The 279791-nt window shown below is 43.2% G+C and overlaps 7 protein-coding genes, 1 long non-coding RNA gene and 2 pseudogenes across 22 annotated transcripts in view; 7 read left to right on the top strand and 3 right to left on the bottom strand.

Annotated features, from left to right (window-relative positions):
• Positions 1 to 28763, bottom strand: part of Bbs9 (Bardet-Biedl syndrome 9) — a 384009-nt gene extending 355246 nt beyond the window's left edge. For 2 of the 5 annotated variants that reach the window (XM_040729934.1, XM_040729933.1), the window contains exons 1-3: positions 28291 to 28762; positions 10668 to 10790; positions 2544 to 2694 (exon numbers count right to left, since the gene is read on the bottom strand). In XM_040729934.1, the coding sequence (XP_040585868.1) occupies positions 2544 to 2694; positions 10668 to 10779 (263 nt within the window). In that variant the 5' untranslated portion in view covers positions 10780 to 10790; positions 28291 to 28762. Of the gene's footprint in view, positions 1 to 2543; positions 2695 to 10667; positions 10791 to 28290 lie in introns of all 5 variants that reach the window. The other 3 variants (XM_040729931.1, XM_040729932.1, XM_040729936.1) reach the window with 2 other exon arrangements.
• Positions 28764 to 39239: 10476 nt separating this feature from the next.
• Positions 39240 to 66952, top strand: Rp9 (RP9 pre-mRNA splicing factor). Its single transcript, XM_005078580.4, has 6 exons — positions 39240 to 39526; positions 53385 to 53415; positions 54437 to 54566; positions 59500 to 59591; positions 65490 to 65551; positions 66407 to 66952. Exons 1-6 carry the CDS (start codon positions 39399 to 39401, stop codon positions 66600 to 66602), a joined length of 639 nt encoding a protein of 212 aa, XP_005078637.1. The 5' UTR covers positions 39240 to 39398; the 3' UTR covers positions 66603 to 66952.
• Positions 66953 to 79156: 12204 nt separating this feature from the next.
• On the bottom strand, positions 79157 to 129432 carry Kiaa0895 (KIAA0895 ortholog). Of its 4 annotated transcripts, XM_040729777.1 has the most exons (9): positions 129313 to 129430; positions 126757 to 126826; positions 96731 to 97036; positions 96339 to 96637; positions 90130 to 90273; positions 88732 to 88864; positions 87918 to 88223; positions 81651 to 81748; positions 79157 to 79834 (listed from the first exon to the last, which is right to left on the bottom strand). In XM_040729777.1, exons 1-9 carry the CDS (start codon positions 129427 to 129429, stop codon positions 79676 to 79678), a joined length of 1632 nt encoding a protein of 543 aa, XP_040585711.1. In that variant the 5' UTR covers position 129430; the 3' UTR covers positions 79157 to 79675. The 4 variants fall into 4 exon arrangements, with proteins under 4 accessions (XP_040585711.1, XP_021087774.2, XP_005078569.1 ...); XM_021232115.2 differs by having other exon boundaries at positions 96339 to 97036; positions 129313 to 129432; XM_005078512.4 differs by lacking the exons at positions 126757 to 126826; positions 129313 to 129430 and adding an exon at positions 112223 to 112397 and having other exon boundaries at positions 96339 to 97036.
• Positions 82419 to 85423, top strand: LOC121133430 (developmental pluripotency-associated protein 2-like). Its single transcript, XM_040729778.1, has one exon. The coding sequence runs from the start codon at positions 84250 to 84252 to the stop codon at positions 84979 to 84981; it is 732 nt and encodes a 243-aa protein (XP_040585712.1). The 5' UTR covers positions 82419 to 84249; the 3' UTR covers positions 84982 to 85423.
• LOC110342532 lies at positions 108102 to 110139 on the top strand (annotated as a pseudogene).
• Anln (anillin actin binding protein) lies at positions 129186 to 186641 on the top strand. 4 transcript variants are annotated; one of them, XM_021232076.2, is made up of 25 exons: positions 129186 to 129399; positions 136090 to 136243; positions 138033 to 138344; positions 140559 to 140944; positions 142592 to 142814; positions 146315 to 146505; positions 147471 to 147578; positions 151407 to 151533; positions 156302 to 156412; positions 157340 to 157563; positions 158974 to 159128; positions 159414 to 159561; positions 161278 to 161413; positions 161737 to 161919; positions 163719 to 163845; positions 164847 to 164895; positions 164990 to 165046; positions 166356 to 166394; positions 166729 to 166750; positions 168462 to 168574; positions 170221 to 170274; positions 178724 to 178810; positions 180014 to 180121; positions 182009 to 182181; positions 183466 to 186641. In XM_021232076.2, the coding sequence occupies exons 1-25, from the start codon at positions 129382 to 129384 to the stop codon at positions 183587 to 183589; spliced, it is 3429 nt and encodes a 1142-aa protein (XP_021087735.1). In that variant the 5' UTR covers positions 129186 to 129381; the 3' UTR covers positions 183590 to 186641. The 4 variants fall into 4 exon arrangements, with proteins under 4 accessions (XP_021087735.1, XP_012974807.1, XP_040585708.1 ...); XM_040729774.1 differs by lacking the exon at positions 129186 to 129399 and adding an exon at positions 134490 to 134559; XM_013119353.3 differs by lacking the exon at positions 170221 to 170274 and having other exon boundaries at positions 129187 to 129399.
• Positions 161887 to 183166, bottom strand: LOC121133431. 2 transcript variants are annotated; one of them, XR_005870262.1, is made up of 5 exons: positions 183009 to 183166; positions 180372 to 180454; positions 165273 to 165343; positions 162616 to 162942; positions 161887 to 161960 (listed from the first exon to the last, which is right to left on the bottom strand). It is a non-coding gene; the product is annotated as an uncharacterized LOC121133431 (long non-coding RNA). The 2 variants fall into 2 exon arrangements; XR_005870263.1 differs by having other exon boundaries at positions 162616 to 162689.
• A 13256-nt stretch (positions 186642 to 199897) lies between the features above and the next one.
• LOC101839667 (zinc finger protein 39) lies at positions 199898 to 232291 on the top strand. Of its 4 annotated transcripts, XM_040729716.1 has the most exons (8): positions 199917 to 200027; positions 206485 to 206565; positions 207876 to 207968; positions 215774 to 215877; positions 221178 to 221304; positions 225120 to 225212; positions 228440 to 228546; positions 229707 to 232291. In XM_040729716.1, exons 4-8 carry the CDS (start codon positions 215875 to 215877, stop codon positions 230760 to 230762), a joined length of 1386 nt encoding a protein of 461 aa, XP_040585650.1. In that variant the 5' UTR covers positions 199917 to 200027; positions 206485 to 206565; positions 207876 to 207968; positions 215774 to 215874; the 3' UTR covers positions 230763 to 232291. The 4 variants fall into 4 exon arrangements, with proteins under 4 accessions (XP_012974898.1, XP_040585651.1, XP_040585652.1 ...); XM_013119444.3 differs by lacking the exon at positions 206485 to 206565 and having other exon boundaries at positions 199898 to 200027; XM_040729717.1 differs by lacking the exon at positions 206485 to 206565 and having other exon boundaries at positions 199898 to 200027; positions 228440 to 228550; positions 229707 to 229862.
• Positions 232292 to 235198: 2907 nt separating this feature from the next.
• LOC106021813 lies at positions 235199 to 244711 on the top strand (annotated as a pseudogene).
• A 4323-nt stretch (positions 244712 to 249034) lies between these two features.
• Positions 249035 to 265224, top strand: LOC106021814 (zinc finger protein 25-like). Its single transcript, XM_040730233.1, has 8 exons — positions 249035 to 249227; positions 249410 to 249587; positions 250228 to 250330; positions 253391 to 253517; positions 260107 to 260199; positions 262857 to 262960; positions 263828 to 264170; positions 264255 to 265224. Exons 1-8 carry the CDS (start codon positions 249035 to 249037, stop codon positions 265211 to 265213), a joined length of 2100 nt encoding a protein of 699 aa, XP_040586167.1. The 3' UTR covers positions 265214 to 265224.
• The last annotated feature ends 14567 nt before the right edge of the window (positions 265225 to 279791 follow it).

Genomic DNA, 279791 nt, shown 5'->3' with positions numbered 1-279791 from the left:
AAGGAAGGAAGGAAGGAGGAAGGAAGGAAGGAAGGAAGGAAGGAAGGAAGGAAGGAAGGAAGGAAGGAAGGAAGGAAGATAGGAAGGAGGCAGGGAGGGAGGGAGGGGGGAGGGAGAACTTGGCATTGGGGATCCTGAGTCAATAATTTTCCTTTCAGTTATCGCCAGGAAACCTTTTTCCAAAATTGTGCTGTGCTTAAATATATCTCAAATAAGCCACCTGGTATCAGACTAGAAGCTTGAACCAACACCTGATTTGGAATATTAGTTTACGGTGTGTGATATTTGTTTGTGCTGTGGAGCAATTGTCTTAATGAAAAGATGTGTTGCATTCTTTTCTGTTGCATTTGTTTAACTCTGTGAAGCTGTGTTACTGTGCCTGTCTAAACATCTGATGGTCTAATAAAGACCTGAACTGCCAATAGTGAGTCAGGCAGGAGCAAGGATAGGCGGGCCTGGCAGGCAGAGAGAGTAAATAGAAGGAACGAGAAAAGGAAGGAGGAAGGAGCAAGATTGAACAAAGGGAGGAGGATGGCAGGGGCAAACCACCCAGCCAGCCATGGAGTAGGAGTGAAAGTAGGATACAGAAGCAAGGAAAGGAAAAAGCCTAGAGACAAAGAGTGTTTGAGATAACTGAAGTTAAGAAACACGCCAAGCTAAGGCTGGGCGTTTATAAGAAAGAATAAGACTCGTTTGTGATGTATTTGGCACCTGGGTGGCAGCCCCCAAAAGAACAAAGAGTAACAAAGAACAACACCAACAGCAGCTACCGGCTGCACTGAATCAGACTTCCTTCTCCCCTCACGCAGATAGATCACCACTCTGCTGCCTGTGGCGTTTGCGGGGACCCCACAACCCAGGTCTTGTTTAGGCAACCCTTCCTAGGAATTTAGTCTCATGGCAGGCTTCCTGGTCCTCTGGCTCTCGTGACATTTGCACCCTCACATCCACCACGTGCCCTTAGGTGCAGGAGTTGTGTTAAAGGTGTGTCCGTTGGGTCTGGACTCCCCATGATCTGCTGTTGTGTGCAGTTGTGGTTTTCTGTAAGGGTCTCCATTCGCTGTAAAGAAAAGCTTGTTTTATTGGGGGGTAAGAGCTATGCTTATCTGTGTATCAAGGATAAGTTTTAGAATAAGTTAGGAATTATGCTATTCTAGTCAAGTGATGGCAGTCAGTTCTCTAAGATCCATGGCCTTAATAGTACCAGGTGGTTGTCTATGTTTCTAGTACCAGGCATGATTTCCCTTCTGTTGAGAGGGCCTTATGTCCAATTAGACTGCTGTTGGTTACCAGCAAGATATCAGTGCCATGATTGCACCTTTAGGGGTATCTCGCCATGCTGATCAATATTGTAGTTGGCAGATGTCACAGCAGGTAGATCTAGTAACTGCTGCCTTTGCTTGGCAGCTTGTATAGCACTTTCTGGTGCCGTGCAAATTAGACCACAGGAAGGGGACTTTCAGGTTAGGACACAGAACTCGAGCTGGAAGACTGGCTTCTTTTAAAACAGCGTGTAGCAATTACATAAAGCAGTGGCTTCATTATGTTGTTTCATGCATGTGTATATGGTACTCTGATGATGCGTCCTTTCCCATTCCCCATCTCCTTCCTTGTTGGTTCCACCTCTAGTCATGATACCTTTATGAATTTGGGGTGGTTTTTGTTGTTGTTATATTTTTCTTTGTTTCGGTTTTTTGAAACAGGGTATCTCCATGTGGTCCAAGCTGTCATCAACTTCAAAGCAATCCTGTCTCCACCTTTCCTGTGTTGTGATTAGAGGCCTGCACACCACACTCAACTCACAGTATTTTTAAAGACCAAGAAATACAGGCTTATTGGATGTATTGACTACTTTTATGTGGCTGTGATAAAAACACCATGACCAAAAGCAATTTAAGGAAGTCTATTTGGTGTACCGGGGGCTAGCTGCTCATAATGGCAGGGCAAGCATGGCTGCAAGAGCGGGAAGCTAAGGGACCGCATCTAAGCCACATACAAGAAGCACAGTGAACAAGTAAGGGGGGTGAGGCTAGAAACTCTCAAAGCCTCCACCAGTGTCTTAGCTGGGGCTTCAATCGCTGTGAAGACACCATGACCACGGCCACTCAGAGAGGAAGAGAGACGGAGGGAGATGAGGACCATTCAGTCCCCAGCACCCATACAAGGGAGGCATCCTTCACGCAACTGTAGCCCAGCTCCAATGGGGACAGAAACAGGTGGACTACTCAGGTTCTTGGAGTAGTCTACCCAAGAAATTGCAAACCCCAAGGTCAGGTTCAGTCTCTCAAAGGAAAATGCAGACTGGCCACCTGCACACACATGTACACACACACTCACAAAGATACACAAATAAATCACTAAGTTAGCGCACCTTAAGTGTATGTTTCTACATAAAGTGTTTAGAACATGAAGCTTGCCTGCATGACATGTATCTATAATATACATAACCCATGCAATAATACTTGTAATCCATAAAAGTGTTGCCATAAGGAACAGACATAACCCCCAGAGGGCAACTCCCGTGCTCAGTGCGCTCTACTCACGAGACGAACTTGCCGACTTCCACTTGCAGCACAGGGTCCCGCAGCTGCACTTCTAGAAGTAAATCTTCAGCCTGAGGCCCATCTCCCGTTTTCACGGAATGGGGATTAAAGATTCTCAGGTAGCCCATGAAGCTGCCCACGATAATTTTATCTGTAGACAGATTTTTAAAAGACAGAGCAACAGACAGACATTAGCAAATATTGTTGGGATTCAACTTTCTCAAGACTAAAGGAGTCAAAATATTGAAAGATTCTAACCTAGCTTTTCCAACACAAAGTCACTCTACCAACAGATGATGTGATTAACGTGAATTTACCTGAATAACACATACCTTCTCAAGAAACAGCTCTACATCACTAAAAGTCAAGGACACTAGTAAAACAGATCCTGATTTTCTTTTTCTTCTTCTTTCTTTTTCTTTCTTTTTTTTTTTTTTGAGCGTGTTTTTCTTAACTGGTATCCATCATAATCCAGCTCAATGAGAGCAAGTCACTATCTCAAAAGACTGATAAAGACACAATCTGGTTTCATCATGGAATGTTAATTCTATAATTGATTACCATAGTTGAAGACACTCACTGGAGTGTCCCCATTAACAGTGAATGGTCAGTCAGGCAATGGTGGCACACGCCCTTAATCCCAGCACTTGGGAGGCAGAGAAAGGCTAATCTCCATGAGTTCAAGGCTAGCCTGATCTACAAACTGAGTTCCAGGATAGCCAGGACTGTTACACAAAGAAACCCTGTCTGGAAACAAAACAAAAACAGTGAATGGTCTTGGGCACAATAGGGTGAAGGAATGACTGTGTATTGGCATTTAAATGGTGTCTCCCAAAAAGATTTGTTCAAATCCTTGCTCCAGGCACCTATGTATATGACCTAGTCTGAAAACGGTCTTTGCAGATATAACCAAGTTAAAATGAAGATACGACTGTCCTTTAGGGGAAAACACATAGAAGAATCCAAATACCAAATTATGATGCAAAGCAGCCAGGTGAGATGACACAGGCCTGTATCCTAGCACTTAGAAAACTGCCTTTGACGATGGCAACTTACCAAAGAAAACTTTGATTTGGGGCTTCTGAGTACAGAGCCATGACAAGGTACACAGCAGCAGGCAGGAGCAGGCAGGCAGGCATGACTAAAGCTTTCTTACATCCTCTCCTCAAGGTAGGAGGCGAAGAGAGGGCGTGTGAACTAAGAATGGCCTACCCCAGTGACACACTTTCTCCAACAGGGCCACTTCCTAATCATTCCAACAGTTCCGCCAACTGGGGGGCCAAGCCTATGGGAACATTCTCATTCAAACCACCACAGAAGCTGAGGGAAGACAGAATAAACAGGGGGCTGGGTCCATCTTACAATACTGCCAAAAAGTGGAATGATACATCTACAAACCAAAGAGTGTCTTGAATTACTGGAATTTATAAGAAACAAATAAGGATTCTAGAGACTTCAGAAAAACTAGAAAAAAGAGCTAAAGAGATGGACCAGCAGTTAGAGGGCACTGACTACTCTTGCATAAGGACCTGAATTCAGTTTTCAGCACCCACATGGTGGCTTACAACCATCTGCAAATCCAGTTCCAGAGTATCCAATGCCCTCTTCTGGCCATCTTTGGATATTGCAACATATGATACACAACGCGTATCAGCAAACACATATGTAATACACATAAAATAAATAAATATTTTAAAATAATACTGCAAGAGGCAAAGAAATGCTAGAAACCTGAGAAATAGCATGGCCCTCATAACACTTTGATTTCCAAAGCTTAGCACTACAACAGTGATAGAATATGTTGCTGTCATTTAAAGCCACTAGAATGATACTCTGTTATAGTGACACTAAGAAACAAATCTTCATCTATTAAGAGGCAGTCGATCTACCTTTCCTTTACTCAGAGTTTACTGTGCCAGGTCACGGACTAAGCAGTTCCCACAGACTAACTCTTTAAATCCTCAGCATGACCATCCAGGAAAGGTACTCCCATGGGGACTTCAGTCCCAAAGAGACACAAAGCCATCAGGAATCTAAAAGACCGGGTGGCAGCATTCTGGAGGTCTGTAAGATCAGTGGCACCATGATCATTTCTGTCCCTGCCAAGTCTCAGCCAAACTCTAATTTGCAGTTGGAGGGGTGTCAGTATTCTCAATCCTTCTTTCTTAAATTTATCATGATGTCCTATTACTTGTAGGGGGGGATTAAATGATGTAGAAATTAACACAGAAAGTAAAATGTAAGCATGAATATCCCTACAAGGAGGGTATTTGGATTCTTGTGTTCTGTTGCAGCACCAGCAGTAAGACTCCTTCCCATGCTCTAGGTGGGGTTGGAGAGCACCACTCAAAGAAACAGAACAGATAAATTATCACGCTCATCATCTGGGACCTTGTGCTCTGTCCTAGATTGCTTTCAGTTGGTGCAATAAAACACTGACCAAAACCACATACAGGAGGATGGGGTTTATTTGGCTTATGGGTTAGTCTATTATTGGGGTAAGTCAGGGAAGGAATCTGAAAGCAGGAACTAGAAGCAGAGACTATGGAGGAGCACTCTTCTACATGACTTGCTCAGCTTACAGAGATGGCACCACCCACAGTACCCTGGGCCCTCCAATATCAAACATTAATCAAGAAAATGCACCATGGAATGACCCAGGCCATTCTAATAGAGACAACACTTCACTGGAGGAGACTGCAGTTTGTGTCAAGCTGACAGAAACTAACCAGACATGCCCATTGCCAATAACATTCCAGTGACGAGACATCTGCTGTCATAAGCCATCCAGACAGAAAAGAGAAACGGCAATATATGCAGTCAACTTTTTCTACAGATACTGAATAATTTACTATGACAGGTTTAAAGATCAAAATTCCCATCTGTGGGTAAAGAATAAGACTCGGGGTCTCTGGGACTCTGAAGAATGAATTTCTTGGCATTTACATCAGTGGAACTTACCACTGAGAATCTAACTCAAAGATAAATTCTTTGACATTTAAACTACAGTAACACATAAGTTGACAAATCTTGGATCTCTTAGGTGAAAGTAACTGTACTGATGAGAAATAGTGAAGAAATAGAAGAGTCGGGAATGCTTGCTCCTTACTGAGTCCCCCCTGCATGCTGGCATGCCTCAGACCCCATTATACTCACTAATTAACCAAGATCTGACTTCAATATAGCCCGCCAAAGATCAGAGGTGGAGAGCTGGAAAGATGGATCAGTAGTTAAGAGAACTTGTCCCTCTTCTGCAGGACCCAGGTTCAATTCCCAGGACCCACAATCTTCTGTAACTCCAGTTCAGGGGATCTGAATCCTATGCCCTTTTCTGGCCTCAGAGGGCACCAGGCACACACAGTATACATATATACATGAAAGGGAAATAACCATACACATAAAAAATATTAATTTTTAAAAATCAGAGGCAATGAGAATGGCCAAGTCCACAAAGGTAATAGCCTAAGCCCAAAAAGAAATTGTGTGTGTGTGTGTGTGTGTGTGTGTGTGTGATTTTTTAAAACACCTGGCTATTATAAACAGATCTCAGATAAAAAGTTTTTACTCATAGATTTCAAGATATGATAAATTCAATCATTCATTCCAATGGAATTCCCTGGGAAACATTAAACAAAAACCATTAAGACCTCTTCTGTTTTTTTTCTTTCCTGAATAATAATTTTAAGAAATGTGTTTATTACATTAATTAAGTTTTTTCTCATTTATAAACATAACACTCCAGGTCCCTGACAAAGAGCCACCTCAAGCTATAATTAGACAGTCATGGCTTCTTGCCAGTTGTCACACATAAGTCAGAGTCACATGAACAATGACAGTCTGTCTATGATTGTTATACCCCATGTTTTGCCTTTGTGTATGTCTGTGCACTACATGTGTTCCTAGTGCCTACGGAGACCAGAATAGAGCATCAAATTTCCTGGAACTGGAGTTAGACAGTTGTGAGTTGCCATGTGGGTGCTGGGACTGGAATCCTGTCCTCTGGAAAAGCATTGTTTGCTCCTAACCACTGAGCCATTTCTCCAGTCCCTAATATAAATTGTCCTGGGATTTTTCTCTAGGGACTGTAATAGTTTGTTTTTTTTTTTTTTTTTTTTTTTTGGTTTTTCGAGACAGGGTTTCTCTGTGGCTTTGGAGGCTGTCCTGGAACTCGCTTTGTAGACCAGGCTGGCCTCGAACTCACAGAGATCCGCCTGCCTCTGCCTCCCGAGTGCTGGGATTAAAGGCATGCGCCACCAACGCCCGGCTAGGGACTGTAATAGTTTGAATGAGAATGATTCCCATAGGCTCAAAGATCTTAATGTTTAGTCACTATTTGAATGAATTAGGAGGCATGTCCTTGTTGGGGTAAGTGTCACTGGGGGTGGGCTTGGAGGTTTCAGAAGCTCAAGTCAGGACCAGTGTCACTCTCTTCCTGCTGCCTGCAGATTCCGAAGTAGAACGCTCAGATACTTCTCCAGCACCATGTCTTCCTGGGTGCTGCCATGCTTCCCACCATGGTGATAATGGACTAAATCTCTGAAACACTAAGTGAGCCCCAATAAAATGCTTTCTTTCATAAAAGTTGTCATGATCATAGTGTTTCTTCACAGCAATAGAGCACTGACTAAGACAGGGACTAATGCTCATTTACACAGATGCACTTGGAAAAAGCAAATACCTAACACTGCAAGCATCCTGAGTGCTGACTTTGAGTTAAACTAATTCTAGAGGGCCAGAAAGACAATATTACAGAGGATGAAACTGGCAGAGCAGATGTCCTTAGAGGATTGATAGAGACAGGACCAGAATCAGGGATGAAAGGCTCATTAGATTTGAACAGGCACGGGAACTTTCCTTTCTGATCTTCTTGTTTTTGTCACAATGGGGGAAATGCATTGTCCCCATCTCTCTTACTTTCGCTTTTTATAGCAAGTTTCTTTAAAGAGTCATAGTCTCTCCAACCCCCACTCTGTCACTCACTCACTGCAAAACTAGAAGAGAATACTCATCCACCCTCAGCAAGAACACTAGCTAGCAGCTGCAGAGATTTACTGTTCTTGCAGAGAACCCCAATTGGGTTCTTAGAATCCAAGTCAAGCAGCGCACAACTAACTACCTGAAAACTACAGGTATGCTACAGGAGATCTGACCTCTGGGCTCTGCAGGCTCCTACAATCATGTGCACACGACCCACATACAGATTCAGGCAAACACATGTAAGTTATAGAAATTAATAAAAATAAATCTTGCCGGGCGGTGGTGGTGCACACCTTTAATCCCAGCACTCGGGAGGCAGAGGCAGGTGGATCTCTGTGAGTTCGAGGCTGGGCTGGACCGACAGCCTCCAAAACAACACAGAGAAACTTTGTCTCGTAAAAAACAAAAAATAATAATAATAATAAAAATAAATCTTTTTCTTTTTATGCAAAGAACACTAATAAACCACTTGCTACTAGAGAGATTGAGAACCTTTCATTGCTCTTGTCACTAAAAACTCTGCCTCTAAGCTGGGATGTAGCTTAGAAAAGTGCTTGCCCAACATGGACAACGCCCTGGGTACCATCCCCAGCATCATACAAAAGTAGGCATAGTGGCTTGTGACACTCTCAATACTTGGGAGCTGGTGGCAGAAGGATCAGAACTTCAAGGTCATCCTCAGCTACACAGTGTGCTGGAGATGAGTCTGGGCCATGAGACCCTTTCTAAGCAAACAAGTGAGCCTACTTTGGCCTCTGACTCTCTGTAAGGCCTCTCAATATCTAATACCGACTACTTTCCAAACTCCACGCTTTAATGATTACATTCTCAGTCCATCATTTCCTTCCCTTATTCCATTGTCTCTCCCTGTGTTTTCACACATTCTAAGCACTTCAAATATGATGGGCCAGTGCTCACTTCCAAACCTCTGCTTATATCTAATTACTAGACACAGCTATCTCAAAAAGACCACGTCTCCAACTGTTCTTATCAACCCCTACCCGTTAAGATGACAACAAATCTCAAACTTTAGAATATACAATCCAACTTCAGAGCATTCACAATGCAGATATCTGAACTGATACCCCATCCATCCCCAGAGAATATCACCACACAGCTCTCATTCCTAGGATAGATGATCTTCATATACAGTAATAACTCCAGGATATTATTACAGGACAGCTCTCCAGCTTTGGAAAATGATGATCATTGGTTTGGTCTATGTGACAGATATACATGTAATGGTGTTTATACAGCAGGGGAGGAAAACAGAAGATAATGCTCACAACTAGCCACAAACTGGCACCCCTAGTAGAAATAAACAAAAGCACATAGATCAGCAACATAGTTTTCCACCATGCTGAGTTCTCAATACAGAAGTAAGCTTCAAAGTGTCCTCTGGGGTAGACATCTTTATAACTCTCATGTGAGGAAGGAAAGGGAGAGCTGGACAATCACTGAGGAGCTCCCTGGGCAGCTCTGAACCGAAGGCCTTCCCAGCTCCTACAGTGGGAGGGAGAGCCTGCATTTTACTCAAAACCAGATCAGAAGACACTGCATGTTAGGACCTGTGCCACCCCTCCTCTCTCCCTCCTCTTCCTCCTCCTCCCTTCCCCTCCCCAGTCTGGCTCTTTCTTCTCTTCCTCCTCCTCCCCTTCCTCTTCTTAGTCTTCCTTCTCCCCTCCCATTCCTCCTCCTCTCCTTCCTCTTCCTCCCCTTCCTCTTCCTCCCCTTCCTCCTCCTCATCTCTCTCCTCCTCTTCCTCCCCTTCCTCTTCCTCATCTCTCTCCTCCTCATCTCTCCCCTCCTCTTCCTCCCCCTTCCTCTTCCTGGTCTTCCTCTTTCTCTGCTTCCTCCTCTCCTCCTCCCTCATATTCCTTCTCCTCTTCCCCCCCCCACTCTCCTCCCCTTCCTTTTCCTGGCCTTTCTTCTCCTCTGCTTACTTTGCCAATGTAACTTTCTCTTTTCACCTTGCCCCTAGCTAATTTATGATAGATAAAGAAATAAAGTAAAAGCAAAGAAGTAATATTTATATTACCAGATTAAATTTTCTTTCTTGGAAGCCAATGATCATCTGAATACAAAATAGAACTTCATGAAATATAACTATTTATACTTAGCATAAATTTCATACTGTAATAATATAGAACTAGACCATTCTTCTTTTTAAAATTAGTTTTTCAAGACAGGTTTCTTTCTGTAACCTTGGCTGTTCTGGAACTCACTCTGTAGACCAGGCTGGCCTTGAACTCACAGAGATCTGCCTGCCTGTGCCTTCTGAATACTGGGATTAGAGGCATGTACCACCACTGCCCCGCTTGAACGAGGCCATTCTTAAAGACCACTTAAACACCTGAGTATGCAGAGAAGCAAATAATGTTAGAATAGGACAGCAACTTGTTTCTGAAGAACAAAAATGAAAGAAATAATTTAGCAATTGTTTCATCTCACTAACAGAATTAGCATGATTATATTATAGCATTAATGTTTTCAGATTCAATTAGAAAAACACATCTTAGCCAGGCAGTGGTGGCATACTCCTTTAATCCCAGCACTCGGGAGGCAAAGACTGTGGGTTGAGGTCTACAGAGTGAGTTCCAGAACAGCTAGGGCTACATAGAAAAACTGTTTCCAAAAAGGAAAAGAAAAGAACACCATTTTCATTGTAAATGATTTCTAAAATATTTCTTAAGTTTAAATATTTTACTAGCTGTGCCTTAAAAGACTCTACTTGGTAGCAAATCAAATACCATATGATTCGTCTACTAATTCCAACAAATTAATATGACAGAAGGACAAAACAGGAATCTGTCAGTCTACCATCTACACCAGACACAGTGGCACTCATAATCCCAGCCTCAGGAGGACCAGAGTGAGACTGGGGCTAGCCTGGACTACCTAGTAGAAGTTTATCTCAAAAACTGGGGGTAGAAGAGGAAGCAGGGAGGAGGCACATTCACACCTGGGTTATAATTATGACAGGGCAGTCAGTCATGTTCTATTAAGTTTGAATCTTTAAACCAAGTCATTTCCTTAAAGTCATTTCTTGCTCCAGTGGGAATAGACCAATATCAGAAAACCTCCTTGGCAAGTGTGAGGCCTGAGTTCAATCCCCAACACTGGAAAACGGAAGCACAAAGTCCTTACCTTGTCCATTTCCACTGTTGTCGACGTCAGCCAAACACAAACAGCCCTGATCAAACTCTTCCTTCTCTCCCAGCACAGTAGACCACCAATCACGGGCTTTAAATAAGGACATGTTCTTTCGCCCTGAAAAGAAAACATCCATTCGCAATAAAACTTCACTTTATGGAAAGGAAGAAGTCAAATTATCCCACTTGCAGATCATATGATTTGATATGTAAAAGTCCCTATATAATTTACTGGAGAATTCTTAGATGTAAAAACACTTGCTGTAAAACTACAAAATACAAAATTTATTTTAGCAACGGGTGGTGGTGGTGCACGCCTTTAATCCCAGCACTCGGGAGGCAGAGGCAGGCAGATCTCTGTGAGTTCCAGGCCGGGCTGGACCGACAGCCTCCAAAACAATACTGAGAAACCCTGTCTGGAAAAAACAAAAAAAAAATCTATTTTAAAAAATAGCCTTCACATATACCAGACAGAAACTAAAAAACTAGCCTATTCATAATAACTCCAAAAATGTCAAGTACCTATGGGCCATAGAGATGGCTAAGTTAAGAATACATACTGATCTTCCAGAGGACCTGAGTTTGATTCCCAGCCCTCATAATGGGTGACTCATAACTGCTTGTAACTCCAGGTCCTGGTAGTCTGATATCCTCTTCTGGCCTCCAATGACACTGTACTCAGGTACATAAAGCCATACACAGACATATACACACAATTTTAAAATAATACTAATAAGATAAATTAAATATTAAGTACCTATGAATACACCTAACCAACAAATTGAAAAGTCAAGACTTTGTAAAAGGAAATCAAAGATGTTAGGTGATGAAAAGATCTTCTATGCTCTTAGATTAGCAGAATTAATATTACAAAAATGGATATACCACCAAAAGTAATCTAGAGATTTAATGCAATATTTAGCAAGATTCCACTGTCTTATTGCACAGATCTAGAAAAAAACAATTCAAGTACTAATATAAGACCATAAATAGAACACAGCTGGAGGTCTGACAAAATCCAGCTTCAAACTATATGACAGAGTCACAGAGACAGCCACAGTCTGGTCCTGGCATAAAAACAGACAGGGAGCCCACTGGGCAGAACAGAGGACCAGACACAAACAAACCCTGTAGACAAAGGAGGCAAGGCGTGCAGTCAGAAAGAGCGCCTGTTCAACACACGATATCCTGGGGAGAATTAAATTATAGGCACACCTTTTACCTTACACAGAAATCAATTCAAAATGTATCAAAGACTCTAATTTAAAACCTGAAATGCTGAAATGGCTGCAGGAGAACAGAGAGAATGTTCTGCGAGATACTGGGCTATCCCAGCCCTCATCAGAGTAGATGGGAACTGACAGAGACCCACACTGGACAGTGTACAGAGTGAGAGACTTAGGAGCACTCAATTCTAAATGGAATGTCTTTATCAAATCTCTCCCCTCAAGGCTCAGGGGTCTATGTCAAAGGGGAAGGGGAAAACAGAGAGAGCCAGAGGTGATGGCTGACCCAAGGAAACTTCCAGACACAAGACGATGTGCATGGAAACTCACAGAGATTGTAGCAAGCACAAGGCCAGGTTCAAGCCAGATAGGACCCCAGCTCTGGGAGCAGGAGGTGGACCAGACTCTCTTCCCTAACAAGAGCATCTGCAACTGACCCCTCTCATAAAGGAGAAATTGTTTTCTCCAGCGAACTCTCATTCTGTTTATAAACCACACTACAGGGCAGACCTCATTTCCAGGAGTAGATGGACAACACAAAACAAACTTGATGGTATTTTTGTAGTTTTTTGTCTCACTTTGATCTGCTTGGGCATTTTTTGTCTCACTGATATTTTCTTGTTTATTTTTATTTCTGTATTTGTGTTTTTGTGAGGGAATTCGAGTTCCTTGTTTCTTCATTGGTTTTTGGGTTCTTTGGATTGTTTTTGTTTTTGTTTTTTTGGATTTTTTGTTTTGTTTTGTTTGTTTATTTGTTTGTTTGGTTTTGGTTTTTCGAGACAGAGTTTCTCTGTAGCTTTTGGATGTTGTTCTGCATCTTGAAATCAGAGATACACCTGCCTCTGCCTCCTGAGTGCTGGGATTAAATGCACGCACCACCACTGCTCAGCTGCTGCTTTGTTTTTTAAAGAAAGAGAAAGAACAGAAAGTTGGGTGTGCAGGGAGGTAGAGAGGATCTGAGGGGTGGGGAAGGGAAAAACACGACTAAAATACATTGTGTGAAATTTTTCAATGAAAAAACTAATATGTACTATTATATAAATATATAACAGTAAAACAAAATAGAATTTACAAAGCCACTGGGGGGGAAAGCCACTGGAGTAGACAAAACCTTTCTGAATGGAACACCAACTGCACAGGAACCAGCCCCAAGTATCAACAGACGGGACTACATGAAATCAAAGTTTCTGCACAGCAAAGGAGGCCCACAGCAAACAAAACAGTACCTGGACCCTAGCCTTTGGCAAGCAGAGAGAAGACAAAAAAAAAAATCAAAACAGGAACAGCAGGCCAAATGCAGCCTCTGCTTATACCTTTTAAAAATCTAAGCAGGGCATGAAGCCAGTCTAAAATGTATCTTTCTCACCAGTAAATCCAGCAGCTTCTTCTATAAACTATTTGCTAAAAACCTAAAAGATTAGCAAGACTAGAAGACCCACTAACACTACACTGGCTCAAACTGGAGAAGAAAGAAGGTAAAAAGTAACCACTTTCACCCCACTGTGTACAAGACTCAGACCTGACCTTCTCAGAAGACTGTCTCTGTGAGTGCTCTGCTGTTGTCACTCCTGTCTGACATGCATGCACACCAACCCCTCTGTATGTGCACGTGTGTGATATAATGCTAGTCAGGCCAGAGATCTGGTATTACACCACTAGCATCACCTGGACTCTTAGTTTCCACACTAGGAGAAAAAGTGTGTTTAGGCCACATACAAGATGGGGGGAGGAGGCACTGTGATGACTCTAGTATATAATATCTATCAAGGCCGCCCAAACTTAAAGAAAGCACACACACACACACACACACACACACACACACACACACGTGCTCGTTGGTGCGCCAGTTCTGGTCTACAATGTATAGACACACGTGCATAAACAGTTTTTACTGAGCACTGTAACTGCAGGTACCTTATAACATTTAGAAAGGGTAATTATAGGTGGTAGTAAAGACAGAATGCAGGAAAAGGGGCACAGGCATCATTGAAGAAGATATCAACCTGTCTTTCTCAATTCAACTCTGCCCTAGTTTTCTCTTTTTGTGGCAGATGAGTGAATTAGAAATAGTGACATGTAATACCCAAGTGAATATACAAGGTTTGGCCATTCTAGCTGTATATTCATGGATGGATAAATATGTATATTTACATTTGAGCAAATACTTTTTTTGGTTGGGTTGGGTTGGGTTTGGTTTGGTTTTTCAAGACAGGTTTTTCTCTGTGTAACAGCTCTGGTTGTCCTGGAACTCACTTTGTAGACCAGGCTGGCCTTGAACTCATAGGTCTGCCTGCCTCTGCTTCCCAAGTGCTGGGATTAAAGGCGTGCACAACCATCGCCAGCTGTTGAGCAGCTACCTTAATCTCACTGAACAATGCTTTTATTTGTAAATTAGTTAAAATCAAATGACTTTTAAAAATAAAGACCTTTAAAATAAAAACCTCACTTTTTGGTTGTTGTTTTTAAAGACAGTTTGGCATTTCCCAGGCTGGCCTTGACCTCCTGTTCCTTCTGCAACACACACTGTTCAAATTCATTACCTCTTACAGCACAGCAAATTAAACTTGCATAGCTTTGAGATTAACGTTTGCAGTTAACTTTAACTCTGTATTACGTACACAAGCATAAAAACACAATTCCAAATGGCTACAAACATTAATCAGATATTTTGCAACATCATTATGAATTAGCCTGAAAGACTATATGTGCATTTTGGACTAATTCTATTTTCTGAGAACTTGAGGAAGGAATTATACAGAAATTAAAAAAAACTTCTCTAAAGGACAATATTCAAAATTGAAGAGTACTACTTAACACAGATATATAAAACAAAATCCCTAACTTCCTTTCATAAAGGACTGCAATGTCCTCTTTACTGAAACTACAGGTACTCAGGGAGTTTATGCTTCCTCCAGAAAAACCAAGGCAGAAAGGGGGAATTGGGAAACCAGAGACACAGAGAGTCAGACACCAGGAAAATTGGTTTGCAGGTCCATATACTACAGCGTGCCCTTAGACAACCACAGCGCTGTACCTTGATTGCATAATGAGCATTCCCAGCCCTCCCTTCCCAAGTTACTCATGAGAATGTATACTGCACATTTTCAATGGAAATACATCATTACCTTGACATATGTACTACTCTACTCTTTTTAGACAGAGTCTCACACTGTAGCCCAAAGCTGGCCTAGTAACAGTCCTGCACCAACTACCTAAGAACTGGGATTGCAGTGCTATACCCAGCTTCTACATTTTGTTCTAATGCAGATGAAACTTTCCTTCCTGGTACAGGCTTAAATAGTACTTAAGAAATACATGTTCTCCTTAACTAATTACATTACGTAAGGCCTCCACAAACACTAAGTTCTAACTAGTTGACTATAGAGCCACTGTTCATGGAATGCAGAGTCAGGTCCTACAGCCTCTAGTCACCACATTTCTATCAGTCAATACAGTTCACTATGTATTGCTAGTCTAAAACAGTTTCATATCAATGGTTCTCAACCTGTGGGTCACAACCCCTTTGGCAAACCTCTGTCTCCAAAAAATATTTACATTATGATTCATAATAGTAGCAAAATTACAGTTATGAGGCAGCAATGAAAATGACCTTATGGTTAGGGGTCACCACAACGTGAGGAAATGGGTTAAAGGGTCATGGCATTAGGAAGGTTGAGAACCAGTTTTATACTGTTGATTCATAACCACTGGACTCATGGCCAAGAGCACTGTACCTCCATAAGCCTGAACAAAATGTTTCTTTTTATTATTGTTGTTGTTGTTGTTGTTTTTTGAGACAGAGTTTCTCTGTGTAGCCCTAGCTGTCCTGAAACTCACTCTATAGACCAGGCTGGCCCAGATCTGCCTGCCTCTGCCTCCCGAGTGCTGGGATTAAAGGAGTACACCACCAATGCATGGCCTACAAAACGTTTCTTATCCCATGTATTTTCTCACAACTTTCCTGCACTTAGGAACAGCAGTCAGCACTTCAGCATTTACTTCTTTTATCATTGCTGTTTTGTCTTGTTTTTTGAGACATGGCCTCACCGTGTAGCCCAGGCTGGCTTTGACCGTTCAGTCCTCCTACCTCAGCCTCCTGAACCCTGGGGTTGTAAGCACGCACCACCACTACACTGATTACATGTGAAACACGGAATGCGAAACTGGTGAGATGGCCCAGCGGGGCTTGCCACCAAGCCTGATGATCTAAGACTGACCCCAGGATGGAAGTAAAGACCAGACCCCACACGCTGTCCTTAGACCTCCTCATGTACACTATAGCACACATGCACTTACATGCACACAGCAATAAACAAATAAATAAGAAATCCATAAGCGAATATTTAAAATGTGACAGCAAACAGATGGTAAGAAGATACTTGCTTACAGCTTAGGAATTAAAGATGGCAGAGTGACTCTGACATCCCCGAGGAGCCTTCAGATTAACTTCCTCACTGCTCTCATGGCGACTGTGGATGACCACAAAAGTGCTGAGAACATGATTGTGAGATTACGGCTAACTTTCAGCAGGTGTCAAATTGACAACTATGGAATCTGAAAATAACAAAGGCCAACTGTCCTTTTTTAAACCCACAGAACTACCTGTTTCTTGAAGTAGGCCTTCTGCATGGCTAATCATAGAAACCACGGCCATTTTCTCCCATACAAAAGAAACCAAGAAACTGAGAATACTGAAAATCTCACACACTGGAGGCAGGCTGTGTAAATCTGGATTCCCAACACATACTAACCATGCAACCCAGAGGCAACGTGATAATCACCTTGTCAACTCGACTGGGTTTGGAACTGCCTGGGAGATCCATTGTGGGCATGTCTCTGAGGGTGTTTCCAGACAGTTAGCTGAAGAGGGAGGGCGGGCTTCATCTAACTTACAGGTCAGGGCAGGAGGCAGGAGGCAGGAGGTGAAGAGAGACCACAGTGGGACGCTGCTTACGGTCTTCCTTCCGCTGGCTTGCTCGCTACTTTTCTTACACAACCCAGGCCCACCTGCCTAGGGATGGCTCTGCCTACAGTGGGCTGGGCCTTCCTACATCAAGTAACTAAGAAAACGCCCCACAAACACACTCGAAGACCAAACCAAGGTGGGCAATTCCTCAGCTGACTTTCCTTCTTCCTAGATGACTCTAGCTATGTCAAGTTGACAATTAACCAACACAGGAGGTAATGGAGTCACACATTAAGTAAAAGTGGAAGTAGGGAGACGCCAGCTCAACGCCAGCATTCATGGCTCTGTTTCCTAACAGCAAACACCATGTGACTAGCCACCTCACCTACCCCTGCCTTCCCTGCCGTGATGAACTCTGTCCATTTAAACAATGAACCATATAAATTGCTTAAATTGCTTTCTCAGGAACTTTGTCATCACAATGAGAAAAGTAACTACCAACCCTGAAGTTCAGCCCCTTCAACTATAAAATAAAGATAAGAGTGATGCTGTAAGTATTAAACAATGCATCAGATGCAAACTACAAAATTAGAGAAACTATGCAATTCAGTTATCCAATAAGGAGATAACGTCCAAGATATATAAAGAATTCCCACAACTCAACAGGAATAAGAACAAAAAAAAAAGAGCAAACAAATGAGCTAGTGTTTCTCTGGCAAGATCTAAAGTGGCCAACAAACACATGAAGGGTGCTCAGCATCACTAGTCAGGGTGACGCAAGTCAGAACTACTGTGAGATACCATGGCACATCCTTTAGCACAGGTAGGATGCCAATGCCAATAACCTCAGTTGTTCTGGAAGCTGCAGGCCGACAGCCTGGACTACAGAGTGAATGAATTCAAGAGTAGCCTGGTCAACTTAGTGAAACTGTCCCAAAAGTTAAAATGTTTAAAGAACTGGAGGTGCAGATAGTGGTAGAGCACTAGAGCACAGCATGTCCGAAGTCTAGGTTCATCCCTAGAGCTGTGAAATAAAATAAAATAAAACAAAGCCAGTGTGATGGCCAATCTTGACTGTCACCTTCAATGTGGGCAGCAGTGATTCTAAGGGCGTGCCCTAGACTCATAAAGAAGGAAGCTGGCTGAGCACAAGTGCTCACCTCTCAGCTTCCTGACTGCAGGTACAGTGTGACCAGCCTCCTCCTATCACCATGATGACCTGACAAAATAAACTTTTGCTTCCTTAAGGTTCTTTTGGAAGGAAGAGGGTATTGGGTTTTTTCTTTTGTTTGTGTTGTTTTGTTTCCTTGGGGGTGGGGTGTTATTGAGACAAGGTTTCTCTGTAGCTTTGGAGCCTGTCTTGGTACTTCCACTTGCTCTGTAGACCAAGCTGGCCTCGAACTCACTGAGATCCGACTGCCTCTGCCTCCTGAGTGCTGGGATTAAAGGTGTGTGCCACCAATGCCCGGCTCTTTTTGTTTTTTAAGACTGTTTCATGTGGCTCAGGCTGGCCTGAACTCCAGTCCCCCGACACTTGGCCCTAAATGTCTTTCAATGCGTCATTCACTAAACTATTCACAGAGGAGAGAGGCCTACCTTTGATGCTCAGCATTTTCAAAGCACTGTTAAAAATTGCTATCAGTGAGGGAGAAAGAGATGCTCAGAGATTAAGAGCACATACTGTTCTTTGAAAGTTCCTGAGTTCAGTTCCCAGTATCTACATCAGGACAGTTGAAACAGCCAGCCTATAACCCCAACTTCAGGGATCTGATACCCTCTTCTGACCTCTGTGGGTATTGCAGGACCGTGCACAAACCTACATCCAAGATACACACATATATGATGGGGAAGTCCTGTGTCAATAAAGCACTGTTGACCAATAGGGAAGCAAGATAGATGGGACTAGGAGTCCAGGAAGACTCTGGGTAGGAAAAACACAGGGAGTCACGATGTAGCCACCATAGGGATAAGAAGTCCGGACCCTTTCTCCAGTAAGAGAAATATTTAGATTAACAATTATGGGGTAAATACTTAAGTCAGAGCTAGCCAGTAAGAAACAAGCAAATGGCCAACAGCTTCATAATTAATACAGTGTCCTGTATATTATTTGGGAACTACAACGTGGCAGAGCCCAGGCGACTGGTGGGAAAAAACCAAAGCAGCTGGCAAGGAAAAGGATTCACTCAACATAATGCATATAATTAAAACCTTTTAAAAAGGAATTTTAAAAACTGCTGTTAGTGCCAAGTTCAGACAGTTTATACGGTAAGCACTCCAGTGCTTATTTCTTATACATAAGCAAAGGTGTCCAGGACAGGTGACTGGCTAGTTAGTGAACTCTCCCTTACTGCCCAGACTGCCTTGAGCACAGACTAACAGACAGTCTCACTACTCTTATACCAGCACCAGCAGGCTGGAGCACACCATAGACATTTTAAGATACTAAGCAAAGACAGTCCCTGGTGCCTTCTAGAAGCATTTGCCCTGTTGCACGCCTTGGTGAAGCATTTCTGCCTTGAGCAGAGGTAGAGCACATCCCCATGGCAGAGGGACTATCACGGTCTGTGATAAAGGCAAAGCCATGACTGGTCCAAAACGCAGGGCTCAGTGACTGTGATTCACGCTAAGAGGCTAAGCTGTGATTGAGGGTGGGAGGTAGGGGGTGGAGCAACACACTTGACAGATGAACGGGTCCCAGGGATCTGGGAGGCAGTCCCAGAAACTGATGCCCATTTCTGACTCCTGGCTCTGGACTCCTGAGCAGTCTCACTTGTGTCTGGTATGCAGTTTCAGGACTCTGGAACTGTAGCTTGACAGTGAAAGTACGACTAAGAGCTGTGCCAGACCCGGTGCCTGGAGCTGAGCTCCCCAACACCCAGTCTGCTCCTAGCACCATGGTTCTGAATTAACCTCTGCTTGACAACTCAAGATCTGGTGGTAGCCACTCAAATCTCACACACACACACACACACACACACACACACACACACACACACACACCAAAGACAACTGAGCCTGGCTGAGGCCAGCCGCACCTGGCACCTAACTCCTGAGATCATGCCAAGCACCCTGACTCAGCTCACATCCCAGCCCCAGACAGACTTGACAGGCAGGTACCTAAGGTCATCCATCCTAGCTGTGGCCACTGAGTTGAAGCAAAGGTCAAGCTATCTAACAACTGAAGGAGCAGCGGAACAGCTCAGGAGCAATCAGGATCCCAGTGCAATGAAGACAAAGAAAGGCTCCAGCTGGCCCACACAGTGAGTTCTGGGGCTCTCAAAACCAGGGAGGCACAGACAGGAGGGTCCCTAGGGCTCCCTGGCCAGCATAGTCTTATCAGCAAGTTCCAGGCCATTGAGAGACCCTGTATGAAAAAAAAAAATGCATGGGCCTGAGGAACAACACATGAAGTTAACTTCTCCCCATGTATGTGCACACGCCGAAACAAGTACACATACACACACAACATATGCACATGCACATACAAATCAAAGAGCAAGAATGGAATCCCACCCAAGGTCCTTTACCTTTGCTAAGAAGCTAACTGTGCTGGGCATATAGTTTAGTAGGAAGAACGCTTGCCAAGCATGCAGGAACTCTGGCCTCAGTCCCCAGAACTACGTAACACTGGGCATGGTGGTACATGCCCAACACTGGGAAAGTAGCAATGAAAAGATTAGGAGTTCAAGGGCAGCCTCCAGTACATAGCAAGTTGAGGCCAGCCTGGCCTTCATGAGACCCTGACTCAAAGGGGAGAGAGGGGAATAAATATATGAGTTCCAATACATATGGGAGTTCATGACTAATGGTTTCACATAATCATACTAACTACCAGATGACCAAACTTAAATCTGGTGGTAAGAACTCAAAAAAAATGTATTAAGAAGTTTTATTATAGTTTTATTGGATTTTTATTTGAAGTAATGGTATTTAATAGACTACAAACTTTTTCATTACATATGCCAGACACAGCAAAATCATGTTATATACTTGGCTTCCCAGAAAGAAAACACCCTCCCCGTGCAGCAGCTATTTGCTTGTTTGTCTGATAGGGGCTCATGTAGCCCAGGCTGGCCTCTGCCTCGACCTCTTGACCGTCCAGCTCCTGAATGCTGGAATTACAGGTGTACACTTAGCTAAGGTATGTCTTTCCTCATAGCCCAGAAGAGCAAGATAAACAAATCACTTCTTGAGAAATGTGGTAAAGAGGCAGAATTCCCCAGACCCTGAGTTAGGGCATCTGATGAGATCAAAGGACAGCCAGGGGTTAAGTCATCAATTCAGAGGTAGGAGCTGTACCTGGAAAGTGCGGCCAGTTGCTATAAGCAGAATGCTGAGCGTCCTCGGTTAAAGGCGGCTTGGTCCACAGGGCTGTTTGTGGGACGTGTTGGGCTCCTTGAGAGAGGCCCAGTCAGAGGCCATCAGGTCACCAGGGAAACCACTAAATGGGGCTATGTACCTTGGTTACTTCTCCTTTTGCTTCTTAGCCCTGACATGACCACTTTTGCTCTGACATGTGTTCCCACAGTGACATGCACCTCACCACAAATCCAAAGCAACAGGTGACTATGGACTGGAACCCCTGAAACTAGGAGCCAAGTAAACTGTTTCTTTTGTAAATTAATTATCTCGGCTATATTGTTACAGTGTCTGAAAGCCAACTACATCAAATGTGGCTGCTTTACCAGGTGGTGGTAGCCCATGCCTTTAGCTCCAAAACACTCCCAGAACTCTGTGGGTTCCAGGCCAGCCTGGTCTACAAAGCAAGTTTCAGGACAACCAGGGCTACACAGAGAAACCCTGTCTTGGGGGGGGGGGGAGGGGATTCATAGCAAACCAAAGAATAAGTGATCCTCTGCCACATCCTCATGAGGGGACAAAAAAGAAGGGGGGGGGTTGCTGGGCTGCTCAGTGGAAGAAAGCCAAGAGAAAAAGAACTGTTTAACAGTTCAAGAAAGAGTCTCTTCACCTCATTCAGGCAGAAGAAAAAAAATCTCATGGAGACTGCCTAGAAAACATACTAACACTCTCCAAATAATGGGAAGAGAGGGTCTTTTCCATTGTGCCATTGAATCATATACAAAAATAATCAAAGTATTTAGATAAGTGACAAGAGACATGGCTAGAGTTTGAATATGAAAACATATAACTAGATTAATGAAAACTCCTGCTGTGTGAACCTTTATCAGAGTATTCACGACTGCAATAACAGCATTGGGGAAGCTGAGACAGGAGGATTGTACGCTTGAGGTCAGCTTGAGCTACAAAATAAAACCATTAAAACTGATTTTGGGGGCTGGAGAGATGGCTCAGAGGTTAAGAGCACTGACTGCTCTTCCAGAGGTCCTGAGTTTAATTCCCAGCAACCACATGGTGGCTCACAACCATATACAATTCAATCTGGTGTCCTCTTCTGGTATGTAGGCAGAACGTTGTATATGTAATAAATAAATCTTTTTTAAAAAGCTGATTTTTGTAGCTTACTAGAATAAAGAAAAGCAAACAAAACCACAATGAGCTGGACATTGTTGTGGGATATTTGATCACACTTCGTGAAAGGCACCTTCTGATTGGTTTAGTAAAGAGATGAATGATCAACAACTAGGCAGGAGAAGATGGGCAGGACTTCCAGACAGAGAAGGAACTCTGGGAAGAAGAGGTGGGAATCATCAGCTGAGGAAATGGAACACACTATACTGAGAAGAGATAATGAGCCATGTAAAAGAACATATATTAATATAAGCAGGTCAATTTTTAATATTTTATTTATTTATTGTATATACAGTCTTCTGCCTGCATGCCAGCAGAGGGCATCAGATCTCATTCAAGGTGGTTGTGAGCCACCATGTAGTTGCTGGGAATTGAACGCAGGACCTCTGGAAGAACAGTTAGTGTTCTTAGCCACTGAGCCATTTCTCCAGCCCATAAACAGGTCAATTTAAGTAATAAGAGCTACTTGGGAACAAGCCTAAGCTAAGGCCAAGCTTTCATAATTAATAAGAAGTCTCCATGTCATTATTTGGGAGCTGGAGGTCCAAAGAAAGGGATACAGTGGCATAAGCCTTTAATCCCAGCACTTGGGAGGTAGAGGCAGACTGACCTCTGTGGCCAGGTTAGTTCAAAACTAACCTGGGCTACGGAATGAGCTCCAGGCCAGCCAGAGTTACATAGTAAAGCCCTATCTCAAAAACAAAACATGCAATAACAAAACTAACTTGGAAGCAAAGATAGCTTAGTGGTGATGCACCTGTCCCGCAAGTGTGAGGACCTGAGTTCACACGCCCAGAGCCCACTTAAAACCAGATGTGGTAGTTCATATCTATAATCTCAGCACTCCTACCCAAGAGAGAAAGGTGGGACAGCTATAAAGCAGACAATTCCCAGAGGCTCACAGGTCTGCTAGCCCGGCCATGCAGCAATGACTAAGCAGAGACCCTGCCTCACACAAGGTGAAAGATGAGGGTACACAGCATACACACACACACACACACACACACACACACACACACACGCATAAGCACTCGTGCACGCACAGACACACACACGTATACACACACATAAACACACGAGTGCACACACATGCACACACACTTTTTAAATAACAAAGAAAACCAACTTTCCAACATTATCTATAAATGCTAATTTCCCACAGGTATCTAACGAAAGAATCTAATATGTCTCTACTGATAAGACAGACTACAGCTGAATGTTTCCTTGTTTCTCTGACTCAACAACTTCTCATTAGTCACCCACAACTCTGTTAGTCCCCAACAGTTACCCTCTCAGAAATCACTTAATGTCTTGGGACTCCAGGAGCTTTTAGAAATGCAGACTCTTGGTCCCCTTCAACAACACTCCCAAGTCCCTGAGCTGATCATAACAGTTTGAGGATCCCATACCCAGGTGCCTAGGGCCAGGTCTTTTGAATTTCAGGTTTTGGAATATTTGCATATGTACAATGAGATGTTTTAGAGAAGAACCAACTTTAAATATTAAAATTAAATATTAAAATATATGAAATTTATATTTTTCTATGCATCTTATATACGTGGCCTGAGTGTAATTGCAATGTGTTTAGGGCATATAAGTCTTAACTATAACCTGCCAGAGGCAGGTATGGGACGGCCCACATGTGGCATCACATCGGGGCTCTAAAGTTTCAGATTCTGAAGCTCTCTGAGTTCTGGATGACAGATGCTCAGCCGATGCCTGGAGGCCTAAGTGAGCACTGATTCCAGCACAGCTCCGCCTTCCCCTTCTTTCTCTTAGGACCTCTAGTTGTCACTCCAACGCTTGGGAGGAAGTCATTTTCTCCACAGCAAAGAGCGTAAACAGCCAGAAGTGTCCATTACTCAGCTAGTCCTCACATTCTGTTTCTGTCTTGTCTTGTTTTTGAAGCAAACTTGGAATTTAACAAGAGATCTGAATACAGGTTTTAAGCACTAGAGTTGAGAAAGGAGTGAATTCAGGAAAAAAGACAAACCATCCAAGACTGTGCTGTGGTGCCTCACCCCATCGTGTTGTAGGAGAGTGCCTGAGAAGCAACATGATTTCGTTTAAGCTCACATCTAATGACGGATCTGCTCTGCACATGCAGGACCTAGGCCCCAGACCTTGTTTCAGTATGTGCTAATGCTGCGCAATTTACTCTCTGGGGAACTGAAACGAGCATGTGTCAACACAGGGATTTTATCTCTCTGGCTTTTTTGTTTGGTTTTGGTTTTTTGAGACAGGGCCTCCTTATGTTACCTAAGCTGGCCTGAAACTTGCTATGTAAATCAGGCTGGCTGTGAACTCAGCATGTCCTTGCCTTGGTCTTTTCAAGGCTGGGATTACACGACTGTTCCACACCGTCACATGGCTAGTTTTTCTTTTTAACGAATATTTTATTACATTTGGGCAGGCAAGTGCCGTGGCACACATGTGGAGGTCAGAGGACAACTTATGGGAGTTGGTTCTCTCTTTCTACCATGTGGGTCCCAAGGAACCCATGTCATCACACTTAGCGCCATCCCGCCAGCCATCATTAGTTTTTCTTTAAGCAAAAGGTGAAAACCAAAAACAAAGTTTTCAATGACTATTCTGTCCTCTCATGTGAAAGGAACTCATAACTAGTATCTATTCATTGTTTCAGGCCATGCTCAAACATTGTGCAAGAACTCTATTTTAATTAGATTATAGAGACAGCTCAGCAGGAAAAGGCACCTGCCACCAAGCCTGGCAGCCTGAGTTCAATCCCTGGGATCCATATGGTAGAAGGAGAAAATCAATTCCCAAAGTTGTACTCTGACCTTTACCCACATGCTGTGTTACCAAAGCAAGACACACACACACACACACACACACACACACACACACACACACACACACACACGATAGATAGACAGACAGGCAGATTGTGATTCTAGACAAAATTTCTTTTACTCTACAAAGTAACTGGTAGATATGATTATTTGGGTATCCCTGAACACCAAGAAGGTAAGAAACCTCATTTATGAGACAAGCAGGTTTCGTTTTGGTCTGGTTTGGATATTTGAAACAGGGTTTCTCTGTGTAGCTCTGGCCATCCTAGAACTCTCTCAATAGACCAGGCTGGCCTTGAGCTCACAGAGATCCGCCTGCCTCTGCCTCCCGAGTACTGGGATTAAAGGCGTGCGCCACCACCGCCTGGGAAAGATGGGCATTTTAACACCCTACTGAACTAGACTAATATCAGTGGAAAAACCGACTAACATCAATGGCCATAATAAATGCAGAGAATGTAGTGGGGACAAAATCAAAGTCTGAGGCAGGCTCTGAAATCAGGAAGCTGACCTGAAGATGCTGTTGCTCATACCTGAAACTTTATCCAAATGTTATTTCCATCATCAAATCTCAGGAACTACCAATCAGGTTGTGAATACAGGACAATGGCAGAGTCATGTAAAACTAAACAAATACTGATTTGGAAGCAATGTGACAAGGACTTGTATTGGGATTTTCCGTTAACACGAAAGGCACAGGAGTGGTGGTCAGACAGGCCTGTGTTCACTTCCCGGAGCTATGTCCCAACCATGCAATGAGCTCCTTCTCCTCCAATACAGTGGTTCTCAACCTCCCTAACGCTGTGACCCTTTAATCCAGTTCTTCATGTTGTGTGACCCCAACCACAAAATTATTTCATTACTACTTCATAACTGTAACTTTGCTATGTTATGAATCATAATGTAAATATCTGATATGCAGGATATATGACCCCTGTGAAAAGGTCATTCAACCCCCAAAGGGGTTGTAACCCACAGACTGAGAACTTCTGCCCTATTATCAAGTGTCTTGGTAATGGGAAAATAAAATGGCCTAAGATATGCACTTCCTTAGACAGTGCTCAACCCACTACAACCGTTTAATAAACATCAGTAGTAATACTGATAGGAGGAACACTTGTGGTGGTAGCAGACATGGTGACAGCAGAGTCTTCTGAACACAGCAAAATTTCAACTGGGACACCCAAAGGGGTGTGTGTGTGTGTGTGTGTGTGTGTGTGTGTGTGTGTGTGTGTGTGAACCATGTACCACTAATATACACTCTAGTCTCCTTAGATACTTTTTGAAAAGTATTGAAACGTATCAAGTTATTATAAAACATGCTTGCTGATTATAACATTTACAAGGGCTGGGGTTGTAGCTCTTTCAGTACACAATAGAACACACACACACACACACACACACACACACACACACACGTACATTCTGTGGAGAGAGACTTCCTACATACCTGAAAAGGTATATAACTTTACAGTACTGCTAGTGTTTTTTTTTTCCTGCAAAGAGCATTTTCAGTGGGATGGCTCAGCAGATAAAGATGCTTGCTGCCAAGCCTGACAGGACCCACACGGTGTGAGGAGAGAACCGACTCTTGCAAGTTGTTCTCTGACCTCCACACCTGCACTGTGGTACCCTTGTTCACACACATACATGCACCCAAAAACTTAAAATCTAGTAAAAATTTTAAAAACTATATAATAAACACAAGTTGGAGGTATAATTTAACCACAACCACTATAATATAGATAGATAGATAGATAGATAGATAGATAGATAGATAGATAGATAGATATCCAGGGTAGGAGGCTAGAGAAATAGCCCAGTGGTTAAGAGCATTGGCTGCTCTTCCAGAGGTCCTGAGTCTAGTTCCCAGCACCCACATGGTGGCTCACAATTGGCTCACAACCACCTGTAATGGATCTGATTCCCTCTTCGGGTCTGCATGAAGACAGGCCACTCATATACATAAAAATAAATAAATCTTAAAAAGATGGGCGGTGGTGGCAAAACCTTTAATCCCAGCAGAGACAGGCAGATCTCTGTGAGTTTGAGGCTACCCTGGTCTACTAAGGGAGTTCCAGAACAGGCTCCAAAGCTACAGAGAGACCCTGTCTCAAAAAAAACAAAACAAAACAAAAAAGTCTTTAAACTCTTACAAACAACTTGTAAATGGTTTTCAAAATAAGTTCTCTTGTTTTTAATTCTTATGATAGTCCAATCCATCACCAAATCTCAGCCTTTATCTCAACCATTATCCTCTTCATATACTACACTAAATTCATCTTTCCCTCTGAATGCTAGCAGACATTAACACATTATATGGTGATACACACCTGTAACACCAACATTCAAGAGCCTGAAGCCAGGGGTCATAAGTTCAAAGATGGCCTAGGATACGCAGTAAGCTCCAGGTCACTTGGGCCACATCGTGAAATTTTTAAAAACAAAATGAAGGGAAGAAAGGAAGAAGAGAGGGAGGGAGGGAGGGAGAGATGGAGGGAGAGATGGAGGGAGAGACTCAAGGAAGGAAGAAAGGAAGGAAGGAAGGAAGGAAGGAAGGAAGGAAGGAAGGAAGGAAGGAAGGAGAAAACCCTATTTTCCTCCAGTATCTTTCAAACTGTGTGTATCAATCAAGATGTACATATGTGTAAACATGTAAGACACGACTTGATATTTAAAGACAATGTGAGGCACCAAAAAAGTAATCTATAAATTTATCCAGAAATCGAAGCCCAGTGTAGACCTTGCCCGGGAGGAGCTGCTGATAAAATCAGCTTAGTCCTTCTAAACTGCTGTGGTCTGCAAAGGAAAGAGAAAGGGATAAACGTTCAATCCTATTGCAGGCAGCGCCGGGGAGTATCAACATGCTCCCGGCTTCGGTCCAGACTGAGAACTGCTCCGTCGCTCTGCTCACAGACCTGTTGAAATGTCACAGGGGAAACATGCTCTTACTCCATGTGACTGCTGCATGGAATCTTTAAAAGTCCCCCCTTCCTCAGAGGTGTTCATAGGATCTACACCCATCGCGTTAGCGGTTTGTTTGAATGCAAGCCTATTTCCTAGGACATGGATCATCCCACATCTCCCAAACCATTACTCGGCAGCTGAGGATTAGCCTTGTTGACCAAGCATAGCGGACCCATCCATGCATCCGAAGTTTTTAACTCCTGGAGTATTCCTTACCTGATGCCAACAAGTGGGCTTTGCCTAGCCTTTCCACGGACCCGCTATCCACAGACTTCCCTCTCAGAACTGAGGAGGATCCGGCGATGGAGCAGAAGTAACAGCCGTGCAGGGAAAAGCAACCCTTAACTCCACTAGCACCTCTTCGTCTTGGGTTCCAAGTTTTTCACGTCCCCAGGTAGACAGAATCCCGCCAAGCAGCAAGCCAGCTCCACAGAGCTGGAGTGAGTCCCTCCAAGCCCTCCTGCACCACTCGTCATCCCCCTGAGACAAACAGGGGAGACGGCATGGATCCCTCGGAAGCCACAAGGCAAGACGGAACAACTCCAAGTCCAGATGCTCACATAGAGGATGAAACCACCGAGGAAGCTGTGCGAGGGGTGAGGCTGCAAGCCAGCAGCCTGCGGAAGACACCTCCCCACTCCAGCCTAAATCCAAGCCGCCTTCGCCCTGTTGTCATAGCATTTTACAACGGGGGCTACTGCGCAAGTCAGACGCAGGGCCGCGGGGCCTGCTGGATGTTGTAGTCCAGGAGGCCGACAGCGCGTGGCTGCGAAGAGAATGTTCCTGGGCCGGTCCTTGACAACCAGAATGGCTGCAAGGGCAGGAGGGAGCCTGGCGCCTCTGAACCACCCAAGCAGGCGGCTTCCGCGGCAGTCCCGCCTCGGCGGGGCGGGGGTCTGCCATAGACCATGCCCTCCTGTGTTTAGGTGTTCTGGTGTCTAGGCCAGAGCAATCCTGGCTTTCCTGTTTGTAAACATTTCCTGTCTTGCCTTGGCCTAAGAGTTTTGACTAAGATTTCAAGCATCATATTGAATCAGAGCCAGTGAAAGAAATACACCCTGGCCCTAAAATTAGAACCAAAAGGCTAAAAAGGACCAGTGAAAGAAACACACTTTGGTCCTGAAATCAGAGCCAAATCTGACCCTAATCCTGTGCAGAAAACCAACCAATCCCTGAGCAGGAGATCTAGCCATTCTGAGCTCAGGGATTGAAATCTGATCAATCCCCACCCTGGAAATCTTACTGGAAAAACTTCGCCCCTAAGAATCCCTACATAAACCCTGTGTCTCTTCAGCTTGTGGCTGTTCCGTCTGCTGGGCTCTCCTCTGGCACCCTGGTGGAGGGCAGCCACTCTCCTGGATTCTTCCCTCCCAATAAATCTCTTGAATGAGGTTTGGGTGAGACCTTTTGCCAGAGCAGAGACAACCCTGGGCAGAGTGGAACAAGGCTATAACACTTTCCGCAGGGGAAACTTTCCCCTGGCAGAGTGGAGTTCTTACACTCACTCTCCAGGGGTACTGTAGCCAAACTATAACAACTTCCCTGAGGAAGCCCTGAAGCAGGGCTATGAGATGCTATGCTTACTGTGACCTGTGGTATTCTGTGGCTCCCGAGAGCCAGAATCCCTGTCCATCCCATCCGATCCGTCGAAATGCTTACACATATGATTTCTCTCCTTGAATCTTTCTGTATTGTATTATATTTATTGACTTACATATGTTTAACCATCCTGGGATGCCTCTAATCAAGCCAAGTTTTCCATGGTATATGAATTTTTTCAATGTGTTGTTGAATTATGGGTGGATTATGGAGGGATTTTTGCACCCATATTCACATCAAGTAGTTTTCCTTCTTTTTCTTTTTTTTTTTTTCATGTTCTTACTAAGCTTTGGTGTCAGGATGACACTAGTTTTATAAGATGCGTTTGGAAGTGTCCTTTCCAATTCTATTCATGGGGAATTTTTTTAGTTGTTTAGATGCATTTATTATATTTATTTTATGCATATGAGAATTTGGCCTACATGTATATAAGTACACCACGTACATGCCTAGTGCTTATAGAGGGCAGCCTGGTGCCTATGCAGGGCAGAAGAGGGCACTAGAACCCTTCGGGTTGAGTTGCAGACAGTTGTGAGCCCCGACATGCATGCTGAGAATGGAGCCCAGGTCCCACGGAAGAGCATTATGTACTCTGAACCACTGAGACATCTCCTATTTTATGGCAATGCTTCAGAAGAATTTGTGTTAATTTTTAAAATATATGGTAGAATTACAGAGTGACCCCATCTAATTTAATTTAATTCGGAGACTGTTACTGCGCCAGTGTCATTGCTGGTTACAGGCCTGTTTAAGCTGTATATACCCTTGGCTTGGTTTGGGTTCCCACTGCTGTGAAGAGACACCATGACACAGTAACTCTTATAAAGGAAAACATTTAATTGGGGCTGGCTTACAGTTTCAGAGGCTTAGTCCATTACCGTCATGGTGGTGTACAGACTGACATGGTGACGGAGGAGATAAGAGTACTTTTTTTTTTTTTGAGACAGGGTTTCTCTGTGTAATAACCCTGACTGTCTTGGAACTTGCTCTGTAGATCAGGCTGGTCTCAAACTCACAGAGATCCTCCTGCTTCTGCCACCCAAGTGCTGGGATTAAAGGCGTGCACCACCACCACCACCACCACCACCACCACCACCACCACCACCCCACAGGAGCTGAGACTTCTTCATCCTCAGGCAACCAGAAGTGAATTGTGTACCACACTGGGCATAACATAAGCATATGGGCCCCCAAAGTCAACACTGATAATGACACACTTCCTCCAACAAGGCCACACCTACTCCACACCTCCTAATAGTGTCACTCCCTACAGGCCAAACATTCAAACATGAGTCTATGGGGCCATTCCTATTCAAACCAACACAACCCTCCTGCTATAACTTTGGTAGGTCATTTGTTTCTAGAAATGTATCCTTTTCTTCTAGATTTCCTAATTTGGAATACAGATTTTTTAAAATGTTCACTAATAATCCTCTGAATTTCATTAGTGTCCCTATGGCATCCTATATTTACCCCTAATGTCAATTAATTTAGATCTCCTCGCCCTTTCTTTTGGTTATTTTGGCCAAGAGTGTCTATCTGGTTTGTCTTTGCTAAGAATCAGTTCTTTCATTGACATTTCTTTTGTTCCCCTTTTTTTCTAATGTGTCTTACTACTTATTTGGGAATTGCATACAATGTATTTTCAATTACTATTGTCTTTAAGTGTATGTGGATTTTGAAGAAAAATGCCCCCCATAGGCTCATAGTTTTGAATACTTAGTTACCAGAACTGTTTGAAAGGATTAGAAGGTGTGGCCTTGTTGGAGTAAATGCATCACTGGGCTTTGAGGTTTCAAAGTCCATGCCAGGGTCTGCCACCCCTCTCCCTGTGGATCAGAATGCAGCCCTCAGCTACTGCTCAAGCATCATGCATGTTCCTCACTATGATGTTAATGGATTAAACCTCTGAAACTATAAGTAAGGCCCTAATTGTATGTTTTCTTTTATAAGAGTTACCATGGTCGTGGCCTGTAAAGTAACTCTTCACAGCAACAGAACAGTTAAGAGACTGTCATAAGTGTCAGAAGACTTTAGACTTTTAAATAGTGTTGAGAGTATTTAATAGACTGGAGATCTTCAAAGTTGAACTGAATGTTTGTATTATGATATGGCTATAAGCCTGTTGGGACCAGGGGATGGAATGTGGTGGTTTGAATAAGAATGGCTCACATAGGCTCACATATTTGAATGCTTAGTTACCAGGGAGTGGAACTGTTTGAAAGGATTAAAAGGATTAGGAGGTGTGGCCTTGTTGGAGGAGGTGTGCCTCTGGGGGTGAGACATATTTAAATGCTTAGTTACCAGGGAGTGGAACTGTTTGAAAGGATTAAAAGGATTAGGAGGTGTGGCCTTGTTGGAGGAGGTGTGCCACTGGGGGTGAGACATATTTGAATGCTTAGCTACCAGGGAGTGGAACTGTTTGAAAGGATTAGGAGGTGTGGCCTTGTTGGAGGAGGTGTGCCACTGGGGGTGAGCTTTGAGTTTTCAAAAGTTACTGCCCCAGCATGTGTGCCACCATGCTCCTTGCCATGAAAATGGCCTAAAACTCTTAAACTATAAGCAAGCCCCCAAGTAAACACTTTCTTCTTTAAGAATTGTCTTGGTTGGGGCTGAAGAGATGGGTCATTGGTTAAGAGCACTGATTGCTCTTCCAGAACACACAGGTTCAATTCCCAGAACCTGCATGGCAGCTCACAACTGTCTGTAACTTCAGGACACCCTCACACAAGATATACATACAGGCAAAACACTGGTGCAAATAAGATTAAAACAAATAAATTATTTTTTAAAAAGAGTTGCCTTGGTCATAGTGTCTTTTCACAGCAATAGAACAGTGACTAAGACATGTTTTGCCTACATGTATATCTGTATACCGTGTGTATGCTTGGTGCCTGCCAGAAGAGGACATCAGATGCCATGGAACTGTAGTTATAAATGTTTGTGAGCCATCATGTGGATACTGGGAGTCGTACCTGAGTCCTCCAGAAAAACAACAAGTGCTCCTAAACACTGAGCCATCTCTCCAACCTCCTTTCTGCTCATTTTTAGCCAGGGTCTCACTGTGTATTGTGCAATATTATCTGAAGATATGTTACATGTTTGTGCTGTAGAACATTTGTTTAATGATGCAAAGATGTGCTGCATTCTTTTATGTTGCATTTGTGGAGCTGTGTTACATTGCCTGTCTAACACACCCCATTGGTCAAATAAAGAGCCGAATGGCCAGTAGCAAGGCAGGAGAAAGGGTAGGTGGGGCTGGCAGGAAGAGAGAATAAATAGGAGGAGAAAAAGAGAAATAAAAAAAGGAACAAGAAGAGGAGAGGAGGAATCCAGGGGCCAGTCACACAGCCACACAGCCAGACACAGAATAAGAAGGAAAGAAAAGGTATACAGAATGGAGACACACAAAAGCCCAGAGACAAAAGACAGACAGTACAATTTAAGAAAGCTGGCAAGAAACAAGCCACGCTAAGGCCGGGCATTTATAAGTAAGAATTAAGTCTCCTTGTGAAATTATTTGAGATCCGGGTTGTGAGCCCTCCAAAGAACAAAGAGTCAAAGAGAGGAAAAACAAAAACAAAAAGCAAACATAGGCCAGGCTGACCTCAAACTCACAGACATCTGCCTATCTCTGTACCACCCCCAATGTTGAGATTAAAGGTGGACATCACCATGCCCAGCTGAACCTACATTCATCAAGGAAAAGTGAGAACGAACTCTCAAGAGTGGGCAAGGTTCCAACACAAGAATTTTTTTTTCTTTACGACACAGAGTTTCTCTGTATTGTTTTGGAGGCTGTCGGTCCAGCCCGGCCTGGAACTCACAGAGATCCGCCTGCCTCTGCCTCCCGAGTGCTGGGTTTAAAGGCGTGCGCCACCACCGCCCAGCCAGGAATTTATTTTTCAAGTGAAGATATTGCTGTTTAAGTAAGGTAGGCCTGGAGATCATAGATAGCCCAAGTTGATCTCAAACTCACAATCCTCTTGTCTCTACCTCCCAATAATGAGGACAAAAGATAGAAATGGTCAAGCAGGAATCCTCACCGTTTAAGCCCTCAGGATTTAGTGGGCGCATGCTATGATTTCCTAATAAGATTTTAGACCTTGGTTCTCACCAACCAAAGTAACCCGAGAACTAAACAATACAGGCCATTGCTGATTCCCAGATCTAACAATTCACCTCTTGATGTTCTCTGTGTGTTTCCTACCACTGATTTATTTACAGTTAACTCGACAAAATACAGGAAAAATTGAGGTTAAGGTTATGGGATGGGAAGCCCAAGTCAGTAAGGGTAACTAGTTCAATGATTAATTTCCTTTCAGCCACTTAAAAAGAATAGAGGAAGACCTCTGGCCTTCACACCATCACACACACATCAGGTACACAGGCAAGTTCATGTATACCTTTGGTGTACTTCCTCAAGTACCAGGACCAGGTCCCTGAGGACTAGCACCTATGGCTGCAGTCAGGCTGGGCTGGCTGGTCAGTGAGCCCGGGGATCACTGCTCCCACAGCACTACAGGTGCACATCACTGTATCTGGCTTTTTACATGGGTCCTGGGGACCAGACTTGGGTCCTTATGCTGCTGTGGCAAGCACTTCAACAGCTGAGCTATTGCTGCCTCTTTCCCCTGGCTCCACATCTAATTCCACAGCCCAGGCTGCCCTCAAAGTCACACTCCTGATACATCAGCCTCCGTAGTGCTGGGAGTATGGGCATGAACCGCCATGTCCAGCCGTATTTTCTTAAGTCAATGGCCAGGTACTTCAGATTTATAAATTTCATTGCAATGAATATCCTTGCATAAATAGCTTCTATCTCTGGAAATCCCAAAGTCTTTCTTCCAAGATTTTTTCCTAAATTTATGAGTAGGATGTTTGTACATTTGTGTGTAGGCTCATGCAGATACCAGAAGTGGGCATTAGATCCCCTGGAGAGGAAGCTGCAGGTGGGTGTGAGCTGTCAGATGTGGGTGCTGGGAGCGAAGATGGGGGGCCCCCTGGAAAGAGTCACCTCTTCAGGCACATCAGTGTCTGTCTCCCCCTCACCTCTTTTCTCTCCCCTCTCTTTTTTACTATAGAGGGAGAGAGAGATCTTCATTCATTGCAAGGTTTGTTGCTGGAACCCCATAAGAAAAGGCAAAATAGCAAGAGAAAGACACAACAAATTTACTCAACAAGGTCACATTTAGAAAAGGGATGACAGATGTTATTGCAGACATTTTCAATCATGTAACATCTCTTCCATAGTAACTGCAGTGGACTCAGCTATAAACCACCACAACATCAACCTTTTCATTTATAGTAGTAAATATGCCTTTTTGTTTGTTTGTTTTTACGAGACAGGGTTTCTCTGTACTGTTTTGGAGGCTGTCGGACCAGCCTGGCCTCGAACTCACAGCGATCCACCTGCCTCTGCCTCCCAAGTGCTGGGATTAAAGGCATACGCCACCATCGCCCGGCGTAGATATGCCTTTCTGATGTTCAGTTCTGCACACACACAACAAAGTTTCCCTCATTGTCAGAACCAAGTATGAAATATGCCCGTGAATTTTGCTGGATGACTAACTTGGCTAGTCTGAAAACATTCTTCCTGGGCTGGGGATACAGCTTAATTGGCAAAGTGTTTACCTAGCATGCACAAAACTCCAGGTTTGATCTCCAGCACTACATAAACTAGGCATGGTGACACATGCCTGTAATATCAGCACATGGGAGATAGAAACAGGAGGGTCGGAAGTTCAAAGTCATCCTTGGCAACATAGTTGGAGGCCAGCCTTGGCTATGTTAGATCCTGTCTCAAAAAAAAAAAACAATATAAATGGGATCTGAAAGACTTTTTCAGTGGTTAAAAGTGTGTATTACTCTTACAGAGGCCCTGACTTCAGCTCTCAGCACCTACCCTGGGCGGCTCACACTCCAGGGCTCTGATGCCTCTTCTGGCCTCTCCGGGCACTTGACACTGAGGCGCACCACACACACCCACACTTTAAAAAATACATAAAAACTTAAAGAACAACAACAGAAAAGCTGCCTTTCCTATGCAAGCAAATCCATTCACGCTTAGTCCTTTCTCCAAATAGTGCACATGTCCCTTCCCAGGCCACTAGACGGCGCTGAAAATTGTATTTTTCCTTTCTTTCCAGATTTATTTATATACCATTGTCCCTATGTCCCTCACTCTACATTCATACTGGATCCTTAACACTCCGCCATCTTCCTGGAATGGAACGTAAGCTACATTTTCCTTTCCGCTGAATCATCAAAGCAGGTTAGGTAGACTTAGCGAACACACGCGGACGCGGATGGCAAGGTGGCTACGGGCGATGCCATCTGAGGACTGCTGTATCACCCAAAGTCAGTCACAGCTGGCCAGCATGACCCTCACTGTCTCCTGCTTTGCAATGACACCCCCATATCACTCGCCCCGCCTTCTGCCTGCTCTCCTCCTCTCTGATGCTGTGCACCCCATGTCGGAACAGGGAGAGGAAACAAACCTAAGTCCAGGGAAGCTTCCTCCTTCACGCCTTCACTTAGCCGCATTAAAGTTTACCCACAAAATTTGCTCTCTAAAGCAAATAAATGGGGCTTCCTTATTCGAGTCACACATACCCAGTGAGTATACATGTTTGCTCCACAACTGAAATGGAATAAAACACAGACAAGAAAAGCTTTACCACTAGCAAGAGTATCTTCTAGACACCATGTGTGCTGACTGAATTTGAGTGTCTTACAAAGCACTGACGCTGCTGGCCTGCTCGGCTCCTGTGGATGACTAGACCAGCGTCCAGGAAACAGCTCTGCTAGATTAGTACCTTCTTTTGAAAATGGTGTAACGTTTATTTGGTGTGTGTGTGTATGTATACAGGTGTGGGTGGGAGCTCACATGTAAAGGTCAGTGGACAACACAGGGGAGTCTGTTCTAGTCTCCCACCACATGTGTCTCTGGGCCCTGGGGATCAAATTCAGGTGTGGCAGCCGGGGGAGCAAGTGCCTTTACCCACCGAGCCATCTGGCCAGCCCCCTAGCTTAAGAGTGACCCTGATTTTCTAGTTCTTATACTCATCACTTTGATTATTATCTGCTCATAACCTCTGTGTATGAGCCTATTACTTTGTTGGGGAGTTGGCTTTTTTCTTGAGGTAAGTTCTCAGTGTATATTCCTGGCTACCATGGGACTTGCTGCATAGACCAGGCTGGTCCTTAACTTGCAATGATCTTTCTGTTTCTGCTTCTCTAATCACCATGCCTGGCCAAGTTAACGTAGTTTGCATTAATTTTGTGACTTAACACAGGACCTGTGCATGCTACACAGGTCCTCTACCATTGAGCTGCACACCCAATCCTGCCCATCTATATTTAAGATATAAATTTTCAGCTCATGTAGTTTAAGTATTATCTATTTTTGTTTTGGGAGGGTTGTTTTGGTTTTTTTTGGGGGGGGGCGGTTCTCTGTAGCTTTGGAGGCTGTCCTGGAACTCACTCTGTAGACCAGGCTGGTCTGGAACTCACAGAGATCCACCTGCCTCTGCCTCTAGTGCTGGGATTAAAGGTGTGCGCCACCACCGCCCGACCAGTATTATCCATTTTTACAAAGTATTTATTTTTATTTCATGTCTAGAAGTAGTTTCCCTAAGTGTCTACACATATGTGCAGTGCCCTTGGTGGCCAGAAGAGGGCATTAGATCACCTGGAACTGGAATTGCAAACAGCTCACAGCTGCCATGTGAGTACTGGGAACCAAGCCTAGGCCCATTGCAAGAATGCTATGCCCTCTTAACTGCTATCCCTCAGCCCCAAGCCATTCTAAGTTTATTCTTACCTTAATTTCTTTAAAATGAGGTGTTTATTCAATGATAGCATAGCATAGCATGCCCCAGACCCTGAGTTCAATTTCTAACACACACACAGGGGCTCACTATATAATCCATTGAACTCACAAACTAACTTCCAGCCACTAGGTGCTGGGACTGCAAACATGCTCTACTATGCCCAACTAAGGTTTATTTATTTATTTATTATTTCGTTTTGTTTTGTTTTTCAAGACAGGGCTTTCACTATTTGAGGCTAAAGTAATTATATATATAGTTGCAGAATTCAACCTCAAATCACAACTAAAGTCTTTGAATTCCAGCTCTGTGGGTTACTACTTCTGCATCCTTGAGTCTGTCACGGAACTCTGAAGACTCTCCTCGTTTGTTAAACAAGAGCTTCTGGGCAGCAACAACTTCCTCATAAAAACATGCCTCTTACTTCTTCATCTCTCCAAAAAGACCACAAGAAGAGAACACCCGTGCAGAGCATCAATTCCTACTTCACAGGCATGAAGTAAGACCATGCTGCTCTACAGCCATGTGCCTTTGTGCTGTGGGGCCAGCCGACGTCCTCACACATACGAAAGCATAGACTTGGAAATGTCTACTGCAGGAAGGCATGGACTCTTCACTTGGATCTGCAGATGCCTGGTGGGTAATCAAAAGAGAATAAAAGAGACAACCAGCCATACCATGGTTTCACCAAGACTTTAATTACTGGTAACTGACCCCTGCCCCAAGTCTTCCTCTTATGCCTAAAGTTCATGCCAGTAGCCTGGAAATGCACTGCTAGGCTTGACATCTGTTTTCTCAATGTGGCTATAGTGACTAAAATCTTTCACCAGCACCCCCCCACACACACACACATAACACACAAACACACTCTGGAGATAGGATCTCACTATACAGCGCTGGCTGCCTTGGAACTAGTGGCATAAACCAGGCTGAACTCAGAGATCTGCCTGCCTGCCTCCACTGAGCACCAGGCTAAAGTCCTTTCTGGCTTTTTCACTATTATCCCACTTTGTTCTCGTCTACAGACCTGAGACCCTGCTTACAGGACCACAGGAGGAAGAGCAAGCTGCTCCGGGAGAACACACTGTGCATCTGCTTTTATTTTTTACTCGAAGCACCAAAAATCTTGGTTACAAACTATATGTACATGGTCTGTGTTTTCACTACGGATCACATACTCTGGAAAACTGGAGATTTTATAGGGAAATGGTTTTCTTCTCCAAATGGATGAATCCACAGGTAACAGGCAGGCACAGTACAAGGATCCAAAGAGCAGCAGAAAGGCTTTTGGTTTAGGAGTGTGTCCTGCTTTTGAAGGGGACCAGAGTTTGGCTCCCAGTATTCACATAAGGTGGATCACATGGCCTGTAGTTCCAACTCTAGGAGAGCGGTCGCCCTCTTCTAGACTGTCTACAGCCACCGCACCCCACCCCAAGTACACATGGAATTAAAGCCTTTTCTCTTCCTCCTCTGAGACAGGGTCTCACGGAATAGCCCTGGCTGGCCTGAAACTCGTTTTTGTGGACTAGGCTGGCCTCGTACTCACGGGTCCCGCCTCTGCCTCCTGTGGTCATCTCGTCCAGCCATAGATAATTAAAACATTAACAATATTAAAAAAAAAAAAGAAAGAAAGAAAAAAAACACAAACCTCAGAAGTGGGTGTGGCCTGGGGCGACTTGGAGCACCCGGAAGCCCCCAGGCCCCGCCCTCCCTGCCCCGCCCCGCCCCGCCCCGCTTCAGTTCCCGCAGGCCTCGGGGGCCGCCGGGGCCTGGCAGCGGTTTCCCGGCTGGAGCTCAGCCTCTGCGGCACGAGCCGGTGGGACGTTGGCCGGGGTGCGCTGCGGGGCGGAGGAAGCGTCTGGCCGCCTCCTCCCAAGCCCGCCTCGGGTCGCGATGTCGTCCGGAGCCGGTTCTCGGCGGCCGCGGGAACCCGCGGAGCAGGAGCTGCAGCGGCGGCGGGAGCAGAAACGGCGGCGGCACGACGCGCAGCAGCTGCAGCAGCTCAAGCACCTGGAGTCCTTGTGAGTCGGCGGGGCCGGGACGGTGCGGGTCGGGGACGGTGCCGGCCGGGCGTGCGAGGCGCGATCGGTCCCGAGGGGGACGCCCTCGTTCTCCTGCACCGGCCGCAGCCGACGGGTGGGCGTCGCGGCCTGACGGGGCCCCGGCTCTCCTCGCCGGAGGGAAGCCGGCCAGTGTTCCCGGCACGGCGACCGTGGCGGTGGCGGCAGCTGCGTCCCGAGGCCGAGTTCTGAGCCCCGTGGCCCCCGGGCGCCGTGTGACGCAGACTCCGGTTCTCTGCCACCGACGGGACCGGCGGGAAGCTCTGGGTGGGAACTGCGGAAAACACGCGGGAAGGTGGGGGGGGCGCAGCCGGCCTGGGGTGAAGCCCCTTGACCTGCGGCGCCGGAGTGGGCGTCGTGCGTAGGTGAGGGAAGGTGACCCGCCTCGGCTCTGTGGACTAAGCCAGGATACAAGTCAGAAGCAGGGAGCAGAGGTTTAGGGCCCCTGAGCGTGGTAGACGCGAATTATGGGACACGAGGACAGGAAACTGTAGAACAGAGGTTTACTTGTTATGCAGACAAGTCCTCTCCCTCCCTCCGTCCTTTCCTCCCTCCCTCTCTCTCCCTGTATTTTCTCAGGTGCTATCCATCTTGTTTTTAGACTTGATTATTTTTATTATGTTTTGATGTTAATAAGTGGTAGAGCTTTTGACACCACTGTCACTGTACGGAGGTACATAGTATGTAGTACAATACTAGAAGTATATTTAGGGCCATTTCGGAAACTGTTGAGACTTCTGTCCCATATGTAGGCCATATATGTACTTGCACTATCTGTGTGCCTGGTGCCAGAGGAAGCCAGATGAATCCCCTGAACTGGACTTACAGTTGCGAGGAACGATGTGGATGCTGGGAACCAAACCTGGTCCTCTGCAAGAACAGTGAGTGCTATTAACCACTGAGCCATCTCTCCAGCGCCACTGGACAAACTTTTTATGAAACTCAAATCAACAACTTCAGCAGCAGTTTTTAATGTTCTGGGCCAGCAAGACGCCTCAGCAGGTGGAACAGCCCTGCTGCCATGCCTGATAACCACGGTCCAGTGCCCAGGACTCCCATGAGGGACGGCAAAAACAGACTCCCACAAGTTGACCTCTGACCTCTACACACATGCCTCGGCACACTCATAAAAAATGTAATTGAGTAAAATATTCTAACACAGTACTACACGTGATTGAACCACACTGGTATTAGAACCTTCTCAAGGAGTCCAACATCTACCAAGGATCAGCTGAAACGTCCAGCCTTGTATAGACTTTCCAGTTTGCCAACCCCCACGGTGACTGAAGCCTCTCCGAGGAGCTCTAAAGATCCATGGTGTGAACTATTTGAAGAACTTACTTAGATAAACGCATTTGATGACCCTGATTCACTCTTGTGAGGAGCAGGGAATTTAGTGACTACACAAAACTTTCAACGGTTAGTGGGAAAATAAGGAGAGTAGCAGTGCGGGCTGGTTGCTTCTAGCATCTTTGGGTACAACGACAAAGGAAAAGTCTGAACTCGGTGACGTAATTGAGTGGCTCCAGATGTCTTCTCTTCTGCAGCCGTAGAGCTGGGTTCCAGCCACTGAGAGGGTCAGCAGTTACAGTAAGGGCATGTTTGGGTAAGGAACTGGACCCTGCGCTTGGGATGGAGATGTGTGAAAGGACCCTACTGAGAATCTGAACCCTCAGATTCTCAAGGGTTTATCTCACCCGAGGAAGTAGTCTCTCCACCCTTAGCAGAGAATGCGTCCATCTCCTCATCCCTCCCCGTGCCCTTAGCATTGTCCTCTCTGCATTTGCCTAAGGATATCCGTTGTCTGCCAGACAGCAGTGACTTTCCTGGAAGAGATGCCAGGCTAGATACCTATGTCCCCCAGTGCCCACTGACACTTGCCTCTAGATGTGGCGCTATTTTGTTTATGCCTGAAAATCAGAGTGCAGAGCTAAGCCACCAGTTAGCCATAGAGGCCAGGCAGTGGTGGCACACCTTTAATCCTAGCACTGGGAGACAGAGGCAGATGGATCTCTGTACATTCAAAGCCACCCTGGACTACACGAGATTGAATCTGCCTAAAAAAGAAACAGAACTCACAAAGGTGATCCCAACAACTGGGATCACACCTTTAATCCCAGCACTAGGAAGGTGGAAACAGGAGTGATACAGCTGGGCAGAGAGGGGGAAGACGGGAGGAGACAGGAGCTCCGGGCAGAATGAGGATTCGTAGAGATGGAGTCAGTCTGAGGACAGGATGCCCCTGTGGTCTGAGCATCGGTAGAGGTGAGAACTCTAGTGACTGACCACTCTGCTTCTCTGATCCTTCAGCTTCCACTCCCTGAAAACTGACTCTGAGTTTTTATTATTGAGACCAAAGAGAATTCATGCTCCATCTAGATCTATCCAGACTTAAGGCAGGCTCCTGGAGGGGTGAAGGAAAGTGTAGTTCGTGAGGAGGTACACTGTATCACTAGAGAGCTTAATGAACTTGTCGATTCATTAAAGCAGAAGTCTGGGGAGTATGTGTGGGGATGGATTTTAAGGGTGTGGGATAATGGTGGAAGGAACATACAACGGGATCAGGATGAGTTTATTGAAATGGGCCCTCTGAGTGGAGATTCTGGTTTTAATATGGAAACTCATACTTTGTTTTTAAGTGTCAAAGGTTTGAATGGTTGGCTGAAGCATTTGCCAAAAGATGGGCTGCTGAAAAAGAGATGGAGATGCCTGATATCCCTTGTCTTAGTGTTGATAAAGCTAGAGTGGGTACACTGTGAAATCTAATCCTCTACAATAGGGAGGCCCAGAAAACATGTCCTTCACTAATCCTGTAAGAGGAAAAATGGTGAGGGGACACCAGCACATTTGAAGATCTTTGTGGTCACCCTTTTCCTTGTGCTCAACCTTAGGGTCGGATATGTTGCTGCTAGTTAGATGAATTAAATGTGATTGGTTTCATAGTTATCATAATGGGTAGCACAGGCAAAACTCTGTCCATAGTGGCCTAACCTATAATGGGCATGACAAAGTGATGTTTATGGTGGCATGTCTCCTTTGGGCCTTTGGTACTGGCTAATTAGTCATTGGTGATTTCAGGAGTGAAATAGACGAGAAGTCTACTATGTTTTTGTTTGATCTGTATAAGCAGAAGAATTCTCAAAAGAAAGACTACATTGGATTGTGGCAAGAGGGACTCTTGGCCCAAGAACCAATTTCCATATGAGCCCATTTGTAGACCCAGAATACCTTAAATGAAAGGACATCCAAGTTTCCCTGAGGAAGGACCTTGCTCAATTCACCAAGAGTTTACTGTTGGCATTTCTTCCATTTTTCCCAAGAAGGATGTATGGCCTTTTACAAGGGTGACTTACACTGGGAACTATCAGACTTTCCAGGGTCTATTGGATACTGTTCTGAATTGACAGTGATTCCATGAAACCCCAAAAAGCTCTGTGGACTTGCAGTTAAAGTAGGGGGTTATGGTATCAGGTAGTTAATGGGGTTTTGGTTGAAATCCAATTCATAGTGAGTCCCCAAACTCATCCTATATTTATTTCCCCGGTTCCAGAAGTTGGCAGGGATTCCCACATAGGTTCCCTGACCTGTGGAGTGAGGAGGGCCACTATGATTGGCAAGGCCAAATGGAAGTCATGGGAGTTGTACCAGGGAAAATAATGAACCAAAGACAATATTGCATCCCAAGAGGAATTGAAGAAATTAATGCCAACCATAAAGGACTTGAAAGATGCAGGGCTGGAGCCAGGTGGTGGTGGTGGATGCCTTTAATCCCAGCACTCAGGAGTCAGAGGTGGGTGGATCTCTGTGAGTTGGAAGCCATCCTGATCTACAGAGTGAGTTCCAGGACAGCCAGGACTACACAGAGAAACCCGTTTCAAACAAACAAAGACAAAACAAAAAAGATAGAGGGCTGGTGGTTCCTACCACATGTCCCTTTAACTCTCCTATCTGGTCTGTCTGGTGGATTGTAGAGAACTAACAACTGACTATCAAAAACTCAGTCAATAATAACTCATAATCCCAGTTCTGTACCCGATGTACCCAGTCAGTACTCGAGCAGATTAACACATCTGGTACGTGGTTTGCAGCTATTGATCTAGCAAATGATTTTTCTTTCTTTTCTTTTTGGTTTTTCAAGATAGGATTTCTCTGTATAGCCCTGGAAAGGATTTCTCTGTATAGCCCTGGCTGTCCTGGAACTCACTATGTAGACCAGGGTGGCCTTGAACTCAGAGATCTGCCTGCCTCTGCCTCCTTGAGTACTGGGATTAAAGGTGTGCTCCACCAACGCCCAGCTGCAAATGCTTTTTCTTAAGTACCTGTCCATAAGGACCACCAGAAGTTCTTTGCTTTCATTTGGCAAGACCAGCAGTGTACCTTTACAGTAGACCACTGTGTCATACTGTAGTTCAGAGAGATCTTGATCGTCTGTCTCACCCACAGAATTTCACACTGCTGTACGCTGTTGATGACATTGTGCTAATTGGACCAAGTAAGCAGGAGGTAGCAACTTCTTTGGATTTGTTGGTCATGCCTATGTGCATCAGAAAATGGGAAATAAATCCAATAGAAACTCAAGGGCCTTCTACCTTGAATTTTTAAAGTGAAATTCTTAGGATTCCAGTGGTGAGGGGCATGCAGAGATATTTCTTCTAAGGTGAAGGATAAGCTATTACACCTGGCCCCTCCCACCACCAAGAAACATTTAGCGGGCCTGTTTGGATTCTGGAGACAGCACATTCCCACTTGGGTGTCTTACTCTGGCTCGTATATCAAATGACTGGGAAAGCTGCTAGCTTTGTGTGGGGCCTGAAACAGGATAGGGTCTTCAACAGGTCCAGGCTGCTGTGCAAGCTGCTCTTCCACTTGGACCATGTGATCCAGCAGACCCGATGGCATTTGAGGTGTCAGAGACAGATAGGGATGCTGTTTGGAGCCTTTAGCAGGCCCCTTAAGTGAATCACAGCAGAGACTTTTGGGATTTGGAAGTAAGACTCTACCAATATCTGTAGGAAACTATTCTCCCTTTGAGAGACAGCCCTTGGCCTGCTATCAGGCATTAGTGGATACTGAACGTTTGACAATGGGCCACCAAGTTACCATGTAACTGAGCCAATCTTCAGGTATCTGGATATTATCTGACCCACTGTAATGGCTATTCTTGGCTGTCAGCTTGACTGTATCTGGGGTGAACTACAACCCAGAAATGGAGGGCACACCTGTGAGAGATGCTCTGCTTGGCTAGAAGTAGACAAATCCACTTCTAGTCCAGACCCCTGAGGAGGGAAGACACACTTCTGATCTGCATCTTGGGGTCGGATGACACACGCCTTTAATGTGGGCCACACCTTCTGCTGGAAGCCTGTATAAGGGCAATGGGAGAAGGAAGGTTTCGCTCTTTGCCTGTTTGCCCTTGCCTTGCCAGCACATCCATTCCTTCACTGGTACTGGAGCCTGCTTCTTCTGGATTCCAGAACATGCGGAAGGCCAGCTGAGTCACCCAGCCTTGAGCAACTAACTACTGGACTTACCAGTCACAGCTAGTCATTGTTGGATTAGTGGGACTGCAGCCTGTAAGTCATTCCAATAAATCACACACACAGAGACAGAGACAGAGAGAGAGAGAGAGAGAGAGAGAGAGAGAGAGAGAGAGAGAGAGAGAGAGAGAGAGAGAGAGAGAGAGAAGGAGAGAGAGAGAGAGAGATTCTTTCATTCTATAAGTTCTATGAGAACTCTGACTAATATAGCTGTAAAGTAGGACATACACAGCAACAATCCCTTATCAAATGGAGTGGTGTATACATGTTTGGGTCCAAGCAGGTGCTAATTGCCCAGGTAAAGTCCATGAAGAAGTTGCCCAAATGCCTGTGGTTTCTATTCCAGCTACAGAGTCTGCTGCACCCAAGTGAGAACCTATAGGGTTGTGAGGCGTGCCCTATGATAGGTTGAGGCGGAGAAGACTAGGGCCCCATTTACGGATTGTTCTGCGCCTTTACCCTAGCTATTCCTGTCATGGCACAAATGGGCCATGAACCAAGTGCCCATAGTGGCAGACGTGGAGGCTATGGGCTTAACACCACGGACTTCTCTCACCAAGGTTGACTTGGCTACGGCTGCTGCTGATTGCCACACCTGTCAGCAGCAGAGGCCAATGGTGAGCCCCAGATGTGCCGCCATTCCCTGGGATGACCAGCCAACAACCTGGTGGCATGTAGCTGCATTGGAGCACTTCCTGCATGGGAAGGTCAACATTTTTTCTGAACTGGAACAGAGATTTATTCTTGCATGTAATGCTTCTCTGTGGGTTTACCGAATGCTTTCTCCACCATTGTGGTAATCAACACAGCATTGTTTCTGACAAGGAAACTGATTTCACAGCCAGGGAAGTGTGACCTTGGGCACACGTTTTACCATGTTCCCAACATCCTGAAGCAACTAGCCTGATAGAATGTTGAAATGGCCTTTTGAAGGCACAGTTAAAATACCTTTCAAGTGGCAGCAGCCTGGAGGGCAGGGGTGGGGTCCTCCAGAAGGTGGTATATGCTTTGAATCAGGGTCCAGTATGTGGTACAGTTTCTCCCATAGCCAGGATCCACTGGTCCAGGATTCAAGGGGATGAAATGTAATGGTTCCATTCACCATCACCTCTAGTGACCTACTAGAGAAAAATTTGCTTCCTATTCCTGCCACCTCTGCTGGCCTAGAAGTTTGGGTTCCAGAGAAGTGAGCTAGTGCCGGGAGCCACAAACGCACCACTGAACTGGAAGCCCAGACTAGCCTCTGGCCACTCTGGGCTTCGGTGCCTTTCAGCCAACAGGCTAAGAAAGGAGTAACGGTATCTGGAGGGACGGCTGACCCAGGTTACCATGGGAGATTGGCTGTCTCTCCGCATGGAGGTCAGAAGGGTTGTGTCTGGAGTGCAGGAGCTCCTTGAGGGCTTCTCTTGGAGCTGCCTTGTCCTGTGATTAATGTCAGCTACAGCAACCCAGTGCAGACAGGATGGAAAGGGCACAGACCCTTCAGAATGAAGGTGTGGGTCACTCCTACAGGGAAGAGCCGAGGCTGCTGAGGTGCTGCTGAGAGTGGAGGCAGAGGAAGGCAGTGGTAAGTACCAGCTGAGGCCATGTGACCATCGCAGGAAAGAGGATTGTAATTGACAAGTGTTTCTGGCACATGTTTGTCATATATGTACATATATTAAAGTATATTTTGTTTTTTAATTTCTTCATGTAATATAACAGTCCATTGAGATAATATCAGTGGTTATTATCACATTTAAGTTATGAGACAATATAAGAGTAAGCATTCCTCAAGGTATGTCACCACCTATTCTAAAATGATCTGAGGTTGTACATGGCATGGTTATATCATGTTAGGTAGAATTCTGAACTGTTTATTGTTTTTGTTTAGACATAAAAACATGATATAAGGTATGGCTGCCTGGGGCCAGCCTCCAGCATCACAGCTCAAAAGGAGTCCACAGCATCAAGCATAACTTGACTTTTCTATCTAAGGGTTAGAGCAAAAAGACAGTCACACTCACCTGAGGGTTTCCTTCTTTATTCTCTCTTCTGTATCCTTTCCATGTTCTTTCTACTGTATACTTTTTTTCTGTAGCTTATATACCCCACAAAGTTTTTCAAGCACTATAGAAATTACAATGTGGCTAAATTCTGTTTTTCAAGTGAATGATTATAATGGATAGAGGAAAAAGTTGTTTTTCATCTCCTTTCCATGATTAAGCATTTTATGTGTTACAGGTGAAAAACAAATGACCCCAAAAACCCACATACATTCATACCCAAGCAGCTTGTTACAGGTTAATCATGTGGGCAAGCAAAGTGCTCTTCTCAGTCAGGTCTTTTACTGTCAGGCTGCATTTTGTAATTATTGAAGGTAATCTTATAAGGAATCTTAAAGGAATCACAAACCTAAACTTTTATATATGAAAAAGAATCAGTCTGCTCTACTTTAAATCTTGAAGGTGCATACCCACTCATCAATAGTTTCTTATGCCAGGAGATTGAGGGCAGAAATGGGTATAAGGAATTAATCATCACCTTTGACCATCATCCAACCTTAGCAAGGAAAGTACATCAGGTAATAGCAATTGGGCTGCTTTGTATTTTTGACTTCAGCTATGTGTCCTTGTGAACTTTAGATTATTTTCTGGGGTTTTTCATCTCAAAGCAATTATCGAAACATCTAATCTAACCTGAAGTTATTTTAAAGCTTTGTTTCAGCTAATGATGCACACTGAAACTTGTAACTGTCTTTCAACATTAAAATGAGAGGAATTTGAGCCAATCTGGTCCTGGAACTCAATTGTTTTCTTAATCATTAACTACGATCTATGCTGTGCAGCTCCTTAGGTAAAACGCATAGGCCCGAGCTGTGTAACATTTCCTTGTATTTTTATTCATCAAAACTCTGTATAAACAAACATTGTTATCAGTTAGACAGTCCACCTTAGGGAGGGATCATCTTCATAATAATCCACAGGTAACAATGCTCAGGAGAACAGGATGTTTCCATGAGATGAACAACTACAGGCAGTGGGGATGCCTTACACCCATCACACCATGCCAGATACCAGAGAAAGACGGCAGCAGCAAACATGGAAAGTCGCAGCAGGAGCAAAAGATATTCCGGGGTCTGGTCTTAAGTGCTTGCCTGTCCAAAATTGACCAATCAGAGTTTCGTCCTGGTGGGCTGACACCTTGGACTTCAGTTCCCGCCTGCTCCTCTGGCATGGCCACCAACAATAAGGACTTGTGATTGGCGTCGAGTTAAAAAGGGGTGGACGTGTGATGGCTGGTCTTGGTTACTGCCTTGACTACATCCAGAGTCAACTAAAAACCAAGAAGCTGGGTACAACTATGGAAGATTTCTTTAATCAGGCCATTTGAAGTAGGAATGCCCACCCTAAGTCTGGGACACACCTGCTGTCAGTCCACATAAAGGACATAAAAGAAGCATTTTGTCTGTCTGCTGGCCCTCACTGTCTCTGTCAAGTTCATCTATCCTGGTTTGCAGGCATTCCTTTGCTGGTATTAGAACCTACATTTGGGAAATTGCAACATAAACCAATAACAAGCCCAGGCATCCAATCTTGTTAACTGAACAACTGCTTAATGGCCTTTCAGTTGGGAGACAGCTCTTGTAGTAGTCAAACCACAACATTTAAGCCTTTCTAATAAAGGAGAGAGAGAGAGAGAGAGAGAGAGAGAGAGAGAGAGAGAGAGAGAGAGAGAGAGAGAGAGAGAGAGAGAGAGAGAGAAAGAATTCAACTCTGACTAATACAACAAGTATAAAAATAGCATTCATGAAGTCAAAAACATTTACTTGTTCTGAGCATCCTGGTCTTGTTTAGGTGATGTGTGTTCATTAATTTTTCTTCGTTTTCTTCTGTCGCCTTCATTATCCCTTTTTACTTGCCCTTTGTGCAACGTTGAAGGTTGAACTAGGGCTTTGTGGGGCTTATATCTCTAGATCTCCCTCGATTTTATATTTTGAACTGAGGTCTTATTAAGTTACCCACTGTGTGGTCCAAGCAGCCCATGAATTTGCCATATCTTTCTGCCTCCACCTCCCTAACAGCTTTATTACAGCCTTGCAACATCATCCCTGGCTTGCCTTGTATTTTGATTTCTGGTTTACATGTTTTTATTTACTTATGTGTTTGTGTGTACCTGCATGAGACAGCCTTTGATATCACCCCTGGGAGGTGGTGATCCAGTGGCAGGGTCTCTCAAAAAGTTGGCCAAAACCTCACCATGCAGGCTAGACTAACTGGCCAGTAAGCCAAGGAGTTTACTCGTCAGTGCCTCCCCAGCTCTGGGGCTTTAAGTGTGTACCAGTATGCCCAGCTTTGCTCTGCTTTTCTATGGGTTTGGGGGATTGAACTCAGGTCCTCTTGCCCACAAAGCATGTGCTGTACCAGCCGAGGCCCGTATCCCCAGCCTGTGATTTTGTTTCTTCATTCTCTTTGGGATCTCTGCTTACATTTAATAGTGAAACACTACAATGTTAGCCATGGTGTTATACACTAGGAGGGTTGTGTTGAGTTCAAGGCCAGCCTATGCTACATAGTGAACTCTAGGCTACTGTTGGAAATGTAAAGTGAGAAAGAGGGAAGGTGCTCATTCCGTGTTTTGTTTTGTTCTGAGGTTCTGTGTAGCCCTGGCTGTCCTGGAACTCTGTGCAGCCCAGGCTGACCTCGGATTCACAGACACACACCTGCTCTGCCTCCGGAGTGCTGGGATTTGCGCACATGCCTGGCTTTCATTTACTGATTGGCAGCTTCAGCATAGGGGCTCAGGCTGCTGGGTGCTCTTTATTCCCAGTGTCAACAAGGAGACATTCCTAGGTTTCTAAAGTTCTCTGCAAAGCGTCTTCCATCCTGGGCCTGAAGTTAAGGGTATGTGTGTGTCTGCCATGAATCTGGGGTAGAAGAAGGAACTATCCATGCTCAAGGGTAGGAAGGAAAGAGAATGCCGGTTGCCTCAGTGTCTTGTATCCATGCTCTGAGTATACCTTCCGAGGACCTTGGCTTCCTCTACCTAAAGACGTCTCTTAATTTGTTCCCACATGTGTTTAGATCAAGACTGTTGTTTGGGATTGGGGTCCCTTGGCTTTATTATTCTCTTACTGTCATTTTAAATGCTGCTGGGAAGACAGAGTGTTTGTGGGAAGTCAGCCGGCCATGTTGAGTGGGAGCACCTACAGATGAGCTTCGTCCTGGTGTGCCCCTCAGGATTGACTCAGTTGTCTCCACAGCACTTGTCTCTCTTTGACCTTGGGCTACTGACGGCATCTGAGTGTGCTGCCCATCCTTCAGGTGTCTTATCCTAGTTGAGAGCTGAGCTACATAGCAGGCATCTTGTCCCTAGAGCTCCTTGGAGCAGCCGCAGAAACAGTTTTGTGGGATGGAGTATGTTTAGTGAATGCTTCAGATAAATCCCACCAAGCATTCAACACAAAAAGTAGTCTAAAGTGGGGCTGCAGAGACGGCTCGGCAGGTAAAGCACTGGCTGCTCGTGCAGAGGATGCAGGTTCAGTTCCCAGCACCCACTCAGCAGCTCACACCATCTGTGCCTGGTCCAGGGTCCTGTTCTGACCTCTGCAGGCACCAGGCATTCATGGGTGCACATACATAGAGGCAAAACACTGATGCATGTTAAGTTTTAAAAATCATTGTAAGTACTTCACAGAATAAAGATGACTTAGTTGTCCCCAAAGACTGTAATCCTAGCACTCAGAAAGCTGAGACAGGAAAATGGTGCCTGTGAAGCCAGTCTGGTCTCTGGAGAGACACTGTGTCTGAGAAGACAGTCATCCATGTGTTATTCGTGAGTGAGTGAGTGAGTGAGTTCTGGGTCCATGTCCTCCGGAGATGTTCTTTCCTACCAGGATTGACCACCTCGCTTCTCACAGAACAGCTCAGTCCATTCGCAGTGACATCGCAGCAAGACCTCCGGTATAAAATGGAGGTTGTTTCCCTTGTTTTAAATCTTAAGAACTAACTACACAAGTTCACTTCTCCTGTGGTCCCAGCCCCAGGGGACTGAGGCAGAAAGACTGCCAGCAGCTCAAGCCTGGCCTGGGCAACAGAGTAACGCCCTGTCCCATCAGCAGCAATAGCAAAATTAACCAGAGATGTTTCCTTCATGTTTGCTTTTTTAGAGAGGGACTCACCATGTAGTCATGGATGGCCTAGAACTCACTGTGTAGACCAGGCTGACCTCAGACTCATAGAGATCCACATGTCTCTGCCTCCTGAGTACTGAGATTAAAGGTGTGGCCACCACACTTAGCCATCCCTACATTTCTTAACTGTCACAATGCAAGTTTAATCTATTTTTGTAGCACTTAAATAATATTTTGAGGTATAGTATCTTTTTGTATGTGTTACATTAATGAATTTATTTTTAACAAACATTGATAACCGATAAACTTACTTTAAACTTAAGAAAACATCTATACAATACACTTTTATGAATACTTTTACTAATAATAACACATTTGTGATTTATCACATTCCTTTTACAGTGATGAGATACATCTTGTTCATGCCTTTGGACCTTGTTATAATTGGCCATACATTGCTTGGTCATCACTTAGAGCTCATTGATGGATTTGGGGAGTCATGTGCTTTACTGCCCAGTTCCTTTTAGTCCTGATGCACAAGGCTTTGATGGTGTTGGTAATGAAGGGATCTGAGGGACTGCATTACCTAGTCATATGTCCAGGTTTGCTGAGTTAGTCTCCTGCCACACTGTAGCTTTCCTTTTGAAACTTTTTTGAATATCTGCTTTGGGAAAGGCACTTGTGCCAACTCTAAGAAGCTAATTTTGATCCCACCCAGCCATTTACTTCAGAACCTTCAAGGGCTAGGCCCTTCCTTCCCCTGGCCTTTCAAGGGCTCTGGATCCATGGCATTTCTAACCCATCAGTGTACTGGTTAGTTTTTGTCAACTTGACACAAACTAAAGTCAGCTGGGGAAACAGAACCTCAACTGAGGAATGGCCTCCATCAGATTGGCCTGTGAGAAGTCTGGGGACATTCTCTGGATTAATGATGACTGTGGGCGGGACCAGCTCACTGGAGACAGTGCCACCCTGGACACTGATTGTGTAAGAAAGCAATCTGATCAGCCCTGGTCTCTGCTTCAGTTCCTGCCTTGGCCTCCTTCCCTCAGTGATAACCTGACCTGACCTGACCTGACCTGACCTGACCTGACCTAACTTAACCTAACCTGACCTGACCTAACCTAATCTAACTTAACCTAACCTGACCTGACCTGACCTAACCTAATCTAACTTAACCTAACCTGACCTGACCTGACCTAACCTAATCTAACTTAACCTGACCTGACCTGACCTAACCTAACCTAACCTGACCTGACCTGACCTGACCTGACCTAACCTAACCTGACCTGACCTAACCTAATCTAAGTTAACCTAACCTGACCTGACCTAACCTAACCTAATCTAAATTAACCTAACCTAACCTGACCTGACCTAACCTAATCTAAGTTAACCTAACCTAACCTGACCTGACCTAACCTAATCTAAGTTAACCTAACCTGACCTGACCTAATCTAATCTAAGTTAACCTAACCTAACCTGACCTGACCTAACCTAATCTAAATTAACCTAACCTGACCTGACCTAATCTAATCTAAGTTAACCTAACCTAACCTGACCTGACCTAACCTAATCTAAATTAACCTAACCTGACCTGACCTAACCTAATCTAACCTAACCTAACCTAACCTAACCTGAAGCTCACTTACTCCCTTCTCCAGGTTACATTTGGTCATGGCATTGGTGACAATAACAGAAAGCACCTATGCCAATCCCTACCAAGTTGTTTTTCCCACACCTTAGATCAGAAAACAGAAAGTCATTTCATTGTCCACTAGTCTGTTTCCTTGTTTCTCACACCTAATTTTCATTTTTCTTCCGAAGACCCCTTAGCCCGGCATAAAAGAGGCAGGACAAAGAGAGGACATATCCTTGTGCTTTTCTGTCCCTTCTGGCCATCGAGTGATAGCAGTACTTCCCAGGGAGGGGTTTAGAGAGGTGAGACACAGACTAAGTGTCCTGTGTCACTCTGAGTGTTGAGCGTCATTGTTCTTGTGCAGCCGCCTGCCCCAGATGCAAACATTCCGAGGCTGGTGAGCATCCGACGCGGTGGGTGTGGGTGTGGCAGGGGACCTCCGAGGAGGCCGTCTCTGCTTTCCAGAGTGTGTTTGTGCACTTGTTTTCTGTTGACATGTTTGATGAAGATTGCTTTTTGTGTTTCATTTTCTAGTTACGAGAAACCACCTCCTGGGTTTATAAAGGTAAGCAACTGTAGGCCTGGTTACTCTTAAATATACTTGGGGACTTAGTGGTTTACTAGGGGAAAATGGTGTATTTTTAAATCTCCTTATATGAAAACATTGTTTCTTTTCTACAGATACCAGATGGACCCTAATTTTGGTCTTTGTCCCAAAACCTATGTATATCTCTCTAGTAATTTAGTCAGCTATCATACCGTGTCCCAAGGAACTAGTGCAAACACACAGGAGTCCCTGAGCTCCCTTTCTGAGTCTGTGGCAGTCTCTCCATGAAGCTCTGCTCTCCCTCAGCCAGCTCCTCAGTGCAGTTAGGGCTGGAGTCTGAGAGCCCTCAGCCGAACCTGGAAGGACAAACTGCAGCCTTCAGGGCAGGACCCCCTGCAGCCTAGCAGCAAGGGTTGGGTGTTTTAGTCACGGGGACACAGAGAAGCAGCCAGAGGCCAAAAGACTTTCAGTAAAAGAAAGAGTTTAAATAACCAGAAAGTAAAGAAAAACACTTTGGTTCTGAATACAGTTATTCACTGGTGACAATCCCCATCAGAGATATGAGTGACCGTTAGGAGACAAGGTAGGACAGACTCATGAAGGTTGTCTTCTGACTCCACCTGCATCATGGGAAGAGTTTGCCTTCCCCTAAAAGAGCTATTTTAATGTAATCATCTATCTCTAGTATTCTAGAGTACCTTTTTCCTCCCACAGACTGTGAGGATGAAACCTGTTTGACCTGTTTTATGTCAGTGTGGAGGCCACAGGTCTTCAGGCATGGGCTTGGGCTTCACAGTGAGGCGGAGCTATTTCTCTTGTGTAGTTCTTTCCTTGATAGCCTGTCTCTCCCAGTTCCCAGGGGATGTTATTAAGGGAGGGTATTGCCACACAGTTAAGAGGAAGTCAGACAACGATAGTCTCCCATGCAAGAAGCAAGAGCAGTCTTGTTTTGGCTTTGGTCTGTTGGTTTTTTCGGTTTCAGTTTGTTGTTGTTGTTCTGGCTTTGTCCTGTTGTTTACACACTGTTATCTTCCTGTAGGAGGATGAGACAAAGCCAGAAGACTGTATACCAGATGTGCCGGGCAATGAACACGCCAGGGAGTTTCTGGCTCATGCACCAACTAAAGGACTCTGGATGCCACTTGGGAGAGAGGTCAAAGTTATGCAGTGTGAGTGAGCACGGGTTTGAGGGATGTCTCTGTGGCAGTCTGTCTTGTCACTAAACAAGATGCATGAGGGTGGGTAAGTCATGAACAGGTTTATTTGACTCACAGTCCTGACAGCTGCAGGGTCTATACAGTGTAACAGCAATGTCCTGGCCTATGTTCCTGCTTGCATCATACTTAATGGAGAAGCCAAGGGAGAGTATTCTGAAGGGAAACCCATGCAGGCAGTGATGAGATGGGTGTGGCCTACATTCCTATTAGTGAGGATTTAGTCCGATTGACCAAAACCTGCCTCTAAGCTCTCAGCACCACATCTTTTTTTTTTTTTTTTTTTTTTTTTCGAGACAGGGTTTCTCTGTGGCTTTGGAGGCTGTCCTGGAACTCGCTCTGTAGACCAGGCTGGCCTCGAACTCACAGAGATCCGCCTGCCTCTGCCTCCCGAGTGCTGGGATTAAAGGCGTGCGCCACCAACGCCCGGCACCACATCTTAAAGGGTCCTCTACCCTGTACTACCACATTGAGGACCAGGTTTTCAACATGAACCTTTGGGGGACAAGTTAGATCCAAACCACGGCACACATCTGTACACACTGGTTACATGTTGTGTTTGACGGTACTGTAGTCTTTTATCTGGCTTGGGGAATCTTAGTGTGTGTGTGTGTGTGTGTGTGTGTGTGTGTGTGTGTGTGTGTGTGTACATAAGCACTTGCATTTGCCCCATGCATGCATGATGGGAGCATGCCTCCTCAGAGCCGACACAGGTTAGATCTCTGCTTCAGCTTGCTCTCCTCTGGTCAGGTCTTGCTATGTTGTCTAATCTTCCTGCTGCAGCCTCCTGAGTAGGTAGATTTACTGATGTTCATCGTCACACTCAGCTCTCCTCAGCCTTTAAAAGCCTAAATGCCCAGGCCCCAGGGCACACAGAAGTGAGAAAGTGGGTTTCTGGGATCTTCCCAGACATGTGCACAGCTCTAAATGACCAGGGTCTCAGTCAGGACCTGTGAGAGTCTCCAGTGGTTTCCGTAAGCGCTGGGTCTTGAGTGCCCTCTCGATAACCAGCCTGCTATGTCTTAGTTTGCTTGGGGAGGAAAGAGTTTATTTGGCTTCTATATCCTAAATCACAGTCCATTGAGGGAAGTCAAGCAGGAACTCAAAGAGAACAGAAACCTGGAAGTTGGAGCTGATGCAGAGGCCATTGGAGAAACGCTGCTTACCGGCTTACTCTCTTGGCTTACTCAGCCTGCTTTCTTCCTACACCCAGGACTGAACCACCAGCCCAGCCCAGAGGAGGGCACCGCCCATAGTTAGCTGGGCCCTCCTGTATCAATTATCAGTCAAGACATTCCCTACAGACTTACTTACAGGAGACATTGCCTCAAATGAGGTTCCCTTTTCCAAAATGATTAGTTTGTGTCAAACTAGCCAGCATGGGCTGGACGCTAAACAAGCCATTATTTTCAACCACTATTCCAAAAAGTTGTCGTTTCTATAGAATGAATGATGTGCCTAGGCAAGTAACTTATAGGTGTGGCTTTTCCAGGGACCTTTGAACTGATCACATAGTGGCAGTGCCATGTGACTCTGTCTTTTTAAGGAGCTTAGATCTCATTCAGACTGTTAGTGACCTACTGTGAGTGGCCCAGTTCAGACACCACAAGCGCACTCTTCACCAAGGTTGGGTGGATTTACTGGAAATAACATTCCTTAGATTGTTGTATTGGAAGCAGATATTCAGTGTGACCCAAATAAACAGGAACAGAGGGAAAGTAATTCAGTAAGGCCGTTTCTATTTATAAAAAGGGTGTCCCATGGGCTGGAGAGATGGCTCAGCCACTAAAGGCTAGGCTCACAACCAAAAATGCTGTCCCGTGACCTAAACCAGGCTACCAAACACACTGTGGCAGTAAGTGCACTTGATTGTATTCTGATGCAGGTGTGACTGTGCCTTTTCCCCACTGGACGGGACCCAACGCCACACGCTTTCATGATTGACTTGTTTTAAGAGAACAGAAAATCTGGGAGGGAACAGTAGTAGCTGGGACTCCTGGAGTGCTTGCAAGGTCTTTGGATAAGTTCTACCAGACTAAAAGACTCGAATGCCAGGTGGGGCCTGGAGACATGGTTCAGCAGTGAGAGCCTCTGACGCTCTTACAGAGGGCCCAGAGTTGGGTTCCCGGCACCCATTTGGGGGCCCAAAAGATCCGGGGCTCTCTTTGACGTGCACAGGCACTGCATGCAGGTGACCCACAGACATATATGCAGATAGTGCAACCATAACATAATAAAATAAAAAGTTACAAGGTTTCACAAGACGGGACAGCTACCTTTGATAAATTGTTTTTCTCACAGTGAAAAGCCTGTGAGGTATTTGCAAGAACCTAAAGACAGTTGTTTTGGACAGTGCTACTATTTTCATTACTTGTTGAGAAGATTTTTGAAGGTTTGTTTTTCATTATGTGTATATGTGTGGTGGTAAGGAGGCATGCGTGTGATTGCAGATGTGAGAAGATTTTTGAAGGTTTGTTTTTCATTATGTGTATATGTGTAGTGGTAAGGAGGCGTGTGTGTGATTGCAGATGCCCTGAGAGGACAGAGGTGTCGAACTACCCGACATGGGTGCTAGGAACCAAAACGTGGGTCTTTTGCAAGAGTGATACCTCATTTTAACTGCTGAGCCCGCTCTCCCCAGGGCTCTCAAATTTGTTTTTGTTATTTTGAATTATGCGCATATGTTTCCTTAAACTAGAGTCCCAACATGGTTGCTAGGAACTGAACTCAGGTCCTCTGCAAGAGTAATAAGAGCTCTTAACCACTGAGCCCTTTCTCTATCTAGCCCCTGTTTGTTTGTTTGTTTGCTTGTTTGTTTGTTTTGAGATAGACTCCCATTCTATAGTTGGAGCCTGGCCTAGAACTTCTCATTACTTTTAAGAAAGAACAGATTGGGGCTGGAGAGACAGCTTAGCAATTAAAAGCACCTTGTTGCTGGTGCAGAAGACGTGGGTTTGGTTCCCAGTACCCACACTATCACTCACAACATTGTCACTCCATAATTCCAGAGTACTTTCTTCTGACCTCTGAGGACACCAAATGCACATGTAGTGTACATGCAGGCAGAACACTCATAGAAATACAATAAGTAAACAAAAAAGAATGATTTATGAAGGTTATCCCTGGCCCATCTTGAGGGACCTCTGTGTGCATTCTTCATTAATTGGATTCCCATTGATACCATGTGTTTACAGACTGTCAGGAGTCCTGTGGTAGCCCCACAATGTGTTCTTGTCCGTATTTGCGTATGATGATCTACAGTTTCTGAAGGCAGGGAAGATGTTTTTGTGTTTGTTTCCTCACAACCATTTACACACTTCTTCACCAAATGATAGAAGCTGCAAGTCCTACAAAGCAGACCACACATGGACAGGAACCTGCAAGTGTCCCAGTTCTGATGTTAAGTGGTTCTGGGCCTGGAGAGGTGGCTCTGTAGTTATGATGGCTGTTTGTCCTGCCTACTTTTGTATTGCCATAATAAAATACATGTATCAGACAACTCAAAAAACAAAGTGTTTGGTTTGGGGCTTACTTCAGAGAGCGAGGCTGTGAACATCATGCCGCAGGCAGATAGAGTTCTGGGGCAGTTGCTGAGAGCTCATGTCTCATCCTCAAGCATGAAGCAGAGAACTAATTTGGAATGGCATGGGCTTTTGAAACTTCAGAGCCCAACTGCAGTGACAAGGCCACACCTAATCCTTCCCAAACACCAACTGGGAGCCAAGGATTCAAACATGAGTCTCTGGGGGCCATTCTTATTCCAACCAAAACATTACTCTTCCAGAGGGCTGGGATTCCATTCTCAGCACTCAGTGTCTCTGTCTTTCAGGTTAGGTTGTGTGGTTCTAATGACACTGAATTTTAAGAGAATCTGTTGTTTGTTTGAAAGAGACTCAAGCTGGAGAAGCGGCTCAGCATAGAATGCATAGTGCTCTTGCAGAGGCCATAGTTCAGTTCCCAGCACCCACACCAGGTGGCTCACAGGTTCCAAGCATCCCACATCCTCATCAGGCCTCTTCAGGCACTGCGCTCACACGTGCAAACCCACACTCAGATACATACACATAATTAAAAAAAAATTTTTAAAAAGCAAACAGTCAGGTATTATGGTGTGTGCCTTTATGTCTCTGGATTTAAGGCTAGCTTTGGCTACCCAGTGAGGCTCTGTCTTAAAACAGGAAAAAATGAGGTTCTATGAAGCTTGATATAGTAGTGTGTCCTCCAAGTCCTAGCACTTCAGAGGCAAGTGTCACGTCTAGAAATTGGAGCCTAGACTCTGTACCTGGGGGTGGGGGCGGCTTTGTACATGGTTTACTCAACCTGAGAAAGACACTGTGGTAGTGAAGCTGGAAATTTTACTCGTAGCCTTGAGCATGCAAAGTCATTCTCTTTCACTAACCTAAACCCCTAGCCCTTAGAAGCAGAGCCATTTCACAAATAAAAGGATTCACTCTCCTCCCCCTTTTAACCGTTTTCATGTGTATGTGTGTGCTTGCATGAGTTCATGCACACCCCTGCATACAGCAGCCCACGGAGGCCAAAAGGGCCCTGGATCCCCTGGAACTGGGATTGCAGGTGGTTGTGAGCCACTGTGTGGGTGCTGGGAATCGCTGACTCTGTCCAGCCCCCGCTGCACTCTAAAAATGGAGCAGAGCACACTAGGATTGCCTCGTAAATATTTGATGATGGAGCATTTACTCCTAACTTCACAAGATTCAAGGAAGCATGAGCTACCCTTCATTATTTCCTGGGACCTTCGTGTTTTGTTTTTTTTATCGTTAATCCTTTGTGTTTCAGAATTGGAGTCTAATATGAAACTTAAATCTACTGAAACATTATCTCAATGAGATAAAACATATTTTACAGAATTGTTTTTCTTTGGCTTTAGGTTGGCGTTGCAAAAGGTATGGCCATCGAACAGGCGACAAAGAATGCCCTTTCTTTATCAAAGGCAACCAGAAGTTAGAACAGTTCCGAGTTGTAAGTAAACCCTGCACTGTTGATATTAACAGTTACCACAGATGGTGAACGTTAGGAGATAGGTGGTCACTAGTGAACATGTGCTCTATAAATACACACCCCTCTTATACATTTGTAACAGATAACCTCTTTAGCAAAAAGCTAACTGGGGGCTGGATATGTAGCTCCTATAGTAAAGTACTTGTGCAGTGCACAGAGCCCTTGGTTCTAGCCCCAGCACCACATACAGCAAGCATGATGGTACTTGCCTGTAATGCCATCACTTGGGAGGTAGGGGCAGAAGAAGTTCAAAGTCATGAGTTCAAAATCAACCTTTGCTACTGAGTGAGTGTGAGACCAGAAGGGAAGAAAAGGGAGGGGAAAGACTCTATTAAAATGCTCTCTGTTTCACAGGTCATCAGTTTGACATGGAGAACAGAAAGTTCAGGACTAACCTGAGCAGCTTAGTGAGATCTTGTCTCAAACTGAGAAAGAAAATTTGAAATGACTGGAGGTGGATGTAGACAGCTCTGGTGGCATGCTTGCCCAGCATGGACAGAGTCTGAGTTCAGTCCACAGCATTGCAGACGCAAAGACAGACAGACAGACAGACGATAGACAACCTGAGGAACAGTGATTCATTTTCTCAAATCCAACACCATGTATTCAACCCTTCTTTGTAGTTTACGATCTATAAAATTCACATTTCTTACTCAGGTGAGGGACTTTTGTTCCTGTGTAAACTTAGATGTGTCTTTGGAGCTGGAAGTGTGTATTTGCTAAGATAAGACAGCTAGCTCTCCCATCTCCTCGCTGCACTTTCACGAATCACCTCTTGGTATGCATTCACATCCAGTAACCAGTTCTGCCAAGTAAGGCTTGATCTGTGAATGTACTAAGGTTATCAGTATCTCCAGACTGAAATCAGCAGGGCTGGGTGTGGTGAGCTGTGTCTGCAATCCAGCTCTTGAGAAACAACAGAAAGACCCTGGTGAGGCCAGCTTGGGGCCCATAGCAACAGCCTCTCACATAACAAAACATCAAAGTGCATTCTCCAGGGAGCAGGGAGATGATTTCACGGATAAAATAGCCCTTGGCAAACAAGCACAAAGATGGGAGGGTAACTCTCCATCATCCATGCCAATGCTAGGTGGGCATAGCAGCCCACCAGTGCCAGCGTTCAGGGGGTAGAAAGAGGATCCCTGAGGAAACTAGCTGGTTAGAATAGCTGTCTTGGGGGCTCTGCTTCAACTGAGATACCTTGCCTCAATGAATAAGATGGAGCGCACTGGAAAAGATTCCTAAAGTCAGACATGGGCTCTGACTTTTGCACGTACACACACACACACACACACACACACACACACACACACACACACAAAATTCTCCAAAAAGACAATGAAAGAAAAAGCATTGTCTAGACTCTGTGAAGCTAGAGCTTGAGCCCAGGGCCCCCCGCATTCTAGGGGAACACTGTGTACTCCCTACAGTCCCAGACATAGAATTATGTTCTGATGTTGAAGCCTGCAGATTGTTAGGGGAAAGGGTTCATGAAATCCTAAGTGAAAAACACCCTGTGGTTGTGTGTAGGCATCCATACCTGTAGTCCCGTCACTCAGAGACAAGGCACTTCAGTCTCTGAGCTTGAGCCCAGCCTGGTCTCCAGAGCAAGTTCCAGGCCAGCCAGGGGTACACAGTGAGGCTCTTTAACAAAACAAACAAAAACGTTGCATATATCTTATGGCTCAAATTCTTTATAAAATAAACCAAAAACCAGCCAGGCAGTGGTGGTGCACACCTTTAACTCCAACAGTAGGAAGGCAGAGGCAGGTGGATCTCTGTGAGTTTCAGGCCAGCTGGGTCTACAACATGAGTTCCAGGACAGCCAGGGCTGTTAACACAGATAAACCCTATCTCAAAAAATGTTTGAATAATAATAATAAAATATACCAAATTTAACAGTAATTACCCCTGCTTGATGAGAGTGCAGATAAGATTACTCTTACACACGTGTGTGCATTACCCTGCTTGATGACAGTGAAGATTTAAGGTTACTCTTACACACGCGTGTGCATTACCCTGCTTGATGAGAGTGCAGATTTAAGGTTACTCTTATACACGTGTGTGCATTACCCCTGCTTGATGAGAGTGCAGATTTAAGGTTGCTCTCACACACGCGTGTGCATTACCCTGCTTGATGAGAGTGAAGATTTAAGGTTACTCTTACACACGCGTGTGCATTACCCTGCTTGATGAGAGTGAAGATTTGAGGTTACTCTTACACACGCGTGTGCATTACCCTGCTTGATGAGAGTGCAGATTTAAGGTTGCTCTCACACACGCGTGTGCATTACCCTGCTTGATGAGAGTGCAGATTTAAGGTTACTCTTACACACGCGTGTGCATTACCCTGCTTGATGAGAGTGCAGATTTAAGGTTGCTCTTACACAAGCGTGTGCATTACCCCTGCTTGATGAGAGTGCAGATTTAAGGTTACTCTTATACACGTGTGTGCATTACCCTGCTTGATGACAGTGAAGATTTAAGGTTACTCTTACACACGCGTGTGCATTACCCTGCTTGATGAGAGTGAAGATTTGAGGTTGCTCTCACACACGCGTGTGCATTACCCTGCTTGATGAGAGTGCAGATTTAAGGTTACTCTTACACACGCGTGTGCATTACCCTGCTTGATGAGAGTGCAGATTTAAGGTTGCTCTTACACAAGCGTGTGCATTACCCCTGCTTGATGAGAGTGCAGATTTAAGGTTACTCTTATACACGTGTGTGCATTACCCTGCTTGATGACAGTGAAGATTTAAGGTTACTCTTACACACGCGTGTGCATTACCCTGCTTGATGAGAGTGAAGATTTGAGGTTACTCTTACACACGCGTGTGCATTACCCTGCTTGATGAGAGTGCAGATTTAAGGTTGCTCTCACACACGCGTGTGCATTACCCTGCTTGATGAGAGTGCAGATTTAAGGTTACTCTTACACACGCGTGTGCATTACCCTGCTTGATGAGAGTGCAGATTTAAGGTTGCTCTTACACAAGCGTGTGCATTACCCCTGCTTGATGAGAGTGCAGATTTAAGGTTACTCTTATACACGTGTGTGCATTACCCTGCTTGATGACAGTGAAGATTTAAGGTTACTCTTACACACGCGTGTGCATTACCCTGCTTGATGAGAGTGCAGATTTAAGGTTGCTCTTACACAAGCGTGTGCATTACCCTGCTTGATGAGAGTGCAGATAAGGTTACTCTTACACACGCGTGTGCTCTCTACCAGCTGAGCCGCACTCCCAGCCTGTGTTTCCAAGTGCTTAGACCTTTCAGTCTTGCTTCTAGCAGTGGTCAGCTCCGGGCATGGTGTCTTTCTTTTTTTCTCACTTTTTCTTAAAATTTATTTTGTATGGATGCGAGTTTGCATTTGCCACGGCACTCATATGGGAAGGTTGAGACAACCAGAGAGTCAATTCTCTCCTACCCCATGGGTCTTAGGGATCAAACCTACGTGGTCAGTCTTGCTGACAGATGTCCCTCAAGCCGTGTTGCTGACCCCATGTCTGTGAGTAGAGGCACATGCTGCCAAGCCTGCTGGCCTGAGTTTGATCCCCAGAACCCACATGGTGGAGGGAAAATGAGACTTCTGATAGTTGTTCTCAGACCTCCATGAGCAAACAGTGACACGCAAGCATGTACACATTTTTGTGCTTTTATACACACACACATACACATACATATACACACACATACATACACTCACACACACAAATGTTAAAAATAATGGGGCTGGAGAAATTGCTCCATTTAAAGGCAGTCGGCCCCTCTTCTGGAGACCCATTCCATTTCCAGGACCCAAATGAAGCAGCTGACATCTGCTGTGACTATAGCTCCAGGGAACATGACACCCTCTTCTGACCTTTCATGGGCACCCCCATATACATGGCATACATTCACACATGCACTTAAATGAAAACTAAAATGCTGTTTAAAACATAAAAGCACACAGATTTGCAGAGAGCAAGAGTATGCATTAAAACCAAAGCAACAGTACACACTGGGCTGAGTCTTCTGTGGAGAGTGACACAGGAGAGCCGGGCATGGTGGAGCACCTTTAATCCCAGCACTCAGGTACAGGCAGCAGATCTCTGAGTTCTGGGCCAGCCTGGATTACATAGTGAATTCCATGCCAGCCAGGGCTACATTGGTGAGATCCTGTCTCTAAAAAATAAACCACAGAAAGACTGATCCAGGGCCACCCACATCCAGGGATGGAGGACCCGGTTCTGGCCTGTGGCTTTCTGTTAGGGGCCTAAAGGACAGAGGGTTTCCGGTCACTAGGCATAGAGTAGTTCTCTATTTTGATTGACAGATTAAGTTACATAACCATTTCTGTTCCTGAGCTTGTCCCTCCCCATCTTATGTAATCATATGCACACACATTATACATTGGCCTAACATGGTAACTAAGCATTCTCCCAAAAAGTTTACGTAGGGGCTTGTCATCGTGGCACACACCTTTGATCCCAGCACATGAGAGGCACATGTGAGTTCAAGGCCAGCCTGATCTACAAAATGAATTCCAGGACAGCCAAGGCAGAAAAGCCCTCCCTGTCTCTCAAAAAAATAAAAATTAAAGTTTTTCCTTATCACACATGAACCTGAAACCACCTGTCTAGGCTCCCCTGGATCTGCATTTGTACCTTCATGTTAGACAGAATCCATGTGTGCTTGGAAGTCACTGTGAAGAGGAACTTAGTTCATTGTTTAGAGTAGGGTGTGTGCACAGGCTGGAAAGTGCATAGCCCAAAACAAGGGGAGCCCCAGGCTTCTAAACTAACCTCTCTGCTTGCCTGCCTCAAAGGTGGCACCTCATGCTTGTAGGCCCAGCACCCAGGGGAAGCAGAATTACCTTAAGTTAGAGGTCATTATTTACAAGTTTTAAAGATTTATTTATTTTTATTTTATGAATGGATGTTTTACCTGCCTGTCTGTGCAATGCCCAGAGAGGCCAGGAGAGGGCATCAGATCCCCTGACTGGATAGTGCTATATGTAGATTTGGAATAGAAACCATGTCCTCAGGAAGAGCAGCCAGTGGCCATCTTTCCAGCCCCTCCTGTGTTTCTTTATATGGGATATTTAATTATTTCTGGTATATTCTAATTGTATAAGTATTTTATAGCCTTAAAGTGCTTACAGTAATAACCCTGGCTGTAGTGGCACACAGCTGTAATCCCAACATTCAGAAGGCTGTAGCAGGACTGCCATGAGCTAGAGGCCAGCCTGGTCTACATAGTGAGTTTCAGGTCAACAGAGAACTGTAGCAAAACACAGTGGGACTCTCATCTCCAAAAGCCCAAAATAATGTAATTATAGTCTTCTAAAGGGATTAAAATAAATTGTAAGTGGTGGTTATTGCTTGGGATCCCAGCGCCTGGGAGATTGAAGCAGGATCGACATAGTATGAGGTGACCCTGGATGACAGAGTGAGAGCTCGTCTCACAATAAGCAGGGACTGGTGACAAAGGCTGTAATCCAGCACTTTAGGGGGTGGAAGCAGGAGGGTCAGGGTCAAGCAGGTGAGGACAAGGTTGTCCTCGGTGTCACAGAAAGTTCAAAGCCAGCCTGAGCTACATGGTAAAGTCTTGTCTGATTGAGAGAAGAAACTGGTACACTAACATCAGTACAGGGAGCTAACTGAGCCCCAGCACTCAGGAGGCCTAGGAGGGAAGATCAACAATTCAGGGCCAGTCTGCGCGCCACATCCCGTTTGAAGGCAGTCAAGGCTAGAGTCTCAAACTAAACAATAATGACATCAAATCCCAGGGTCAGTTCATAGAGGTTAAATTTTTACATGCTAAAGCAGTTCATGTTTACTGATCACAATGTAACCTTCTCTAACCCTTAAGGCACATGAAGATCCGATGTATGACATCATTCGAGAGAATAAAAGACATGAAAAGGATGTAAGGTAAGGCTGTCCCATTGTTAACCAAAGTCCTCTTCAAATCTGAAACTATACAGTGTCTTAAAAAGTGTTCTAATATCTGGGGGACCATTTGTAATCCCAGTCCATTAACTGAGTAGCTGGGAGAACAAGATTTATCACTGGGTAATGAGTAGGCCGGCTTTTACTACAGTTCCCTAAATAAGCAGTAGGCATGCCTTGAGTTGTGGACAATCACACTGTGCTGTATCTTTAGGGTGTGTGTGTGTGTGTGTGTGTGTGTGTGTGTGTGTGTGTGTGTGTGTGTGTGCGCGCTCTTGTGTTATCTTGCACAGTGTCTCACCATGAAGCTCAAGTTGGCCTCAAATTCTAGACTTTTCTGTGTCAGTCTAAAGAGTGCTGAGATGACAAGCATATCGACAAAATTAAGGAAGGGGTGTGGCTTTGTTAGCAAAGTACTTACCTATCATGTATGAAGCCCTGGTTTTGGTTCCATCAACAGAATTGCATATACAGGTATTATAATGCACACCTGGACCACTACACTTGGGAGGTGCAGGCAGGAGGTTCAGAAGTTTAAGGTCACCTTGACTACGTAGGAGTTGAGGCTAGGCTGGAATACACTGGGACCCTTTACCCAGAACAAAAAAGGTTGTTTTCTAATTGGGTGTATTGTAGTTCTCAAGAAGCTGCGTTACTATGAAACAGCAGTGGGAATGTTTCGATGGGTATGCACTTGCTAGAAGTTACAAGGGCCACGGGAGTTTTCACGGGTATTTAGGACAAAGGAGAGGGTTATCTTTAGCAAGGTAGTTATTCCTGATTTCCCCAGCTCAGGGCTGCTCTTAAGTGGAATGTCGTTGTGATGAATCTGTTTAGGATCCAGCAGTTAAAACAGTTACTGGAGGACTCCACCTCAGATGAAGATGAGAGCAGCTCCAGCTCCTCAGGCAAAGAGAAGCGCAAGAAAAAGAAGAAGAAAGAAAAACACAAGAAAAGAAAGAAGGAGAAGAAAAAGAGGAAGAAACGGAAGCACAAGGCTTCCAAGTCGAGTGAGAGCTCAGATGACAGCTGACGGCAGATTCTCAAAACCCCCACAGGCCAAAGAACAGAGCCACCCCTGAGAGCGACGGGACAGGACTAGGAGGGGACACCCAGCACAGCTGCAGATTGTCACCACCTCTTGGTACAAGTGACCACCTCAGGGCAGGCGGGCTCCCGGGTGCTGCTCCCAGCAGCATCTGTCCTCTGTCCCCGACGGTCGCTTGTGTCTGTGATTGCTTTAATGGGCAGGGGAGGTGATGAAGCGACTCTAGGGTGCTGCCTCAGCTTTTGCCCTGAGTGTGGCACCTCAGTTCCCATGGACTTCAGCATGACCCTTCTCTGTGGTTCAGGATAATAAAAGTTCATGATTTATTTTTTAAATGTAGTCATTATGAATTCAGGCAGGTGGTCCAAGACTAAAATCTACACACTCCTTTTTTTCACCCCTGTTCCGGTTGGCTCACAGTTTGCATTAGAGTTTTTAATAAATAGCTCATGTAGACCTAGGTGTATGCAATTCCAGCCCTGGGAGAGATTGTTTTATTTCATTTTGAGACAGGGTCATAGCTCTGTCTGGTCCAGAGCTGGCTATGTTAATAGGCTGGCTTTAAACAAATAGGGATCTGCTTGCCTCTGCTTCCTAAGTGCTGGGATTAAAAGCATTTGCCACCATGCCAGGTATATATAGAACTGTGTATGTGTGCGTGCGTGCGTGCGTGTGCGTGCATGGGCGCGTGTGCGCGCACACACGAGCGCACTCCAGAGGACAACCTCAAGTGTCATTCTTTAAGTGCCTTTTTTTTTCTCATAGTCCCTCTGCTCACCAAGTAGGTCAGCCTGGCTGGCTGGTGAGGCCCCAGGAATCTCCTGTCTTCGCCTCCCCAACACTGGGATTGCAGATACACACCACAGCTGGTGAGGCCCCAGGATTCTCCTGTCTTCGCCTCCCCAACACTGGGATTGCAGATACACACCACCACGTTTGGCTTTTTTTCACATAGTCTTGATGCTTGCATGGCAAGCACTTACAGACTGAACTAACAATCTCCAGCCCCAGGGCTTTTTATAGACAAATGGTCTTCTATGCTAAATAAATTCCAGGGAAGCATTAGACTGAGTACCTAGCTACATCACAGAACACAGCCATAGTTTCTTACCTCTATGTGCCTCTAGTGTAGACTGGGCTGTGACAGAGGTCGGGGATGTTCCTACAAGAAGCCCTATTTTGTTGTTGCTGAAACAAAGCTACACATTCCTTTTGGTGTTTCGAGACCTGTAGATCTGGCTGTTCTGAAACTCACTCTGTAGTCCAGACTAGCCTCAAACTCAGATCTACCAGTCTCTGCCTCCTGAGTGTTGGGATTAAAGGTGTGTGCTGTGTGCCACCACATATGGTCTATATATACTCTTGAACAGCTGAGCCATTTCTCTAGTCCCTACACAGCAAGTCTTAAAACGAATTAAAAGGTTCAGGGTAGGAGGGAGATACAGAGGTCTTTGCTCACAAGTAATAGGGAAACCTGGAATTACAGCACACAAGGCTGTTTCTTCATGGGAAGGACTGCATTACCTGTTACCCACTCAGAAGACTGAAGTGCCATGCTTTCTAGCCTGGTGACCTTTGCACTGTGTGGCCAGAGATGAAGGGCATCATATCATCCCCCAGACCCTTATAATAAATTTGTTTTCGCCAGCCAATGTATAAAACCTATCTCTATAGATTTTACAAATAGTTTTGATGTAGTCTCATCTGATCTACATTTAGCTTAACTTGTCCTCAAGATTTATGCATGATTTCTCGGGCATGCAGGATTGAGCTAATCATTACCAGCATAGTTTCCACTGAATTATGCTGTGCTTATATATGCCTAAAATAAACCACTTGTGGTCAGACTCCAGAAGTTAGAACCAACACAGGTTACTGAGTCCTGATGAACAAAACTGCCTCAGACTGTCTTTCTGCGGACCGTAAAGGTCACCCACACTCCCGTCACCCACACTCCCCGTCGGTCTGGGGTGGTATGGAGAGGTGCTCAGTGAGTAAGAGTACTGTTGCTCTCGCAGAGGACCTGGTCTAATGCACATAGTGGTCACAGACACAGGGATCCAATGCCACCTTCTGAGCTCTGTGGGCACCAGGCATACCTGTGGTACATATACATACATGCAGCCACACTCCTGCACATAGAATAAAATATTGAGCCAGGTGTAGTAGCCCATGCCTTCATAACCCCAGCACCCAGGAGGCAGAAGCAGTTACTATCTGTGAGTTCAAGCCCAGCCTGGTCTACATAGCAAGTTCAAAACCAGTCAAGGCTACATAGTGAGACCCTGTCTCAAAATAAATTAACTAAATATAATTTGATTTGGGGGCAAGAGAGATGCTTAGTGGTTAAGGAGTACTTGCTGCCTTTCCGAAGGACTCAGTTCAGTTCTGAGCATCCATGGCGGGCAGTTCACAACTGTTTTCTAACTCCTGGGAGATCCAACAGCTCTGACCCTGGGGACACCTGCACACATGTACACAGCCACATACAGAAACACAGATGGATATTTTTATTTTAAAGTGGGGCAGTAGTTAGAAGGACTGGCTGCTCTTCCAGAAGGCTCAGGTTTGATTCACAGCACCTACATGGTGGCTATAACTGTCTATAACTGTAGTTCTGGAACATCCCACAACCATTTTCTGCCTCCAGGGGCAACAACCACACAAGTGGTCCACAGATACACAAGTGGGCAAAACACCCATGCGTCTAACATACAAGGGCTGGAGAGATGGCCCAGTGGTTAAAGCATGTGCTGCTGTTACAAAGGACCTGAGTTCTGTTTCTAGCAACCACGCCAGGCAGCTCCCAAGGGCCTGTAACTGCAGTCAAGGAAATCAGGCTCCCCCCTCTCTCTGCCTCTGCAGATGCTTGTGCTCCATGTGTTTATCTCCCACACACACATGCTAGCAGGTGTGTGCACATAATTAAAAATTAATAAATCATTAAATAAAAAATTCAACTACTTAAAAAATCCAAAGCTAGTAATGGTAAAAGGTGTGTGTAATCACAGCACACAGGAGGTGGAAGCAGGGGGATCAAGGTCGTTCATCCTTTGATTCACGCGAGTTTGAAGCCAGCCTGGGTGCATGAGATCCTCTTTCAGAAAGAAAAATCTCCGATAATAACAGAAAGTCACATGGGGCTGGAGACAGAGCATAATGGAAGACCCTTAGTTTGACTCCCAGTACCAGGAAAAGGGTCAGGGAGAGATGGTTGAACAAAATAAGCATGAGGACCCAGTGCCGGGGAGTGGAGAGGGAGCTGGCTGAAACAGGCAGGTCTCAGAGGCTCACTGGCCAGGCAGTCTAGCCCGTGTGAGCTGCAGATTCATCGAGTGAGCCTGTCTCACAGAGAGTGAGCCAGACCTGGACCTGCAGAGGCAGGCTGTGGGCTCTGAACTCAGGCCAGCCTGGTCTACAGAGCAGGTTCTAGGACTACATAGTAAGACACCCAACAGTGACTCCTGGACTACACAGGGCACACAGGTAGTTGAACACACCAGCACACGCACACGCAGACACACATGCAAACATCACACAGAGACACATACAGCAAACACACAAATAACAGTGTAGGTTGATGACCCTACAAATTCAACTGAGCCCACAAAGCCAACTAGCAGAATGTGCTAGTCACCTGTTCAGACTTTAGTCCTCACATTTCCAGCCTACACCCTACTACAGTCACCAGAACACCCTACCGACCTTCATCGTGGCTGTGATGTGAAGAATGCTAACACCAGTCCCGTTCTCGTCCCTCCATCCTCAGAACTGAAGCTAGGATGGATTTCTCTTGTGAGTCAACACTTTTAAGACAGAAGAGGTAGTCTAGGTGTTTCTAACAAAATCACAGAAGTCAGACTCCAGACCAAGGGAACATTTCACATGCCAGTATTGACTTGGATAAAAGACATGTCATACAGCAAGAAATGCTAATTTCTTTTTCAGTGACATTTTTATTATGTGGAAATGTGGGCATGCGTTTGCCTTGGCACTTGTGTGGAGGTCAGGGGACAACTTGCTGGAGTTCATTCTCTTCTACCATGTGGGTTCCGCTGATGAAGCTCATCATGTTTTGCTTACCGAATCACACTGCTTACTGGGAGAAATGCTTAATTATTAACAGCAGGTCCTGAGCAACCAGCAAGGAAGTGGAGATACGAGTCCTACAGCCAACCGTCGGTGACTAAGGACATATATTTTTCATGTCCTCCAGTGAGTGCCCTGCTGGCAATTAGCTTTGGGTTCTGTGAGATTTCTAGCAGAGAGCCCAGTTTAGCCTGCCCAGACTTATCACCTGAAGAATAAGGATCGTATCTGGTAGATGTTTTGGTTTTTGGAAACTAGATGGACTTGAACCCTGTGGTCCTGCCTCAGTCCCATTCAAATGCCAAGATTACAGGAGCACACCACCATCTGATGCCTTTAAGGTGTGGTAGTTTGTTAAGGTGCAACAGGTAACAAACACTCCTGGTTGTCCCCATGCTATGAGGCCGTGACATTGAGCTGCAGAAGCCAGTGACTTTTCAGGGTGCTGCACCCAGACTGCCTGAGTGAGATGCAGCTACTTGCTTGGCCTCTGCTCCTCCATTTCCCTCTTTACGTCCCGATGTTATGAGAATAGCATCATGTCATAAAGCATTTTATTCGGTGCTAGAAATAGGATTCAGGGTGCTCCACCACTGAACCATTTCCCTGGTCTTTTGTAAATCAAAGAGCAGAATCTTCTCGTGTTTTAATGGCTAAGTGCATGCTAACCCTTTAAATCATGTTATGCAGAACTAAGCCATGTTAGTGACAGAGCTTTGGTAGCAGCACCCAGGCCAGAACCAGGACCACCTTTCATGTGCACCAGTATCATGGGGGTACAGGGAGACGAGACCATGGCTGAAAAGCAGGTGAGTGACCCATCAGGCTTTGCTGGGTGCAGTGAATGTCAGTTCACAACTGTGACGTTGGTTATTTTTACTCTCAAATGCACAGAGGCTTACTTTTTTCTTTTTTCTTTTTTTCTTTTTTTTTTTTTTAGAGACTTATTCTTACTTAAATGCCTAGCCTTAGTTTGGCTTGTTTCTAGCCAGATTTTCTAACTTAAATCATCCCATTTCTCTTTATGTTTTGCCTCTGAGCTTTTTACCTTTCTTTATTCTATATATTTTTCTTCCCTTCTTACTCCATGCTGGCTGTGTGGCTGGCCCTCTCTACTTCTCCCTTCTCACTCCTCCCATTCTCCTATTTGTCCTCTGTGCTTGGCTCCCTGCCTATCCTTTCTCCTACCTGGCTATTGGCCGTTCAGCAACTTATTAGGCCCATCAGGTGCTGTAGACAGGCAAAGTAACGCAGCTTTTTAAATGCAACGTAAAAGAATGCAGCACATCTTTGCATCATTAAACAAATATTCCACACATAAACAAATGTCTTAAACTAATACTCCCCAGCACAAATGTGCTTTTGCAGGATACTTAGTAAGGAGAATTAGAGTTCCAAGTGAGTGACTGAAGAGGCAGTGTCATGATAGCCCTGCTGGCTTCCATCATGATGAATTAGTTATTAAATGATTAAGAGCTTAAATTTTACTGAGCAGGGACCTGTAAAGAAATGGGGCTGTGGGAAACAGGTGGCAGTGTTAAAAGCAGACAGAGAGAATGTAGCTAGCATGGGCAAAGGATTACTGAGGCTTCTGCTTCCTAGAAACTACACAGCTAATTGTGATTGGCCTGGGAGTTTGGTCCAATCTCAGAATCATAGAATACAGAAAGTAGATAGCAGAGAGGCTGGAGTGGCTGGGACCACCCGGGACAGCAAGGGGAGGGGAAGGGCATCAGGCACTGGGCCTTTGATCTTGCTTCCCAGTGTGTCTCCTGGTACCAGGGCCACCTTGGTTTTCAGATGTGGATCTCATTGTCCATGCTGGGTGTGGCAGTGTGGCATTCTGAGGTTAACTAGAGACAGCAGTATGCGCCGTTGTCAAGAGTTCGAGTTCTGCTTCCTCAGAGATGACTGCCTTGCCTCCTTCCAGGTGGCAGGAAGGACAAGGGAGGAAGAAAAGCTTCCTTCCTGCAGGAACCTTCAGCCCGCTTCTCCTTTCCCGAGTTTCGGTCTAACCACTGGCTTTACTTTGGGCATGGGTTCTAGGGCTAATGGTGTTGGCTTTGTAGGGTGAGCTCCGGTGCATAGGCGAGGATGGGATGGGATTGTCTAGCACCCTGCAGATTCCGTTATGATGAACAGTTTTCATTGCGTGGTTTCTGCTGGTGGTGAGCAGCACTGAGGACGCCAGCTCTGCTGTGATAGGGTATCTCAACAGTCTACCGGGTTGAGAGAGTATTTGCTTTGGTAGAACCAGCTATGTTGGACAGAGTCACTCTGCAGCCAGAGAACAGTGGGAGGTCACCAGCTTAGGCCTTCTGTGTATTGTGCAGGGATTCTTTGCTGAGTTTTGAGGCATGTAGCTGTGACATTTTGTTTGGTTTTTGTTGTATTTTTGTTTTGTTTTGTTTCAAGACAAGGTCTCTCAGTGTAACGGTCCTGGCTGTCCTGGAGCTCACTGGGATTAAAGGAATGTGCCACCACTGCCAAGCTAGCTGTGACATTCTAAAATTGAAATTATTTTAAAGGTTATTTTCAGCTGGATGTGGTGGCTCATGCTTTTAATCCCAGAACTTGAGAGGCAGAGACAGGTGGATCTCTGTGAGTTCGAGGCTAGCCTGGTCTACAAAGCTAGTTCTAGGACTGTGAAAGCTACACCAAGGAACCCTGTATCAAAAAGCCGAAAAAAAGATTATTTTTATATGAATGAATGTTTTGTATGTATGTATGTCTGTGTATTATATGTGTACCTGGTGCCCAAAGAGACCAAAGAGGGTGTTAGATCCCCTGAAATAGGAATATAGATGGTTAAAAACTGCTATGTGCTGGAAATCAAACCCAGATCCACTACTGACCATCTCTCCAACCCCAGAAACTTAAAAAGAATAGGGGTTTACTATTTTTATGCATAGGGATGTTTTGCCTTCCCTGTTGTATTGGAAGATGGCCCAGAGGTTTAACGAGTCAAAGGACCATGCTGTTGACAGTCTGCTCTTCTGTCTGGTTGCACAAGCTATTGTGGATCTAAGCAGGGTGGAGTTAAGGTTGGAAACTGTCAATCCTCCCACCTTGCCTGTGACCTGAAAACAAGAGAGCTTGGTGTCAGGGACACGGTACTGGCACAAAGACAAATCTCTTGGCCAGAGGGTCTGTCATTCCCCAGCATTCCTCTCCACATCTCTAACTGGAACAGTGCTTTCACTGAAATTTATCTAAGGTAAAATAGCATTTCAATTTCATATCGTATTCACACACTGTCTCAGTTGTACACACTAAGCAGAGTCTGTATATTGCTTCTCAGCCAAAATCATCTCAAAGAATGGCAAACTCATCACCCTGAGTTTTAGATTAGAAGATGAACAGCTTTACAACAGGCCTGCAGGAGATTTCAGTAGTTCACTCTCAGGGTCTTTGTAGCGATTTAAAAAAAAAAAAAACCTTCCCAGCCGGGCGTTGGTGGCGCACGCCTTTAATCCCAGCACTTGGGAGGCAGAGGCAGGCTGATCTCTATGAGTTCGAGGCCAGCCTGGTCTACAAGAGCTAGTTCCAGGACAGCCTCCAAAGCCACAGAGAAACTGTCTCGAAACACCCCCCCCCAAAAAAGAAAAAATAAATAAATAAACCTTCCCAATAAGCTATTCTTTGGAGTATAGGTTAGGTTTCAGGACCAACCAGCAAGGCTAAACGTCTATGGGTCTCCAGACAGACAAAACACTAGGTGAGAAAAGAGCAAGTTGTTCCTCTAGGGGACATATGTGGAGGGGTGCTCAGAAACTCACCAACAAAGGTTTGGGGGGGTTGTATTGAGAGGGGGGGAGGGAGGGAGGGAGGGAGGGAGGAAGAGGGGGAGAGAGAACGAGAATATGCCATGCTGTGTAAGGGAAGCCAGAGGACAGCTTGCAGAAATTGTCTCAATTGCCCCATGCCTCCCACCATGTGGGTCCCAGGTGGGTACCTGGATGGTGTAGTCAGGACAACTTTACCAGCTGAGCCATCTGCTGAATCAGACTGGTGTTCAGACTGCCTCCCAGTTCACCCCTCCTCTGCATGCCTGTATATACACATGCATGAGTACACTCACAGATGCTGTGGAGACTGAGGCCAGGGCCTTGACATGCTAAGTAAGTACTTGCCTGTTTATGTGTAGTAAGTGACCAGAGCACTCAAATAGATTCACTATTGAGAGAGCAAGAAGGTGTTGCTATGTTCCTGGACTCTGCAGGGTCTTTCCCCTATGGGACCTAGGCTACTTTCTTTTCTTGAAGATATATAACTAACAACTAGTGAATATTCTATCACAGGAGTGCTTTCAAATGACAGGAGTTGGAGCCAAGTGTCCGGCTGACACAAGTGAGGTATTTAACACCCTGAGCCATTACACTTGCTGCTGTTCAGATCTCTCCTTTAGACTCAGGCCTGATGGTGCACTTAGGAGACTGCCAAAAATTCAAGGCCACCCTCGGCCACACAATTCAGGACCAACATGATCTGCATGACATTCTGTCCCAACAAACAAAAACACCCAAAACAGCCAATCCCTTCCCACCCAAAACACCCCCAGCTTTAACATGTGTCGTATCAGGACAGCCCCACACCCTTCCTCAGTGATTCTCCCACAGTGAGCTGTCAACCGCTGGCTTTTCACACCCTGGCATCAGCTACCAAGGCATCACCCCTCTAGCTGTTGGAATTACAGTGAAGAAAAAGCACGGCTAGCTAACAAAGCAGATGGATGCAAGTTTGTTGTTTAGATAAGGTATTGCTTGCTCTATAGCCCAAGCTAGCCTGAAACTCAGTATTCCCTGCCTCTATCTCCTGTGTGTTAACTAAGTCTACAGGCATATAGCATCACAACTGGCCTAATAAGGTTTTTGAGTTCAAAGACTAGATATTACCCTTTGTGTGTGAAGGTACCTGTGCTTTCTTCTTGATCCCTACTTAATGCTCATCTTTTGTTCTCTGTCTCTATCTCTCTCTGTGGTAGTTTGAATGTAATTGGTCCCCATAATCTCATAGGGAGTGACACTATTAGGAGGTGTGGCTTTATTGGAATAGCTGTGGCCTTGTTAGAGGAAGTATGTCACTGTGGGTGGGCTTTTGGGTCTCATATGCTCAAGTCACATACAGAACATCTATATTATCATCACCACCGCCAACCTCCACACAACCAACCACTGCCAACAACCACCACCACAACAACAACCACTACCACCACAATACCACCAACACCAACCACCAACCACACCACCAACATCAACCACCAACCACACCACCACCACACTAACAACAACAACACCAACACTAACCACCACCCAGCACCACCAGTACCACCAGCACTAGCACCACCAAAGCTCAGGGAACGACATAGATGAGGAGGTGGAAAAAACTGGAAGATGAAGAGTGTGGTGGGATGCTGACTTCTGATATGTCATTAATCCCAGCCTGCACTTGGGAGGCAAAGGCAGGCAGATCTCTATGAATTAAAGACCACATTGATCTATATAGCAAGTTCCAGACCTGCCACAACTACCCAATCTCAAAAATACTGAAACCATCTCAAAAATATACAAACAAATCCTGTACATGTAAAGAAAAACCGTGGATCCATATTTGTTGACATTATTTCTCTGTGCAGTGTACCTTTGTCGTGCATTTCTGGGGAGGTGGGAGTCAATGCTGGGTCTCCCCCATTCTCTTTCCGGCTACTTTTTTCAGACAGGGTCTCTCTCCAATTCAGCTAGAATGGCCCCAGCAAGGCCTGAGATCCCCATCTCTGCTTCCCAAACAGATTTCAGATTCATGTCATATGAGTTCTAGGAATCATATTCAGGCCCTCATGATTTGATTTCATGGTAAGCGCCTTATGATGAACCATCTTTCTTTCCGTTCCCTAACATTAAATTTACTTTGAGTCCATCTGGCATTAAAGCTTAACACTTCATCGATATTTGCGTTTGGCCCAGTTTATGTTGGAATTAACAGGCAAGGGCAGTGAGACGTTCTGTGGGTGAAATCACTTGCCTCTGCAAACTCGGTGACCTGAGCTTGATCCCAATAGTGAAAGGAGAGAACAGACTCTGCAAAGATGTCTTCTGACCATCACACAAGTGCATACACATAAGTGCATGTACACACAATAATTTAAAAGTGAATTATAATTGAGAAATTTATGGACTCCTAATCAACAGCCTATGGTAAATACCTATTACAATTAAAACTCATGTATATTCAAGTTAAGTACCTTGCAAATTTTTGTGGGGACAACAGACCTTGAGCAGAGACCCACTTCCCCATCAGCCTGGGACCAGGCAGCTGTAAGACAATGTTTACTAAAAACAATACAATGCCCGGGGCAGTAAGTTCCTGAAAAGGGCATGCCCACGGGAACCGAAGACTAACCGCCTCTTCAGACCCACCCACCTCCACCTCTGGTGTCAGGGTATATAATAACCAGCCAGAGTAGGAATAAAGGAGAGCCTTCTTGAGGAGCCTTCGGTGTTGTCAATTCCCGACACCCTCCACACATTCTCGGACACAGGCTGCGCAGCGTGTGGGGCAAGTTTTTTCTATTTATTTAAAATTTATTTTAGGCAAGCTGGGCATGGTGGTACACACCTTTAATCCTAGTACTTGGGAGGTAGAGGCAAGAAGATCTCTGTGAGTTCAAGGTCAGCCTGGTCAAGAGTAAGTTTCGGGACAGCCTGGGCTATACAAAGAAGCCCTGTCTCGAAAAACCTTTAAAATTTATTTTGGGAAACAAAACTGATCTTACATTCAATATGGGAAAGAGAATAAATATCAGCTTCAACTTATTTTGTTGTTTTGAGATAGGGTCTCTCTATGTGTTCCTGGCCTCTCCAAGGTTTTCAGACCCTTCTGCTGTTCTGAGACCACTTTTAGTTGCCCCTAACTTTTGAAGATATTTTAGGACAGTCAATGTAATTTAATGTAAGTTTGCTCTTTGGAATGCTTTGTATTTTATTCTTTTATCTTTGCATCAAAGCAGCAAGGCAAGAAAGCAGTTCCCTTTCTAAACCACACAGACAGAAAGACCACTCACTCCAGAACCACTGCAGATAACGCTACAACTAGAAATGAAGGCTGCTGAGATTCTCCTTTATAGTTTAACCACGAGGTAAGATAGGTCATGTTAAGCCGGGCGTTGGTGGAGCACGCCTTTAATCCCGGCACTCGGGAGGCAGACACAGGCGGATCTCTGTGAGTTTGAGGCCAGCCTGGTCTACAGAGAGAGTTCCAGGACAGCCTCCAAAGCCACAGAGAAACCCTGTCTTGAAAAAAAAAAAATCGGTCATGTTACTGCCGGCAGGCGTTGAATGTATAAGCATCTGGGTGTAGATCACAGGACACAACCAAGGCCATTCTTTCTTTCGTAAGACTGCTTGCAGTCACTTGGATGAGTTTAAGATTCGTGAGAGAATGAGAGACAGGGCTCAAAGCCCAGCCCTCTGCTGCAAGGAGAGGCGTGCCTGAGGGATCAGGAGCAGTGTTTCATGTCTCCTAAGTTCTTCCCTGCCTGGCAAACATGTACAGACTCATGTCATTATTATGGTGTGGGGTGAAGAGGTAGCTTTTTCAAGCTCCCAAGGGCCTTGCTCTACTGCCAAAGGCAAGAAGTGTGTGTTGTATTTAGAGGAGATCCTGGATTTGCTTGTGATTATTATCTGAAGCAAACCCTTCCGGGTATGTGAAGGAGAAACATCGTATAAATCCAGCCTTGCCAGCTGGCCAGGCTTTGCAGTATTTGTCTCCTAGGCAGCGTATTTTTGTCTGCACTGAGATAGTGATGAGTTTTGTGTAGAAATCATCACCACAGTGATCCTGGAATGGTTACAGCAGCAATCTTCCCGGTTGTTAAGTTGTAGGAAAAGTCAATTATGAGCCCAGGTGTACATGCTGCAATGTACATGGAATTCTCCTAAATTCAAGCTGTATCAGAATCATCCAAAAATTGTTTATTGGAGGGAAAGGCCCTGAAATTTCATTTTTCAGACCATGGCCAGGTTTATTCTGGGTCAGTCTGTATGTCCCCTCCTCATGACACATTCCAAACAAGGTGAGTGGCCTCACTTTTCCCAACTGATTGAGTCAATGAATGAATGAACGAACGGATGAAGTAGTAAAATAAGAGGCAGAAAGCAGCACCTCATTTTCAAGGCTGCCTACTGCAGAGAGCTGTCATAGTTCAGGGGTGACTGGACAGGCCCTGTGCTGTGGGTACTGCCAGCCTGTGGTCCTCTTCAGTGAACTCAATAAATGGGGTGGGGGTATAGATCAGTGACAGATTATAACCATGTCTGATCCTTAGCATCTCTCTCTCTCTCTCTCTCTCTCTCTCTCTCTCTCTCTCTCTCTCTCTCTCTCTCTCTCACACACACACACACACATAAGCTGAGAAGGTAAAATGAAAATGCATAGAATAAAGAACTTAATGAAAAGTTTTAAAATTTCTTTTATTCTCCTTTTAACATTACTTTACATAAGAAAAATAAGAACTCTTAGATTTCGCTAGCCTTTTGACATGTTACAAAATGAGAATTTAGAAGAGCAATCACCACTGTTTAGCAGAGGAAATAGAACCCTAGAGTTTATATAGTACAGCTTGGAATTTGGCCACCTCCAGCCCCGAGCTGGCCTCGGTGCTCAAGTTGGCAATTCATCCTGGGGTCTCCGTCAGCAGTGATCTTCATTTGTCTCTGCGGAGATTTGGATGAAGACAGAAGCCGCTTCCACTGCAGTCTATGGAAACATTTTAGGAAAATAGTTTCAGGTCTACATAGAACCTAAATTTCAGCTGGATACGGAAACTGAGGGCTGGTCTTCAGAAAACTAAGCTCAGCCAGACCGCTTCTCTAATGGTATAGGTGGGAGGTGCCTGAGCGGCCCGCAGCCGGGGAGGCACTGAAACTGCTTAGATGAGCGGCTCACAGCCGTGGAGGCGCCGACGCTGCTTAGATGAGGCCTTTCAGCTCTGCATCAGTCAGCTCATTGACCTCCATGATCTTCTCTAAATGCTCCATGTACCGGCTGTGGTCCTGCAGGAAGTGGGGGACTCTCATGTTTTCAGTAACCGCTAATCCTTTCAAACGATCCACATCTTCATAAGATACCTGAAAAATGGAATTCTTTTTACAACTACAAGTTACATTTTGGAATTGAATTTTTCTCTTGGACCTTAAATATGTGGATATGAGACCTGGCTCATATCTTTTTATTTCTTAAGATTTATTTATTATGCATATAGTGTTCTGTCTATATGTCTGCCTGAATGCCAGAAGAGGGCACCAGATCTCATTTTACAGATGGTTGTGAGTCACCATGTGGTTGCTGACAAATTGAACTCAGGACCTCTGGAAAAGCAGTCAATGCTTTTAACCTCTGAGCCATCTCTTCAGCCCATGGCTCACATCTTTAATCCAGCATTTGGGAACTTGGAGGCAGAAACAGATGGATCTCTATGAATTTGAGGCCAGCCTTGGCTACATGATGAGATCCTATATCGAAACAAACAAAACAAAAACAAAAGCATGGATTGTCAAATTACTAGCTGCCAAAATATAAAAACAGACAAAAGTGGTTGGTTACCTTACTACATTAAATATTATTTTTGACCTCTCATTGTTAACCATAAAAGAAAAGAGAAAGCCAATATTTGACCTCACACGCTTATCTTGGAAATAAATCAGTTTGTATGAAAGTCAGGCAGGCAAGCTTCCTGTGTGTTCAGACTGACATTACCTTCTGTTGGTGGTGATACTGAGGATCAAACCTTCGGCCTTGAGCATGCTAGGCAAGTACTCTACCACTGAGCTACATTCTCAGGTAGGAGAGACTAGACTGAAATAAATCTCTTGACTTAAGAGATGGTACACGCCTTTAGTCCCAGCACTTAGGAGGCAGAAGCGCTCAGATTTCTATGAGTTGGATATTAGCCTGGTCTACACAGAGAAACTCTGCTTTAAAAAAAATCTAAAATCTAAATAAGGGAATCAAAATGCAGCTAGCATGAAGAAATCTGAAGGAGCTCTCTTGTAGACCGGCTCCCTGACTCTGTCCATCATGCTGGAGGTGTTATACTTAGTCTCCCTGCTCTCCAGCTCTCCAGAGGCAGAGGTGAGCTGCAGGCTGCTGGGGTAGACTTGTCGCCCAGTCTAACTCAGCTGTGGGCTCTGCGGCAAGTCTTACAGGGATAGCCAACTGCTTCTTGGTCAGAATTGGGGCTCTCTCCATAGGAAAGAGTTTGTTTGTGTAAAGGAACTGTAAACCTGCCCAGCAGCCTGTGGTTGACGTCATAACCCTTGCTGGGAAGCTGGGGCTGCTGTTTGGTAGATGAGGTGGTGTTCCTACCAAATTGCCTTCTAAATAACCATGCGCATGCCCACAGATGAATGCTGCTCTCAGCTTTGGCCAGAGGAGCTTCCTTTTGCTGTGGGCAGTAGTTAATGTCAAAGTGTCAAGCACTAAGTGACATTTGAATAAGCAGCCATAAATGAGCCATCTACATCACTCTCTCCCAGACTCGGGGCATCACAGAGGGTCAGAAAGAATGTAATAACTAGTGGTGTAGAATGCTGACTTCGGCACTAAATTCACAGCAGCTGGGATGACCTACAAACAATCTGACATGGACGGGGAGGGCTCATGAGGATTTGTAAGCAGGTAATGACTGATGGCAAAAGTGAGACCTTTTGTTCAGCAGTCTTGCCACTGGTGAATTACCCATGTGCCTATAATCAACCTCTTACCGCACTCCCATAAGCAGCTATACAGAAACTCATTGAGTCATTAAACAGACACGAATCAGGGAACACCATCACACACCTTTAATACCAGCACTTGGGGGGAAGAAGTGGGCAGACTCTGAGTTCCAGGCTGGCCTGGTCTACACAGGAGTTGTTGGGAGAGTCTGAGCCACTGTTTACTCACCTTGCCCAGGGCAGTCAGCAGATGAAAGTCTATGGACTCTCTGAATCGAAGGATTTGAAGGATTCCATCCAAGTACACTTGGTCTTTACTGAAACACCCTGGAAGAACCAGAAGAATACTTACTTTCTTTCTAAAAGGATATTTTCCCTTTTTTAGATTTATTTACACACACACACACTATATATATATATATATAGTGCCTGCACATATGCCTGTATGTCATAGGAGGACATCAGACTCATCACAGATGGTTGTGAGCCACCTTGGTTGCTGGGAACTGAACTCATGACCTCTGGAAGAGGAGTCAATGCTCTCAACCTCTGAGCCATCTCCCCAGCTCCCTTAAAAGGATATTTTATTTTTAATGGTGAGTGTGTGTGGGGGGGCATCTGAGGAGGCCGGACGCATTAGATCTCCTTGGGCTGAAGCTGTGAGCTTCCCAGAGTGGGTAGTGGGAACTGGACTCAGGTCCTCTGCACAATCAATATACATTTAATTACTGAGTCAACTTTCCAGGCCCAGTGTTTACTTTTTTGTTTGTTTGTTTGTTTTTGTTTTATGAGACAGGGTTTCTCTGTATTGTTTTGGAGGCTGTCAGTCCAGCCTGGCCTCGAACTCACAAGAACAGTGTTTCCTTTTTAATGTTTAAAGAAACACAAAAGTAGATGCTAACCATTCTCCCCCATCCCCTCCCCCTCCCTCCCTCCCCTCTCCCCGCCCCCTCTCGGTTTTTTGAACAGGGTTTCTCTGAGGCTTTGGAGGCTGTCCTGGAACTCGCTCTGTAAACCAGGCTGACCTTGAACTCACAGAGATCTGCCTGCCTGCCAAGTGCTGGGATTAAAGGCGTGCGCCACCAACGACCAGCAACTAACCATTCTCTTTATGGTAGGAACATCTCTGTATTTAAAACACTATAGTTTTATTTTTTGAAACAGGATTTCACTAATTAGGTAGCTTTAGCTGTCTTGGCTCTCATTGTGTAGACCAGTCTAGCCTTGAACTTACATCCACCTGCTTCTGTGGGGTATTGAATGTCCTGGTTTTTTCTGTTTGTTCTGTGCTAAACAGCAATAGTCCTGCCCTAACTCCTTTATAGCGATTATGTTCCTGAAAACTATGGAGCACACCTGTGATTGCAGCTATGTGGGAAACTGAGCCAAAAGATTCTTGACATTTTGATCATCCTGGGTGAAATAATATGGTACTATTTTGGTTGGTTAGTGTTGCTTTTGTTTTGCCTTGTTTTTTGAGACTGGGTTTCAGGCTCAGGAAATGTCTCAGTCTGTACAGAGCTTGCCTCTCAATTCTAGAAACCCACATCTAAAAAGCTGTCAACGAAGCTAGCTCCTGCTGTGTAGCCCAGGCTGCATATCCATTTCCCATCTCAGCCCTCGAAGAGTGCAATTACAGGCTTGTGCTACTTCACCATTAAAACTGTGGCCTAATGGTTCAAAAACTGCAAAGCCCAGATTGATCTACACTGGGAGTTCCAAGTCACCCAGGTTTACATTGTAAGACTTAATCTAAAAAAAACAAACAAAAAACATCATGGGTTTGTAGCTCAGTGGGTACAGTACATGCAAGGAGTCCTGGCTTGGATTCTAAGCACTGCACAAACTTGGTGTAGTGGTGCACATCTCTAATTCTAGAGGTAGAGGATCACAAGTACGCAGCAAATCTCAAGCCAACCTGGACTACAAAATCCTTGTCTCAGGAAAACATAAAACAAAAAACTCAACCAGCCAACAAATACACACACACACACACACACACACATATGCGTGCACACGCATATGCGCGTGCGCGATACCTATAATCCTCTGGAGGCAGAAGCAAGATGATCTAAAAGTTGACAACAACCCTAGCCACATAAGTTCAAGGCTAGCCCAAGTCTCACAGTGAGCTCAACTCAAAAAAATAACCTGAAGTAAATACACGATAGGTTATTTTGATATTGTTTCTCCCACGAGAACAGGGATGAGACCAAGAATTTAAAGAATGTATAAGTTTAGGCCTGGCATGATAGTACACACCCTTAATTCCAGCATTCAAGAGAAAGAGGCAGATGAATCTGTGTGTGTGAGGACAGCCTGGTCTACAAGTGAGTTCCAGGATAACCAGGGCTACATAACAGAGAGCCCCTGTACCTTAAACAAACAAACACCCACCCAAGTCTATACAGGACTAGAAGCAGGAACTTCTGAAAGGAGCCTCCTTATAAGAAAATCTTTCTACTGATTCTCACACAAACCCTTGGAATATGGTGCTTGCAATGTAACCCCAGCACTCAGGAGACCACAAAATGTGGGCCAGCCAGCCTAGCCTACACCGTGAGATCCTATCTCAAACAACAAACAAACAAGCCACAATCAACATGAGGAAAATTTCAAAGATTGCTTCAGCTTTTAAAAAAAACAATATGTGACTTTCCAGCTGGGACGCCCAAGAGAAGCCTTTTAAAGAAGAATTTGATGAAGAAGAGATCATTTTAACGCTGGTCCCGTTTACTGAGGAAGAAGCGATCACCCCACAAGTACCAGCACAAGTACCAACAGAATCGGTTTCGTCAACCATAGTCCACAGGCCACCAATTCCCCCTATGGTACCTTCTGAGGATGTCAAACCCTCAGCATCGGAGCTAAAGCCCTACCCATCCCTGCCCGATATGCTTCCTCCTATCACTGAGGTGTCCCGGAACACTCTTCGGGAATGGTGTCGATTGCATAATTTAAGTACCTATGGCAAGAAGGTTGAAGTCTACGAGAGACTTCAGAAGAATGCGTTTTCAGAACAAAAATGTCATATTCCACAAACACCCCTTGAGGCTAAAATGAAGCCAAAATCCAAGAAGGCCAAAAAAGAACCTATGCCTCAAAACCTGAAGAGAGAGAGAGAGGAGGAGGAGAATGCCATTGTGGAGGTTTTAACCTCAGAAAGGGAGTCTGCCTTTGCCTCCTGGGGAAGAATTGTAACGAGAGCAGGTCTGCCTATGTCTGCGAATCAGCAGCCTCTTCCCTCCAATGGAAAGACCTTTCTGCTACCAGCCCCCGGGTTCAGATGGTGTGTTGTCCATGGCAGACTGCTCCCTGCAGATGAACCAGGTTGGGTTTGTCTGCAGATGAACATTGGTCATACCTGGGTTCCAGACAGTCCCCAAAGAATGATCCCCCTCTTTTTGCTACCAGCCTGTGTTTTCCCAAATCCAGGAGTGGAAGATAACATGCTCTATCCAGAATGTGTCAGAAGAAATAAGAGAACGATGAGGAATTTTACTAAAGACAAACGCTCTTCAAGGAAACGTAAAATTCTACCTCCAAATTTGCCACCTTAGACCAATGTCAAGGTTTTGGAACCGAACATCCATCCCCTGCATTGGACTTGCTCAATGCTGCCTTGTTCCACGGGGTCCAGAGAACAATTTGGACAAAAAGATATCTTTTTTTGTTGTTGTTAGAGACATGGTTTCTGTGGCTTTGGAGGCTGTCTTGGAACTAGCTCTTGTAGACCAGGCTGACCTTCAGCTCCCAGAGATTGCCTGCCTCTGCCTCCTGAGTGCTGGGACTAAAGGAAGGCACACACCACCACCGCCCTGTGCAAAGATGTCTTATAACAAAAATCCCTGTGTTCAAGCAACTCTGTCTCCTAATTTGCAGAAAGTGCCGAATCGGACTTTGGAGAACCGGAAAGTTTCCTCACAGTGACGGTTCAGAAACCAAGGAGTGTTTTTCTCATAATTTAAAGCATAAATTAAAGTTAGTCAGTTGTGAACTACACCACTGGCCCTCTGTATTGACTTAAATTTCTGGGTTCTAACTGTATTATAGGTGTGCAGATGCTTTTCCTTGTTATTCCCTGAACAGCCCAGTTCACTGTCTACTTATACAGCATTATAATACAACAAAAATAACATAATAAAAATAACAAAAATAAACATAAAAAAAACAATATGTAAGTAGCCGGGCGGTGGTGGCGCACGCACGCCTTTAATCCCAGCACTCGGGAGGCAGAGGCAGGCGGATCTCTATGAGTTCGAGGCCGGGCTGGACCGACAGCCTCCAAAACAATACAGAGAAACCCTGTCTCGTAAAAACCAAAAAAAAAAAAAAAAAACAATATGTAAGTATTCTCTATATTGCCACATATTAAGGAATTATTGCTAATTTTATTAGGTATGTAGTAGCATGGTGATTAGGAACAATATTTGAGATATCCATGACATGATATTGGAATCAGATTTACCACAGAGGAGCAGATGATTCAGTAGGAAAATGTCAATGCATACTAAATATTAATGAGGGTTTGGCATGTTAAACTTGTCCTTGTTTTATATAAATTTCAGAATATCTGTTTTTAAAAAGCTTTTAGGGGTGGAGTTGCTGCTCTTGCAGAAAACCTGAATTTGATTCTCATCTTCCATATGGAGGCTCACAGCCATCTCTAACTCTAGTTCAGGGGTCTACCACAACCTTCTGCACTTCATGGACACTAGGAATGCATAGAATATATTCGGGCAAAACACCATACACATACAAATTTAAAATTAAGATTAGGCCTAGTCAGGAAAGGGCTTGCGTTGGAAGCATGAGCCTGTGTGATCCCTACACCACATAAAACTCTGGTGAGCTGTGCATGTGTATAATCCCAGTACTGTGAGGTCAGGAGACAGGTGGGTCTCTGGAGCTCACTGGCCAGCCAATCCAGTGGAACCCACAGTCCTAAGTCCAGGTCAGAGACTCTGTCTCAAAATACAAGACAGAAAAGCAAAGCTGGGTGGGCAGCACAGTCGCGTGGAATCCTAGGTGTGAAAGTGAAGGCAGGGAATCAGGAGTTAAGGCATTCTTGGTACACACTGAGTCCACACCCCCTCTCAATTATTTTTAAAAGGGGGTAAGTGGCCATGGTGGTAGGGCACAGAGGCACATGGCTTGAACCCAGCAAGTGGGAGTTCAAGACCAACGAGGTTTACAAATGGAGTTCTAGACCAGCTAGGGTTGCTTTGTCTCGGAGGGAAAAGACTGGAAGCAGTTAGTGAGCTCACAGTGGCTCACCATGCAAGCCTGATTACCTGATCTCCATCCCTGAAACCATGTGAAAAAGCTGCATAAAATGGTAGCATCTGTGATATCAGTCTCCTGAGAAGCTTGGGAGCCAGCCAGCATAGAGCAAGTAAAATGGCAGAAACGTGTTGTCTCAGGAAGGTGGGAGTACAAAAGAGACTCTCAAAAGTTGTCCTGTAATCTCCACATGCATGCCATGGCTCCTGTGCACCCACATTTCAAACACATCACACACACACACACACACACACACACACACACACACACACTCACACGAGTTAATAAAAATTCCTCCAAGTATACAACACTACAAAGGCATATGCACTTTGACAAGGATAACTGGAAGCTGACCTCTGGTATTCACATGTATGTACACACACATGCATATGTACCAGCCTACACAGCTGTCCCCCTGTCCATCAAAAAACCTCAGACCAAAGGCTTGGCATGACCACCATTTGCCTTCTGTGTCCTCAGCATGAGTGGGTGGCTTTGACAACAAAGGCAACATGATAAGAAACTGGAAAGACAGTCTACGGAACGGCAAAAATACTGAAAATCATGCATCTCATGGATTTGTAGCCACATAAAGATCTCTCATGATTCAATTTTAAAAAGGCAGTTCAATTTAAAATTGGCAAAAAAAACCAAAAACAAGCAGATAGTTGCTTAAACAATCACAAAGATCAACTAAGCAAATTAGAAGATGTTTAACACCATGGTCATCAGGTCAATACAAATGGAGACTACAATAAAATGCCTTTTCACATCCACCAGAATGCTGTAACAATTGCTGCCTTAAAAATGAAAATCACAAATGTTGGCAAAGACCTGGGGCACTGAGCACTGGGGAGTGAGCCAGCAGTCACAGGTGCTGGGGGCCTCCAAGGCTAAGCAGAGTCCCCTGGTCCTTGTCTCTTCCACTTCTCAGCAGTGCTGGCTTCTGCTTGCTGAGAGAGTTCAAGTGGAGGGATCAGAAGGCAACTTGCAGAAGTCCCCTCTCTCCTGCCATGTGAGTCTCAGGGGTCAAACTCAGGTCTTCAGGTTTGGCAGCAAGCACCTTTTACCTGCGGAGCCATGGTGCTGGCCCTCTTTGCCCTTTTAAGTCTCAATGTAGCTGACTGGCCTCAAACTAGTTATCCTCCGGTTTACAGAGGAATCACTAACAACGAGCCAGAAAGTCAGACCCCTGTGACTGAGGGACACTTACCTGGCTGGGAAGTATCAGTCCACCCTCTCTTGGCTCTTACACAATAATCCCATCGTGTGTTAGGGTCCTGGACAAACTTGCCAATATCTCTGAAGAGTTCACAAAAAGACATCTGGCTGGCTTGATAGACGGTGTAGTAGAGGAGGGCAGCCCTCCACAGGAAGGGGTCTTTTCTAAACAGAACACTATGAATGCTGGCCAGCCCTTCCTCTGTAGGGTTGTTCGGTTTTAGATCATGTTTTTTGCGGCCAATCCAACTGTTCCACGGTTGCTGAAGATTGTTAATACCCCGAAAGTAATGCGTGCCTACAGAGAAAAAAGGGTATGAATGATAGGAAATGACACTGTTTTGATCCTTCCCCAAAGAAAATTTGCATTTAGGTCTGGAATATTCTCCCTCCAAGTCCTAAGTGCTAAAGAGGCTTGTCCCCAACTTGGTGCTCTGGGAGGTGGTAGGACCTAGGTGTAAGGCTAGTGACGGTGTGGAGAAGGGACTGTGAGACCTTTTCCTCTGCCCTCTCGGCTTTATGGGCCACATTTGGTGGCCACATGCACCCACCATGACATGCAGCCTTACCAGGCTGAGAGGCAATAACATCAGCTTTTGAGTCTTTAACCAGAGAAAGGTAACTTTTTCTTTCCTTTGTCTAGTCCTAAGCATTTGTCCCCTCAATTTCAGATGAGGAACTGAGAAACACACAAACTCTCCCCTCTCTCTCTGCTAAGAAACATACACACACACATGCTGAAAGAATACCTTTTCAAGGGGTAATTCTTGATAGTGAAATGAGTAAGTGGATAGGGCTGTCCCTACCTATCTCATGCCTCAGCATTCCCTCCAGCCAGTGCTCTCGAGCAGTAGAAATGTTGATGGTTAGAGTTGGGCATCCATTAACTACAGTCATGGATGCCCTGGAAAGCAGGTCTTCAGTGAGATGAACTACAATCTAGGTAGAGAAAGAACACATAGACAGGGCTGGTAGGACTCAACACAAAGGCTGACAACCCAAGCTTTTCAAAACCAACATGCTAGAAGGAGAATCAGCACCCAAAAGTTGTGCCCTTGTCCCCAACCACCATACGCACTGTGACTTGCATGTTTCCACATACATACACATATAAAGTTATAATTATATAATATACATGCACATGCACTTGAGCACACATATGCACACACACACACTATAATGGGAAAGGAAAGTTTTTACAAAAAAATAATGGATGCATACATTAACTAAAATGAATTAAACTAAGTTGATGAAATGTACATCCAGTGATATTTGAACCTTCTAATTTTAACCCTCTGAAAATTTAAGAACCTTTATTGAATTGAAAAGAAAGTGAATGAGGATGGTGGTGGTGGTGCACATCTTTAATCCCAGCACTTGGGAGGCTGAGGCCAGTGGATCTCTGTGAATTCAAGCCCATTCTGGTCTACATAGCCAGTTCCAGGAGGGAGGGAGAGAGGGAGAGAGAGGGGGGGAGGGAGGGAGGGAGGGAGGGAGGGAGGGAGGGAGAGAGGAGAGAGAGAGAGGGGGAGGGAGGGAGGGAGGGAGAGAGAGGGAGGGAGAGAGAGAGGGAGGGAGAGAGAGAGAGAGAGAGAGAGAGAGAGAGAGAGAGAGAGAGAGAGAGAGAGAGAGAGAGAGAGAGACCGACCCTGTCTTTAAAAAGGAAAGTAGATGGCTATGCTAAGAAGACAGAACTAAAACTTGTGCTCTCACACAGCTGGGTTGTAACAGTGAAGAGTACAGTGGGGACTAAGGGAACCAAGGCAAGAAGAACAAGGTTTACTTGCTGCAGAGAGAATTCAAGGCCACCCTGAGCAATTTAGTGAGATCCTGTCTCAAGCACAAAGAAGAAGAGGGAATAGCTTTTAAGGAAGAGTGCCTGAGTTCAACTTTCAGAACTTTAAAAAGGGAAGGAGTGACAAGATGGCTCAGTGGGCTGAGGTGTTTGCCCTGCAAGCTGGTAACTCAAGTTCCGGCCCCAGAACCCACATAGGGACTAGAAAGAACCAGCTATGTGTGTGTGGGCAAGGGACCTGCTCCTTGTCAGCGCCAAGATTTTGAGACTATGAATGAGACTGGTCTATCAAGAGAACAGCACCGCAAATTCTCTCAGTAATTCTCCCTGAGTAACTCACAAAATACCGTAAGCTACACATATAAACATGACAATAAGAACAAAAGGCAGGTTCACCCATGGCCCATACCTCTCCAAGGCAGCCTTCCTTCACCATGTACTTCCTAACATGACTCCAGATTCGAGTTTTAGACAACAAGCTACCACCAGTAGCTTGTTCAAATTTTTCATAACTTCCGTATTTCTGTAAAGTCAGCTCCATAATATTGATGGACTGTAAAAGAAAGGGAGATAAGGACAGTGTACAGCTCGTGCCACTCTGAGACGAAGGTAGCTAATTATGACTCTATTTGTCAAGACTTGTTCAAATTTATTGATTGCTGAATTAAGCTGCAACTCCAGCTTCACAGTTTTCTAAGCTTAAACAGTTTCCAGTGACTTTCACAAATTTACAAATGCTTTTCTTGCTGGAATGCACAGCATTGCATTCCTGGTCTAAATAGTGAGATCCTCCCAGAACAGTAAGACTGACTAAAACGGTGAAAAAAGGGGCGGGGTGCAAAAGAAATGTTCTTCTTTCCTGTCTTCCTGGCTGAAGTGCCCAACATCATGCCAACACCTGCCACTAGGAAAAGTTGTGCAAAAGGGATCCTGGCTCCTTGACAAGATACAGAGTGGTGTGGAATAATTCTGGTGTAAATACAGAATGTCTCCAGATCCATTAATACACTGTATGTATCATTTAGATAAGGAAAAAAAACTTCAATAGTTTAAAAGCATGCAAAACAACCAGTCCTCTGTAACAATCTATAAAATTTGCTTTAAATGCGTCTATTTATATAGTTACTCTTACATTGTGGGTGTTTTGCCTACATGTATGTCTGTGCACCACTTGCAGGCCACAAGAATGAAAGGTACCGAAGTGCTAAAAGCTACCTTTTAGCCGGGCGTTGGTGGCGCACGCCTTTAATCCCAGCACTCGGGAGGCAGAGGCAGGCGAACCTCTGTGAGTTCGAGGACAGCCTGGTCTACAGAGTGAGTTCATCAGCTTTCAAAGCTTGATTTTTAACAAGACCCCCAGGTGAGCCAAATAAAGGCAAAATGCAAGAAACATGCAGAGCTATGAAGAGAGCACAGGAGTCCCATAGACTGATTACTTTATGCGACAACTAGGATAATTATAAGTACAAATGAGCAATAATTAAAGCCAAATTAACACAGATATTTTACATACTCCAGTCTAATGATTACCATCATCTACTTATCAAATGAATGTGGAAAAATGGGCTTTAAAAACTGCAGAAGAATAGGCAGGTGGATCTCTGTGAATTCGAGGCCAGCCTGGTCTACAGAGCGAGTGCCAGGATAGGCTCCAAAGCAGAGAAATCCTGTTTCGAAAAACCAAAACTGCAGAAGAGAGTTTTATCTTTTGTATTAGAGTGACAGACATAAAAGAAGTTAAAATTTTTATTGTAATTTATGCTTATACTTTTCAAATATTTTTCTTTCTACATATTTGAAATTTTCCTGTATCATTCCTACTAATTTATTTATCTGTTTATTTGTTTTTTATTTATTTTGGTTTTTCGAGACAGGGTTTCTCTGTAGCTTTGAAGCCTGTCCTGGAACTCGATCTATAGACTAGGCTGGCCTTGAACTCAGAGATCCGCCTGCCTCTGCCTCCCAAATGCTGGGATTAAAGGTGTGGGCCACCACCACCCAGCCAGGTTATTTTTCTAAAATGTAATTAATTTCAGGAAAAACTAGCTTTTCTGAGAATGTTTACTTAGGAAAATGTGTTTATCTGATTATTACACAGGTGTTCCTTATAGTTTCCATGTCCTTGTGGAAGAATAAGCACAAATATTGGCGTGTGTATGTTCAACGAGGAGACGGGAATTTTCTACTAAACGGTACACAAGAGTACCACTTCCTCCACCTCGTCTTGCCGTGTCTGACACCACTATAGCACAAATACTATATGGGTTACACTGATTTTTTTTAAAGCTTGTTTGAGTATTTAACATCACATATTGGTGCTGCAGATACATCTGGGTGGGTAGAGTCTTGACTGGTACGCACGAGTCTTGGGTCTGATGTAGTACTGCATTAAATAAAAACAAAACAGACAAAGGTCTGCAAGCCCATCACTGGGTAGGTGGGAGGCAGGGTCAGAAGTTCAAGGTCATCCTCTGTTTAAGAACAGTGTGGGCTACATGAGGTCATGCCTTTAAAAAGAAAACACTGCATCTTATGCAGCTGATTTGGGATCAGTATTTAATAACTACTAGAATGGAAAGCATTATATTCTCAAAACTAATGGTTTTTCTTCTATCATCAGTACTTCTGAATGTTAGAATCCCTGCCCCCAGAGTCAAAAGGTAGAATATATGACTGAATAGAAGAATAGGGCCAGGTTTCTCTGTTGTCTTTCCTTTCCTGGAAACAGGGTTTCTGACACTGGCCTCAAACTCCTAGCCCTCCTGTCTTTGTCTCCCAAGATGGGATTGCAGGTGTATGTATTATACCAGGCTTTATTTTCCTGTGTTCAAGTTCTTAACACAGATGTGGGATGCAGGGCATCAGTACAAGTCAAAATGTACCAGTCAGCAAGTTTCACAAGCAGCTCAACTTCATAATTAGAAATAAACCTATCACATTTTCCCAGACAGCATTTACATTTTCTTTTATTTTTTTAGTTTTAAAAAATGTACTACTTTTAATGTGTTTTGCCTGTGCCTGCAGAGGCCAGAGGAAGGCATGAGATCACCCGGAACTGGAGTTACAGTTGGTTGTGAGCTGCCATGTAGGTGCTGGGAACTGAAGAGGATACAGTGCTCTTAACTGTTAAGTCATCTTTCCAGGCCTAGATTCTTTTAAAGTAAGAAAATTTCTTACTGATGGCAGGCAGGAATTACAAAACATGAAAAATGAAGAGAAAACAAGATACTACTTCATATCCACTAGGCGGCTACAGAAGACAAAACCAGAATGCCACCACAACCAAAGCTGATGAGCGTGCGGGGAACCTGAGCCTCTATTCCCCACTGAGTGGTAACCGTTTTGAAGTTCATTGTAAGCCTGGTGTTGGTAACTCGGTGCGGGAACTGTACTGAACCTGTGATGGCTGCACATGTAGCTACACTGCTAGTAAGGAGAAAGAAAATGGCCGTCACTACAGCAGATAAATGAGTGCAGGGCAGGTACTCGTACTCGTTGCTCCGAGAGGACAGAAGCGGCTGTGGTGGAAAGCTTTGCAGTTTGGATCGGGGCGGTAGAGTGTTCAGCAGGGAAGGGCACTTGCCACCAAGCCTGACAACCCAACTGACTTCCACAGACTGTTCTCTCATCTCCACACGCACTATGGCATCTGAGTACCCAACCAAGTAAGTGATATTTTCAGAAAGCTGTTTGGTTTCAATATGAATTTTAAGGAAGTCTGAAACGTTTTAAGGAAGGAAAGTGGCATGACCAGAGCCGAACCTTAAGAAAGACCCTGACAACAATGTGGAAAGCAGGGAAGGGAACAGGGCAATGAAACACTTTTGCCAATAATCAAGTTCTCCATAACATAAACTGCAGGCTAGGATTGTATTATAAAAAAAGAAACAGCCCAAATACTTAAAACCCATTCTACCTATCCACATATGCAGAGCCCAGAGAATGAACAGACCTTAGACACTGAGTAGGCTCCAATACATGCCAAAGTCAGAAATTGGAGAGGAATGCCAGCAGCCTGTTCCTCTGGCCCTTGGATCTCCTATGTTCTGTGTGGTTAGGGCTGGGTGTAGACTGGTGTATACAAAGGTGAGTGGACATGAGACTCTGATGACATGATTGTGCCAACTACTCCCTCACATCTCCAATGGACAAGCGTATATTCAAGCAGCTTCCTAGTAAGACTGTCAGAGCACTTGCTAATATTGCTTCCAAAGACCAATGTGCAAAGCCTTCAGTGACTCATCACTGTCAAACTTCCAAGTCTGATATGGAAGAGACTCCTTTTTGTTATTAGGTTAAGAAATGACCCCACTTCTCCTATGGGACATAGTAGTCTCTAAATAACTTATTAGAAAGCCTTATTATGTTAAGGTATCTGTGAAAATTTATGATTTTTTTAAATAGAAAAATGTATCATCTAGAGAGAGGTGTAATTTAAAGACTTGCTTTTTCTCTTCTCGTTCTCTCTTTTTTAGACAGGGTTTCTTGGTTTCTCTACATAGCCCGGGATGTCCTGGAACTCACTATGTAGACCAGGCTGGCTTTGAACTCACACAGTTCCACCTGTCTCTGTCTCTGGGATTAAAGGCCTGAACTACCACACTCACTGCTAGGTTTCTGTAAAATTTAAATATATCCAAGAGCAAGAAAGCTGAAGCTATCCCAGTTTCCCGTCTCTCTAGGCAGGGTTCACCAGCCCTGTCCTGGCTCACACTCCAGCCTGCTGCCCACACTGGCTGCCCTGGTGGCTGAGTCCCAGAACTCCTTGACCACCGTCGGGGAGACCAAAGGGAGCAGTCAGGATCTGCGTGCTGCCTTGGCTCACTATGGCAGGTTTATTATTTAGTTCAGGACCACAGCCATCCTCCAACAACAGAGAGCCTGCCTCCGAAGTACCCAGAGTACGATGCTCTGAGACTCCAGCCATGAGACTGCAGACCTCTTCCTAAGCTGAAGCAGGGCTGGGCAGGGGGAAATGTACTATAACTCACTCGGATTCTGAATAGGATTTCAAGTCTATTTTTCCACATTCTCTGATTTTTCTTTCATTTGATTAAAGTGCCTTAAAGAGTAAATATGGGATACATTGAGAACATTTTCCTCCTGTGGCATTTAAGGTACAAGCCAGCTAGGATTACTCGTGGTATTTAGAAATTTATGGCCATTCACGTATGTTTAATTTTTCTGCAGATGGGAATGGGTTTAAGTAAAGACTGTAAAGCTACAGGCCAACCAGTATCAACTGCTTTCCAAAGAATAACAGCGAATTCATTTTGATGTGATATCGTACTTTCCTTCCCAATGCACAGGGATGCTGTATACTGGTCTTCAGATTAAAGAATATTGGTAAATTAATCTCAGTCATCATTTTCAGCACTGAGGGGAGGTAAATAAATAGTTTTTTTGGTTTTGGGTTTTTTTTTTTTTTTTGCCGGGCATTGGTGGTGCATGCCTTTAATCCCAGCACTTGGGAGGCAGAGGCAGGTGGATCTCTGTGAGTTCAAGGCCAGCCTGGTCTTCTAGGACAGTCTCCAAAGCCAGGGAGAAACCTTGTCTTGAAAAAAAATAGTAATTTTGCAATTATAAAATTTAAATTTATGGACGTCTACTCATAACATTCTCTACAAAAAGGGGGTTAGATAAGAGTGACTGCCAGCTAAAAAGAACAGCGGAGTAGGCCTGGGACATAGCTCAGTGGGTAGAGGGCCTGTGTAGGATACGTGAGGCCCAGGGTTTGATCTTCAGTACTGCATAAAGTAAGCAGATGGATCAGGTCAAGATCCCACACACAGGGAACTCTAGACCAGGCTGGGCCATCTGAAATCCTGTCTGAACAACAAACAAGGGTGAGAGCTACTGAAAAACACAAAGCAAGAGAAAAAGAGTTCTTCTACCAATGAAAATACATAGCATATTTAAAATCATTTTATGAACTATGTATGATAGCACACTCCTATAATTCCAGGACTGAAGACTTTTATCTATTTTTAATAATATTGTATGTGGGGTGGCACACACATGCACGTGAAGTTAGAGGACAGTTTGCAGGAGTCAGTTCTCTCCTTCCTAACCGTGTTGGTCTTGGGGACTGACTGACCTAGGTTGTTAGACTTGGTGGCAGACACCTTCATCTGCTGAGCCACCTCGCCAGCTCAATCCCAGCACGAGGGAGGCAAAAGCAGGAAGATCTGTAGTTCAAGGTTATCTTCAGCTATGCTGCAAATCTGAGGCTAACCTGGGTTACTAGATCCTGTCTCCAGTACGATCGTGAAGAGATGGTGGTGGCAGAACCCTGCAGTCTACCTAACCACCATCTGTGGACTAGCTAATGAGTCACAAGTTCATAACTCCCAAATCAAAGCATAGAATCAGAAGTGGTTCCCAAGTATCTTCTAGTCAGAGAACACAGTGGAGAGTCTTTGTAGATTTTGATTAGTGCAACATAGTGCTCATATAGGTGAACAAAAACAATCACCTGCAAATTTCTTATCACACAGATACCCATCTTTGGTGGGAGCTGATCACAGTGGGTAATGAGGTGTCTCTTTTGCTTAAAAATGGTTGGTAATTGCTTTAGCAACATAACAATGATAAACTACTATAGAAGTGGCATTTTACCTGCTTAAGAAATCGATCAGAGGCGTTGCTGTGTTTGGCTAACACACCTGGCAGAGCGGTATTGGCATACTCAAACTGAGGGTTGTAAGTATAGTCCGACTTGAAGAACCTCAGCTTTTCCTTCTCCAGGTTAATCGGCTTTATAGCAGTCAGTATACACAGCTTCTTCCCAGAAAGGTCATCTCCTTTCTCAAAGCTTCTACACAGCTGAGGCTGCTGCTGCTTTGGCTTTGGAAGAGGGGTGACACTGCGGCGTTTGACTTTGCTTTTCGGTTTAGGTGGCAGTGCTAGGCTGCTCCCTGTAACAGAGATATCATGGGTAAACTTTACAGGACTTAGTACTGAACTAGTGACAAAAACAGCAGACTGCCTGTCCAGGCAGTACCAAGTACCAGTGCTTGTCATGGGCACCAGGGCTGTCATCCTGTGAGGATCTTTGCTATGAGAGGAACTAGGAGATTTGCTGGGCTTTCTACGTCTTTTGGAGAAGGCAGAGGAAAACTGCTTTTGTGAATGGTGCTTTCTCTCCTCCTTGGTCTGTAGTAGAACATTGTAACTACTGGTTCCAGTTGTAAAAGTGTCCTTGAGAACTCCAGAGGACAAACTCGAAAAGCTTCTTTTGCTGTCAATGATCAATGGCTCTTCTGCATTTAGAACAGACTTCTTAGCAAGTTCATGCTCAGGCCAGTGAAGCTTCTCTGTGATATAAACAAAACCAAAACAAAGAAACAACAGAGATGCCAGGTGAAGCAAACTGCTTATTAAATGGAAAGTATCCTGAAGGTTCTGTTTATAACTTGCAAACATCTTTAGAAACGCTACTTTAAATATTAAAAGGTCATATTACTATGATCATATAAATTATATACTAAATTGTTCAGCTTCAAGCTATGCATGTGGTCAAAGTCTAATAAGACATTACATAATAAACACAAGAGTACTCTAAACACCTTACTGTGAACTTCACAAGGATATTTTTATAATAATATCAAAGCACTATCCAAGACAGTTTCAAGGTCAATACAATCTTGACATTTGGAACTAAATACAATGATAACCACCAGTAAAGGCAGAGTGCAGGCTGTGGCACTTCACACCTATAATCTCAGAACTCAGGAGCACCAGCCTAGAATTACATAGTAAGACCTTATTTATTTTTACAAACAAACTGTAGCTGGGAATGTTGGCAAATGCCTTTAATCTTAGTACTTGGGAGGCAGAGGCAAACAGATCTCTGAGCTCAAGATCAGTTGATCAAGTTCCATGAGAGCCAGGGCTACACAGAAACAAAAAGTGAAACTTAACACACACCCCCAAAACAAAACCCTAAACTACAAACACAACAGACTTGTGGAACAATCTTTTTGTACACTGTGAAGATGTGTCACTCAAATTGGTTTAATAAAGAGCTGAACAACCAATGGCTAGGCAGAATTTTTGGGGCAGAGAGGACGATTGGGAGGAAGAAGAGCAGAGTTGCCAGCCAGATGCAGAATAACCAGGATGGACATAATGGAGATGAGGTAACAACCATGTGGAAGAATGTAGATTTACAAATATGGGTTAATTTAAGTTATAAGAGCTAGTGAGAAACAGACCCAAGCTAAGGCCAAGCTTTCATAGTAAGTCTCTATGTCATTTTTTGTGTTTTTAATCTGAAAAATGCATTTTTAAGATTTGAGAAATGGGCTGGAGAGATGGCTCAGCGGCTAAGAGCACTGGCTGCTCTTCCAGAGGTCCTGAGTTCAATTCCCAGCAACCACATGGTGGCTCACAACCATCTACAATTCAATCAGGTGCCCTCTTCTGGCATGTAGACAGAACACTGTATATGTAATAAATCTTTAAAAAAATTTTTGAGAGATAATCAGCTAGGTGCAGAGGTGCACATCTTTAATCCCAGCACTTGGGAAGCAGAGGCATTGAAAATGCTTGAGTTTGTGACAGCCTAGTTAGTCTACAGTGAGTTCCAGGTCAGCCAGGGCTACACAGTGAAACCCTCTCTAAAAGAAAAAAAATCAACTGATTATATGTGTGTTTAAGCATGTTTTAGTAAGATTAGCCACTATTAATAATTGGTTGAGAGTAGGGATGTAGCTTGATGGCAGAATGTTTGCTATTTCTCCACCACAGAAAAACAACAACAATAATGAGTTTTGGGGAAGGTGGTGATAACACATGCCTGTAATTCTAAAACTTGAAAGGCAGAAGCAGGATCAGAATTTCAAGGTTATCCTTAGCTACATACTTTCAGGCCAGACTGGGCTACATGAGATGCTGTTGCCAAAAATAAAAAAATAAAAAAATATGATCATCATTACAAAAAACGTCAGTATTTTGGGTGGGGTTCGAGACAGGGTTTCTCTGTATTGTTTTGGAGGCTGTCCTGGAACTTGCTCTGTAGACCAGGCTGACCTCAAACTCACAGAGATCTGCCTGCCTCTGCCTCCCAAGTGCTGGGATTAAAGGTGTGCGCCATCAACACCCAGCTAAAAAAGTCAGTATTTTAATGGCAAGTTGAAGACTTTAAGTCTCACAAATGCTTTAAGCAGTTAAGAGTCATCTGGATTACTGCTCATGCATTAGTTTCAAAGCTGTTAGCTGGACCTGGTGGCTCACATGGGATTCCAGCATTTCCGAGATGGAAGTGAGAGGATCAAGAGCCTAAAATCATCCTTAGCTACATAGAGAGCTCTAGGAGAGCCTGGAGTACATGAGACCCATCTCAAAAAGTTAATTTATGTCATTTATATTTTCTTATTCTGTAAATGGATGGCATACTGGGCACACATCTCTAATAAACATCTATATAAGTGCATATTAAAGTGCTCAGGTGCACAGCCTGCTTTCTCCACTAGTGCTAGGAAGTGAGGCCATGGTCTCCACATTCTAGGTAAGCATTCTACCAATGACTTGCTGAAGGGACCCAGTGAATGCCATAACAGGCGGCCCAGGCTCCTCTCAGAGATGAGGCCTCTATTTCAGTTTCCAGAGACTGAACAAGCAGCCTATGAAGAAAAGCCACAAATAAAGGACAGTCAGTCTCCAACACCCCAACGGCAAGGAGGAGACCTGATCCATGCAGGACTAGGCCAGGCCAAGCCTGAGCCAGTCTCCACAGCAGAATAAAGACAGGGCCTGGGACTTGTCCAGGCCTGCCTCAAAATGTAAAACTGTGGCCCTGACAGGACTAGAACATACTAATCCACTTGCTTAAGCCAATAATATTTAAAATGGCCTAACTTCCTTAGACACTCCCTTCACTAAGGCTTAAGAGAGGCCCCACCTCCTTATCGAGGCCTTTGCCACCCTGCCTTTGTGGAGCGTGGTCAGCCCCAGCATGCTGGGATTAAAAAAAAAAGACTCTGCTTTTGCATCCTATCTGGTCTCTTAGTGGTCTTTGGGGGTCTGGACTCAGGGCACAACACTTACAGCCCCTGTCCTTCAAGCGGCTTTTGACTCTGAAAACAGGGTGTTCCTATGAAGCCTTTTAATATACGGCACAGCACATGCTTAAAAGAGGCATTATGGGACAGCAGTGGTGGTGGGGCAGAGGGTAGATGGATCTCTGTGAGTTCGAGGCCAGCCTGGTCTACAGAGTGAGTTCCAGGCCAAGGCTACACAGAGAAACCCTGTCTGGGGGCAGGGGGGTGTTATGGTTATCACATGGGGGCAGGTTCCTGGCATGTGACAAGCAGAGACTAGGAATGGTGGCAAACATCTCTCACAGGACACAATGTAATGTCCCAAATGGCCATCATGTTAAAGTAGAGCAGTGTCTCACTTGGTAGCCTAGGCTGGCCTAGAACTCACTACGTATTCTAAGCAGATCTCAAATTCACAGTGATCCTCTTACTTGATTCCCAAATTCTGGGATTATAAATTTGTGTCACCATGGCTTGCAAAATGTCAATTTTTAAAGTCCAGAAGTATATGTGTTTACAGGGGAGAAACAATACCAGGTCAAAGGTAGGCAATAGACATTCCAAGTATGTAAGATATCTAAAAATCCTTTAACTAAATTTCCTGCCTACAACCCAGTACTCACTGGGAGGTGAAGCTTCAGGAGGATCAGGCCACTTTGGCCATGTAGCAAGTTTAAGGCCACTCTGGGTTATGTGAGACCCTGACTCAAACAAACAAACAAAAATAAATAAAATTTCTTAGACAGCATGTGGATTTTTAATTCTAATATCTAAAGGATAATGTGAAAGCATGAATTTATAAGGGCCAAATGTAACTATATGCAAATGTTTAGAGGTGGAGGGCCTGACAGGATGGCTCAGTGGTTAAGAGCTCTCACTAGTCGCTCTTCCAGAGGACCTGGACTTGATTCCCAACACCCACATGGCAGCTTACAACGGTCTGGAACTCCAGTCTCGGGAGATCTGATGCCCTCTTCTGTCCTCCAAGGGTACCAGGCTTGCACATGGTATGCAGACATACATGCAGGCAAAATACCCGTATACATAAAATAAATTAGATATAGCAGGTTTTACAGGGTTTATTGTAGATGGACTGGACAAAGAAGTCATTTCAAATGTTAAAGATTCAATTAGCCAAAAGTAAAAGGACAAATAACACTTTCATCAGAGGCTGGTTTGGAACAGTTTCTCAGGAGGTTCAGACTTTGGTGTTGCCAAGGGATAGTCAAAACTGGGCTGGCAAAGAAAATAAGCTGAAGAGTTAGTTCCAGGACACAGGCAGTGCCCAGGAACAATGTTAATTTCCCTACAAGGACACAAGCTCGAGAGATAAGAGGTCACTATGGCAGACAATGAAATGAACAGGAAAGGGAAAGAGGGGACAGAGGTAATAGGGGGACCGGAAGACTGGGGGATCAAGAGCACCCTAGAATGGAAAGGGAGGTAACCAAGTTCTTGTTCCCATTCGATCTTCATGGTATCAAGTAAGTTAAGCCACGTTAAAACCAATTAACAAAAATTACTCGGAACAATTCCCATTTTCATAGTTTACTGCCTATATGTTGTGCGAATTTTTATTATTTTATTTTTTGAGACAGGGTCTTACTCTGTGGAAGGCAGATTTGCCTAGAACTTACTATGCAGTCCAGGCTCGAATTTTCCCACCTCAGTTCCCCAGGACTGGGATTACATTCTGAAATTTTCTAGTACTCTCAAGACCCAGGACTAATCTCATTGATTTATTTTACTTAGTCATAAAGTACCAGGGACCTCCAAATTAATGATTTTTTTTCCTGTCTCAAAAGGCTGATTGTGGTGTGACACATACCTTTAATCCAAGCAGAAGCACAGGCAGGTAGATCTCTGTAAATTCAAGAACAGCCTAGTCTACACAGTGAGTTCCAGGCCACCCAGGACCACACAGTGAGACTCTGGTTTAAAAACAAACCTTACAATACTCCAGAGTACTTTTTAAAAAGCTCTCTCTGGTCCTGCACATGTAGTCTGCCTTACTGGGCGAGGATGAAGCTCTGATTCATCCCCACCCCACCCACGTACCACTTACGTACCGTAACAATGTTGCAGCACACTTGGGAAGAAGGTGGAGGCAGGAGGATCGTTAGTTCAATGTTATCTTAAGCTGCATAATGTTTGAGACCAGCTTGGACTGCAAAACAAAACAAAATAATAAAAAAACGAAAGCTTAAGCCAGGCGGTGGTGGCGCATGCCATTAATCCCAGCACTCGGGAGGCAGAGGCAGGCGGATCTCTGTGAGTTCGAGGCTGGGCTGGACCAACAGCCTCGAAAACAATACAGAGAAACCCTGTCTCACAAAAACCAAAAACCAAAAACCAAACAAAAAAACCCAAAAGCTTCACCCCTCCCTTGAGGAATCCACACCCACACTCCAGTATGTCTTACTTGCCATGACTCTGCTTTGAGAAGCCATACCAATGCTTTCTTGGGTGTGTCCTGATTCTTTCTGAGTGCCTCCCTTACCCTTGTTTTTAAGCCTATATCAAAATATCTTTATTTAGCCCCTTTCAGGGTTGCCTGGGAGGAGTAGGAGGGAGAAGTTGGAAGTGCATATAATCAAGTGCATATGATTGTTAACATGTGTGGAATTGCAGAGAATAAACAAAAGATATTCTATTAAAAACAAAGATTCTGCTTGTAAAAACAAAACTCCTGCCAGAATCTTCAAGGAGGAGTAGGAAGTAACAGAAGGGTGCCTGACAGAACCCCTCTCCCTAGGAGTCCTGGCATTTCAGTTCACTTGTTAATGATCTACTGGAGGCTTCCTTCCATCTGTTCTAGCGTCTTCCAGACGTATGGTGAGGAGAATCCTGCCAAATGCTGGATAGCCCACAGCATCCAGCAAAGTGGGCCATGTAGCAGTCCTGTATGAAACTCATTTAGGATGTGTAGAATTTATTTCCCGGTCACACTAAACCTATTTCAGTTGTATTAAATAGTACAGAACCTGAGTTGTTTGTGATGGCTCACTCATTTAATCCTATTACTTGGGAGGCTGAGGCAGAAGTACTGTCGTGGTTAAAAGTGAGTCAGAGCTACAGAACAAGTATTTGTGTTTCAAAAAACAAAAATTATAAGGGCTAGCAAGTGCTCCGTGGGTACAGGTACCCACTTTCCATATCCATCAATCCTGACAATTTGAGTTTGGTTCCTGGAACCCACATGGTAGAGAGACAGGAGGTCTCACACAAGTTGTTTCCTCCCTCAAGAGCACTTTAGCCGATCACAAATCTTTCATTAAAAACCTGGAGTGACTGCAAAGCTGGCGGAGAACAGGTGGCTGAGAGAGAACAGGTGGCTGAGAAGGTCGAATGCCCTTGGGAAGAACCTTGTTACTTTGTTAAATGGACATAACATCAAACTGCCTAATAAATACTTATCCTTATACCGCAGACTAGTACAGCTCTCTACCCTTAATGCAGTAGACATCATCTAACACAGAAAATCACAACTATATGTGACTGTGGAATGGTCAGCCCAAATGGAACATCTACATTTGTCCCGTACTTCCAGAGCTCAGGTAACACTACAGAAAATAAAGTGGAAAGGTTGTAAGAGTTAGAAAATAAGAAAATAGGGAGGACCGCCGTAAAGTAGCATCTTATGGACACAGGAAGTCTGCTGCACCCATGAACTCAGAGCAACTACAGCTGCCTGCACAAGACCTATACAAGATCAAGCCAGCCAATGGCTGTTGGACGAGGAAGAGAAATTTTCATTAGTGGTCACTGGTAAAGTGCTCATCTGTCTGCAAAGTGCCTTTCACCCATATCCCTCTAAGTGTCCCTCCATAGGCCAACAAAACATGAAGCAGAGGAGAACTAGCTGGAAGGAGGAAAGCCATGGAGTAGGAGAGGGATGAGAGGATCAGGAGGGGTTGAATATAACACCAATACATTATATACACATCCCATTAGTATATACAACCAGTCTAGGCTAACTGAACATTTTAAAATATAAATAGTATTACTACACTAAAATTACTTCTCAGCAACGGCACTCTGGTAACACACTGAACTTTCCAGGTTGACAAAAGCTTCACATGTATCTAGAACAGGAGAAAAGGACACGGGATCCCTGGCTTCATCCCCAGCTCTTTCAATGACTCTCTGTAATACCAGCCTAATCATTAAACCCATCAGGGGCTCTTGTTCCTTATCTAAAAGCATGGGGGAGAAGGGCCACTGCTCAATAAACAAATGTTTCACTACTGGGAATGGTTAGGTTTCAGAGGAATTACAAGGTCCTGGCTGGAAGAGAGACCAGCGAAAGCCACACCTGGTGGAAAAATACCAGTCAACAACTTTGGCCTACAAAATGGAGCTTTTCAAAAGTCTTTCTCTTCTGGGTCTATCTTCCTCTCTTTCCCGTTTCTGACTCAGAGTTTGTTGTTTTGTTTTTAACATGTCTTTCTGTGTGTGCTTGAGTGAATATATGCCACTTGTCTACAGGTGCCCTCCAATGCCAGAAGAGATTGTTGGATCTCCTGGAGCTAGAGTTAATGGTAGTCGTGGGTACAGGGGTACTGGAACTCTAGTCCTCTAAAAAGCAGCAGGTACTTTAATTGCTGAGCCATCTCTCCAACCCCTCTCCCCCTTTTAATATAAGATCTCACTGTGTCACCCTGGCTGTCCTGGAACTCAGAGATCTGCCTCTGAATGCAGTTCTGAGTTTCGAACCTAGGGTCCTACATGCTCTACATAGCAGCACTCCTAGCCAAATGAAAGTTTCATATGATTCACTAATACTTACAAAACATGACAACTTGGGCTAATGTTGCAATAGGATGTCCAATTGGAAACAGAAGTATAAAACAGGACAAAACAAAAACTCCATTAATGTCCAAAGATAAACACTTTAATGTTATCAAATATTTCATCACTTGAGTGCAAATGATATCAACAGTAGTAAGTTATCAGAATCCTGGAGTATTCTGCAGTGAAAATAAAACAGGTTATGAGTGACAATGATGAGGAACATCAGATAATGTTGGGTAAAGGAAGCCAGATCAAAGGACTACATGATTACAGTTATATTTAGTTCAGAGACAGCAAAACTAGCCTAGGCTTCTGTGGCACTTGTAACCCCAGCACTTAGGGGATGCTGAGAAAGGAGGCCAGCCCCAGTTATAGTCAATTGCAAGCCAATCTGGGTTAGAATGAGAACCTGTCTTAAAAACAACACTCTCTCCCCTGCACAAAGAAAGAAAACAGAAAACAAAATTCAAACAACCAAATTCATTTTCTTTCTTGTATTTGCCTCCACAGGCTACCTTTCTGTTTCCCCTTTCATAAGCAGGGAGGTAAACAAAACCAGTTGTAAGCAGTTCTACACTGCAAAAGAAATCATAGTGTGTTGTTGGGAAAGGCCATCAATACAACCAATATGGAACTGCAACAGTGACAATTACTTCAAGGAGATTATTTCTAGGTGTTAGGAGAGTCTGGTATGAAGTGAAATGTCCTGACAAAATGTGTTTTGAAATGAAGAATAAGTATCTATTAACCAAACGTCCTGAGAGAGAGGAGGTGTGTCTAGGGAGGAAATGATGAGAGACTGATCAGCACCATGACAGGAGCAGGGAGACTAAGAGGGATGCTGGAGATGAGGCTGTGGGGGAGCATCCATCCGGCTTGCACTGCATACTGAGGACAGTTTTTTCTCCTGAAGCTAAAGTTTGTTTTTGAGTTATGGTCAACACTCCCTTTCGCTACCATAACCATCATCAATGCTTTGCAGATTTCTAACTGTAGAAGCAACAAAAGTAAGTCTTATGCTAGAAGACTATTATTTTCCATATCTTCTTATTTCATTTATTAGCACATATTGTTTTCATTGTGACATTTTCATGTACATAATGCATTTTGATCAAATTTACCCCCATTATCCACTCTAGTTCCCTTCCACTCCTGCTGTCCCCCTTTCTCTGCACAGCTGGTCACCCTTCTGCTTTCCTGTCTTTTTGTGCGGTTGTGTCCCAACATGTTAGAGAAGTCAGTCCTGTGTGACTGATGTCTGTATGTGCTCTCAGAGGAGGTTTCAGGCTCACTTCCACGCTGAAGAAGGAAAGCCTATCGTTATAGTCCTGGCTATGCTGCCATTTTGTGCTGAGCATCAAAAGAAGTCTCTATCTTCTTGGCTCAAGGCAACTTTGGCGAGTCCCTGCAACTGGGACCCAGGTGTCCATGCACTTCTCTTCTCTGCAAGATGAAGAAACAGGTCAGGGTGCAGCACACAGTCGTCCCTTGTACCACAACTGTCCTGAACTCTGGGGCCACATGTCTTTATTAGCTCCTGTATCGGGGGCTGAGTTCGGTCCTATGCAGGTTCCCCAGCTGTCACTCTGGAGTTAGTGAGCTCCCACTACCTGGGGTCAGATGTTTCTGTGGGTTTCCTCATCATTGTCTTGACCCCTTTATTCATATTATTACTTCTCCCTCTCTTTGACTGGATTCTGGGAGCTCAGCTCAGTGATTAGTTGTGGATCTCTGCATCTGCTTCCATCAGTTGCTGGGTGAAGGTTTGACAATTAAGGTAGTCCTCAATCTGATCAAAGGGGAAGTAAAGATCAGTCCCCCCTCTCCACTATTGCTTAGAGCCTTAGATAGGGTCATCCTTGTGTATTCTTGGGAATTTCCCTATTGCAAGGTTTCTGGATAACCCCACAATGGCTCCTTCTATTAAGGTATTTCCTTCCTTGCTCTCCCTCTCTGTCCTTCCCGCAACTCAACCACCCTGTTCCCTCATGTTCTCCCCCTACTCCCCTTCCCTCCTCTGAGAACTGTGAGGTGGGAATAAGGGAGCACCAAGCAAAGCCCCACTGTGCAGTTTGTTAACTCTATGGTCAACTAGAGCTGGGGCCACCAGAGCCTTCACACTGTAGTGCAGCATGACTTCAGACTCCTTCAGAGCACGCATCACAGGGATTCACCCTGCTCTGCTGCTCACCAGTGTTGTTTTTATCTAAGCTTTTCTGTCACCAATAAAGACTCGGGGGAAGGGGGAGAAGACGCTTATTAGGGTTAATGAGATTGCTCAAGTAAGTAAAGGTTCTTGTTGCCTAATCTGACAACTTGAGTTTGATCGCTACAACTCACAAAGTAGAAAGAGAGAACTATATCCTGGAAATCATGCTGACCTCCACATGTGGAGGTCATATACACTGCAGTGCGTGCATTTCCCCACCCAAAGCCCCTTACACACACTAGTGTAAAGAGAAAGAAATCCCAAATGCTTCAAGTTGTTATTAACTTTGAAGTAGTCTCAATTGGGACTATGCAGTACACGTTAAGTAGTTAGGTATGGGGGTTCATACTTAGTAACCCTAGCACTTGGGAGGCAAAGACAGCAGGAGTTCCAGTTTGAAGCCAGCATGAACTACACAATGAGACTCTTGAGTCTGAAAACTGAAAGGAAACCAGGGATTGTGGTGAAGTACTTTAATCCCAAGTACTCTGAAGGCTAAGGCAGGTGGACCTCTTGATTTTGAGGCTATCTGGTCCACTAGAGAACTCCAGGCCAGCTAAGGCTATAAACTGAGACCCTGTCTCAAAACAAAAACTGAAAGCAAAAAAAAAAAGACTGAAATATAATACCAAGTACTGAGACTGCAGGTGTGAGCCACCACACCAGGATACTGAGGGTTTTGTTTTGTCTTTTGAGACAAGGTCTCACATATCCCAGGCTGGCCTAAACGCATTGTGTAGCTAAAGATAATCTTGAAATTCTGATCTTCCAAATCCTGAGGTTACAGGTACATCCCACAATTTTATTGGGTTGCCTAAGGCTTGGTGGAGAAGAACATTATCCCAGGAAGGCATGAGACAATGAAACATCGAGGTGTGGCTCCTCACAAGATACTGGAGACAGGATTGCTTGAGTCCTGTACCAGTCAGGGCTACAAAGTGTGGCAGTGTGTCTAAAAGGGGAAAAGGAGAAGAAGGAACAGAAGGTTGTAGGAGTGAGTTTGGTATGGTGTTGTAAACTGTAATTCCAGCACTCAGGAGTCAGGAGGCCGCTCTGTGCTATGTAGAAACAAAGGGGAAGAGAAGAGACAAAGGAGCAAGGAGCGCGGGGAGTGGGGAGAAGAGGGAGAGCAAGCAGAGGGAAAGAGCCCTTTTCTGATCTGATGCCATTTTCAAGCACTCATTTTCCCACAGCTCCCACTGGGCCTTGTGTCATCCTCTAATCAGCAGTTTCTCTAGGATGTCGTTTGTATTTAGATTATAGTACATTGTAACTAAGTCGTCACAAACAACTGTACTTCAGTTTTGAAACATAAAATGCACTTTATGTCTTTTTTTCCTGCTTGAACTACTGATCCTCCTATCTCCTGAGTGTCAGGGTCATAAGTGTGCACTGCCACGCCCAGTTTCCATGGGACTGGGTACCAGAACCAGGGCTGCTTGCATGCTAGACAAGCCCTCTCTCAACTGAGCCCCAGCCCCAGCTCCTTTACATTTATTTTATGATAGGCTCCCAACAATTAGCCCAGAAAGACCTTGAATTTGCCATCTTTCTGCCTCAGTTTCCTAAGCAGTTGGGATTACAGGCCTATGCCACCAGGCTGAAAATTTACTGCTACCTCTGCTAAAGGAGCCACCAAGCAACGAGGGGAAGTCAAGATTGTCCGGGGTGTGTTTTCATCTCTTCATGCAGGTTTGGTTGTCCCGTTGATTGACTGATATTTCAGCAAAAGCCTAACTACAGGAGAGTCTGTCTAAAATAATAGTGATGATGATGGTGATACAGCAATGGGGAAAGTTTAGAAATACTAGAGACAAAAGTCCTCCTAGGGAGCGAAAGCTACGCCTCGCTGGGAGCAGCCACCGTGGAAGTCTCTAGACGGCCAGTACCGCTTCCTCCTGTCCACAAGCATGGGGAATACCTTTGCAAAGCTCTTCAAGGGCCTTTTTGGCAAAAAAGAAATTCGCATTCTCATGGTGGGCCTGGATGCTGCAGAGAAGACAACAATTCTATACAAGCTGAAGCTGGGTGAAATCGTGACTACAATTCCCACCCTTGGTTTCAACATGGAGACAGCTGCACACAGAGTATCAGCTGCACCATGTGGGATGTGGGTGGCCAGGACAAGATCTGGCCGCTGTGGTGCCATTACTTCCAGAACATCCAAAGTTTGATCTTCGTCGTGGACAGCAATGACAGACAGCGTGTGAATGAGGCCATGAAGAGCTCATGAGGATACTAGCTGGAGAGGAGCTCTGGGATGCCGTTCCCTTGCTGTTTGCCAACAAGCAGGACCTCTCTAATGCCACCAATGCGGCCGAAATCAGACAAGCTGGGGCTGCACTCTCTACGCCATAGGAACTGGTACATTCAGGCCACCTGTGCCACCAGCGGGGACGGGCTCTATGAAGGACTGGACTGGCTGTCCAATCAGCTCCCTCTCGCCCTCACTTCCTCTTCTCTGCCCTGTGCTTTCCTCTCATGTGGCAAACGTGCGACTCTGTGGTCCTGAGTGCCAGAAGCTGTCTCCGTGGGTTGGTCACAGTGTGCATCGCACCATGCTGTACATGTGCAGACACGGCCTGCAGCCAGGTTTATTTAATGTAAGTAGTTTCTGTTTCCACTGAGGCAGTTTCTGCTACTCCTATGCAGTATTACTTAGCTTTTTTATTGTAAAAGGACAATCAACTCGCTGTCAGTACTGAGAAGGGATTTGGGTGCAGGGGCACCTGGCCTCCAGGAACCATTGGGCTACATGTAGACTGGTGTCAGTATCCATTTGGTGGTTGGTTTTTAACCCAAACTCAGTGCATTTTTAAGATACAGGACAAGAATACTCGAACACAAAATGGAGACTATGCCTGTGTAGGTTTTGCAGTAATAGCCTGAATGCTAGTCCATCGGATCACCTGTTCCCTTATGGGGGCCCCCGAGACACGCCTGTCTTTGGGTCACCTGCATTCCACAACACTGTGCTTGTACTTGTGCTCACATGGTCACCTAGAGGTTGTTGGCTTGTATTTGGTGTGTGGCGGGGCCAGATGGCAGCCGACATACCCAGCTTACTCTTGAGCCCACTTGGACAGGCTGGCAGGAGGCCTGGGTCTCACCAGCAGGAGGGCGAGCGCGCTGGGAGGGTGGATCCATTCCAGACCCACACCCTGGAGCACCCCCTCTCCATGTGTGGAGTAGCTTTCTCCCTCAGCCTGCAAGGGTATGATTTGCCATCGAAAGACAACCTCTACTTTTTTCTTTTGTATTTTGATAAACACTGAAGAAGCTGGAGCTGTTAAATTTATCTTAGGGAAATCTAAGAACTGGTATATTTGGTGTCGTGGAACCTCTTACTGCTTTCAATACACAATTAGTAATCCACTGTTTTGTATACTGGTTTTCAGTTTTCATTTCGACAAGCACTGTAATTATAGCTACTAGAATAATAGCTAGTGTTCCACAGCCAAATTGTCTACATCAGTATATGCAAGACCAAGTTGGAGCGGTGCTTGTACTCCACTCAATTATGAGGAAAGAACTGATCCAACAAAAGCTGGTCTTCTGTTTAAAAAGAATCAATCCTCAAACTGACTTACATACTCAGGCAATTTGCTCTGTATTGCAGACTATCAAAACATTTACTTTCTTTTTTTGTTTGTTTGGGTTTTGTTTTGTTTTTTTTTTTTTTACGAGACAAGGTTTCTCTGTATTGTTTTGGAGGCTGTCAGTCCAGCCTGGCCTCAAACTCACAGAAATCCGCCTGCCTCTGCCTCCCGAGTGCTGGGATTAAAGGCGTGCGCCACCACGGCCCGGCTACTATATATACTAATATTTTAATCATATTCTCACCACCATGAGACAGCTCACCACCATGAGAATATGATTAAAATATTAGTATATATAGTAGCCGGGGAAAGTGATTTTAACTGGTGCGATTTCTAAACCCAGTGACTCACATGGGTGGCAGAATCTATTTTCTTCAAGGCAATGTTTTTAACTGGATGACAGAGAGTATTTTGCCACCCACACAGCATTTTTGGTTGTCACAATTCCCTGTGTGTGAGAAAACAGTCACTCACGATAAAGAATTAACTTCTCTAGTATTAAATTGCTGAAGTTGAGAAGCCTTATCATAAAAGGAATTGGTATTTTTAAATTAAACTTTTTAGTGTACAAAAGTTGTGTTTCTTTGGGATGTTCCCTATTGTAAACCTAGTTCATTGTAAGCAAGCACTCTATCAGCCCTATAATGACATTCTCATTGAAACTTGACATTTGTCCCCCTTCTGCCAGAAATGCTGTTTTAAGGCAACTTTTGACATTGTATTGTTCTGGTTTTTTATTTGTTTGTTTGTTTTTGGAGACAGAGCTATAAGTTCCTGGCTGCTCTGGAACTTGTTATGTAGAAATCGGCCTGCCTCTGCCTCTGATATTGTGTTTTAATATGAAAGAGTAATACCCACATCAAATCAATTTTTAAAAGCCTAATGCCAATTTAAGTGGCCTCTAAGATCTTGGCTTTTATAACTGTAAGTTTCCTGTCAGTGTAACAACAGGGTAAACTGTAGGTTACCAGGATTGCACAAAAAAATCAGTTCTGCACATAGTATAGAAAATTAAGATCAGAAATATTTTCACTGAAAAATAATTTAGTTTTTCAATTTAAAAGACTCTGCTGCAATATAAATACATGAGTTTAAAGTACCTATTACTCTGCATGATAACTTAGAAAAAACTAATCAGAGATGTCCATAATCTCTGCACTTGGGAGACTGGGGCAGAAGGATCATGAGTTCAAGGGCAGTCTAGGTAACATAGTCTGATGCTGTCTCAAAACAACTAATTCAGAAAACTGGTCAACTGGGTACTGCAATACTCTGAAGCTAAAAAGTTCTAGGCTTATTGACTCTAGTTTGTGAATTAGCTATTTCCCTTAACTCTGTTATTTTCATACCTGTCCTGAAGAAATGTTTTCATGCAGGGAAAATGGCCCAGGAACTGTATAATATTATTAAAGATTTAAATATAGCGAATATGTATATAGCTGCTTAAAAGTGAAGGACAATTAAACTTTCCAACCTTGGATCTAAACATCCATTTTTATTAAGAACATCAATTAAAGATGTTTAAGAATAAAAGGATGCACAAAATACATACAATGAAATGCTGAGATATGTTTCCTTAGTTGACTTTTTTCTGAACATTCTGGAAAATATAACACCTCACTACACACCTAAAATGCTCTGAAATCAGACTGTACTCAAGACAGTCTCTCTAGACTGCACAGCTCGTGCCCGTGGCTAGTGATGGACACAGGAAAGGGTCAGCGCTTCCTTCCCTCTGCAGGGCTCCAGGCGCCGTGGCGCGCACAAGACTGTTGCCTCCTGGTCCTCCGCATCCCGACCCCAATGGTCTTCAACCGCCACAGCCGCACCACCCGGGCGGGCCCTGCCTGCACTCACCCGTCACTCGAATAGACTCCAGCATCGTCCCACCGAGGCCAAGGCCAAGGCCGGCGGGCCACAGCGGCGAAGACTCCCGGAAGGCAGCTCGGTGCCAGCCGGGGCAGGACCAGCAGCTCCAGGCAGATGAGGGCGTCCAACGCGGCTGGAAGGTGCACTGGCGGTTCCACCTGGCCTCAGCGCTGAGAACCCGCCACGGTGACGTAGCAGCTCCCCCGTTGCTAGGAGACGCTCATGCCTCTGACAGCACCCCGCGCCACCAAACGCGCTTGCCGCTGGAGGCGCTCCTGTGACTGAGACCCTGCGCGCAGGGAGACAGGCGAACTACAACTCCCAGCATGCACAGTTCGGACCAGCGAGGGGGGTGGAGAAAGAGGGGCTGGTCCCCCGTATCTTAAGTGTCGGGTCAGAGGCATTTTTGCTTTTGAATTTGACAGTTAGGAAAAAAGTCTGTGAGGCTCAAAGGGGCCTTGATTTTCTGATGGCAGCGCGAAAATAGGAATGGTGTGATAGTTCTCAGTTTTGGCTTAGCAGTGCAAATGTAGTGCCCTGATCTGTCAGCTAATTTACATGATATGAAGCAAGACGATTTTTGATTGAACCGATTTTTTTTTTAAGTGAATGGCCGATGTGGTGGTAGACACCTATAGTGCCAACACTTTGGAGGTGTGGCAAAGAGAATCAGGGATTCAAGGTCACCCTTTCTACACAATGAATTTTGAGACCATCCTGAACTATACAAGACTCTGTCTCAAAAAAGAATAAATATACTTTTTTTTCATTGAAAAAGGAGGGGCTGGAGAGATGGCTCAGCGGTTAAGAGCACTTGCTGTTCTTGTAGAGGACCTGGGTGTGTTTCCCAGCGCCCACACGGCAGCTCACAACTGCCTGCAACTCCAGTTCCAGGGGATCCATCCCACATCCTCCATTACCTCCCCAGGCACCTACGCTCCACAGTCCACACACTCATGACACACATACACACAATTTTTTAAAAAATAAGTTGAGAACAAAAACTCCTGGGGATGTAGCTCAGTTAATGGAGTGCTTGTCTGGCATTCACAAAGCCCGGAGTTTGATCCCTGGTGTGCACAAACCTGATCTGAGAGCACATGCGTGTAATTCGGGAGGTGCCTCCATGAGCTTGAGGCCAGCCTGGGTTACAAATATTTGATTCGTGTGCCTAATTTATATAGACACACATCAGTGTTCCAAAGGATTTTCAGAGGAAAAGGTTAATAATAATAAATCGTACATTTATTTTAAATCAATTATTTATATACACAGAATTTCACCATTTTAAAATATGAAAGCAATTTTTCACACTGAGATGGATATGCTGGTTCATTTTTACATGAAGAATTAGTCCAGCTGAACATTTAGTAATGCAGGACAGAGTATCTTCAATACTGCTTTACATTTAGTGTGTGAGTTTAAGCATTTGTGTGCCATGACATGTGTGGTCAGAGCACAACTTTCAGGAGTCAGCTCTCTCCTTCCACCAAACAGTTCTGGCGCTCACCTCAGATTGTCAGGCTTGGTGGTAGGCACCTTTACCTGCTGAGCATCTCACCAGCCTGCATCTCCCACATTTTTTAGCAGTGACTTTTGTTTTCATAATTATAAATGCTGAGAGCACCACTTTACATAAGACATAGTATAAAACTGCAAATATCTGTTTGAGGATATTTTAGAATGTCAGGAATTCTGTCCTAATCCAAACTAAGTTCATTTCAATTAAAAAATAAAATTCAAATCAGCAATCCAAACAGCATTTTTTGCAGGAATTGTGGGTGGTGACTCAAGGCTTCATGTAGTCCGGTTGACCTGGCACTCACTACACAGATGAGGTAACTTTGAACTCCCTGCTAGGATTACAGGAGTGTACCAGTGTACCACCACACATGGCTAAAACTGCAACTGCCCTTACATCTTTTAAAGGTCTCAAATGAGGTCTTTACATTTTTACTTTGTGGGTAGTGTTTTCCTTTCTGTGTGGGTCACATGCATGCCTGGTGCCCACAGAGGCCAGGAGAGCACCAGACTCCCTGAAACTAGCTTTATGGATGGTTGAGAGCCACAGCATGGGTGCTGGGAACTGAGCCCAGGTCCTCTGCAAGAGCGGCGAGCGCTCTTAGCTACTGAGCCATCTCTCCAGCCCTTCAAACAGCAACTTTTATTTTTCGAGACAGGGTTTCTCTGTGGCTTTGGAGGCTGTCCTGGAACTAGCTCTTGTAGGCCAGGCTGGTCTCGAACTCACAGAGATCCGCCTGCTTCTGTCTCCCGAGTGCTGAGATTAAAGACGCACCACCCCCCCAGCTCTTTTGCAACTTTTAAAAGCAAACATTCTATCACAATACAATCTACAGATACACTACGTACTTACATCCTGAGGGATGATGGTGGAAAAACATTAAAAGCCTTTGTTTACATAATCAAACCATTACATTGTTCTTCTATAAGCAGAAAACCTTATACATACAATAAAAAAGAACTGCCACGCTGAACACCAAGTCCTCTGGCATCCAAGCTGAGGTGTTCTAGGTGGCATTCATCAGTGTTGATGGGAGACAGCACACAATCTAAAGTACGTATCTTGCATTCAGAGCCAAGGCTGCAGGGACATCACTTGATGCTACGCCAATAAGTGCTACCAGAAACTCTTCACATTCAATACACTTGATCTGGACTCAGTATTTGATCAATACATGTCCAGAAACATTTTACTGTGACAACATTCTCACAACCCCCACATTTAGTGACTTGGCTACATCTGGAGTCTCAACCCCAGTTTCTGACGCTGAGTCCGAGATGATCTCTGTAGTCTCACTCTGACTCAAACCTATTTTCAAAACCCAGTGGACAGAGTGATCCTGTTAAAGTCAGATTATGTCACTCTGCTTTTATGACCTAGCTCTGATCATCTTTTTGATGTCATATCCTACTCTGCCCTCAGTGTCCTCTGAGAGACCCACTGGCAACCTTGACGCTTCTCGGTGGTGACAGACACTGCCTCACTACGAGGCCATTGTCATTTGTGACTCCTGCTGGAATGCTCCCCCAGACATCTGCAGACCTCACTTCATTCAGGGCTTGATCCAAATGCCACTCTCCAATAAGGCTTTTCTAGCCACACTACTTAAAATTCTTCTTCTTAACATTTCATAGCCCCTTTCTCTGCTATATTTTCCCTTAGCAAGCACTTGGCATTATTTGCTCTATGGTTTCCTGGATTTCTTTCCTGTTGTCTATACCCATTCATAGGATTGCAATGTTTTTTTCTTTAGGGATATAGAGATTAACCCTAGGGCCTCACACTCAAACACACTAATCTCTGTTTACTTTTGAACTCTGCATCAAGAGCAGTAGGGAGCGGGGAGCTGAAGAGATGGCTCCACACTTAAGAGCACTTGTTGCTCTTAAAGAGGACCTGGGTTCAGTTCCCAGTACCTAAATGCCAACTAACAACCATCTAAAACTCTGGTATCGGGGATCCAATTCTGGTTTCTCAGGCACAGCAAGCATGTGGTGCACAAACATATATACAGGCAAAAGACACCCCTACATCTGACATAAAAATGAAAAAAAGGGAAAAGATGAAGAGTGCCTGGTACACAGCAGACAATACATGTTTGTGAACTGGCGAGTAGTAGAAAGTGTACGGCTTTTCAGTGTTAACTCAGGTGCATTTGTATTTTGGTTCAAGTGTTTGCCTAACCAATGAGAGTTGCAGCTACTCTTGCAACACAGGACTGCATTCTGAAACTTGTTTGTCAAGTCTCCTATGAGCACTTTACCCCTCAAATCTCTAGTTTCTAAAGTAACTGTAGTTTCAGGACTATTTGTCAAAAAGGAAAACTTGTGGGCAGTAAGCAATACTATACCCATTGTCTAGCCTGTCGCCCTTTAACAAGAGTCTTGTGACCTCAGTTTCTTCAGAACACAGAGTTGTTCTTGGAGTGTGTCTCCACGCTCCTCCCAGGTACAGCAGATAGGAGTGAGTTTACTTCAGCTGCTATAATTCATGTGCCTCTATGGAAATCGTGTCCTTGTGATTGCACGCTTTACTCTTTTTAACCCTCAGAGTATAACCTGCCAGACGCTCTGAACAAAGCAGGCTATTGCACGAGACTCTGGTCCCCCTCACTTTTAGACCCTGCTCTCTAGGGCTCATGCCTCCAGTTAGAGGTTTATATAGTCATATTGTCTCAGTTTGCGCAGAGTTTACTCTGAATGTGTTTACCAGCATGCTCAGCCATTATGTCAGTTCATTTTACATTCCACCACCTCTTTTGTTGTTTTTCAGTGCTGGCTATCCAACTCAGAGTTTTGTATGTATTCTGCAGCCTACCATCATACTATGTCCCCAGTCCCACTTTCATCAATTTCTGAAATAACCAAAATGTACGCATTTCATGGATTTTTATATACAAGGGCTTGACTTAATGTTTTTCAAATATAGAAGAGCCTTTCTGACTAGTAGGGAACATTTTAAATACTGACATGCATTATATATATGAATATATGTATGTATTACATATATATATATATACTTAGTATGCAGACATATACAAGTTAGATTATATATTAAAAGTATACCTCCTCTTAAGAATTTTGAGGTTTGGGGTGGTGGCACACACCTTTAATATTAGCATTGTAGAGACAGAAGCAAGCAGATCTCTGACCTGCCTGGTCTATATAATGAATTCTATGCCAGTCAAAGCTACATAGTGACACCCTGCAAAACAAAAATAAAAAACTTAAGAATTCTAAAATGGGACTGGAAAGATGGCTCAGTAGTTAAGAGCACCATTTGCTGTTGCAGAGGACCTGAGTTCAACTCCCAGCATCTACAGCCATCTATAACTCCAGTCCCAGGGGTACCAAGACCTCCTTCTGACTTCCATGGGCACATGGTACACATAAATACATGCAGGTAAAAACATTCACACATAGAAAATAAAATGAATAAATCTTTTTAAAAATTCTAAAATGGTCAGGTGTGGTGAAGTACCCCTTTAATCTCAGTACTGGGAAGGAAGGGACAGGTAGATCTCTGTGAGTTTGAAGCCAGCCTTATCTACATAGTAAACCAATGATACACAGTGGGTCTGTTTTGTTTTTAAAGAGAATTCTAAAACTGAATTTCATGAATTTGATGCCTTTGTACTTAGCCCATGTAGAATTTTAACCTCACCCTTATTTTTATGTCTATCCTACCTATATTTTTACTGTCATTTTTATTTAAAGCCCTTTGGGGTTTTGAGACAGGGTTTGCTGTGTAGCAGTCCTGGCTATCCTGGAACTCGCTCTGTAGACCAGGCTGGCCTTGAACTCACAGAGATCTGCCTGTCTCTGCCTCCCGAGTGGTGGGATTACAGGTATGCACTACCACCGCCTGACTTTTTTTTAAGATTTATTTATTTATTATGAATACAACATCCTGCCTCCATGTATGTCTGCACATACCAGAAGAGGGCGCCAGATCTCATTACAGATGGTTGTGAGCCACCATGTGGTTGCTGGGAATTGAACTCAGGACCTCTGGAAGAGCAGTCAGTGCTCTTAACCTCTGAGCCATCTCTCCAGCCCACCACCGCCTGACTTAAAAAAATCTTTAATAAGTTCTCTATGAAGACATATATCAATATAATTAAAACATTTAAATTCATGTTTTACATATATTAAACAGGCAGTTTCTAACAAATTCATAAACACAGAGTTTATCTAAAGGTATAGTGCTATTTTTCAGCAAACCCAGCTATGTAATTATTCATCTTCATCAAATCTGTGCATCTGCATTGTTAATTATTGATTCATTTGGTGCCTGCTCGGGGTCTGCACTGGGCATAGCATCTGCAGCTGTCCATTCTGCTTTTGAGTCAGCATTGTTTTTATACACTGCCAGAACAATGAACAATTCTGTCTTCCTGAAAACCTCCTTTTATACCTGTTTCTACATGAACCATTAAGACCGAGATAAAAGGACTTATTTAATTACTGCTTACTCCCATTTTTTCTCTCTCTCCTCCTCCTTTCTTCCCCACCCCTTCCTTCCTTTTCCCTCCATTTTCAAGTCATTGTTAAAATCAAGATTGTATTAAAATTAAAGCCAGGTGTGGTGGCACATGCCCATAATCCCAGTACTTGTGAGGTAAAAAGATTAGGAATCCAAAATTATCCCCTACATATTTTGAGGCCAGCCTGAGCTATAAGAGCATCCAAACAAAGAAAACAATAGCCTGGTGGGAGTTAGTGGCACATGCTTTTAATCCCAGCACTTGGAAGGCAGAGGCAGGTAGATCTCTGTGACACTGAGGCCAGCCTGGTCTACAGAGTGAACTACAGGACAACCAGGACTGTTACACAGAGAAAACTTTTGTCAAAAGAAGGAGGGGGGGGAGAAGGAGGAGGGGGGAGGAGGAGGAGAGAGAGAGATAGGGAGGGAGAGAGAGAGAGAGAGAGAGAGAGAGAGAGAGAGAGAGAGAGAGAGAGAGAGAGAGGGAACAACAAAACATCCATCCAGCCAGACTAGTGCTTGGGAGAAAGAAGCAATGGAATCAGAAATCATTATGGTTGATCAGGGCAGCATGCAGGCAGACATGGTGCTGGAGAAGGAGCTGAAGAGTTCTACATCTTGATCTGCAGGAAATGAACTATGTCCACACTGGGTGTAGCTTGAGCAAAGTACCACCCCCACAGTGACATACTTCTTCCAACAAGGCCACACCTCCTAATAGTGCCACTCCCTTTGGGGACCATTTTCTTTCAAACCACCATCCCATCCATATATGAGAGTGGAGGGTTCGAGTTTCCCACAATTATTGTATCCAGACCCACATGGTCTATTATATCTGCTAGCATTTGTTTTATAAAATTGGGAGCCCTAATATTTGGTACATAAATATTTACTACAATTATATCATCTTGAAGAATCATTCATTTTATCAATATGTAGTGGACCTTATATCTTCTGATTGGTTTTTAAAACTATCCAGCAGATCTTTTTCTTCCTGGAGACACCTACATCCTCAGGGCTTCTCTGTATTAGAGATCTGAGGGGGGAATAAAAGAAAAAAGCCACCTTTCCACTCCAAACCATGAAGTGTTGTGTAGGAAGGCATCACATTTCCCCATGGAAAGTGACTGATGGGAGAAGCAGCATTGCTTGCTGAGAAGAGAGCTGTTGAGAATATTTTTTTGAGATGTGTTACTTTGTTTATTTTATGGATTGTTTGTTTTATGAAGTAAAGATGTGTTGCTTTTGTTTATGTTGCATTTGTTTAACTCTGTGAAGCTGTGATTTCTTTGCCTGTCTAAAACACTTGATGGTCCCCAATATCTGTCTCTGGGATTTTAGTATTAAAACCAATTAGAATTAATGTCACAGTACACTAAGAGTAAAAAATGAGAACCAAAACAGATACCTTAAGAAATCACTGAGAATGGCAACTACTTCCATTGAACCAGACACTGATATATTAGTTTCTCAAATACAAAGTCAAATAGCTCTCCCTGTTTTGTGCCCTCTTCTGTCTTACCTTTATAATATATTTTTTAAAAAGTCAATGAATTTAATTATTTAGAGGCATTTATTTTCTATATTAATAATCATGAACTATCATGGCATGGTGCACACCTTTAATCTCAGCACTCGGGGGAAGGGGGCAGAGGCAGGTGGATCTCTGAGTTTGAGGCCAGCCTGGTCTACAGAGAAAATTCCAGGACAACCATGGCTATACAGAGAAACCCTGTCTCAAAATTAATAATAATAATAAAATAAGTGAGGGCTTTTCTTGGCATTGAAAACTAAGTAAAGTGGAAGAAACAGAATATAAAATATGATGGAGAATGTGATAGGGACTCAAAGGGAGAAGTGGAAAGGATTCTGAGAAACTTTGAAGGTTCGACTGGTTAAATAAGTGAGAAATGAAATTGGCTCAATATCTTTTCCAGAAAGTGCTTAACTTAGCAAGCCAGGACAAATAGAAAAAGAGGCCAGTGGCAGGCAAATTAATTCAGCAAGGACAAAGAGCTAAGGAGAATTCATTAAAATATTCTCCCTTTATTTTAAGAAGCAAGAGGGACACAACAGAGGTTGGGCAGCACCAGCTGTAGTGCACACGCCTAAAATCCCAGCATCCGGGAGGCAGGGAAAGGCAGATCAAAACTTCAAGGCAAGCCTCATTTACATAGGGAGTCAGAGGGCAGCCTAGACTACATGAGACTCTGGCTCAAAACAAAACAGAGGAAAACAAGGTAACCAAATAAAATAAAGCCCATTTCCCTGCAAGTAATCTTAATTACACTAATTAGATCACAAAAAACTAACAAACCCCATGAAAGCAAAAATGGGGCAAGATGTGAAGAAGGAAAGGAACAGAGTGGGAAGGGGACACAAGAGGGTAATGGAGCTGAATAATCAAAATACATTACATGTATGCACAAATATGTCATCATGGAAGCCATTATTATATACATGACTAATGTATGGGGTTTTTTTGTTGTTGTTGTTATTTGTTGATTGGATGGTTTTTCGAGACAGGCTTTCTCTGTGTACCTTTGGAGCCTATCCTTACAATCGCTCTGTAGACCAGGCTGGCCTTGAACTCACAGAGATCCACCTGCCTCTGCCTCCCGAGTGCTGGGATTAAAGCGTGAACCACCAATGCCCAGCAACTAATGTAAAATATTTTAAAAATAGGTTAAGCAGTGCTTGGGGAAGTAGTCCAGTGGTATGAATAAGTCCCCAAGATTTGGCCTGCGTGTCACTTTCCAGAAGCAGCAAAACTTTAAGGGATAGGGTCCTGTCTTCAGGTTACTGGGAGGATTTCCTTGAAGTAATGTGGAACCACAGGTACTTCCTCATTCTTTTCTGCTTCAGAGTACTGGACTGAGTGGTTTGGCTCTGCCATAATCTCCCAATATGATATACCATTAGCCATCAAAATGGAGCCAACCAATCATAAGCCCTTGAAACTGTGAGCTAAACTAAACACCTTATTTTCATTGTGCTGGAGATTAAACCTAGAGTCTCAATCATTCTGCCAATAAATATATCCCAAGTACTCTTTTTTTAACATTAAAATATTTTTATTACCCCAAGAGCCAGAGACCTGCCCTATTATGAGTTGTTGGTCAGGGCTTCCCAAGAGACCCCCAAAACATCACAGGTGACTGCTATTGCCCATGATTGTCCCCCAGACGTGGAAGGTAAATCCTTATTGTTGAAGACACCATTCACTTGAGATGCAGGGCCCAGAGGCCCCTGAACTGTAACTGACCTTAATGCCTCCTCCCTAAGTATTAGTTTTCATGGTACCACAAAGTACCATGCAAGTTTTTAAAGGAGGGAAGCAAACAACAGACCTACCCCACTATGACACCTATGAACCACAATAACAACCAGCATGGCATGATGACCTTGAGGTAACCAACAACTCTTTGCTCAACAGAGAAGGATATCATGTCTGGAACTGGAAACCTAGTCAACTCCCCCAACTACCCAAGGCTAGTGAATTCATGGATAGTGGAGGAGACTCTACAATCATCACTTTACTAAGTCAGCGTAATTGCTAATTACATTCTAAATATTTGTCCTTATACCCACGGATAAGTATATTCCTTACCCCTCATCAAGGAAATTTCTCTTAGCAACAGTGACCATTACAGAAAACCACAGCCAATCAAATACAGAGTTGTGGACTCCATTCCCAACTGATACATCTTCAACTCAACTTCTGCACCTAAGGCTCAGGGATCACTGCAGAAGAGTGAGCAGAAAGGTTGGAAGAGCCAGAGGAATAGTTTGCTGTGAGACTGTGCCTGAAACTACAACCATAAAGTCTCCCCAACACGACTGTCTAAACATGAGTTGAACAAAGATGACACCAATAGACGTGCTAATGTATCTGAGTGAGGTGGTAGCTCATGAGGCTTCAATCCTATACAAAGTACTAAAGGCAACTAAGGAATGCTAACAGCAGGAGAAATAGTCTTCGTCTGGGAATAGTGTTGTGCCCAAGTTGTAAAGATCTCCAGAGACCACCAGGAAGACAGACCCACCAAACTGCAAAAGCAAGGTTTTAATTGTCCATTCAACCATGACGGGGATCACATCTGGCTAGCTGACACAGCAGCCTCCAGAGGGAGTGAAGTTCCCTGTCTACTGCTAGGTTTTAAAGACAAAAGTTACAGGATTATATCAGTAGGTTCGGGTTGGTTTCTGATTGGTTGACATTTGGGACAATCAGGAGAATTTCTCAAAATCATAATTTGGCATGAAATACCTGTGTACCAATTATTTTCATTGGTCAGGGCTGAGAGGGAACATTCTGTAGTTTCTATGGCTCTGTCTTGTTACTTGCAGGTGGCCTGTTGTACATAGATACCAACAGTTTTCAGAACTGTATCCTAGAGACTACAGGGGAGGTTTTGATCTCCCCTGGAGTTTCTTTTGTGGTCAAACAGTTCCCAGGAACTAAGCAACTAGGAGGCTAGGGAGGGTCTGGAGTTTCTTTGTGTACAGTTTTGGCCCTAGGCTCTGGGATGCCAGGGGATCTAGAGGTTTGTTTTTTTTTTTTTTTTTTTTTTTTTTTTGGTTTTTACGAGACAGGGTTTCTCTGTATTGTTTTGGAGGCTGTCAGTCCAGCCCAGCCTCGAACTCACAGAGATTCGCCTGCCTCTGCCTCCCGAGTGCTGGGATTAAAGGCGTGCGCCACCACCGCCCGGCTGGAATCTAGAGTTTCTTAGTGTCTTTTCTGTAGCCTGTCATGGCTGCTAAAGCAGGGGACTGACTGAGGGTCTGGTCCCTTTATTCCTAAATTATTAGAAGTGAAGCCTTTGAGTATCCCTTTCAATAGTATACAAAGTGACTGTTCAGTACTGTCTTAGGGTTTCTATTGCTGTGAAGAGACACCATGACCACAGCAAACTCCTTTTTCATTTGTTTGGGTTTTGTCTTTTGTTTGTTTGTTTTGTTTTTCAAATTCACGAGATTTGCCCACCTGGACCTCCCTAGACCTAGGATTAAATGTGTGTGCTACCACTGCCCAACTCTTAGGAAGGAACAAATATAATTGGGGATGTTTTCAGAGGTTTAATCCATTATCTTCATGGTGCAGCATGGCAGTGCACAGGCAGACATGGTGCTGGAGAAGGAGCTGAGAGTTCTACATCTTGACCCACAGGCAACAGGAAGTGAACTGAGAAACTGGGTGTGGCTTGAGCATACATGAGACTTCAAAGTCCACCTCCACAGTGACACACTTCTTCCAACAAGGCCATACCTATTCCAACAAAGCCACACCTCCTCATACTTCCACTCATTATGAGCTCACGGGGACCACTTACATTCAAACTGTCACAAGTACCAAATGGTCAGCCCTGAAAATCTATGCATAAAAGTAACATTATAGAGACTGAGCAGGTTGTATTTAGAAATACATATATACACAAATATGCACAAATATGTATGCAATAACAAGAAAAAAAGAGGCCATAAATTTGAAAAAGAGCAAAAGGTGTGTGTTTGTGGGTGTTGGAGGAAGGAAAGGGAGAGGGGAAATGATGTTCTTATATCAATCTCAAAATATTACATTTTTAAAAATGTATTACTTTGTATGTCTGTATAATGAGTGGGCACATGCATGCTAAGGCACACTTGTGAAAGACAACTTTGTGGAGTTGGTTCTCACTTCTGTGACCACACTCACAAGAGGCGTGCACACAAGCATTTCACCTGCTGAGCCATCCTGCCAGCCTTTTTTCTTTTCTGATGTGTGTGGAGGGTCTCAGCTCTGCAGCCCGGGCTGGCCTAGAACTTACTGAGTATCCCGACCTTGTCTCAAAAACAAACCCACGCTACAATAACAACTCTGAGGTAGGGATGGGGCATTTTCAAGTGTTGAGTGGAGTCCAAGTGCTATCATATAGTGAGTAGATGGGAGGAGACAGCGCAACGTAAATGTTTGAGGAATGTTGGGATCAGCTTGTGTAGAGATCATGCTTTCTGAAAACTCATCAGAAAAATGGCACTTGAGGGCTCAGTGACAACTGTGGATGGGCCTGAGGAGGCGGTATTTGGTTTGAGTGTGTCCCTTCAAAAACACGTGCTAAAACCTAGCCCCCAGTGCAACAGTGTTTGCCAACTGGGGGCTGCATCCTGATGAATGGCTAATTCACATTTTAATTAAAACTTCTTTTGGGGTTTGTTTATTTTATGTGTATGAGTGTTGTACCTGCATGTATGTGTATCACATATACTTGGTAGTCTGGGAGGTCAAAAGAGGGTGTCATATCCCTTCAAGCTTGAATGATAGATGGTCATGAACCACTATGTGGGTGCTGGGACTGAACCCAGATCCCCTGGAAGAGCAGCACATGATCTTAAGTATTAAGCTATCTCTCTAGCCCCAGTTTAATACCATGTCTTATATGTTTTTTCTTGCCTTTATGGATATGCTTTGCAAGAAGACCTTCATTAACTGTGGATCCTGGATCTTAGACTACTCAGTCTGTAAAATTATAAGAAATAAATCTCTTTAAAAATTACTAAATTTTGGTCAGGCATGATGGTGCATGACTTTAGTCCTAGCATTTGGGAGGCAGAGACAGGAGGATCTCTATGATCTATACAATCAATCCCAGAGAGCCAGAACAATATACAGGCCGTCTCAAAAAATAAACAAAAGAACTATTTTTAATATTTATTTATTTGTTTATTTTATGTATATGAGTGCTTTGTTTTCATCCATACCAGAAGAGGGCACCAGATCTCATTACAGATGGTTGTGAGCCACCATGTGGCTGCTGGTGATGGAACTCAGGACCTCTGGAAGAGCAGCCAGTCAGTGCTCTTAACTGCTGAGCCATCTCTCCATCCCCAAAAGAACTATTTTTTGATGTATTGTCACAGCAGAAGATGAACTATCACAACTGGGACGATGACAGACTCTTGATGATAGGTGAAAGTGAAATGGATTTAATGAACTCTGGCATTTGTAAGGTTTAATGAGTGAATTCTGACATGGCAGAAGACTATGTAGTACAATAACTTGATGTATTTCCTTAAATAAAATTTAAGGGAAATTTATCTTTGATGCTCATTTAAGAATATGGGTATTGATTTAAGAGTAGTAGTGATGATCTTTAATCCCAGCAGGAGGCAGAGACAGACAGAGGTCACAGTCTGTCTCAAATCACCAAGAATAAAACTATAAGTTAAGTTTCATGAAAATAGTCTTATGAAATAAATGTGAGTATGGAAAAGTAATTGATATACACATACACACACACATATATATATACCCTGAATTCAGTTTCAAAGAAACATACTTTGGTCTGGAATCAGAATGAGTGAAAGAAATACACCCTGGCCCTAATATTAGAGCCAAAAGGCTAAAAAGGACCAGAGAAAGAAACATGCTTTGGTCCTGAAACCAGAGCCAAATCTGACCCTAAAACTGTGCAGAAAACTAACCAATCCCTGAGCAGGAGATATAGCCATCCTAAACTCAGGGATTGAAATCTAACCAGTCCCCACCCTGGAAATCTCCCTAAATAAACCCTGTGCCTGTTTAGCTTCTGGCTGTCTGGCTACCCAGCTCTCCCCTGTCATCCTGGCAGAGGGCAGTCACTCTCCTGGATTCTTTCTTCCCAATAAATCTCTTGAATGAGCTTTGAGTGAAGACCTTTCGCCAGAGCAGAGATGACTGATCCTGGGCAGAGCGAAGCAGGGCTGTAACACTTTGCTGTAACACTTTTCACTGGAGAAACCTTCCCCTGGTGAAGCAGAGTTGTTACAAGAAACCTTCCCTTGGTGAAGCAGAGTTGTTACACTCCCACTCTGCTCTCTAGGTTAAACCTCTTTACTGGGGAAACCTTCTCCTGCTGGAGCAGAGCTGATACACTGGGGAAAACTTTCCCTGGAGCAGGGCTGTGAGCTGCTATGCTTACTGTGACCTATGGTATTTATTGGCTCCCGATTGCCAGAATACTTTTCCATCCGAGCTGTAACACTCAGTATTCTGTGGCTCCCAAGCGCCTGAATCCCTGTTTATCCCATTTGAGACGTCGAAATGCTTACAAAAAGACCACATAATGCTAAAAGCAATTAACAGCATAGTTCATTCTTGGTAATACTTTCTTACCACCCCTAGTAATAGAGGTTGTACACAGTGCTTCTCCTACATGCTACACAAGCACTCTATCATTGAACTACACCCAAACCCATTTTTAGTTAGTTTAGGACAGAATCTCACTAAATGACAAAGGCTGGCTTCAAATCTGAAGTGGCTGGGATTATAAGCACACATTACCATGCCCACCTATATATAGAATACTGTTTGTTTTTGAAACAAGGTCTTACTAGGTAACCCAAGCTGGCTTGGAACGCACTATGTAGCCAAGGCTAGCACTGATGTCATCCTGCCTCAACCTTGTGTCATCATGCCCCACTTGATAATAACCTTTGGTGGTTCTTATTTCTTCATTACAATACACATATAAAGGAAGTGGCCAGTCAGCCTAATAACCTGAGGTGGAGAACTTCTGTCTGATCCTTCTTGCCACCACCTTCTGGACAGGTCTTGGCCTTTTCTCTCTCTGTAAAAATACAAATATCCAAGTTACTGTGTAGTTTTGTCAGTTGTGAGAATGTATGTGGGTTCTGAAAAATTAACTGGAAATGCATATATTTGGCATGTCCTTGATGAAGGTAACACTACCACATTTTTGTGTGTGTATATGTGTGTTTTTTAGCTCTCCATTAGTTTTATCTACAGTTTGAAAGAGTAACACTCTGCTTGAGATCCTTCTTTTTAAAAAGATTTTTATGTGTATGGATGTTCTGTGTGCATGTATTCCTGTGTATCATGTACATACCTGGTGTCCTTAGAGGCTGAAGGAAGAACTGGACACCAGGGACTGGAGTTACAGATGGTAAACAGCCACCATTTGGGTGCTGGGAATTGAACCTGAGTCCTTTGGAAGAACAGTCAATGCTCTCCATTGCTGAGCCATCTCTCTATCTCAAATGAATATAATGATGGATGTATGTATTTTTTCTTTTCTTTTTCTTAGATGAGGTTGGCCTTGAACTCCTGATTTTTCTGCATCCTTCTCTTAAGTGCTGAGATAGTATGTGTTACCACCTCAGGCAGCAATGATGTTTGTTTTTTTTTAATGAAAGAAATTTATTCCAGGTTATAAGCATAAAAGTGAACTGACATGAGCTATAAATTCACACAGACATATTAGGAGGGAACTGCAGCAGTATAGGGGGGTGGCCTTGAATTAGTAGCATGGCTTCTGGCATATACCAGTTGCTTCATACATGGGAACTATATTGTGCTGGTGGGAGCTGCTATCCCTACTGCCACGACAATTAAGACATAATCAAAGGCCAGTGCTTCAGGATTTGTAAGGAGAGAAACCACAAGTTTAGAGTAGCTATACTGCTTTATTCAAGCTGACTAGAATCAAACTGTTGTTTATCATGAAACCAAGGATCAGAGGCAACAGCCAGAAGGCACAACGGCTACATAAATTTCCAATGACTCATTCCCACGACTGACATACACAGCCACACCCCACCTACACACACCCCTTTACTGTTAGAACTTGAAAAAGATTCAGGCATCCTTTCCTTTGGGTTCACGGGTAGCACACTTAACTTATATTCTAACAAACCCCATATACAACACACTTAGACAAAGCTCTCATTTTTTACCCCAGCTACAAAAAATTGAGAAAGTTTACTATTTCTGTTATCTATAGATTTGTGTGTGTGTGTGTTTTACATTTATCTATTTACTGTGTGTGTGCAGGTTGAAGGACAATTTGCTGGAACTGGTTCTGGGTCTAGAATTCAGGTCCCTAGGTTTGGCAGCAGGTGGCTTTATAGCATGAGCCCCGTTGCTGGTTCCAAGCTTCCTATTTTTCTTTAGCTTTCTGACTCTGGACTTGACCCTTCAACATGTTCACAGCGATTTCCTGCAGAATAAGGAAAGCACACTCGATCCTGTCGTGCATCCATTTAACACACATGAACTCGCCACAGGCCTTGTTAATGTCTTTTGTTTTAACACACTCTCCTAGGGACGTTAGGGCTCCCAGCACCAACCTGGGCACACAGAGCACGCGGGTTTGAGTGCTTTCTCAACCTTTTTGAGTATAAAAGCAAACAGTTCTACCACCAGGGTTTTGACAGCCCTGTTTTCTTAGACACTGCTTTTTGGAAAGCCTGGGTCTGAAGGTCAAAGGATAGACACTAAGGATCTCCAGGAAGAGGAAAAAGAAAATCAAATTAAGAGATACTGGGGAAGTAGTTTCTGTCCTGCTTACTGGCTGGTAAACGGGAACTTTTATTAAATAGGGGCTTTTCAATCGTCCCTTCTCTCAAATGTGGAAAACTGAATTAGAAGGCTTTCTCAAGTGTTCTCAGTGCTGACATTTGGTAGTTGGCTGGGGTCTGAGACAGAAGGGCCTGTGAATGAACTTGTCGCACGGTCTATTACTGTTATCTCGTTTTCCCAAGGACAAAGAACCAGTCACTGGATGCGAGTGTGGGGACCCACCAGAGTGGCCTCTCAGGAGGGTCAAGCTTGCAGTCCAATGCCTCTTCTGGTAGCAGGAGACAAATTACACTGGGCCCAAGGGCCAGCGGGACCCGCACTGGGTTCGTAAGGCCCACCGAGGAAGAAGGCAGGGCGGCGGGAGCTGACGGGACCACGGAAGGACCTGCCAGGGCATGCGGGGGTGCGTGCGTGGCGGCAGGCGCTCTCTTAGGCAGTTCAACGGCAGGAGCGTCCCCAGCCACGACGGCAAGGGAGGAGGCCGGCAGCTCGAGACAGGGCCGAGCGCCGCCGCGTCACGTGACCCAGGCTCCGGGGCGGAGACGCACTCGGCCCGGCCCCGCCCGCCCGCCCGCCCCGCGCGCATGCGCGCCGTCCGGGGCGCTGAAATTCAAATTTGAACGGCCGTGGTAGCCGACAGACCCTGGGCGCTGAGGGCAGAACCGACTGGGTGTGGGAGAGCCCGCCGCCCGGCCTCCGGCCTTCGTCCAGGAGCTGCGCCGAGCCCGCACTCACTTCTTTCCTTTTCCTCAGTTTGAGCCACCGGACCCACCGTCGCGTCGTCCACACGTGAGGCTTGGGGCGATGGACCCGTTTACAGAGGTGAGAGACTCTGCGGGAGCTGTGAACCATGACCCCTGCGGACCCCCCCTCCCCCGCCCGCGCCCGCTGTCAGCCTGCGGCCCACCGGCAGGCAGCGCGGCGCGTGCGCACCGCGAGCGTGCACCCGGGCGCCCGCCGCGGGGTCGCAGCCTCCCCGGCTCCGCCGCTCCGCCCGTGGCTCTGGCTGTTCCAGAGGAAACGGGTGGGGGTGGGGGTGGGGAGGGGGTAAGGCAGGCAAGACAGGGCCTCAACACCCCCACGCTAGCCCCGAACTCGCCCCGAACTCCGTGTCGCCGAGGCTGGCCTTGCCCCACCTCCCGAGGCTGGCACTAGGTGTGAGCGGCGGGCTGCTCCGGCTTGACCCTGCCTTCTCCCGGGAGAGTGCGGCTTGGGGCCTGATGGGACCGGCCCTGCCGGCCGGCCGGAAAGCTGGAATGGTTGGCAGGGTGGAGTCTGCCCAATGACACTCGTACTCTGTGCCTGGAATCTGATGGGAGGTGATAAAGGGCTTCACCGGCCCGGAGGAGCTGTGTGCACTTAAGAATCCTGAGATGAAATCAGCCAAGTCCAAGTGAGCAGGTGCTTCAGCCTCGAGTTCCTTCAGACGACACTGCTCTGCCAGCTTTAGAAATCTCATGCACAGAATTAGCATGCATTAAATTTGTATAAACCAAAATTACTAGCGTGTGATGTAAGGCTAGATACTGCTCAGCGTTTATGTAGCATATCATTCCAACGAGACCCTCCTCATCTCTTCCTTGGAAATAGGGTCTAGATTACGTTGTTGACCCTATCAGTTATCTCTAGTTTTAGTTTCATGTTGCAGCTGTGCACTGACATTAAGGAATTTCCTGCTGCCGCTTGCCCACTCTTTATTCCAAGACAGTTCCTCTTTTTCTTTATTTCTCTTTCTTTAAGCTGTTGTGCATATTTCAAGACTGTGTTGTGAGTTTTGCAATGATAGAAGATAGTAGTAATTTAATTTAGGTAGTGTACTTAGTAGTTAGATCCCTAAGCTAAGCCCAAGATACTAAGGGCTTCAACAAGTAAAGGCTTTGACATGGCAGTTAGGCTTTTCCCAGGTTTGAAGTTCTCAGTTATCTTGAGGGAAATAACACTTTGTTGACTTTAAAAATTCTAGAAGCCGGCTGGAGAGATGTCTCAGCTGTTAAGAACACTGGGTGTTCTTCCAGATTCAAATCCCAGCAGTTACTCTAGTCTCAACAGCCTGTAACTCAGTCTCAGGAGATCCAACGCCTTCTTCTGGCCACCACAGGCACCAGATAGATACTTGTGTGGTATCCAGGCATAAATAAATGAAGACTAAACATCCATACACATAAAAAAAATAAATGAATAGAAAAAAGTACAAGTAGAAACACCCAGGATATACTTTGTAGCAGCTTTAGAGAATTGGATGACTGTACACCAAATATCTTTGAAAAACTTTAAAGGTGTGGCACACACCTTTAATCCCAGCACTCAGGAGGCAGAGGCAGAGGGATCTCTGAGTTCAAGCCAGACTGTTCTACAGAGCAAGTTCCAGAGCTACACAGAGAAACCTTGTCTTGAAGTATATATTTGTTTGCTTATGAGTTTGAATTTTTTTATTGAAAACATATTTATTCTTAAAACTTGCATGTCAGTAAAAATTACCACAATTCTAGATTATATTGACATTAAAATGACATTCTGTATTGATACAATAATAAAATTATTTTGAATAATGCTATATGTTATTAGTAATTGACAAGAACAAAATACTTTGGAAAGTTGGTTGAAATTTATATTTTTACTTAAAAATGCCTTTTGAAACTAGTATAAAACTCAAATAAAAAAAGTCTTCCTGTTTGGGTCATTTCAAAATATATTTGGAAATGTGCATGCCTTAACTGGTAGTTTATATTATTGAAAAGCTAGACCGTTGCAGTTGGAATCACAGCTCTGACATCTTTTCCTTAATTGGTAATGAGGACACTGTGAGTGAGTTCCAACTACTAGGTGCTCAACGATAGCATTCATAACAGTTTTGTACTGTGAAATGAATTTCTGATAGTTTTTTTGTCTAAAAAGTACTGAATGTCAGTATAAATGACTTTCTCAATAAATGTCTTACTCAGAACCATGACAACACAGAAAATTATTTGAGAAATTATTTTTAAAAAGTTCTCCCAGGGTGATTCCTTACCAATGCTGTCATAACACAGAAAAAAACTAATAGCAGGACATTAGGGCCTAATTCACTTACTAACTCTTGTTTAAATGCTACAGCCCTGGTAAATATTCTTTTCTTTGGGCTTTCGTTCTCCCTGCTGCCCTTATGTCAGCATGTTCTCGCTTTACCTGCTTTTTCTGCTGTATAGGCCTACATTAGCTTCCAGTTTTCAAGCTGATCTCCAGAGTGTCATTGCCAAATCACATGCACTTACCTGTTAAGTGTGTTTCCCTCCAGAATGTGTGGGCTCTAAATGGACTGTCTTCTATTCAGAGATGTTTTCTCCAACCTGAAATGTATTTAAACGTGTTTTGTTGAATTAACGTATCAGAAGTTTTGGTTTTGGTATTAGAGATTGAACATAGGGCCTCTAAGACTGAGCTACATCCCGACACCCCATTTGAGGTAGGATTTTGTGTACCCCATGCTGATCTCCAGCTTTCTGTAACTTGCTATGTAGACAAGGCTGGCGTTAAAGTCCTGATCCTCCTGTCTGCATCCCCAGAGTGATAGGATTATAGGTGTACAGTACCCTGCCCAAAATTAACATAGCATTCTGAGCAGTGGGTTTCATTACAACATTGCATACATACGTATCGTTTTGCCTTGTTTTAATTCATCCCTCTCTCCTACTGCTTTCCTTTTTATGTCCTTCACCCTATCCCTGTAACTGGGATTTTTTTTTCTTTTTGGAAGGAAAATATTTTATACTTAAATGATGCAATATAAGGAAGGTCTACTTAAAATACTGAGCACTTACATTTATGTAATTTAGAGGACACATTTATTCAATAAAAAAGTCTTTGTCACTTATTAGCCTTATTTTGCTAATTAGAGTATTTTAAATGATCTTTTATCATCTGAGTTTTGGCTCCATTGCAAACAATAGAGCACTTGTGTGTATTTGAATGGCAAATTGACATTCTTCTGCTGTGAACCATTCATTGCTCATGGCAACTGAATCTGTGCTGACTCAAGTACTGACTGCAGGGAATGGAATGTTGGGCATGTCAATGGTTGCATATAGTTAGGGTAGTTTAGCTTTTTCAGAGTGATATATTTTATCAAAAGAGATTATCAAACCATTATGAATTTGTATAGCAGTCTGGTCACTGGGAGTGGGGGATGTTCAAAACAGGGTTTCTCAGTGTAACAGCCCTGGCTATCCTGGAACTCGATTAGACCAAGCTGGCCTCAAAGTCGCTGAGGTTCGCCTGCCTCTGCCTCCTGAGTGCTGGGATTAAAGGTGTGCACCACCTACGCCTGGCTGTAGTCTGATTACTTTTGAGTTGGTTGAAGGAGGTTTCTTTAGGTGATGAAGGTTTTGAAGCCAGGCGGTGGTGGTGGTGCACGCCTTTAATCCCAGCACTCGGGAGGCAGAGGCAGGTGGATCTCTGTGAGTTCGAGGCCAGGCTGGACTGACAGCCTCCAAAACAATACAGAGAAACCCTGTCTCGTAAAGCATAAATAAATAAATAAATAAAATAAAACACAAAATTAACATTTTTCTCCTTGTGACGTGTGTTATGTAAAACTTCCTATTTGGATCATTTTTGCTGCTTGTCACAACTTCAGATCTGAGTAACTATTAGTTTTGAAGCTTAAGCTGGGCTTTATGTTGTACACCTTTAATCCCAGCACTTAGGAGGCAGAGGCTTGAGCATCTCTTGTGGGTTTAAAGCCAGACTGTTCTAGGAGACCCTGTCTGAAAAAAAATTAGTGGCTTAAACACTTAATATTTTTCAGTTCTCTAGGTTAGAGGTCTAAAGTGGGTTTTATCAAGTCAGAGTCAATTGTGGGTAAGATTTCATTCCTTCTGAAGCTCTTAGGAGAAAATCTATTTCCTAGCCCTTTCCAGCTTCTAGATCCTTTCTGCACACCTTGACTTCTGGCACCTTTGCCATGTTCAAAGCTTCATTCTCAGCATTCTGACATCGGCTTCTGTCATCGTCTCTCATGACTGATCTTTCTGCTTCCTTTTCTCCACTGTAACTAAGAACCAGATAACCCAGGATGATGTTTACACCTCAATCACATTAGCAACATTCTTTTTGCTGTATGGTAACACTGGCAGGTCAAAGAACACAAGCATTTTTGAGGGACTATTTTCTGTCTAGCAGACTGACTTAAACAGCAGCTACTTTCTGTTAAATTTTATTTTAATGGTGGGGAAGAGCACATGTTGGCTCTTGCAGAGGACTTGGAACTCCCAGTTCCAAGGGTGAATGTCCTCTTCTGACTTCCATGGGCACAGGCATGCATGCTGTTCACATACCTGCAGACATATACTCAGTAGTTAAAGGAGGCTGCTTTTCTGGAGTTCTGTTCCCAGCACCTACATTGAGCAACTCACAACTGCTTCTTCTGGCCTCTTTGGGCACTTAGGTGGATGCATGTGTGCATATTTAGGTGTAAACAAACAAAATTACATTTATCTACTTGTATGGGGGTGTGGTAGTGCATGTGTGTCAGGCACATGTGTGGAACTCAGAAAGCAGAATTCTATTGTCAAGCTTTGCAGCATGTGCTTTAACCTATGGAGCAATCTCACCGTATTCCCTCCCTCTCCTCCACTCCTGCAGTCACTTTCTTATTCAGTGGAGCGGGAGTTTGTATTGGGCACAATTGGCTGTTCATCTGTTGGTTTTGCCTTAAGTCATGTAGGGTTTCTTAGTGTTATGGAAAAATATCTGGAGCTGGGTTGAACTTTTCAAATGATGTGCCCGAAGGAGACCCACAAGCCACATCCAAACACCTGTTTTCACAGAGAGATCCTTTATTAAGTGGGGAAGAAAAGTTAAAGCAGCTGTTTTCTGACTCAGGCAGAAAACAGCAGCAGATGCCCTTGCAGGCCTCATTCTTAGAGAAGAAGGGGTCTGTGACCAAGAATGGCCTCTGGATAGAGTAGACAGATGTGGCACACAGGCAAATGGTTGTTTATAAAGGTAAGGGAAACCCCATTGTTTTGGGGATGAGTAGTTTAATTTTGGTTGGGCATGTTAATTTGATGAACTGAAGGAGGCTTCTGATTCCTGGAGTTGGTAGTCAGCCTTAGGAGGAGGAAGTGGCCAGACAAGGGAATAGACCTTGGGGGCTAGCTCTAAGATGTAATCTAATGGTTTTTAGCAAGGCAGAGGGAATGAGGGAGGACAAGACCTGCCAGAGCCACATGCTCCAGTGGCCTAGAGTCCCTTCAGTGCCAGTCCAAGAAAGGGAGTGCAGAAACTGCAAGACTTTTGGGACTTAGCATTGAAAATCACATAGTGTGTTACTTCTGCATATTTAATTAGTCAAAGTGAGGGACCAAAAATTAAAATTAATAAAGGTTTAAAAACTTAGGCCCTGAAAAGGGAACTTCTAATGACTGGGAATGTCACCTGAGCCCCGCTCTCAGAGAAGGGGAAGTGACCCTCCACCACTTGGGTCAAATTGGGTCCTATGTCTGCTAATTGCTGGTCCTAAGGTTGTAAAGATCCCTCTGCCCAGGGGATAACTGACAGACCCTATGACCCTGTAACCCTGCAACTCAGTGCCCTGTCTTGTCTTATTTAATTGTATCTTGCTTAAAATATAGTTATTGCTTTACTCTGTCCTTTGTATGACCTTAAGTAACCATGGAAACTGAAATTTGTGGCCTTCAACCTTATGGTCTGCCCCTTTAAAAGCTTCTCTTTTTGACTGGTTGGCATCTCATTTCCTCCACCATGGAAAGAGATCCAAGTTGACTAGCTTGAACAATAAAAGAAACCTTTTGCTTTTGCATCAGAAGTGTCGACTCCTTGGGTTAGTCTCTGGGATTCTGAAAACCTAGCACAACAAAAGCAAATCACAAGGCCTGGCCAGCCAGCCCAGATTCAAGGATGGTGATGCAGATTTCCTTCGTATATATGCTTTTGTGGCTGTGTGTGCAGTGATGCAGATTTCCTTTGTTTGTGTATGTGCGTGGATGTGTACGGATGTATGTGTGTTTACACATGGAGGCAAGGTTTGGACGTGCTTCTTCCTCAGTCTTTGTCTACCTTATGTTTGAGACAAGACTTTTCACCCAACCTGACTCACTGATCAGTTAGACTGAGTTTCAGGAATCCTCCTGCCCCTGCCCCTCCCCAGTCGTTCCTGATATATGCTGCCATGCTTAGCTTTATGTGGGTACTGGGGGTTTGAAATTAGGTCCTTATGCTTGCATGACAGGCACTTTCTCCACTGAGCTATCACCCCAATAACAGATTATACCTTTTGATTGGAACAGAAAACTTGCAGCATTTAAAATCTTATGTAGGTATCTTCACACACTGCTTATAAATATTTATATTGAATCTGGTAATCTTGATGCGGGGGTATTTGGTTCGATTTCTTGGGATTTTACCTTTGAAGTGTTTGACTGTTATCCTATATAACATTTGTTGGTTTTAGAAGACGTCTAAGGTTTTGTGAACCTTTGGCTAACCTTGTGTTTTAACACTGGTATAATATAGAAATTGCTTGAACGAACCCGTGCCAGAAGAGAGAATCTTCAGAGAAAAATGGCTGAGAGACCCACAGCAGCAGCAAGGTCTGCACTACATGCCAAGAGAGGCAGAGAACCACTTTCAGAAGCAAGTAATCAGCAGCCCCTATCAGGGGGTGAAGGTAAAAGACTATGGGAAAGTAAAAATAGATGGATTTTGAAGGACATAGCCCCAAACATTTCATTACGCTTATAAAAGAACTGGTCTTTGGGAGACAAATACAGCATCCTCTGGGGCAAGAACAGCCTTCTGAATCTTCCAAGGTTAAATCAGGTCTCAGATCACCAGAAGCCAGAATAGAGAACTTGGTTAGAAAGCCAGTGAAGCTGGCTGTCTATGAAATTCATGTTCTTTAAAAAATGTAAAACCTTTTTTAGATTTACATATCTTTATTTTATGTGTATGACGTATGTCTGTGCAGCACATGTGCAGTGCCTGTGGAGGCCAGAAGAAGGCACTGAAACCCCTGGAGCTGGAGTTGTAGACCGTTGTTAGCTGCCATGTGGGTGTGGGGTCCTATGGAAGGAAAAGCAGAGTGACCTTAGCCACTGAACCGTCTTTCCAGTGGGCACCTCCCTGTTTTTTGTTTGTTTAAAAGGATATATTGTATGTGTGGGCAAGTCCAAGTGTGCCCTGGTGCATGTGTGGAGGCCAACTCCATAGACTTGGTTTTCTCTCTTCACCTTTCTTGTGGGGAACACACTCAGGTTACCAGGAATGTGCTTGTTGCATGTTTACCTACTGAACCATCTCACTGGCCTTTCATTCTTGTTTAAAATGTTAATGTTCTGGCCTGGAAAGATGGCTCAGTGGATAAAATACTTGATATCCAATTGTAAGGCCTGGAATTTGAATTCCCAGCAGCCATGTGAATTCTGGGGCATGGCAAGGACACAGGAGGTGGGAACAGGGTTGTCATGGCAAGCTGGAGATCTAGACTAGCTGAATTGACGAGCTCTGACTTCAAGAGAGAAACCTTGCTTTGTGTTATAAGGTGATATGATGGGCTCATGGGGGAAGACACGCATGTCACCTCTGACTTCACCTGCACTCACCTGTGCCACAAAGAAGCGCACACACACGCGCACATACACCTACGCACACTCATTTCAAGAGGACGGTGAGAACAGTTCTTGGGTAGAAGTGAAATGCCTTATTTTAAACGATGTCTTTAAGATTTTTCACTTTCTAGGTGTTCATAGAAGTTTAAATTATGAGATGTTAAGTATTTGTAATGATTTTGTTTGGTATAGAACAGATAGTTCAGTTGCCTTCAGAGTCCTCTCTTCTTCCAAGCCTCAGTCAGGGGCTCTTCTGCTTTCCTTTAGTTATTGTCCATGAAAGGTTGTTTAAGAAAGAAAGAAACAACTTAATTTCTACAAGCATGATTTTTCATTCCTTAAAATAAGGTGATTAAGCTATGAAATTCTTGCCGGGCGTTGGTGGCCCACGCCTTTAATCCCAGCACTGGGAGGCAGAGGCAGGTGGATCTTTGTGAGTTTAAGACCAGTCTGGTCTACAGAGTGAGTTCCAGGACAGCCTCCAAAGTCACAGAGAAACCCTGCCTTGAAAAAACCAAAAAACAAAAACAAAATCAGAGTAGTTAGTTATTCTTGTATATGTGCTGTTTATGTCTTGCTGTCTTAAAACTACATCACATCTTATGTATACATCTGGGAAATATTTAAATTTATTTTCATTGAGGTTTTTAATAGAAAAATGATATGTTCACCTAAACAAAGTTTTTTTTTGTCTTATTTTGAAGTTAGTGAACAGAGGTTTTTGCCTTTTTCTTACAGCAAAAGTAGTGAAAGTATTAGAGAAATTTGACCCCGTATTAACTGCCAACCTCTAGTTTTTCAGGTCGTGAAACTGCAGAGGTTTCAGTATGTATTTTTGTTTGGATCTAGAGAAATCTTGTACAAAACCATCACCATCAAAAAAGCAATGCTCTGACAAAACTGAAGTCGAAGTTTTGGACGTAGAAAATAAAGAACCTGTTGAGTCACCTGCTGCAGAACCTTGTTCTCCAAGGCCCACACCCCCCCAGGCACAGCCCCGAGCATCAGCTGCCAGCAGGGATTCTGTGGCTGCCCCACCATCGCTGCTCCACTTGGACAGAGGGCTGAACTCAAGATCAGAAGCATCTGCTGCCTCCTCAGTTAAAACACGAATGCAAAAACTTGCTGAGCAACGGCGCCATTGGGATAGTGATATAGCAGGTATTAAATGAAAAGGGTGGGTTGGTCCCTGAATTTCTTTTGGTAAGATTCAGCCTGGAGCTGAAAGTGGTGCTACATGTTTGTAATCCTAGCACCGGGGAGGCTGATGCAGGAGGATTATAAATTTAAGGCCAGCCTGGAGTGGCATGAAAGATGAGTGCTTTTATTTTATCTGTATGTATATTCTTTGCTTGTAGATAATTTGTATACTAGGGGTATATCCATAGGCACAGTGAATGAGAATGAAACATTCTCATTGAAGCAGGTATTGAGGTTCTTGAACTAGTACAGAAACAACCTAATAACAGATTACTTCCTGTTTGCAGTGAAAAAGTACCGACCCTCAGCTGTTTCTTCAGTCATGTATCACTAAGGTGTGGGGTGCTGTTTGATAGGAGAAAAGATGTCAAAACAAAATATCCCCACTCCCAGTATGTTGAACGGTAAAGTGTATTCTTAGGCTATAATTCTGGAAAGAGATAAGTGATTGAACCTATATGCAGGCAAGTTAGCAGTTATGTACCAGTGTTATTTTTGTCATGACTAACTTTATTCATCTCCTGCTTGTTAGGTAAAATACTTGAAATGGCTTCCTGAAATACCCATATCATACTTTAAAAGGAACTGAGATCCAGAGAAAATATAGATAGGAAAAATTTTGGATTAGCATCTCAGAAGTATGGGGAGCACAAGGTGTACTTTTGTCTCTAGATTATAAAACCCTTTAATTAGGGTGCATAGCCAGAACTAAGATGAAGCAATATGAATAAATTGATAAACTTCATTTTTACTATAAAAATTATGAGTTTTATATGCGTGTGAGTGCACACCACATAGATGACTGGCACTTGTTGAACCCAGAGGAGAGTGTCAGATCCCCTGGGACTGTTGAAAGCTGCCATGTTGCTGGTCAATGGTGGCATAAGCCTTTAATCCTAGCACTTGGGAGGCAGAGGTAGGCGGATCTCTGTGTGTTCAAGGCCAGCCTGGTCTAGAAAGCTACACAGAGAAACCCACATCTTGAGAACTGTTGATGTATATCCACAGAGTCATTTTATCAGCCCATTTTAAGAAGAATGAACTTATTTCAGCAAGTATTTGTGTGCTGAAAAGAGTTTGTAAGGAGGACGAATCTTTTGAAACAAGATTCCTGAGGTGTTAGAAGGGTAGAATTAAAATTTCAGGCCGGGTTATAGAAGCTTGAACAGAAGAGAGTAAGGAGGGGTGGTCTCTTCTCTTGATTGTATATGTAGAACATGATGTGCCCCAAACCTTGGTTCCCTTATTTATATTCATGCTTTTTTAATATTGCTATTGTGATTTGTCTCCAAATGAAATACAAATGCTATCCAAATAGTCACTAAGTAACTGTTTTGTTTAAATTAATTAAAATAGGGTTCCGTTTCTTAGTTTCCCTGGCCACATTTCAGAGCTCTGACCACATGTGGTGAGTGCTTGCTGTATTGGATGTGTAGATATAGGGCCTCTCTGTTGTACTAAAGCTTTGTGTTGTGTCATTGGTCCATTTCATTCTTTAGAATAAAAGGTTTCTGTAGGATGCACTTTTTTTTATTATTATTTTAATTTTAAATAGCTTGTTTTACATGTCAATCCCAGTTCCACTCTCCCTCCCCTCCTCCCGCATCCCCATCACCCCCCCCCCAGCCTCCCACCCTATTGCCAATTCCTTCCATATAGGGGATATCTAGAGTCTGTCATTTCACTCAGGGTAGGGTCCAGGCACTCCCCTAAGAGTCCAGGCTGAGAGAGCATCCCTCTTTGTGCTATGGACACAACAATGTCTGTTAGTATTCGAGGGATAAACACTGATCCACTGCTCAGGATTATGTATAACTCCATGAATTAACTGTGAGATAATGCAGTAGTACCTTTAAATTAGATTTTTTTTATATGATACATACGTGTGCCTTGACCTAGCTTGTGAGGGTTCACAATCAGCTTCCCATGCTTGAGTTACAGGCATTTTATCCACTGAGTTATCACCGCAGCATGCAGCCCTGGAGTAGTGTCTTACAGCATCTATAATCTACCAAAAAAAAAAACTGTAAAACGTGTGTGTTAAGAGTGTTTCAGTTTGGATTAAGTACCATTTAAGTAATGTAATTTCATGAATACAATCAATCTCATTTTAAAATTCTGTACGTAAGAATAGCTGTTGAATATGGCTTTTGATTTTTCTGAAAACATTTTCAGATGATGTATCGGAAAGCTCACACTTCTCACCAATGCCATCTGAGGAAAAGGCTGCTTCACCTACCAAGCCACCCCTGTCAAATGCCTCAGCTACCCCAGTTGGAAGAAGGGGCCGTCTGGCCAACCTTGCTGCGACAATTTGCTCCTGGGAAGATGATGTAAGCTACTCATCTACAAAGCAAAATAGTGTACAAGAACAGCCTGGTACCACTTGTTTATCCAAATCTTCCTCGGCAAGTGGAGCATCTGCTAGCATCAATAGTAGCAGTGTTCAGCAGGAAACTACATGCTGTTCCCAAAGGGATGGCAAGGCCTCTGTCAGTAAAGCCCCATCATCAAGTGCTGTCGAAGGACCATTGCTTAAAGCCTCAGCGTCCAGCTCTCTGGTGAGTAATACCATTTTGATCTTTTGAAACTTTTGTTATAAAAGTAGTTTATGTGCAGCATATTTATATGTTTTTAGAATGTTTTATAAAAAACAAAAAACATAAACTTGGTAATTATCTAAGATAAATTAACCTGACTGAAATTATGTTAATCTAAGGTAACTAAATTTTAAAAATTCAAAGTATATAATAACGAATATGATGGGGCCTCATTTTTGCTATTTGGGGGAAAAGTAAAAATAATCCCTTTATTACAGCACCTTTGTAAGTATGTATAAATATAAGATACTGAATATTTCTGGACTGAGAGTACGAACCTGTATTTGTCGTTGCCTCCAAGGAAGGCACATTGACAGACAATGTCAGCAAAAACACTTTCTCTGTAACCGTTTGAAGTTTTTGAAACTTTACTTTATGCATGTAATATTACCTCAGTAGTTAAAAAAAAGGAAAAGAAAAAGAATGTTGATAGTATTGCTGATGATGACCCATTAGTGTAGACAGGTTTTGGACTTAGACCTACCTTCAATCCCAGCTCTGAGACATAGTGAGAGATGTTACTTTGTACAAGCTACTTATGTAAAGCCTTATTTTTCCTTGTTGCATAAAATATGGGAGCAGGGTTATTAGAATAATAAGCTAATTTGCATAAAATACTTAGCATAGTTCTTGGCTGAATTTAGCTATTTTTTATAATCAACTTTCAAGTCCATGATACTTGTAGTATTTAGACATCCCTAATGTCAAAAATTCAAAATCGGAAATGATTCAAAAATCTGAATGAAGCCTTCTGAGTGCTCACTGAGTGCTACAAGTAGAAAGTTCCTCGAGAAACTGCTTCATGCATTTTGTTACTTGTGGTACTGGGAATTGAATTCAAGGCTTCCTGCATGTTGAGCAAATACCGAGTCACTGAGCTGTATTCCCACACTTCTTGGCTGAAATTTTTTTTGGGGGGGGTTTTGAGACAGGGTTTCTCTTTGTAGCCCTCAGTGTCCTAGAACTCACTCTGTTAGACCAGGTTGGCCTTAACTCAGAGATCCACCTGCCTCTGCCTCCCAAATGCTGGGATTAAAGGCGTATGCCGCCACTGCCAGCCTGAAATAATTTTTTTTAAAAGATAATTTAAAATTGCTTCCAGGCAATGTCTAAGATATGTATGTATGTATGTATCAGAATTGAATTATGTGTTTAAACTTGGGTCCCATCTCAATGATACCCTCGATTGTAAGTATTTTAAAAGAAATTTCCAATTCTGATAACCAAGTGCTTTTAGTCAGGAATACTCAATTCATATCTTATTGAATTGATACTTAGTTAAAAATACATATAAAATAATATTTTGATAGAACATAATTTAAAAGTTTAATAAAACTACTAGCACAATAATTTGAGAATTTTTTTATTATAAAACTGGGAGTGACCCTACCCCTGATAACTACTTAGATGTCAATATATTGTAAGACTAAATGACCTATAGTTTAAATAACAGCATTTTATAAGTTGATAAAAAAATCATGTTAAATGAGAGCAAAAGAATAATGCTTTTGGTAAGTTTTGTATAATGGCTACCAAGGAAGTGAAACTTGAACTGCTTTGTGGTATCTACACTGTGACGTATTTACCCTATGTGTTGTCATGTTTCAGAAAGCGCCATCTTCCCCCGTGAAATCTGCTATACTCATCCCCAGTACTAAGAACTGTGAGGCACAAAATCCTGAGCTACTTCACAAAAGTGTTAGTCCTCTGAGAACAGAGGCATTGAAGCCCAGGGAGAAACCAGCTTTACCCCAGGCACTTCAGTCCAAAGAGGAGGCAAACAGGGAAGTTTGTCTGCAGTCCCAACCCAGGGACAAGCCTGCAACGCCAGGTTACGTATGCTCGCATTCAGCATTTTATTTAATGGTCACTTACTGTTTTCAGGTTTTGAGTCAAGGTCTTCCTATGTATCTCAGGCTGGCCTGGGACTTACAGTAGCCCAGGCTGGTCTCCATGTTGAGATTCCCCATAGTCTCCAGGGTCAGGGATTAGACTTCTATCATCATGCCTAGTTCCCAGATTAAATTCCTCTTGTGAACTGTAGAGTGCTAGATGAGAGCCTTCTTCTTTATTCCTTCCTCCCTTCTTTCCTGTTTTTCTCTTTGAGAGAGTATCTTATGTACTCCAGCTGGGGCTGGAGTTGCTTTGTATCAAAGATGACCTTGACATTTTCATCTCTATCTTCCCATCTACTGAATTAAAAAAAGCTTTGTGTCCCCTAGGCCCAACTTCTTTCTTTTTTATTTTTTTATTTTTATTTTTGGTTTTTACGAGACAGGGTTTCTCTGTATTGTTTTGGAGGCTGTAGGCCCAACTTTCTTATTGGGCTCTGATTGAAAGCATATTCATTAGTGAACACTGGCCCTTTGCTGGTAAAAGCATTTATTTATTTATTTATTTATTTATTTATTTATTTATTTATTTATTTATTTTGGTTTTTCGAGACAGGGTTTCTCTGTGTGGCTTTGGAGGCTGTCCTGGAACTAGCTCTTGTAGACCAGGCTGGCCTCGAACTCACAGAGATCTGCCTGCCTCTGCCTCCCAAGTGCTGGGATTAAAGGCGTGCGCCACCAACGCCCAGCATTGGTAAAAGTATTTAATCTGTTATGTTGCAACAGTTTAAACAGGATGATCAGGCTACCTTTTTTTTTCTTTTTCTGTTTTTTGATTCAGTAAAACACATACAATGAGAACCTATATTTTAGGGAAACAGTGGAGAACCAATCTTATGACTAAGTATGACTGCTTTCTAGTCTTTACTCTGACTAGAATAAATCTAGTCTTACCTTGGCTATGTTGGGGGGGCATTGAGCTCTTAAGATCTACTTGTCTCTGCTTCACCACCAACAAGCAATAGAGAAGAGCTAATGTGCATATAGAGTACTGCATTTCCATTATATTTGCATATGTATATACTTTGTATATATAAATGAAGTTGTGTATTTCTTATCGTAGTAAGATGATGTTCCATAAAATGCTATATTGATCTTGTGACATATCTTCTGGTGTGCTTCACATATTACTGACTCAGAAACACAGGACTGAAAAAGTTAGCATAAAATGCATAGTGACAGAATTTGCTGTGAGCTGTGTCTAACTGTGTGCTTAAGGCGTATGTCTGGGTGTGTGGAAATGCCTGTATGCACACGTGGGAGTGAGCGAAGGACATTGTTTGTCTTACTGTCTTGAAACAGAACCTCCAGAAAACTGGGAACTCCATTTGACTAGGCTAGCCAGCCTGTGAGTACCCGGAGCCATATATCTCTACCTTCCAAGGTTAGGGTTACAAACACGTGCAGCCATGCCTGTTTGTTTTGTTCCCCTCCTCACACGGGTCTAAGGGTTCAAAGTCAGGCCCTCATGCTTGCAGGGCAGACTCTCTTACTCGTTGAGCCGTATTCCCATGCACCCACCGCCTTCTCTTTTAAGTGCGTCTCATTTGATCTTATGTGCCCCTGGCTTACTCTAGCTCAGGATGACTTCGGACTTTTCTTACCTCCAGGTCCCAGTGTTGGGATTACAGACATGCACCACCATACCCAGTTTGTGCAGTGCTGGGATCAAACGTGGCGGCTTCGTGTCCGTTAAGCACATACTCTACTAACTGCCACACCCCAGCCTGTGTCTACCTCCTGAAAACACATTCTTCCTACAGTGCATAGTTCATGTCATAGGTGGAGACGAGAGTAGGGTAAACAGAAAGCCACAGTCAATTCCTAGATGTACTAAATGAGAATTGGAAACGAGGTAGGGCCCAGTGGTAAAACACTTGCCAGGCATTCACAGGCTCTGGGTTTAATCTATAGTACTCCTGGCTTTTAAAATACTAAAAAAATATTTTATTTTTAAAAGATTTATTTGTTTTCTGCTATGTGTATGTTATTTTACCTAATTTGTGTGCTTGATGCCCAACAAAGTAATTGGAGCGCTTCAGGTCCCCAGGAGCTGGAATTCTGGATGGTTGTGAGCCACTATGTAGATGCAATGAATTGAGCCCAGCTCTTCAGCAAGAGCAACAAGTGCTCTTGACTGCTGAGCCACCTCTCCAACCCCACAGACTAGCTCTCTCTTTTTTCTTGTTTTCTAAAGACTTAAGACTTAGGCATGAAGCAGTCTTCAGATTATTCATTTATTGGTAGATATAGTCAGCATTACATTACCAGGACCTCAGATATTCAATTTAATGTTTCTTTGTATTAAACTCTAGTTTGATATATATACTTGAAGTGGTGATAAATGATACATAGTCCTCAAACTGAGATTATATGTTGAATTCTGCTGTTTGTTATTTCTTTTCCTTTTCAAATAAAGTTTACTATAATAGCCACATCTGTTTATATATTTTCCTGTGGCTCCTTTCAGTCTTTACTGCAGAACTGAATATGTGAAAGACTCCATAGGGCCACAAAATCCCTACTTACTGTCATGTCCCTCACAGGAAAGTGTTGCCAACATCCTATAATTAACTCTGCTTTACATAATACAATCTTTTGACAGAGGTGGAGATAGATATAGGGGTGTGTGTGTGTGCATATATATATACCATTTGCCCTACTACAAAAGTACTTTATACTATTTCAAATAGCACTCTTTTAAGACCATTAGTTGCATAACTCATAATTTGTTAAAAGCAATAGTTTATGTTCATATTCAAAGGCCTGCATGAATGTCAGAGGACAGCTGTCTGGAGTTGCTTTCCACCTTGTTATTTTGAGGGAGGCTCTTGTTATTTCTCTCCTATGCTGTTGAGTTTCCAGCCATTTCTCCCCCTCCCATTTAACCATAGAGTACTGAGTCCAGGAGTACGATGTGAACCACTAAATCTATTGATTTTATTGGGGCTCTGGGGAATCAATGCAGGTTCTCAGGGTTTTGTGGCAAGCACTTTAACCTGCTAAGCCAGTTTGCTGCCCCCCCCTTTTAATTACTAAACCCTATATATTTTAGGACATAATGGCTGAAGAGATGGCTTATCAGTTAAGAGGATATGTACTTTTCTTTCAGAGGACCTGAGTTCTGTTCTCAGCACCCATGTCAGGCAGCTCAAGACTGCCTATAACTCCAGCTCCAGGGGATTTGACACCTGGCCTGTGTTGTTCCTGTACTAATGGGCACCCACACAGAGACACACATGTGTACACATAATTTAAAATAATAAAGATAAAATGTAGAACACATTTTTAGTAGATTCTTTGAACAATTTTAATTTCTTTTTGTGAATGATTATTCCTAGAAGCAAAGTATTTGATAACTAATGGGTTTTAGAATTTTTCCCTTGGAAATGATAATTGTTAGTTATTTTGAATAGATTTCAAAACTGTGTTTTTATAGGAGGAAAAGGGATTAAGCCTTTTCTGGAACGCTTCGGAGAGCGCTGTCAAGAACACAGCAAAGAAAGTCCAGCTTTTAGAGCATCAACCAGAACCCCTAATATCACTCCAAATACAAAGGCCATTCAGGAAAGATTATTCAAGCAAAACACATGTTCATCAACTACCCATGTAGCACAGCAGCTCAAACAGGTAAGGCACTTACTACATGTCCTCAGCATGGAACCTAAGATAAATACAAGACTTCTTTTTAAAAAAACATGTATTTATTCTAAGTGTGAGGGTGTATCACATGCATGCAGTGGCTGCAGAGACCAGAAGAGGGCAGCAGATCCTCTAGAACTAGAATTACAAATGGTTGCAAGCCTCCTTTGGACTCTTAGTACTGAACCTGGGTTCTCTGCAAAAGCAGCCAGTGCTCTTACCCACTGGGCCATCTTTCCAGACCAAATATTGAGTCTCTTTGACTGAGTAAAGAGAATCCTTTTGAGGACATGTTCTAGTTACAAGACATATCTCATTCTGTAGCCTAGGCTGCCTTGGATCTCACTGGGCAGCCCAGGCTAGCCCTGTGTTCTCAGCAGTCCTTCTTCCTCAGCTTCCATGTGCTAGGAATACAGGTTTAACCACTAACCCTGCCTTTGGCCAACAGCACTTTGCTTCTCTGTACCTCTTGCTGCAAACTGGACAACGAAAAAATATATCATCTTCAACATGTGCTGTGAATCTTTATATTTTATAACTGAATACAAGAAAATTGGGTTTTGTTTTGTTTTTTGTTTGTTTGTTTTTGAGACCGGGTTTCTTTTTGTAACTCTGACTGTCCTGGAACTCACTCTGTAGACCAGGCTGGCCTCGAATTCACAGAGATCCAACTGCTGCTGCCTCCCAAGTGCTGGGATTATAGATGTGCGCCACCACCACTTGGCAAGAAAAGGTATTTTTTAATCTTTTTTTTTGCCTAAGGCCTTATTGATTTCAAGCTGATCTCAATGTAGCCTGTAGCTGAAGATGATTTTTGAACTGCCCCTACTGCCTCCACCTCCCAAGTGCTGGGATCACAATTGTATGCTGCCATATCTAGCTTTTAAGAATTTGAATATTGTTAAATGCTGTTGATGTCTTGTGTAGAATACTGACTTATTTCATGGGTGTAGGAACGTGAAAAAGAGCTAGCATGTCTCCGTGGTCGATTTGACAAGAGCAATTTATGGAGTGCAGAAAAGGATGAAAAGTCAAGAAACAAGCAACTAGAAGCCCACCAGGTAATGTGAACAAGAAATGTCACTGATGTGCTAAAGTAATTTTCAATTTTTTAGTTTTGAGAGGGTGGTTGGTCTCTCAGTCTTGCCTAGACTGCCAGACTCTGAAGTAACCCTCTTGTCTTGGCCTCCCAAGTTCAGGGATTATAGGTGTGAGTCACCATGCCCAGCTTTGTAAATAGTTCTTAAACACCTTCCTTTCCATTCTCCCGTGCTGGTGTCATAACTCTTGTTTCATGTGGTATTTTCCATGTCTATCCCACTCTACAGCCTTCTCACTGATGACCTTACAGTCAGTTCTTACCCACTTTCAGATTCTTAGTGCTCTGCATAGATGCTGCTTTTAAAGTACTTGGAATCTACATTTCTCATTGGTAACTGTTTAATTTTTCTACAGTTCTAGTTTGCTTCTCTATTGTGATTAAGCCCTGAAAAAAAACAACCTGGAGAGGAAAGGGTTTATTTGAGTTTACATTTTATAGTCCATTATGGAGGAATGTCTGGGCAGAAATTGGAAGCAGGAATTACAGCAGAGGTGCATGGAGGAATGCTACTTACTGGCTTGCTCTTCATGTCTTGCACAGCCCGCTTTTTTTTATATAGCCCAGGACCACCTGCCCAGTGGGGTAGACACTTTAACGTCAGCTATTAATCGAGAAAATGCCTCACAGATTTGCATGTTGGCCAGTCTTCCAAGGTGACCCTGACTTGTATCAAGTTGACAAAACACTACCCAGCATACCTACATATGCTTTTAGTGTCTGCAACCCTTTCAGTTTCTGTATGCCTCCTAATTGTTTCTTTATTATAATTAGTCTTCAATAATTAGTCTTCTTACACAAACACAGTCACACTTGGATACATTCATCCAGATAGTATTTTCTAAGTCTATTAGCAATCTATCTGCCTGTTAGCCAGTGTGATAGTCACTCCCATAGGTTTACTTTTCGTTGTCCGCATTTTCTTTTCTCTTTCCTCTCCTTTTCTTCTCAGGTTCTTCCATGATTTTCATTGATCAGTTTCAGACATTTAACTAGACTTCTTAGCAGCATTTGGCATTGCCAGTGACTTTTCTGCCTGATTCTTAGGTTTTTCTCCTGTGTCCCTGGAGACAAAAGTCTTTAGATTATTTGTACTAAATAATTCCTTTGAGCTGGGCAGTGGTGGCACACGCCTAAAGTCCCAGCACTCAGGAGGCAGAGGCAGGCAGATCTCTGTGGGTTCGAGACCAGCCTGGTCTACAAGAGCTAGTTCTAGGACAGCCTCCAATGCTATACAGAGAAACCCTGTTTCAAAAAAAACAAAACAAAACAATTCCTTGGAAGCTTGTGAGATAGCAGTTACTTATTCATGTGACCAAACTTATGAACATGATACTAACAGAGAGTTCATAGGTTTTCTTCCCCAGAAATCCTTTTGTTTCCCACAAAAGGAGTAGCCAAAAACATGGATGAAAAATACATGAGTCATTAAAGTTCAGGGAGACAAACCTTTTTGAAAAGGAAGGGATGGTTTTGTCCACTGAGGGTTGAAATGAGCCTGCTGAGGTTTGTCTATTTAGTGTTTGTTCATGCTCTGGTTTCAAGTTTGAAGTCTGCTATGATGTGTCGAGTGAAGAATGCAGGGATGGGGGGGGCAGGGTGAAGAGAGCAGAGCTAGTGTAGGCAGTTGCCACAAGTTTTATCTAAAGGGGAGGGAGAAAGGAGGTGGTACCTGGAGGGCATAAAAAAGAAAGTGTGTTTGAGCTGGGTTTTTTGTTTTCTGTGACTTAAGAATGTTTTAGCATTGGTGGAAAGGAGTTAGCTAATAAGTTAAGGTGAAGGAAACGGAGCTGATAGGTGTAGGATGAGGAGAGGGAACCGTTTGTGAGAAGAGCAAGGTGGAAACTGCTGGCCCTGATGTCTAAGCCCTGCTGTCAGGATCTGATGTCTGCCTGTTAGTGGCTCACTTCTCTGCCTTTGACTAGAACATGAAGGAAGAGGGAGCTAACTCAGAATTAGAAGGGATCAAGACGTTAGAGTTGAGAGTCTGATGGCCATGTGTCAGTTACTTTTCTGATGCTGTAAAAAACCGCCATGACAAAGCAAGTTAAGGAAGAAAGGGTTTGTTTTGACGTAGGATTCCAGAAGGTAGAGTTGATTGTGGTGGGAAATCATGGCAATAGTCAAGGAAAATGTGGAGCAGGAGCTGGTTACCCACAAACAGGAAACAGAACAGCAAGTAGGGTAAGGCTGTAAACCATCAAAGCCTACTCCCAGTGACACACTTCCTCCAGCAAGGCTCCACATCCTAAAGGTTCTGAAACCTCCCCAAATAGCACCTCCACCTGGGCAGCTGTGTGTTCAAATACATGAACCTGTGGGGGACATTGCTCATTCAAACTCTACAGGCTGTAAGACCATACATATGATATACGTGTACTATAACCAGATTGCACAGGTATGGCCAAAGAGTCTAGGTGGACACTTGTAAAATATCATTGAATCTTTCCAATAGCAGTGTAAGTTAGTAATGTCATTTCTCTTTCCCAGCTGGTAAGCATGAAATCAGGGCTTCTAAGAACTCTGGCCTCACAGTCTTGCCTTTCATATACAGTGTGTATATGTGGGTGGTGACCATAGCCCAAGGAAGCAGCAGGGAGCAGTGCTTGTTCTGTGGTCATTTTTTTAAAGCTTTGAGAAAAAGGATAGTTGTTTCCCATTCTCATCACAGTCACTTGCTCACTTAGCAAACATTTGAGGTGCCAGGACATCATAGCACAGACGTTTTTTCTCTCAGTGATTACTTTGAAACCTATTTTTCTGTTTTCTGCAATGTGCCTCAATTTTTCTTCCTCAAACTTCCTGCCCACCTTTGAAATAGCCTGTATATAGCATTTAAGAGTTTACTCTGAGAAAAAAAAAGAGTTTACTCTGTTTTGTATGTCAGAAGCGTCTAATTTGAGAGACAGTCTAACCAGGAGCCAGATGAGAGGTGCCACTCACTAACTGTGTGTGTAATGCCTTAGCTCCCCTGTGCCTGTTTTCATTGACAAAACAGAAACAGTGGGTGCTAATCCAGAGGATTTGACCTGCTGAGGCAATGAAATGCTTAGTAAGTGACAGGCTGCATCCTAGACTCTGTGTGTGTTAGCTGCTGTTAGCTTACCTTGCTGGTTTCCAGTAACTCTATAATCATAAAGTGTGCTTTTGAGATGGTATCTTACTGTGTAGACCAGGCTGGCCTTGAACTTGCAGTGCTGTTTTTGCATCTGCCTCCAGAGTGCTGGATTACAGATGTGTGCCTCCATGACTGGCCATCATAAAGTGTGTCTCCACTGCAGGGCGAGAGCAGATTATTGAGAACTCTACAAGTTAGCAGTGGGCTCTGCGGTAACTAGGCCTGTCCATCATAAAGTCTGTAAACATGTAGAAGAATGCATGTTTTTCCCTGTTGTCTTCCTTATTATTGGATGTTTAGAATTTTATACATTGAGTAAATGATAATTAAATAAAATCTTCATGTAAGAATTATCTTAAAAGTGTATAGGAAAGGACAGAGAAAAATGATGGGAAATTGTTTTGTGTCGCTTTCACTTTAGTTGGTTTGTGTAAAACTGAACTCTGATATGAATTTTCATTCTTTCTTGATTCCTAGTCCTTTAAATATTTTACACAATGGGGATCTTACACACTGAAAATTATTAACACTGGCCTAGACCCTTTTAGTAGTATATTATTTCTTTTATTCTAAAAAAATAGAATATTATTTAATAATAGTCTTATCTCATTTAATAAACTAGTTAAGATAATTCTGAGAAATAGAATTTACTTCTCCATTTGTTTTTTGTAGGAAGTTAACTGTCAGAATACTCCCCTCAAGAAACATCAAACTGTTTCAAACACCCCATCGATTTCTGAAACAAATAAAGTGGCTGAGAATCAAACTGCAGTGAAGATTTCTAGTGCAGAGCCTTCAGGTTAGTGTCACATGCTACTCAGCTGCACCGTGTGCTGCTGCAGATGGCTGGAAATGGCTCAAGGACAGGTGCTGCTATGCTGTGCTGTGCTGTGCTGTGCCCAGGCAGAGCTGTTTTCTTCTCCAACCAGCTTCATTTTTGACCATTTAGTTCTTCCCAGAATAAGAGCTCCCTCTTGGCTTCTGTCCCCACCCCAAAGAGAGAAGGACTTTGTTCTGGCTCCAGCTCTAGAGAAATACAGTCCATCATGGCAAAGGAGGCAATAGAGGCCAAAGCTAAGAAGCAGAGCTCTTCCCTCCCCTCCCCTCCCCTCCCCTCCCCTCTTTCTTTTTAGAGGTAGGATCTTACTGTGTAACCCAGACTAGCCTAGAATTTTTAATCCTCTGCCTCAGTGTACTAAGTGTTGGAATTATAGGTGTGAATCACCACACCTGGTTTATCACAAACACTTTGAAATTTTTATTTTCCTTTCCTCCTCCCTCCCTCCCTCCCTCCCTCCCTCCCTCCCTCCCTCCCTCCCTCCCTCCCTCTCTTCTTTCCTTCCTTCCTTCCCACAGGGTCTCACACTGTAGCCCCTGTTGTCCTGGAACTCTGTAGACCAGGCTGGCCTCAAACTTAGAGATCCGCCTGCCTCTGCCTCCTGAGTGCTGAGATTAAAGGTGTGAACCATCACGCCTGGCAAATTTTTATTTTAATAAATGTGTGATAAAAAGAATAACGTAAAGGGGGAACTCATGGACCCCAGTCTGACAGCTGGAAAACCATCATAGGACCAACCCAGACCCCCTGAATGTGGGTTAGGAGGCCTGGGCAGTCTATAGGGCCTCTGATAGTGGATCAGTATTTATCCATAGTGCACAAATGGACTGTGGGAGCCCATTCCACACAGAGGGATAGATACTCTTTTAACCTAGACACACAGGGGAGGGAATAGGCCCTCCTCCAAATGATGTGACAGACTTTGAAGATCCCCCATGGAAGGCCTCACCCTCCCTGGGGAGCAGAAAGGGAATGGGATAGAGGGTTGGTAGGGGGCGAAGGAGGGCACTAGGATTAACATGTAAAACAAACTTGTTTCTAATTTAAATTAAAAAAAATAAATTAACAACAACAAAAAAAAGAGCCGGGTGTTGGTGGCTCACGCCTTTAATCCCAGCACTCAGGAGGCAGAGGCAGGCGGATCTCTGTGAGTTCGAGGCCAGACTGGACCGACAGCCTCCAAAACAATACAGAGAAACCCTGTCTCGTAAAACCAAAAAAAAAAAAAAAAAAAGAAAAAAGAATAACATCCTAAACTCTACTAGCTTTAGCTAGGCATGGTGGTCCATGTCTGTAATCCTAGTCCTCTACGGGCTAAGAGGGGCTGGTTGCTGATATTTAAATGGAGCCTGAGCTTCATGGTGAGACCCTGTTTCAATAAAGAAACCATCACCCCATCCCCTGAAGCCAGTCTTACTAACTTAACTTCTTTTTTTTTTTTTAATTTATTTATTATGTGTACAGTGTTCTGCCGCATGTATAAATGCATGCCAGAAGAGGGCACCAGATCTCAATACAGATGGTTGTGAGCCACCATGTGGTTGCTGGGAATTGAACTCAGGACCTCTGGAAGAACAGGCAGTGCTCTTAACCGCTGAGCCATCTCTCCAGCCCCCTAACTTAACTTCTTTTAGTGCACACTTCATTACTGTTAATTATGTTCATTTGTCATCAATCTCCAGAACTTCGTCAGCTTGTAAAACTGAAACTGTACTTGTTAAACAAAAATTCTCCTTGTTCCTTTATCGTCCCGTTTTATACTGTTGCTGTGAATTTGTCTTCTTTAAATGCCTCATGAGAAGAAACACACGGTAGTCCCTTTTATCCTTAGGGATGCAGTCCAAGATTCTGTAGGTGAATCTTAAGCTTGTGACTAGCACCCGAGCTCCCTAAGAACTCAGTGTCCCTAAGAACTCAGGTTTCTTCCTGCATATCCTGCAGTGTTTTCAAACAGGAACAGAATTGTTACAGCTTGCTGTCTTTTTCTGGATTTCCTGTTTCTGGTTGGCAACAGATAACTGAAGTGGAAAGTGACCCTGGATGAAGGAGGGCACTGTCAAGGCTGGACACTGCTCTGTGTGTGCACACGGGGCGAGTGCCTTCTCTCCTGCTGCCGTGCGCGGTTGCTGATGTGCCCGTTGCAGTCTCTGGAGACCGACGTGGAGCTACTGCATTGTGTTGCATAACAGTTGCCCTGCTTTATGTTCTCACCAGCAGTGCACAAAATTCTAATTTTTCTGCTTTTTGCCAGCATCGCTATTTTGTGTTTTGAGTGTTTTTCAATAATGTTTTTTGCTTTGGGGAGTAACCATCTTAGTAAGTGTAAGGTGAAATCCCATTATGTTATTTGTCTTTCTCAATAGTGATGATGGACATTTTTCATATTCTTTGTGGTTGTTTGTGTTTCTTTGAGAAAATGATTTTTGGCCCCATCCACCCCACACACATGACACCTGCTTTTTTCTGGGGGGAAACAGGACCTTGCTAGGTAGGCTGAGACGGCCTGAAATCTACTTCAAATCCTTCTGTGATCCTTCTGCCACTGCCTCCCCGAACGCGCCCCCCCCCACTCTGTTAAGATTATAAGCATGCCTGTTGCAGTGTGTGTGTCTCTGTGTGTGTGTGTGTGTGTGTGTGTGTGTGTGTGTGTGTGTGTGTGTGTGTATACATGAATTTGGGGTACTTTTCCTTGGGGACAGTCCACCTTTTTTTTTAACCAGATCTCTTCCCTGGGACCTGTGGTTCACTGTTAGGTGAGGGCAGCTGACCCATAATCCTATCTCCAGCTCCCTGGTGCTGGATTAAAAGTGATCACTACAGCCAGGTGGTGGTGGCACCCTCCTAATCTCAGCGCTCAGGAGGCAGAGGCAGGCGATCTCTGTGAACTCTAGGCCAGCCTGGTCTGCAGAGTGATTTCCAGGACAGTTTCAAGCTACACAAAGAAACCCTGTCTTGAAAAAAGAAATAAGTGATCACTACCATGCCTGACTTTTATGTGAGTCCTGGTGTTAAACTCAGGTCCTCATGCTCAAGTGGCAGACACGTCACTACTGACTGAGCTGCTACCACCGCCATCCCCACCCCCACCCCTGCAGCCAAGCCCTGCTTCCTCCACTTTACCACCATCTGATTTCTTATGGGTTGAGTTGTAGCAGTTGTCTGTATATTCTAGATACTAATATCATTCGCACAATATATAAATGTCTTGTTTCATAGTTTGCCTTCTAGTCTGTCACTGTGCTGAATGTATTTGGCAGAAAAAAAGTTTGGGGATTTTTTTTTTTTTTTTTTTTTTTTTTTTGGTCTTTTGAGACAGGGTTTCTCTGTGTGGCTTTGGAGGCTGTCCTGGAACTAGCTCTTGTAGATCAGGTTGGCCTTGAACTCACAGAGATCTGCCTGCCTCTGCCTCCCAAGTGCTAGAACTAAAGGCCTGTGCCACCACCATCATGTGGTTAAAAAAAGTTTTAAGTTTGATGTAGTTTCATGTGTATTTTCTTTTGTTGCCTCCTCTGTTTGTTCTAAATATAAGAAATTACTTAAAAATTCAACATTATGAACCCTTTTCCCTATTTTAAGTCTTTAATCTTTTTAGCTAATTTTTAAATATGTAAGAGTCTAGCTTCAATGCTTTTCATATGATACCCAGTTTTCCTAGGATCATTTATTGAGCCGACTGTTCTCTTCCTTGTGGTCATCTTAGTTTCCTTGTTGAATATTCTTGATCACATATAAAAGATTTATTCTGGGCTCTCCGTTGTGCTCCATTGATATTTGTCTTTCTGCCAGTATTGTTCTATATTGATAACTATAGCTTTGTAATTTTTTTACTTTTCTGTGTTGCTGAAACCAAGGGTCTGATTTGGATGCTTTTGGTATCTTTTTTATTTAGTTAGTTGCTTTTGATAAGGTTTTGGTTTTGGTTTGGTTGTTTTTGGTTGTTCAAGACAGGATTTTTCTATATTGTTTTGGAGTCTGTTCTGGAACTTGCTCTGTAGACCAGGCTAGTCTCTAACTCACAAAGATCCTCCTGCTTTGCCTCCCGAGTACTGGGATTAAAGGCGTGCACCACCACTTTCCAGCTTTTGATAAGACTTTAAAACGTGTATTAAGTCCAGTAGGGAGAGTAGGTGTGCCTTATGTTTCCAGTCTTAGAGGAACTCTCCGTCTTTGGTCAGCAAGTGTTAGTGTTACCTAAGGCTTTTTGTCTGTTGTCTGAGAAAATTCCCTTCTGGACCTAGTTTTTGAGTGATTTTTGTTGACACTTTTTTTTGTTTTTAAGGTGAAAAACTGATTATGTAAAAGTCTGAATAAAGAATAACTTGTACTCTTTAATCCCAGCACTTGGGAGGCAGAGGCAGGCGGATCTCTGTGAGTTCAAGGCCAGCATGGTCTATATATAGATCGAGATCCAGGACAGCCTCCAAAACAATACAGAGAAACCCTGTCTCGAAAAATCAACAACAACAACAAAAAGAATAACTTGTACTATTGCTGTCCTTATCTTCTTGGTGGAAAGAAAAACAGGAAGTTAAGAGGAAACAGATGTAGCACTTTTTGTAGATTTGAATATTTAAAAGTACAGGCGTGGCTTGCTAATGAAGATTTATGACTCCATAATTTTACATTTTCAGGTTGTTTCTGATTCTGGCACATAAGTTCACCTTCACCTACACACACACACACACACACACACACACACACTAATTTGATTTTTCTCAAACTTTTTTAGGTTCCACTGAGAGCAAAATGACAAAGTCCAGCCCTTTGAAAATAACATTGTTTTTAGAAGAGGAAAAGTCCTTAAAAGTTTCATCAGACCTGAAGACTGAACTGGAGACTGGTTGGTTATAGTTTTCATTTCTTATAGTGGATCTTAGCTCTAGATCCACTATAAGAAATAACACAATAATGTAAGGATAATGCTCTGTTTTTAAATGTCCTGCCACTTTACAATACCTTATGTTTTTCAAGTTAGGTTATACTGTAGCTTCTACTGAGCTGTGGTACTATCAACGGTTACTGTTAGGTTACTCTGAAAATTACCCTCAATGGTGTTAATATTTTTCTGTGCTGACTACTGTGTGAAAAGACAGCTCGTAACAATAGAAGAGACTCATTTGAAAGTGGTTTTTGAGATTTATTATTTTTTATTTTATTTTTCCAGGACAGTGTTTCTCTATGTAGCCCTGGCTGTCCTAAAACTTAATCTGTAGACCAGGCTGGCCTCAAACTAGCAAAGATCCTCCTGCCTCTGCTTCCTGAGTGCTGGGATTAAAGGTGTGTGTCACCATCACCTGTAGAGATTTGTTATTTTTAAATTGTGTGTGTGTATCTTTGTCGGGGTGTGCTCACATGACTGTAGATGCCTTCAGAGGCCAAAAGAAAGTCTTGTTTTGAGCTGCCCATTGAGAGTGCTAAGAACTGAACTTGGTTTCTTTGGAAGAGTAGTAATACCAAGCCTTCTCTCCAGCCCTTGAGTACTTTTTGAAAGTCAGAATCTTGTGTTCTGCTTAATACTCTCACTTAAATCCAAAGCATTAGTTTAATTTTTTGTAAATCTAATCTTTACATCTTAGAGAATATTTTGGAGCTTTTTAAATATGAGAGTCCAGCTTTATCTTGATTTTGTGTGTATTGGCAGTTGTCTTCTCTGTTATTAGGAAGTGATTTTCCTTAGGGTACCTCTTTGTTTATTTTTGTCAGCATGAAAACTCAGCCTCCTCTGCCATGTTGGTTCATAGTATCTCCCCACTGAAATGTTTTTCAGAAGTGGTACGTGAAATTGAGATGAGTGTGGATGATGATGACATCAATAGCTCCAAAGTCATCAATGACATCTTTAGTGATGTCCTAGAGGCAGGTGAGCTGGATGTGGAAAAGAGCCAAGAGGAGATGGAACCCGTGGGAGGAGAAAACATGGAGGACCAGGAAGATGCACTGAACATCTCTTCTATGTCCTTACTTGCTCCGTTAGCTCAGACGGTTGGTGTGGTAAGTCTAAAGGCTACATGTGCTCAGGCTCACAGCAGATACACTGAGTAACACTGCACATCTCCTCCACTGTTGCTAAATGAGTTTCGCTCTCTTCGTAACTCTAGTAAACTCCACTAATTTCCTATCACCTCAGGTAAATATTGCTATATTTGAACAAGCATGACATTTGGACTCAAATTCTGGTTGTAGTGTTTTGTAATTGTTGTGGCTTCTCTATCACATGATTGTCTCAACTGTTAAACATGATTAGCAACAGTACCTACACTCTAGGACTGATGTAATCTTTAAGTCATAAAAATTTAGACATTATATTTAGACTGGAAATGCAAAGTAACATTCAGAGGCCTAACCTTTGTTAATTGCTATCACCCTAAATTTAGCAACTGTAGCTCTGGAGATGAGCTCAGTTAGAAGTACTAATATTTAAAAGGTTTTCTTGATTTTTTTTTTTTTTTTGAGATAGGATTTCATGTAGCCCAGGCTGGCCTTGTGGTGTTAGGCTAGTGTAAGAAGAGTTGCAGTTTTAGACCATGAATTTTAAGTCTTTTTAATCAGCTTAGGTACATCTTTACCAGCCAATACAGGAACTATTATAATTAGCACATTTTTGCCAATGAGAAATAAGTGTGTTTAATCATGTTTTAGGATTCAGTTAACTTTTGAAAATTATTTTCTGGACCCCGTTGGTTGTAAAAGTATTTTTCCTACAAAGAGTATTGTCGAGAAGTTTGCGTAAGTGGTAAGTGGCTGACTAAAGTCAGGGGAGTTGATGCATGAGGCAATGCCTGAGTGCTTCATCATGTGTGTGCAGTGCCTGCAGAAGCCATAGAAGGGACTGGATCCTCTGGGACTGTATTTCAGAGATGGTTGTGAGCCACCATGTGAGTGCTGGGGATTGGACCCTGGCCCTCTAGAAAGTCAGCCCTTGCTCTTGACCTCTGAGTCCTATCTCCAGCCCCTAGCTCAGCTTTTGAAGTTTGGTCCTGTGATGTTTGGTCTAGCTTTGTGAAGAACAGGGCCTTTTCTGTGGACCAGCACTGGCAGGAGGTACTGCAACCTTCAGTGCATCTCATGGATTTGCTGATTTGTGTATTCTTTATCCATGTGCTTTGTACAAGTTTGGCCTGTTTATAAATCAGTAGATGTGTTAGATATGTAACCTAACAGCAGAAAGGAATTACAGTCTCAGAATTAAATGAAGTATCATATAGGACCAATGTTGTACATCCATAACATCTGGTATGTAAATACTGGGTGTGGTGATACATTTCTGTAACACCAAGTTTCAGGAGGTTGTGTCAAGATCAAGAGTTGGAGACTAGCCTGGACTACATAGTAAAGACCACGTGTCTTTAAAAACAAAAATGAAAATCTTAATATCTCATTTACTTGTTTACTTTTCTGTAGAATGTAATTTCTTCACCCAAATTGGAATTGAGAGACACTAGCCCAAGTCCTGCAAGTCCCACAAGTCCCACACCAGGAAAATTCCAGAGAACCCGTGTTCCTCGAGCTGAGTCTGGTGACAGCATTAGTTCTGAAGATCGCGATCTTCTCTATAGGTAAGGTGTTGAGGAAGGCTTCTTCCCTCCACGCTGCTGGCTTAAGTTGACATGAGGAGTGCTACAGCTCAGTTCTCGTTTACAGAGCTGTGTGTGTGCTTGGGATAACTGTTTGTGACCTGGGGATTGAACTCAGGACCTCAGACGTCCCAGCCTGCAGTAATTTGTATCAGTTTTCCTTTCACCAGATGATGCTGATGCTTATGTGTGAGATTCAGTTTCTGTTGACATGTTTGATAAAGACTATTATTCAGTAGATTTCTAACAGTAACTCTTTTCCTGAAGCATTGATGCATATAGGTCTCAAAGATTCAAAGAGACAGAGCGCCCTTCCATAAAGCAAGTGATTGTTCGAAAAGAAGATGTTGCTTCAAAATTGGGTGAAAAGAATAATGTCTTTTCTTGTCAAGTTAATATCAAACAAAAAATGCAGGTATGCTCTGACATGGGAAGGGAATTTGGACTTTCTTGAACTGGTTTGTGAGCTTGTGGCCGATTAATCTCAACTCCAAGTGACTGGAATGGGAATCTAACACATGGAAGCTAAGTTACCCCTGAATTCAGTCAGATTGACTTCAGGAACCCACCCTTTTTAGAAAATTGGAAGCTGGATCACATTGCTATGACATCATCATTTTTGAGTAGTGTGTAGCTCTGTAGTATAATGAAGCCCAGCATGTTCAGTCCTCAGCACCTCTCTGCTCCCCAAAACTTAATTATGACTATTAGTTGGATGATGCTAAAGAAAACATTTTTGTTTGTTTGGTGGCCCTTTCTAAAAGGGTGGCGGTAATCGGGACCGAAGTCCCCATGCTTGTGCCACAGACACTTTGCCAACTGCCCTGTTTCCCCAGCCCCTCACTGGATGACAATATGGAGCTCGAGCCAGCACCAAATATGCACTACAATTTAAAGTTATTACTAATTAATAAGGAATACTGGTAGGAAAATATTACAAGTTTATTCTATTAGTTAGGCCATTATGCTACATTTATTTATTTTGAGACAGGGTCTCTAATGTAATCTTAGCTGGCCTGGAGCTTGCTATATAGGCCAGGCTGGCCTCAAACTCAGAGATCTGCCTGTTCCAGCCTCCTGAGTGTTTCTGGCTGTCTTGGAACTCTCTGGTGACCCAGGCTGACCTTGAATCTCAGACTCAGAGAGATTTGCCTGCCTGTGCCTCCTGTCTGCTGATGTTAAAGGCATGTGCCACCATGCCCACTTGACTGTTAATATTTTATAGGGACAGAAACTTCTTCATGTTTAATAAAAGTTCATTCATAGCATACATTGTGATTTTCACAGCCAGCAGAGTTATGAGCTGCAAGAGGCAAGAAGGCAGTGTAGTTCATCAGGACTCAGTAACCTGTGTTGGTTCTAACTTCTGGAGTCTGACCCCGAGTGGTTATTTTAGACATATATAAGCACAGCACAATTCAGTGAAAACTATGCTGGTAATGACTAGCTCAATCCTGCATGCCCGAGAAATCATGCATAAATCTTGAAGACAAAGAAGTAAGCTAAATATACATCAGATGAGACTACATCAAAACTGTTTGTAAAGTCCATAGAGGTAGGTTCTATAGATTGATTGGCGAAACGAATTTACTATAAGGGTCTGGGGAGTGCCCAATGCTGAAAAAGTCTCTAGCCACAACAGATAGCACAAAGGTCCCCAGGCTAGAAGGAGGGTCTGCTCCAGCCTTCTGGGCAGATAAAGAGGTTTTTTATCCCTTCCCTTGGAAGAATAACCCTGTGTGCTGAATATTCCAGGTTTCCCTAGTGAATATCTGAGCACAAAGGCCTCCATGCCTCCTCCAATACAGTTGTATCACATTGTAGGTTGTATTTATTGGTGTTGCATGGTATGATTATATATGCTGCTTTCAGAAGTTCGGCCACAATGAAGGTGTGCATGGATAAGTGCTGCCAGAAGCATTGTGGATTCATCACATAATTGCGTGTGTGTGATGCTCACAGTTAACCCACAGTTTAAAGAATATATAATCTAAAAACTTGCATAGTAAAACTAACATTTGTATTCTAAAAACTTTGGAAATTATGCAGTCAGGTTAATTAGAATTAAAGTTTAAACAAAGTGGTAATGGTGGTTAATTAATTGATTGATTTCTTCCTGTGGTTTCACTAGGAGCTCAACAATGACATAAATCTGCAGCAGACAGTGATCTATCAGGCCAGCCAGGCCCTGAACTGCTGTGTTGATGAAGAACATGGGAAAGGGTCTCTGGAGGAAGCTGAAGCAGAGAGACTTCTTCTGATTGCAAGTATGTATAACGCACCTGGCTACAGCATCCTAAATGGACGTGTGTGTGCACATTCCTGCCTCTCCATCCAGTGTGACAGTGGAGCACGTGGAGCTGGGAAAGTATTGTGTCGTAAGAAAACCAATTAAAAGCTGAAGCATTATGAGGAGTTGGTAACAGACTACCAGATGACATTTTACCCAAACAGTCCCATCCAAGAGACAGTGGCTGATTTTGTCTGTGTTCTTTTCTTCAGTTGCTATTTCAGTGTTTTCATGATCTGTCTCATTCAGGAGCAGTCACAGTTTTAATATTTGGAATATTTGCTTGCATATTTTACATAGCTGAGAAGAGAGCACTTCTGATTGATGAACTGAACAAGCTGAAGAACGAAGGGCCTCAGAGGAGGAATAAGGCTGCCGTCACATCTCAGAGTGGATTTGTTCCATCCAAAGGGTCAGTCACTTTGTCAGAGATCTGCTTGCCTCTGAAAGCAGACTTTGTCTGCAGCACCGCTCAGAAACCAGGTATGAGGCTGGGTCACTTGGAAAACTGAAGTCCACCTGGACTGGATTTGTTTGAGAAAGATGAGAAAGCTATTAGTAAAGCTTGCATATTGTATAGACAATTCCTCATAATTGGACAATTAGGGGGAAACTTACATAATAGGATTATTTACATAATAGGGTTACCAACCCATGCAATTATGTGCATCACTTTATCTCAAAGTAAGGCTAAGCATAATTATATCAGGAAACATTTTCCTAGGTTATCTTGCAAGGGTAAACCATTAATTAGTTTTGCTATGTGCCTGATCTTTTAAAAGAATTTATTTTACTTTATTCTTGTTAAAATTCACCCCATATTAGACATTCCTTCTGGAAATTTTGTGTTATTGGTTGTATGAGTGATAATTACTCAGTGAATATATACTTCTATTGAAATTGTATTTTCTTTTCTGGATAACCACAGTGGCCTTTTAAAATTGTCTAATCTACTAGAAAACCACTTGGGAGTCAAGTGAATAAAGAGGAATGTAACAGCAGGATCTGAAAACAGCAGAACAATTTCTAGAAAACTCATGTGTGAAGTGTTGGATAAGAATTGTCTTAGGATTCTTTTGCATTTTTATTTAATTAGAACTTTGTCTCTAGGGGTAAGGAAGTCTTAAAAGAATTGAGAAATGAATTTTGGGTTAGGGAAAAGTAAGGCTGGAGACTTACATGGATGAGCCGTCACTGGGTCCTGGTGGAACAAGCTTGTAATCCCAGCTGTCAGAGGCTGCAGTGGTCTTAAACTCAAGGCCAGATAGAACAACTGAGTCAGTTATACCTGTTCTTCTCAAAGCAACGTCTAAACTGGGGTAGGACTGTAGTCTGATAGTGTTGCCTTCATGTGTGAGTCCATGAATTCAGTCCCTAGGACTTAAAGTTTTTTGTTTTTAACACTCACTGAATGTGGTGGCTTGTGTTTATAAATCCCAGCAGTTTGGAAGATTGCAAAAGTACATTTTCTCAAATTCAAGGCCAACTGTGTTGCAGAAAGAGATCCTATTTCCAAACAAACATATGAAGAAAATGTTTGAATGTTATTGTAGAAATTAGCTAAATTAAGCCGGGCGTTGGTGGCGCACGCCTTTAATCCCAGCACTCGGGAGGCAGAGGCAGGCAGATCTCTGTGAGTTTGAGACCAGCCTGGACTACCAAGCGAGTTCCAGGACAGCCTCCAAAGCAACAGAGAAACCCTGTCTCAAAAAAACAAAAAAAAAAAGAAAGAAAGAAAGAAAGAAAGAAAGAAAGAAAGAAAGAAAGAAAGAAAGAAAGAAAGAAAGAAAGAAATTAGCTATGTTAGGTTGCATTTTTTCCTGTTGCCTGATTTTAGTATAATGCAGAAAACTTGGTAATTTAGTATTTGTTTTGAGATATTGTGACTTAGTGATAAACAGTGAATAAGTAGTTCATATTTTTATTAGATATTATCCCTGAGTAACTTTAATGGTTTTTAAATCTCAATTTTGAAAAAACAAATTATAATTTATCCTTTGAAGGTATATGCTAATTACTGCCTAATGGATTATAGCAGAAAGTGACGAATGTAGAATGAAGTTATTTTGCTTTATGTAATTAGGATGCTTGATGCTTATCCATGGACTGTGGGTATCAGGTTGTGTCTTTTTTAGCTTCTAATTTTGAGAAATTTGATCTTAAAAATTGTAAATATAAACTTTATGTGTGTCAGGTGCTGTTTGACTTCTGGCCTTCCAGAATGCTATCTAGCTGAATTTGATTTTCTTTTGCTAATTTTGCAATGTGGTTACTTATTACAGATGCATCAAATTATTACTACTTAATTATGCTAAAAGCTGGAGCTGAACATATGGTCGCCACACCATTAGCAAGTACCTCAAACTCTCTTAGTGGTGATGCTTTGACATTTACCACAACATTTACTCTGTAAGTAAATTGAGCATCTTATGGTTCAGATACATTTTTCTTTTAATATGGTTAAGACAGTCTCAGCATTTGAGTGATGTTTTTTTGTCTTGTTTTATCCATTGTAATGTGTGGGATGGAACTCAGAGCTTTGGTCATGCTAAACTTGCGTTCTATCAGCAAACTACATCCCAAACCTTTAAAGTTTGTGTTTGTTTTTCTTTTACTTTTGTTTTGTTTTTTGTTTTTTAGGGACAGGGTTTCTCTTTGTCTCCCTGGCTGACCTGGAACTCACTCTGTAGACCAAGCTGGCTTGGAACTCAAAGAGATCCACCTGCCTCTGCCTCACAAGTGCTGGATTAAAGGCCTGTGCCACCACTACGTGGCCCCAAACTTTAATAAAATTTAAAATGTAGTTACTTTTTTTTTTGCCAGCTTATTGTAGTTAATGTGACATTTTATTAGCACATATTATGCATAAAGGCATGACATTTTCATACTTACATGTAATATATTTTTGGTTATATTAACTCCCCACTGCCTTCTCTTGTCTCGTCTGATTCCTGCTGGTCCCTTTGTCCTCAACAGTCTACCATCTACTTTCAGTCCTTTTTTTTTCTTTTTAGGAGTATTGGAAATCAGGCCTTGGGCCTCATGTGTTAGACAGGTGCTCCACCAATATGCTACAGAGCCCATCCCTTTAATTTGTCTACTTTATTTATTATAGTTATTATTACTTGGTGAGCTAATGAGTTTAAATTAGGGTTGCCTACAGGGCTGTGGGTGAGGGGTTACTTACAGTAGCATGGGCAACTTGATTTTTATAACACAAATATTTCAGAATTACGTTATAAGAAAAAAATTGTTTTTACCATTTTTTATTATTCTTGACAGCTTTTATTGTCTTTTTAAAATATACAGTGGAGTCTTTTACTTTTAGTCTTGTAACAAGTGTTTGTACAATAATTTTAAAGGCATAACTTTAGGTTTTTATTACAGTTTTATTTAATACTCTTTTTCAGGCATGACGTTTCCAATGACTTTGAAATAAAGGTTGAAGTTTACAGCTTGGTAAGACAGTTAAAAAGCTTTCTGTAATGAAAAATAATATATTTCCTTAATAATACTAGATTTTAAGGTAGTTATATTTTGGATTTGTGTATAGGTACAAAAGAAAGATTCGTCAGGCCCTGATAAGAAGAAGAAGGCATCGAAGTCTAAGGTGAGAATTACAGAGACCTAATAAAAGCACCATAATCAGAGAAGTCAGTGTTCTGTTGTTGTGAGGAGACGCGTGACCACACAAAGATTTTATTTTTTTAAAATCAGTTACAGGCCCCACATTTCTATTTACTGCATTAGGTAGGTATGACTGCGGAGTGTAAACATATATAACTGATCATGATAAGTATAGTCAGTGACCTTTTAAAACATGCAGAATATCTTACTTTCTGAATATTTCTTAACAATTGAGTGTACAACTGCTCCAGCTTTCCTGTATGCTACTGTGTCAGCAGGTCTGCAAAGAAAGAGAAACAGGATTATTAGGGTCTTGGTTTCCACTTTCTGAAATTGCTCTTTTGTTTGCTTCCTAAATCATTAGAAAATTTTTCCTGGCTGGGCCGTGGTGGCTCATACCTTTAATCCCAGCACTTGGGAGGCGGGAGCAGGCAGATATCTGAGTTGTAGGCCAGCCTGGTCTACAGAGTGTATTCAGGACAGCCAGGGCTAAATAAAGAAACCTTGTCTTGAAAATCAAAAAAAAAACTTTTTTCTGTCTTCAGTTTTTTTGGGGTTTTTTTTTTTTTTTTTTTTTTTTTTTGGTTTTTTTGAGACAGGGTTTCTCTGTATTTTTTTGGAGCCTCTCCTGGAACTCACTTGGTAAACCAGGCTTGGTCTCGAACTCACAGAGATCCACTTGCCTCTGCCTCCCGAGTGCTGGGATTAAAGGCATGCGCCACCACCGCCCGGCCTGTCTTCAGTTTTTAAGTCTTGCTCTATTCTAACTTTTTTGTTAGGCTCTATATTCAAAGAGAGTAGCAGTATTTGAAAAATCTTGATAAAGGAATTAAGTATGGTCTGTTTATATTTAACAGTTATTTTCTTTCTTTCTTTCTTTCTTTCTTTTTTTTTTTTTTTTTTGGGTTTTCGAGACAGGGTTTCTCTGTGGCTTTGGAGGCTGTCCTGGAACTCGCTCGGTAGTCCAGGCTGGTCTCGAACTCACAGAGATCCACCTGCCTCTGCCTCCTGAGTGCTGGGATTAAAGGCGTGTGCCACCAACGCCCGGCCTTAACAATTATTTTCTGTATAAAAACATTAGTTTTACCGGTGGTGGTGGCATATGCCTTTAATCCCACCATTCAGGAGGCAGAGGCAGTCAGATCTCTGTGAATTCGAGGTCAGCCTGATCTACAGAGCTAGTTCCAGCTGTTACACAGAGAAACCCTGTCTTGGGAAAAAAAGATCATTAGTTTTAAGTTCTGAATTAACAATATTTAATAAGAAATATGCTAAGCTCTCTCTTTTTCCAGGCTATTACTCCAAAGAGACTTCTCACATCTATAACTTCAGTAAGTAGAATTTTTCTAAAAGTCAAATCCTCTTGTTAAATCTACATTTTTTATAAAGTACAACCCTTAAACCCTTAACACTAAAGAAATCTTTAAGATGTACTAATGATTCCCAGTACTCAAGAGGCAGAAGCGGGCTTTCTCAAGATAAATAAAGATATGTTAATTATTGCTACTTATGTAGGATAATTATTGATGTAGTGTAATTATTGATACTTATGTGTTTTCAACTGTAGTACTTGTGATGTTAAAATTTTGTACTTAACATTTACATTTGCATACTATGTAATAGAAAATAATTGTATCTTCTTCACCCTTTTTTTTATGTTGTTAGAAAAGCAGCCTTCATTCTTCAGGTGAGTAGATCTAAACTATTTGAAACTTTAGAATAATTAAATTTAGCAAGTGCATACATTTATAAAAATATTCAACCATCCACACATATATATACACATTCCTTTATTTGCTTTGGGAAAATGTTTTCTTTTTTAAGAGTTTTAAAAATTATTTTTATGTGGGGTCTGTGTGTGTGTGTGTGTGTGTGTGTGTGTGTGTGTGTGTGTGTGTGTGTGTGTGTGTTTACCGTGTGTGTGTGTCTGTTGCTTGAAGAGTCAGACAAGGGCATTGACTCCTGGAACTGGAGTTACAGATGGTTGTGAATCTCTTAGAGATGCTGGATATTAAACCTCGGTTCTCTAGAAGATCCAGTGCTCTTTACTACTGAACCAGTTCTCCTTCTCCTTAAGATATTTTTTAATTTTAATTGTGTGTGTGTGTGTGATTTTTACAGTCGTGGGCAAACATTTCCTACATCAACTGTTTAAAGCAACATATATTACTGGCCAGAAAAGCATGTAGTCTTATTTGTAGCCTTGTTCGCAGCAATATGAGTTAATCATTAGGGTTTGTTTTTTTGTTTTTTTTCCAGATTGTAGCAGTCAGTACTTGTCACTTAGTAATTTCAGCACATAGTGTTACGCTTCAACCCTACTTCTCTTTCCGTTATCAACACCATGGAGTTTTGCTTCTTTTAACTTTACCGATTTCAACATAGCATTATTATAATATGTCAACAAAGCATCTCTCTAGGTTCCTGGGAACAGGGGTGCTAGTGAACAAGGAAAGTCCTCTAAAATAAATTTACTTCATTTACCCTCTGTGGTTGTTCTCTTGCCTATGGCACAAGAGAGTTAACAAAGATCTGTGTTACTAAGGTCACTCAGTATTACCAACGGTAAGGAGGCTTTTCCATAGTTCTTGTCCTGTTATGTACTGGTGTCTGTCTGTGCACACATGCACATGTGTAGGTCAGACTGGTCTTTCTTCTTTCACATGGATTTCAGGGATTGAACTTGGGCCGTAGGTGTGGCTTGGCAAATGCCTTTTTATCTCCTGAGCCACCTGCCTGGCTAACTTTTCTTTATTTTTTAACAAAGAAACTGCTTTATTTATGTAGAAAGTTTTAGGTTCTGTGTCATTAAAAACAACTTTACCAAATGTTAAGTGCCTGTATCTCAGTTTTATTTTATTAGGAAAGCTTGTTCTTTGATTTTCCTCCATTCTTAAAGTAGAGTTGGGACAGCATGTTTGAGCAGGTAGATTCTTGTATATAAGCCTTAAGGTCTGAGTTTGATCCTGGGATGCCACAACATGGCAGAAAAGAATTGTTCTCTTGATTTTGTACACACACACACACACACACACCTAAAACTGGAGGACATTGGGCGTGGTCACTATGAGTGATCTCGATACCTGAAAAGCTGAAGCAAAAGAGGATTGCTGTGCTCTCATGGCCGTGCTACAAGCATGAGGTGGGGGTGGGGACGCTGGGGAGGGTGAGAGAGAGTGAGACTAGGATTGGTGTGGACTTTTGAAACCTCAAAGCCCACCCCCAATGACACATCTCCAGTGAGGATGCAGCAAGGCTGTTCCAGCAAAGCCACACCTAGTTCTTCCTAAATGATTTCCCGACTGAAGACTAAGCACTGAAGCACGAGCCTATGGGGCCATTCCTGTTCAGACTTAGGAAGGCCGATATGAATTAACTTTTGCTTCATTTCTCCACAGTTATGGCCAGTCCTGGAGGTCTCGGTGCTGTGCGCACCAGCAACTTTACCCTTGTTGGATCTCACACACTGTCATTATCTTCTGTCGGAGATACCAAGTTTGTTTTGGACAAGGTAACTCAACTGTACTTATGAGTGTATTGCACTTAAAAACATTAGTCTATAGAAATTCCAAAATAAAATATTTTCAGATGTTTGAAATCTTTGGCTAAAATATACATTCTTTAGGATTATACATATTACTAGATAGGGGTATACATGAGTGTTATATGTTGGGAGTGTTTTTTATATTAATACTATATTTAAATTGTCAATCTATACTGCTTTCTGTGGCGTGTCTTGCATTTAGATGTTTATATTTTAAAATAATTCAATATGTTACAAATTTAGGTTTTTATATTATAGGACAAGGTCTTGCTGTGCCATTGAGGCTAGCCTGAAACTTGCTGTATAACGCAGGATAGCCTTGAATTTCTTGATCCTCCTGCCTTAACCTCTCACTGTTGGGTTATAGGCATGTGCCAGTCATATCTTTTTAACTAAGGAGATTTCCTTCCCATACTTCCTTACTAAATTTAATACTTCAAACTTCAGATCTGCATTTTTTTCACCATAGTGTGAGATAAATAAGCATTTAAATAGCTAATTAGACTATGGTCAGGAGTGAGAGATTGGAAGTGAACTTTTTTAGGTTGACTCCTGATAAATAACACAGTGATTGTTTTTTAAAATACAGATTTTTTTAAAATAGAATTTTAAGTCTTAATTAAAATTTTATATTGACATGTAGTGATTTACATATTTATTTTAACACATGTACACAGTGTACTGATCCAGTCAAGATAACAGACTTCCTATTTCTTTATTTCTTATTGTTTATAACATTTGAGCTCTTGTCGTAGTTTTTCCTCAAATACATTATAGGTTATTATGAATATAATTCTCCCACTGTGATGTGGACACTAGAATTTATTCCTTCTGATTGTGGAATTTTTTTCCTGTTTTTTGTTTGTATGTTTGGTGTTTTTTGTTTGTTTGTTTGTTTGGGAGGTTGTTATTGTTGTTGCTTAAGTTAAGGTCTCTCATAGCCCAGGCCACCCCCAATCTTGTTATGTGTAGTCAAGGCTGACTCAGAACTCCTGATCTTCCTGTCTCTACCTCTGAATTGCTGAGACTACCAGCATGGGTTACGATGCCCAACCTGATTGTGTTTTAATGCTTACTCAACTTCAGCCTCCCCCCACTCCTGTCCTTTCCTGTGTCCCGTCTCCATCTCTAGTAACCTCTGTTGACATTCAAACTGGTACAAACTCCTCCACATGTGGAGAGCACATGCAGTCTTTGGGTAGCTTGTAGTAGAGGTTCTCTAGTCAGAACATAGAAGTGAACTGCGTGAAGATGAGGCTTGGCTGCTGCCATTGTGCAGCTTGTCTCCTGCTCTGGGAGCACTGGAGGAGACTCCAGGTCTCATGCAGGCTCCGCTGGTAACTTCTTAGTTCTGAGCAAAGACACTTCATTTCCCAGGGAATATTAGAATAACACAAGCCAGCCTAACATTAAAATGCAAAAATATTTTTGGTTGATAGACAAAGTGCTGACCATGTTTTAATTTTGACTACTGTTAACACAAAAATTATTTTAACATGCTAATATCTAAAATTGTATGTAGCTTTTACTTAGTAATAGTAATCCAACTAGTCTTAACACATCAAGTGACTCTGGATCTTTTTGTTTTCTTTTTTCTTTTTTGTTTATTTTAGATAAATTTTGATGTAAGAGAACAGGAGCTACTGGGCTATTTGTTCCAGGAAAAGGTTGCTTTATTTTCCTTACTTAAAGTTAATGTGCTTAAGAAATCATTTTCTTTCTGCCTATATTACTTCTTAATTATGTTATGTTAAAGCTGCTGGTTAAGTAAACACTCTGATGTCCTTTTCAAATCAATAACCAACCCTTGATTTTTTGGTGCATGTGTGTTTGTTTCAATAATCACCTTTATATATTTTTGGTTTACTTGAATAACTAACTATATATGTAGAGACAAAAAATTCATCCTTTGGGCTCTTATATATGCATTTTTCTCTCTACTTTCATAATTGTTTATAGTTTTCTTTAAAATGTCTCAATTTTATTTCCTTGTAGGTTTGCTTTAGAATTTTCTATAAACATACTTCCATTTTGTGATTTTTTTTTTTTTTTTTTTTTTTTGGCTGTTCTGGAACTTGCTTTGTAGATCAGGCTGGACTCAGATCTGCCTGCTTCTGCTTCCTGAGTGCTGGGATTAAACATGTGCACCACCTTTTTTTTTTTTTTTAAGACATGGTTTCATTTATCTTTGGCTGAATTCTAACTTACTATGTAGTCAAAAATGATCTTCAACTTCTGATCCAGCAGCCTTCCAAATTCTGGGATCATACCCACTGGTCTTCATGGCTGAATGTTGGATACTAGGAATGAAACCCAAAGTTTCATGCATGCTAGGCAAGTACTCTACCAACTGAGCCACATGCCCACCCTACATTTTACAATTTTTTGAAATCTATTCACTTTTATATTGATTACTTTTGGGTACTAGTTAGAATAGAGCCGGGCGTTGGTGGCGCACGCCTTTAATCCCAGCACTCGGGAGGCAGAGGCAGGTGGATCTCTGTGAGTTCGAGACCAGCCTGGACTACCGAGCGAGTTCCAGGACAGCCTCCAAAGCCACAGAGAAACCCTGTCTCGAAAAACCAAAAAAAAAAAAAAAAAAAAGAATAGAACATTAATAGCTATGTTTAAGACTAAAATTATTCTATATTTGACTTCTGATATACTAAATGAACTACTGGTATGACATTTTAAAATTATTTTATGTGTATGAGTGTTTAGGCTACATGTATATATATGCACCCTGTGCTTACCTGGTTCCTGCAGAGGCCATAAGGTGGGGGTTAGGTCCCTAGAACCACAAGTGTTAGATTTCTCTGTTATTTGAACTGAAACCTAATTTAAAGGCTGAATCCTGGTGCTTAAATAATAAATCTTGGTCAGTTGCAGACTCAAACTGCTTATTTCAATGTGAAATCCAGAATGCTTAGCTTTATATTTTTGTGGGGAAAAAGTAGTTCCAAAGCTCATCTGACTTGAAGAGGTTTCCTTTAGGAAGTGGAGAGTGTCAGTTCAAATATTTTTAGGGAAAACGGCAATGAAGTAAAACAATTACCCAATCACAGGATTTTGAGCTTAGAAGTAGAGTACTTAGGCATTTTTTTTTCCTTAGACAGGGTCTTTCTGTGTAGCCCTTGCTGTAGACCAGGCTGGCCTTGAACTCAGTGATCCACCTGCCTCTCCCCAAGTGCTGGGACCAAAGACATGCGCCAAGACGCCTGGTTGGTTAGGCGTTCTTATCTCTTTGAAGAAATCCAGTGTGTGCCTTTTGACCTCAGTGACTATCTCCCTTCGCTCTAAAATATGCCAATGCATGATGAGTTGCATCATTCGTCCTGGCTCTAGATTACAGTTTAGATGTCTAAGTCATCAGTGAAATGAGGATGCCTTAAAGAGACTGATGCTTAACAGACAAGGGCAAGAACATTTTCATCTTATGTGTTAGTAAGAAAGACTTACTCTTTCTTACAGGAAGGGGTATTTCCATGCTAGATGGTAACCACACTTTCATTTGGAAGAAAACATCAAGCTTTTAATTAGTAGGAGTAATATAATTTCAGTTTTAGGTGTTTAAATTTTTGTTTTGTCTGAGTGAGTTAGTGTGTGTAAGGTACTGGGATTCAAACTGAGGGACTCGTGCAGGTATGGTACCTTTCACCTATTTGGTCAATTTTTTTCACCATGTATTTTGAACTTTCTGCTGAATTGTTCCATTTATCGCTGATCTTCATTGTTTTAGGTTTTTCTTTTTTTAATAATTTATTTTTATTTTATGTACGTTGGTGTTTGGCCTGCATATAGTCTGTGTGAGGGAGTTAGATCCACCGGAACTTTACAGACAGTAGTGAGCGGACTTTTGGGTGCTGGGAATCAACCCCAGTCTTCTGGAAGAACAAACAGCCAGTTCTTTGAACCTCTGAGCCAGCCCTCCAACTCCTAGTTTGTTTTTCTTTTTTGAGGATCTTCTCATGTAGTCCAAATTGACCTCAAATTTGTTTTGATTCTCTGGCCTCAGCCTCCTGAATGCTGGAACTGCAGGAATAGGAGACGATGCCTGCCTCTGGTCCCTTTCATCTTAAGTTTGTGTTGTCTGATATGAACGTTGTCAGAGGGGCTTGGCGTGGTTGTGCTTTCTGTCTTCCTTTGCCCGTGTCTGCCTGTTGTATCATGTTTATTATCTAACCTGACAGATCTTTTCTGTTCCTCTTTTTCATTGAGCTGTTTAGTTCGTTTGCTTTTAATGTCACACAAATGTAGGTAAAACACAACACATAGTCAGTTTTTCTTTTTCTTGTTTTAGAAATACATTGTAAATACTTTATTCAAGTTCATCAAGGAACTTCCAGAATGTTTAATCTTCGTTCTTCAGGGATTATTCATTCACCACATCCTATCTTAAATCCCAGTACTGTCGTGTACTCCTTGTGGGCTTCAGTTAGATGCCCACATTGTTCTCCTTTTTCAGTGATGCACACATTGCACAGAGCAGCCAAGCAAACTCCAATTCATCGAGGCACCTAGCAGAGGGATATGTCTTATTGGAATTTAGTTCTTCCCATCTGTTTGCTTTTGTACCGTATCTTCACTTTATCTTAGTCCAAAGACCAGGAAATATTTTTTGATATCTTTTAATTTTTTTGAAACTATAATATAATTACATCATTTCTTCCTTCCCTTCCTCCCTTCAAACTCTCCCACATACTCTGGTCTTGCTCTTTCTCAAATTGGTGAGACTATGGGATAACTTCAGCCATTCCTAGGAAATGCACTTACTGCAAACTCCCTGACCATCTGGCTCTCTGCCCTCCTTTCCACAGTGTTGCCTGGGCCTTAGGAGTGGGGGCTGGGCTGTAGATGTAGCTGCTAGGACAGGGCTCTACAACTCTGTTTTGGTTTTAGTTTTCTGTAGTGGTCTCCGTCTGTTGCAAAGAGAAGTTGGTTATTGTTAAGTTTACCCAGGTGTGTGTGTGTGTGTTTTATTGTTGAAAAAAATGTGGGCTTTTTGTAAGTTTTCATCTCTAAATTAGAAGTGGAATTCTTGGCACTTAATTGTATAAATCTGTCAAACATACAGTAGGATAAATTTAGTGAACAGAATTGGGAATAATTTTGAGGATATACATTTGTCTAGGAATACTGTATCAGTTGTGATCAAGAGTGAAGTGTCGCCGGGCGTCGGTGGCGCACGCCTTTAATCCCAGCAATGGGGGAGGCAGAGGCAGGCAGATCTCTGTGAGTTCGAGACCAGCCTGGTCTACAAAAGCTAGTTCCAGGACAGCCTCCAAAGCCGCAGAGAAACCCTGTCTCGAAAAACAAAAAACAAAAAAACCAAAAAGAGTGAAGTGTCACCACACTGTGCAGTAATAGGATATGATTTGCACCTTCTTTGTATAGAGACTAAGCAGCACTCTGAAGCTAGAGTTCTATATTGGCTTTCACTGTTAGGTCTAAGCCTATTTCTATCCTATTCTATTCTATCAGGTTGACTGACTTTAGGTATGGACCCCATGGTTTTGGAAATCTGCCCCAAAGTAAAATGACACAAGCATAGGATGACTGTTACCATGAACAGAGTTCTGTGTTAGGTCTACTTTAGAGCAGCTTAAAGAATGAGGATATAATCTACAGGGTAATTATTGTCAGGTCCCTTTCGTTCTCTTGAATAAAATTGTATGTTTGAGAGAAGGAAGTGGTTTTAGATGGCACGTAGGTCCACAAGCTTTAGTTTTCCTCTATTTCAGGAAAAATTAGTAACAGAAATTAGCAAGGGAAAAATAGGTTTATTTATAGTTTGGCCTAGCTGAGGGAGATAGCATTTCCTATGGCACTGTTAAATTTTTATAGAAAAAAAATGAACAAAAATCCAGGAAATACAAATATGTCAATTTATGAGAAATTTTCTGAAATCCCCTTTAAAGAGGCAGCCCCCACTAGGACCAGGGGTTAGCCTTTCCCTCGTCAGCTTGAGATTCATGGGGAAATTTAAATTCTTTTGAGTCCATTGTTTTGGGGTCCCTGTTTCAATTACATGTTTATTTGTATTGTCAATAGATGCTTCTTAGCTCGAAATGAGTTCATATCCTGGTAATTTTATCATAAATTGAAAAATCATTCAAGATACCTAAAACTACTAAGCATGGCTTGGCCCTCCCCTTCCATAAATATTACATTAGCTTGTGCTTGGACAAGTAATAAATATCTCATGTACTTTGTCAAAATTTTTAATCAGCAAAATCTTGCTGAGGACACATGATGTTCTAAAGTAACAGCAGCCTGTCTGAGGTTCATAAGAAACTGTGTCAAGCAATGATGTCCAACCCTGAGAAACTCAACAGGGTGTTGTACTTACTGCATCTCATTAGTCTGGGGAAGATAAAAATTCAAGTACAGTCTCTACTGAATGCATGTTTGCTTATTGCATAGTTACAAATATTAAATAACATAAATTGAGTTGTTGTAACTAGCTAAGAATATTTCTTAAGTTTCTTTCCTTTAAAACCAATGTGTTTTTCTTGTGGTAAGTGATGTATATAAAAGCTAAACCACAGTAATAGAAAATACGCCCACAGTTCCTCCCTCAGAGATTGACACAGGAGGAAACCTGAAGGAGATAAGAATGTTTGTGACTGTAGTCATGCTATATATATTCAAAAGAGCTATAAACATTTTATTCAAGGGCAGGTAAGAGGGCTCAGCATACAGCACTTGCTGCACAAGCCATTGGACCTGAGTTTTTTCACTGGAACCATGTAAAGGTAGAAGTAGAAAACAAACTATCAAGTTGCCCTCTGACCTCCACCAGTATGCTGTGTGCACACACATGCATGAACACATAGGCAAATAAATATATAAAATAGTCCAAAATTTTAAATTTAGATAAATGTAACAACCTTCAGACAAAATTTAGTGAGTTGTGACAAGTGTACACATACTCTTGTTCAGCTGACATCATTCCTTGTAATCAGTTCCAACAACACAGGCAGACACCTGTTCTCACTTCTACCCTTATGCATTAGTTTCAAATGAATTCACATGTGTGTTCTTTTGAGTTAACTTTTTTGCTCAACATGATAGGTTTTGAGGTTTATTCATATTATGTGTTGGGAGTTGATTGTTTCTAAAATGATCAACTGGGAGTGGTGGTTTCTGCCTTATCTCCATCCAGTACTTGAGATAGAGGTAAGTGGACCTCTATGAGTTTAAGGTCAGCCTAGACTACATAGTGAGGCCCTGTCTTGATAAAAAGAAAAAAAAAATCCTCCACACATGTACACATACAGATCAATAAACAAATGATTCGTTGAGTTAGAATTCAGTCAACAAAGATAGAAACTTTGAAATGAACAGTTTGGTAGCATTTAATGCTTTCATGGTCATGTACAGCCATCATTTCTATTTCCAAAACAAGCCCATGTCTCCAAAAGTGAGCTCTTTTCCTCTGTGATGACGTTTGAGTTGTTTGTGTCTTTTTGGCTTGCTTCTGTGATTGTGTGTACATGTAATTGTATGAATGCACTTTTCAAGTTTTAGGGCTTATGAACATGACTTATGAACAAGCCCTGGAACATGACTGGGGAGTCATGATGATGGTTTGACTTATCCTTATAAAGAGCCACAATAATATGAGCTTTCACTTCCCAGGTTTTCCTTTGAAACTTTTTTCTTTTTTATGGAGGAGGGGCTTTGAGACAGGGTTTCTCTGTGGCTTTGGAGGCTGTCCTGGAACTCGCTCTTGTAGATCAGGCTGGTCTTGAACTCACTGGGATTAAAGGCTCATATCACCTTCCTGGGAGCTGTGAAGTGGCTTGCTGGTTTGAGACAGGCTCTGCCCTCCCATTTGAGGTGTTCCTCCTGCCTGGACTGTGAGTTTGAGCCACCACAACCTTCTTTCTTGTGAGTCTGATTTGCATTGCATTTTGTCCTTTGGCTCTTTTATTATTGAGTTCTTTGAATTTTCCAAGCACTACACATGTGTCATCATTGACTGACATGTTGTTTCTGCTCCTCAGCTATTGTGAGTAGTGCAGGTAGGACTTTGAGGACCAATTCCTTTGTCTTATGCTGAGCAGAGTGATTGTAGTGTCATAAAAGTCCTTTTTTTTAATTACATTCATTTACTTTGTGTGTGCACTTATGCATGCCATAGCACTTACATGTACGTTTAAGGACAATCTCCTCTTCCTTTGTGTGGATCCTGGGGATCAAATTCAGGTTTAAGGCTTGCTGGCAAGCACTTTTACCCAGTGAACCACCTTGGTGGGCCTGTTTGTTTATGTTGTTTTGAGACAAAGCCTCAGGTAGCCAGGCTTGGTGCATTTTAGTTTTTTTGTTTTGGTTTGGTTTTTTGTTTGTTTGTTTGTTTTGGCTTTTTACGAGACAGGGTTTCTCTGTATTGTTTTGGAGGCTGTCGGTTCAGCCCGGCCTCGAACTCAGAGATCCGCCTGCCTCTGCCTCCCGAGTGCTGGGATTAAAGGCGTGCGCCACCACCACCCGGCTTAGTTTATTTTTTATACATGCACATTCACTCTAGAAACATGAGCCTCTTTTGTGACTGTACCACTGAAGAAATGTTTTTCCTCCCCCATCAACTGTCAGTCTCCCTATAAATCCTGGGGGTGGGGGCCTATGGGCACCTTCCCCTTCCATGACAGAATGTTGACAGACCTAATCTTGCAGAGCCCCTGAACTGGTAATCACAACGGTCATGGGTTCAGGAATGCCACGACCCTGTCATGGTCCCTGCAGCTAGCACATCACACCACTCCCCTTCCTCTCTTACATTATTGTGCCCTTCTTCACGTGCCAGGGACCAGTTATGAGTCTCTGTACTTTGTTCTTAATTTCTGAGGAACTTCTTTTTTGACCGTTTTTAAATTTTGATGAAGCCTATTTTTCATGTTACTTATGCTTTTTATATCATATCTGACAATTCATTGCAATATCTATGATCATGAAATTTACTTCTGTGTTTTCTTCTGTGGTGCTAATATGATGCTAGCTCTCATATTTAAGTCATAGTCTATTCTGGGTTAACTTTTATGTATGTTATGAGGCGAGGCCCAGCTGTCCTGCTTTGTGGTGTGTTTTTTGTTTTGTTTTCAACTTGACACGAGCTAGAATCATTGGGGATTAAGAAACCTCAGTTGAGAAAGTGCTTCCACCAGACTGGCTTGTGGGCAGTGGCACTACTAAGCAGATGGTCCTGGGGTGTGTAAGGAAGCATGGCTTCTGCATCAGCTCCTGCCCTGACTTCTCTCAGTGATGGGCTGTGACTGTGGAAGTGTAAGGTGGAATACATCTATTTCCTTCCAAGTTGCTTTTAGTCATGATATTTTATCGTAAGCAATGGGAACCCAGTGAAGACACTAGCTTTTACACTTTTGCATGTGAATTTCTTGTTTTCTCAATACCATTTGTTCAAGACTGCTCTATTTCATAGAATAGTCTTGGCATGGTTTTCAAAAATTAATTGGCAAAAGAGCAACAAAAAAATAATTGTGTGTCAAAATGTGCTTATTTCTGGTCTCTGTCTTTAAGTGCTGCAGACTTAGTCGGGACCTGTGCGTGCTACACAGGTATCTGCCGTATCTTCAGCCATTTCTTGGCTCCCAATTCTGGCCTGTCTGCCTGTGTATCCATACCTCTGCTGGTGGCATACTGTTTCCATTATTTAAGCTTTGAATTAATTCACAAACTAGGAAGTATGCTTCATCCAAGTGTTCTTTTGATTATTTTGGGTATTTACAGCCCTTGCAATTTCATATAGATTTAAGGATTGGCTTTCCCGTTTCTGTGGTTCATTTTCCTTTATTGCTAAAGAATGCTGCCTTATAGGTGTAAGGTCTATCCAGGCTCCTCCTGAGAGTCTTCTCAGGATAAAGGAGTCAGCAGCTCTTATTCTCACATCTCCTCTCTTTTCTCATTAATTTGGAGCTTTGGACTTTTATTTTTATAAAATTCTACTTTGAAGCGTCTGTTGCTAAGGAGCAGGGGCTCATTTGTGCGTCAGCTTTAAATGTGACTTATTTTCAGGGTATGGTATTCTGTGTTCATGGTTTACCAAGAAAGATCACACTTTGAAATGATTTTACAAATAATTCCCCTTTGTCTTCACAGGTACCTTTTCTATCTCCTTTGGAAGGTCATATCTGTTTAAAAATCAGCTGTCAAGTGAATTCAAGTGTTGAGGAGAAAGGTTTCCTAGTGAGTACCTCTCCCTGTTCTTCTTTACCTTCTCTTCAGTCTTCTAAGGAAGAAAGCCTGTGTGACTATGTGATAAACTGGTTTTGTAAGGATTTGTTGCAATTCCCTCTAAGCCATTCACTGTGCTGCTGCTGGAATATAATTACACACAGACAAGAATCTCCACTTGCAGGAGCTGTAAAATTCTATATTTATTTGAAAAGTACGTATATATGCCACAGTGTGTTTGTAGAAGTCAGAGGGACAACTTGCAGAAATTGGTTCTCCCTACTTTGTGGGTTCTGGGGATGAAATTTAAGTCATAAGGCTGGCAGTAAGTGCCCTTATCCACTAAGCCATCTTGCTGGCCCAGGAGGAGCTTTTAATGTAGTATGAAGGGGGGAGGTGAACTAACGTACGTTCACCATAGGAGAAAGCAGAGGGCACTGCTGTGAGCTGAGGGACAGGAATCGCAGGGAGTGGTAGCTTCTAACCCTAGTGAATGAGCAGAGGGAGGGAGACAAATGCTGCAGGTAAGGGGAACAGTGTCCTGGGTGTCCGTTCCCTCTCTTACCCCGGCCTAAAGAGAAGGAGGAGAGAGTGCTGAATATTTCAGGATAGTAAGAGCTCAGCCTGGGTATAGAGGTGGGGAGTGAGGAGACTGTATAGTTAGAGAAATGGACCAAGTATTTTACAGAAATTGGACTTCATTCTGAAGCCAATTGAGTGACTATTGTAGGGTTGGGTTTTGTTTGTTTGTTTGGTTGGTTGGTTTGGTTTGGTTTGGTTTGGTTTTCTGGGACAGGGTTTCTTTGTGGCTTTGGAGGCTGTCCTGGAACTAGCTCTTGTAGACCAGGCTGGTCTCGAACTCACAGAGATCCGCCTGCCTCTGCCTCCCCCATCGCTGGGATTAAAGGCGTGCGCCACCAATGCCTGGCAATCTAGATATTCTTAAATTTGAGACAGGGTTTCTTTGTGGCTTTGGAGGCTGTCCTAGAACCAGCTCTTGTAGACCAGGCTGGTCTCGAATTCACAGAGGCCTACCTTCCTCTGCCTCCCCAATTGCTGGGATTAAAGACATGCGCCACCAATGCTCAGCTTTCTTAAACGCATTTTTGATAGGGACGCAATAAACTCATACAAATAGATTTTCACACGAAAATGTCACAGATAAGGACATTTTTTCTTCAGTTTTCTAATGTTAGTGTTTCAATTGACTTCCAGACCATATTTGAAGATGTTAGTGGCTTTGGTGCCTGGCATCGAAGATGGTGTGTTCTCTCTGGAAACTGTATCTCCTACTGGACTTACCCAGATGATGAGAGGCGAAAGGTAATTGACACAGCTCTACTCAGTGGTGGAAGTCCTGCTGGGTGTTTGTGGTGTTCCATGAGTGTATGTCCCCTGTCCCCACCCATTGAGTCCCTTCTGTATGGGATTATTCATGTTTTGGTTGTCTACAGCTAAAAATATATAATAGTAATTATATATGCATCTATGAGTCATTTCCCTTGCCTCATACTTCCCAACTCCTGACTAGAGCTGGAGAGAGAGCCCACAACCTTATATTTAGTTCACTTACTAGGCAGGGTTTGGTACTGCTTACTTGGATCCTGTCAGAAGCTCCAACGAGTCAGCAGGGTTACTTGAGTAGGGGCATGAGGACTGAGAAATGACAGATAAAGAAACAGACAGAAACACAGGATAGATTAGCTTTTAGCGCACCAGACAGCCCTGAGTTTAACTTAGACCCTGCTTATATACAGACTAGAGGCAAAGCAGAACAAAGAACAGCACAGTCAGTTAACCAGCTCCCTGCACTGTCCTTGAATCGAGGAGCAGCCAGGCTCACTGTCTGTCATGTGGGTCCTGCTAGCAGCAAGCAGCTGCATTATCTATCTGTGTGCCTACAGCTGGCATCAGAGAGATAATGTACTTTGTCCTATAGGCTTAATCAGAAGTTTATCACGGCTCTCGAGACTAGAGCAAGCAAGCTTGAACTCTTATAGTCAGAATAGACTCCAGATGGAAACTGAGTCACTTGTGGGCTCCCACAGGATCCCCAGACTGTTTTTATGAATTTGTCTTTTTCAAGCAAAAACAAACACTTTATTTGAGATTTCCAAATACCTTTCTAAAGCATAAACATACCTGTAATGTTTTTCATCGCTGCTAAACAGCATTACATTATACCAAACAGCCTTACACTATAGTCATTAAAATTACTAATTTTTAGAAAAGATTTATTTTTATTTTATGTGTATGAGTATGCTGCTCACATGTACCACATGTGTACCTGGTGCCTGTAGAGGCCAGTGAAATCCCCTGCAGCTGTGGAGTACTGATAGTTGTGAGGCAGTGTGTGTTTTGGGAACTGAACCTGGGTCGAATTCAGTGAGTGCTCTTAACCATTGAGGCAGGTTTTGCTTGTGACCCAGCGAGTCCTAGAACTTGAAACCTCCATATTCTACCTCCTGCTTCTGTTTTTCAAGCTCTGAGATTGCAAGCATACACCACCATATCAGCACTAACTTTATCTACCTTTTAGCTTTTTTTTCTATCTGTTTTTGGTGTGACTTATGGTAATTCTATTTTTAGAAAATTTGAGGAGCTTTCTGTTGTCTAAAATGAATTTTTCAATATTGTTTTTTAATGATGTACAGAGTTTTTGGATGTGCATGGTATAAATGTGAGAATGCATATTCAAATGTGTGCACATGTATGTGTGCACATGTATGTGGTGCATATGTATATATAGTCATAAGTAGGGGGTTTCCTAAAAGTTTACATGGGATCATAGATTTATACTATGCACGTAAAACCAAGTATACCTGATCAGTCCATTTCCTGTAGTTCCTGGATGTGTTCCTTTGTGCTTGAATAGGAACTGGCTGCTGCCAAGTGTTTGATAAGGGAAGAACTTGTTCCCATTGTTTAAAGCAGATGTATGTGCAGCCTGATGCAGGTGACGGCCTAGGGTGACCACTAGGTTTCTGAGTTCATTGACCAGAGAGGGATGTGTGTGTGACCTAAGCCAAGTGAAGACCCAGGCGGCTAAGCCATTTAATACGCTTGGCTGCTCCGTGCTTATTTGTCTTCTGGTTGTTAAATATGAAATTTTAAATAATGGCTTTTTAACTTTATGCCAACTTAAACACTGCTTACTGATTCAAATAATCTTGCTTGTTTTCTAATACTTCTTATGTTTTATTTTTAAAGAATCCTGTAGGAAGGATAAATCTGGCCAATTGTATCAGTCATCAGGTAGAACCAGCCAACAGAGAATTTTGTGCAAGACGCAACACTCTGGAATTAATCACTGTCCGACCACAAAGAGAGGACGACCGAGAGACTCTTGTCAGCCAGTGCAGGGACACACTCTGTGTCACCAAGTATGTACTGGTCCCTTGCTTGTTTCTGTCAACTAACTGCCAGTTTTGTTCTTAGGCGTATGGAAAATATTATTGATGGTCCTCAACTTTGAAAAAGGTTAAAGTCCTGGTGAGAAAACACATACATAACAGTAAGGGAACAGCCTATAATAACTGGCTGAATTTAATTATAAGTATATTGTTCAGGTTGAATCTCAGTTGGTCATGACTGTTCTCCAGGCAGTTAGCTGGTGATCTTTGGGTTAAACTTGAAGATTTCATGTGTAGTTGAGAAAGCAAGCATATTTCTCTTCATTAAGAAATATCCTCAATAGCCAGGTGGTGGTGGCACACACCTTTAATCTCAGTACTCAGGAGGCAGAGGCAGGCAAATCTCTGAGTTCCAGGCCAGCCTGGTCTACAAGGTGAGTTCCAGGACAGCCAGAGAGAGCTATTATACAGAAAAACCCTGTCTTGAAGAAGAAAAAAGTAGTACTCTCATTTAATTAGATTACTTACAAAGTTGATTTGCTTTTAGACTGCAGATTTCTGGTTGGGGTTAACAAACTAAACACTTTAGCAAAGAGCAGCTTAAGGAGAGGGTCTATTTGACTTTCACTTGCACAACAGAGTCCTTCACTGAAGGAAGTCAGTGCAGAAACACAAGTAGGAACCTAGAAACAGGAGCTGAAACAGAAGCCATGGAGAAGTGCTGCTTGCTGGCTTGTTCCTCATGGCTTGCTCAGCCTGCTTTCTTGTAGAACCCAGGACCACCTGCCCAGCTGTAGTACCACCCACAATGAACTGGGTGCTTCTGCATCAATCCTTAATTAAGAAAATGCCCTCACAGAGTTTTTCCACAGGCCTGTCTGATGGGTGCATTTCCTCAGGTGACCTTTTCCCAGATGACCCTGGTTGTGTCAACTCAACAAAAAGACTGCCCAGCACAAATGGCCCAGAAAAGCTTGAAGGCAGTCTTCAGTGAACAGGTTGTGACTAGGTTGGAGGTTAGAATGTGACACAGTCTATTCATTAGGTTGTTGCTAGGTATAGAAGTCAATGAGACCTAAGATTCCATCTCAAACACAAAAACAAGGAAACCCTAAGGAATTAGTGTGAGTTATGACTAGTTAACCAGACCAAGAATAATGACAGTACTCAATTATGCTCTTCCCCGGGTGGCTCCTGGTTAGCATCAATTAGAAGCCGCAAATCTTGGTTTGTTTAGGAATTTGTGTTTCCCTAGCAAGGAGGTGGGAGGCATGGAATGGTGGGAGGGAAGCTAACCTCTGCTTGCCCTTGCAGGAACTGGCTCTCTGCAGACACTAAAGAGGAGCGGGATCTCTGGATGCAGAAACTCAACCAGGTCATAGTTGATATTCGCCTTTGGCAGCCTGATGCTTGCTACAAGCCCGTTGGAAAGCCTTAAACCTTGGGAACTTTGGGAGCATGGAGAGGCTTTGCTAGCTGTGTCAAAAAGTATCCTAATAAGACGTTATTAGGAGCATCAGATTTGCAAGTTGTATTTTATGCTTTAAAGATAAAAGGGCCTGTGCAAATATTCACTACATATTATGCAGTATTTATATCTTTTCTATGTAAAACTTCAACCATTTTTTCTTGCATTCATAAGTGTTTGACAGCCAATTCATAATTGATTTTGCTACATCTTTTAAGTTCAGAGTCTCATTTTCTAGAAACCTAATTAGCCAGTTATCCATGACAAAAAAAATCTTAATCAAGTAGAGTTGTCTTTTGGAGCTGTGTGTTTTGAGGTACCAAGGTCTCCTGTAAGTCACAAACAAACCTCTGGTTTGATTCCTTCTCCAACCTCAATGGGTTTTTGTTTTTTGTTTTTTAAGGGTGTGGTCATTCCTGGCTCATGCATGATATGGCTTGTTACTAGAATACTGAATGCACTTTCTCAGTGGGTTTTGCAGGAACATGCTTAGTGGTGGAGATGAGGAAAGACAACAAAAACTTAGTAGTTTAGTATGGACTTGGCTACTCTCTGAAGAGATGTGGACATAGTGACACTATGTGACATATGGGGCTAAATTTATATAGAAGCATTAAGAATCACATGGTTTGCATTCACTCCATTTCTATTTATGCAGTGTGGTGCACATTTTCATTCAGGCTTTATTAAATAGTTATTTTTTCATAGCCCAGAGATTCTTCATATTAACATATTTTTCTCTTATGATAAGAACAACTGTAAATTGAAGAACATTTACATAAAAAGATTAAACTTTACCAAGCTGCTGTTTTCTACTACTTTGCTTGCCAAAGTTCTTGTCTTTTCCTTTTCTTTCATATCCATCTATGTCAGTTTCTAGAAGTGTTTTGAGATTGTTGAAAAAAATAGTAAGCCATATTACCTTAATCAGCCCAATACCTTCTTACAATTTAGAAATCTTGAAATGCATGGCTTCAGTTTGTACGTTTGAATTTCTTCTCTGACTGTTATTGATACTTTCATTTATAAACACTAAATTCTATCACCTGTCATTATATTTCTTACTCATCTAAATGTGTTTTTTCTTTTGTATATCATAAAAATATTTTATGGCCGCCTATATAAATAAATAATTGTAAATGGTCGAAAGAATCATTTATTTAAGAATTACTGTGTGTGGTGTAATTGCTGTGTATGTCTTGGTTGTTCTTGCGGCATGGTGTTGACAGTACCCCATCCATGTTTTCCTCTCTAGCCTAATCTTCGTCTTACTGAATGTTCTTGGGGTTGTTGTTAAATTAGCGGGGACTGAGCAGAATCTGGTGATGGCTGTGTATTTGAAGAGGCAGTGGGTGAGGCTGACAGTGACCAGCAGCTAGAACAAAGAACAAACTGGATGGGAGGGACTGCCGAGGTGGTTTTTATACTGATGTTTATTTTCAAATAGTCATTGCCTGTTGTGGTACAAAAATTCAAGAGGCAAAAAAGTTAAAACGAAATGTCTTGTTCTCAGACCTCCTTTTTTCACTTTATAATTACATGTGTTGTCTGCATATCCCTTCAAATATGTATAATCTTTTATACGGAAGTGTTCCATACATAGTATTTATAATATAGAGAAAAAAAGCATGTCTTAAAGCTCATCTGATTTTCGTATGTATAATTTTATGTATGGAATTCAATTTTAGAAGTTTAAGGTATATTTTGGTTACCTTTTAATGGTTAATGAATCAATCTAGACTCACCTGGGTAATGAGTCATTTTGGTTTTTCAAGACAGGGCTTCTCTGTGGAACAGCCCAGGCTGTCCTGGAACTCTATTTGTAAACCAGGTTGGCCTTGAACTCACAGAGCTCCACTTGCCTTTGCCTCCCAAGTTCTGAGATTAAAGGTTTATGCCACCACTGCCTGTCTTGACTAGGGAGTCTTAATAAGGAACTGTCTAGATTAGGTTGGCCTTTGAGCATTCTGTAGGGGACTGTGTGTGTGTATGTGTGTGTGTGTGTATTAGTGTAAGCACAAGAGGACATCGGATCCTCTGAAGCCGAGTTGTCAGACATGGTTGCTGACTTGGGTCCTCTGTAAGAGCAGCAGGTGCTCTTGACCACTGAACCATCTCTTTAGCCCTGAGTCTGTTGTTCTTAATTGGGGTTAACTGAAGTGGGAAGACCAACCCTGAATATGGGGCAACACCATTTCATGTGCTGGACTCTGGACTGAATGAAAGAGAGAGTGGAACCTGGAGTGCAGGTATTGTTTCATGCTCTCTGCTCTTCACCAACCAGCTTCTTCAAGTTCTGCAGCCTTAGCTTCCTAGCAGTGATGGACTGTAACCTGGGATAATGATCCAATAAATTATTTCTTTAGTTGCCTTTGTCGGGGTGTTTTATCGTGACAGGAAACAAAACCAAAACAAGGTGATTGTGGAACATCAAGTGGAAACATCAACAAATAGTGGAAAATATAGCTAATAATTTCACTGATTTCTGTTCAGAGGAGCTCTGTGGAGCCATTCAACAGATAAGAACATTCTGGAAGTATAATGTGGAAAGAGAAGCCATAAGGAAACAAACACTGTTCTTCAGGTGAACATAAAAAGGAGCAGCCAACATTTGGTTTTTGTGAAAGAACAGTAGTTGAGTCTGGAAAATGAAAAGCACCTTGAGGTCCTGTCCAAAGTACTAAGATAGATTGATGGAAAGGAGAACTCATTGAGGCAGCCAACTCAATCAACTCAATGAGTGGTTCTGACAAAAGTCTGTTACAGTAACATCCACAAAGGGAGAAATGCTAGACTTGATTACACTAATAAAATACTTTCTGGGAAATAGTGGAAAGGTGACAAGATTTAATAACAAATGTGTGTGTATAAGTGTGTAAGAGAGGCCATGTATGAAAAGAAATGGGACACATTAATATGTACAATGTTAATAAATTATGTATAATATGCTAATATCTGTAGATTAGGTAAACACAAAGGTGATTATTTATAATCTAATAATAAAAGAATGCAAAATATGAAAGACTGCCTATCATTGAGCATTTATTGTGTAACATATTATCCTTGGTGTTGTGTGCATTATTTTACCAACCTAATAAAATGAACATTAACACTAAATTTAACATTTCTAGGACAATATTGCAATTGACAGACATACATAATCTTCATGCTCTGTTCCTGAATCCACAATTCACCATTTTATTGTAATAGGTCTCTAATTAGTGAGGAAAAGAAAATTTAACCTAATAGATAATATTATTGATAAGTGAACATAAAGTTCCAAAAACTATGAAAGTTTAAACAGAAAAATACAAATTTAAGTGGCTATTGGTTGGCTGTAAACTGTTGAAAATAGAAATTGATATGGCTTTCTTGAACTGATAATGAAACTACTTGTGATAACTTTGAAAGGGAAAATGTTGAAACAACCCGAGAGTCAATATTAAGATACAAATTCAAAATAATCTACAAGACAATTAGAAATTGCGGCATAATTTTTCTACAAAATACTGCATAGTGTTTAGGGAAAAAAAAGATTGAATTAGGCCCATATGCATACTGATTTGGGGGAATTTCCAGGACATCTGGGAAAGTTGGAGCATGCTGTCAATATGAAGGCACAGCACTGACACTGATGAAAATTGTTACTGACAGGACCAGCCCCCAGCCAGCACCAGGGTAAACAATCCACGAAGGCAGCAGGGGCTAGATTTTTTTTGTCTGAAGGGTAAATGAATACGCTTCTGCTAACCCTATCCTAAGAAAAAAACAAGCATGCACTTGACCTATGGTAACTTCTTTACTTCAACTTAAATAATCTTTGACAGTCTCTTACATACATCTCTCTTCTGCTCAATTCCATATTATTAATTCAGTTAACATCCCTTCACATGAGTACACATCTTTCTTTTTTTTATTATTTTAAATGTATTTTTACATTCCAATTCCAGTTCCCCTTCCTCCTGTCTTCCTGCTTCCCCCACTCCCCACCCCCCACCTCCCATCTGCTCCTTGGAGAAGGTAGGGCCTCCTCTAGGAAGTCTACTAAGTCTGTCCCATCATGTTTGAGGCAGGACCAAGACCACTCTCCACCCCCCACCCCCCCCATCCTACCCCCACCCCCCCGACTCCCCTGTATCTAGGCTGAGCAAGGGATCTCTCCATATAGAATGAGCTCCATTAAGTCAGTTTGTGCATTAGAGTTAGAACTTGAACCCACTCCACTGCCAGATAAAGGGAGTCTAGTTCAGTCTTATGCTGTTCCCCATTTGTCAGACCAGAGTCAGTGATCTCTCACTAGCTCAGGTCAGCTGAATCTGAGTTTCCTCATCATGATCTTGACTCCATTGTTCATATCATTGCCCCTCCTTTACTTCCATTGTACTAAAGTTGCTTCTATCCTGACCTTAGAATCAGAAAAATAATGCCAGGGAAAATAACCTCTATTTGTCTCTAGGGACAACCAGCCTGTTTTGAGTTTGCTCTGAAGTCCAAAGTTGAGAATCCTATGTCAGTCTGAGTAATGTAAAATATCCTAGTATTTCTATTCATCAAAACTGTACAGCCGCCGGGCGGTGGTGTCGCACGCCTTTAATCCCAGCACTCGGGAGGCAGAGGCAGGCGGATTTCTGTGAGTTCGAGGCCAGGCTGGACCGACAGCCTCCAAAACAATACAGAGAAACCCTGTCTCGTAAAACCAAAACAAAAAACAAACAAAAAAAAAACTTACAGCCTAAGCAGAAATCATCTATCTGACTATCCACAGCTGTATGTGTGCCCAATAGATTGAATATTTCCCTGAGGTAAATACAGTGGGAATACACCCAAAGCTATTCTTAGGGAAGAAATTAAGTGGCTCATGAGAGAAATTATAGAGACAAATAGTTATCTACAGCCAGTAATCACATGGCCTTTCCAGGTGGGACTCCCCATCAGGAAACATATGTTTGGTGAGTCAACTTGTCAAATACTAGTTGTCACTGCTGTACATCCCCATGGCCCCCTGCAGAAAATATGGAAGGGCCCACCTTATTTTACACATGGGAAAGGGGTAGGGTTTGCTTTGGTATCAGGCTGGACTTCTAGGTTATTTCATGGTTACAATGATAATATTTTCATTGTATTCAATATTTGCATCGAATATTTTGTACATGGATTTGAGGGAAAAGTCAAAGGAAAACTGAGAAGTGCACTGAGAACCATAGCCAGGTTCTATAGTTCTGTGAGGGGAGGAGCCAACTGGAATTAAATTGGCAAACACTGAAGGCAGGTTATTTTTGGAAGCAGAAATGGCTTTCAGTACTGACAGGAGAGAACCAAAGGGCAGGGACACATGTGAAAATACTGTTGAAGGGTGAATATAGGATGGAGGGTGAATGTGAAATGCAGGGGAAAGAATACTGTGACTTAGGAAATAGTTTGAGTCTAGAACCCAGTAGCTGCCCTTTGTCTAGAAGTCATGAGAACCAGCAGGCAGTGGAATGATCTGTAGGAGCTACTCTTCCTGGTCCATGAAATGGTGAGGCAGGGAGAACTGCAGTGTGAGATGATTGCACATCTGTTTCCAAGTCATGCATGGCCAAGCTCAGCTGGTCAGGAGACTGCAAAGGCCTCTATACTAGAGATCTCTGGTCCCTAAAAGAAACTATACTCTCAAGAGTATAAACCCTAAGAGATTCTTCCACTTCCCTGTCTTTCAAGCTGCTGTCTGAATGTCTCATCAAGCTGAGTGTGGCGGTGCTGAGACAGGCACCATGAGTTGGAGGACAGCCTGGGCTACAAACCAAGCCTCTGTCACAAAAATTAAAGAGATTTTAACATTTCAACATACCAATTCACATAGGGTGTAATCCATCGTTTGGGGAAGATTAACATATTTAGATGCTACATTCTTTTACTCAAACTAAAAGAGTGTGAGTGCAATTATAGTTGATTGCCCCAGCATCTACTTAAAAGTGCACGAATGGGGCGGAGAGCATCTACTTAAAAGTGCATGAATGGGGCGGAGAGGCGGCTCGGTGGTTAAGACCACTGACTGCTCCTTCAGAGGACCTGGGTTCAGGTCCTAGCACCCACATGGGGCAACTCACAACTTCCTGTAACTCCAGCTCCGGGGGAATTTACCCTCAGGTAGACATAATTGAAAATAAAATGTTTTTAAGATACGTGATCAAAGCTTACAGACTATTGTTTCCCTTTATTCAGTTTTCTCATACTTGTTTAGTAATGTAATTTATATTTTTGTTTGAATATGTAAGAAGTTTTCATCCACAATTTTTAAATGTTGAAAATTCTATATTAAATTCTTCTTACATTTATTATCAATGATTGATTACACATTTGAAATAAAGAAATGTGTCTTGGGCTGGCTAAGTAAGTAAAGGTGCCTGCTGGCAAGCCTGAAACCTGATTCTAATGCTTGGGACCCACATAGTCCCAAGGGAAGAAGAGAACCAAGTTCTTTAAGTTGTCCTCTGACCTCCACACATATGCTCCTAAAGCAGAATAAGGTAGAAAAGACCAATTATTAGATAGTGATTTATTGTTACAATATTTTTGCAAGAAAAATTAATAAATAAAGCCCACAACACCACAAACGTAGTGGTTTAGCAGAGGTAAGGGTGTGGTTAAAGGGTGGCAGCTCTAAGAAGGTTGAGAACACTGCAGCAGATTTTAACCTCCAAGGATTAATTCCACCAAGAGAGGGCAGTGAGGGAAAGAAGACGAGGACGTTCATGAGATCTTTTCTTAGCAGCCTGAAAAGGAAGAAAGATGGTGATGAGGCCAGCACAGCACGTTGGCTTGCACTGGCAGATGTTAATCAACCTGGTGGATTAGACTTAGCATGAATATGGGTTATGATAAAAATGTTTCTTGCCATATAGACAAATAGTTATAAATAACAGTAGTGGAGGATGGGTTCAAGTCTTATAGTTTCTAAAAGAGAAACAGTTTGAACACAATATGCACGGTCAGGTAAAATATTCAATGTCAAGAAACATCTAATAACTGCCTGATTACAGTAAGTTCAGACTGTTGAGTTGTGTGGTGGTTTGACTAAGACTGGTCCCCATAGACTCCCATATTTGAATACCTGGTCACCAGGAAGCAGAACTGTTTGAAAGCATTACAAGGATTAGAAGACCTGGCCTTGTTGGAGGAGGTATGTCACTAGGGGGTAGGCTTTGGGGGTTTCAAAAGCCCATGCCAGGCCCAGTTCTCTCTCTCTCTCTCTCTCCCCTCCGGCCTCTGTCTCTCTGTCAGCCTGTGGATCAGGATGTAGCTCTCAGCTACCTCTCTAGCACCATGTCTGCTGCCATGCTCCCGCGCCACAATGATAGTAGATTAAATTCTGAAATGACAAGCAAGCCCCCAATTAAATGCTTTCTAAAATAAGAGTTGCCTTGGTCGTGGAGAAGACCATGGTTGCTTAGTCTTCACAGCAACCGAACAGTGACAAAGACGAGCTACACAACCAGAAGTGGGTACCATCCTTTTTGTGGAGGATGTGGTATTCGTATATAAAACATAAGCTCCTTGTCCTTTTGAAGAGTCATCTGTAAAAACATTAAAAGTGATCTCTGCAGGATTTCTGAGTGTAATTTTAGGCAACACCCATGGGGTATCTTCAAAAATCTTAAAAGGAATCTTTAGGATAAGGATTATCTGTAGATCTTGAATGATATGCAAATGCTACCTGTCAGTTATTTCCAGTGTGGAACAAATATTCAACCTGCATTTTAATGGCACAATGATTTCTGTAGACTCTTTACCAGTAAGTTATTTAATATATGTCCTTCCCATCATTGTCAAGTCCATAGCATCTTGTAGATAAGGAGTTACAGATTTTGCAGAGAAGTATGGCATGCATTAGTTTCTATAACACCATTACCTTGTTGATATATAATTCCAGCAGGTGATGAAGAAGAAAGAAGGATAAACCAGGGCAGCAGTGGAGGCGGCGGAGGAGGAGGCGGCAGCAGCGGAGGCAGCAGCACTCACCTTTAATCCCAACACTCAGGCCAGCCTGGTTTTAAAGAATAGGGATGAATTCTAGGAACTATCACTTTGGCAGCAGCGTTATTTAGTGAAGGGGTAACCTGCTCTGCTTCGGGTGTTACGCTCCTCAGAGAGTTAAACTGAAAGCTTATGGAAAGCAACATCAAGAGTGGAGCCAAATCCTTAGTAGTCATAGGCAGATAGGGATAGACTTAGACTCGGCTGACATGCTCCAAAATCTTTCATAGCTAATTGAGGAACGTTTTAAGCTGAGAGGATGGTGGTGAATTTGTTGTTGAGTGATAACTATAAGATGATTGCTTTTGCATTTTTATCCAGAGGAATGTTCAGATTTTGCTCTTTTAGTTTATTTACCGTGAAAGTTAAGCACTCATTTAAGTATTGATTAGATGAGCAGAGAGGAGAATGTCATTCATATAACAAATGATCAATCGATACCTCAGGAAATTTAGTCAGCACTGACTGAAGTGCTTTGGGTAAATAATATGGACATACAGCGAGGCTAGGTTTCATCCCTTGTGGTAAAATTTTCCACGGATATCAGGACATTGGCTGTTTGATTGTTTAAACTAGGAACAGAGAATGCAAAGTATTTCCTATCATCAGGAGGTAAGGGAACAGAGAAAGAGCAGTCTGTAAGTCAAGTATGATAATGCAGTGTCCTTGAGGAGTCAGTGGGGGGCAGGGAGCCCTGACTGGCGCCCCCATTATTTTCATGGCAGCATTTATGCTCCAGAGACCAGCCTAGCAGCCAGAATTTATTCTTTGCCATTTTATGAATTACAGAGGGGAGTTCCAAAACTTAACTAACTGAAGGTTCTATATGACCTAGTTGCAATTGTTCCTGTAGGAGAAGTTGAGCCTGTTTTAATTTTCTCCCACAAAGGGGCCATTGATCAATCCACACTGGGTCAGCCACTCCATGAGGGAAAACAAAATCTGAGAGCTGGAGCAGCCGAGCCCTTCCCACTAGGCAGCAGCGCTCCACAGGACACAGGCTCTGCTCAGCAGACTCTGCTCTGTGCTTGCGTGTTTAAATACAGCACAGCTTGATGACAACTTTCCTGGTGATAAGTAACCCAACCCCATGTTCACAGTAAAGCACACATAAATCTCCTTGAGGAACAAAAGTAAGCTAAATAAAGATCCGCTGTGGCTACATCAAACCTCTTCAGAGAGTACAGTCGAAACCTTCCATAAAGATCCGCTGTGGCTACATCAAACCTCTTCAGAGAGCACAGTCCATAAAGATGGGCTCTGGACTGACCGAGAAGACAAGGATTTGGGGGCTGGTAGGGTGTGGTCTCAGCCACACAGATATTACAAAGGTGCTGTTATTAACCACGCCCACTCCTCTCTGCTCTGTGGGACTCTCCTGTATATTTTGCTGTGTGTGCGTTTCTTCACCTGTAATACAGTTTGCTACTTCTTGCTGCCTATGTCTGAGATGTTCCTGCCTTTTAACTTTTTAATTGGTGGAGAAAACAGACCCCATCAAACAGACATAGATGAAAACACCTGGTTCAACTTGGTGTGTAAATCTGTGCTCCCGGGGTGCTTATTCTTTAACACACATATCTGTACCACTGGACACTGTCCTCCGGCTTCCCGTTGCCGTTCCACTTAGTGTTTGTCCTCTATACACCCAGGACCCTTGGTCCCAAGCTCCAGGGGTCAGATCTCATTTACAGATAGTTGTAAACCACCCTGTGGTTGCTAGGAATTGAACTCAGGACCTCTGGAAGAGCAGTCAGTGCTCCTAACCTCTGAGCCAGCTTTCCAGCTTTATTTTAGACATTTTGATAACTGTTGGAGTAGCTGGATTCACACTGTGAGATCCATTCCAGGCGATTTTTTGAGGGGGAGAAAGATAAGGGAGGAATTTGATTGGCATCTGATAGTGGACCTGTCTCTCAGCTGCAGGTCCCACAAAGGCACTACAGTGTTGCAATTGACTCAAAGCCATGGTGTCCTAGACCCGAGCTGTAATTTCCTTATCAGAAAGAAAATGATTAGTTAGACATGGTTGTTTATAAAACATCTCAAATGAGCTGAAGTCAAGTGCCTGGGCAGTGTTCATTCTCGGGACTGTTTAAAACAAAAGAAAAAAGAAAACAAAATCGAGAAACCAACCATTTTAATCTTTGGCTCTATTTTTCTGTTGTGTGTTTAAGATCCTACAGGTGGCCAGAATTAACTTTTCTTTTTCACTGTCAAGGCCAGTGGAGTCTTGTCCTGGGGGGGGGGGTCACTTGGCTTAGGGAGAACCCCAGCTCTTTCGTTCTTCCGTTTAAATTTCCCTCATCTAGCATGAGTCAGGGCCTTGCTGTTAGGTCTCAGACTCAGGACAGGTGCTAACTGAGCAGCCTATTTAATATATCAAAGCGGACTCTGGCTGCCAGTCTCTCAGCAACTACCAGTTAGAGGGTCTTCATGGCAAGGCCCTACCCTGAACTCTCAGCCCAGGGGCTGGGCTGCCCTTCCCCCAGCTGCTCCGATTCCTGTATAACCTCAGCCATTTTGGCGCTGCCGTGGTCCTTTTGTCTCTTTTGTCCCTTCGGCTCCCGGCTGGCCCTACTTCTGGATCTCTCCCTCTCTATCTTCTCTGCCTCTCTCGTTCTCTCCTCTCGGGTCCAGTTCAGTCTGCTAGCTGGAGAAATCGCTGAGGGAAGACCCCAGACTCCAGCAGTATCTAAGAGCAAAGAGCGTTTATGTACCAGCGTGCATGCGGGGTCGTTCACACGTACAAAGTGGAACGTGCAGGCTCTCTTTAAGCACAGCTAACAGCAGTGTTAGGGACACTTAGTGTAGGTGTTTAGTGGCGGCCAGAATGACACACAGAATACAGCAAACCCACGTGGAAGGTCATTGACAGGGAGGTGAAAAGGGAGGCTGTGATGGCCAACCAGAGGAAGTGGTGAGGAGAGGGCGAGGGGCAGACGCGGAGCTAGCTTAAAAAAGGAACCTTTGCGCATGCGTACAGAGCCTTATGCAGCACGCAATGCACGAGATGGTCACGCAGCACATGATGTAGTGCTGTAGGGCCTTGAGCTGGCTAAGCATTTGCCTGAATGCCAGCTGGCAGGGGGTGGGCCAGCATAATGCCTGAATCCTAACAGTTAGGTCATCTAAGATATGATTGGTTAAACCAGCAGCAGTTATGTAGTATGCTTTTAGTTGGATGAGGTTTAGTCTTACCATTTTGGACATACCTGCATAAACTTGGGCAAATCTGGGCGTGACTCAGAAGGGGCGTCAGTGCAAGGAAGTAGTGTCTGGCTACCAGATAGTTTTACACAAGTGGCTGGCTGGGACAGCTCAAGCTGTCCTTATTTATACTTCAGAACCAAGCATGTTGCCCCACCCTCCAGCATTAACCCTCTGGTAAAAACAAATGTGTCAAATATGTTTTTCTAACTTTGACATCAAAACATATTTTAAACCAAAACACCACTCATCATTTTGCTAGCTTGGCTAAATATCAAGCCAGGCGCATGCTAAAAAGTGTCAAACATAGGCACACATTTTCAAGAACTACAATATCGTTCAAAACTTAACAAAGCATATCTACAGAAATAGGGTGATTTGCCATAAGCTGTTTGTATACAGCTAACTTGTACTTCTTTAACTACCCATTCACTTTTATTGCTTCCGATCTGTTCGCATTGAATCTGAACCATTCTCAGGGTCTGGAGTGACAGCTGGTATTTCCAGTTAAGAAACTTGAGAAGCATCAGTTCCCAAAGAATCTTAGGGAAAATATTTGACAGGAAAAAAATGGGGTTTCTGGGAATGACCGCATCTGTCCACTAAAAACCACCAAGAGATCATCAATATTATGAGATGGAAGACAGTGCACAGGCTGAGCGATTCCATCAGCATTAGGCACTGTCCCAGAGTTCACTGGTCCCTGCCGAGGGAGACTGTCTCTGCCGGCTTTGCCTCGTGCAGACCCATTGGACAAGAACTTATATGCTGACCTGAAACTAGGCCACATGGCTCCCAACACATGGTAACATCTCAGTTCCTTGTAGTAGAAAACAGCACTGCATAGCTAAAATAAAACTTAGAACAAAATTCAAGACATACTGTTAGGATAATGCGCGAGGGGACCTTAGCGGATTCCATGGCAGGCGAGGGTGACTGAGGTGGAGGGGCAAACACGCCAGGCTTAGTGAGAAGTTTTATTAGAAAGAGGAGGGAAGGGGGAAGGAAAGAGAAAAGAAGTAAAGAGACACAGAGTCAGAGAGAGAGAGAGGACAGAAGAGAAGAGAAGAGAGAGACAGGAAAAGTCCTGTCTGCCCCAGGCAAGCAACAAGAGGAGGGAAAGATCCTAAGTGGGCAGAGGTCTTTCTTTTTCTTTTTTTAAATGTATTTATTTATTATGTATACAGTATTCTGCCTGCATGTATACCTGCAGGCCAGAAGAGGGCACCTGATCTCATTACAGATGGTTGTGAGCCACCATGTGGTTTTTGGGAATTGAACTCAGGACCTCTGAAAGAGCAGTTAGTGCTCTTAACCTCTGAGCCATTTCTCCAGCCCGAGGTCTTTCTTTTAAAGGGGTCCTTTAAAGGGCCTGCCCATGGTACTGCCTGAGTGCATTCTGCCAGGTGAGAGGGGTAGGCCAACATAATGCCTGAATCCATTCACATACTCCTTTGCATATATTGCTTCAAGACAAAACACATTTTTCCATAGACACATCATCTGTATTAATGCTATTTGCTTTCATAAAAAATGTTTCAAGTCTCATAATTTTGTCTGTGTTGGAAAGCAATTGAAATAAGTTGTATTCATATGGGACATATTTTATATGTTTTCAATTTTTTTCTTACCAAGAGAAATGCAAAACACATCATTAGTTTTTTGATTGGGCTGTTGCTATAAGTCATTTTATTAGTTTTGACTTTTTTTGTTTGTTTTTGTTTTTTCGAGACAGGGTTTCTCTGTGGCTTTGGAGGCTGTCCTGGAACTAGCTCCTGTAGACCAGGCTGGTCTGGAACTCACAGAGATCCGCCTGCCTCTGCCTCCCGAGAGCTGGGATTAAAGGAGTGCCCCACCACTGCCCAGCTTAGTTTTGACTTTCATGTGCATATTGCAAAAAACTAATATAGCCAAGGCACCAGGAGTTAGACAGATCACTGGCAGACAGACAGACTGACAGACAGACAGACAGACTAAAGGATCACAAAAAAATTAAAAAAGATTGGCAAATTTATGGCTTCTTCTTCATCCCCATTGACACTCCCACTACTGCCAAGCAGGGAACCCACTTCTGGATAGCTGGTCAGATATGCTCAAGGCCAGACCTGGACATGTTTACCTACAACTGTAGGCCTACCAGACACTCTTTCTTTGTCTGAACCGACCAATCATAAATTACTAAATTAGGACAAGTGGACTGTCTTAGTGTTTCTATTGCTGTGAAAAGAGACCATGACCACAGCAACCCTCTCTTTCTTTCTTTCTTTCTTTCTTTCTTTCTTTCTTTCTTTCTTTCTTTCAGATTGCCTTATTTATTATGCAGTGTTCTGCCTGCATGTATGTCCAGAAAAGGGCACCAGATCTCATTACAGATGGTTGTGAGCCACTGTCGCACCTGCTGTGCGGCCTGCATCCGAGAATGTAGCGAGGTGGTCGGGATAGATGACACAGAGACCGGTCGGTTGCTTTAAGAAAACTTTATGCTTCCCAAGTCAGCTTAGGAGGAGACCCCAGTCCGCTTAGCCGAGAGCTCTCAGAAGAAGTCCCTCTAAGAAAAAGGAGCTTCCCTTTTTAAGGACTTCTGCCATTCATCTACATACCATTCTTTCCTCCTGGCTGGTGGTTTAATCTCCGGCCCCAGAATCGGGGAGACACCACAGGGAAACAGGAAGAGGCATCTAGCCGTAGGGGGTGTGAAAAGCCTGGTATTTCAGTGAGCAAGCCCTTATCTGAGCCCTATCAAGAGCTTTAAAGCACTGAATTGTTTTCAGTAAACATTACACAGATGCCTGCTCCCAGGCCGAAGGGGAAGTGGGTTTCTGCTCAAGGTCTGGTGTCCCCACAAGCCACCATGTGGTTGCTGGGAATTGGACTCAGGACCTTTGGAAGAGCAGCCAGTGCTCTTAACCTCTGAGCCATCTCTCCAGCTCCCCACCCCCCTGGAAATTCTTAGAAAGGACAACATTTAATTGGGGTGGCTTACAGGTTCAGAGGTTCAGTCCATGATCATCGTGACGAGAAGTGTAGTAGCATGTAGGCAGCCACGGTGCTGGAGAAGGACCTGAGAGTTCTCTGTCTGGGTCCGCAGGCAAAGGGAGAGAAACTGAGACACACTGGTCACGCTTGAGCATCTGAGAGCTAACAGCCCATCCCCAGTGACACATTCCGCCTACAAGCCCACACCTCCTAATAGTCCCACTGCCTATGAGCCTGTGGAGACCATTTTCTTTCAAACCTCCACAGGTACCCATCCCTGGCCGTCAATGTACTTCAAGCACCCAGTTCTCCCCAGAAATGTGGAGCTGTCCTTTCTTTGCTCTGCAGAAGGCCTCTGTGCATGTCTGGCTACATGAGTGTGCTTTGGCTGAAGAAGCTCCATTGTATGCTGGACATCCATTTGGTACCCACCCGTCATTTGTCTCTGACTCCAGTCCCTGGAAGACAAATTCCCAGGAACCCTGATTCAGTGACCTCCACCCAAAAGTGTACAGTTATGACTCTCTACTGGTTATGATATGACTAATTGTTTTTGTTTGTTTGTTTGTTTCTAGAATGTTCTGGTGGACGCTCCACATGAGCCGCCTGACAGTACAGTGATGATTAGGTGGAAGCCCCTTCTCTCTCTCTCTCTCTCTCTCTCTCTCTCTCTCTCTCTCTCTCTCTCTCTCTCTCTCTCCCTCCCTCCCTAGACTCTGCCCCCTCAGAAAGCCCACCAAGAGTTAGCCCATCCCCAGGGCTGCTCAAGACCAAGGCTACTTAAGGTCTGGCCTCCATGTTTGCTGTCTGATTCCTCTCTCGCCCTCCGGAGGGTCACTCAGGCGTGCTTTGCTCTGTTCATTAAACCTGGATTTATTAATTTGGTTTGATTGACTTACATCAGTGGCGGTAGACATTCAATAACGGGAGATTCAAATTTATCATGTAACTTGCTTATGCAGACACCCAAAGATTGTTCTGAGTACTTTAATCACTTGGCAGAACAGAACAGTTTTTACTTGCTCCCATAGTTATTGATGATCTTCGTGCCGTTTCTCCTTTTAAAGTCTTCCCCATACCCTTCCTTCACAGCAATCTCAAATTTGGCTCAATACCAAATTAGCAGAATTGTTCATTCTGCTAGCAGCTAATCAACACATCTTTTAATTATAATTGGGTTGAGTCTACCATCTTTTCCCAGAGGATCACAAAAGTTAGTAAACTATTGCCTGCCATGTCTGAGATTTTCCTGCTGCTACCTGAGGTGCCTGCAAGAGATTTCTCCTGTCTCAGTTGGGCAAAGGAGGCGAACCCAATTCGAACCCTAGGACAGTATCACACGGCTTTTTGTACAAGCTAAGCGCAGATGTTCAGTTGGCCATAGGTCCTCGCACAGGAAGCCCTACCTTAAGATACTGTTAAGCCTGAAAATTGTGAGGAGAAAAACCAGTTCCACAATTGTCTAATTAGAGCAAGCTTATTTTAGAGGTGCACGGGGCGGGGGGCCGGGGGCAGGGGGCGTGGCTAGCCGGCTGTCTCACCCTAAACCGGGATTTCAGAGAGCGAGAGCAGATCCTTCTGGCCTTTTGAGGTCCCTTTTATGGGGGAGAGATAAGAATTGTCTGTTAGAGATTGTTAGAAAAATACAATGAAAGAGGAAGACAAGGATATACAACTTGTAAATGGGAACACATGCTTTGCAGGTTACATTGGATTTAAGAAACAGAAACTTGCTCTTAAATAGAAAACGATTTTTGTAAAGTCTGGAGGTTTTAACATAACGGGCTCCTTAATTTGCCAGGTATTATGATGTTCCTGTTTTGGTCTCAAAATATCTGCCATCAAGAAGTTGTCATTCTTAAACGATGGGAATAAAGTTAGCGTTGTTTTTTATTTTTTATTTTTATTTTTTTTGCTTTATCCACCCATGGATTGGTGCCACTTTCCGTCACTCAGGGTCCGAGCCGGTGAGAACTGAAGCCTTGTCCAATCGCAGGCACCGGGGCGAGAAACGAGCAATCAGGCGAACAGGCCCGGGTAGTGGGCGGGCTTTCGCGGGCTTGCTGGGGCCTTTGTCCCTGATGCGCCGGCGGACCACCATCTTGGGATCTGGAGCCGCCTCCCAGGTTCCGGGGACTCTGCCGGCACCGGCACGCTTCTGCGCCGGGCGCGCAGCGAGGACGCGGGGTGTCCGGACTCCGCCACGGTGAGCGCGACGTCCCCGCGGAGCTGCTGCCGGCGGCCGCAGAGTCCCCAAGCCCGAGCCTCCCGTCCCTCTGGCTGTAGGGTGGGGGCTGGTAGGGCTCCTGGCATCCCGGGCGTCCTGTCGCATCCCTGGTCCCCGCGTGGGGACCCTGCAGGGTTGGGGCTTGCAGCACTTCCCTGCAGCCGGCTGATCTGGAAGGACTGTCGTCCGCTGGACTGTGCCGGCTTCCTGGCCACAGTCACTGGTTTCCCCGAGATTCTCCTGGACCTGCGTCGCTGCACGACCGCAGTCCGGTCCCCTCTGCCCTGTGTGCCTCTTGCTTTATCTCTTATTTTTGAGCCCTGGGATGGCTCTATAGGACTAGCCCATTAACAGTACTGATTTTATACGCGTGTCTTTGGATTTGTCACCACCTCTTCCCCTTAGGGCAGTTATTTTCTTGAGTCCGGTTCTCTAGGGCATGAGTTGGAATCCTGATTCCCACTTATTCACCGGGTACTACCCTTCCCCTCTCTGTGATGGAACCTAGGGAATGCTTACCTGGGAAGCCTCTGTCATGAGCCCAGCCCCCATGTGACGGGAGTATCCGAGGCCGTGCCCAGCAGTCCAGGTTCTTCCCAGAGGCAAAGAAAGAGTTGAAGGAGGGACTCCAGAGAGGTGAAAGCGAGTCTCTCTTGAAGCAGAAAGCCCCCTGGCGGGAAGGGTGGGTCTCCAGAGCAGGGAGACCTTGGAGTGGTCTTTGGACTTGCCATCTTACTGGGATCTTACTGGGTCTGACCTTTAACCCCCCAGCTCCCACGTTAGCAGCCCAGGCAGCCTTGATCTAGATGGAGTTAACCAAGGCAAAGGCCCTGGTGGACAGATGGTCTTGTTGTTCTCTCTCTCTCTCTCTCTCTCTCTCTCTCTCTCTCTCTCTCTCTCTCTCTCTCTCTCTCTCAAGTGGGAAGTTACATATCTCCCTGTGGCCACCTCTTCCCTGCTGGCCTGCCCCCCTCATCCCTGACACCCACCCCTGTTTCTCTCTCCCTCTCTCTCTGTCCCCTTCCCCCACCTTTTGAGGCAGGGTTTCTCACACAGTAGCCCATGCTGACTACAGCTTGCGGTGGTCCCACCCCAGCCTCCTGAGCACATGAATCACCCACACCCTGCTTCCCTGCTCCCTTTCTGCCCCCACCTTTGGCTCTGTTTCTTGTTAGCATCTCTTTGCAATCCTGAAGGTGAGCAGAAGGCCTGGGCTGGAGAAGGACTGGGCTGAGCCTCTGCCCTGGCGGATGGGGGCTGGGGTGTGTGCTCAGCCTTCCTTCCTCCCTCTGTCTGCACTTCCTCTCATGCCCGGGCTGTTAGACCCGGGTTCAGACCTCACTTTCAACTCAGACGTGTCGGTATAGGAGGTTGAGGCAGGAGTGAGGGTCATGAGGTTGAGACCAGCTTAGGCTACAGACTGAGTTCAAGGCCATCCTGGGCAACGTAGGTAAGCCTTATTCTTAAGAAAAGAAGAATCATCAGGGAACCAGTTTTTTGGTGGAGTGTGTGCTTGACAGGCACAGAGGGCCCTGGGTTCCAACCCCAGTCACCTCTCCGTGGGACTTCAGAGATGTCCTGGAGACTGGGGTGATGTCATCTCCTAACTCGGTGTCGTGGGCCCACAAAGGCCAAAGTGGGGGGTTGCTTTAGAGAGACCCAGGCTTTAGAGAGACTCAGCGACAGTCCTTCCTGTTGGGACCCTCAGACCTAAGGACAGACAGGACAGGGAATGGGACTTAGTGGGGATGACTCCCTACTGCCTGTCACTGGATTGACCATCATAGGAAGTCCGTATCTACTAACTCAAGGAGGCTTGCAAAGGGATGGGAGAGGCAGGGCTTGCTAATGCTCCCCGGTCTCTGAGGAACTGAGGGTCTGTGGGAGGGAGACTTGAGGGGTGCCAAGAGGAAGCCAGGAGCCTGAGGGAGGGTCTGAGGAAGAGTTGGGGGGAAGGGGTTTAGGATGAGGTGCCTGGAGGGAGGTCTGATCATGGAGACCGGTTATGAAGGAGGAGAGAAGTTTGAGGAGAATTGAAGAGTGAAGGCTGTGGAAAGACAAGATAGAAAGGAGAAAAATTAAGGAGACAAGGGAAGAGGCAGGAATCCCTCCCTCTGGAGAAGCCCTCCTTCTGGAGTCTGATGGAAGTCTTTTGTCAGCTGAGAGTCAAACAGAATGTTTGCTGTGAAGTTGCCAGCATAGTGTTACTTCTGGGCATCAATATCTCCTTTAAGAATATTAACATTTTGGGCTGGAGAGATGGCTCAATGGTTAAGAGCACTGACTGCTCTTCCAGAGGAACTGGGTTCAATCTCTAGCACCCATATGGCAGCCCACAACTGCTTGTAACTCCAGTTGCAGGGGATTTGACACACCACACAGACATACATGCAGACAAAATATCAATGCATGCAAAATAAAGATAAATCATAAAAAGCAATGTTAACATTTTAATGAATCAGTCTCCAAGCAGCGGCCCATAAGCCATTGATTCTTTTGCAGATGTAAACTTGACTCTCCCTGGGAAATCCTTGCAGCACACCATTTCGAGAAGGCTCAAGGGAAGACTTCATTCCCTGGGAGCTGTGGTCTGTAGCCCGCTTAATCAGACTAGTCTAGGTCCCCACTGTCTGTGCATCTTGACTGTGGAATACTCTCCCCCAGGTCTCTTGACCCCCAAGTCTTGGAGACTTCATATTTGGTTTCTATAACCTGGGATTTAGATGCTTTTGTGTCTTCCGTTCTGTCTCCAGCTACCCAGAACTAAGTCTGTTTTGGTCCTGAGCTCTGTCTGTGGACTCTGGTGAATTCAGGCAGCCAGCATCTGAGCCTGGTCTTCTGGAAGCAGCTCACCCTGGCCTGCCCAGGCTTAGTGGGCTCCTAGGACCACCAGTACGTTTGAGCTGCCATACAGTGGCCCAGGAAGACGTTAGTCCTGCCAGTAACATCAGTGGCAGTGGGCCGTGGCTGTTTGCAGAGGGTGTCTGAATTAGCAGTGTGGTGCTGAAGGCTGTGATGGTGTTGGCCCTGGGATAAAGGCCCCTTGTCTCTGCTGTTTCTGAGGACTGGGCATGCGGTGTGGGAGACAGGAGCTGTAGCCTTAGTGTGGAGTGCCTTGGGAAGCTGAACCTAGGGTGAATGGATAGCCATCATCACCACCATCTCCCGGAGACAAGGGGCCATTGTCCAGGAGGCTACGCCAGTGCTGTTTGCCCTACCCTACCACAGACTGCCTGTGCGGGTCTGGGTGTGCTTCTGGCTTGGTGGCTCCGGCTGACTAGCTCTGAATGTCTGTGACTATCTTTATGTCTTTGTTGTCACTGGTCCATCTTTCCCTAGTGTCCCCCTGAGGCCTTTCCCTTCAGGCCCTGGGGTTGCTTAGGCGTAGGCTGGAATCAGAATCCCCATTTCCTGACTTGTTGATCTTGGTTAGTGCCTCTCCCCTCCCTTCCTCCTCCCCTCCATCCCTCCCTCCTTTGTGTCTATGTCTGTCTGTGTGTGTTTCTCTGTCTGTGTCTGTATCTAGGAGTTGAACCTAGAAATTTCAGCATGTTTGACAAGCTCTGCTACTCAGCCATATTCCCACTGGGATTCTTGGTTTGTTTTGGGACATGATCGTGGTCTATAGCCTAGGCTAGTCTTCAATCTGGGATTATCCTGTCTTGGACTCCAAAATCGCTAGGATTACAGGCCTGCTCCGTCAGGGCTGGTCCACGTCCTTTGTAGCAGAGAAGACCTCAGGGGCTGGCAGATGGCAGGAACCTTGTGCAAAAAGGTACTTTTTGCTTCCCAGGTTCTACATTGGTCTCCTGGACATGAGGTTGGGATCATGCAAACACCTGCAATGTCTTTATTTGTGGGGTCCACACACCCAGCCCAAGCCCTTGAAGACAAGATGATGCTTGTGGAATCCAGATGCATATAGCTGTAGAGCCTTGGAGACAGGTGCAGATATGGTGAGAGACAGGAGACAGACAGCAAGAGGCAGATGGTCCAGAGACCACAGTTAGGCTCAAGGCGCCTAGGCCTTGGTGCTCCAACTCCTCCTGCTCCCTCCCTCTCCCTCTTGCTTTGCAGAGAGGAACCAGCCACGGGGCGAGGCTTGGGGCCATGAAGCACAAGACCGCAAGGGGAGACGGGGCAGACCTGAGGTGGGGCCCACAGTCCCTGGCTTCCAGCATTTTCCTAAGGTTGATAACTGATAACAGAGTCAAAAGACACATGTTAGGAGGCTTTGGAGACTCGGAGGGTAGGGAAAAGCAGACTGTACCCCAAACCTGCCACGGGCAATGCAGAGTCCCCATGTTAGTTATTGTTCTGTTTCTGTGATAAAGCACCGTGACCAAGGCACTTATAAAAGGAAGCAGCTGAGAGCTCACACCTAGGTCTATAAGCAGGTGGCTGAGAGCCTATTGAAAAGGTGCAGGTCTTTGGAAACCTCACAGCCTGTCCCTGGTGACACACCTCCAACTAGGCTCCACCTCATCCTTCCCAGACAGTTCTGCTAATTCAGCCTTAGGAGCCTGTGGGAGCGTTCTCATTCAAACCACCATGGCCTCTTATGCTTCCTGAGATCTCCTCCTTCCCACCTTGCGTTTTCTTGTTTTTCTGCAGCTCAGGCTAGCCTCGGGCTTATTGACTGTTCCGCTCCAGTCCCTGGGTTTACAGATGGGCATGAACCACCAACCCTGACTCTCTGTACCCTTTCTCTTCCCATCTCTGTGTCTGTATCCTCTGACATCCTGAAAGAGAGCAAGGAGACCGTCTGGAAAGGGACCAGGGTCAACTCGCAGCTGGACTCAAAGAGTAGCGGTCCTCCTGCCTTGGGTCCTGGATCACGTGGTCATCCGGTTTTGAACGGGAGTGGTGTTCTCTGAGCTGTCCCAGAGTTCTTGAGTTTTCAGGATAGTGGTCTTTCGCTCTTCAGCTAGTAGATTATAAATTAGCTCAGTAGTGAAGAGCTGGGTCAAGCCCCATCACTGAAATCCATACAAGTAGATAAATAAGTAAAACCTCCAGATCCATAATAAGTGAGAACACAAATAAATTGAAGCTATTTAAAACTAATTTAGTAGTTACTATGAATGGAATTCTGAGTTACTGCATTAACAATCTGTACTAGTTTTTAAGATGGGTCTCGTGTAGCCCAGGCTAGCTTTGAATTTACCGTGTAGCTGAGGATGACCTTGAATCTCTAATCTCCTACTTCCCTCTGCATTGCGGGGATTCGTCACATGTCCCACTGTCCTCAAATTTGCCGCTAGGGAGCGAATCCAGGATTTGTGCATGTGAGGCTACAGTCTCAACCCAGGAATTTTGTTATTGATGCATTTGTGATATGCATACATGGTGTTGCAAGTTTGTGTTCTGTGGTTTGGTTCACTCCCCCTTTCTGTGAAGTATGTTTTTCTCTTTTTAAAGTTTTATTTCACTTGTCTATGTGTGTGGACAAACATGTGCACGGAGGTCAGGAGAAAACTTGTAGGATTCAGTTCTCTTCACTATGTGGGTCCCAAGGATTGAATTTAGGTCATCATCAGCCTTGGTGGCAATTGCCAGTACCTCCTGAGCCATCTTACTGATTTTTTTCTCTTTATGAAGTCATTTGGCCTTCAAATAAAAACACGTTTACAATCTCCTTTTGGTTTGGAGAGCCATCGTTTATTGCCCCTAAATCCATGGCTAAAGCTTCTCAGTAGTGCAGACTTGGTGGCAAATGCTTTTCTCCATTGAGCCATCTCACAAGCCCTTGTTAAGAGTTTTCATGTGGGCCGGGCGATGGTGGCGCACGCCTTTAATCCCAGCACTCGGGAGGCAGAGGCAGGTGGATCTCTGTGAGTTCGAGGCCAGCTGGTCTACCGAGCGAGTTCCAGGACAGCCTCCAAAACAATACAGAGACAGGTCTCGAAAAAAACAAAAACAAAAAAGAGTTTTCATGTGTGTCTTCATGGGTGGCGCTGGGTCTGTGGTTTGACTATAGACAGCTGTGTCCATGACTGACTACTTATTTCTGTTTGGGATAAGGTCTTACCTGAAGCACAGGCTGGCCTGGACCTCACTTGTGTCACCTAGCCTGACCTTGGTCTTGCAGTCTCTTCTTGCCTCCGCCTCCAGAGGGCTGGGATTACTGTCATGTGCCACTACATCCCCCCCCCCCCGCCCCGTGTGTACCCCCACCACTGCCCCGAGGTCTTAGGCTCTACATCTGTCTTCCTCTTTCTCCAGGATCTTGCTGGGTAGCCTAGGTTGGCCTCTGACAGGTGATGGAGCTTGCAGAGTGTAGGCATCACAAACAGGATGCCCCACTCTGGGCTTGAGACACTTTCACTCTTTGTCCAGACTGGCCCTGAGCTCATTTTTCTGTCCCAGCCTCTCAGGTAGCTTGAAACAAGTGCACATCACAACATTCACCCCAGTCTCTTTTAACATCCAAAAGCTGCCCGGATGGATACCACTGCCTCCTCTGCAGCCACAGCACGTCCATTCTGAAGTGCAGGAGAGGCGCGTTGCTTTTCAGGTTAGAACTGACACTCTGTTTCCTGTCTAAGAACTGGTTTATAACTCAGTTATAACCATTTTGGAGCCTATATTTCTCTCTGTTTGTCTTCTGCAACTGTCTCTTGTGGCCCACGTTAGCCTTAAATTTACTCTATATAGTTTTAAAAGCATTATGCAAGCCAGGTGGTTGTGGTGCATGCCTTTAATCCCAGAATTTGGCAGGCAGGGGCAGGTGGATCTCTGAGTTCAAGGCCAGCCAGGTTTACAAAACGAGTTCCAGGACAGTCAGGGCTACACAGAGAAACCGTCTCAAAAAACAAAACAAAAGAAACAACCTGCTCCCCCATGAAAAAAGTCTTGTTATGCTGCTTGTAAGGTTATAGCTAGGAAGTTGGCAGGATCTCTACTTTGGTTCTTTTATTAGGGGCTGTAGGCGTACCTCTTGAGGGCTATAGAGTGCTCTAAGAGAGAAGTTTGTTGGTTTCAATGTCTGACGCAATTGTTCAGATCTTTGAGTTTCTTGAGACTGTATATCTCTCCTATGATGGTAAAATTCCCTTGCTGAAACTATTTTCGTGTACGTTATCTTCTGGAACATATCACTAGTGTGCACTTCCTTAATGCTCATTTTTGTATGTCAAAGGGTCAACTATTCCTTATATGTTTTCCATTTCTTAACCTGTCTGAGTTATTTAAAAATAAGGTCATTGTGCTTTGGAATTTTTCCTTGTCTTGTCACTTCAGCTGTGGACTCTTTGCTTTTTCTTCTTTGTTTGTGTTGCTTTGGAAAGCTGTTTTTCCTTTTTTACATTTCTTTCTTTTCAGATGGATCTCACTATGTAGTCCTGGTTGGCCTAGAACTTGCTATATAGTCCAGGCTGGCCTTGAACTCACAGAGATCTCCAGCCTTTTCTTCTCAGGTCCTGGGGTTAATGACTTCTGTCACCATGCCTGGCTTTGTCTTTCCATTTTTTTTTAAATTGAGCTCTTTCCATGCAAAGTTTCTGACCGGTTCTTTATAATTATCTTTTTCTCTGAGTTCCATGTGCCCTAATGGAGTTTTCTCTCCAATTTGGTTGTATTTTCTCTTTTGTTATCTCCTCCAAATCTTAAATATTCTCCAAATCAATACTTTGGGTTATTTATCATGCAGGTTAATTCCACATGAAGGTAACAGTCCAGTCGGTGAACAATGTGAGAGTAAATTCTGTCTTGTGTAAGTGTCTGAGTCACTTCTCAGAGTGCAGGCTTTGGAATGGAGCCCCGCCATCTCATCTGTGGACCTCACTTAGCACATTGCAAAACTGATGCGTTTTTCCCCATTTGCAGGACTCTGCATGACCAAACCAGAGTTCATCTTTAAGTGGGAGCTTAGATTCGGGCCATGAACCACAGCAGATGCCTCAGTTCGATGCCTCCCAGGTCAGTCAATTCGTATGGCACAAGGGGATCAACAGGAAGAGAGTGCATCGTATATTGGTTGTGTTGAGCTGTTTTATACCCAAACTATCCCTTAGACAAACTATCCCTGTAGACAGCTAGTCCTGTGATTCAGACATGTGTTTTCTGCAGTTTCTGAAAAGGTTCTCCATGCTTACACATTCCCCAGTTTCTGCTATTGAAGTATTTTTTTCCTTGGGTTTGTTAAAATTTCAATCCTATATATTACTTAGATCCAGTGGTTGTGACCCCTCTGGGGGTTGAATGACCCTTTTTCATAAGGGTCACCTAAGACTATTGGAAAACACAGACATTTACATTATTATTCATAACAGTAGAAAATTACAGTTGTGAAGCAGCAACGAAAATAATTTTATGGTTGGGGGTCACCACAACATGGGGAACTGTATTAAAGGGCCACAGCACTAGGGAAGTTGAGAACCACTGGCTGAGATGTTTTTATTCATTAGTCTCTCTATCTGAATTCTCACCCTTTTTTTTTTTTTTTTTTTTTTTTTTTTGGTTTTTCGAGACAGGGTTTCTCTGTGGCTTTGGAGGCTGTCCTGGAACTCGCTCTGTAGACCAGGCTGGCCTTGAACTCACAGAAATCCGCCTGCCTCTGCCTCCCGAGTGCTGGGATTAAAGGCGTGCGCCACCAACGCCCGGCATCACCCTTTTTAATTTAAGCAGTTGCTAACATGTTCTTCCAACACTTGATTTTTTTTTTTTTTTTTTTTTTTTTTTGGTTTTTCGAGACAGGGTTTCTCTGTATTGTTTTGGAGCCTGTCCTGGAACTCACTCGGTAGACCAGGCTTGGTCTCGAACACACAGAGATCCACCTGCCTCTGCCTCCCGAGTGCTGGGATTAAAGGCGTGCGCCACCACCGCCTGGCTCCAACACTTGATTTTGATCCCTAGTTATTCTTTGTAACTGTGGTGCTAATACCAATAGTAATCACATAGACAGCTCTTCTGTTTTTTTCTCTGTGTAGTCCTGGCACTCACTTTGTAGACCAGGCTGATCTTGAACTCATAAAGATGCACCTGCCTCTGCCTCCCAAGTGCCCACAGACAACTCTTAGAGTCATCTTAAATTCATTAAAAGAAAAGTGAATCAAAGATATGAGGGTTATAGTGACATAGAGCTCAGAGAATATTTGCTAGGAAGAGAGAAAAAAAGTAAGTATGAGGTTTCATTTTAAGAAGAGTATAAATTGAACTCTGTGTTAAGGGGTTGTTTATTTATTTTAGTTTAAATTGTACTTAACTGTTTTCCAAATTCAGCACATCACACTTGATTCTTGGGTGGTTGTATTTGTAATATCACTTTCTGTGTTCATACAGTCAATGTAAGTGTTGAGACCAGCTTGAAAAATCAAGAGAAAGACTTGTGGCAAATAGGAATAAAAATGTAGTACATCAGATGAAGACTGGTGACTTAGGTAGAACATTGACTGTGAGCCTTCAAACCACATTTCAGATCTGAACACGAAGAATGGAAGCTCTTCAGGAATGCAGGGCTTCTCCGAGTGAGCCCAGCGAGCTGCAGGCTGGAGAAGGCCAGCTTTCTTCTTAAACAAAGTTGGAGTAAAATGTAGATTGTAAGCATGAGGGTGAGGACGAAGGGACTTGGGAAGAAAACAAGGCAGCTGAGAACATGTGTGTTGGCTTTTCAAAGAAGTGTCACTAAATCTACACTTTTATAACTGAGGGAGCCCTCTGATGTCCTGACCATGTTAGTTTCCATAACAAGATCCAAGATTCATGGTATTATATGCAATATATTTGATGAGGGATATCCATCAAAATCAGTGCAATCTTACTGACACATCGAGCAATTTCATATTCATGATGCCTCTAGTAGATTCAATCAATGTTAGAAGTCCTTTTAAAGGTAGCATGTAATGCCCCAAACATGAAAACTGTAAGGAAGAACTCATTAAATTTAATGTGTGGTAATGTTCTAAGATGGAACTGAGAAAATGGCAAGTACACACATGAAAGAAAAATGTAAATATACTTATTCTGAGAAATCTTTTACTAAGTAGTTGTACTTCAGAAAACTTTAGGATATATATGCTAGGAAAAGGCCCTGTGAGTATAAGGAATATAAATATTTTTTTATGTCTTGATTGAGAACTAAAAGTTCGACAGAAAATCCTCTAAGGGCGAAAAATCCTATGAATATATAAAGCATGTGCGAAAATGTCCAACTAGATGTCACAGCTCTGGAGGAATCCACCTGCATCTGCCTCTCAAGTGATGGCATTAAAGGCACATTTTAAGAACCTTACATACATATAAAATATAGGAAAGCTTTCTATTGTAAGTCAGCCCCCACTCAACATCGGAAATCTTAGAACGGGGAGAAGCCTATGAGTTTCCAGAGTGTTAGGAAAGTATTCAATCTGAAGTCAGCCCTCACTTTTCATCAGAGAACATATACCGGAAGAAATCTTGTGAATGTAAAGAAGGCAAGAAAACTGCTAACTTCAAGTCACAATTCCCTATGTATCAGGAAATTCATGTAGTTAGAAGCAAGTGAGAAATTCATATGAGGAATGCAAGAAAGCTTTCTCTTGCAAGTCACAGCCCTGTACATCAGAGGAGTCAGACAGGTCATAAGCCATATGAATGTCTCTTTCTTAGCAAGTCAGACGTCATTTGACATCAAGGAATTCATGCATGTGAGAAGCCTTATGAATGTGAAGAATGTGAAGGCCTTCTCCCATAAGTCATGGATCTACATTGTAGCCTCCACACAGTTGAGAAGCCCTATGGCTGTAAAGAATGTAGGGCAGCTTTCTTCTACAGTAAGTCAGAAATCATAAGTAATTCAGAAGGTGAGAACCCTCCTGGATATGAAGAATGCAGTAAATATTTCTCTGTCAGGTCAAAACCCTATGGATACAAAAAATATGGGAAAATATTCTTCCAGGAGACAAGCTTCACCCTACATCAGAGAATACTACAGGAGGGAAACGCCCTGACTGTAAGGAAAACATTCTTTCTGCTCAGTCAAAATTCACTGTACATCAGAGAACACACGCAAACACCCTATGAATGTAAATAATGCAGAAAAGCTTTCTTTAGCAAGTCACAACTCATTTGACATCAGAGAAGCCAATGTCACAGCTCACTGTACTACTTCAGAGAACTCATACTGGTTAGAAACCACATGAAGACAGAATTCAGGAAGGCATTCAACTCAAGCCAGGCCCAGTGTCTCTTTGTTCCTGCTGCCTGCAAATCCATATGTAGAACTCTCAGCTGTTATGTCTGTCTGCATGCCACCATGCTCCCAAACATGATGAGAATGGACCAAACATCTGAAACTGAAACTGTAAGCAAGCCCAAATTAAATGTTATATCACAGCAATAATAACCCTAAGATACCACTCAAGCCAAGAGTATGAAAAAAAATTAAAATGTAAAAGGGACATGCAAGAATTGTCAGATACCATGAAAATACCATATCTTCAAATTATAGGCATAGATGAAAGAGATGAATCCCAGGTCAGTGGCATAGACCAGTTCTTCAACAGGATTATGCAAAAACACTTGACCAAATTAAGGAAAGACACACTCATACAGATACAAGAAGCACACAGACCATCAAATAGACAAGACTAGAAAAGAAGCTGCCTATGGCATCTTATTTTACAGTTCAGACGTTAAACATACAGCACAAAGAGAGGGTACTGAAAGCAGCAAGAGAAAAATGACAAGTCATGGATAAAGAAAGATCTATCAGAATAGGAGGTGGTTTCTAAATGGGACGATTTAAAAGCCAGAAAGAAAATCCTGGAATAGTGCACTTCAAGTTCTCAAAGACTGTAAGCACCAACCTAGACTACTGTATGCAGCAAAACCATGTACCATATTTGAAAGGGGGAAACAAACTCCATGATATAAGCAGGCCAACAGAATTGATGCCCACAAAACATGCCCCTACGGAGAATATTGGAAGCAAGGCTTTGCACTGATGAGAGGAATAAGCATAGCCAGAGATCATAGAAAGAAAACAAATGAAGCTATAATTACTGAATCACAAAAATGGGACTGAGAACACAAACAGAAATAAAAAAGTATAAAAACACAGCAAAATGACAGCAATCAACCTACCTTAGAATAATAACATTAAATATTGTTAACTAACACAGGTTAGTTGAATGGGTTAAGAAACAAACTATCTGATGTCTAAAACAAACTTGTCTTACCTCCAAAAATAGTATTGGTAAAAGTTTCTAAGCAAATGTGATCAAGAAGCAAGCAGATGTTGCTCTTGTGACATCTGGCAAATAGGCTTCAATCTAAAACAAACCAGGAGCTATAAAGTACTCTTTATGTTAATCACTGGAATAATTAACCAAGGTGACATTAAAATCTTGAACAGATATGCACTGAACACTGGCACGCGCAGTGTCATAAACAGCATACCACTGACCTTAAAGACAAAGATTAATGCTGGGAGCCTTGTGACTTCTTCAGTCGACAAGGCCTGAGAATAGCACAAACAAGTTCTCCTTTTGACAAGACCTGGGAGAATTTAACCCATTCTTGGCAAGACCAATGGATAGTTTTCTGTATACTTATGGGCATGACCTCAGGAGCATATGTGCTGCCTGCTCTCCTTGCTTTCCTTTCACAAATCATATTGCTGACTGCCTCTAGTTCCACTTTAGAGCCATGCATGAAATGGCTATAGTATTAGGAAAATTTTCCCTGATGACTCTCCTCTGTGTAAGCCAGAGGGAACGTTGTTTAAAAAAATATACTGGATCTGATTCAGCTTCTAAAGCCTTTGATGTTTCAGGTGTGACCATGAAATCAGGCTTCTCAATAACTGGATGCTGCCAGGCTAGAGAGATGGCTCAGCCATTAAAGGCTAGGCTCACAACCAAAAATATACGAACAGGATGCTGCCTTTCCAACACAAGAGTCACAGAAGTTCATGACAATATTACAAATTTGAATCATTGTCCTGGAGAGAATGATTCTAACCACAAGAGTCTAAAAGTAATGCAGATGAAAAGATGGTAGCAAGAGTTAGTGGGAACAGTCTAAGAACAGGGAATGAAGCAGACGCACAGAAACCCACAATGCCTTCATTTCTGTAACTGTGCCAATACTGTAGGAGACAACACTGTAGGAAGCTGACAGGAAAGGGACATGAGAACAAGAGAAAAGCAGTGCTGATGACTAAGAGTCAGCTTTTAAGTTATGCAGTTTACAGGATGATGGGAGAAAACTTGGTATCTCCCATGGGAGATAGAGTAGTATAGAATGAAGAAAGAATCAGTTCAGCTTTGGCTGTTAAGTTGATTATGAGAACTTAGATTTGACCAGAGATAAACATTAACCATTAAAGCAAAAACTCTTCCACTTTGCATTATGCTGTAACCACAAATGCTGCCAACTGGGCACACTGTTCTATCTGTAGGTGTGCCTAGTTAGAAAACTTCCTTTGTTTTGCTTGCAATACTGCTTATGTTTTTAACATCAGAGCTTATGAATAAAGTAGACAATGGTTACTGGTCGGAAAATTGGGGGATGGAAGAACAATGAGGTAAGGGAGAGAACTGGCAATTATTGTAATTATTATTGGAAAATTAAGGAAGCAAATATGATTGTAAAACTGTCCATGTAGGGGGCTGGAGAGATGGCTCAGAGGTTAAGAGCACTGACTGCTCTTCCAGAGGTCTTGAGTTCAATTCCCAGCAACCACATGGTGGCTGACAACCATCTACAATTCAATCTGGTGTATATGTAATAAATAAATAAAATCTTTAAAAAAAACTGTCCATGTAGAATATTGGAATGGTATAGATAAACTTGGCTCGGTCTATCCGGGGCCACTTGTGTGAAGCTGGTGGTCAGGATTTTCTTCCTTTCGCCGACTTCACATATCTGTCCCAGGTCATCAGATCCACTAGGAGCAAGGCTCCCTGCAGATTAACTCCATTCAGAACACCACTTTCTCCAGTAGACAACATCTGCGCAGAAAATAAACAGAAACATCAGAATTAAATGAAAGCATACGTCATATGAACTAACATGCCTAAAGAATGTTCCACTCAAGCACCAAAGAATAGACACCCAGCAGCTCATGGAAGCTTCTCTGAAACAGACCACAGCGTAAACTGGTACATAACTGAGGAACTGGAAATAGTGATGAATAGCCTTCTGCAAAAGAAGCCCAGGCCCAAATGGGTTCACAGCAGAATTCTACGACAATTCCAAGGAAGATCCACAACCAGTCTTTCTTAAATTTGTTTTTTAACCAAAGAAAGAAAAGAAATGGAAGGAGCATTACCAAATACCTTCTACAATGACAGTATTAGTCTTATTTCCAAACCAGTAAAAATGCAACTTCTGTGCACTCACTCTACAGTAATTGGACATCTCCCAACCACGTTACATGGTGTCAAAACAGAGCAGCTTAATTGGAATGGGGCAGAGTCTGACTAGCATGAGAACTGAGCAGCAGCTTGCACCTTTTACATAAGAGAAAACAAGCAAGAAATGCTACTACAGGCAGTTTCTGTCGTCTGTACTCTGTACCTCTTCAATTTTCTTCATCTTTTTCTTCTTAGCAGAAAAACTCCCCCAAGTTCCAAATCCAGGAGCAAGAGTAAAGCCTTGAGCATGGGCATAGTGTACAAGATAAAAGGGAAAGCAGGAGGTAGGGTGAAACTGTGCTGGAGACTAGGAGGTATGGTGAAACTGTGTTGGACGGTAGGAGATGGAGAAAATGTGTTGGATAATAGGAATTGGTGCAAGTGTATAGGAAAGTAGGAGAAGGGTTAAAGTGTGTTCTACAGTAGAAGTGCTTTGAACAATAGGAGATGGATGGAAGAGTGTTAGAGTAGGGGATGGATGGAAGATGTTAGAGTAGGGGATGGATGGAAGATGTTAGAGTAGGGGATGGATGGAAGAGTGTTAGAGTAGGGGATGGATGGAAGATGTTAGAGTAGGGGATGGATGGAAGGGTGTTAGAGTAGGGGATGGATGGAAGATGTTAGAGTAGGGGATGGATGGAAGATGTTAGAGTAGGGGATGGATGGAGAGTGTTAGAGTAGGGGATGGATGGAAGATGTTGAAGAGTAGGGGATAGATGAAAGATGTTGGAGAGTAAGGGATGGATGGAAGGGTTAGAGTAGGGGATGATGGAAGATGTTGGAGTAGGGGATGGATGGAAGGGTGTTTGACAGTAGGAGATGACTGAAAGTGTATTCTGCAGCAGGAGAAGGATAAAAGTGTTTGAGAGTAGGGAGAAGGTCTCAGTGTGTTGGGCAGTAGGAGATGCAAGAAAGTGGGTTGGAGGTAAAAAGACACAAAATGAATTACTTATGGCTGCATCCTCTTTGGAGAGGTATTGGTAAAATCTACAATAAGTGAGTTCTGTTTTCTGTATCTGTTTGAGGATGAGTCTTCTGAGAGGCCAGTGTCAGTAGGGTAATGAGAGTCATGTCAGGGCTTGTTCCTGAGTCATTCCTAAGGTGGCAATGGTAGGAGCAGTCATTTGAGGCCAGCCTCTAACTGGGCCACAATGATAGCCACAGGCAGCCCTGAGCTGGGAATTCTGCCTTAGAATACCTGCTGACAGGAATTGTCTTTCCTGCTTCATTCCCCCATGGGATTATGTCATCTGCTGTTACTCAGAGTCTGAGGGAGTGAGGACCAAAACTACATCCAGCACAAAGATGAGGAATGTCCAGTCAGGTGTAAGGACTGTAGGACTGGCAGTCACTGTCTGAACAAACCATCATGTGATCTGTCATCAGGTTCATCTTGATCAAGGGGCTCTAATGCCACTTCTGTTTCCTGGTGACATGCTGCTCCCTTGAGAACTGTGTGAGGACGCTGGGTGTCCTGGAACCCGGAAATGGTGAGTCTGTGGCACATCCCTAGCAAGGATCACACACCTGAACATTCTGTGACTTTCTTAGTTACGTTACACTAAGTATGTAATTTACATCATGGTTTAATGAATAAACAAACTTTGGAAAATCAGTTTTCTTAGGGATGGGGCCCTGGTAGGTCACCCCATCCTCCAGTGGATGTCCCCCCCCCCATGTGCATTGGGAGTCAGTGGGTTACTTAAGAAAAAGAAGGACATGAAGTTGAGATGGAATGTTCAAGGGGAGTGGAAGGGGTAGGCTGGGGATAGATAGTTAAGATACATTGTGTACATCTCAAAGATTTCCAAAGAATAAAAATATTTTAAAACTTAGGTAGAAAACTATGTAAATTGGTTTTTGTGCTTTTTCTTATCCATGAAAAACAAATGTAACTTCACAGAGAAGATGCCAGGAGATTGACCATGGCTTGGGAACATGAATTCTGCTTCAGGCCTAGTCCAGAGCACAGATTTGTGCACCATCCCAGCCTGGTGAATCCTGGAACCTCTCCTGCCTTTGCCATCCCCAATCCTCACACAGCCTGTACGCCAGCCTTGCCTGGTGTGTCTTCGTTAGGTGTCTACTGCGGTGATGAAGCACCATGACCAAAAGCTACCTGGAGAAGAAAGAGCGCACGGCCTGATCACAGTCCATCAGAAGGGCAGTCAGGGCAGGAACTGAAGCAGAGGCATGGAGGAATTGTGCTCACTGGCTTGCTCAACCTGCCTTCGTATAACACTCAGGACCACCAGGCCAGGGGTGTCACCACCTACAGTGATCTGGGCCCTCAAGAACATACACAAAATGTACCACAGTCTTGTTCACAGACAAATCTGGTGGCAGCATTTTCTTAATTGTGGTTCCTCTTCAAAAATGATTCTAGCTTGCACCAGTTGACATAAAACTAGTCAGGGCAACTGACCCCTTGTCAACCTGACATATAACCATAACCTTTCCTTTCTTGTCTCTGAGATGTTATTTTAATATGACAATATAAAACATTCTGACTTTTTCCCCCCGACACAGGGTTTCTCTGTGTCACACTGGCTGTCTACTCACTTTGTAGACCTCTGGCCTTGAACTTGAGATCTGTCCACCTCTGTTTTCCGGATGCTAGGATTAAAGATATGTGCTGCCATGCTCTGCCCATTCTGACTTTTAAAGTCCCACAGTCTTTACCAATTTAAACACTTTATATGTTCAGTCTTTTTTAAAATATCCAAAGCCTTTATAAAATATGCAAAGTCTCTGTAGGCTTTTGAAAAAGAGAAAATAAATTAAAAGAAGGAAGAACCAGGGCACAGTCACAATCAGGTCACAGCAAAACCAAGGTCCAGCAGTGTAAACTGTTTGGTGTCTGACATCTGGGACTCACTCATGACCCTCTGTGCTCCAGGGGCCATGGCCTGGGCCACCTCTCCAGGTCTCATGCTCCACAGAAAACACAACTTGTTTCCTAGGCTCATCTTGTCTCCAGACCTGGATTCAATAAATGTCTAGTAAAAGAAAAATAAATACAGCAGAAAGAATTAACACAGATAAATTATTAAATTGTACACTATAAGAATTCTGAAAAAAAGAGTAACAAGCCAAATCTAATAGATGGGGGAAAATTATAAAATCAGAGCAGAAATTAATGAAGTAGAAACAATGAAAACAATACAAAGACAGGCAAATCTAAGAGCTGATTCTCTGAGAAAATAAATGAGACTGACAGACCTTTGGCCCAATTAACCAAACAAAACGGGACCCAAATGAACAGAATCAGAAATGAATGGGACAACATTAAAACAGACACCAAAGAAATTCAGAATGTTGTAAGGAAGTACTTTAGAAACTTGTACTCCATTAGGGTAGAAAACCTAAAGGAATGGATGAGTTCCTAGATTCATCTAAACCACCAAAGTTAAACTGAGAAAAGATCAAAGAACCTAAACAGACCCGTAAAACTATGGAAATCAAAAGGATATTAAAGAGCCATCAGACTAAAAAGTTCCTGGGAGCCGGGCGTTGGTGGCACACGCTTTTACTCCCAACACTCCGGAGGCAGAGGTAGGTGGATCTCTGTGAGTTCAAGGCCAGCCTGGTCTACAGAGTGAGTTCTAGGACAGCCTCCAAACAACACAGAGAAACCCTGTCTCAAAAAACCAAAAGAAAAAAAAAGTTCCTGGGTCCAGATGGATTGTGTGGTGTTTGGATGAGAAATATCCACTACAGTCTTGGGCATTTGAGCATGTGGTCTCCAGTTGGCAGTGCTCTCTGTGCAAGTGGAGGTGGAGTAGCCCTGCTAGAGAAAATATACCACCATCTAATTCTAGTTCCCTCTCTTTGCTTGAAGATGTGAGTTCTCATCTTCCTGCTTCTGCTGGCATGCTTTCTGCTTGCTGTCGTGGTGTCCTTGCCATTATGACCCGTAACTCCCTGGAATTGAGCGAAACTAAACTCTACATATTTCCTTAGCCATAGTGTTCTGTTACTTCTGCACAGAAGTAACTAAGAAATATTAATAGCAGAATTCAATTAGACTTTTAAAGATCTACAACCAACATTCTTACATCTCTTTTTTTAAAAAGTAAAAGCAAAAGGAATGCTTCCGTACTTCTTCCAAAAAGCCAGCATTAATCTGATACCAAAACCAGGCAAATAAACACAAAAGAGAAACCTACAGACCATTATCCCTGATGAGCATGATGAAAAACTCCTTAATAAAATACTTGCAAACTGAAGACAGGCATATATTAAAAAGATCATCCACCATGATTAAGTTGGCTTTATTCCAGCAATCCTAGGGATGCTTCAGCATACATAAGTTAATTAATTTAGTAAGTATATAAGCGGACTTCCAAAAGCATATAAAAGTACGAAAACAAAATGATCATCTATCTCAGTAGATGCAGAAAGGTCTTTGACAATATCCAACATGCTTTCAAGATAAAAGAATAGGACTAGCGGAAACATATCTCAACATAAAAGCTATATATGACAAATCTATGGTCAATTTCATTCTAAATGGATTTCTAGAACAATGAGAGAAATTAAAGAGATATAAATAATAAAAGTAGTTAAATCGTCCTTATTTGCAAATGATGTGAGACAATGCATAAGAGGTGCCAAAAATTCTACCAGACAGTATCTATAGTGTCAACACTTTCAGCAAAATTGCAAGAAACAAAATCAACTTAAAAACCAGTAGCCTCACTGGGCATTGGTGGCGCACGCCTTTAATCCCAGCACTTGGGAGGCAGAGGCAGGCGGATCTCTGTGAGTTCGAGGCCAGCCTGGTCTACAAGAGCTACTTCCAGGACAGCTCCAAAGCCACATAGAAACCCTGTCTCGAAAAACAAACAAACAAACAAAAGCCAGTGGCCTCCATGGCCCTACAGTAGTGCCTGTTGATTGAATTTCCCCCTTCAAACGTTGCAGTCATGCCCAACGCTTTGGCGTTGCAACACCACCATGTCACCTGCCACACTCATGTTCAAGACCCACACAGCTGAGCCACAAAAGAAATCTCAGTGGTCTGTGTTGCTGTCCCCTTTTCTGTGATACTGCTAGGGGTTTGAGGCCATGGAAGTGGTCACATGATCCTCTGAAATAATTAGTTTCTCTGATCCAGGGAGATACATGCCCAGGTTCCTTTCCTCCAGAGCTTGGGAGTTTAGCCTGTATCCCCTAAAGCCGAGGTACTCAGAGGAACTAGATAACATAAGGAGGGTGACAAGGCTGAGGAAGGGCTGAGATGCTCCCAGCTACTAGAGGTCTCTGTCCATTATGCCTGTCCATTCCTTGGGGAAAGTTGGATAAAGGCTTGATTGTTAGCAACAGCAGTAAACAAACCTTGCTGGAAGTTTCCTTCCAGGGAAAAATTCTGTGACTTTTGCCCTCTTCTGCCCTGATCCCTTGGGATGAAGCCAGGGGAAACAAATATTGTGTGCAGAGAACTCCCATGTTTTATGTGTGCTCATGTGATGGAATGACAGAGTTTAGGTAACTGGACTTTCTCTCTTCAGGGCTATGTTAGTGATGTGGAATTGTGTGCCTGGTGATGCCAAACTCGTTTATATGGTTGTTCTCTAAATTATAACGAATATAGAAGTCTGACAGTCCATGTGTACTTTTCAGAAGGGCCTGAGATAGATAGATAGATAGATAGATAGATAGATAGATACATACATACATACATACATACATACATACATACATACATACATACATGTAGTTTATGTCCATGAAATCATGTTTCTACTATTTAGGGCTTTTAAAACATTTTTCATGCATGACGACTTTTCATCTGAGATATTTTTATATGACCCTAGATATATAGGTATACAAATGGCTTGAAGTTATTTTAAAACAATTCTTTAGTATACATATACTTCTAATTAAAGATGAAAGGTAAATACTGAGACATGGAAGGCTGTGCTTCTGACAATACAATACTACTTTGATGCTTAAATGAAGAGTATGGGAAATGTTAATTTTTTTTTCTATAACTGAGTCATCATGTCTCTGTGAGAGTGGAAAATGTATTTACACTAAATACTCGGTAGTTTAAAACATACACGTGAGCCAAGGCATTTTGGGTCATGTTTCCTGGAGTTGTGTGGTGCAGTGTCATCATGGCGGGAAGGAAATGAGAGCTTTCACAACAGCCGCATCCAAGTCACCTGATGCAACCTGAGTGACCGTTGGCACAGACACCTTGGATTCACACACTTGGATTTGGAATTCATTTTTGGTTATCACATAATCAGGAAACTTTTAGTATCAACAAATTTTTCACAACCTCTATGCCGATTTACATGATTCCATGAGGATTCCACAGTTTAAGATTAGTGCCTCTGCTGCACCAGGCTCTCAGAATCGAACCCATGACCCTGGCCCTCTCTGCATGCCCTATACCTCAGTGGCGTGCTACCAGCCCCGACATTTCCTCTTCATTGCTTTGTTTGTTCTTTGTATATTTGATGTCATTTTTATATGGTTAGCTGTATATATGTCTGTCTTTTGCTCATAATAATACAAAGCATGTATATACATGTATTCCTCTATGGATTTTTGTTTCTGTTGTAATTCATTGGAAAAGTTTCTAATCAGTTTTTGAATTACAGGATTAATACATAGATAAGACTTTTGTGTTGATTTTTCCTTCTATCATAATACAGAATTCAAAACATGCTACGCTTTTTATAAGACACTGATAAGACATAGATACACATAAAACAGTGAATTCCCACTTGCTGTTCCTAAGGCTGAGGACAACTTGAAGACAAATTTGTCATTCCAGGTGTTGGTGTCATTTGAGGACATAGCCGTGGACTTCACCTGGGAGGAGTGGCAGAACCTGGATGCTGCCCAGAGAGCCCTCTACAGGGACGTGATGCTGGAGACCTACAGCAGCCTGGTGTCCTTGGGTGAGTCGGACTCCTGTAATTCTCAGAGGTACCAATTGTACTAGCTTGATAATGTACATTTAAATTGACATGGCGATGATATGCATTTATGAAGAACAGGGTAACTTTGTAGTTGATGTTAACTGATAGTGTATCAGCCCTGGCATCACTTGTTTGTATGGGGATCACTCAAAATCTCTCTGATGTTATTTTGGAGTACTCAGCTGGTGTCATCTATCTGTGTACGATAGCATTGCAGAGCTTATGTTGTCCCTCCCTTCCTGAGATACCCATTAATGCTTGCCTTCTTTTTCCATCTCCATTCCCGTTTCTTTCCCTCACAGTGGCAGCTGTTGCTTTACTCCCTGTTGGAGGCCACCTTTAGTTTGCAAGTATGAGAACATACAAGACCTCATTTTGTGACTGACATATTTATCTTCATATTGTAACTCTCCTGGAGAGACATAGGGAAAGTGTGTTTGCTCCAAATATGGATGGAGTTTTATTGCCCAAAGAAAGATTTCATCAATGCTTTGTGACTATATGAGTTTATTGGGCTTATATAGTTAGTAATTGTGATTCTCAGATGTGCAAAAATCAAAAGCAAAAAAAAAAAAAAAGAAAGAAAAAAACCCAACCCTAGTTAGTTTTTACTTACAGTTTTACCCACCTACAATTGGACAAAAGTGTGCCCAGGTTGGAATCTCATAATAGTCTTGTAAGGGAATGTTACCAGTCCTGTTACCATCCAGAGCCCCAGAGATCTGCTGCATCATTTTCTTCATTCCATTGCCATGACTTTGTGCCAAAACCATCCTGTGTTGGAAGATGGTGCCAATCACTTCAAGCCCAGAATACTAGCCATACTACAGAATAACAATGGCCCGTATGCCTGTCACTACTACACAATGTTATTATTGTAAGTTTGTATGCGCCATGTTTCTCTGCTTATGTTGCTTTGTTGAAGAACACTTATGTTTCCCTGGGAACACCAGTGTCACTTCCTTTGACTGTATACAACCAACAGTGGGACAGTGTTGATGTCATTCTGGGTCCAGTTTAAAAACCATCATACTGTATTTTCAAGTGGTTGCTCTAATATATATTGCTTCTACCTGTTTGTGTAAGTTTCTTAGCAGTTTTTATTTGAGATCTTAAAAATAACATTCTATATGTGGTAAGTCATTTTGGGAAAAATCTCTTTTACTTGTGAACATATTTGTATGTTCATGCTAGGGAAATATCAGTGTAGTCTGTTTGCCTAGATTTAATGAGATCTTCTTTTCTGTGTTGAGTGAATGAGATCCTTATATAATCTGGAAATTAATCAATCACTTGCTGAGTAAGTAAATTGCTAGTATTTTCTCATTCTAGGCGTGCACTAGTCATGACATTTAGTCTGATGTAATCTCATAAATTAAGAGAGTATCCTCATCTTTGTCCTGAGTTTTAGAATTCTATGATCCATTTTTAGTTGATTTCTATATATGGCATAAAAGGAGTCCGGTCCCCTCTCATAGCATGTAAATTATCCGGGTTTCACAAAGTAAGTATTCATGGGAACTTCTTTCTGAATGTGAGTTCTAAAGCCTTTGTTGAGAATCTGGTGACTGCATGTGCTTGTCAGCTCCCCAGCCTTCTGATGCGATTTGGGAGGGGAAGTCTCAGGGGGGGAAAGGTGTGCTTTAGTTCCGGGAGGACAGAGGTTTCTTTGGTCTTTTCACATAGATCCTCTGTTGAGGAAGAGCCTCTTGCAGGGAACACAGTGCAGAGCAAAGCTTCTCAGCTCCTTTCAGTAGGAGCAGAGACAGATGGCATCTCAGTACCATGCGAAGTGTGTTCAGTGAGCTTGCTTCCTTCTCGTGAGCTTTACTTGCTAACTGCTTAGCTGACCAGTGACTGGCACCTCCCAGCCTGGTCTCTGGAGTACCAAGTCTGCATGGGTTTTGCTTTGTCTTATTCTTAACTGTGGGTACAGTATGTTTCGTGCTGTGTTTCTGGTCTGAGTCACACATGATCATATTTTGTAATAGCTATGTCCTTGTCTGCTCCATTTTCTATTCTGTGGAGATTATTTACATTTTTAGTTGCTGGGGATATTGAATCTATCATTTGGATGTGTCCACGTCTGGATTTGAAGTCATTGTAATGGCTAGTTTGTAAAATGACCGGTGAAAACTTGGCCATTCCTATAATAGGTGTTCAGACTTCCTTCTTTGTGTTTTTAGAATTTTCTTTGTCTCAGAGTTTTGTCAGTTGAATGTAATGTGATACACAATGGTTTGTTGGTTCAAATCCTTGGATATGGCTGTCCATGTTATTATATCTATCCTCTTTTCTTCTGGAACACAAAAAAATAATGCAGATACATGTTTTCTTAAAAGGACCGTGTTTCCATATATATTTTTAAATTTTATGTGTATGAGTAGTTTGCCTTCTTGTATGTCTGTGCAGCACTTGTGCGCCTGGTGCCCTTGGAGGCCAGAAGAGGGGTTAGACATGTTGGATCTGGAGCTAAAATGGTTGGGATCCACCATGTGGAGACTAGAAATGGAACCCACATCTTCTGGAAGAGCAGCCTGTGCTCTTACTCTGAGCCATCTCTTTAGACCCTATCTCCCCTGCCCCACTCTTTAATCTGCCTTTGTTTAATTGTAAATAGTCAGTCTTTGTGTCAGTGTTTCTCTCCTGGGCCACTTCAGCCGTGACATCTTCCTGCTTCTTAATTTTTTTTCACATCAGTTGAGCTTTTCCCTTATAAATCTTTTTGGTGCTTCTTTTTTTAATGACTACTTTATCTTTGCTTAATTTATCCTAACTAGCAGACAGTCTATCCAATTTCATTGCATCTTCTTCATTGTTTACTAGAAGTTTCCTCTGTTCCTGTGTTTTTTATTTTGTTTTGTTTTGGGGGGGGTGGTTTCAAGATCAGGTTTCTCTGTTTAACAGTCCTGGGTGTCCTGGAACTCTCTCTGTGGATTAGGCAGGTTGGACTCACTAAGATCCACCTGCCTCTGCCTCCCGAGTGCTGGAATTAAAGACATGTATGAATATATGGAGTGTGATCATACATGTATGCAGTTGTCCATGGAAGCCAAGGAAGCATATGAGGCATTCCTATCTACTGGTCTCTCTGCCTTGTTCACCTGGGACAGTACTTCTCACTGCCCCTGGGTCGGCTGGGACCTAGCCATTCCCAGACCACCCTCTGCAACACTGGGTTTACAGGTGTGTATACTTTACATGGCTGCTGAGGAGTGAACGAAGTCCCTCACACTTGTGTAACAAGGACTGCACTCACTATGCTGCCATCCAATCTCCCCTTTGAGGTTCCTTCAAATCATTACTTAAATGCCACTTGGGAACAACATTTCAATCAGTGGAGAATATGAGTGAAAATCCACTTTAATAAAAATTCGTAATTCACTTAGAGCTAGGGATGTATCTCAGTTGACAGTGTTCATTCCTACTGTGTTCAAGGTCACAGGGTTAATCTCCAGTCCATCAAAGGAAGGAAGGAAGGAAGGAAGGAAGGAAGGAAGGAAGGAAGGAAGGAAGGAAGACAGAAAGGATGGAAGGAAGAAGGAAGGAGGAAGAAGGAAGGCAGAAGGGAAGGAAGGAAGAAGGGAAGGAAGGAAGAAGGGAAGGAAGGAAAGGAGGAAGAAGGGAAGGAAGGAAGGAAAGGAGGAAGAAGGCAGGCAGAAGGGAAGGAGGAAGGAGGAAGGCCTTTCTAAATCATCCGTTGTTGCATAGTCCCCAAGCTGCCGCTGCTGCCTGTCTTCCACCAGTGGTCCTGATGACCACGCTGTCAGTCTGATGTTGTTTCTCATTCCCAGGGCACTGCATGACTAAGCCTGAGTTGATCTTCAACCTAGAACATGGACTTGGGCCCTGGAGCACAGCAGATGCCTCAGTCTGGAACCTGTCAGGTCAGTGAATGCTACAAGGAGAGGGCTGTAACACGGAGACCATCAGACATTGTTCCTGTTGAACTGTTTTCAACAAGTTTCATCTAAGCCCAGTCTTGAGGACAGACACTTGTTTTATCCAGTTTCCCCAGAGTTCTGTGTGTTAAACTATCAGTGTCTTGGTGCTGAAGAATGTCTCTTCTTTGTCTGGTGGCTCTTTGGAATAATTCAGTTACTTTACCTGGGTATTCCATTGTGTTTCTTCCCTCCCTTTATGACCATATGCTTTAAGTTAGGAGTGTATTGACATTATGTCAACACTGCCTTCTGACTAGCATTGCCTTGGCAGTTATCATGATCCTAATCACACACAAGTGCATCTCCTTTTACAATACTTGGTTTAATGTAAGAAGAGTACAGCAAAGGGGTGAGGTATTGTGGTGAGATAAGCAGCAGAATGTTTATCAGGAGCAGAGGGAATATGGGGCTTTAGAGGGACGAAATATTGAAGAATTTTTTGTCTATTTCAGTTTTTCTTTGCAATAACTGTTTTCCAAATTTGCCATAAAATACACATGTGGATTTAATTTAAGACTAGAGAGGCAACAAGATTAAAAATTAGTAGCCAAGCAAGAGTTTTGTTTGGCTGTAGTTTTGTCACCTGAGGGATTTTTAAGAAAAAGGAGAAAAGAGGACATCAGAAGTTGCAGCGTTGAATGGCACATGAGCAGTTCTTTCCATGCCGTGTGAATGTGAGGTCAGAGGTGAGAGTATAGTGTACAGAGAAAAGGAGAAAGAGCACTGAGCAACCACTAAACACCAGAGAAGTAATTCCAAAGCCTAGGAGTAGTCAAATGAACAAAGTGCCTAGACAGAGAGAGATCTGGTCAGTAAAGTGCTTGCCTTCAAAGGCTACAGACCTGAGTTTCTGTACACAAATACAAAAATTAAAACATGGTTTAGTGGTCCATGCTTGTTAACTCGGTGCTTCGGAGGTGGGACAGGCAGATCCCTGGGCTCCATGGCCAGCCAGTCTCGTAACTGGTGAGCAGAGACACTGTTTCAAACAAGATAAACAACCTGAGGTTCACCCACTGAGCTCTCCATGTATGTGCATACATGCTCAAACACACAAATACACATGAATGCCCATGTACAAGGTCAGTTTAATTCTTGCAGGGAAAATTCGGCTTCTTAGTTGAGAAGTTCAGCAAAAATGGTTCTGAAAAAGATACAGTATCAGGTCTTGGAAGAAAGAAGCTAAATTAAAAACAAACAAACAAACAAAAAAACACTTTTGAAAGTAGACAGTGTGGAAGAAAGAATACCAGGGATTTGTTTGAAGGAAAACATCGAGCAGTTGCAACAATTACATGATAAAGAAAAAAGCAGAACAATTATAAGCAGGACTAGACTGGAGTTTTATGATCTCTCCAGCCTGTGAATCTTATATTAAGCAGTGAACTGAGAGTAAGCTCAACAGAAAACATATTCCATGAAATTAGTGCAGAATATTGTACAAATCATGGTCAAGAAACAGCTGTCCACATATATGGCATTTATAACTACAAGGTGATAGATGCTGAGAATACTTCCTCAATGGTCACTATAGTTAAGATGCCAAAAGGATGGAATGTGGGCAGAGTATTGAAAACTATAAGCAGGAAGTATAGTCAGGGTTTTGTTGTTGTTGGTGGTGGTGGTGTGTGTGTGTGTGTGTGTGTGTGTGTGTGTGTGTGTGTGTGTGTGTGTGTGTGTTTTGCTTTCTTTGGTTTTTGAGACAGGATCCCTCTGTGTAGCTCTGGTTGGTCTGGAACATTATGTAGATCAGGCTGGCCTTGAACTCACAGAGTTCCTCCTGCTTCTGCCTCCAAAATACTGGCATTAAAGACATGTGTTACCACACCCAGGTAGTTATTTTTGTATATAAACCTACTATCATTGTTGATCTATTTTTTAAAAATAATTTATTTAACTTTACTGTATGTGCATTGGTGTGAAGATGTCAGACCCCAGGGAACTGGAGTTACAGACAGTTGTGAACTGACACATGGATACTGAGAATTGAACCCGGGTCTTCTGGAAGAGCAGCCAGTGCTGTTAACCATTGAGCCATCTCAGTTCCCATAATTGATCTCTTAACAGAAACTCTGAACTCCAGAAAGTATAATCTTTGTTGTTTTAAGCCCTGAAAATACAAACTGCCAATTGAGATTATTCTATGAGACAAAGTCTAAAATCGGAGAATGTCATGAATTTCTGTGACAAGCATAAATGGAATCACTCCATGCATACTAAAGCCACTATTACAGAAGAAAATTTAAAACAAAGCAACAAAATTCTGTTTGTAAAGGCAAGCCACAAGCAATATTTCTCACAAAACACAAAACACCATTCCCAGAAAGCGCCATGGAGGGCCCTGCTGTTCCTTATCAAAGCAAGTACACTAACTGAGCCACAGTAACAGCCCTTCCCAATCTTTGTTGCACCGGGCACACAGAATATTTGATGACATCTAAGTCCTAAATGCAGCTAGTGGGAGGGTTTCCATGTTTTACATATGAAAGAGGCATGACATTCTGATAATAGAGAGACAGCACAGGTAGAAGGTGAAAGGGGACCTACAGCTAAGAAATGGGTGAGCGTTTTACTGCCATGTGTTTTAACAGTGCAGCAATACAACAGAGTGCCAGGACTTAGCACTGCAATGCCTCTTAGTGTTATTCTAATTCATTAGAGACTAGGGTGTGGAGCCTGGAGAAATGGCTCAGAAGTTAAGAGCACTGACTCCTCTTCCAGAGGACCTAGGTTCAATTCCCAGCACCCACATAGCAGCTCACTACTGTCTAACTCCAGTTCCAGGGGACCCAAACACTCTCACACAGAATATATTTAGACAAAACATCAGTATACATTAAATAAATAAACAAATCTTTTAAAAAAGACTAGCATGTGTGCAGTTATAAGATAGTATTTTAGAAGTTCAAACGTAAACTGCGTGGTTGTAGTGCACGCCTTTAATCCTAGCACTTGGGAGGCAGAGGCAGGTGAATCTCTGAGTTTCAGGCCAGCCTGGTCTACAAAGTAAGCTCCAGGACAACCAGTGCTATGCAGAGAAACCCTGTATCAAAAAACAAAACAAAAAAAATAGTTCAAATGTGATAAAAAAGGCACTATTTTACTTTTGTATTTGAATTGCATAAAGCTTTTGTCCAATTCATGGAAATTAAAATTTTCAATACTTTCAGGTGTCAACAAAATGAGTAGCCTGGTTGAGGCTGGCCAGAAAAATGGAGACAGACATTTCTGGCAAATTGAAATCAACAGCAATACATCAAGTGAAGAACTTGTTGAAGTAGGTAAAACTGACATGATCACAAACTTCTGATTGGGTTTACTTTCTCTGCCAGCTAAAGGATGGAAAGGCACAAAGGAAAGGAAGGAAGAAAGGAGGGAGGGAGGGAGGAAGGGAGGGAAGGAAGGAAGGAAGGAAGGAAGGAAGGAAGGAAGGAAGGGCAGGAAATGAAATAAGGGCAGCACCGAGTATCAAGGGACTCTCAGACAGCAGACAGACCACTGCTGAAAAATGGCTGTTATTAGCGGCGAAGAAACACACAGCAAGGCACACAGAGAAAGACTCCTGCAGAGCCAAGGAGGCCCCGGGAGCCTGAAGCCCAGCTTCTAGTTAAGGGCTTGGGGGCTTCAAGGATGTTTGAGCTGTCTCCCTCCCCTAATTTAGGGTTAGTCTATTTGAACAGAGTGGCTGATAGAACCATAGCATTGGTGTAAACATGTGCTGATCTGTCCTGAAACTTACTGGAGATCCATTTCCAAGGTGCCTTATTAGCAGCAGCAGAAGCCCACATGGCCTTTCTTTTAAGCTGCCAGGCATTTATCTCAGGTCAGGAAGGTGAGAAAGAAGCTCCCTTCCTTATTACCTTGTTATGGCTCCTCTCCCTATCTGCCCACTGACCGGGGACCTAACGCCAAGTCTCTCAAAATCATATTCCAACTTTGAACATGAAGAGTGGAAACTATCTTAGGATGTTTCTTCATGAATTTAATATATGGCAAGAAGAACTTCTCACTAGTGATCCTTGTGAGATACAGGCTACAAAAGAATCTGATCGTTTTAAAGTAATTGAAACCCTTCACTTACCCTGAGCCTCTGAATATCCATCAAGACAGTTAATCATGCCATTTTGAATCATGAAAAACCTACAAAGGCAGGGTTATTAACACACTTTTCATTGCTATGAAGTGAAAATCCAATGAGCTCAATGAGTATAGGAAATTCTTTGATGAGGCATGATTTATTCAAGTCGTGGCACAGATTTGGATGTAAAATTTCTAATGGAATGTATGTGAGATAATATCCTTTACCTAAAGAGAAATATTTCAGTGTAGCAATTGTTAGAAATGTCATTAGGAAATCATGATAAACAAAACATCATAGCAAATTCAAAGGGCTGTCCCTGTGAATATGAGGAATTTAACAAATTCTTCTGTCTTAAGGCAGAACTAAAGATTCATGAAGAAATCCACCGAGGGACAAAGTCCTATGAATGTGAAGTATGTTTGGAAGCATTTTACCTGAAGTCACAGTATAGCACAAATCAGAGCTATCACACATGTGAAAATCCGTATGAATGTAAGGAATGTCGACAAGCTTTCTACTCTAAGTCTACCTTCAGTCAATATCGGAGGCTCGAGAGAGGTGAGAAACCCCATGCGTGTATAGAATGTGGGAAAACCTTCTACTGCAAGTCACACCTCACTGTACATCAGAGAACTCACACAGGTGAGAAGCCTTACGAATGTAAAGAATGCAGGAAAGCGTTCTACAGCAAGTCACAGCTCAATGTACACCTGAGAATTCACACAGGGGAGAAGCCTTATGAATGCAAAGACTGCAGAAAAGCTTTCTACCGAAATTCTGACCTCACTGTGCATCAGAGAACTCACACAGGTGAGAAGCCCTATGAATGTCAAGTGTGCAGGAAGGCGTTCTACTGTAACTCACAGCTCACTGTACATCACAGGACGCACACAGGAGAGAAGCCCTATGAATGTCAGGTATGCAACAAAGCGTTCTACTGCAAGTCACAACTCGCCGTTCATCACAGGACTCACACAGGCGAGAAGCCCTATGAATGTAAAGAATGCAGGAAGGCGTTCCAGTGCAGGTCAGACCTCACTCGACATCGGAGAACTCATACCGGCGAGAGACCGTATGAATGCAACGAGTGCAGGAAAGCTTTCTATCGCAAGTCAGACCTCACTGTACATCAGAGGACTCACACAGGCGAGAAGCCCTATGAATGTAAAGAATGCAGGAAGGCGTTCTACTGCAACTCGCAGCTCACTGTACATCAAAGACATCACACAGGCGAGAAGCCTTATGAATGTAAAGACTGTGGGAAAGCCTTTCAGTGCAAGTATGAACTCACTCGACATCAGAGAACACACACAGGTGAGAAACCTTATGCATGTCTAGAATGCAAGAAAGCTTTTTACACCAAGTCAGATCTCACGCGACATCTGAAAACACACGCAGGGGACAAGCCCTGAATATAAAGGGTAAAGCTTGACACAATAAGTCAGTCTTTCACTGGCATCAGAGAACACATATGAAACTTTTTACCATAAAATTAGCCCTTAGTTAATATCAGAGAATTCATACAGATGCAAAAATAGCCATGGAAATAAAGAAAGCTCTCTATTTTAACTCATCTCTGTGTACAGACCAATAAATTTAGGGAATGTAAGAAACTTCATGTGGTCAAATCTCATCTGACATCATGTAGTATATACAGGTGAATGACCCTTTGAATATAAAGAACATAGAACAAGTTTTTTTAAAACCATTAAGTGCATTTAATGGGCAGGGACCTCATACAGGTAGACTTTATCAGTATGTATAACACAAAAAAATTTTGATACCTAAGTCAGACCTCAGACTACATCAAAACCATCATAAAGGTGCAGTTGTATACAACAAGTGATTAGCCAGGTATAGGTTTTCATCCTGAACCATGTGGGTGATTTGGCAGAGACTCATTTGGACTTGATTTTTAACAGCATAGCAAGACACCAAACCGAAAGACTGGGAGAGCCGGTATAATGGTGCACACTTTAATCCTAGCACTCAGGAGGCAGCAACATATGGATCACTGTGAGTTTGAGGCTAGCCTGGTCAACATATTGTGTTCTGGGCCAGCTACGTCTATACAGTGAAATCCTGTCACAAAAAAGTGAGCAAATCTTAAATGACAGTAGATGCCATATTGTTGTTGAACCATAAGAAAGTAAAGAATGTCAGAAAAAATTTTAAATAGTACTTGAAACTTAACTGGCATCACAAACACAACGAGAAGATAATAAAGCATGAGAGTGACACAGGAGTATAGATGCCACATCTCATGTGGCTTTTCATCAGTTTGGTAATGTCAGTATTGAGCTGTATACAGACACTCTAGAAACCCCACCAAGCTGCAGACTATAGGAGCTGCACTCACATGTTAGCAAGCAAGACATCGAGTGTGAATGTGAGAACATGTTTGAATTTAAAACTGGTTGAGCTGGGGACGTGGCTCAGTCACAGTGCACCTAGGAGCAATGCATTTCCTCTTCTTTTGTACCTGAGACTGCTTACCTATCACCCAGACTTTCAGCATTCATGGACACCAATCAAGTTTTAGAAAGTATAAGCAGTTATAAAACAGTTGTAACAAACTGACCATGCATTAAGTTGAGCACTGTCAGTGTAACCACACCGTTTTCAGCAAGACAGTCTGTAGATATTCAGGCCAGGCTGACTGAATTCTTTGTATCCTGTCCTGCTCTCGTATTCATGATCATGATGCCTCATTCTCGTAGGAGCTTTGATTAGAGGAACGGTCTTCCATGCAACTATATATTCCTTTAATATGTGAAAATTTTTTAGGTAAAACTTCAACATTTTTACACATCATAAATTTGGGGAAGAAAATCTCAGTTTATATAACTTGCACATTTATTTCCAGATAGAACTGTTTGATATGATATTGGAAACTATGCACTCAACTGTATACTACCAAATAAACACAATGATATTTCCAGCCAGTGTATATTAAGCTTTTTCTTTGGGCATTGATTGTTCTTATAACTAGATTTTGGTACTAGTGAATGAGTGAGGTAAACAAAGACCAGCAATGCTGATAAGCGTGTGGTAGCACACAATTACTTCTTACAACATCCATTTTTTCCTGTATTTCGTGTTAAAAATTTGCCTGTAGAATACTCAGCATGAAGCTGGGCGTTGGTGGCGCATGCCTTTAATCCCAGCACTCGGGAGGCAGAGGCAGGCGGGTCTCTGTGAGTTCGAGGCCAGCCTGGTCTGCAGAGCGAGTTCCAGGACAGGCTCCAAAACAATACAGAGAAACCCTGTCTCGAAACAAACAAACAAACAAACAAACAAAAAAAAGAATACTCAGCATGACAGTATAGGAAATATGTATGCTTCATATAAGAAATAATACAGTAGGAAAATGGAAGTGGTAGGATACATGCCTTTGCATGTATGTAGTCTTGATTGGAATTGTCAATATACATAGATACATAGGTGAGTTAGATGATAGATAGATAGATAGATAGATAGATAGATAGATAGATAGATAGATATCGTGACTCTATTCATTGTCTTTCCATTGTTGTGACTATCAGCAGAAACAAATTAAGATTAAAGTGTAGTTGTTTTGGATTGTGGTTTCAAAGGATTTTGTTAATGGTTACTTTGCCAAAACCAGTGTGAATGGTGACAGGCAGGTATGGTACAAGACTTTCCTTGCATCATGACAGGAAATGGACCATATATTTCATGTTCCAAAGCATGACTCTAATGACATAAATTCAACTTAACACTACCTCCTAACGTTTGCATCACCTCCAAAACCAATGTCCACATTTAACTTCAAATTCTGTGGGAGAAATTTCATGTCAAAACCAAAATACACTAAAAATATGCACCTTTAATTAAATTCTATTATGCCTTTACATTTTGCTGTTTTCTTTATTCCTACATATCTAAATGTACATGAACACTGTTATAAAACTATCCCATAGGTGAGAGTATTTGTTTCTAATGTGTTAGCAAAACAAAGCCAGTGTGGCTAACAGAAGCATTTTTTAACTGTGATTAAACATTTTAAGTGAAAATAGATTTTTTTAAGCATACCATGTATGTGGATTGTGGTTCCCACTCCCCTAACTCCTCCAATATTCTCCCATTCTCCCAAATCCACATCCTTTCCTGCTCTCAGTAGAAAAGAAACAGGCATCTTAAAACTGAAAAAGTAATAAAGTTACAATAAGAAGCTGTATACGAGAACAAATGAGCAGAAAAAACAGCAAAGAAAGAGCATATGAAACACAAAGAAAGAGCATATGAAACACATAGGTGCAGCGATACACACATTGGCACACCAATCCCTAAACCACAGAAATACAGAACACAATGTTCCCAGCTGTCTACTTAGTCAGAATTGTTGGCATCAGCAGTTCTCATTTCTCCCTATTGAATGCTCACTCTGCAATTATTTCCCCTTTGTTCCTTATTCTTTGTGTGTCCCGTAGGACAAAAACAATGTTAATAGTACATTTACCAAATGTTATTCTCTGAAGACTATATACATTTCCTTTCCTAGTGTAGACCTCTCAGGGTATGCCTTGAACAAAAGAGGTAAAATGTCATGTTGATGTAAAATTTTAAAAATGATGTATTCTGCCTCTGAGTGATATTATATGGCATGTATATGCATGCATATATGTGACATAATCCCTAATGTTTCTAAAGAGGTATGTATTTTGAAAGAGGTGTCATTAAATGTGTCATTGGAAGTGGCAACTTAATTGAAATGCATTGGATATTAAATGTTATATGGGAAACCCTGTGCAGCAATGATGATGCCCATGATGATTTACAAATTTGCCCCTTATTTCTGGAGACTGAAGTGCCTCAGGGTGTTTATCTATAAAAAAAAAGTTCTCATTGTAGTCAGTCCTGGTTTTGTCACACAGGTATGCATGAAGTTATTTGGTGATTTATCTTAATTGAGTCTTTATGTCTATATTATGCCAGTGTTTCCTCAAAAGGCCTTTTAGAACTATGTGAGTGTGTCTATTGACACACTGGCATGGTTATTCAGCAAGTGTGGGAATACTTCCAAAAAGAAATACACAACAGAGATCCTGGTTAGAGTGTGTGTGTGTGTGTGTGTGTGTGTGTGTGTGTGTGTGTGTGTGTGTATGTTTGATATTGTGTCCTCATGTGAAATGTCTGAGATTGTCAGGGAGGAGAATTTGTTACTGAAGGTCCAGTGACCTCATGTATTGGTTACTTTTTTTTCTGTTTTTGGTTTTTCCAGATAGGGTATCTGTTGGGGAAATCCTGTGCATTTGTCAATAAAGCACTGTCTGGCCAATAGGGAATCTAGATAGGAGGGACTAGGAGTCCAGGAGGACTCTGGGAAGGAGAAACACAAGGGATTCAAGATGTAACCTCCATGGGGTAGGAAGCCCAGAACGTCTCTGGTAAGAGAAATACATAGATTAACAATTATGGGGTAATTACTTAAGTCAGGGCTAGCCAGAAAGAAACAAGCAAGGCCAACAGCTTCATAATTAATACAGCATCTTGTGTGTTATTTGGGGACTACAATGCGGCAGAGCCCAGGCGACTGGCGGGGGATAAACCAAAGCGGCTACCAAGGAAAAAGCTTCACTTTACAAAAGGTATCTCTGTATAGCTTTGGACCCTGTCATTCTGTAGACTAGGCTGGTCTTGAACTCATAGAGATCTGCCTGACTCTGCCTCCCCCTACTGAGTGCTGGGTGTGTGCCACCATATACCATGAACAAGACGATTTATGGAAGAAATTGTTCATTTTGACTTAGAGCCTGTTATGTCAGGGTGGAATAGCACGGCAGCTGAAATAGGATGCTGAAAGTTCACATCTTGAACCGCGAGCATGAAGCAGAGACGGCAAACTGGAAATGGTGAAGGTCTCTCTCAAGCCTGCCTCCAGCGACACACTTCCTTCACAAAGTTCACACTTCCTAAATCCTCCTCCACACAGTACCACCAACTGGGGGCCAAGTGTCCAAGTACATGAGCTCATAAGGGACATTCTCATTCAAATCACCACACCTCCATTGCATGAACTTCACTCTGAGGACTGCTATATTGAACTTCACTCTGGGGACTGCTATATTGCACCAGCCAAATCCTGTTAATTGCACCTAAATCTCAAATGCAAAGACGTATATTGATGCATGATACAGAAGTAGCATCTATTTTATGGGAAAACAGTGAACAGAATAGTTAGTTCATCATGCTCAATTCAGAGTTAATTGTAGAGCAAAAACCATTTCTTTAAAGCATATTGTATGAGGACAATATTAAACTACTGTGGTGGCACAGTTCTATTCACAACTCAGTGAATGTATACCTCTATTCACCTATCCACAGTAGAAAAATCAACATGTAATGGAATGCCATGCACAGTATCTGTTGTAAATGCTCTGTTCTCTCTATTGGTTTTGGAAGGAAGACAAAGTATAGAAAGTAGTAATTGAAATGTGAATGTGGATTGAAATTACAAATGGCTGCACAATCCCCTTGAACTAGGCAGACTGTTGTAGCCAGGTGTGGTGGCACTAATGAAGCCAAGGCAAGTAAGTCAGAGAAGCATGACATGACCCTGTCTTGAAAAGCACCAGCAATAAAAGAAGCGAGGAAAGGAAGGCACACCGAGAACTACAAATACTGACCCCAGCAGCTGCTGGCAAAGACATGGGAACGGTATGATGAGAACAGGTCCCAGGCTCAGGAGAAGAGATGGTCAGGAAGGAGAATACCCAGAGATCTACAGCGCGGACAATACCCAGAGATCCACAGCGTGGACACTTTTAAGTGTGTGTTTCAAACCAGCCCATTGTGATCACTTTCAATTTCCCAGCACAATAAATAATTAATGTTTGAGATAGTGGATGCTATAATTTGTACAAAGAAATCTTTAAAATGCTACAAGGATAATTTTATAGTAAAAAATTTAGAGATTCCCTGGGAATATGAAAGGCTTAGGAAGTAAGTGAAAATAAGAATAATGTGGAGATCGTGTGCTTGTCCCCAAAGCACAACCACAGTCCCAGCTTGGCAGTTGCACCTGGAAATGCATTGTTGGAGCAAATGCGCAGCAGGCGAACACTGAATGTGTCTGAAAATGATTCTTGTGAAATAGAGTTGATAATGAAATTAGTGTAGAATAATGATTCTTGTGAAATAGAGTTGATATTTAAATTAATGTAGAATAATGAAATATACAATTAAATTTAAAGTCTATTCATATTTAATGAAAAATAATTTTCAGAAGTTCTTAGTACTTTTTGAAAAAAAAAGTAAAGGATGGATTGAGACTATAAAGCTCATTAAATGCTACTAGTTCTATCTCCATGATTTTTTTAACCTTAAACATGTCTCTTTATTTTTTTGAAAATAGATTTTTTTGCACATACTATGTTTGGATTATGGTTCCCCTTCCTCCAGTCCCTTCCCACCCTCCCAAACCCACGTCCTTTTTTGCTCTCTCATTAGAAAACAAACAGGCTTGAAGTTTTTGTCACACAAGTCTTTCACTTGCTTGGTTAGGGTTAACTCAGGAAGTTTTATATTATCTGAGGCTATTGTGAAGGGTGTTGTTTCCCCCGATTTCTTCCTCAGTCCGTTTGCCATTTGTATAGATGAGGGCTACCCTAAGGCCCATTTATACCACTCTTGGGCATATACCCAAAAGACTCTGCTACAAGGACACCTGCTCAACTGTGTTCATACTGGCTTTATTTATAATGTCAGAAACTGGAAACAACTTAGATGGCTCTCAACAAAGAATGGATAAATAAATGTAGTACATTTACCCAATGAAGTACTACTGAAAGACCTGAAGTAAGCGGGCTTCAGGCTGAATACCCCAGTGACGTCCCGAGCTCAATAACCAGACCGTTGGATGCAACCGCAAAAGGTTTTTAATTTTTACACAGGCGTCTGTGGGCGATTCAGCAGCTCGGCTAACTGAACGCGCCAGGCCTTAGGACAGCTTTCTTTTTATATACATAATTTTGGCAAGCAAAGTAATAGTGGTATTGTAAGGAGTGGAGCTACTGCAGGTGCAGATCTGGTCAAGCAATAGGGGACTGTCAGAAGTGCGGGCATAACTCATCCTCCCTGGAGAAGCCACAAGGTCAGATGTACACTTACCTCTACAGCCTGCCGGTTTCCTTCCTTAGCACTCTGGACCCCATGTTCTTTCTAATCAGACCTTGTTCCCTGCCTAGGGGAAAAGACCTTGGGGCATTTTCCACTGAGGCGACCTTCTCAAAAAGGGGGGGGGTGGATTGAGGTTTTTCATTCCCCCATTTCTTTTTGTGAAGTTTTAATCCTAAAATTTATGGTCCCTCTTGTTGTTTAAGAGCTTGGTACTGCTGTGTGCGAACCAGGGCCTGGGTGATAGACATTATAAAGCAATTTAAAACACAGGAGTCAAAAGTAAGTATTAGGAACAAAACATCCAGGGGACCCAGCCAGGGGGACCTAATGAACCAGCGCAGCCGCTCCAGTGCAGGCTCTCTCTTGTACCTTAATGGGGTTTCCTTATTAACTTGTTTAAGAACTTTAGGAGGGGGATAATACACACGGGGTATACACAGGGAAGCAAGCCGACTAGAACATAAGTATTTAGGACTTGGGTGTGTACACAGGGTATCATTCCAGTACTACATGCCCACCAGAGCCCGATTCAGGGACCAGGTTAAAGAGCCTCTGGCCCTTTAAGGAAGCCTGGGGGGGGGGGAGGAATCAGGGTAGGTCTTCCGGGTTTTCTTGGTGCTGGCTCCCAGGCCTCAGTGTCATCAGCAGCACCTGTATGGTCCTTTCTAGCGTGGTTTCAAAGTTTTGGACTGGTGCCTCCTCACATAGACCTGGTTACCACTCTGGTGGGGATGGGCCTGGAAGGTGGTCCCTTTTCCCGGTATGCCGCTTCCAAAGACTTCCAAATCTGCTCCTGGACTATCTGCAAGGCTTGGAGGTGTGCCAGCACGAGTAGTGTGGGCACTCCACGGGAAGGCTGCATCCATCTCTTTGGGGAGTTAGGGGAAGGCCCCATCAGGACCTAGCATATTTGGCCGCGGAGGTGGTGCTGGGGTCTGTTTTCTGTCCGGAGCCGGAGCAGAGCGGTGTCTGATGGAGGTGGGCAGCAAGCGGCCCCCACATTCCCCTCCGCCCTGCTCTGCACCCTCCCAGCTATCTCCGAGCTCGCCTCCAATTTCCGCCCTGGGGGAGCCGCAGCTTGAACCAGGCCTGTGTCTGGAAGGCAGCCAGAGCAGGAGCTAGAGCTGGAGGAGCCCATCCAGAGGACAGAGAGGGGGAAGTTGGCATGGAGGGGAGAGGGACAGAAGGAGGGGATGGAGTAAAGGGGTGGCTGGGAGTGCTGGGTAGGAGGTCAGGATTTTGGTGAACAAATGGGCAGACCCACGGAGGTGGATTGCGGGTCAGGTCTTCCCAGGTGACAATGTAGCCAACCTGGTCAGGATTTTTGTGGAACTCTGTATTAAAAACTTTGTCCTTCACCTGCAAGATAACATTCAGGTTAAATGTGCCGTCCCGGAGCCAACCGACATTGAAAGTTGGCCACTCAGAACTGCAGAGTTTGCCATTTCTTTTTAACATCCATGGATTGGTTGTGTGCTCGAGCTAAGACGTCATTCCAATGGTCGAGTCAAATTTAAGGGGGTGGTTAGAGATTGTCCCATTTCAGAAAAATAATTTTCCCACAACATTAAAGGACAAACGATTATAACAGAGATGACACACAGTCAGCAGGCCAGACGCCACGTGGCACAGAACCGATCAGAGATCGGATTTACAGACCAACGGACGAGCATAGCCAGTCCTCCAATGGGGTGGCCTGTTCACCCCCGATACAGAGTGGGCCCCAAAAAACCTGACCCCAGACACCCTGGGACGTCTCCCAGGGTGGCAGCTCCAAGTGAGTATGGAATTCGTCAATTCCCTCACACGCCTCTCAGATTCAGATGTTTGCACACCAGACCAGAACAGTAAGACAGAAGAACAGACAGACAAGGGTACCCAATAGTCTCACCTCCCGACGTCTATAGGTTATTGAGTGGGGACACCAAATCTTGGTGGGACCTCCAAATGAAAGACCTGAAGTAAACAGGATTCAGGCTGAATACCCCAGTGACGTCCCGAGCTTAATAACCAGACAGTTGGGTGCAATCGCAAGAGGTTTTTAATTTTTTACACAGGCGTCTGTGGGCGATTCAGCAGCTCAGCTAACTGAACGCCCCCAGGCCCTAGGACAGCTTTCTTTTTATATACATAATTTTGGCAAGCAAAGTAATAGGGGTATTATTTTCACTACCCAGATGTTAAAAAATGGCATCGTGAAATTCACAAGGAAATGGATGGAACTAGACAAAAACATCCTTAGGAGGCAACCCAGACACAGAAAGACAAACAAAATAAGCACTTATATTTGGATATTTATTAGCTTTAAGTAAAGGATAGTCATGCTGCACTCCACAGACTCAGAGAGGTTAAGTGACAAGGCGGGGCACTTGGACCTTCCTGGGAAAGGGAAATAAAATAGATTATTCGGGTAGATATGGGCATAGGAACAGGAAGGATCACATTGGGGAAGGAGAGAGATGACTGGAATTGTCGGGGTGTAGACACTTAACGCAGTGACAGAAGAGAATCTCTGGGACTTACTAGCCAGCATATTTAGCTGAAATGGTGAGCTCCAGATTCAGTGAGAGACCCTGTCTCAAAATATAAGGTGCAGAGTAGTTGAGGACAATGCACAACATTGACCTCTGGTATGTATACACATGCATACACTACACAATACATAAAATCACTACTGCTTTAGAAGTGAAGTCTGTAGAACATCCAACATTTTAAGTTTGTACAGCATAGCTATGGAGCATTGGAAATGTGGTATAGATGTGCTCTTAGTACACAATGAGTATTAGACATTCTTCTATGGAAAAAAAATGACTGTGTGCCACTTCAATAATTTTACTGTTTGTGATGGTGAAGGTTTTTTTTTGGAAGTTTTCATAAAAATAGTATTTTTAGCCGGGCGTTGGTGGTGCACGCCTTTAATGCCAGCACTCGGGAGGCAGAGGCAGGTGGATCTCTGTGAGTTCGAGGCCAGCCTGGTCTACAAGAGCTAGTTCCAGGACAGCCTCCAAAGCCACAGAGAAACCCTGTCTCGAAAAACCAAAAAAAAAAAAAAAATAGTATTTTTAACTGAAACCCAATGTTGCTACTTGGAAACTACAAGATGCTCCCACCACATACACACATAACATAATAGGCAGAGCATGGTATTTATGTTGTGAAAATACCACATAAACTTAGGGCTATGATGACTCATCAGATAAAGGCATTTACCACCAAGCTTGATGATCTGAGTTCCATTCTCAGGTCCCACATTCACAGGCAAGAACACACAAATTGTCAAATGTCCACATGTACACCAAGACATACACAACTGTAAAAGCCAAAAACTTAACATCAAACACACAAGAATACCCTTTCTAATTTGGAACCAGATTTTTTAAAAAATTGTGAGTCCTCAAATATATATTAAAGTGTGATCATTTTTAAGGTAAGTGACTACAAGTTAAGATGAGTTCATCAGAGTGGCCTGTTATATAATGAAATATTGAAGAGATGTTCCTCTTTTCTTAGAATGGGTCACTTGTTCCCCCTGAGTTTTCCAAATGTTTGGGAAGTATACAGTTCTATAACTGTAACTGACTTGGCAGAAATGAATATTCTACAGAGACACCTGTGTTCCTCAGTTTGACTATCAGATTATTGAAACAACACCAAGAAACTAGAATTACCCACCCAGGAATTTCATGCAGGGAGAAAGAAAATGCTGAAAAGCTGTCAAAACTCAGTATTCATATCACAAAAGGTGAACTGTAAACTATACTCTAATTAGTATTGGTACTGTGACTGTAGTAGATTGTAGTGGGGAAGCATGCCTCTCAGATTTTACACAGTGCTGGCCACTTGTCAGATCACCTTGCCAGAGAGAGACAACATCAGACAAATAACAGGTCAGTGGTGTTGGGCCCCAGCCCCACGGGTTCTCTGTGAGTTGTTGGTCAGCCTACAAGTGCATCCTGTTTTACAGTCCAAGTGCTTCCTGTTTTCTAGTCCTGGCTTCCTGCCCCGGCCTTGCCCCACTGACATCAACATCTAGCAGGAGAAAAACAGGATCTCTTCCACCTGGGGTTTTCCTACTGTGCTGTAAGCCTGTATATAAGGCTGCTCCCTCTTTACAAGAGAGAGACCTCTTAGCACTCGCAATAATGGCATACACACACACATCCTCCCTCTATCCCTCCCTCTCTCCCTCTCTCTCTCTCTCTCTCTCTCTCTCTCTCTCTCTCTCTCCTGGCAATAAAGGCAGCTGGATGTCTTGTCTTTCTTGTCCTGATACCTTGGACTTGCTTGTGGCCTGGGTGCCACAATTGGAGGTCCCATCGAGATCCAGAGAGACTTGGAAAGACTGGGAAAGATCGGAAAAGAAAGAAGACTCGGGAGAGGAGAGACTCGAGAAAGAAAAGATTTGAAAACATGTACCTCAACTTGTAACAGTAAAATTGAATGGTTAAATCTCCAGACTTATGCCTGAGAGATCACCTTCTAAGGAGGTTTATTGAATTTATCTCCAGCCTTTGCCCGATCCACTGAGGTCGGGAAAGTAAGGGGAAAACTGAGAGATCGCCCTCAGTTGAAGGGTGGATTGAATTAATCTCCAGTCTTTCGCCTGATTCACTGAGGTCAAGAAAGTAAAGGAGATAACTGAGAGATCGCCCTCGAAGGCTGGCCAGCCAGTAAGGCTATGAGGATGTATTGGAAAGGGGTACCAAGTTAAATCTCCAGCCTTTCGCCTGATCCACTGAGGTCGGGAAAGAAAAGGGGAACCTGAGAGATCACCCTCGAAGGCTGGCTAGCATGTAAGACTTGTGAGGGAGTATTTGGAAAATAGGTACCTCAGTTTCTAAGGCTGTGTTGATAGAACAGTTAGTAGAATTGTTAAAGAGGCAAGGTACCAGCATTAAGCGAAAGACAGCTTTATCCTTCCCTCCTCACCTTTGCTGGCCATCAGGATGAGCAGAGAGCAGAGAGTGGGGAGTGGGGTGGGGGGTGGGAGGGTAGGGGGGGAGTGGAGTGTAACAACTCCGCTCTGCCAAGGGAAGATTTCCTGGGCGACTGTTACAGCCCTGCTCGCTCTGCTCTGTTCTGCCCAGGGTCACCTCTGCTCCGTTGCTGCCGCAAAAGAAGATCTTCACCCAAAGCTCATCTAAGGGGTTTATTGGAAGGAAGCAGCTGGACCAGCCAAGCTGAACAGACACAGGGTTTATATAGGGATCCTTGGGGACGGGGAAGTTTTTCCAGGGTAGGGATTGGTCCTATTTCAGTGCTGAGCTCAGATTGGCTAGAGCTCTGCTCGAGGATTGGTTATTTTTCTGCACAGGATTAAGGTCAGATTTGGCTCTGGTTTCAGGGCCAAAGTGTGTTTCTTTCTCTGGTTCTTTTTAGCCTTTTGGCTTCAATTTTAGGGCCAGAGTGCATTTCTTTCACTGACTCAGGTTCCAGGGACAAAGTCTGGTCCTTTGGCACTGTTTTCAGGGTCAGGGTACATTTCTTTGGTTCTGGTTGCAGGGCCAAAGTATGTTTCTTTGGCTCTGCTCAGGGTGTGTTTTTTTGAGTGGCCCCTTTTCCCTACAGTGGATACAGGCCTGACCTTTAGCGAGAAAAAGTTTCAAGATAGTTTTGTGTTTGATATCAAGACCAGTAAGCGCACCTTTCACCTGGTGGCTGAGACAAAGGCCGACATGAATAAGTGGATCCAGAGCATCTGCCAGGTCTGTGGCTTCAAAAGGAAGTCCTCAGCCCCTTTACACTCTGGCCAGCCCACTTTTGAGCCCCCTGTGTCAAGCCACATCCAGCCTGCCTTGTCCACCAGCACACCTCAGGGGTATCTCTACTTACACCAGTGCACAAGCCAAAAGACAAAAAACGGAGGAATGCCAGCTTCTCTCAGGGTACTCAGCAGAAGAGTGATACAGCCATACGAAAGCTTGCCCAGGGCAGTGGACACTATCAATGGAGTCAGCAGACAAGTCTATGGCTTTTATAGCCTTCCCAAGCCAAGCCAACACAATATAAAATTCAAGGACAGGACAGTACTTACGACCTCCCCTGTAGGCTGGCTTCACATAGCCACACCAAGGGCAGCCTCACAGGGTCTGAGACAGATAATGAGGATGCGTACACCTTCAAGACACCCAGCAACACCCTGTGTTGGGAATTTGGAAACCTCCTAGTGGACAATATGGAGGTTCCAACCACCCCACTCTTAGCCTACCAGATCCCTAGAACATTCACACTGGACACAATGGCCACTCCTGAAGACTCAGCCATAGCTCCCCCACCCCGGCCCCCCAAACCAAGTTATGCAAGTCAGACAAAAGCACCTAGGTGGGGCAGCCCCCAGCAAAGACCTCCAGTCAGCAAAAATAACAGCTCTGTAGCTGCTGCTATCCCCAGGCACAAAACCCTCCCTGCAATGCTCAACAAGCAACTCCACTGAGCTTTTTCCTTTGAGACTTGCAAGTACCCAACACGAGGCAGAGAGAGTGACAGCTGGTCGGCTGAATCTCGAGGGAAAACTATCGTAGGTCGATCAGACAGTGCCAGCTCTGACGATAACTATGTGCCCATGAGCCCAGGGCCCCATCACTTTGACCCACTAGGTTACCCATCCACAGCCCTTCCTATTCATAGAAACCCCAACACAGGAAGTGAGAACCAGCCACCCCCAGTCAATCGCAACCTCAAGCCTTACTGGAAAGCAGAGCCAACATCCTTTGACCTGAGAAACAACGCTGTGATCGACGAGCTCCCTTTCAAGTCACCTGTCACCAAGTCTTGGTCCAGAGTCAACCACGCCTTTAACTCCAGCCTCTCCCAGTACTGCTGTCCCATCTCCACACAAAACATCACCAGCACAGACTCAGGAGACAGCGAGGAGAACTATGTCCCTAAGCAAAACCCAGTGTCTGCGTCCCCTGTCCCCAGTGGCACCAACAGCCCAGTTCCAAAGAAGAGTACTGGCAATGTGGATTACTTAGCCCTGGATTTCCAGCCAGGCTCCCTGAGCCCTCACTGCAAGCCATCCACATCATCTGTCACATTGGATGAGAAAGTAGATTATGTCCGAGTGGATAAAGAGAAGACACAGGCCCTACAGATCATCACACAGGAGTGGACAGATATGCGGCAGTCCTCAAAATCTTCCAAGGATGTCAAGGGCCATGAGATAGCTGCTCAGACTGGCTCTTCCTTGTCACCTCCTTCCCCATCCCTTCTGACATGAGCTGGACATGTTAAACCTTCCACCTCCCCTTGGAATACACCTACTTTTGTTATAAAGAAAAAATTAGGAAAATGGCGCCTGTTGCAGGATTTGAGAGTGGTCAGTAAAACTGTGATCATCAGAGGTGCCACACAACCGGGTTTGCTCACTCTGGTAGGAATTCTGAAAGACTGGTTTTTATTGGTTGTTGGTGTATGTTGGGGGAAGTCCTTTGTCAATAAAGCACTGTTGAGCCAATAGGAATCTAGATAGGTGGGACTAGGAGTCCAGGAGAACTCTGGGAAGGAGAAACACAAGAGAGTCGAGATGTAACGCCATGGGGTAGGAAGCCCGGAAACTTCTCCAGTAAGAGACATACTTAGATTAACAATTATGGGGTAATTACTTAAGTCAGAGCTAGCCAGTAAGAAACAAGCAAAGGCCAACAGCTTCATAATTAATATAGTCTCCTATTTATTTGGGACTGATGCGGCTCTAGAACCAGGCTGGCGGGAAGGCTTCTCTCAAGGAAAAGCTTCCTTTTACAGTGTACATCCTAATGATTGTATGATTTGCCTTTAGTGTGCCCTCCATTAGTTTTAAGGTAAGGCCTAAAAAAATTACTTTAAGGCTAGACAAATTAAAATCCTTGAATGGATATCCTGTGGGGGGTTCCTGATCCTGCTTTTTCCTGCACCCTTACTAAAGAAGGCAGAAATTGCCCTAAAACAATACAGCAAGCCTTAGATAGATTGCATCTTAGATCTTACTATTAGGGCATATAAGATAAGTTTGCAAATCTTTGTCAAAGGACCTGATATTATTGTTACCTTGCAACTCCTCTAAAATTACCTAGCTACAACAGAATATTGTTGATTGGAAATGGACACCTAGTGGGAAGACAGGAAATGCTGCTTCACTTCTTCAATGGGATCGAAAGCATGTCTGTTTAGCTCATATTTGGATTCCTCTATTGAGATCTCACCCTGATCCAAGCTCTTTGATGAAGTCTTGGGATTTTGTGGCATTCCCAAATAGTTGGAGGATGGACTAACAAACAGGGAAAGCAAGATGAGCATTGAGACTTTTTCTGCATCGCCACTGCCTTCCCCAGCAAGTGCACATCTTTTGCTCCTGAATGCTGGATGCAGGTAAAATGAGGCGGTGACCCCCAACCATCAAATTTTATTGCTACTTCACAACTGTAGTTTTACTACTGTTTTGAATGATAATGTAAATATCAGATGTAGGTGTCACAACACACAAGTTGAGATCCACTGGTTTAGACTGAAGTAAAAGTTTGTCTTGACTTAATGACATAATGTGACAGTACAATGGAATGAGTAAGAAGCATATTTATTTCCTTTTCTGATGAAACCCTTATGAAGGCGTTTACAAGCTCTACCTCACCAGCACTGTTCATAATCGGACACCCTCATTCAAAATACATTGAAGACACAGACACCTATGCAGTGTTATACTAGTCAAGGTATGACACACATAGAGGCCTGTCCCCTGCCTCCAGCAAGCTAGTCAAGTAAAGGTGTGGGTAATGTGATGAGAGGTGTAAGAAATGCATGAAATGAGATGGGGTGTGTGTAGGTCAAACCAAATTACAGATGATTGTTTTCAGTGTCAATAAAGTTATGTTCAAATAGTTTGAACCGGAAAAAAAAATGAATGCCCCTCATGTTTTATTGTTGTGGCTAAATGTCAAAATCGTATTTTATTACATCTCATAAGTTTCTTCTATTAGTTTAAAAAATGGAAATGCCAGACTGGTTAAGTGTCAACATTTATAATGCAGTGTGACATTTGAAAAGACATTTGAAGAAATGGACAGCTTTAAAAACAACCAAGAGGTCTGGAAAATGGCTTAGTAGTCAAGAGCACTTGCTGCTCTTGCAGAGGACCTGAGTTTGGTTCCCAGCACCCATGTGTCAGCAAGCGACCATCAATAACTCATGTCAGGGTATCTAACACCCTCTTTTGGCCTCTGTGGACACCAGGCTTGCATGTGGTCCTGGGCCACCTCCTGGGCTCCAAGACACATGAAGCCCAGCCCGAAACCACAGAGTGGACCCTAGACTGAAAGTTAAACATTGTCCATTTGGTCCACAGACTGCCATATAGGGATAATAGCAAACAGATACCCAAACACAGTTCCAACAAAGGCAAGACCAGATGTCCATGCCAATAAATTTCACCAATGACTCATCTCCAGTAGCTAGATTCCATCACAAAAACACAAACAACATGAATGACCAATATGTCTTTTCCAGAAACTAGCACCTCCAATATTATATTACCTGAGAAAACAACTTAGCTGATACACTCCAATGACTTCGAAATGGGAATTATTAATCCATTTGAGGAATTCAATGAAGATATTCAATGAGGGTATTGAATGATGACTGCAAAAATACAGTCGAATGGGATAGTTAAAACCACTCAACATATGAAGGTAGTTTAGTAAAGAAATAGAATCTCTGAAGAAAAACTAAGCAATTAGAACTTGAAATAAAAAACTCAGAAAATTATCTCAAAGGAAAACCTAACAACAGATTGGGTCAGGTTGAAAAGAGGACTGTAGATCTTGAAGACAAGGTAGATAGAAGAGATCATTCGGTCAAAGCAAGTAATAGATTAAAAACAACGACAATAAGAACAAATTCCTATGGATTATATATAAATTCAGCAAAGTAGAAGGATACAAAAATTAGCATACAATAATCAGTAACCTTCCCATATACAACAGAGAAACATGCCAAGAGAGAAAGCAACAATACATTTTCACAATAGCGTGGAAAACTGTCTTGGCATAAATCTAATTAAGTGAAAGACTTGCATAAGAAAAGGACATTGAAGAGAAAGTTGAATAAGATACCACATGATGGGTTAAACCAGCCTGGTAGAACATAGTCTCTCTCTCATTTTTTTTTAAACATTCTGTTAGTTCATTTGATAATGGAGTTTGTCTAACTGGAGGAAATTCCACATCATGTATTATCAGAAAATGTTAATTTTTTTCACTTGTAGTTATTTACCAAGAATGATTAAGACTTAAAATACTTAACACGTGATCATCTATAGTATTGAACAATGCTGCATATGCTTAAGTTTATCTCAATGTATTTTTATTTCCTACTACATGAATGTCTATTTTTATGAATCATAATGATGACTTTTATGAAGATATTCTTAACCACCATGTCTCCATCTTAGGCTTGGAAGCCATCTTGTTTTAAGGACTAACTTGGTTCATTCTTGTTTATGATTGATAAAACGTAATAAGAAAAATGAAAGTCCCTAACTCAGTGAAGGGGTTATGTGATCAGAACCTCAGACCCACGAGCAGCTGCAACAGCATTTGCAGCTACTCCCTTACCCCCTGAGAAAACTGGGAACCAGACAGCCTCTTGCCCTATAGGTCGTAAAACTAGTCCCTAGCCCACAATCGCAGGATGTGCTCTGGCCATAGAATCCCAGACCACAGATGTGCCAATTAATTCTACCTAACCAAATGGCAGTTATTGTCTTCTCAAGGCCCTTCATGCCATGATAACCTTGTATAGAAACTTGCTATGATAAGTAATCTCTGTAATCATGGAACCCTGCGGACTGATACTTAACAGTCTTGGGACTCTCCCTCCCCTTCTTTTCTCTTTAAAATGCCTTGCCACAGAGAAACCCTGTATGGGGTGGGGGGTTGGGGGGAGCCTTGCATTTGCAGCTCCTGCCTTCAACTCTCCGGACAGAGTTGAGCCCTGGCTAGCTGGTTTTCTGGAAATAAACAAACCTTATACCTGCATTTGGTATCGTTAATCTCCTTGAAGCCTTGGGGTCCTATCCTAGAGGGCACTACAATGATCAGATCTGTTTCTCAAAGACGGGACTATACCCTACCTAGAATCCTAACTACAAATGATTCTGCACTGCCTGTTTCAGGAACCGACAACCATGCCTTTGTTTGAAAGGATCTGTGGGATTAACAGTGGCGCACGCCCCTGACCCCAGCACTCGGGAGGCAGAGGCAGGCGGATCTCTGTGAGTTCATGGCCAGCCTGGTCTAAGGAGCAAGTCCCAGGACAGCCAAGGCTATGTAGAAAGACCCTATTCGGGGTGCGGTGGGGGGGGGCTAAAAAAAAGTCATAATACTATTTCCATTTATAGACCTTAAGTAGAAGGTTCAGTGTAAACACTTCAGGGGCTGGTTCCTCCGCACGAAGCCCAGCCGAACTTGTCAGTCTGCAAATTTACCTAGGGCGGCGACTTCCGCCATCGCTTGGGGTCTGAGAAGGTGGGACGGAAGCCCTGCCCCTGAGTCCGCCCCCGTGGCGACGGATGTCCAATCAGACGCCCAGGCCGAGCGGAGGGGCGGGCTTTCAGGCCCTCGAAGCCGGGGTCTCTCCCGTCACCTGGTCGCCGTCGCAGTCCGGTGTTCCGCGCCTGCGCAGTAGTCCTGGAGGCTCCGCGTGGTGCGTGCCACCCTTCGGAACCGCAGCGAGGACGCTGGGTGTCCCGGGATCTGGAAATGGTGAGTCTGTGGCAGGTAGCCCCAGGCCCGCCCGAGGTGCGGGACGAGGGCTGGGCGGGCTCCCCGTCGCCCCCCTGGTCCCTGCGCGGGGCCTCTGCGCAGCCCTGGCCCGAAGCCCCTCGGCTCTCCGTTAACCACGACCCGCAGCTTCTCATCTCTGCCCCCGCCACCCCACTCCCAAGACTCCAGGGTTTTGGATGCCCAGACGACCTCCCATCTGTCCCTGGGGCGCGATTCTGTCGCCCAGGCTCCCGAGGCCCCATCTGCCGGTGTCGTGGGCTATCTGCTGGCCGTCGGGGGTAAATGCCTCCGGCCTGGGCCCGCCACGGGGGCTGCCCGCCTGTGCATGGCTGCGGCTGGGTAGGTTCAGGAGGCAGCAGAGCCCCTGTGCCGCTGGGGCGCTGGGACCCACACAGCCGGCCCGCTGCGAGCACCGCCGAGCTCTGGTGGCCATGCCTGGGGAGGAGGGCACGCAGTGGCAGGCCTCTGGAGGTTGGCTTCGCCAGGCGCCCTGCAGACTTTTACCAGCCTCTCCTGCCTCAGGACCAGCTCGGCAGCCCAGGCGGTTACACGCCCCCTCAGCTTGGGCCTGGTAGACTCAGTCAGGGCTTGCGTCCCTGCATCTCTGGATTTCTGTGTGCCGATCTGAATCCTACCGTTTGTCTCTATGGTCAGTAGGCCGTCTTACCTAGACTTTTCTGGGTCTCTAACAGTCTCTTCCTCACAAGGGCAGTGCCCAAAATTCTGTACCCCCACCCAAAAAACAAGAGGCCCTTTTCGATGCAAAAGCGAAGAGTCTTACTCGAGCTAACCCCATTAGCTGAGGCCCTTTATCCATTCACCAAGATGAATGGCCGAGAAAGACCCCGAGAACCCGTGAGGTGGGGATCTTAAAGGACAGCGTAAGCGGAGTGTCCAGGGGTATGAAACAGTCACAGGATTGGTGGTGTCCAACGACCTGCCCTGTGTTGATTGGTCAACTGGTTATTATGGCCAATAGGCCCTCCCAGGGCGGTTGCTATGCTCTGTACAACACAGTTGTGCACTTGTTCGTAAAGCACACCCAGGGGCCATCTGACCTCCTAGTGACCAGAACAGGAGCGGTAAGGCCATGCAAGCACATGTTAGCCTGTCATGGCTGCTAAAACGGGGAGGGGAGCAGCCCTGGTCACTTCAGTGAGGCTGCTACAGATTGCAATCCTGATTCCCACCTCTTTTACTGGATGACTTTGACTAGACCCACTGAGCCATTTCGAGTCATTTGTGTGTGTCTGCCCCTAAGACTTCATGCTGGCTCATTGTGAAACTCCTTTCAGTTGCAAAATCCATGACCTTTGCTTCCCCTGTGTCGAGTTCTCAACAGAAACAAAACAAAAAAACCAAAGCAAACTGATTGGAGTAGGAGACACACGAGAAGGTGGAGCTTGGGCTTTGGGACCCAGTGAGGACCTGAAGGAAGGAAGGAAGAGAAAGGAAGTCAGGAGTTAGGCCCAGCCTGTATCGGTCTCCATTCCTACAGCGGTCTCTGCTGAGGAGTAGCAACCTCTTACCAGTGCCTGGCTGGAATGGAGACTGTGGGATCAAGACGGCCTTCTCTCTCCTCTGTCAATTCTTCCCTACAGGCCATCTCCTTACCCCAAGCCTTCCAGAAGCATGGGGAGTAGGGTTTCACTCCCAGCACCCTGATGAATGCCAAAATTTAACCTCCATGCAAGCATCCCTGTATGTCATCTTCTCCATCCTACAGCCTGATCAGCTCTCTATTCATCATGATGTATTAAAACAGACTGTATTTTGTCATTTCTCTCTGAGTCCTGGAGCAATAGTATTTTTAAGGATTAAAATCTAAGCCCGGCAGTGGTGGGTCACATCTTTAATTCCAGCACTCGGGAGGCAGAGACAGGAGGATCTCTGTGAGTTTGAGACCAGCCTGGTCTACAAGAGCGAGTTCCAGGACAGCCTCCAAAGCCACAGAGAAACCCTGTCTCTAGAAACAAGCAAACAAAACAAAACAATAAAAAGAATTAAAATCCACTTGTAAACATTTCACATGAGAAGATTTACTTGACCACCTGAAAGCTGTGTTTGTGTCTTTGCTCTCTCTCTCTCCTCTAGACTCACAGATCAGTGTGCCTTTGGCTGGAGTTTCCTTATAAATCACACAGGGTGGTGTGTGCACACTCTGCTCTCTTGGGGTGCTAGTGAAAACCTCCTGGTCTGTAAAGCAGCCTGAGGTGGGGTTGCAGCCTCTCAGAGGAACAGCTGGGAAGAATGTCCTTCTGTGCCCCATCTGAGGAGCACTCCCATTTCCCATGTTTGCACTGTGTCACAGTGAACATGGATGTGAAATCTTTTCCTTTGTTTGGCAGCTGCGTCTGTATAGCCCTGGTGAGCCTAGTACTCTTGTAGAGTGGGCTAGCCTCAAACGCACAGAACTGACCTGCTTCTTCTTCTGCATCCCCGTGCTGGGACTAAAAGCTTGGACCACACACCCAGCTAAAAGTTTTGTTTTTGTTTTTTGAGACCGGTTCTTGTGTACCACAGCTTATGTTGCTGACATGACCTTGGTCTTCTAATCATCATCCATTTAGTCAGGTTTTTTTTGTTTGTTTGTTTGTTTTTTGGTTTTTCGAGACAGGGTTTCTCTGTATTGTTTCGGAGCCTGTCCTGGAACTCGCTTGGTAGACCAGGCTGGTCTCAAACTCACAGAGATCTATCTGCCTGCCTCTGCCTCCCGAGTGCTGGGATTAAAGGCCTGTGCCACCAACCCCCAGCCTATTAAGCCAGTTTTTTTCTTTTTTTATTTAAATTAGAAACATGCATGCTTCAAATGTCAATCCCAGCTCCCCACTTCTCCCTTCCAGCCCCACCCCCCACTCCCAGCCCAATCCCCACATCTTTCCCCAAAGAGGGTGAGGTCCTCCTTGGGGGGATCTCCAGAGTCTGTCATTTCATCCAGGGCAGGACCTAGGCCCTTCCCCATGTGTCCAGGCTAAAAGAGCATCCCTCCATGTGAAATGGGCTCCTAAAGTTCATTTGTATGCCATGGTGAACACTAATCTACTACCCAAGGCCCCAGAGATTTCTGAGGCCTCCTCACTGATACGCCATTTATGGAGTTTGGATCAGTCCCCTGTTGGCTTCTTAGCCATCAGCCTGGGGTTCAAGAGCTCCTCCTTGTCCAGTCAGCTGTCTTTGTGGGTCTCACCAGCAAGGTCTTGACCCCTTTGCTCATCACTCCTCCATCTCTGTCACTGGGTTCCTGCGGGTCAGTTCAGTGTTTAGCTGTGAGTATCTGTCTCTGCTTCCATCAGTCACTGGATGAAGGTTCTAGGATGTCATATAAGGAAGTCATCAACCTTATCATCAGGTAGGGGCTATTAATGTAGTCTCTCCGCTATTACTTAGTTTTCCAGTTGGTGTTACCCTTGTAGATTTCTGCTCCTTTGGATACATCCCAGCAGTAGTGACTGCTGGGTCCTTTGGTAGATTGGTGTTTAAGGTTTTAAAGAACTGCAATGTCAATTTATAAAATGGTTTCTACTAATTTTCATATTAACAGTACAGGGATTCCCTCTTTGGCATGTCCATTTCCTCTCAGCACTTGTACTTTGTCTTCTTATTTCAACCTCGTTTTATAGTTACATTTCGAATGCAGGCATCCTGCTATTTGATGCATTCAGTATCTGATGTGAGTTCATTAAAATTCAAGCTGTCAAAGGCCACTGGCGTCTGTGGATAGAGTTCTAGGTCTTTTTTCCCTCTTAACTACTTTACCATGCAAGTAGTTAAGTGCTCATTTGTTCTTAGATCCAGGGAAAGTTACTCATGGCCAGATGCCTTTATTTCCAGAGCTTTAGGTTTTCTGTATTGAATAAACTGAAGTCCTTGGTACCTGGGCCAACTCCTTCCAGGAAGAGGAAGATTTAAGAGGACTTGGAGAATTCATTTGGGGAAGCTTTCTGTGTTGTAATCCTCAGGGAAGCTCTATGCATGTTTTCTGAAATCTTTACATTAACAGATTTTTTTTTATTGATTTTTCTTTCTCCCATTAAACAAATCAAATGTCATCTACTATGAGACCCACACACAGAACAGAATGAATTCCCACTTTCTGTTCCAAAAGCTGAAGACTTGGGTTGAAGAGAAGTGTGTCATTACAGGAGCTGTTGTCATTTGAGGACATAGCCGTGGACTTCACCTGGGAGGAGTGGCAGGACCTGGACGCTGCCCAGAGAGCCCTCTACAGGGACGTGATGCTGGAGACCTACAGCAGCCTGGTGTCCTTGGGTGAGTCGGACTCCTCTAGAACTCTCAGAAACAATTGCTTTCTTCTTTAGGTTGATAAGATAGGGATCATTGCTTGTTTAATACTAATCCTACATTATACATTTTGATAGACACATTGTAATAGCATATGTGTTTTTGAGAACAGTGGTTTTGCAGTACGGTTACATCATTTATAATGATCAGATGAATGTAAGAGGTAAGTTTATCAGCTCAGGCATTACGTCTTTCTATTGTGATTTAATTGTTTTCAATTATACTTGCTGTTCTGTAGACCATGTTACTCATCACTTCCATACACATTCCAGGAACCACCACTCATCATTTCTCCATCCTGATCATGCATTTTTCCATACTCAGAGGAAACACTGTTTCTATTTCTACTTCTTTGCTGTCATCTTTACTTTGGAGATTGGATAACGGTGTGTGTGTCTCTGTGTGCCTGTGTGTGTGTCTCTGTGTGCGTGTGTGTGCGCACGTGCGTGTGCCTGTGTGCCTGCGTATTCGCCGTCTTTGACTTTTCTGGGAATCATCCACTCACTGTGAATGTAGAGGTCCTTCCAATGGTTGGGGGTTGGGGTGTTCAGAATCTTTTTGTTTTGTTTTTTTTTGGTGCATTATGGAAATTAATGACTAGTTTAGCAGTATTTTCTTATTTTGTAAGTTGATTTCTTAATTGCTTGCTTTTCTGTGTAGATGATTTTGAGATTGCTGGTGTCCCATGTGTTGATTCTTGCATCTGTTCCTATTCTCCACATGTATTAAAACACTGATGCTGCCCATGTATTCTAGGAACTTCATGGTTTTAACTTTCATACTTAACTTTGGATTCATTTTAGTTGACTTCTCTAGTGACGATGAAGCATCCATTACCTCTCTTTATTTAGCTTGTGGATGCCCTGTTTCTTAGCACAATTTACAAATGAGAACATCCCTTGTTAATATGAGTTCTTAAGACTTGTTGGAAATCAGTTGGTGATTATTAGTGGTCCATTGCACTGATCAAACACTGGATATATATTTTAAAAGGAGGAACGGTTTGCTTTTGCTTATAGTTTCGCTTTTAGTTGATTTATTTTAGAATTGCAAATGCATCTTTATTTAAAAATCTGAACTACCTATTTAGCATTTTCCACTAACTAGAAGAGCAAAGACCTTCACAGGCTCACACTCTTTTAGTTGGCTGCTGTTCTCCTGTCAACTTGTGCCAGCTTGTCCCTTTTTGCTTCCTTGGCAGCCCTGATAGTGACTATCACTGAGCTTTCCTGACTTCTGGTTTCTGATTCCTTTTGGTCACAACATCAGCAAGAGACCCATCAGTGACTGCCGTGGGGATTTGACTGCTTCCTGGATACTTTTGAACTTTCCCGACTGCCCTTTTTTGTGCTTTTTTAGAGAAGGCAGCCTAGCTGCTAGGGTTTCTCAGAAAGGAACGTGGGGTTGCATTAAGAAACGGGAAAGCTTCGCCTTGGGTCCCACTGTGGTAGATCTTGGGCCTGTAAAAGGGCAAAGTAAAGATGGTGAGAAGTTTGGCCTGGGTGAGGAAGAACATTGTGGTAGCACATAATGTTGCAAAAATTGCTCTCCCTATCCTGCAGCCAGGAAGTAGAGCAGAGCTGACAGTCCCTTTTAGGGCAGTTTCCTATGACATCACTTCCTACCAATGGATTCTCTCTACTAACATCTCCAGAAAATGGAGACCAAGCAAGTCTTTAACACCTGGTCTTTGGAGGACATTTTAGGTTCAAGCTGTCCCTCTTTATACCACCAGGACCTTGCCGTTTTGGTTGCTATCTCTGTAAAGCACTTTGAAGGCTGGTATTGCAAGGACTTTAAGTTTGTTTTGAGCAAGATTGTTTTCACAGGTAGAGTCTTCTTCCTTTTTTCTTTTGGTTTTCCGAAACAGGGTTACTCTGTATATTTTGGAGGCTGTCCTGGAACTTACTCTGTAGACCAGGCTGGCCTCAAACTCACAGAGATCCACCTGCCTCTGCCTTCCGAGTGCTGGGATTAAAGGCGTGCGCCACCACCGCCCAGCTTTTTTGGTCCTTAATGTGTATTGTTTGAGACACTAAGATTGCTTAGGAGACCTTTTTCTATTCTCTGAAGATTAGCATTGGAAATAAGATGATTTTATCGAATCTGTAACTTTACATAATATGCTATTAAACAATTTTGGGGGGATGTTTGCTTGTTTTTCTTGGTTTTCTGAGCAAGATATCATGGATTCTCAGGATGGCTTTAAACTTAATGTGTAGCCCAAGCTGGCCTCTTTGCATTTCTCTTATCTTAATGCTCTGAATCTTCCCATTGGTTCAAAGATGGGTCATCTTAGCTTATTTTTCTTAGTGTTTTAACTTTCATTGTAATTACCTTTTACTTCTTGGTTAGGAAATTTTTAAAATAGGCCAGGGTTACCCAGTGGTAAACAACTTTCTTGCATATCTAAGATCCTGTATCCATTCTCCACAACAGCAAAAGATAAATACAAATAAATAAACAATAAAATCAGTAAAATCACTGCAACTTTTAAAAGGGCCCCCTCCCTCCCTCCCTCCCTCTCTCTCTCTCTCTCTCTCTCTCTCTCTCTCTCTCTCTCTCTCTCTCTCTCTCTCTCTCTCTCTTTCTCTCTCTTCTCCCTTCTCCCTCCCTCCTCTCTTTCTTCCCCTGAGAGTCTTACTTTGTCATTCTGGCTGTTCTGGAACTTACTGTGTACACCAGGCTAGCTTCAAACTCAGAGATATGCTCCGGCCTTCAATTCTGGAATGTTGAGAGTAAGGCATGCACCTCTATTCCCAGCTAAGAAACAATTTAAAATGTTTTCAGGGGTCACTTTCAATGGGGTTGAGTTCTGAATTTCTACAATGTTCTGTTCTTCATGAACATAGAAGGTGTGATTTTTGGTGTTTTACAACTGTATTTTGTAGCGTGAGTTATTTGTTGTACACACACACTCACTTTTGAGCCCTTAATTTTTCTATAAGTAACATTATTTGCTCTCTAAATACAGACACTTTTTGTGTTCTCCTTTCTACTTTAAATTTATTATTATGTTTGTTTATTTATTTATTTATTTACTTGTTTTAAGGCAGGGCTTCTCTGTGCAGCTGTGTAGACCAGACTAAACTTGAACTCACAGAGATCCACCTGTGTCTGCCTCCTGAGTTTATTTACTTATTTTTAACATGTATGTTTTGCCTGCGTGCATGTCTGGTATTTGAGGAGGGCAGAAGAAGGCACTGGATCCCTGGAACTGGGGTTGTAGATGGTGTGAGCCACGCTGTGGGTGCTCTTAACCACTGAGCCATCTCTTCAGCTCCCCCTCTATGGTTGGTGGCCTTTGTCTCTTTATTGGATATAGATGTCGAGAGACCTCAATGCTGTGTTGAACAATAGTGGTCAAAGAGCACAACCTTGTCATGCTCAGGACCTTAAAGGAAATGGTTTCCTGCTTTTTCCATTCCTTCTGCTGCAGGCTAAAATTTTGTGGTGTATAATCATTACTGTGTGGAAATAGTCATATCTAATACATTAAGGGTTTATGTGAAGATAGGTTATTATTGTTTGTTTGTTTGCGTGTTTTCCAGACAGGGTTTCTCTGTGTAGCCCTGGATGTCCTGGAACTCACTCTGTAGATCAGGCTGGCCTTAAACTCAGAGATCCTGCCTCTTGGGTGCTGAGATTAAAAGTGTTAACCACCACCACTGTATTTTTAAAAACTGCCCTGTATACATCTATTATGGCATTCATATGGTTATTTATTGTTCAATGTGTAAATGTGATGATTGAAACTTGTGAATTTCTGTATGGTACATGTGGTGTTGTTGGGTAGTCACCAAAGAAGCCTGGTTGGACATGGGCTTAAACCAAAGAAAGTCTTTTAGCAGGCGTGGCAACCACACTGGGTATTCAGGACCCCAGTGTGGCCCAAGCCTTTTAAGCACAAAAAACATGTTCTAGGTTGACATACTTCAGGGTTAACAAGAACAGTTAGCTGGAAGTGGAGCTGCAGAAGCCAGAAAGCAGCGGTAGTACAGTTAGGTGCTCTCCCAGAACTAGGGATTGGATGGGTTAGGTCTTCGTTTACTTTTGGCTGTTGCTGTGTATGTGCTGAATTTTATGGCCTGAATGGTACTTCCATCATGGAGTCAGTTTTTGCTGAGGTCTGAGGGCTTATCATAATGGGATCCCTGGGATGAATCACTCATGATCCTTTTTAAATAATCTTTTCTTCTTTTTTCTTTTGTTTTTTGTTGTTAATGTTTTTGGGGGGGTTGTTTTATTTTATTTTGTTGAGACAGGGTGTAACAGCTCTGGCTATCCTGGAACTTACTCTGTAGATCAGGCTACCTCAAACACAGAGATACACCTGCTTATGCCTCCTGAGTACTGGGTTTCTCTGTACTGTTTTGGAGGCTGTCGGTCCAGCCTGGCCTCGAACTCACAGAGATTTGCCTGCCTCTTCCTTCCAAGTGTTGGGATTAAAGGCGTACGCTACCACCGCCCAACTTTTTCCTTCTTTTTAATCAATGGGAGGGAGTTGGGAGCAAGTGGTGTATTATATGCCATGTGTATATACATAGAGGTCACAGAATAACCATAGATTTTGGTCTGTGTCTTCCATCTTGAGATGGTGTCTCTTGTTTTTATGCTGCATATATCTGTCTAGGTGGCCTGTGAGCATGCTGGGGATTCTGTCTCCATCTCCTCTCTCCATAGGGGTGCTGGGATTACAGACTAATGTTGGCTGCTTTTTGTTTTGTTTTGTTTTGTTTTGTTTTGCTTAGTGCCATGTATCTGAAATCAGATCCTCATGCTTGCACAGACCAATGAAGTCATCTTCCCAACCCCAAATATTGGCTTTCTCAATCACTTTGGAGTTTTTCATAATTTTACTCCCCAGCCCCTGTTTATCAGTTGAGTTCTTCTTTAAAGCTTTTGACTGGTTCTCCCCCCCCCACACACAAAATATATTTAATCTACTACAAAAGCTTATCAATAATTGAAACTGACTTCTGGTTGTAGAATATTATGCAAAGATGTGTTATATTTGTTCATGCTATGGAACATTTGTTTAATGATGCAAAGATGTATTGCATTCTTAATGTTACTTTTTTTTTAACTCTGTGAAGCTGTGTTACTTTGCCTGTCTAAAATACAAAATTGGTCTAGTAAAGAGCTGAATGGCCAATAGCAAAGCAGGAGAAAGAATAGTCAGGTCTGGCAGGCAGAGAGAATAAATAGGAGGAGAAAATATCTAGAAGCAAGAGAAGGAGGACTCCAGGGGCCAGTCACCCAGCTACACAGTAAGGAATGGAGTAAGTAATTTGAAAGGTGTGTGGGATAAAGATAAAAGCTCAGAGCCAAAAGGTAGACAAGATAATTTAAGAAGAGCTGGCTAGAATTAAGCCAAGCTAAGGCCAGGTACTTATAAATAAGAATAAGCCTCCATGTATTTATTTGGGAACTGGGTAGTGGTCCCCCTAAATGGTCAAAGAGTAAAGAAAAAAAAACAACCAATAACAACTTCTAACTGGGAGTGCTTGTAGTTAGGAAAACTAAAACACATATACATACTTGTAAAGAGAAACCTTCCCGCCAGCCTGGTTCCAGAGCCACATCAGTCCCAAATAAACACACAGAAGGCTATATTAATTATGAAGCTGTTGGCCTTGTTTGCTTCTTACTGGCTAGCTCTGACTTAAGTATTTATCCCATAATTGTTAATCTAAGTATTTCTCTTACTGGAAAACTTTCCGGGCTTCCTACCCCATGGCGTTACATCTTGACTCTCTGTGTTTCTCCTTCCCAGAGTCCTCCTGGACTCCTAGTCCCACCTATCTTACTTCCCTATTGGCCAGCAGTGCTTTATTGACCTATACACAGGACTTCCCCCATCAATACTTATAACAAATGTAAGTACAACTAAAGAGTTATGAAACTCACAGAATTCTATAGATTTACAGCATGGAAGTGCCATAAATTTATCTGTAATCAGGTGTTTGGTGCTAGTCGTAAGCAACTATTAAGCCGAAGGCAGCAGAAGTGGGAGGGAATTACATAGTTTTAAGGTGTCACAATAAATATGTCTCTAAGATAGAAAAAAAGGTAATCTGAAATCTATTTAAATGACTAAGTTTTTTACTAGATCACTTACCATTTTTGGCAACTTAACCCACCATTGTAGGCAGAGTTTTTCACTGAGGCTGCTAGCCAGCTCCCAAATAACTACACAGAGACTTAATATTAATTATAAATGCTCAGTTGATAGCTTAGGATTGTTACTAACTAGCTCTTACAACTGAAATTAACCCATGTTTCTTATCTAAGTTCTGCCATGTGGTTCATGGCTTGTTACTTCATTTTCTACATGTCCTGCTTCTGTTTTCTTCAAATCATCACTTCATGTTATTTATCATGCAGTGAATGACTCTGATTATGGTATTCCAGTCAACAAAGAAAGTGAGAGTAAACTCTACCAGAAGCTTCAAAATTGTTGATCGCAGCGCCATTCATGAATTGGAGCTATTTGTTGTCTTGTAGACCTGATTCAGCATTCTTGTATCATTTGTCTATTATTTCACACTTTCAGGGCACTGCATGAACAAACCTGAGTTGATCTCCAAGTTGGAGCAAGGGCTTGGGCCTTGGAATGTAGAAGAATCCTCAGACAGGAGCTTCCCAGGTCAGTGAAGGCATGCTAAGCAAAAAAGGTCAGCAAGAAGAAAACTCATCAGTAATTGGCTATGCTGAGCTTTTTCCAGTGACTTTTATCTAAATCCATTCCTGATGAATAAGTCTCAGTTCTAGAATAAACATTAGCATAAAGAAAGTGATCAATATTAACTTGGTAAACCAGAATACCTCTAGAATAAAAGAGACATTTATACATGTTATTCAATAATAGCCCTTAATGTAAATCATCTCAACTTTCCAATCAAGGCATACACAAGCAAACTAAATTCTTAGAAACACCTGCATCTGTTTGTTTTTAGAAACAAACTCACTCATGACAACACAGACTATACTGATAGAAAATGGTATTTGAAGCAAACTAAATGTGAAAGGAATCAAAATTGGTTTTTTTCTATAATAGTTGAAGCATATAAGAAGCCAAAGAAAGTCTGTTATGAAACTGTATGAACTATTTCATTATGAAGTGATAGCAGATATAAACAAATATATGTGCCCTCAACATTTGTGTGCCAATGTTATAAATGACATGCCGCAATGTTTCAGGTAATGTCAGTATCCCACACATGAAGGGACTACATAGACAAGCCAAAAATAACACAGATGAAACTTTTGAGTTTCATTCTCAAAGCAACACATTTCTTTTACTATAAGCAGCAATACAAGGTCTTCATTCTTTTTCTACCTTCTTCTTAAAGTTTAAACAATTTTAGTCTCAGCACTCTGAATTTGTGGGTAGTCTCCTGTACATAACAAGTTTCAGGCCAGCCAGAGCTACATAGTGAGACCTTGTCTAAAAAAGTTATGACAGAGTTGCCTAGAAACTCATAGGCTACATAGACTGGGGTATGCAGTACAGAGGAAACAAGGAGAACCTGATCCAATGAGGTAAAAAAAAAAACTAACTCTGGAAATTTGTCCTCTGAGTTTTTAATCATACATACATATATACATGTTTTATGCATGCCTATATTGACTCTCACCTCACATATTAATAATGATGACGAAGATTTTAAAAGTTAAAAGCTTATACACTGTTAATAAAGTCCACTCAGGAACTTTTTTTTTTTTTTTTTGAGAAGGGGTTTCTCTGTATTGTTTTGGAGCCTTTCCTGGAACTCACTCGGTAGACCAGGCTTGGTCTCAAACTCACAGAGATCCACCTGCCTCTGCCTCCTGAGTGCTGGGATTAAAGGTGTGCGACACCACCGCCCGGCCATTCAGGAACTTTTTTGTTTGGTAGGTTTCCTTTGCCTGTCTATAGTCATGGTGGAATTATAGTAAGGACAGAGTATATAAACCTGTAGGCCTCTGTATACTAAGAAATTACTCATAAGAGCCATGGTATGGTAGTATTGCCCCGTATGCTCATCATCACACGTAGAGAGGTTTGTCTATAAAAAGTGTGTTACTCAGCCATCAATAATTGTCCATGATCATCCAGAAGTGCACCTTATTATCGAGTTAAATGAAGTAAGTTAGAATTGAAATAGAAAATATACAGTTTGTATCATACACTGAATATAGAACTAAAGTCAAGAAAGTAAACTGGGTAGATTTAATCAGAGTAATGGACCAGTTGATGGGAAAGAATGGGAGAGTGTGTTGTACAATTATTTTGTGGTTAAGTGAGGTTTTAAAAGTTTTCATTTGAGGGTGTTGTGGTGTGTATCCCTTTAATCCCAGCACTTGGGAGGCAGAAGCAGGTGGCTAGTCTGGTCTGTAAGCAAGTTCTAGGTCACCTCGAGTTACCAAATGAGGCCCTGTCTCCAGCATGTATCAATTTTTCATTGAAAAATTGTCAGCTATACACAGATAAATACACTGTAATAATAAACTGCTAGTAACTATTGATTTGTTTTGTTTTTTGAGACAGGATTTTTCTGTATAACAGTCCTAGCTATCCTGGATCTAGTTCTGTAAACCAGGCTGGCCTTGAACTCACAGAGATCCACCTGCCTCTGCTTCCTGAGTGCTGTGATTAAAGGTGTGCGCCACCACTGCCCAGCAGCTATTTAATTTTCATGAAGGTGTTTACTGTTATTTTAGAAGGTGGAGGAGTTATTTAAAACATACATTAAAGAGAGAATTTGGGAGAAGGTATCTTTTACTTTTGGAGGAAGATGCTTTGCCTCACAAAACCCATGGAACATTCTATTGCTTTTACCTAGTGTGATGTAAACCTTTTAAACACATATATGTAGGAATCATTTCCCTAACATGTATTCCTACTTAGGAGAGAGAACATTTGTTTATGCCTGCATCCTATATATAACTACTTAAAAATAAAATAAATTTTATTTCACATGAAAGAGGAATGCTACAGATGATAGTATATGTATAGTTAGTATCATAGAGAAATGGAGCAACCAGGATGTAGCATATGAAATTACTCTTGAAACCCACAGCAGAGAAAGGTAAATAACTTGTCTTTGTGTTGTACCAGAGGAAAATGTGACAGTTAAAGACATGATTGAGCATATAGTGTTTGCTAGTCTCATTTGTTAAACAAATTCATGAAGTACTAAAATATTTACACTCGTTACTAGTCAATATTATGTTATAACTTCTATGAATAAAAAAAAGCCCACTTCATTTTAGAATTGCATCAAAAGACTAAAGTGTGATTCATGGATAATCTAATTTCAGGTCTTTCTATATTGACTGCCCCAACTGTGACCAACCAGGAAAATCACAAGGTGCATTTGTGGCAAGTTGAAACTACTGAATCCAAGGCATCCAGTGAAAAGATTGTAAGTAAAACATTCAACTTGGACACTTAGCAATTTAAACCTCACCATAAAGAGGGGAACCTACTATCCATAAGGATTTGATTAGGCTGGCATGATGGGTCAGTTGGTAGCATACTGACTTATGAGCATGAAGACCTAAGTTTGTTCTCCAGAACCCAGATAAAAAGCATAGAGTGGCTGGGTTTTGGTGGTGCACGCCTTTAATTCCAGCACTCGGGAGGCAGAGGCAGGTGGATCTCTGTGAGTTCGAGGCCAGCCTGGTCTACAGAGCGAGTTCCAGGACAGACTCCAAAGCCACAGAGAAACCCTGTCATGCAAAAAAACAAAAAACAAAAACAACAACAAAAAATAGTGGGTAGTATCACTTAAGTGCATTTGCAATATTTACTGAATTTACCATAAATATGTTTATGCATCAGACACATTGAATTAGCTTAGAATGATATTCTTGGTCAGATATACTAAAGATCTTTGATGTTATGGGGAAGATATGCAGGATGCAAGAAAGGTTTGCCAATTGCATGAAAAATCTTGAGTTATTCTCTACTCTATAGTTTATGAAGCTAAATATCAAGAAACAGTACATTCTGTATATCACACTGGCCTTAAATTCACAGAGATCCGCCTGCCTCTACCTCCCAAATGCTGGGATTAAAGATGTGCGCCACCACCACCCAGCTGACACTAACCACTATTAATATATTTGGAATTCTGTGATATAAAAGCAAACCCAATAAATGACAAAGTACATATGTCTGAGAAATATAAATATGACTGGGGGAAGTCATACTTCTTAGAACCTCAAGACATAAGCCAGGAAAAAGACCTCTGAAGGTATAAGAAATATAACAATTCTTTTATTTGAAGGCAGAGCTAAAGAAGCAACAGAAGATTCATCAGAGGTCAAGATCCTGTGAAACTAAAGCATGTGGGAAGACATTTTTCCAGAAATCACAGTGCACTGGGAATCAAAAGTCTCATACGTGTAAGAAAACTCTCAGTTATAAGTCAACTGTCGATAAAGATCAGAGACTTCATAAAGAAGAGATAAACTGTGGGTGTGAGAAATGCAGGAAAGCTTTCTTCCAGAACTCACATGTTACAGTGTGTCAGGAAACACCTACAGATGCGAAGCTTTGTGAACATACAGAATGCAGAAAGTCTTCCTCCTGCAACTCAGAACCTCCTAGTCATCACAGAGCTCATACAAGTGAGAGGCCCTATGAGTGTACAGAATGTGGGAAAGCTTTCTCTCACAAGTCGTACTGCACTCAACATCAGAAAATTCACAGAGGTAAGAAGCCCTATGAGTGTCCAAAATGTGGAATAGGCTTCTACACTAAGGGAAAACTTACTCTACATCAGATAATTCACACAGGTGAGAAGCCCTATGAATGTACAAGATGTGGGAAAGTGTTCTCCCTCAAGTCTTACCTCACTCAACATCAGAAAATTCACACAGGCAGGAAGCCTCATGAATGTGCAGAATGTGGGAAAGCCTTCTACCGATTAGCACACCTTACTTTGCATCAGAGAACTCATACAAACGAGAAGCCTTATGATTGTACAAAATGCCAGAAGTCCTTCTACTGCCAATCACAGCTTACTGTACATCAGCGAACGCATACAGGTGAGAAGCCTTTTAAGTGCATGGATTGTGGGAAATCTTTCTACCATAAGTCACACCTAACTCGACATCAGAGAATTCACACAGATGAGAAGAAGCCCTTTGAATGTACAGAATGTGAGAGAGCCTTCTACTCCAAGTCAGAGCTCACCGTGCATCAAAGGTCTCACACAGGTGAGAAGCCCTATGGATGTACGGAATGTGGGAAGTCATTTTACCAGAAGTCAACACTCATTCTTCATCAGAGGAGTCATATAGGTGAGAAGCCATATGAGTGTACAGACTGTGGGAAAGTTTTCTATTGCAAATCACATCTCACTCTACATCAGACAATACATACAGATACGCACCCATATGTGTGTCCAGAATGTGGGAAATGTTTCTATTACAAGTCACAACTCATTGTACATGGACGAACTCACACAGGTGATAAGCCCTATGAATGTACAGAATGTGGGAAAGCTTTCTCCCGCAAGCCACACCTCACTCGACATCAAGGCACTCACACAGGTAAGAATGGTTCCAGTATAAAAAGTGTAGAAACGCCTTCTGCTGCAGGTCACCACTCACTGGACACAAGGGGACACACACATGTGGCAGGCATTTTAAAGGAGAGGAATGCATAATGGCTTTCTACTTCAAGTTATAGTAACAGTGGACAACTCAGATAAGTCCTGAGAATTGAAAGAATGAGAAAGAGTCACAATCAAGAATGAATCTGAATAGGAAATGAGAATGAATTTGAATAGGAATCCTATGAAGCTGGGCTGTGGTGGTGCACACTTTTAATCCCAGAACTGGGGGGAGGGAAGTGCAGGTGGATCTCTGAGTTCAAGGCTAGCCTGATCTACAAAGTGACAGGCTCCAAAGTTACAGAGAAACCCTGTCTCAAAGGAAAAAAAAACCGAGAGAAAGATGAAATTCTGTAATGTAAAGTGCATGGTAATTCATGCATCAGAGAACATAAACAGACCAGAAACCCTGCGAATGTTTGGAGCGATGCTTAGCTTTCTCTAAGTCATCACTTAGGGCACATTAGTGCCTTCATACAGACAAGAAACCTTACAGATGTAGAGTGAAGAAATTCATTCTCAAGTCCTACCTGCCCAGCATGAGAGGCCACATGGATGAGAATAAGTATTGAGATTTTTTTTTATCATTTATTGAAAACTAAAACTCAGGAATAAATATTATGGAATAAACATGAGAAATCCATAGAGAGACCGAGAAACAATCATCCCTTTCTACTTAATCTAAGAGCACACAACCTCTTGGCCCCGCCTCTTCCTTCCCTGTGTGCCTCTCTCTCCTCTTAGTTAGCCAGCATCTAGTCAGCTGAATGTGGACTTCACCCTCCGAACTGAGGTTGGCTGTATGTGGTGGTCTTGGAGCAATCAACATGAGCAAATTTCCACCAACAGAGGAGCACAGAAAAACTTAGTAGACCCATTAATCTTCACTTGAGAACAGAGCATGCTGGCAAGTCAGAAGACTGATAGATTCAAGGATTGTGACATCCGCGAGTAAGGAATTCTGTATATAAGAAAAGTCATACATGTTAAAACCTAGAAATTTAAGGAATGTCACCCAAGTCTCATCAGAATCTTTTAATATATATATATATATACATGAAGATTGATTCAAGATGGTGGTGGGTGCCAACACTGGTAGGACCACAGAGCAGCTTGTATGGTGGGTCCTCGGTTCCCTCTTGGCACCTGGTCTGCAGCATGGACCTGCCTTTGCTCCTGGACTGCCAAGGACTGCAGTCAAGATGATCATACTGAGTGAGCTTTCTCCAAGGGCAGAAAGATGTACAGCGACCTGGAACTCTATTGGATCCTGCCCTGGACACCCTAACTTTGGGCAACAGCAGGGGATCTGAGACAAGTCTTAACAATAAATAGTCCAGGATTTTTGGTGCTTCAGAACCAGAGATCTTGAACCAGACCAATGATTCATTGCAATAAGTGTTTGCATACAAGCCATTTGAACAAAAAATATATTGTGTGCCACACTGCAGTTTTCAGTTGCCCTGACCAGCAGGGCACAACGGGTTTGAGCCCATGGGAACCGGGAATGAATAAGACAAGAGACACAAGAGAGATGGACAGCAAGACAGACCTTCAGATCAAGCTGCCATGTGTCGCGACCACCCTCGACCAGCAAGAATGACGCAGCAATGAGGAGTCTTCTTCTCACGGTTTATTCGGGAAAACTTGCTTACAGGGAGTGGCCCTGACCCCAGGAAGTCAGGGCTTAATATACTCAGCGATAGCCAATCAGCTACACATAGGTGGCACGCTAGGATAGGTCGTCACCAAGCAGATCTAGAAGGGTACGTGGCCTTACTCCTAATAAGGAGTTGTTTACTTACTGAGAGCACTCGCTGTACGGCTGGCGGAATGCGGAAACCGGCGCCATCTTATAGGTGCAGTACTCTGCAGCTCCCAACATTTCCCCCTTTTTGTTTTTATATAAGAGGAGTAGCCGTATCTATCTGTTATCAGATTTCAGTCATCTCTGTCTCATGTTCAACCCCAGTGTCCCTATCTTACCCGTCATAAAGTCTCTATGTCGCCCTCAGAGGCTCATGTCTTAGGTTGAAGGGAACACTTTCATTTTGCAAGAAGGGTAGATGCCTGTCATTGAGCATGACTGAGTCGGATACGTATCACTCATCAAAGGCGAGACAGACACCTATTTGTCTGTCAGCATGAATAACCATGCTTGAGGGGATTGTCACCACAGGCAGACAAAAATGGCTAACAACGTCATGGAAAGCATAACACCCATGCCAGCCCATTCCTTAATATAACTAAAAGCTTACTTAAGCTTTGACAGTGGACATCTCCAAGCGCATAGCATTCAGGGAAATAATCTGAGTAGTCAAGGTATCCATCAGGTTTTCAAACTCTTTACTCCAATTCCCCCGGAGGTATTCACTCAATTACCAGCTCAGGTTACTATTTTTTGTGAAGTTCTCAGCCACCCTGGAGGTAATACACAAAGAAGAGAGGGAATGAATACATCCTAAGTTGGTCAATATTACCAACTCATCCACCTGTTCTTGCAGAAGATCCACTCTTTGATTTACTGTCAAGATGCCAGCTTTCAAGTGACCATCAATAGATTTCAAAGTGGTCAATGTGGAGGCCATCTTCTCCACAATTTCATTAACTGTCTCAGCAGTTTGAGTTGTCACAACCATGGCAACGGCAGCTGTCGTCGCCGTTGCGGTGGACACAGCTATTGCTGTGACTAGGGCCGCCGTTATCCCAAAACCCCTTTTTGTTCTGAGCAGGTGAGAGATTGGGAAAGTCCCAGTATCTACTTTGACTGGGATAGGAACATATGTGGGAACTCTCATTACCACAGCTGTATTATAAGTACCATTCCAGCACTGACTTGAGATGCAGGCTGCCTCAGATGTATTACAAGAGACCGTGTCTCCTGTGGCATTGGTGACATTAGCCAGCAAAAAGAAGAATGGTGCTTTTAAGCACACTGGACTGGCAGGAACAGTAAAATTGTTCATTATTTTATTTATAGTAACATTCTTAAGAACACCCTTCGGGTCTCTAGTAGCAGAGATGTTAAGGAGCCGAACAGACAAATTTTGAAGAACAGCAAAAGGTTCTAGGGATGTGAAGGCTCCCCATTCATTAGATAGTACCCATTGAAACCAGGGCCAAGTATTTTTCTTACTTGTCTTTTGATTAGTCTGATTGGCAAGGTTGAAATAATATTTGCCTAAAGGAGGGGAAAACTCAAACCCTGGCGCGATCTGCCTAGCCTTATGGTCTGGGCTTTGGCAGGGCGTCCATTGAGGAGGGTACCCTAGATTGGGGGCACAATAGGGTAATACTTGACGGGTGGTGGAATTCCCTAGTCCAAAGCGTGAGTTCGAGGGTCGGAGCACCTCATCAGCATTAGTAGGGTAGTAATGTTCATAGCATTACTACCTCCATTGCCATTGCCTGAGCCCGAGGAAGCACCGGCACTTACTTGACTTAACACTTCATTGAGAATTGCAACAGGAATATGATTCTGACTCAGGGGATCAAGCCAATTGCCAACCAAGCCATTTTTCAACCATATGCATGGATTAGAATTATTTATGAGGGAAAAGCATAAGGCTCCTTGAAGAAAAACATTGGTTGCATTATATATAGTCTTGCTGGGATCTAAATTCACGCAGGGCAAACCTAATTCACAACTAGTGGAAAAGAAGACAGGCAAGACCTTAGACATAGAATGAACAGGTAAGGGAATTGGCCACGTTTTTCTATGGCCCACAAAATTTGTTCATTGGCCTGAATCATCAGCGGGGATGTCAGGGCCATCATCATCAACAGGAACATGATCGGAGGCTTCAACTTGCTTGTTGCACTGCCTCGTTAGTTTCTCTGGGATCCACACTGGATCTTGTTGATCCTGGGGAAAAAACACAAACAGCACCTCTCGCCCATGGTAACACTGGGTCTGGTCCATGCCATAGTCCTGTGATGACATCTTTCCATTTGACATACCCCTTCTCCGCAGGGGTCTGATTCTGATGCCTACCTGCAGCAGACAGACCTTGAACATCCAAATTTTAAAAAAAATTAAGGTAAAGAGAGCTAAGGATATTTGTTCCTTTGGTGTTCTACCATGGCCTATTCCCCCTTTTTGTTTTAATAAACATTCTTTCAATGTGCGATGAGCTCTTTCAACTATTCCTTGTCCTTGGGGTTTATAGGGTAGGCCGTGGTTTAATTGAATCTCCATCTGTTTACAAAATGATTGGAAATACTGAGCCGTGTAGGCCGGTCCATTATCTGTTTTCAATTGCTGTGGTTTACCCCAGGCAGCCAATGCCTCAAGGCAATGCCCAATGACATTGCAAGCCTTTTCTCCACTCATAGGCGTAGTGTGAATAATGCCTGAACATGTGTCCACGGACACGTGAATGTATTTAAGATTCCCAAACCCAGAAAAATGAGTGACATTCATCTGCCAAATCTTCAAGGGTAGTAACCCTCTGGGATTAACTCCCACACCAGGGGCTTGCAAGAATGTTACACAATGTTGACAATTCAATACTATCTGTCTAGCTTCTGCTCGGGATAGCAGAAATCTTTGCTGTAAAGTTTTTGCAGATACATGAAATTGTTTATGAAATTGCTGTGCTTGCTCTGCAGGGGAAGAAAAAAAGGCATATTCTCTTCTAGTGCACAAATCTACAGCTTCATTGCCTTTTGATATAGGTCCTGGCAAGTTAGTATGAGCCCTAATATGCTGTATAAAAACTTTCTGATCGCGATGCCAAATCAACCTCTGCAACTCCTGTAGGAGCTTGCAAACTGTACTGTTTGGTTTAATAGATCCTGCAACCTCCAGGGCTCTAACAGCATTCACAACATATGCCGAATCAGAAAATCAGATTAAAGGGAAACGGGCAATTTCTAAATACTTCAAGAACAATTTTACACTCAATAATCTGGGGGGGAACTAGGTGGATACTGAAATTGTATTGGATCCTGATGTTCTATCATATAAGCCCCGCAGCCTGTCTTCGACCCATCAGTGAAAATGTTTACGGCTCCAGGAATAGGAGCAGTTGCAGTCATCTTAGGAAAAATGACTGGGTGTTCCTTAAAAAATGACATTAAAGGGTGCTTTGGATCATGATTATCTATTTCTCCTGAATATCCACAGCGTAGAATGGCCCATTCATCTACTGTCCCACAAAGGACCCTAACTTGTTGAGCTGTATATGGGATTATGATCTTACTCGGTATCCTCCCAAAGTATTAGAGACATTGTTGTATTCCCTTTTGTGCTAATTCTGCAATCGCTGTTGGAAAATGCTCAACAGTTTTTCCCGTGGAGGATTGGGAATGAGTCCATAGCAATGGGCCATCTTGCCATAAGGCAGTGGGCTGAGAAAATGTTGAAAGCACACACAAAAGAATATCCATGTTTTCTCGCTGGCGTTTAAGGCTGGCATTTTGTAATTCTGTCTCTACTTTCTTTAGTGTTTCTCGGGCTTCAGTGGTTAACTGCCTAGGTGAATCTAAAGCTGAGTCCCCATTGAGGATGTTATACAATGGCTTTAACTCATAATTTGGTAATTTCAAATAACACTTGATCCAATTTATATCTCCTAGCAACTTTTGAAAATCATTAAGGGTTCTCAAATTATCTTTTCTAATCTCTATCTTCTGTGGGATAACTGCATGAGGGAAAGTCTTAGCCCCTAGATAATTAATAACAGTGTTTCTTTGTACCTTTTCTGAAGCTATGACTAAGCTACATATCTCAAGTAATTTCACCAATTCTACTTATGACTTGTTGAGCGTTTCTTCATCCTTAGCAGCCAATTGAATGTCATATAATGGATACATCTAATCTTTGGAAACTCCTCCCTTAAAGGGGCGATAGCCTCCGCAACAAACAATTGACACATAGTTGGACTATTGGTCATTCCCTGTGGCAGCATTACCCATTTGTATCTCAAATCGGGCTGCTCATGATTACATGAATGCAATGTGAATGCAAAGCGCTTTGAATCTTTGGCACATAAAGGTATAGAAGAGAAACAATCCTTAATACCTATAGAAATAATAGGCCAGGCTGCGGGCAAAGAGGTTAAATGTGGAAGGCCGTGTTGTACTGGGTCCATAATTTGCATCTGCTGATTAATAGCTCTAAGATCCTGAAGCAATCTCCACTTGCCAGAACTTAATTACAAAGATGGGAGTATTCCATGGTGACACAGAGAGCTTTATATGTCCCAAATTCAGCTGTTCTTGCACTAGAGTTCTGGCAGCCTCCAGCTTTTCAGAGGAGAGTGGCAACTGGGGAACCCATACTGGCTCCTCCGTTTTCCAGGTAATGGGAATACCTCCCCCAGTGGCCCCGAGGAAAAACCCAAACCTAGGTTCTTTGTTCTTTGCTGTGGAATAAAGGGACTAGTACAACCGTGCAGATGTCTTCCGAGACCCCGACCTGGGATGTATCCCATTCCTTTCATGATGTTTTGAGATGTCTTGGAATATTCATTGGTGAGCTTCAAACCCATGTTTTTAGTAAGTCTCTACCTCACAGTGAAGTTGGTAACTCTAATACATAAGGCTGAAATGTCCCAGAGTGCTCCTCCTGATCTCTCCAAGACACTGATGTCAGGGGCCTTAGCATAGCCTAACCCTTGTAAAGTTTGGTAGGAGAGTTGTATAGGCCAGCCAGGAGGCCAATCTTTGCTGGCTATGATGCTCTTATCACACCCAGAATCTAATAAACCTAGAATTCTCTTACCATCTACTAGTAATTTTAAAGTTGGGCGCTGGTTGAGATCTAGGGCAAGGAAGGTCAAGTTTGACCCTATATTGTGACATCACTATACTGCACTATGACATCACAATTATATATTGGAACATCACTAGACTGAACTGTGGCAGCACAATTAAACATTGTGATATCACTATTCTGCACACTCATATCAAAATTACACATTGTGACATCACTATACTGTACTATTACATCACGATTCTACAATGTGACCCGTCTATACTGCACTATGACATCCAAATTATACATTCTGACATCACTATACTGAACTATGACATCACAATTACACATTGTGACATCACCATACTGCACAGTCATATCACAATTACACATTGTGAGATCACTATACTGCACTGTGACATCACAATTATACATTGTGACATCACTGTACTGCACTATGACTACATGATACACATTGTGACATCAATATGCTGCACTATGACATCATAATTACTGTGATATCACTGTACTGCACTATGATGTCAAAATTATACAGAGTGACATCACTATACTGCACAATGACATCACAATTAAACATTGTGACATCAATATACTGAACACTGACATCACAATAATACATTGTGACATCACTATGGAGCACTATGACATCACTCTTCCATTGTGTCATCACTATACTTCACTATGACATCAAAATTATACGTGTGACATCAATACACTGCACTATGACATCAAAATTATGCATTTTGGCATCACTATCCTGCAATATGACATCACAATTATACATTGTGACATCACTATACTGCACTTTGACATCACAATACTGCATTGTGACATCAATATACTGTACTATTATATAACAGTTATACATTGTGACATCAATATACTGACCTATGGCATCAGAATTCTACATTGTGACATCAATATACTGCACTATAACATCATGATTACTCATTCTTACATCACTATACTGCACTATGACATCATAATTATAAATTGTGATGTCACTATACTGCACTATAACAATACAATTACACATTGTGACATCACGATACTGCACTATTACATCATAATTATAAATAGTGATGACACTATACTGCACTATAACATCTCAATTGCACATTGTGACATCACAATATTGCACTATGACTTCAAAATTATACAATGTGATGTCACCATACTGCACTATAATATCACAATTACACATTGTGACATCACTATACTGCACTGTGAAATCACAATTATGCATTGTGACATCACTCTACTGTACCATGACATCAAAATTCTACATTATGACATCAATATTCTGCACTATGACATCAAAAGTATACATTGTGACATCACTATACTGCACTGTGACATCAAAAGTATTCATTGTGACATCGCTATACTGCACTGTGAAATCACAATTATATATTTTGACATCACTATACTGTACAATGACATAACAATTATACATTTTTATGTCACTATACTGCAATATGACATCACAATTACACATTGTTACGTCACTATACTGCACTGTGAAATCACAAATATTTATTGTGACATCACTATACTGCACTATGACATCAAAAGTATACATTGTGACATCAATATACTGCACTGTGACATCAAAATTATACATAGTGACATCACTATACTGCACTGTGACATCACAATTACACATTGTGACATCACTATACTGCACTTAACATCACAATTATACATTGTGATGTCACTATACTGCACTTAACATCACAATTATACATTGTGATGTCACTATACTGCACTGTGAAATCACAATTATACATTTTGATCTCACTATATTGCACTATAAAATAATGTATTGTGACATCACTAGACTGTACTATGACATCACAATTATACTTTGTGTCATCATTATCCAATACTATGACATCACCATTATACATTGTGACATCACTATACTGGCCAGTGACATCAAAATTATACATAGTGACATCACTATACTTCACTATGCCATCACAATTACACATTGTGACATCACTATGGTGACCTGTAACATCGCAATTACACATTGTGACATCACTATACTGTACTACGACATTACAATTCTACATTGTGACATCAATATACTGCACTATATTATCACAATTACAAATTGTGATCATTATACTGCACAGTGTCATCACAATTATACATTTTGACCTCACTATACTGCACTATAACATAATGCATTATGACATCATATACTGCACTATGACATCACAATTACACATTATAACATCACTATACTGCACTATGACATCACAATTATACATTATGACATCAGTATACTGCACTATGACAAACAGTTATACATTGTGACCTCAATATTCTACATTGTGACATTACAGTTATACATAGTGACATCACTGTAGTGCACAATGACATCACAATTATATATTGTGATATCAGTATAGTGCACTATGACAAAACAATTATACATTTTGACCTCACTATTCTACACAGTGACATTACAGTTATACATTCTGACATCACAATCCTGCACTATAACATCACAATTACATATTGTGACTTTACTATAGACCACTATGACATCACAATTAAACATTGTAACATCACTATACTGCATTATGACATCACAATTATACATTGTGACATCACTATCCTGAAATTAACATCAAAATGATATATTGTGACATCACTATACTGCACTGTGACATCACAATGATACATTGTGACATCACTATGGAGTACTGTGGTTTCACAATTATGCATTGAGACATCACTCTACTGCACTATGACAACAAATTTATACATTGTGATCTCACAATACTGCACTGTGACATCACAGTTATACATTGTGACATCATAAACTGTACTATGACATCATAATTATACATTGTGATGTCTCTATACTGCAGTATAACATCAAAATTACACATGATAGCATCACTATACTGCCCTATGACATCACAATTACACATTATGACATCACTATACTGCACTATGACATCACAATTATACATTGTGACATCAGTATACTGCACTATGACTACACAATTATACATTGTGACATCAGCTTCTAACCCATGTTTTTTAGTAAGTCTCTACCCAACAGTGAAATTGGTAACTCTAATATGTAAGGCTGAAATGTCCCAGAGTGCCCCTCCTGATCTCTCCAAGACAACTGTCAGGCACTGATGTCAGGGGCCTTAGCATAGCCTAACCCTTGTAAAGTTTGGGAGGAGAGTTGTATAGGCCAGCCAGGAGGCCAGTCTTTGGTGGCTGTGATGCTCTTGTCAGCTCCAGAATCTAATAAACCTAGAATTCTCTCACCATGTACTAGTAATTCTAAAGTTGGGCGCTGGTCGAGATCTAGGGCAAGGAAGGTCAAGTTTGATCCCATGGAACCAAAACCTCCTTCTCCCCTCTCCCTGGTTTGAGCTGGAAATTTATTATGTAGGCATGGCAGAAGCAGCAGCTGTGCTATCCTGTCTCCAGGAGAAATGGCAGTAATCCCTTTAAGGGATTCTACCATAATCTTTACCACACATGTAATCAGGATCTATCACTCCTGGATGTACTTGTAGCCCTTTTACGGTTGCAGATGATCTTCCTAGAAGCAGGCCCACTGTACCAGGCTCAAGGGGTCCTTTAAAGTCAGTGTCTACAAGTTGGATTCCCATCCTGGGTGTTAACACGAGTCTGGTGGTGGAGCATAAGTCCAGCCCCGCAGAGCCTGAGGTGGCTCTCCTCGGTCCCTCGGATATTGAAGAGAGGGCCAGGTTTTGGGGTTCTGCTCTTGGGCTTGATTCTCCATGGCCCCATATATTTGCAGGCCCTGGGGTTGTGGGCCCCGCTGTCCATTTTTTGGACCAGCTCCTCCATATCCCTGAGCAAAAGGCTGTCTGTTAATGTCTTTCACTGATCTACAGGCATTAGCCCAATGATTTCCTTTCTTGCACCTAGGGCACAACCCCTGCTTAGGCCGCTGGGTGGAGCCACTGCCTCTGTTACTACTTCCTCTTTCAGGGCATTGCCTTTTAAAGTGTCCTTGTTTGCCACAGTTGAAACAGGCCCCTGCATTTCCTCCTTTCTTAGTTAGCTGCATTACCGCACAAGCTAGGCCTGCATTGGTCAGTGGACCTCCTAACTCTACAGACCTTCATCCAGATTTCAAGGCCTTTACCTTTATATGGGGTTATAGCAGCCTTACACTCCTTTGTGCACTGTTCATAAACCAACTGCTTAATCAATGGCATAGCAGTATCTGGATCCCCAAACACTCTTCCTGCAACTTCTACCATTCTAGCCACAAAATATGAGAAGGGTTCTATAGGGCCTTGTAATATCTTTGTAAGGTTTCTACTGACTTCACTTCTATTGGGCAGAGACCTCCAAGCCCTAATGGCTATTTGGTTAACCTGATCATACACTTGAGAGGGATATCCTGTTTGTTGTTGCGCAAAACGACCTTGACCAAGTAACATGTCTACATCCCAGGCAGGGTTACCATCCGCGTGGTTATCCGCACCTTGATCATTGGCAAATTCAATTTGGAAAGCTCTCCAATCTAAATATTTTCCTGGTGATGGACAAGCTCTTACCAAATTCATCCAATTGCCAGGTGTCATGCAGAAGCGATTAAGTGCTTCCACCTGGATAATTGTAAAAGCCGCCGTCACCCCATAGGTGCATACTGACTCTGCCAGGGCTTTGACTATTTTAAAGTCAAGCGGCTCATGATATCTCTGTTGGTTACCATCCTGGAAAACTGGATAAGCCAGTGGCCGAGTAATCTGAAACTCGGCACGAACTGTGCACCACACTTCCGGGCAGAAAGTATTGCAACCAGGAACTTGTAGTACCTCTGGTGAACAGTAGGGTGGAGGAGCGGTAGGGTGGTGCCCTTGCTTTGCAGTCGCCATTTTAGGGTGCTGCGTCTCCGGCGTTCTTAAAGAATATTTTCTCGACAATCTCTTCCTCTTCATCCTTCGCGAGGTCCTCCTCTGTTTCTGAATCTTCCCACGATTCTTCTAATTCTTTCCTCAGCTCCCTTGAGGGATAGATTTGTTTCCTTTTCCCTTTCTGTTTCTTCTTCCTAACCTCACCTTCTGATTGTTCTAATCTTTCTTCCTGGAGCATATCGAGGGCAACCTGTCCTTTCTCTATAGCCTATTTGTTCCCCTCTTGATCCTCCAGACAAGTGCATATCAGCCGCCATACTGGCCGAATACATGGTTTCAGTGTTCCTTTTTTCCAAGCAAACTCCAGGTCTTTCCCCAGCTTATCCCAGCTAGCCACAGAGAGGTTCCCTGAAACTGGGAACCAGGGTGCAATGGCATCGCATTCACTCAAAAACCTCTGCAACGTGGCTTTGCTTAAGTTTAGATTTTTAGAAAGAAGCAGCTCTTGAAGAGCCAGAAAAATTGGATGCGATTGTGACGACCCCATTATGCCTTTTTGAAGTCTACTCTTTTAGTCGGTGTGCTCCGAAGGTGTGCAAGTTGGATAACAGCACCAAAAGACAAGAGCCCACACTACAATGTTAAACATTAGCCAAATTATCACCACAAAAGCGGGGTCCATTTGCTTTACTCTCACTCTGCAAACTAAAGCAGATGCGAGGTCTTTTACTTTCAGTTCGTCTTAGCGGTGAACTGTCTTGCTCCTAACCAGAGACCTTATTGCTCCTAACCGGAGACCTTATTGCTCCTAACCAGAGACCTTATCGCTCCTAACTGGAGACCTTATTGCTCCTAAGCGGAGACCTTGTTGCCTCTTTACCGAGGTCCTTATTGTCCCGCTTACCACTGGAACTTACCAGTACTGCCCCGATTGTGCGAAGTTCTGATGTCCCCATACGGGCCACCACTTTGTCGCGACCACCCTCGACCAGCAAGAATGACGCGGCAACAAGGAATCTTCTCACGGTTTATTCGGGAAAACTTGCTTACAGGGAGTGGCCCCGACCCCAGGAAGTCGGGGCTTAATATACTCAGCGATAGCCAATCAACTATACCCAGGTGGCACACTAGGATAGGTCGTCACCAAGCAGATCTAGAAGGGTACGTGGCCTTACTCCTAATAAGGAGTTGTTTACTTACTGAGAGCACTCGCCGTTGGGCTGGCGGAATGCGGAAACCGGCGCCATCCTATAGGTGCAGTAATCTGCAGCTCCCAGCAGCCATGTAATGAAAGTTCTGTACAGGCTTAAATAGGGTAATGTGGCATTGGCCATGGGAAGGAGGTTGTTAGACCATAGACACTGGGAAGTGAGGCAGGGGGCTGTTAGGGGCAGGGAGCATAGGGAGCATTTGATATTCGATGGGCAGGAGATTTCATCAGGGACTGCAGGTGTTAACAAAGTATTGTTAAGTGATGGGTTATCTCTATGGCACCAGGCCATCTGTGGGAAGGCGCCTGAGTTTTGGGAAGTGCCTTCAGGTAAGAAGTAGATCCTTGACCTGGTCCCCTACATCAGTGCACTATGTTTTGGGTTTTTTTTTTTTTTGGTTTTTTTTTTTTTTTTTTTTCGAGACAGGGTTTCTCTGTATTGTTTTGGAGGCTGTCCTGGAACTAGATCTGTAGACCAGGCTGGCCTCGAACTCACAGAGATCCGCCTGCCTCTGCCTCCCAAGTGCTGGGATTAAAGGCGTGCGCCACCAACGCCCGGCCACATCAGTGCACTTTGATGAATTAAGTTTCGATGGAGACGCAGGAAGGATGTGGGATGGAGCTGCCTGTGAAGAGACACTGAACTAGAGACACAGATGTATCGACAGGAGTGACAGAACATCATGTCATTGTCAAATTGGGTCAGCATGGTGGTGAGTGTAGGCTCTGCCCCCGAACATGTTGTCCCACAACCACCTGGCTCTGAGCATCATCACAATATCCATAGAGATTGGTTTATTTTCTGGAATATGGCCTTCTCAAAAGTCCTCCATAGTCAATGCTGCTACCAGAGGCCTTGTTGCTGTATGTGATCTGTGCTACAGCTATGGCCATGCTGGTGCCTGTGGTCTGGACTGATGCTCTAGGCTGTGTTAATGCCTTTGGACTGTATTGCTACAAGAGACCATATGAATGTCCATGGCCCATGCTCCCACTGCAGAGGCCATGTTAATGTTTGTGGTCTATATTCCTGCTGGAGTCCAAGTTCATATACATGGTTCATGCAACCATCAGAGGTCATGTTGGTCTCCATGGTCCGTACTTTCACCTGAGACCATGCTGATTTTCTTGGTCTATATTACTGCCCAAAGACAAGTGGATGTCTGGAATGGGCTGCTGCCTGAGGCCATGTTGATGTTTTTGGTCAATGTCAACACCAGATGTCAGTGGTCTGAGCTCTTGTTGGAGGTCATGTTGATGTCCATGGTCTGCTCCACCACAGGGGGCCATGTTGCTGTACATGGTCAATGTTGTCCCCAGAGACCATGTTGATGTTTTGTCCATGCTACTGAGGGCCATGTTGGAGTTTGTGATCAGGGTTGCCACAGGAGACCTTATTGATGTCTTGGTTTCTGTGCTGCAACCTAGGGGGCTGTGTTGAAGTCTGAAGCCACCAGAAGCCATGATGAGGTCTTGGTCTGTGCTGCCTCCAGGGACCATATTGAGGTCCATCTTCCATTGTGCAGCCAGAGGCCATGTGGATTATCCATGGTCAGTGCTGCCTCTGGAAACCATGTTAATGTCCATGATCCTTGCTGGAACCTAGTTGATGTTCCTGGTCCATGCTGCCACAGGGAGGCCATGATGAAGTCCTTTGTCCATGATGCTATGGAGATCATGTGATGTTCATGGTCTGTGTAGCCTTGGGAAACCACGGTCTGGGCTGTTATAGGCAAGGAAGAATCCATTGCAGTGGTATTAATGACTCCAGACTCATAATTGAGAATGATAGACATTGAAGGCTTCTGTGACAACCTACACACACACAGA

The sequence above is a fragment of the Mesocricetus auratus genome, unplaced genomic scaffold (assembly GCF_017639785.1).
Source record: "Mesocricetus auratus isolate SY011 unplaced genomic scaffold, BCM_Maur_2.0 Super-Scaffold_100022, whole genome shotgun sequence".
Lineage (NCBI taxonomy): Eukaryota > Metazoa > Chordata > Mammalia > Rodentia > Cricetidae > Mesocricetus > Mesocricetus auratus.
This window is presented reverse-complemented; position numbering and strand designations above follow the sequence as displayed.

Excerpts from the sequence above, each read along its gene's own strand:
- LOC121133430 (XM_040729778.1), top strand. The coding sequence starts at position 84,250 with ATGGTACCTTCTGAGGATGTCAAACCCTCAGCATCGGAGCTAAAGCCC.
- LOC101839667 (XM_013119444.3), top strand. Across the intron at positions 221,305-225,119 it reads CAGCAGCCTGGTGTCCTTGG|GGCACTGCATGACTAAGCCT; the intron begins GTGAGTCGGACT and ends TCTCATTCCCAG. Across the intron at positions 228,547-229,706 it reads CAAGTGAAGAACTTGTTGAA|GCAGAACTAAAGATTCATGA; the intron begins GTAGGTAAAACT and ends TTCTGTCTTAAG.
- Rp9 (XM_005078580.4), top strand. The coding sequence starts at position 39,399 with ATGTCGTCCGGAGCCGGTTCTCGGCGGCCGCGGGAACCCGCGGAGCAG. Across the intron at positions 53,416-54,436 it reads CACCTCCTGGGTTTATAAAG|GAGGATGAGACAAAGCCAGA; the intron begins GTAAGCAACTGT and ends ATCTTCCTGTAG. Across the intron at positions 59,592-65,489 it reads AGTTAGAACAGTTCCGAGTT|GCACATGAAGATCCGATGTA; the intron begins GTAAGTAAACCC and ends CTAACCCTTAAG.
- Anln (XM_040729774.1), top strand. The coding sequence starts at position 134,527 with ATGTGGCACACAGGCAAATGGTTGTTTATAAAG. Across the intron at positions 138,345-140,558 it reads TTGGGATAGTGATATAGCAG|ATGATGTATCGGAAAGCTCA; the intron begins GTATTAAATGAA and ends AAACATTTTCAG. Across the intron at positions 180,122-182,008 it reads CAGATGATGAGAGGCGAAAG|AATCCTGTAGGAAGGATAAA; the intron begins GTAATTGACACA and ends TTATTTTTAAAG.
- LOC106021814 (XM_040730233.1), top strand. The coding sequence starts at position 249,035 with ATGTCCAATCAGACGCCCAGGCCGAGCGGAGGGGCGGGCTTTCAGGCC. Across the intron at positions 249,588-250,227 it reads CTGTGCATGGCTGCGGCTGG|GCCCTCCCAGGGCGGTTGCT; the intron begins GTAGGTTCAGGA and ends TATGGCCAATAG. Across the intron at positions 250,331-253,390 it reads TAGTGACCAGAACAGGAGCG|GAGCTGTTGTCATTTGAGGA; the intron begins GTAAGGCCATGC and ends GTGTCATTACAG.
- Kiaa0895 (XM_021232115.2), bottom strand. The coding sequence starts at position 129,429 with ATGGTTCACAGCTCCCGCAGAGTCTCTCACCTCTGTAAACGGGTCCAT. Across the intron at positions 126,827-129,312 it reads AACTGAGGAAAAGGAAAGAA|AGAGAGAAAAGGCCAAGACC; the intron begins GTGAGTGCGGGC and ends GTATTTTTACAG. Across the intron at positions 79,835-81,650 it reads TGCTGACTGCCCTGGGCAAG|GTATCTTATGAAGATGTGGA; the intron begins GTGAGTAAACAG and ends TCCATTTTTCAG.